The following is a 279080-nucleotide window of genomic DNA, read 5'->3' as shown; positions in this document are numbered from 1 at the left end:
CTTTTATATTAATGCTATTTTCGGTGTAACTATATAAGTGTGAAATTATAATGTACGTATTATTAATATAATATGTTATTCGCGGCGATAATAATGGACACCAAACGTATGTACTCTGCTATATTAGATTTTATATTATGTGGTGTGAATTCATTTGTAATATTTAATCATAAACACTATACACTATACTTTATATAATATTTTGATCATTGAGCTATGAATTTCGAAAAAAAGGTTGATATTAATCTCATCAAAATATTAATTTGTAGAGTATATTTCAGAGTAATAAAAACAGACAATTAAATTCTACAATTTACTCTAATTTAAATCCAATCGCCTCTTATATTCAATTATGTATGATTGATGGGGTAGGATATAGACGGTCTGACGGTCTGACGTCACAACAGTTCCGAACGCTGGACCAAAGTTAGCAATTAATTGGCTCAGAAGATATCAATTCGAAATTGAATTTTGAATTTTCTTTAACTATTGGAAAATTATAGAATAAAAATCTGATAAGGCACACAAGAAAAATTAGCTTTAGTAAGAATCAAAACAAATATTCCGCAAATAGAAATGAGAATTTCGTAAAATCCATGTCTTTATACAAGTCTAGCTAAAACAATTGAAAATCTATTTTAAATTCTATTTTACAACCATCCATATTTCAAACTGAACAGAATATTGTGAATTGCAAATTTTCCGTTATATGTATATCCTTTTTTATGAATTTTTAATGCTTAAAAAAGCCACAAAAGTTACACGAGCGCGATCCATGTGTTGTAAGAAATTAACATATTTTCGCGTTGAGAAGAATCTGTACGTAAAATAAATTCAGAGAATATTTTTCAGGCAGACGGAGCGCCGATTTATTCAGAATTTAATTCCGAAATGTAATGTAATATGTGCGAAGATCTGTCCAACAACAAAAAATATATATTGTCAACGCATTTAAAAAAAAACACATTTACATTTACAATATGTTTTTTTCTGCCGAAGATGAAGTATTGTTTTTACTTATGACCAAATAATTAAATAATAATTTGTACAGCGCCCTTGAATTATTTTCCAGAAGCTGCCGAAGCAATAAGATCGTCGTGCATCACGGGGCTCGTTTCCAGAAAAATAACTTTTCGTATCAAACACAAATTTTTCACAAACTCTAGACTGTATCGTGATAAGCGATTTTAAAAAACAATTTGCGTTATAACAAGTCGGGATCGAGAGACGCTCTGGAAACGATGGACGTTTTGAAAGTCCTCTGTACTAACTAGAAAAAAAAAACAGAGCCTATTTTATATCAAATATACGTCACATAAAAAAAAGTTTTTACGGGTATTCTATTAGAATTTTGACCTTTATTGCACATGTTAATTTAATTAGGTTCTCAATGAGATTATTTCAATAAAAAAATAATGAAGAAACAGAATCTTTCACCTGTTTATTATGAGGATTAAAAATGTTCTTGATTTTTGTTCTGTTAAAAAAATTGCAATCAATCAAAACTATTATCACAAAAAAACTCTCCACTAGTTTGTGGAACCATATTCAATAATTTTAACCATACGATTAGGTAAACCTTGTAGCAGTAAACAAAATACTTATTTCCCCATATTTGAAACAACTTAACTGTTTTAATGAATCTCTCTCGTTACACGTTTGACAACTTATTTATTACTTGAGTGGTATCCGACCGCGATGTGGGAGACGCCATTCGAGAAGATCTCGTCGTTATGGCAACGAATGTAGGTCACGTGTTAAACAAATTAATTTCTGATGGAAATCTAGTTATGAAGTAAAAACAGATACAGCGTTCATTTATGAAACATAACATACAATATTCTGTTACATATTATTTGAAAAGTTTTGCAGTTAGAGCAACAAAACTATTACTAAAATATTGTAGTACGATTGTAATGATACTGTGAGCGTAATAAGTATTTAATTTAGTCGTATTTAGTTAATAGCATCCTATTTGCGAGTGTCGGGTCACCTATCATTAATTTCGAGATGCATTAATCTTGTGGCGGAACCGAAGCTTCAACCGCGAAGTTAATCCGACGCCACTTCGTAATTCGATTAAACTTGTAAACTCCGACCTAATTATGTTTTTGCATTTAATTTCGGTTCACATGCGACCCAGTTTCAACTGCTAAATTATAAATTCGACGCGATCTTTCATTGAGTATAAAGCTTGAATATCAATACGGACTTTATCAATGGTTGAAAACTATTTGTACTCTTATATAATTTGATCGTTTGTAAGCCTCATATCTATATTATGATATGTAGCCAGCAAGAGGATTAGTGGTGTCCAGAACACTAAGTCTATGATCAATCACTGGTAAGGGTCATTTGTCCCAACTTCAACTTGATTAATGAAAATGGATCGTATTTTCGTTATCTTAGAAGAGCAAGTCGTTTGATGTTATTATAAAACTGCTGCAATTTCATTGTCATTTATTAATCCTGAAAAATAATTCTGATATTCATATTGAATAAATCGATTTAATAAAAATGAAATAAATCGAATTAATATGATAAAATATCGACTCACAGTTGCCACCAATTTGTCGATTTAGGAGAATTAATCGATAATTTTGGTATGACTAATATAAATGTAGTTTTTAAATAAAATTATAATTAAAATATATGATGATAGTATTATATAATAGTATATAATCCTGTGTAATATATCATAGTAGGCATATGTCGGTTTAACGCATTGGGGGACCAACAATTTTATGTCGTATGTTTCGAGCTAGCAAGGTTTGAGTAAAATACATTATACATTGATATCAAATCTATGGACAAACAAGATTTATGTCGAGTTACCAAATAAATATTAATTACAATTAATATTACAACAACGGCTAAAAGTTGTTTATTGATTTTTGATATTAGAATATCGTACATATATATATTATGTTCGGTCCCTTTTCTGGAAGTAAAATGACTTAGTCCTTATTATAAGGTAGCTTGAGAATAACTACATATATAATCTTCAGCGAAACTAAAACCGTTGGCCGCTGTACTAGTAAATTTGTTTGTTAGAAATAAAACTTGTGAGGGATTAATTATGTTGTTCGAGAATAAGAGAGTCGAAAAAGTAAATGAGGTTAACTTAAGGGATATGGTTAAGCTAATTCTGTGAGTTACTCAACTTAGGAGTATAATCTTGATAAACTATTTATTTTAGATTGTGGTAGGATTAGAGAATCCACCTGTTTAGTAAAGAAACATCCCACTCAACGTTACAATAGTCGGAAATGGGGTGTTAACATACCTTCAGGGGATTCTGAAAAGGGTAACAGTAGTTTATTAGACACTCCATCACTCAAATGACAAAAAACAACTTCATCGACTACCTTACACTGATCTTCTTTGATCTCCAAACAAAATAGAACATCTTTTGTGTTATCGCGGTCAAAAGAATTAATCAAAATTCAAAAAGTTTTGTGATAAGGACATAAACCCTCTACATTTTAATGCAATGCCTAAAATATATTAAAATCTTAATAATATTCTCGAACTTTATCGTGGGGCTTGATGAAATATTTAAATGATAATTTCGTTCATGCTGAGGGCATTTTGTCTGCAGATTATATTTTTAGAGTAGAAACTTTTCATAACAGTCTGTAATTTCTTGAATAATAATAAACATTACATGGTTGGTTCCTATCAATAATATTTTAATGTAAGCCTACATTATTATTCGTTGTATAAAGACACTATCTCCCTTCATGTATATAATTTGAAAGTTTTTATAAATTAACGTTTTGTAATAAATTACACAGATTTTTCTCCTGTCTCTTTTACCTTTTCATTCAAGGATTATAAATATATATAGTTCAAAATATATTACTAATTAATAGTTTGTAAATAATCACACATCTGTTAATTACTTCACTATAAACAAAAGTACATATCATTAACATTAAAACTTCATAAGTATAAGTTAATAAATTCTATATAAGAAATTTATAAATGATTTAATATTAAGGAAAACACAATAATTACATAATACATACATCTAGATATAGTCTTCTGATGTTCATAGCATAATTAGTAACAATGAATCGACATTCTCCACTTTCAATAAACAAGATTACATAAACAAGCGCTTCTTGGTAATTTATTTATGTTTAGAGCGAGGTTGTCTGTGAACAATTTTGTCAGTTGTCCTTTTGCTTTATTTCGGAATCATATAAGGATCTTGTCAATTATCAGTTAATATTGAATTTAGCCTTAATTATTATAATATATAGAAATATCAAAAATGTAAAGCGAAACGTCAGTAGAAAGGAAACTCAACCATCTGTAATGATGTCGTAATAACTGTAAGAATTAATTAAACTGTCGAGGTCATGACGAACTGTGGCTTTTATCATCGAACTTTGATGAATCAGCTGGAAGCATCCCGCATCCCTCAAGCCGGTGAAGTCGATTCGGGACGTTAATGAAGGGAATTTCATTCCAGGTAACGAGCTTTCTCACTTTCCACCAACGCCTGTAAACCGGACCTCCCTTTGAGTAAAGAATAAACGCGTTTTGGACATTTTAACGGTGCCTTAATAAATTGATTTCTGCCTTTGTAAACTAAGTATTACATTTTGGCGTTCGATAGATTAAAGTTTGGAGATATTTAATGTTGATAATATGAGGACTTGGTTCTTAAAAATGTTAATTTAATTCCTTACACGGTCATGTAATAAACAGCACTCGTATTGCTTCTTTTAAAACAAAGATTGATGCTCTTTTGTTTGTTTCAAATATAATTATGTATATTATCAATTTGTATTTATATACCTTTTTCCGCCGTTTAAACCATTTTTTCTCATATTGATGTGTTTGATTTATCCAATGTGAACTCCATTTTTTTTTTGTTTTTATTCTATTTCGGTGAACGTAAATATAATATCATAAAACATTAATTCTTAGAAGAAGGCCGGTGTTGACTTTACGAGAAAATCAAATTAAATTATTAAAAAACGAAATCAAATATATTAAAGTGTAAATTAACTGAACATTTTATTAAAATCAGGTAAATTTCATGAAAATTTAATCATACACGCGAAATAATATTTGTGAGCTAATCTAATATTCGTCCAATAATATCTCATAGCATTCGCCGATTTCAATGATTTCAATGGCGTTATAAATTATACATTTATAATAACTATATACGAGCTGGTAATGTATACAGACAGTGATATGGACGGATGGTCAGGTTATACGATAAGCCGTCAAAACATCACTGTGACAGCGACAAGGGTCAACCAACAGCATCTAGCCAAAGATGGAACATCTCAATTTACTTGATGGAACCTGGAAATGTTCGATACTACAGTAAATTTATAATTTTAATGTACAATCTAGCTTTGGTTGAATAAACAAATGAATCGAGCCTCGCCAATTAAGATTTATAAGACAGAATTAATGTCGAGACTTGACAAATGTGCAGATTTGAATCAATTAATATTTTCGAACAGAACAATATGCTAAAACAGCATTTGTGTTCAACTTGTTGAGGTACTATGGCTTCTGAGGCGCTTTATTAGCGTTAAATATTGAAAATCAGCTACCGTGGTATAATTAATACAAACGTCTTGACTTCTATCTCAGTTATCAAATAACGATAAATGTCAACAATTATATTATCATTATTGTCGTTGACTTAGAACGTACTATATAAATATTTTGATGAAGCGGAACGTATTTTTAATAGTCATAATTATTAATTGCTTGAATATATTAAAAAGATTTTAGTAATAAAAACATGGCCTATTTTCTTTCATTTATTAATTTGGTTTATGGGCTTAAAAATATCTTAAAGTTAAAAGCTTGGAAAAAAAGCAAACCCATATATGAAAACTTTAATCAATATGTGCAGGTATAAAATTCATTAAACTAAAATCTCAAATTGTATTATGTTTATATGTATATATATCACTAACAAAATATAACATTTCTAATATACAAAACAAACAGAATAACACAATAAACATGATTTATCTATAAATGAGCAGTCGGTTGTGGAAGGCAGTGAAGTGAGAGAGCGGCATTCCTAGTTTGAGATTCAAACAAACTCATAACACTTCTTCAAAATAGCGGCCAGAAAACCCAATAATAAATGAGATTCTTCTATGGAATTATTATAAAAAATCTGTCACAAAACATCTTATATTCCCACTTACCTTTAAAACCATAAGCAGAAGGTAATTCACAATGAGCATTAGTACGTCTATGTAATTTCAAACAAAATTATGTTGAAAACAATTACCAAGTTGCAAGTTTGTTATACGATTAATAAAAAAAGTCTCAGCAAATGATGCTCTTGGTAGTAAGAACATTCTTATTATAAATTTTAGTAAATGTCAAACTGATATTATAACGCGATAGTTTGTCTGCCTACATTTATTATTGAATCATGTTGAAAATATTTCGCTGAAATTTTATAATTAGGTAACTAGGGCGCTGGAATAACAGAAAATAATTTCCAAGTAGATATTTTAAATTGACGACCTGAACATTACACTTGGAAGAAGTAAAAAGAGAGTTGGATAAAAGATATAATTTTTATTTTTTATTATTTTATCCCGCGGATGCTGTAATTTATGTTAAAGAAGAGTTTCTGTTTGGAAAATAACTTAAATTGATTAGGTACATCTATATGTATTAAACATTACTATTAATGAGATCTAATACTTTCGCGAGTATTTCTCCCGACGACGGTTGCTGTTAAGTAACAGAAACGTCGGAAGTATAGGGTTTTCCAATAGGGACGCTTGAACTTTGACAGCTGATTGCGGCCATGTTGTTTGAGTGACAGCTGTCAAATGCAGTGTGTTATATTCATTCCGTCCTCCCAAACCACCATGGCAGGTTACAGTGTCGAGCAGCACGTGCAAATCATAAAATTGTTTTATGAAAATGGGTCTTCAGTTCGAGCAACGTTCCGCGCACTTCGCCCGTTTTACGGTCGCGATGATCGTCCTGCCGAGTCGACTATCCGTCGATTGGTGGACAAATTCGAGTCAACCGGGTCAGTTAACAATCAGCCGGTTCCCGTGCGTCAACGTAACGCGAGATCTGCCGAGAATATCGCCGCTGTGCGCGACAGTGTCCTCGAAAACCCGCGGCAGTCAATTCCGCGTCGCGCACAGGAACTCGGCCTTTCGCAGACGACAACTTGGCGAATTTTGCGTTGTGACTTGAGCCTGCACCCGTACAAGATCCAGCTGACCCAAGAGCTCAAGGTTAATGACCATAGACAGCGCCGTGTGTTCGCTGACTGGGCATTAGAGCAGTTGGAAGTTGACGCCGATTTTGGCAAAAAAATCATTTTCAGCGACGAGGCGCATTTTTGGATGAATGGCTATGTCAACAAGCAAAATTGCCGTATTTGGGACGAGACCAATCCACACGAGGTTCACCATGTGGCAATGCACCCGCAGAAAGTGACTGTTTGGTGCGGATTTTGGGCCGGAGGCGTGATTGGTCCGTATTTTTTCGAAAACGATAATGGTGTGGCCGTCACCGTCAATGGTGAGCGATACCGGTCGATGATAACCAACTTCTTTTGGCCTGAAATCGAGAATATGGATCTGGACAACATGTGGTTTCAACAGGACGGCGCTACGTGCCACACAGCACACGCTACGATGGAAGTTCTGCACGATCAAGCGCCCTTAATGGAAAACCCTATATGTAGTGCTTTTAAAATAATAAAATACGCGTAATAATCTGAAAATATTAGTTTAATTTAGGTACACATAGTTTTTAAAACGGAATATAATATATAATGCACTGACACTTTAAAAATAAGATGATACATATGTATGTATGTAGAAGAACAAAAAACGCGAAAAATATCAAAGAATCAACATCTGTGTAAGTCACTCATAACTTGTGCCACATCATTTGTCCAAGTTTTTGATAAATCAAGTTTGACTTTGAATGTTTGTTGGCTTTAAACACCACAGCCACATCGTTAGGTTTCTTTAAATAGCCATCCGAACACCTGACCCGCTTCTACGTGACCTGACTTGGAACATACATACATTGACAGGTCAAACTTGTAGGCTAGTATTTAAATGAGTACTAACGCAAAGGAAATAGGGAGACAGCAGACGATCTAATACTTTATTAATTACATAATTTAATTTTCTGAATAATTTTGAACGTCAAACTAAGTTTATTGGTATAGGTTATTAAGATTGTCTTTGCAAAATTTCACTCACTTTAGAGATAAATTAAACATTGGTGAGTTTATTTTATACTAAGATAGTTGTGTTAACTTTTTGGACAAAAAAATGGTCAATAAACAGAAATTTATAAATGAAAGAAATAGTATTATATTTTTCCATATTTAAGAAGCTTTATATTAATTTCACATTAACAATTTAAATCACATACTTATGCTTCAAATTTATTTTAAGACATAAGTCGCCTTGTATTATAATAACACATAACACAACTAATAGTTATTATCATGTGGATGGAGATTCCCAGCACATTGTTATGGTAAATGTCATTTCTTCTAACATACCTTATATTTTGTAAACGTAGGTAAGGTAACAATTTATTAACTCTGTCAGCCTTATGTAAAATTAGGGTTGTTTTTTCTTGTAATAAAATGAGAATGAATTTATTTTTGTGAGCAATACCTGCACAGCCTCCGTGCTTATAGATTTTATTACTCGCAGACGTTTCCTTGTTATGGCTCGGCTTGCTGAAATATATCACTTCCAACTTATGTACCTACATGAAATGGAAATGGGAATATTTCATAAGAAAAAATATTTTAAAGAGATCCTTAAGTAAAGTAAAAACATTTTAATTTGGTTTTGTACAGATAGAAAAAAAGCGATAATAGTTTGAATATTAACATATCAACAGCCAGGATTCTAACAGATTAATTTTTAAACGCAATTTTTTTGAATAATGACGAAATAGACGAAAACTTCTCAGCATTCTATGGTCTATCGCATTGCAAAGATTGGCGTTTTACCACGGCCTGGAGCTTTCGACCCAGGTTTAAGGGGCTCCTACCTAACTCGCTTTAAACGCTCACCTCCGCCGTACAAACTGCTCTCTCTACCTAACCAAATTTGAAATGAACCTAATAGGACTGTTTTCGAAGTACGTTCTAAGAATAAATTAATGTTAGTTCTGGACAGGCCCAAGTATTTTAGTAAGTTGTCGAGAGATTTAATCGTTATACGTCTCACTCGCATTTCTACCGCTTACAAATTTTTCTTGAGCTCGTAATACTTGTCGACCTTGATGCCATGGTCTTTGGGGATGTTGGTTTCCCAAAGCACCGTAAGCTTTATTAACACAAAGCGCTTTAAAATTCGCGAATACAGAAATATGTTTGGCCTGAACGCTGACCACCAGATATCCTCTGGAATTTTATATTGGTTCCAAACGTATCCATCATGACAGTCCAATCCAGAGCCGCTTTAAGGATAAGTTATTTCTTTTTGCACTCTGGCTACCAAAAGACTAACCACTTCGTATTTATGTACGTACGTAAAATATTAAATAAATATATAGAAATATACTTAGATTAGTTTTTTTTCTAAATCGTGTTTTTTATCTTATTTTTATATTTAGCAAATGCTTATTGAATAGGAAATCAGTAGTGCAAAAGACATTCAACTTAATTTTTTTTTTCAATTTGCAATTTACAATTGCAATCTTGCCTGAATTACTTTTCTTTTATTCGTAAGAATATTAACGCTATACGATCTGCGGATGTGTATTTGGTGCCGGAATATTGGCTTCCAAGCACTTTTCGCTTTACCTCTACTATACCACTGTTTGTAATGCGTAATGTGCTAGGTGGACAATTTAGACGAAACATTGAAGTAATGTTAATGAGGTAATTTTTTTCAATCTCTCTACTTGTTTTCAGTAAGTTTTGATAATAATTATTTAATTATAAGTAAGACTTATAACAATAACTTAATAGATCATAGGAAGAGATGCAAAAACATAATATATGGATTATAAATAAAATATATCTTAGTTAATTATAGATACAACAAATGTTTGGAGTATCGCTGTACTTAGTGAGTTAAGTGTTTTCAGTTAGAGGGAACGTTGAACATTTAAATGTCTGTCACACAAGTATCTTGGGAATCAAAACAGTCCTTCTAGTAACATGTCTTATTGTGACACAAAATGTATCTCATTCAAAGTCTCAATATAGTTTTAAGACACTGTGATACATACAGAGCCAAAATCTATTCTTACATCTAGACCAAAAATGTAATATTCCTCGTATACAATACAAACTTACTCACTATTATAAACATTTAATTAAATCATTTCGAGTTGGTTTCTCGTTTGAGTCATATCTTTGTCGATGAATTTTTCTTTTTTTTTATTAATCTTTTCAATATTATTTTGAATATTAATCCAAGATTTATCCTTTCACCCAAGTAATCTTGTCCTAACAATACAGAAGATTTCCCCTTATTGGCTGTAATATCAATCGTGGTCAAGAGCGTGTGAGGATGGTTTTATATCAAATCGTTGAACAAGTCTGTGATATGGTAGGGATATCTCAAGTTTCCACCCACACGGCGATAGGCACAAAGTTAAATGGGAGACAATTTCCAACATTCAATCTCTAGAATTTCCGGGCCACTTCAGGCATGGGTCATACTTACAGAAGTACTTTATTACGAAAAGGAGAAGGAAAGCCCATCATATCAACATACTACTATCAATCAAAATTTCCTCGATACAAAAAATCATAACCCAAAAAAAAACATTCTTGTGAGTATCTCTAAGAATTATTAAAATTAAAATTTAAAGTCAAAATATCTCTATTTGTTAATTAAAATAAAATATGAAACGAGATTATTTGAATTTTTATTTTGTGAAATATGTTGAAAATTTTACTGGAAATCGTTTATCCACGGACGGCTCTTTAAAGTTAATCCATTCTTCTTTTAATTAACGATACTGATATCCGAAATCAGTTGAGATGCTGAGGAAAGTGTTACAACGTTTTTAAACACATGCAAAAACTAACATAAAATGGACAGTTTGTTTTATTTAATTGTTCATTAATTGTCCATATTGCAATTTACTATTTTTTATGTAAATAAATACATCTTGCAAGTAATGGACGTCAAGGATAAGAAGTATTTTCTAAATCCTTATATTTTATAGAATCATTTCAGTGACCCCGTTAAGATCCGCCAACCTGCAATTACCTATATAGCGATACAAATAGTTACAATAAAGCTTTATCAGAATGAACCGTGAAACTTTCCACCACAGTTAACAGAATTTCTATTCTATTCCACAGTCGGGTATTAACATATATTATTGCACCTTGTAACCGCAAAATACGGGGTACGGACAAAAATGAATACATCGAATGCCTGTGCTGTCGAATAAAGAACCCCTGGCATAAATAACTTTAGTAGATGTACGAAAGGACTTTAAAGTTGCAAAATATAAACTTTAGAGAGTAAAGCACTCATTTATTTTCGTCTTAGGTTCTTATTTTACAATGAATTTTAAATCTACATATCCCGATATACCGTATTTTGTATTAGCGTTTGTCAGTTCAGCATACCTACAGCTAATTCATAGAGGAGTCGATTAAACAGAATTCGAACAGTTTTATGACAATAATATAACACGCAATTAATGAGAGTGGGATCGCATTGTGGCTTTACTGTTATCAGAGTTCGTTGAAATTTAAATAGATTTTATACTATAATTAAATAAAATATGTATATATCTTTCAGAAATTTAACGATCAGAATTTTATATTTCACCAGTCTAGTGAAGCTTATTACTTTGAAATAAAATTATATAATTAATAAATGCATCTCGTTCCCTTGGTATCCAATCCTTAAAATATGACACTAAGTGTAAAAAAAATATATTATACTGTGCGTGTTATCAGATTGAATACTTTTAGCTTTCAAATAGTTTCTGTTACCTAAAATATCTTTATTTTGCAGCACAAACTCCCGGCATTGTAAATTATTTTACTAATGACACTGTAATTTAATCAAAAAGCGCTAACCGTCAACAATGTACACTTTATTTATTTCGCTTACACAAAATAACAAATTACAGACAATTCTAAGAATTCTCGATGAATGAATAATAAATCATGATCTTGAATGAACATTAAATTTAGGTTAATTGTGTCGTAAGCATTTGGCTATATAGAGCTGTACTTTCACTAGTGGACGCGGACAGGCTGACCTGATTGATTATATAAAGAAATACTCAGTCGACTTATTCCCCATCTCACAAACCAATTACAATCTATTCCCGGAATGTTATAAAATATTTAAAAGACAATTTGTTTCATAGGCTTGAGTTTACACACGCTTTAGAAAAGGAAGTAACGTTTAATTATTTATAATAGAAATATAAATATAGCTTTATCCCGCAACTTCCAATATACATCTCGAGATATTTTTTAAGGAAAAAATCTTCTTTTCCCCAGAGGTTGTCACAATTTGTTTCCTGAAAAACCATGTTCTCGTAAAAAACCTCTGCTGTTTTATTAAAATCATTTCGTCTTTATAATACTGTATATAATCATCATTTTAGCGTTTCTAAGTCTTAATCTATTGTTTATAAAATATTAACAAATTAAAATTAATGTAATTCATGTACTCGCCAAATTTTTATTACATTTGGAATTAATCGATAGATTACCAATAAGCTGAAATCTTTCATCGTTCAAATTGAATGAATTCCTTTATTAAGCGATCGTGCGTAATGAGTTGTAGTCAACGTTCTGCAATTGTAAATTGCTGTACGTATACACAGCATCCAATTTGTGGACATCGGTCAGCAGTGTCGGAAACACCCTCCGCTCCGCCGCTTAAATGGGAATATTTCAGACAATGTTCGGCTTACTTACATTTATTAAAATTTTGTATTAAAATTACTTGTGCATTTTACTGTGAAATATATTTTTCATTATTTAAAAAACCTAATAATACGTTTGGTGCTATATTAATATTTTTCTCATTATAGTCATTCTACCCCAAGACGATCTCGTCGAGATATAAACAAAATTTCGTATTTCCTCCAAATGAAACTCCTAGATTGTACCCAAATGTTTATTGTCAATTTCCGGACCATGGGTCTCTTGTTATCCATGACTGCACTTACGGACACATGCTGAATTTCCTGGTATCGTAATTTGAACCTTATTGTCAAATTTTATGGACCGAAAAGGGTTGTGTAGTGGATTTGTTTTGTATTACGGTTTCATAGTCCATTGCTTTTGGCAAGTGTGACTGCTCGGTGACAACTGTATGGTATGCTTTGCGTTATTACTGTGTATACTCATTTAACTTTTGGTAAAAGCACTTCAGTTAAATATGTGCTACGTACTTGTCATTAAAATAAATTTCTATAATTAGGTTTACTACTAAGTCATAGTTATTTTATAAGTTTTAAAAGTATTAAGCATTTCATTCATAGCATATATTTAATTGATATTAAAATAAAGTAGAAAGTAAATGTAACATAATGGAAAATATACATTAATCCTAGAGCCTAGAACGCAAGAAAATTTATTAAGAAAAAAGCTCCTCACAAATAAGGCTTAGAAAATTAAAGCCTCGGACCTCCATTGTTCGATGACAATATTGAAGACGTAATCCCTATTATAAGATGCGAGGCGAATTTAAAAGACTCTTAATTCAAATTGTTAAAAAGGACTGCTTAAATTATCAGAGCGTACACACCATTGTACAAGTTAGGAAATGAAATCGTTAAAGATGTTACTTCTCTACAACTTATTTCCCCAGAGAAAAGAACACAATGCACTTCCTGATTCCATTTCTAAGGAATTTGTTAAGATAAGTATTGTAAGCGTACAGCAGAAACGTTATGTTTTTAGATTTCACGGCCCTCCATTACCGTTTGTTTCGACCGAGTCAACCGAGAATAAGAATCAAAATGGAACAAACATGTAGAAGGCAGATTACAATAACTACAGTTAACACTTTACGTTACAAATCCATGAGTTGTTTGTTTGTGGGTTTATAATTATTTTTTTCTAATTTCTAACATCATATCAATGAAAAGTGTTTAAATATTTGAGACGTATCTTCTGTCAGTGAAATTTTATCATAATGTGAAAATTGCCACGTGTTTGACTCTTCCTATATCTTCATGTGATATTTTTTTATCTTAATACAACATTGCAACGTAAAAGCCCGGAATAAATGAGGTATTAGAAAGACGTGTTATTCAGAACATTTTGAAGATAAAGCGGCCTTCCAAGATGTAATGACGAGCCGTGACGTAAATAAATTTTCAACCTTCGAACGTGAAATATAATTTACGTAATAACTTAATAAAACGTTAAAGAATATGTTTTCTTAGATTCCTACAAAAATATTAAATATTTAGAAAGGGTTATTATTTAAGTTATCATTTCATTCGTACGAATACACTATTTCTCGCTGTTAATCGCAATCAGTTTTAGTGAATCAACATGAATAGACTTAATTAGTTTTCCCTGACCGTTAAATGATTCCTCGCTTGTGTTCTTTTAAATTATAAAGTGCTTCTAACTGTAAGAAGTCTGCGTATTGATTGGAAACTTCTTCATCACAATTTACTAACAATTCATCAGAACGGCGAAAGGTCGGTGCCTTGCTCCGTAGTTAATGGTGCGTGAAGCGATCGCTCAATAACCGATGACGTGTGAAGTCCGCTTTATTCTATGTTATATTAAGAAGTTGATTTTCGCAAAACACTTTGTTAACCTCCGACCTCCCCCTAACTTGGTTTCTTTGAAAATTTATTTCATATATAAAATAAACTTCATTCCAAAGAACTTTAACATGTTCTTCAAATGTTCATACAATCTTTACTTTCTCTCACATATTCGCTGCTAAAAGATGTTATAAATAACCGAATAACTTTCGCATAAAATAAATATTATAACTTGAGATTCATTATTTTAATTTTCTTGTTGAATCATCTTTTATTTCTGAACATTATTTCTATTGAATACATAATGTAGTAAACACTGAAAAACTCGTCCCGGTTCTATTGTAAGGTAAATAAATTTTCGAAAATTCCTTTTAATGGAAGAGTAGAAGTGGAAATGATATAAATTGAATAAATACATTCTGATATTCTCTGGTTTTAAGTAGCAACGTGATCTGAATTTAAGTCCCTATAATGTTTATGTAATACGCGTGTTTAAATTAATTCCCTGTTCCGAAAAATTATATTACAATTAATTGCTTCTATCTGTATTGAATAAGAAAACTTTAAATTACCTTTTTATGCATGTTATGATTTATACATTTAGATTATATTAAACTTTGAGCTTAACAAGAAAACGTGATTCGAAGAAAATTTAATAGATTATCACAACACACACACTTACTTATCTGGATATCACACAGAAAACAATGCATATTACTTATGACTACAATTATTAAACCATTATAAAGTTTGAATGAATTCTTTTAATTTGTTACGTTTGTAGGTTGGTTACCTATGTATGTCCACACAGCATTTATCTATTTCATTTGAAGAATAGAATGAAATTAACTTAGTCAAGTCTTAGTCCTCCCACTGCTCCATTTATTTCCATCCTATCCTTATACTAACCACATAATGTTAAATAGAAATTATTTGTTATGTATTTTTAAGCCTCCATCACTGGAAAACTTCTGTCGAATTCATGCTTATTTATATAGTAATTAAACATTATATAATAGCTCGTATATCACTTACTTTAAAATAGTGTGAGTTTAACATTATTTCAGCATATTTCAGTTAAAAATTAAGAGATGTTACTCAATGTCACAATTCTTTGTAATAAATACACATGAAAACAATTGGAGTTGAATTTAAACAAAATAAATAATGAATAATATTGAATTACGTACAACCATTCATACATACATCCGTTCTGCTAATGGGTCTTCGTAATAAAATCAATGTACGGCGCTAATGGATACGGGATAGAGATCTAGCTTGATTAATTTAACACGTTAAAATCCTTGTCATGATACACAGTGGTTATGTTAGGTTGTTGATAGTTATGAAGGTATTGTTACCAGCATTAATAGTGTTATAGATTATTATAAAACACGACTTACTTATGGATTTTATTGGCTGTAACTTCTGTGTATTCTTACTCTGTTGAATTCAGCTAAATGCATGCTGCTTTACGTAAAGTAGATAACTAATCGTGCAGGCTTACGAGTACATAACATTATATTTCTATGTACACAAGTCTGAAGTGTGAATTTTACCGTCCAAACCCGTACCTACATTTAAATACCATCTCTACAACAAATACTATAATCTATAATATTAATAAATTTCCACTCCAGTCCTTGAAGAAAGCATTATATACATATATAAGAGTGTTTTATTTTTTGTGTGAATACTAAAGATAGAGATTAGTGCTTTTTTTAAGTCTTTATTGGTGACGACAATGCCTTTGTTTGATTAATGATGAATAAATAAGTAACTACAAGATGTATTGTAATCATTTGTATTGTATATTGTTGGTTTTCGTATTTTTATCACGTTACTTATTATACGATTCGATACGATAAAAATACGAAAACCAGCAAAATACAATACAAATGATTACAATACATCTTGTATCATGTTTTAGGTAACCATAAAATAAATTCTTAATACGGTCGAATCACATTTATTACACTCAGATAGCTTCTTAAATTTCGTAGAAGTTTAAATTACTTTTATGTCAATAGTTTGTGAGTTATGCAGTTTGGAGTCTCAGAACACTCTGAGACTTCTTCGCCTTTTAAGAATTCATGAAGATTTCACTTAAAATGTAGTAGTTAAGAAAATTATCCAGAATTTTACTGACAGTAAATGAATTTAAACCATAAATGTTAATGAGTTAGCCAGGGGAATGGAGGAAGGTATATACAAGAGCAGCTAACCTACACATGCCGTGAAGATTATGGTAGAGTTTTAATTTCAATTGTTCATTTTATCTTAACACACCCAAGTAAATAATCGCATTCATTTAAACATTATTACTCCCTTGTATTTAATTTGCAATTTTGTATATATTTATGTATTTAATTGGTTCGTTGAAACTTTTGCAACTCGATTTTGAAACGATCCTGTCAAAATTTTGGGTAAAAGTTCCGTTTGGATGACTGCATGGTTAACTTTTAAGGTCATTTTTAATCCATCGTGACGGCATTTTTAAATTTGCGGACTTATATTTTTTTCTACGATATGGGTTGCAAATGAAGGGACTTGCTAAGGATTAGTCGACTAACATGTATATCTCTGACTATTCTAAAATAAATTTTCATTAATAATTTTCTTAAAAAAAAATTACTTGAATGTTATAAAAAGCAAAAAAACTTTAAAACTTTTAGTATCTACTTGTAAACTCGGAACATAATTTAAATGGTATAAAATCTTGTTACGAGATTTACTTGTGGAGAATAACAAGTAAACTAAATAACTTGCTTCATTTTAGGAATTAAAATTTTCAAACTAAGTTATAACGGTTACTTAAATCTTTTTAAAATAAAATATTAAGAGAGTTTGAGAAGAATATAGAATTTAAAAACATTTTCAATTTGTCTACAAATCATGTCTATCAACTATCTTACAGTTAAGGTACCCTCAAAAAACATTGTATCAGAGGTCCGTAACCTCAAGGCACAGCGAGTGGAATCTGTATTAGATTAAAGGACGAGTTTTTTACTTGCGTAACTAAAAATCAGTGGATGACAAATAATAAGGCTCTTTTCGTTACGTGTAGTCAGGTACATGGTTAATGGCAAGTAATAAATATCCAATAAAAATTAAACCTAAATTAATACGTTAGTCAAATATGATAGCGTCTTTTAAAAGAGACCACATTGATCGATTAAATTAAAAAGGTTTTTTATGTATATATATATATATATTTATTAATTACGACTTTCTGTATTTGCATACCATGTACACAATAATTAAATATTTTTGCTATTGATATCTCAGCACGAACTAATCACAAAATCTTTTGAAGATAAAACTAATTAGACTTCGATGAGGTAACAGAAAACAACAGACAGAAAGTTATATATTTATTATTATGAATAACTAATAATTGAGGGTAGTTAAAATTTTCAGGTGTTACCCGCATAACTACCTGCTTAGCCACGTGTGCAAGTGTAGTTACAACAATGAGTGTCAGTCTCGCTCGAGCCGTTGCAGGGATTGGACCTCTTCGAAGTAAGGTGTTCGTCCAACCGTTTACGAGGTTACCTTCAAGAGTCTGAGATCGTGACGACTTTCAGGAATATAAGCATCGGTGACGTCTCTTATGCTGAGTTCACTCTTTTAAAGAACGACAAAGTGCTTCCTACTCCAACATATATATATTTATATTGTTGTAATTTAAATAAAACGGGTTTTAACACAGAAATGAGAATACATATTTTTAAATTACCTTCTGAATATTTTTCTTCAAATAAGCAACAAACAATTTTATTAGAATAAAAATAAAACCATTCATTCCTAGTTATTCACAACGCGCACTAGTTCACACGGACTCGAACCAATTCCATTTTAATAAACGAAAGCATCTTAATCATAATAAAAATCCTCATTTTGTATTCCATTTCGAAAATGAAAACTAATACGAGGAACCGCTGCTTCAATTTTTCATACAATCGAGTGATGAGTCAATCTCGAGATTATTTGTTAAGACTTCATTAAATGTGACCACAACTCCAAGAATTTTCTTTGCCGTAATGAAATTTACTGATGGATGAGGCTAATTTTATAGTTTAAGTAAACTTTAAAGTACTTCCAAATTTACTCTTTATCCTTTTACGTTTGACACTTCACTGATGAATATTTTTAATTAAATCTTTTTAGTTTAGTTTCAAAGACATTCTAGTTTACTTTATATCAATAAATTGTGTATTTATTAAATTATTAGTTAATCAACAGTTAGTAGCTAGTCGGTAAGGAGAAAATAAATATAGAACATATTTAAGTCGTAGGGAAATATTAATGTAAACGGAGATTAATTTCCAGTATAATATTGTCTGCCAATATTCAGCAGATAAGTTAGATACGGAGTAAGGTAAATTTATTCATAAATGTTTACTCAACCACTAAACCAATATATTGATAAAATCTATGAAATCAAAATAGTACCACCGCAATATGTATTTATTTTCATGATCGACTCAGCAACACATAAATAGATATTAATGTGACAAAACAAACACGAACGTAACCGCTTACATTTAATACTGGATTAGTCCCGGAATTGCTTAACAAGCTGTGTTTACTCTCTATTAAATTTACACTATCAGCACTTATTCATATGTAAACTGAGCTTTTCCCAAGGCTTTGTTTACGTAGTTTCTTTTTTAAAATCAATACTATGACAATACCTAGTAATCTCATTATTCTCTGACTAAGAAAGGATTTATAAATAGTAAAAGATTTTCCTCCACTGAAATAAAATCAATAAAGGCAGCGGACATATTGAATTATTAAATTATATAAACACAAATAGCTACAATTTAATAACAAGACTGGCTTTGTAAAAATTGTTAATTTGAAATCACGAATAAACAAACAAGATACAGTTACCCATAGCTACAATAAGTTAATAAGGTAGAAGTAGGAGCGAGAGGTATAACAGCCAAATCTCTCTACAGTCTACTAAAAGAATTAGGCCTGTCAAGAACTAACATCAGTACATTCTTGGAACGTGCTTTGAAGGCATCCCTAGTAGGTTCGTTTCAAATTTGGTAAGGTAAAGAGAGGAGATTGGAGTGTGGAGGTGCGCGTTTAACGCGTGTTAGATATGGGCCCCTTAAACCTATACCTGGGTCGTAAGTCCCAGGTACTATTAAAGCTCCTCTCCCTGCAAAGCGATGGACCCGGCACCCGCACGGGGAATCCATGGAATGCTGAGAGATTTCGTCTCATGTTTATAAAATTTGTAAAAAAAATTATATACCAAGTTTTATATTAACTTCTTTTTAGTGACGTTTTTCGTTTTGATTTACAAAGATAAATATGTGACAAAGTTATGTTATATTTATTATATATTTATCTTTAACAAATATATTTAGAAACATTGGCACCTTATTTTTTTTAATAATACAGCTAGAATAATTATTATTAATTATTTAATGTCGATGACAGTTTTTCTCTTTCTATATTAGTCTACATTTATATATTATTGTAAATTTTTGCAGTATTTTTTTTGAGTGAACTGATTTCTTTGATCCTTTAATGTTTAATATTTTTTTGTCCTATTTAAGTTTGTCTTCCTTGGCATTGCATTTTATATTTTGATAATTTCCTTATCTTTTGATATTAAAGGTTTTTTTTTACTTTGAGATTCACAATTTATTTTATAGTTGGTTCAAAATACTAATTAAATATTTTCGTTATTTGCGTATTCAGTAAAGAACTGATTCCAAATGTGTTATAATGGTATATAATCATGTATTTCACGATTCGTTGAGTAACATGTGTGAAGCTCATCGCGACATATATCTTAAATATCTCGATGGGTAGTTCCATAATCTGAACGAGCCATCTATCGTGTACTAGTGATGTTGGTAATTTGCTTTGTCCGGGACTTATCCTTGGATTACTGTGTATTCGTATTTTTCATATGAAACTAAAAGCATTTTCGTTCATCCGTATATTTATGTGTGAAAAGTGAATAAAATCTAAAATGTTTGTTTAGATAAACTCCTTAGAAGCAGAGAGAGCGATTTTTTTTCTAGATATAAAACCCTGTGTAATGAAGAAATGTACCAATTTATTTAAACTTAAACAACATTACAGCACCAATTTCCCGTTTACGTGACTCGCATATTTTCATTTCTTAAAGCTCGGTCTACACCAGAGATGTTGCTGTAATCGAAATTATAATTACTTTACTTAGGACGAAGTTATTTTTTATCACGATATAAAAATTTACAAAATAAAAGGCAAGAAAAAGTATCTAGTTCCGATTTCATTTTGTAATAGAATCCTATTGTAACAGTAAAGTGGAAAAAATGTAGACAGTAAGTAATTTGTTTTTCAATCTATTAAGCGTCTTAGGTGCTTTAAAATATTATAATAGCCTTCTGAAATTTTCGAAAATTAATAAAAAATCGTAAGGTGTAAACCAAGCCTTAGTCAACACATGTTCGAGAAATAAATTCATATGCGGGAAGCCGTTGAATTTTATAGTCCGCGGAACAAAGTTGTCGGTTACAGCTTAGCGTTTCTTATGACTCAGACGACTGCCATTACGAGTTCATACGAGGATAAACTCATATAAGAATATTACTTATTTGCCCAAAATTCCGACGAGAGTAATATAAAATGACACTTACTCGTTACTTATTTTATTCAGTTCACAGTTGTAAAAGTTCATCGTTTGGTCGCAAGAATTTACCTATTTGGTTATATTGCCACGAATCCGAAAATGTAAATTTAATTACATCCTGCAACAAAAACATACCGTGTTTGTAACTGACACTTAGGTTTATAAAAAAATGCTACATATTAATGGACATAGATCTCGGAAAACGTGCTTTCCAATTGTGTTAAAAATAAAAAAATATTTTAACTTAAATATAAAGGTGCCTCTTTTGTATTTTGCAATGGCTTGAAAATTTCCGGCCTATATTTTTTGTGTATAATTTTTTTTAAATTTTACTTAAGTAAAATGAAATTAAATAATAATAGCTGTTTATATAAATTTTATTAGTTTAAACAGTTAATATGCAAATTAGACTTGGATTATGCGGGCTTTACGATATTTGGCGAGCCCGCATCCCGACCAAGGCGATGCACCATCACGTATAACCGATTCTTTACGCTGAATCAGATATTTGATTGTTTAATCGAAGACGGCAGTAGACACAAAATTTCGTAGTATAGTAAATTTTCGAAAAACCTTAAGCCTTTACTTATATATTCAATAGAATAATTCCGAAGGACATCTAAGAGCATATTAAGAATTATATTTATTTTTTTATTATTTTACAGAAATACAAGAAAGACTCCTTTAACTTTGCAATTAAAACTATTTAAAAGTGTAATTTGCTTTATATTTTATGACGTTTCGCTAAAATAAATAATTTCTCGCTTTCAAAATGTAAATTTCTTGCAAATTCATGTATTTTTATTCGTTGTAACATATATCACACCGTCTTATACTCGTTATAAATTATGGTGAGTAGCGCGATAGGCTTTTATTTTTAGCTTTATTATGATTTGTGACAACGTAAGGCGCTGGTAAGGGAAAACGAAGAAGCGTATAATATTTTACATGGTATGTACATGCACGACAACTCTGTTTTCCTTAGTCTCGATACTCGACATTTCTATACTTGCTATTATTTATTAAGGTCGCCATTCCCTTTTCGACCAAAACGAGACAAAAGAAAAGAGATTGAATCTTCCAAAAGCATAGCATCAATTATCTGATTTTCAGAAAGTCTTGTTACTTAATTTAGTCAGCATTACAATACATCCAAGTAATTTGAATGTTGTCGAAAAGACAGTACTTTATCTAAATTAAGGGGAAGCGAGGGCGTCGGCTGATACTGCTTTCTCTAACGAGTTTCCGTTGTCGAGTGACGGACGGAATTTTAAACGACAAAATAATGTTAACTTAAAATTTCAAGTGAATTCACTGATGCCAATGGAAGTTACTTGAATAAAAACAGAATGTACACTTTAAGGAGGAATTCAAAGTTTTGGGAGAGATTCTCACTTGCAAACAATATTGGCAGCGGTCAGACAGCAAATTATCACACTTTTTTTTAAAGTAGCAATTAAAATTGACCTAAGATTTTACCATTCAAAAGTATATAAAAAGCTTTAATTTTGTACAAATTCACACCAACGTGCAAACTTGCTTGGTATTAAGAATAAAAGCAAGTTTTCTCAGGCAATGCGAGCAAATATTGTGGCACTAATGAGCACTTCCTTTGCCAGTCTAATTCGAGCAAATGCTTCTAGTCTTGCAAGCCGTTGGGTAAACTATAATTCAAAACCACAGAGCTGCACTACTGCTTATTGCCTCATATATTAATTCCTCCAGCGACAAAATGAAATTCTCAGTTAATTGACGCTTCTGATTCCATCGGAAAAGGTCTCGCTTATTTTGGTATTACAATATGTAAGATGTTTGAACAATAATCTTTAAATTCGATTTTAAATCTTTTTTAAACCATTCAAAAGTCAAAACGTTGGAAAGGGGCTACTTAAGCTGGGCCTTAGCTTTGAGGTTCTGCTCCAGAAACTTATATTTTATTCACGTAACCATCTCAAGATTTCTAACTGTATTATATAACCAGAGATTTATACAACTTTTCAACCTTCGCCTGGGTCTAAAACTTCGCAGTTTTTTTTTCATGTTAAGCAGGATTTTTTAAATTGATTGAGTTCGATTAAAGCTATGTACACATCGTAATAATAACACGTCATGTTTTAGTAAACACGGCCATAATTATAATTGCAAAAAACTAAATAAAAATTATGTAAGAAGCTACACTACGAGAAAATCGTAAACATACAACTACAAAGTGAATATAAATATTATGAGGATTTCAGTAATGAATTTAAAAAAATTAAAGTAATTCCTACGCTTCCGACGTTTTTAGCAAACTTACACTAATCTAAAAGGCGAAACTTTAAGGAGGCTTGAACGTGTAAAGCCGCCGCGGAGGCCGGAGTTTTAACGCGACTATTCCCAAAAGCTGATATTTTATTCATGGGAAGGGCCCAGCGGCTCAGTAATAGCATTCTATGATCAAAGATTTAAACAACTTGCGGGTTTTTCGTCTGACCTCGGAACACGTGCTTTCGAATTGTGTTAAAAATTCTGCTTCTAATTTAGAATTTCGCACAGTTCAAGAATCGGTAACTTAATTCTAAATTAAATTTATACGATTACGGGATTATAGGTTAACGTTACGCCTTATTCAACTTGTAATTAAATCAATATCGTCTCTGTATAACATCCATTTAACAAATTAATATGCTATACTAATTCTGAACTGACGTCTTTACGAATTTAACGATAATACACGTCGTAATGGCGTAATATACTCTATCATCTAATATCCAAATCTTTTTTAATAAACCTCATGAGTTAATGTGCTTTGAATGTATATGGCTTCGCGTGCGAGAAGTGTGATTTTTATATCCTTTCAAATAATATTTTTTGCTGGATGAAAAATGTATTAAATTAATTCATTTCTCCATATATTTTATAAGATTTCAGTTACTTTTTACATTCAAACCACAGTTAAGACGTTCAACTGGATAATATAAAATATTTTAATTTAATAGACGTAATTAAATTCATTATTAAATTTAAAATCATTTGACCCTATTTAAGTTTAACGATAAAGTTATGACTAGATGTTTTTATTTCTACATACGACTGTAACTCTTCCTGAAACATCATCGCGGCCTGTGTATGCTTGATGAAACATTGGCACATAAATTAAAATATTTATCTTCTGTTATTTGTACTTATAGCATTTGAGGAATAATAATATGGGCTTTTATTAACTTATTCTCAAGAGACTGTTGGTGTTCGGATACATTTCTGTATATTTTGTTAATGAAACTGTGATAACGTAATAAAATATGCTATATTCACAAATGAGAAGTCACTTGATTTTATTTTTAAGAAATTGAGTCGCGCAATTGAAAACACCAAGAAAATCGCGTGTAACAATTTATATTTCCGTTCCCGAGGAAATTGTTCAACTCAAATTATAAATAATATTTCTATAAATAAAACAAGCTCTAAGTAATACAAGTTGGGCAAAGTATTTAATTAAATGACTCAATTAAGAGATCACCGTAGTAAATAATAATTTATTAAAAAAAAATACAAGCGAAATTCAAAGGGAACATCGTAATAATTAATTTAGCGATGAATTGTTTGACCAAACAGCCGCAACTTCACTGCGGGGTAATTAGTAATTTTAGAGAGGTTATCAAAAATAACCATTGACCTTATTCCATGAATATTTTCATCAGAGTTGAGATTATTAGTTTTTTTTTATATAACAATGTAGACGATAGAGTGCTTAAAACTTCCAAATAAACCGTGATAATATTTTTTATCATAATATTTGTCTATTCTATTACTTTTTTTTAATTACAATTCATATATATATATATGAATGTGTGTGTGTCACAGTCATTAAACACGACAGCTTAGTTGGCAAAGCAAATGAAACATGATACTCCGGAAGTTCAGCGTTCTAATCCTGTTCGTGTCAATGAATTTTTATGTCTTTGTCTTCAATTTGCATTTTATTTCTAAAACAAAATATTTTTTCATAGTAAAAAAAAATATGTTTATTTTATTTAAAACAGTTACGACAGATTTTTATATGAAGTTAATTAGATAAGAAGTATGAGACTTTACATTTTAAAATGTATATTCATACTAAATATATAATACGGTATAAATTATACGTAATGATGGTATCAGAATGCGTACCCAAAACCAAATCAAACATTTATCCAGTCTATCTGACCCTTATCAAGCACTTTTACTAACGTTAGTCCTATCTTTTGTAACAACTTCATCTTAAAGAAACTAAAAGTCAGAATATCGGAAACGCTTAAATGATTATATGAATATACGACCTCTTTTTTGTAAACTAAATAAAATCTTACAAAAGTAATAAAATTTCCTTTACGTGACTACCATTATATTATAAGTAGAATTCTTTTTGGATTGCTTAGATTTATACTTGAAGGAGATTAACCCATAATATATTATTCTAATAGAGAAACACACAGCGTTATTATTGTATTTATTTCGGTTGTCGCCGATCGGATTTTATTGACTACTATTTATAAAACTGAGTTACAATTGATTTGCCCATAAATTGATGGAAAAATCGACCAAATACTTTGAATATTATTTGAATTGATGAATATTTATTATGCTGTTCGGGGTTATTGAGTCGTTTTTGCTCAAAAATTAGTAAAGACTAGCTCGTAAACCTTCAGTGTGGTTTAACGGTTCTAGATTGGTTGAAAGTCCCAGGCACTTGAAGCTCTTCCCCTTGCAACGCGCTGGACCCGCACCCGCATGGTGAATCCATGGAATGCTGAGAGGTTTCGTCATAGATATGTCCTATTAATACATTGTACTGTACTGTATATAATGTATCAGATGTAATTCTAAATGTATGTACGATGTTATTGCCACGACATGACGTTTACTACTAATTAATGTTGTTGTTCGTGATATTTGATTATGAATTTTGTTTCTTGTCAGTTTATGCAAGATTAATACGGCTTGCTTCCGTATGTTGGATCATCTCTCTTAATATGAGACATTTTGTTTTTCAGTCATCTATTTTTGTAGGATTTTGAAATGTATTTATTCGATAGTTCTTTCCATTATTTATTTGGTTTTGTACAAAGAGCTCGTCGGTGAACCGTTGTTGCTATTATCAACGATGTAATTAAATTTCTGTCTTTATTCTTTTTATTATCAAGTGGCCCAAAACCGACTATGAATTCCTTACTCGCATAACATAGACCTATTAAATATATATATATATATATACTTAGTAACATTCAGTAACATTTAACAGATAATGTTAAAGCTTTGTCGTTACTTAAATGGAAACCAAACAAAGTAATCGTCTGATTTGTAAACATTATAATGTAATATTAAAACGGTATTAAAGGTACTGTTTCGGAGACCGCAAACTTTTGATACTTTTAGAGCATTTCTTAAACGTAATAATCCGATCGTCATCTTTCTTGTCCCGCTCATCTGTGTGTCAAACGTTAAAACCTTAGTACATTGTTTAAAAGTTCACTTCTCAAACAACTTTACCGTAAAGTTAAATAATTCTTCTAATTGTCACATTACATGTACATGTAAGAAACATTACATCGTTTGTATATAATGTAACGTAATATCATTTATTTTCCTCATAACTTAACTAATGTATTAATTATAATACATTAGTACAAAGAAGCTTTGATGTTCATCATGTTTGTTATGAGATATCTATGATTACATGTTTATCCGTCTGAATATTTATCATAACGAATTAACGAGTATCTGTTCAGAGACAAACGATATCATCCATCCCATTATATTTGTATAAGAAATTGTATATTTTTGTCGATATTAAAAAAACTATGCGTATTTACTTAAATAGTTTTCTCCCTAACACCTGATCTACGTCCTAATAAAAGGTATTCTCAGCGGAGTAAAGTAAAAGGGTCAGGTTAGAGTCGGGATTGGGTTCATTGAAAAAAATTGATAATAGTTTCTTTATACCTTTATATTAAATTTATGAGAGTCTTCTTTGTTGCCTTACAGAGACCTTTTTGAACATATAAACATTGAAAAGGTGAGGACGCATTATTTACCGAAAATATAACTTTATTATTTGAATCTAAATAAAATATAAATATTATATAATGAGAAAACGCTTTGAATTTAATAATTTTATATCAGAAATAATTCAAAAGAGTCAAATAGTTTACTTAATATTCGATATTTCCTATTGATTAAAAATTGTATCTTATTAAACTCAACGAAAAACTTAAATTTAAAATGTCAAAAGTTTGAAAGCTTAAATTTAAATCTTAAGTTATAAGTTAAGTAACTGCTGTCGTTTTAGATATAAATGAAAAAAAAATAAAAATCAAGTAAAAAAATTATGTTCGTAATCTTTATAAGAAAATTAACTAAATTCGCTTCTAAAATTTAAATAAAATTTTACCGCAACTTAATCAGAGAAAACTAGAGAGATCCTTAAAAATTCGATATCGTTATACAACAGAATAGTGAATACCAACCAGTTAATAAATATTTAAATCGTTAATTGCAGATGAATATTCAAGCCTGGCGCTTGTCAGTTGGTGTTGGAAGCCCCGCTAACAAACGTCTTAATTGAAATAAATTTAGTCAGTCATAACTAATACAAATTGAGACAATAACAGTTTTTAATGAACAAGAAAAAAGTTTCAAAAATATTAATTTTTAAAAATTATAAGGAAATTATATTCGTATTAAAATAATTTGTAATTTTAAGGCATACCGTTATTATCAGATAAATAAAAACATCAAACGCTTCCCATGTTTCTTTTATCCTATTAACGACGAGGAAAATTTAATTTTAAAACCAAAAATACGGCATGGTAATAATTAAATTTCATCTAAAATTTAGTTCGGTTTGTCGTAACCTCAATGCGAGTTGAGATACCTGTTGAAACTTACCGTTAAATCACAAAAGCGATCGTCCAAACACTTAACACTCGCGATCTAGACAGGGGAAGTTTAAAAACGCCCACCCCCAAAGACTTCTGGAAGGGTACTGCAAAGTAAAGGTCCTATTTCACATCCCGCATCAGATGTACATTACCACGCATGCGCGAGAAATTGAGACCCAAATGAAATACAGTCAGCTGACAGCACTTAAGGTCACTGTGTCAGTATAAGAGCTTTCTAAATTTCTAGTAGATTACACGCTTCACACCTATGTGGTGGTATTCATAGTAATATTACACTGTAGATTTCATATTTTTGCTGAATTTTCTAGTTATCGAATTGAAGAGTAAAATTAAAGTAACAGTATATTATCTAAACTAGTTTTATCGTAAACCATTTTCTAGTAAATTTCATTTAAAATTGCCGATGGTTTTATACTTGTAAATACGTTTAATCTAAATAACGGAAGCCTTACATCACTTATGCCCTCGTTCGTCCTATTGACAATGCGTGTTCATTTTAAGTTACTGAAGGAATAATAAAACAAAACTTGCTCTCCCATTAATGTAAGGAGTAAAAATTAATAAATTTTCTGCTTCAATAATCAATGAATGAAAACGGTAAAATTATTTTGTTCGCTTCAAATACTATTTAATAATTTTTAATAATAATAAAAAAAACACTTTCCGTAATTAATGTAGTAGCCGAGTCGATCATGACTAGTCATTTAAAGAAGAAGACTATGATGAATATAACAATTTAAATAATCTATAGTAATTTTAATAGATGTTTAAAAAAAATATCCGACATAAATAAGTCTTCTGCACGGTTCACCAAACAAACAGTAATTATTTAACATACATACATACATAAATACACAGAAAAGTTGCTGTTTTAGAAATATATTTTGAAATTACAGATACAAAAACCGGAGATGACAAAGCAAGAAGACTGCTATAAGTGACATGAGTTAGATGAAGTCAGGCTTATGGTTAGTGATTTTTAAGGGAAAAGGTTTTTTGCAATAGAAACAAAGCCATATTAAATCATTGCATATAACAAAAACATTATGATTTACTTAAAATAAAATCAAATACATTTCAATAAATATATTTTAATTTATAACCAATGGTTAAAAACATGGGTATTAGTTTTCTTCTTTATTTTCTAAATAAAAAGTAAGCATCAAAAACAGAACGAGTAAAGCTATAATTAATATTTTGGCAGAGAACAAAGGAATTGTTATTCATAATGGCCTTTTCCTACAGTCCATATGTAGAAGTAAATCTTCGCATATGATGAATGAAAATAGCATTCATTTCATGGAAATGCTTTTACGTATATTATTCGACTGAAATGTAAAAAATGACCAAGAATAATAAAACCACGCTCAAATAACGTGCGTGATCAAAAAGTATTGGCGCAAGAAATGTGTATTGTGTTGGGAAGTCGAACGTTTTGTTCAAACTACGTTTGAGAAGCTTGTGGGAATAATGACGAGAAGAATCAACAGTTCAACACGGAACTGAGGTGATGTTTATCATACATTATGAGATTATTGTAATTCTGTAGTACAAATTGAAGGTAAAAATTATATTGATATGTCTTATTGATTCATTTTGTTGAAAAACAATAGTTTAAATTATATAAAAAAAATAATCTTCCGACATATGTAATATTTAAAACAATAGTACATTATTTAACGTTGAGTATGTATATAACTTGTTGCATATAAAAAATCTACTGAATCTCTGTATTATAACTTATGTTAAACGAATAAGCATCATTAAAGTTAAAAAAAAAAACGTTCACAGTATATTCAAAATGAAACTAAACGCCATTTCTTTTAAGGAATAAATATGATTTACAAGAAACTACCGTCCATTAGGAAGTTTGAATAGTTTTTAATTAAGAAGTTTATAATTGTTTTTTTAGGAAAATATACAAAAAGTTGAACAAAATGGTGAAAGGTTTCTAGAATCCCCAAAATCATCTATATAGAATCTGAATTATTAAGAAAATATAATTAAATTTAAAACACTGCAAATCCCTGGACTATTTAATAAAAAATCTTCATATACTATTATCATGTTTGAAATTAGCAATAACATTTAGTCACGTGAAATAATATTTTGTTGGGTACGACCAAAAAAAGAAAATAAAAAATACCTGAAATTATCAAAATAAAAAAGCCAGCGTCGCGTTTAAAATTCTATGACAGAATATGTCTACAATAAGATAAAATCTGCCGAGTGAGACTGAAATTTTAGAGTAAAATAAAAAATAAATTTTTTGGGTTGAAGGCGGGCGGCGTGCTAATGAAAACTGGTAACGTCATTAAAGCTAGCAACAACGCCTGACCTGTGACACTAGGCTTAATGAAAAATTTCATAACGCGGTATGCGGCGAGGAATTGCGGCAGTCAAACCGCAAAGTTCCACAACCTGCTTCGAAAATTTGGATTATGTTACCGGCTGTATTGGAGTCGGGGTTTGGCTCAGTGCATAGTTAAAAGTAATAGAATATTTGATCTCGGAATTCGTTTAATGGACCATTAGCTATTCAGTTTACTGTCTACCTGAATGAAATATTAATATTTAAACCAGCGACTGTGTCCTGGATATGAAATATTTATGAGATGTTATAATAAGTAGATGTGTTTTTTGTGCTTCATTAAAATTATTAGAATAGAAACACAATGAGGTAGATAAACTGATGTGAGATTTAACTGACTCATTGTTAACAATGTAAATGAATGAAATATAATTTAACACGTTTGATGATATATTACTTTTATAACAGAATTTTAAATATAAAAGAAATAATTTTAAAAAGTTTACTATATTTTTAATATAACGTTATTCGTCTAGAATGTTTGGTATTGTAGAAGACACGTACATAAAAACTCTGGTAGCGTAAATCACTCTCAAATCACCCCAACAGCTAGACTTTACATTTTGTCTCGCGCCTCCCATTACTGTTTAACGTCATAGTGACGACTTCTCTCTAAAGATGTATTCACAATGACAAACATCCAATTCAACCCAAAAAATATATGTAAAATTGTTAATAGTTATAGAAATTTCTCAATAAGAATGGAAATAAAAACAGAAAAAAACGATTATATAAAGTAAAATCTGTCGCTAACATGCAACTAGACCGCGTATTACAGGAAAATTGTGTTTGTTGAGCTCACGTAAGAAGAGTAAAATTTAGGCAATCCAATTAATAGACGTCGTTTCTCCTTTCCACTAACTTCAGTCGACACACAGCCTAAAGGCCCTTCCGCAAAAGTGTTTCACAAGTGGCTTGTTAGACGAGACGCATGAATAAGAGGCAAGCAGTGGTTTTTGAATGGCGAAGACGTCGTTTATAGTTCTACTTTGACGACTCATTAGTGCACATTGTGAATGCGTGCGAGAACAGGATCACTCTGGGAGTTAATTGCACGTTTAAACCTTCGTTAATTATTGAGTTCATCTAAGAAGAAAAACATCTAGTTTAATGTTTATACTAAAATGAATTGAATATAATTAAACGGATTTTAATGAGTTAAATAATTAGAGAATAGATTTGTTTATCAAAAATTTACAAAAATATTTGTCTCTCCGTTAAATGTGCTTTATATTAATTACTTCGTGTTCATTATTTTAGGTAATAATTTTTATCCATGTAGAATTTTAATAACAAATACAACTCTTATTTTTATTCAAAATATTATTGAACTACCGTAAAAATAATATTATCTTATCAAGAGCATCAAACAGTAGACCTTGTTACAAAATTCCCACAATTAATAGAAAACTTGTAATAAGAGCAGTTGTATAAACCACAGCATAGCCAGAGGGCGCGGGGGGTGTGGGCCGGGGGGGGGGGAGGAGCACTGGAGGCGAGTAAAAATGTCGTTAATAAATAAATTGCGGGGACGTGACGCTACGTTCATTCTTCTCCTTCGTTTTAACCCGAAGCTATTATATTTTTTTAGGAATTTTTTCTGTGATTACATTCTATGGACGATATAAATCTCATAATATATACTCTTATAATAACTTTGTTGACCTTTTTAAGTATCAGTTCAAACTGAATTTAATGACCTCAATATTATATTTGGATGGAAAAAAAGTTTAACACTTAGAAATAATATTGTAAAATATGCAGGTATTTTCTTTGTTTTGTGATTAGGTTGGAGTGTCACAAACATTGTATTTCGGTCAGCGTTTCGAACAGGCACAAACAGTTCAATTCAAAGGCATGTGTGAACTCTGCTGGGCGATACAAATAAACCACATCGTCTTCTTAAAAACACTATCACTGTAGCAAATATTAAACTCTTATATTGGAATCTAATTTCATGAATCTTAATTTAAAAAAAGAAATTAAAATTATTGAAGTTAATAAAATATTTAATTCAGTTGATGCCACTTAAACACGAAATTAATATCGTTACGGTTAATTGTTGTAACTTTTGATAGAAAAAGTTCTGAGTCGTAAACACAATTAGGCCGGCATTTCCTCGATTTATCTGCAACTTTATAAATTCCCAGTCACCCCTTCAACAGACAACGATACCTTTATTAATCACCAACTCGATTAAACGCACCGTTCTCTCACGATTTCATTTATTTTCTGTGTAAGGAATTGGTACGATAAAAGAAGTTACAGTTGAGAGAAAAGAGGCTTAAGAAATTTTCAATATATTTTTATGCTACGTATAACTTATAGCTTGCTGACGCTGTATTGATATTGTCAGACAAGTAAAGCCTCAAAGAGCCGGCCTCAATAGAATCGCTGGCTTTTGTGGCGCGTATTATATGTAAATAGCTTTATTTATCATTTTAAATCCTGAACCAAATATAAAATGTGGACAAGTTCCCAGTTCCGTGTAAGGAATTTTTAAAAATTAACTCGTCGTCTTAACCTGACGATAATATTGAGCAAATGTTTAAAATAAGTATCGAGAGGTATACAGGCGTGATAAATACACTCGTAACAATATGGTAGCATCAGTATTATCGCTTCACGAAATAATGCTGTTAGACATATTATTCTTGACGTATTATTTTGGATACATTCACTCCAAAGTTGAGATCTAAAAATGTGGGACCTCATTTTCAAAAATTTTCCTTTCATTGTTAAAATGTAAGTCAAGGTTGATCGCAACCGCTAAGGACTATTTATATGCAAATTTTCCATACACGCTGCTCGATAGTTTCATGACTCATTTTCTAAGCCGCTGGTTTTGAATACATTATCTGTCAACCAGTGTTATAAAACTCCTCGTAATTTTACAATTACAGTATTCAAAAAATGGCTTTATTAAATAATTTTATTTCAAGATTTAAAAGAATATTAAGTAATTTTATATAAATAATTATGTTGGACAAAATTGAAATTTACTCTGTAGCTCTTTAAGGACTCGAGGTTTACGTTACTCAAAATACAGATGACCGCGATTTTTACAAATAGAATTGACATTACTAAAATCAGAATGAAATGACATCACAACATACAGGTAAATAAAAATTATAACACGAAACATATTCTTCTCAAATAATCTATTGGAATAACATAATATAAATAAAACGATCAAAACATGCCCGTTTTTGTCACGAAAATCTAAGAAAGAAGTTATTAAAGAAATTAAAAAACTTTTAAATAAAATGAATTTTTATCTGAGGACAAAAAACTAGGCTACCCGACAGACGCTTCAGATAGGGTTGCTGGGATTTAACCGAAACATCGGCTGTAAAATGAAATCTTGGATCATATTCGATAAATATAGATGCTTTAAACGTGTACTCGAAAAAGTCCTACAGATTTTGAATTAAAAACTATTTAATTTTCTTCGTTATGTTGATTTTGTTTTGACATATCTCAAAGTATAAGAAAGAAATAGCATATCAAATGGAGATAGCTCACCACAAGTGGTTACACTTGCCGCTGAAAAAATTGTGGTTTAGCTTCAGTTGCGATAGTACATCTAGAAATCATATGTTGTGAAAAAAACGAATGAGAACTTTCTGTTATTACCTTACAAAGCACAGCTTCAAAACTAAATATTTAAATAAAATATATAAGACATTATTATTATACAGATCCTACTAAATCTATTGAAGCTGGTTTACAGGAAAAACTAGGTTATACTTATATACCTTATGATTACTCTAGATAAGTTCCATGTAAAAACATCACATCAAATGTAGATAGATTACATATACATATATATTTTAAAAATAAAGACGATGATAATTTGCTTATTTACTTAAATCCTGTAGTGGTCATTGATTCACGAAAGTGTATACAAGACGTAATGTAAGTTCGTTCAACAAGTTCATTTCTTCAACAAAACTTTAATCTCAAGCAAAACGTCTTTGTCACGTCGACGAAGCGCTCTTTATAATTCTTACATTATATTAAATCTGAAAATTGAATTCTGCTAAATAATATCTCATGATACATACATACTCGTACACAACCAATTCGTCCTCAATCTAGTTGAGTTCAAAAACATGACAGTTTTGTAGATTTCGGTTTAGTTTAGGTGTGTAAAATAAGGGAGAACTTAAATTAACAACAGAAGAAATTGAACTTGTTATTGAGGAAAACAATTTTATATAAACGAATTTGGTGTATTTCTTCAGTTTCCACCTCACCACCGTGAATCAATCGAAATCTGTACCTATCTGTCTTTGGATGTTACGTACTTCACACTTTAGTAAACGATCTTATTTATAATACAACATTTATGAATAAATATTAAAGTATTACCTCACTATGAAACTTAATTATCAAAAGAAAGTATTAAAATTTAACATTAATCTTGTTTTTATATTTTTAATATGTCAGTATCCTTTACTTTTTTTTGTATTTTTTAGCTAAATAAATATTATTATTATATGAACCCTTTGATATAGCTACAGATTAAAATAATAGAAATAAGTTAAAACGTTGCAAAAACTCTTAATTTAAGTCTGACGTGAGTTACATATCTCGTGAAGATGTAATAATTACAAAAACACATAACATGAGGCGTTCGAAGCGCTATGTTTTGGTCGTAATTTTAAAAAATAAATAAATTATATCGCAGACTAATAAATTATTTCATCGCTTGTTTATTAAGCACCAAATCTTCACGAAAGTTGTTCTTTTTTATAACGGTTCTGTAAGTCGGAGGGTTATAATGACGTAACATCCGCTAACATCCAGCATAAAGTTTACCAATTTTCTTTCACTGTGATATAAGTGTTGTCTAAGATGTACACATTATTAAATTATCTGTTGTGGATCCTGGTTTAAATTTGTTATAAACTGCTGTTGGACAGTTTATTCTAATTTTACTGAAGCAACAATTATATTATGTTTTTCTGGGAAGTGATATGTAAAAACGTAATTCACATCATATATACGCCTTTCAGATTTCCGTGTTATATAAATTCAAGGAACAAGAATGTGTTAAGAAGTAACTATCGCATTACCTTTGCGAATAAAAATAAATAAAAAGTAAATATTTTGATACGAGAAATCCTATTTAACGTCACATTCTATTTCATCGCTGAAATAACCGAGAAAGAACCTTAAAAGATTTGTATATTACTCAAGAAAACTACAAAAGATATTTCTAAGTGGATTTTCTTATATTTTTAAAAATTTGCGTTTCTTTATGCAATCTCATTTCACAGTATTTTCAACATTTCGCATTTCCATCTATTGTTTTAAAATTTTATTTTTTCTTTTAAGTTTCGCTCTTATTTTCTTTATGTTAATAAATGTAAAGCTCTTTTTGAATTATAATATTAATTTCAGTGGAAAAGGTTAATTTTCATTATGATAATAATGTTTTACATTTATTCTTGACATTATAAATAAGAGGGTATTGAAGCTATTAAAACTAATTATTCTAGGGTATTATCTTTTTAAGTCGATTTTTCAAAGACAAATATGTGTGTGTGGGTATGTGTAGGTTAATTGACATTATGAAGCAACGATTTACAGTACTTAAAAACATGTAAAAAACTAAGATGGCAGGTTCCTTGTATAATGATGAAAAGGCTCGACTTTTGTTATTCCTTTCAAACTAACCGACTTAGTAATCAAAAACATCAAATATATTTCATTCAACAAGACAAAAAAAAATTTGTACGGAAAAAAAAATTCTTTACTAATGTCTTATCATGGAACATCTTATAACATTCTAACCAGAACTAAATAGTATTAGGGTAAAGAATTGTTTAAAATTTTTATCACTTTGACTGCTCGGCACCTTTTGGAGTCGCTAAGCAATACAGACGATATATCGTTAAAATTTGTCAACAAACTTCACGTAGATAATTTTTCTCCTTAGCTTTATTCCTGTTTCAATCAAGTAAATAAAATCTTTCAATCTAAATAGGTTATTTTTAAATCCAAAGACATAATTTATAAATTCATTCACATATAGCAGAATCTATTATAGCGTATAGACTTCAATTTCAAGTCTTAATTTTAGACACTATGTGGTAGTAACAGTGTCTTAATGAATCGATGTTACAAGGTTTGACACAAAATTACAATGTATAATTTTATTACCTTTATATACATGTGATCGTATACTTCGGCCTGTGGGTTATTGTAGACGTTACGTAGAGGTGATTTCTATGTGACCTGATTCCACACCCAAGATATTCAAATCGGGCGACAATCTTGAAGATCATACTGCAGATTTGTTTTACTAATTTTATATCACGATAGCAACTGACAAGTTCACTGTTATAAAATGATATCAAAGTTCACTCTGTAAATATAACACTCAGTTAATATCAGTCAGTGGAGGCTGGGACGGCAATGGAATGCTGGGAATGGAGAAATTTAGAAAAAATATCTTTTTTAAGGATGTTGTTTATCTCCAATAGTATTTAAAATTGTCATCAATATCTTAATTGATAAACTAATAAGCAACGAGAAAATGGGAGTATCGGTGCAAATTTAATAATAAATACACAGAATCCATTTTAGCCTTCGCAATACTAACACGTAACCCCAAACACTGTCAAGTACTACTGGAGGAAGTGGATACATTCTGTGATTGCACGGACGGATTGAGGACAAAACCAAATAAATGTCTGTGTCTTGGTAGGTGGAATACAAGATATACCTCATACGATCCGATATTATCGTTAGGCGGTCAATGCGTTTCTATGGTTACGGAAAATGCACCATTTTAATTTCTCGGTCGTAAGATTCATAATATATGTAGGTCGTACTCCATCTTTAGAAGGAATAGTAGATAGCTTTTTAAACGAATCTCAACAAAGTAAATAGCGTCAGTCAGTAAAGTCAAAAAAGCTTGGATCTACAATAATTACCTAACTTCACGTTAAAGTTGCCCTTTCCTTGTCTATGATTTTAATAAAAGCCTTTTGTCAAAATTAGAGGCAGGCGTCATAAAGATGTTGAAGTTGTGGCTCGACCTTGCCGTATCGGCTGATTCATCAACTTTATTCAGGGATCGCAATAGTTTTAGAACCGTCACTTTAATAAATCATAGTGTTTGAGGTTTTAAAATTTTATTGTAAAATTTATGAAATATTACTAAAACTTATAAAAGTAATCATTCACAGTTCTTCATTCTTTTGAAGAAGTCTAATATATAACAAGTTTACATAATTTATCTGTAGTTAGATCCACAAGTAAGATTTCATCAAGTTATGAACAATTTAATTTCAATTTAGGGCAAAACAAATAGTTGATTTTTTTAGCAAAAGACATCTTAGCAAAGATATTATTACCCCATAAGTACTTGAGTATAATTTCAAACAACTTAAACAAAATTAAATTACTAACAAAAATAAGAGCAATGATCTTCTTAGATCATATTTTTTCACAATTCTAGTGTCATTATTACTTTTTTTCGAGTATTATCAAATATTGTTACTCTTCATCAATGCCCACCTTTCTCAAACCTTTTTCCTTATCCACTTTTATTAAGTGCAATGTACAGAAAGTGGACTTAATATTCACCATCTTTCCACTTACGACCTCAATTTTAGTTTGTAAATACGAAATCGCATTTAATACATTTATTTTTACATATCTGACAAATTCATACCAGGCCATACTTCTAGCTCATCCTACGTAACACCAAAACAAAGAGAGTCTGCCTAAATCAGCAGAACATCAATGCTGAGAAGGTCTCCACACTCCACCAATGCTAGACTTGACTTAAGCAGAATCTGCACGGCTTCACTTGTTCAGCACAAGAACCAAATTAGCAAACTTTCGAGATTTTAATATCATGCCAGTCATTAAAAAGAAGCGGTACAAACGTATCAAATTAGGAGAGAACTCAGATACCGCTTTTTTAACTATGGCTATGGCGCTATGGCTGGGATACCATCTGGGTCACTAGCTTTTTTTTACGTCAAGCTTCATATCACAAATTATCTCAACATGTTTCTTAGTAATCATCAATAATCATAAAAGAACAAAAAAAAAAACAACAGTCAGATGAGCGAGGTGGTATGTGATTTCTGTTGCAAACGACCAGTGTTGCTTTCTCCTTTTCTGTATGTGCTAATGTACCATCAGGTTTAGCCGGCGGAAAAGTAGTGCTTAAAGAAATCGGTCTCGACCGCTTTGACAAGAGACCAAAGAGCTCTACTGCCGGAAAGTTGTGAAGAGAGTTTCGAACCATAAAGGTTAGTACGATCTAGACAAGCCTTTTTTTTGCAGGACTTGATAGCTTGGACTTAAAAGCTCTATTTTTAGAAATAACATCGAAAGTTTTGCGGTTTCGAGCATCAATCCATGACAGATACCCCGAATCCAGGCAACGGAGTATTTGGTTATCAACATCTGGCGTCTCTTGTAGTTTCATTTACGAGCTGGAAGTATTAAGTCATAAGGCAAAATCCCGAATTTTTCTCCCTGCATGGTCAGTAAAATTTCGACGCCAACCAGCATGATGGAGTCACTCTGATATTATACGCAGCTGGCGGGGCAACGTTTCATAGGTGTCTAGCCCACTAATTAGGCCTCCTCTTGGTTGCTGATTGGAGCGGAGTGGCTGCGGAGCTCTTGACCAGTGAAGTGCATGTCTTCGGATGTCGCTACGCTCCACGAACAAGGACCCAACATAACACACATTATGTTAAACTCGGCCCAAATTGGAAGGCGGCTATTCATACGGCTTTATCAGAAAATATGCCGGAACCCGACATGGTGATTGGCGGAATGAATTTGTCTAATGGGTGGTAGATATGCCGGTGGCTGATTTTCTGACCTCCCATCGAAAAATTTTATATACAAACACACCTATATTATTTTATCGTAAGTAATAATTATTTTCTAGCATACGATAATTTACGTCTGTGGCCACTGATATTAATTACATTACCTTTTTAACCTCACTCTTTAAAAGTTGCTTGATTAATACTTGCAAAAAATATAAGATATATAAAATTATATGACATTTATGATTAGAAACTTAAATTTGTTTTATTTTCATATCATTATTTAAGAAAAATTATTAACCTTGACTCCTGATATGAAATAAACAGAAAACATACAAAGTTTCAATGATTTTAATTGGTACAGTTTTCCTAGAATCATAAATTGTTTTCTTATAACCTTTATTAATGTTTTGATTAAACCTTAAACATCCATGCATACTGACAACTATAATATAAACTAAGTCACATTCTGTCAGCTCTATAAACATGAGACCTAGACTTTATAGGTACATGCAGTATATTCAATCTTTTTGTCATCAATTGCAGTGTCAATATTACTTTTTATAGGGTATCTTTATCCCATGCATTTTATCATAAACTGTTCAACTCTCCCCTATAGTCCTCCGCCCATCGAATGAAATTTAATGTCAATATAATTTTAACTCAATTTTAAAGGCAGTTTTTTTTTCGTCGGTAACCGAAGGAGCTTCAGTGAGGTGACACTATGTACGTTGTCTATATGACTTCAATCTTATATTATAATAAGCTGTGTGTATTATATAACCGCAAATATTATATCTATGTGGTGATTTGGCTTGTTTCAATTTTGTTTAAATTTTCTTCATAGGAAAGATATTTCTCAAGCGAAATATTATTTACAGTTCAAGTCATTATTTAGTAACTATATTTTTCATAACTCTTTAAATATAAACTTTATAATATTGAAACATGATTCTTATATTTTACGTATTATTTTTATTAAATAATCTTTTTTTAATATTTTAACGTTCTTCATAATTGTCGTATAATTTCGTATACTCTAATTATGAAATAAAAATAAGTTTCGAAAATTAAAAATTTTGATTATTTTCTTCATTTCAATTCACTGAAAACTAAGCGAAACGAGGTCGCCATTTTGTCCTTGTTTTGGTGAATATTTTAAAATAATATTAATGAACTATTCATTTATGGATATTATAACTAAATTGGATTTAATTAACAATAAATTTATAAAAGAATGTATAAAACATTGTTTTACATGAAACTATTTGCAGAATTTCAATAACTCGATTATAAAAAATGTGACTATAACGTAAATGTTAGTTAATTATGTCGATAAACAAGTGCATATTACATATTTTATAAATTTACTGAAATACTCATAACAGAAAATAATATGTATTTGAAAATGAAGTACTCTTCATTCAGGAAAACTACATATTTCATTTAATATATATATCGGCGCAAGCAGCTTCAACGACGGATGCAACATGAAAATAACTGGCACCAATTATTATAACACCTTATTGGTCGTCGTTACTATTGTTAAAAGTAAAACGAAATCAAAGAGAATAGAACTATGTTTGAATTCTGGTTTAAATATGACGTCTGGACGCACGACAGTGGACTGCAGAGTTCAGCGAGTGCGGAGCATAAAGAATGTGATTATGAAGAACCTTCGAGAAATACAAGAACATTTAGAAGAATTGAAGTTTCATTTTAAAATATGTGGAACGTACTAAAACAAGTGACATTAGAGACGCCAGCGAGGCTGGCGTCCTGTCTTTAAAATAATGAATTTATAATAAAATCCGATATCAGAAGTGGGATCGCTCCTGTGATCAGTTACTGCCGGTCTTAGTGTATTTGTAAATCCTGATCCAGCTCAAGAAAATAATCATCCGGAGAACTTGCGTAATGAAGAACGCTCCTCAGTCTTTCATGCAAATGATGTCAACAATGCAGAGCGTGACCGAATGTTTGCTACTAAAAAAAACAAGGGATACGATTAAAATTACTAACAAGATCATATTAATTTTATCATCTTTTGATCCCGGTGATAGTGTGTGTGTTCGGGATTGGTTCAAACGCATCTTTACGGCTGTAAATACGTACCAAATCAGTAACTACGACATTCGAATTAAAGTCTTTTAAAGGAGTGAGCTAGAAAGTGTGCAGACGATTGGTTAGTTGCAACATCTACACAAGAGGCATTACGTGAGATCATAGCTAACATTTGTTATTATCCTTTGAGCTAACCTCGTGTCCATGATGTATTCTCAAGAGAACCATGAGATTCTGTAGGGAAGGCTTGTGGTACCGTGACAAGACAATTATACACCACCGATCTGGAGAGCGTGACCTCTGAGCTAATCACGTGTTACCCTTGAGCTAACCACGGGTCCTTGATGTATCCATAAGAGAACCATGAGATTCCGTAGGGATGCCTTGTGGAGCCGTGAGAAGACAAGTCTACACCACAGATGTGGAAAGCGTACCTCTGAACTAATCGCGTGTTACTCTTGAGCTAACCACAGGTCCTTGCTGTATCCTTAAGAATACCATGAGATGACGTAGGGAGGCCTTGGAAAGACTTGAGTATAAAGGTACACACTCGATCTATAAGAACTTGCATGATTTTAATATCAAACTACTGAGACCATTGCTTTATTTAAATAAGACAATAGACATACTCTTCACAGTAATATTTGCAATATGTCTGGTTAACACACGGCAGTGCCTCTACAAAAACGATGCTGTAATTCAAACGAAAGCATACTCGACTCCAAAATCCTGATCAAATACATCTATTGCGAATATAACTAATTTCTGTTCCTTTTCTGCTAACCGTGGTCATGCGTTTGAATCGTGTTTCCGACGGGAATAAGGAGATCACGCCGAATTTTAATTTAATACCAACTGGTAAATGTACTCTTAAATAAAATGCAAGATCGCAGTGGTGCGTTATACAAGAATCAATTGCAAATGAAATCTCTGGGTGTAGAAAACAAATCGTAAACTATTTGCGTGGATTGAGATCGGACCTTACTATTTCAATGAATAGTTAAATAGTTATTAATGTAGAAATAATTTTCTATAGTTCCAGGTTTTGAAACGACTACTGATATATTAACCGGAGCAGATTTATTACGTGATAAGAAAACATGTGGAAAATTTAGTATCCTTGCCGATGTTTTGCACATACGAACAAGTCAATTATGCTTTGACAGTTTAGATTACAATTCAACAATCAGTCCGTTTAAATCGAAGTAATGCACCAACACATTCAAAACAGGATGGTCGAGGCGGAGAGAAGATACAAAGCTAGGTTTTTGAGAGGTCGAGCTACGATTAAAAGATTCCAGAAGGGAGATATTGTAATAATAAAAATATAACCCCAGAAATCGGATATCCCTATATTTAAAATTTTGTGAACTATACAAAATCCAGAAAATAATTGAGAATGATTAATATCTTGTAAAGTGATTTTAGACAATGGATGACTTCGAAATGTGGCACATGACCAGCTACGAATGTGGCGCATGACCAGCTACGATGAGACTTCACAGCATCTGAGGGACGACACAGAATTACTAAGCAAGCAGTTAGGTGGACGGTTCGCCTACCTAATAGTTATCCGGTGAGCGTATTTCATTTTGTTCAAATTGCTTCATTCAAACGCATTACCATTAATCATTGCTAGCAATGTGATTGTCTAACACTTAGTTTGAGATATATTACTATAAAAGATGCATTTGGCGTGCGGATCCGAACCATAACAAAAAAATAAAAAAAAAATAAAAAAAAAATAAAAAAAAAATAAAAAAATAAAAATAATAAATAAATTAAAAAAAATATTGTACACGGGTGGAGACGTCTTACGAAAAAAAAAAAAAAAAAAAAAAAAAAAAAAAAAAAAAAAAAAAAAAAAAACAATATTGTACACGGGTGGAGACGTCTTACGCCAAACAATTAAAGAAAAAAAAAAAAAAAAAAAAAAATGTAGGCGGATGGAGACGTCCTATGACATATGTTATGAATGTTCGTGTGACGCCCCAAAGCCATAAGTAGATTAAATAATTGGACCTGATATTATGATTTCGTCTCACGATGAGTCGTAATAAACAACGTAACCCATACGACAACAACAAATTTGTTAACCATAACTATAACAATATAAAGTTATCTAGGTTTACTGTGCAAGTACCTAGACTACATAAGTATCTCTCTGTTATCACAGAAAACAATGCAGAGCACGCATCAGTATAACCGTATCGGCATGAATTCGGACGATGAAGCATCAATTCTTGAACCTGGCCCATCTACTCTACGAGACCTGCAACGGGTACGAGAAAATAACGAAAGCTAAGCAAGAGAGAACACATCACCAGGCAGGTGCAGAGCACGCACCGCCTGCCAGAATGGCCGTATCGGCGCAAGCAGCTTCAACGACGGATGCAACATGAAAATAACTGGCACCAATTATTATAACACCTTATTGGTCGTCGTTACTATTGTTAAAAGTAAAACGAAATCAAAGAGAATAGAACTATGTTTGAATTCTGGTTTAAATATGACGTCTGGACGCACGACAGTGGACTGCAGAGTTCAGCGAGTGCGGAGCATAAAGAATGTGATTATGAAGAACCTTCGAGAAATACAAGAACATTTAGAAGAATTGAAGTTTCATTTTAAAATATGTGGAACGTACTAAAACAAGTGACATTAGAGACGCCAGCGAGGCTGGCGTCCTGTCTTTAAAATAATGAATTTATAATAAAATCCGATATATATATTGCAGACTTTCGCGTATTTCAAAGTTTAGTCTACGAAACATTTGTTTCAAAATATCCAAGAATTTAGTAGATTGATTTATAACAATCATCTTTATTTTCAATATGAAACATTAAATACATATATGTCGGCGCAACGACATTTAAAAAACCATTATAAAGGGTAGTTGTTTCATATGTATAGTTGTTTCATATGTATTTCACTTTAGAGGGTAGATGTGACATAAACAATGTCAAGGCGTTAGTAATAACTTTAACAAAATTATTTGTTTTATAGATCGTCGTATGATTTGTATTGAAGGAAAGTAAATGGCAATTCGTATCGTGATTTGTAATATGTAAAGATAAGTCATTTTGTGAGTTTTAGTAAAACACAAACTTAAACAGTAACCATTTTGTAATCAATGTTATTCAATTATGATTTCTTTAAATTTTAAATGGCAATATAAAGTTTAGTTGGTTTAATAATTGATTACGAAAACATTTTGTAATAATTACTGTTTATTTGAATTACTACGAATAATCTTTGTAAGTTATTATTTAAAATTAAGAGTAAAGGTAATGACTCCACGAAAACCATTTATATTCGGAGACATCTGTGGCGAGGACACAGTGGTGTGAGAGCTATCCAGGAGAAATTACTAAGTGTTAGTTAAAGTTGAAAATAAAGTGGTGTGAGTAAGTGAGAGTGCTTTATTGGTGAAAATGGATAACCTGATAGGTGGAAATAGTGTTATGTGACGATAACATCGCTGACGTCACAGCTCCTAATAATCAACTTGGACATGGCTCTTCGACATATATTATGTGCCATGAAGATAATTAATAAATGAATAAGAGATAACATAAAACATTTTCAGCTCGGCACAAAAGCGGCAACAATACAAAGTTCAGTGTCACAGAATAACATCGAATATTCAACCAGTCCCTTTAACGTTATCTCATCGGTCTGAGAGACGTCTCACGAGACACGGTCACCGAATGAGCAATAAATACAAAGTTGTGATGTCACTTAAGTACAAATTTAATTACACTCCGAGCTACTAACTTTTGATAGAAAAAGTTGTGAGTTGAGTTGTAAACTCAACAAAGCCGACGTAACCTGTTTTAGCATTTGTACGTTTTGCGTTTGCCTCTTTAACATCGCAATGATACTTTATATTGTTTAGAATTTACCTCGCTTAAAGAATTTTTATTGGGTTTTGTTATGAGGGTATATATATATATAGTTTATGTTATTTTTCAATCGGTTCCGTTCGAATGTAACAAATTCTTACGTTGCTGTTTAAAGGCAGCAATATTCATAGTTGAGTGCCCGGTGGAAGCTCAGCCCGGGTCAGCGAATTGATAACGAAATTAAACATTCCTTTGACAGGTAGTTTATCCTTTGAGATGTCTAGGATGAGGAAATTAAACTGTTACAACATAATATGCAATGTTTTTAATATTATTTTTAACGTAGAGGTCAATTTACTGAAACTTTATTAGAACCTCATTATGAAAACATCTTAATAGACTTTTTTTGCTAAAGATTTAGTTAAAAAATACCATTAGTGTAAAATATTTGAAACTTCATGAAAAATTTCACACATCGTATTATAACAAGTGATGTATTTGAACAACTGGTAATGACTCTAATAGCTATGAATTATTATTCTTCCCAATTAGTGCATTTTTTTTTAAAAGACATTTCACACATGATAAACAAAGTTTCTTTTATTTTCTTAAAACGTACATTAACTTAAGGAAAGATTTCAATTCAAATTTACTTATAGTTATGGTAGTTGAATAATGAAATATTAAGTGCAAATGTCACAAGCAACTGGTTAAATTAACCGTTAAAGTGTCGCCTAATTAAAGATGTCGCTCGTAAACTGAATTATACAATATTTAGCTCTTCAGTTAAAGAGCTAGTCTAATACTTGGCAAAGCATTAATTAAAATTTTTATTAGTTAAGCAAATTTTAAATACGAGGTTGATTTATTTGTGTCTTTAGCAACGACTTGAGTTTGTTAGGCGCATTCCTCCTGTGATATTTCCATGAATCAGTACGAACATTCAACTTTATCTAAATGTGTTTGTTTTATTTATGAAATCTATAAATGTTTGATTCGTTTTGCTTGTATTATATTTGCGTTAAAATTTTCCAGAGCTTATTAAAACACTGGGAATGAATATTTATTTATTCCAACTCAAAGTGGACACGCTTTGATCATGAGTGTTGCGGATTTTGCTAAATTTATGTAAACGTTCAGAAATAGAAAATGTTCAAAAACATGACATACTCTGTACTACATTAGTCGCAAGGACTTCCAATATTGTTCTTTTCAATACCAATAATGTACAAAATTGGAGTATTAAAATTTTATGACTTGGATATAAATTTTGATAGGTCTTTACGTACATTGATGACCTCCATGAAAAATCGCTCCGCATTCGTTTTATCTGTATGAGATGTAAAATTTTATTTATTTGTCCTGTTTTATAATCATTAAAATTACATTTGTATCACTCAGAAACGGTTTAGTGGGCGTGAATAATTGGTAGGACACAAATCCCTTGTGATTGAAGGAGATCTGTCAGCTGCTACGTACTACAGATTATGTTATTAATAAACAACATGTACTGCTGTATGTGTGTATGTATGTGTGTACACACACTAGTGTATAGCAGTTTAATCATTTATCAAAATAACATAGTTATTTAATAAAGCAATTCTCTCAAACTCGTTCACGCCAAGTTGTCGGTTGTTTTTCCTTTAGAATTTAGTTATTTTTAATATCAATAGGCATTATATATTATTATAAACAATTTACACTGTTTAATAGATTTAATTTTAAATTATAACTTTTTATATAGTTTCTTTGAGTGTTGCTATATTATACATTTTGATGTTATGTAACACATTACCTTCATGAAATTTGTTATGTCTTAAACCTATATAGTATCTTTTGTTTTTAAAAACCTATTTTAGCAGTAATAAACAGTTACTTTTATATTACTTATATTATCAATTTTTTAAATTAAATTTTCAGAGAGCATGTTAACATATTTTAATGTTGAATGCAACGAAAGCTAAAAAAATATCTTATTAATTAAAACCAGCAATAATTCTCCAGCTGATATTATATTAATTCAGTAACCAGAAATCGTTATTTTAAATAAGCTTCAAACTAAAAATAAAATTGGAAAAACCACAGCGACTTATAATACCATTTATATATGAATTTAGTTTTAAATTTTGTGAAAACGTGACGTCATCAAACCCAGACGACGGAATACGAATATTATGCTTTATTACTTTTTATATTATATTGAATGTATTTCCATTATAACAAAAGGAATAACATGTTTTTATTAACTTCCGTACAATGTGTTTCTATTGTATCGATAAATTTTAATAAAGTTTCTGAAGAAAAATAGAATTAAATCCTTAGATATTCCAATTAGTTTCTCTCCTTGTCTCTATCGCACAAACTGTTGCGCCGGGTTCAAAGTCACAATCACGTTAACTTCCTTATTATAAGGAACAAGTAAGATTGAAATTAGTTTTATTTTGTTACAATCAAACACCGTTTTAACGGATATAAAAATATAAAAGTGTATGTGAGAAACGTGAAGGTATTATCTCGGATTATTCTGTATTTGTTTGATCAGCTCAGCCTTTAATCTTTTTTATTGTCTGTTCTGTTTGTATATTATGAGTAATTAATTCATGCATGTATTTGCAAATAAAATTATTTTATAAAACCACATTAATAATATTATTTACTATACTTAATAGTGGAGCTTATGAAACAATATCTATATCTCAATAAAACAAATTACGTAGCAGTAAGAGATTTTATTTTCATATAAACTGTGTTTTCCTACATTAACAACCTTTTTTAGCATTTTTTTTTAATTCCAAAAGTTTTTAATAACTGCTTTAATTCATAACGATTTATTAGAACTAAAGAAAAAACAATGTTTTTATAAATTATTACGAATAAAATGCAGGGGGCTTCAATAACGTTACGTTATAGGTGATATGTAACACAAATAGTAAACAACGCAAATAATTCCATGTGATTGAACGAGATAAGTCTCTCACGACCCAATATTTGTAATAAGTTACAAATCATTATTGTTTGTAATTTGCGCTTCAACGATGATCCTAAATATATGTGATTAAAAAGAATTTTCATTCTGATTCACTGAAAGAAATAACCGTGTTTTTGGTTGTTATAAAGGTTAACTAAAAACATTATTAAAACAGACTATTTTTCAAGACCTTTACTATGTGTGTAATAAGTAAGTTTCATGTTTTATAAATAACAAAAAATGATGTTACTGTTAATGCATAAAGACATTAAATAAACAATATATTTTAATTTCAAGTTTGTTTTACACCTTATACCATATAAATCTAGATTAGACCATAAAACAAATATTGATCTACAGACGTAATAAAGAAGAATACTCATGTCTCTACGTTGAATGTTTTTATTAAAATACACCGGCGACAAAATGTGGTAAAAGAATATTGGTTAATATCACCAACCTATCTATGTATAATATTCAAATACCGAGCTCAGGAATTCCAGTAAGAGCAATTTACAAAATATATTTACATTTTGTGCTGAAATGTATTATGTGATTTATAAATAATATATTGAAAATTTTACAAAAATCTCAAAGGCAAGACCTTTGTATGAATAGAAGGGATGGAAAGAGTATAACTCCTCGCCGTCTGACCCAGAAGATTAATATTACCATCCTAACATCGAGGCAATCGTGCTAGGTATAGATTATAACATATAACTTACACCTTATAAGTTACTTATGCCATCTTTTATTATAATATGCTATACGGTAAAGTAAGTCTCGTAGTTTTCCCTACACCTCGAGCTGGCCATAAACCGCACACTATATAACTACTGCAATTTTGTATTCAATTTTCATTTAATTTATAGTAAATAAATATTCAATGTATTTTATTTATTGAAGACCTTGCATAAAGGTACATTATTTGTCTTCACTTAAATATATCAAACAAGGATTATGATCTTAATAAATGATTTGGTTCATACTGTGAATCGTTTATTTCCAGAAAATATTTTTAGTGGTGATAATTTGGCGACAATAGGAGTCGGTGAGGAGGTTTTCTGTGATAGTCGACACAAAAGAATTGGTGAGAAGCAATCGTTTAGATATCGGTCGTACGAAAAACATAAGTACAAGTTACGTTGAAAATGATAAATCTTTTATTATAAGGAAATTTTAAAAAAAGAAAAGTTAAATAAAAGTGCTGCAACAAATATTATTTAAATATGATTTATGTTTACTTCACGGTCGTGGTGGCCTGGTAAAGGCCCGCCTCTCACACGTGAGGGCGCGGGTTCGAACCTGGCAAGTACCAATGTGATCTTTTCCGAGTCATATGTACTTTCTAAGAGTATTTTGACACTACTGACGGACGGTGCAGGAAAACATCGTGTGGAATCCTGGTCTTATAATTTCAAATTATAAGATTGAAATCGCCAACCCGTCTTGAGCAAGCGTGGTGATTAATGCTCTAACCTTCTCCATGTGAGAAGAGACCCTTGCTCAGCAGTGGGCTCCGATAAGCTGATGATGATGATGATACGTTTACTAGCTATTCCTTTTCTGGTTATACATTTCATTTAATTTTAGTTGTTATAAAAATATAAATATCGGTCACAATTTTATTTTTATCTGTTTATGTTTATCTTTTTGTGAATTTCATAGTTGTAAATATTTCAGATAATCTCACATCCTGTTAAGCGAACGTGTTTAAGCCTAATATTGCTTTAGAGAAATATGTAAATCTTATGTTTGGAATAAGTTTCATGAAGTTGTTAGTTTCAGGTGGTTCTTTATTTAGATGATGTATATATATATATATATATATATATATATATATATATTTTATGAAAAACAAAGTTATGTTTTAAGACCATTGCTTGAAATGTCTTTACGCAGTTTTCTTAATAATTACATAATACGCTCTATAGTGTCCGTGCAAAACGTTTAAAACGTAATATTAAGCCATTTTATAATGTGTAATTTTAAAACGTTGCAAATATAAAAAATATTCTCAAAGCTTATATCGCGTTTCTCGTTAGTTCGAACGACCCCCTCCGGAGAAGTGACGCCATCACTGAATTCAAAATAAAGTCAAGTGAAATGTCACCTAAGTGTAAGTTTAATATTTTTCACTGGAATAAGCAGGTAATACTTTTATATAAATATAATACTTTACAATAAATACAACTGTCGTGAAGTCGTTGAAGAATTTTTGTTACGTGACTACTTTATCAGCAATATAAATGTTCACTTTTGTGTATCAACGACTATTTGTATTCATAATATAGACTTGATTTCAATAATCATAAGGTCACATTCAAATAAATGCTCAAAAATATAACCTATGCGTCGCTTAGAATAATAGAGTAAGCGAAAAGATTTTTTCTCCACAGACCAACTATTTTATAACTATTAAGTTTTAACGAAATGGCCAAAACAAATTATGATAGTTGCGGACATAATTTGGAAAAAAATGTATTGGAAATATTTTACAACTTGAATTTAAATGTAAAGAGTTTATATTTGGCAACACAACAATAAATGCTCTACCATTCACCGCGTGATCAAAATATTATTAATGTCAATTGACTTTTTATTCCTTTTAGGTGTAAGTGTTTTGAAATATATTCAAATACATTATTTTCCTAGTCTTCATATAATATTTGAACTTTTAACAAGTAGCACAATATTACAAAACATCATTTGACAGTCTGAATATAAGATTGTTTATTTAAATATCTCAATGCCTAGCTCTCAAAGATATGACTGTTTTTGATCTATAATTTTAAGAGTTACGAATAAAAAAAATTGGCAAGATTTTACGGAATTTAAAAAAAGGTATCCTAAAGTTCTTCAAATTAGTTATATATTTATTTGCTGGCAATATATATATATTTGTGTATAGATAACCCTAACAAACACTGCTTAACACAAGTGGCTTTTTTATTGGAATATCGAGAAATACGATTTTATAAATAAATATTATTCTACCTTTTTTATTTTAGTAAATTTAGTTATTATTCAGTTAATAAGCAGATATATTTACAATAAAACACTCCATCAAATATTGTATCAATTTCCTTTCAGCTGAAGCTAGTCAGATCCACGAAACAATAGGAAAGTGACAATGACAACTACATAATACATTTGTATTGTCAACTTTTTATTCAAAGAAACGATATTTACATGCTCGTGGGAAATAAGATAAAGATATAAAAGATAGATAAAAAAGAAACAAAGATACGAAGACAACTAGTGTGTTTCATAAATATTCTACATTACAATAGGCACCCAGATATTTGAGGTGAGAAACGACTAGCTTTTAAGAGAACGACTTCCACGTGGTTGTAACAATATATTTTATTCAATAATACTATTACAAATGTAAAATAGTACGCGTGTCCATGTGTATGGACAGTTTTAGATAAATTTTCAATATATTTTAAGGTACTTATGTGAAGTATATATAATATACTAAAATTTTTCACATTTCAAGAGAAAGCCTATTTTTATGAGTCGTAAAAAATGCATTCAAAGTATATTGTCAAGGATGAAAGACCCGGTCCAATTAGTTATGAAACATAAAGCGATTAGTAAACAATAAAGGCAACTGTGACTTACGTTTACGCCTTTAATTCTACTGTCCTACAGGCCCTAAAGAAATTTAGCGGCTATCAAGTAATACCAACGACATGCGTAAATTGGCGTAATGTGGGTGAGGATAAGCCACAAACAGCGCGTGTTTATCGGCTAATCAGGACCCGAGGAGCGATCGTAAATGTATATGAGTGTCGTATCTTCTGGCCACTGGGTGTCATGCCTTTTTTATTTGATGATTATTAGCGTCCCCACAGACGATAGCGCGGTAAAAGTTGTCAGGAGCGATAGTTTCTCATCAATAACGTTGTAATTGATTTAAACTTTTGTTTTTCTTTCACGATCGGTTGCGGTTAATTTATTGATTGTATTAAATGTTTAATATACTTTTTTGATTTCAATAAATAATAACCTACTAACATGACAGCCTCAAATGACGTTAAGGCCGCGTTACAAGAATTACTGAGGATAAACGTCATCGGTGATCCCGCATTAGCAGACAATTAGGAACAAGATCCGTTAAGCTTGCCGTGATTTACTGTTTGACCGTTGTATAATAGAGCGTCAGGAATAAGCTGCGAGCGAATGAAATAAAGGAGGATTGATAAATGGAAAACTAAATAAACCTATTTTATATATGTAACACTATTTCATATTATTACTTTTAAAAACGAGTTATTTTGTGTACATAACAAATATTATGTAACTATAATAACTATACCGAAGAATAAATACATCATACGGAATACAATTCTGTAAAGATCCGCTTCCTTCTGTCTTTATCCCCGACACCAAAGAGGCCACGAGCACTTATTGGATTCGCGTTTAGTTATTACAAATATTAGAAACGTTTCCCTATTATTACGAGTAATAACTTTGCCGTAACGATAACATCGGACTATTGTGAATGGAATCTGAACGTTGAAATGAGCAGAGCCCTTTTAAGTAATATCATTAAGGGAAAATATAAGAGTGAACGATGAAATACGACTTCTAATGATGGAGTACAGATGTAGAACTATACTCTTGGAAGATTTTGTTGAACCTAAAAAAATATTTTATGTTCAAAAATCCCCTATCATAAGTCATAATTACGAGAGCGCCTGTCGTGTGTTAAATGTATGATATCATCGGATATAAGCGGATATTCGAAGAGATGAGTGAGGTCGACGTTTGACTGATGTTGCGGTGTTCACTCAACTTCACTCATCGCGGAATAATTTATAGAGCCGCACGTGATGTTTTGAACTTCGGCAACACTGGAGCCGTAACTGGCAACGTTATGTCGACTGATTGATTCGTGACTTAAATGTGTTTAGTTAAATTGGACAACTTATGAAATAGTTTCAGGTAAGTTTATTATATCCGGTGTATGAAATACCTAAGTATTTCTGAACGTCGCGTGATTCGTATTAATTTATATACTTAGGTAAGGTATACTTAGGTAATACAAATTTTCAGAATTTTTTAATTATATACGCCCGTGGTCAATATAAAAATTCTTCATATTTATCATACTTTGTAATTTTTTCTATGATAAGGTAAATGTATTGCATGTTAAACAAGTCGACCCTGAATGATAAACAGCAAAAAATGTCATCTGTCATATTATTACACTCCCGTCACACACATGACACGTTTGAAATAATGAAGAATTACAATACTACTTCAATCCGCAGCTTTACTTGCCACAATATAGATATTATTAATAGAATACATCCCTTCTTCCTTTACAAATGTGTTATTTTATGTATTAGAATTAAATAATATACTTAACCAGTAATGGCTATTTTTACAAATAATTAAAGTCTGAATATAACATGATTTCAAACTGTCCGTTTATCCTCCTGCTTTCCTCCTCCTCCTGCTTTTTTATTCCTCCTATAAACATGATAAAACTATATTTATTATTAAAAACATCTCATTTTATATGAATTTTATAAAACTTCCACACTACATACGATATTAAAAATAGTCAAAATATTACTTTTTTTTTTTAAATATACAAAAAGTGCGTCTTAAATAATAAATCAATTAAATTATATTGGTAATTTGTTTGTCGCTGTTAGGGTTGGTCTGTTAATCGGATTTTGACCACATTGCATATGCTCTTTGCTACGTCATATGAATGTACGAGTAGCAATGAAAGCCGCAAGTAAAACATAGTTATCTAAGTCTTAAATATCAGCAAGATATCAAAACAAGAGAAAGGTTGACATGCGATTGGTTAAAGGTTCATTGATGCCGTGAATAATTGATGACTGAGCAAAACATCTTCAATTTAATGTCTTTCTAAGTATCTCAGGGAGCTCTTTCACTCTATGTGATGTTTATTTATCAATATATTGTTCATGTATTACAAAACTTGCTTTATTTTGAGACGATCATTCAACATGTCACGTTAGGGAATTAATGAGAACGGGTCACACGGGAAGGTTTAACCTCTCAACTCACCGTGAGTCGTAACATTAATTTGGGACTCATATTGTTCCACTAACCGAACCGTTTAATTGACTTCAGATATTCTCTGCCACAATCTGTCTGTTCAATGATTAGTCATAATAAAATTCAGCAAATCGCTTCCAAAATATTTAAATCAATTCTAACTTGTTATAATTTTCATAAAGATATTTGTTTCAGTTAATGAATTAAGCGTTCAAATAGTGTGAGGTAAATAAGTCTTATTATAAATAAATAATAAGAATATTCAAAAAAATGTCTATTCAAACAAGAATCAATAAATTACTTTTGTAAATTTTAGTGAAAATGATAAAGGTAGGTAATGTCTTGTTTATACAAGTATACACAACGGAGCAAGCTCCGCTTGTATGTTTAACTATGATTTATTTGTTACCTAAAAATAATTCTGCAACTTAAAGTCTAAGCCACTTCATACGGTTCATTGTGTAACTACATATGAATATGAACTTGAAAATGGTGAAAAGATTCTAGGTAACTGTTAAAATAATTTCTCTCCTCTTTTAGTATTAACATTTTAAATTAAAAACAGAAATCGTAAATAAAAGCTTACATGCATCGCTCTCGTAATAGTTGTTCATTAAGGGACTATTGACACCAATACGATTATTTTAAACAGCTTTGTATCTGAACAGATCTATGGTGAAAAAAAATTGATGCATTATTCCAACACAGCAGTCTAAATTCAATTTAATGTTGAGTTCATTTCCAAAACTAAATTAAACTCATTGACACTATTTCATTCATTTCAATTTGAATAAGCAAAATGTCACCGTTGTAGGACTACCTTATTACAATCAAGCATTAAATAAATAAATAAATAGATGTATTGTACATAATCACAATTATAATATTAAGATAGAAAGAATTTAATGTGGTTGTTTTAAAAATAAAAACTGTCAGTTTAGTGACGCTTACCGCACACAATCTGGAAAAAGGAAAACACAATGTAGAGATGAACACGTTTTGTGGTGAGCCGATCGCTTTTTTGAGCTCATTGGATACGCCGTTAAAAAGATTATCCTAAAGCATTGTCGGATAACACATCCATTTAAAGGGACGTTTTGCAAAATAACATAACAGATTAAAAACAAAATGAGCTTCCGTGCTGAAATATCGTATTTATATTTGTGATTTATTCTTGTGTTATTTGCGGTCTTTATGTCGTTATTAAGGTCTTTTGTCACAGCTTTTATCCTACTTACAGTTTCTAATTACAACCTTATTTATAATATTGTTAATAATATAAAAAGTAATTATTTTGATTGACTTATATATTTACATTGCTATGTTGTTGTAAAGGTATTCGTTTTCTCTTACCTTCGTCGTTATCAGTCTAAGCTTTGAGTATATAAAACAGATACGTACACATGTGTTATAACGTAACTTGTCACATGTTAGTGTCAACACTTCGATGAAAATATTATTAACCTTGAGTCACGAGACTTTATTTAATTAATGTCATATTATAATTTCCTAACAGTTCTGTCTTCAATTTCGCAAAAACGTAATGTCATATTAACCTTTATGATGAGTGTGTTTAAAAATTGTGCTTGGCTATAGAACAATACACAAAAAACATATCCAGAGTATAGTTTGTAAATAAATACAGCAACACTTGTCTGTGTAATACCGGATATGTTATTACCTTAAGAATTAAGGAGTCACAGTGGAAGGTACTCATCAATCTCACACCTGCAATAACTACTCATCTTATTATTTGCTTAATCTTACATTTATATTGTATTAAATATACATTTTATACGCCTTTTTGATGCATGATATAATAACAATTAGTTTTTATATTCGGTTGAGTAATTATTAGCGAATTTTAAAACAACTAATAACCGATTCACATAAAATTTTGTCAATACATTAAGATATTTTAACGAAGCAAAATGAGATAGGAGATTATGTTCTTAATTGTGTCCATTTCAACTATTCTACTATTATTATAACTTATTTAGTAAAATAATCAACACGTATCAGGGGTTATACAAAACCCCTATTTTTCTTCTATTCCATAGTTGCCGGGTCCGGATATTAAAGTATAATGCCCTGGCCATAAACCGTACATCTGATCAGTGACCGCTGTGTGCGTCGTTAATCTCATGAATATTCAACTGACCGCAGCACAGCGTGGGGACCGTATAATATACGAAAATCGACAACGCACGCCTCCATACGTCACTGGTTTCATGTGTTAAAAGTATTAATATTTAAGAAACTATACACATACAAGCAACACTATTATTGTTGTTGAATTATAAAGCTATTTACAAAATGTATACGAGGACTTATTTGTCACTTAAAAAATAATTTTGCAATTTAAAGTCTCGATTGTGTAAGTACGAAGAAGATGCAGTATTCTAGGTTCCTGTTAAAATAATTTCCTTCCTTCTTTACCATCACTTAGTCGAAGTTTAACAAGCTTTTAATTTATACAATGCGAAGACATTTTAGTTATGCGGAAATGAATAATACAGAACAACTCTGTAAACGTTTCTCTGGCAGCTCCAATAATGGAAAAGGATTTTCCAGATTTAAAATTCACTGTGTTCCCTCCAAAATCTATAAGTAGTTTTCTGCACGATTGCAATTCGTTCTGAAACAAATATATTTAAATTTAATAAAACAAAAGTCACAGAAATACTAAATAATAAGGAATATAAGACAAGTGCGAGTCGGACTCGCCCATGAAGAGTTCCGTAGCAGCAAGAAGATGACATAATATAAAAGTTATTGTAGTGCGTTGTAACTTTGATCAATGTTTTATAAAAAAATAACTTGGTTTTACATAATTTTTGTATGAACGACAAAGTTGTATATGCGTTTTTTGAAAATGTATTATTTCTTAAAAACTAATAGTAATTTTGGTTGGAACCATTGAAATCTACAGCATATATATTTTTTAGTTTTCTCACTCTCTTATTTTAAAAGTTAGAGGGGGGGGGGACACTCGTTTTTCCACTTTGGAAGCATCTATCTTTCAAATAATTAATTTTGACGAAAAATTATTTAAGGAACTTTAATGTCTTTTTTAAAGGACTATCCATAGACACTCATCACGTATAAGTTAGCTGAAAAAAAATTTTTTTGAATTAGTTCCATGTATGGGGTGCCCCCCTTTAATTTTTAAATTTATTAATTTTTATTCAAAATTCGTATAGCGGTTACCAGAACACATCAACCAAAAAAGTTTCAACTATGTAGGCCTAACAGTTTTGGAAATAAATGGCTGTGACATGCGAACGGACGGACAGACGGACGGACAAACAGACTTGACAAAGGTATAAGGGTTCTGTTTTTGGCTATTAGGCTACGGAACCCTAAACAGTTTAATCAAGCCTCGACACGGTTGAAACTGTTTTAAGATATTAAAATCACATCAAAATAAGTAATAAAACTTTACTTAATGATCCAAAATGGGGATGATAGGCCAATATCAAAAGCAAATATCTAGCTGCAATTTCAACTTACCTCAAGAGTACTAAACAAATACCAAAACAGCAATGCACTAGCATAAATGAATAAATATGTATTAGACAGATAGCAGATACGATTCGTACGGATTGCAGTATTAGCCTTCCCTACTCTGAAAAGTTTACAAGTGCTTTTCACTTGCCCAATTCCCCGATGTCTGTTAAAATGCAACATTTTATAGATGGACGTATAATTTGGTGGAAACGTATGAAAATTTTCTCTTTTAAATATTATTTAAACTCAGTATAAATTAATAACATAAATTTATAAGTATAGTAATAGTCTCCACTACAGCATCTCACACAGTCAATTTCCGCAACAGCCACAGCGAGCGTATAATAATGAGGATGTGTAATAATAGACAAACTAATCACGGTAATAATAATAATTTACAGATGAGTCTCAGATAACTATAATATAGCCCACGTCTAAAGAAATTATTCTCTGAAAAAATATGATTTTAACAATTGAAATCATTTCATTTTTATAACAACAATTATAAGTCAGTTTATCCAATGTCTTCTGTCAGATAATCCAAAATGATTGGAGATGAGAGTAGCAAAACGAAAAGGCGTCGTTACGTGATATTTCGTTGCTGACGCGGATTAAACAACTTGTTTGATCACATTTCGTTACTGCAACAAGCGCCTTAAAGCTTCTATAAGTTCAAAATTTTAAATTATTATAGTTGAGCTCTAGTGGAAGCAGACCTGTCACCTATGTAATTCTGGTTTCTTGTTACAACATTTATGTGATTCAAGTCAATTGCATTGACTATGATTGAAACAATGTTTTTTGGACAGAAATATTTTGTACTAAATAGAAATAGGTATTAAATTCTATCTCGATACTACCAATGCAATTCCAGTAAATATCAGTTATTTTCAATCAAATAAGCTATAGTTTTGTGTAATAATGTTTGAGATTTAAACACATTTAAATGAAACTGTGATTTTCGGATATACTAAGCGATTTACTTTATTAATATAAATGTATCCGGAATTTCGGTTAGCAGTCGTGATGAAACTTTATTAGAGATTCGAAAGTGTGATCACGCAAATGAGATTTTATATTTTTGGTCAGCCATCTTCTTTACCGAAGGTATGATGTAATGTTTTTCCGGTACTGTCTTCATGGGCGAGCGTATTTGATACGTTAAACCAGATGTAATGTTTTACTGTATGTACATACACTGATGACTGTAATGTACGCCTATTTTTAATATCTAATAAACCTAAGATCTTAGAACCTTGTACTGGGTTTGTTTTTCCAATGTATGACAAGCCACAGTCAGAAACAAGTTTGCAAATATCCGCTTGTTGTGAAGGGATGGCACTTTTAATCGGTCTTAATAATTGCTCACTTTTTATTTGAAACCTTCTTGAACATGTTGCCTATTCTGTTAGAATTAACTTCACATATGGATATTTATGAGTAATATGGGAGATTGTCGCTTAACTTGGTGGCTTCTAATGGTTCTTGTGATGATGGCGAGGCACGGCCAGGTTATTGATGATAAGAGCATACTTTACATGCAAATCAAATTCCTTAACTGCGTCCCAATGTTCAGCATTACTTAGATATTAGAAACTCTTCAACAAAAAATCAGCGGTTGATAATAAGTAAGGGTGATGATGTGATTTCAATAACAATAAAAAACAACAATATATAAACATCAGTAGTAGGAGTATATCCGAAAACCACTGTTGTCTTTAAATACAGTTTTTGCAATTACATCGTATTTTTTGATATACATAAACATACGGTGATGATTTGTTTTACTGTTTTCTATGGAAATCTAAAAAATTTTTAAAATATATGGTTAAAAATTATTGTTGTGTCAATAATATTTCTTAATTTTTTATTTAAAGCAAACAGACTACATCGTGATAAATTTCACTGAAACAACAAATAAACCATATTAACTATATATTTTTTTAAACAAATTATATAAAATAATCTCAAAATTTAGTTAATGAACCGATCATATCTATAGCTGGTCATTAAATGTTTGATTTGAGGGCCATTAAGGGCTCTCGATGGATTATATCCGTTGAAAATTACTTAGATAATTTAATTTTCACTAACAGAATCTGACAGATTAGAATATTGAACAATATAAATACTTTAATGTACTAAAATAATAAACATATATATATTAATAATAATCAAAGCCTAAAACAGTTACAATTAATTCATTAATAACAATCTCCAATTGAGATTTTACTCAACTAATTTCAGTTACTCGTCTAATTTCCTCTAAACGCATTGCTTATTAAAGAAAAAGAAATAAAAGCATGTAATAAAGTAAATTATGGTAAATGAATAACTTACTTTTTAGCAAAAACATAGGTCGGTTGACAATTCAAACAATGTTTTTTTCTTTACAAGCATCGGTTTAGTTAATGAACTTCAACCTGTAGCCGATAGATTTTCAAGAATGATACAAGTTAACAAAGTCTTATCGGATGACTCAGACAGCCACCGACAAAAACAACTTTTTATTGATTTAAAACTTAAACCAGGCTTACTATCTCACTGGATCACCTTCATGTTTTGTCTGTATAAATCGTTAAATCTTTTTGGCTCACTTTTATTCATTTCTAACGCCGCTTAGCAAAACTTATTATTTATGGTACTCTAGTCTCCTCTAGTCTCCTCTACTCTGTCTCTCCTCCGTACCACTGTTAAAGCGTCTAAAAATGCATTTTATATACATATTATATGGGCGCTGTCGCATTTTTTTGAGTAAAAAGAAATGTAAAATTAAATGAAATAGAATAAAATATAAATTTAGAAATAGAATGTTTCATTAAAACAAAAATATATTTAAATGAAGCTGTCGTTAATGATTTATAATGCGCAGAATAGCGAGGGGAGGCAGATGAAGCGGAAGCGTCCCATCGGAACTTTGTTACCATCTTGTAATACGGACAACATTATTTTAGGGTCAAGACAAGCAATTTGGACAAATTATTCGTCGTTTATCAATTGTACAGTTCAAGTAACACGAATAGCTGGGAATATAAAACAATCAAAATTACGAGAAAAATTTTTTCCTTTCAAGACCAATGGAAATCAAAATAACCGGCTATAATTTTATAAGACTCGGAATTTAAGAAATTTAATAGTTAATAAGAGTCGGCGCAGGTTAAGAATGACACTATGTGTAATTAAAAGAGTTTGTGAAGGCTTTTTTATATTTTCAAGTCAAAGCTTCATAATCCCCGACAACATCTGCAACTGCAGCTTAAGAGTCCCTTGAGGCAGATTTTTAGATATCTGATATTCTGCATTATTGCAGATGACTGTGAACAAACAAAAAGCATAAATATATTAATTACAAAACAACATGAATATTAGATTGAGCGCGCCCTTTAACCTTTAACCCATTCATATTTATGACCGCTCATCTCAATGTTCGTAATAATCACTAAGGACTCCCGACGGATTAAACTCCTGTTAAAATTAATTATTTAATTAAAACAACAGTATTCGATATCGGCTAACGATCGAGAAGTTATCTGAAGAACACTGCATTTATATGTGAGATTTCAAATCTATTGCCAACAATAACGTTACAAATAAATTGTTTCTGTGAACATTATTTTGTTACAATTTGTTAAATGTTTTAGTTTGGTTTTATATTATTATATTTATGACTTTTTGTCTACTAAGAATAAGATTCGGTTCTCGAAAACATATTGTACTCCTGAGAAGCTGGCAGGATGATAAAAGTGATTACTGGAGATCATTTGGGGAGAATACAATGAGATAAAAGTCTATAATAGGGCACTGTCATTTCTAATTCTATTCTGTTATCATAAAAACTGCTAAATAAAGCGACGAGTTTTTTTTGCTTTGTACAAAGCTCTCGAGATAGCTTCAATTCTGCTCTTGCTACATCTTATACGTAACAATGATATTAATATGGTTTTATTTTATACATATTTAACTACTAAATGAATATTTAAATTAATATTTTACAATACTATTTCTTTCAGTTTAAAAATAAGTTGCCCTAAAGTTAAAATCACCATGACATTGATATTAAAAGGTGAAAGCTCTCGTAAAATTGTGAAACAATTTAAACAAACAAATTCTTTCCAATAAAAACACGTTTGATTTACAAATTTTCTTCAAGTATAATTGAAACATTTATTCAGTTATAATTCACTCATTTCACTCGATACTTAAAGAGATAATACATAATAACTTGCATATTTTATTTGAGTTATATTTTTTAATTTGTTTGGTGATTAAGACACTAATATATATAAGGTATTAACAGAATTATTAAACAATAGATAACCTTCTGTCAGAATCTCTAAGGAATTGCAATCAATAGTAATGTCCGATTTGGTTATTAACTCTAACTAGCTTCGAATTAATATTCTCAGTAATGAAACTGACATATTCCAAACAACGAATATAAACTAACATTTATACCGCATAAGACAAATAATTAATGATATATTGAATATAATATTAATTTAAACCTTTCACTCAAGCTAGCTAACAATTTATTAAATCATTGCACATAGAGACATGTCATTATTTTCTTAATTCAGGTTCTCGCATGTTTTCGAGCCAAAGGAAGAAAAACCAGGAACACGTCAAACATTAAGACTAAAAAGAATTATTTACTATCATCATTTTATAATTCTGTTGATCGGAATCGTCACAAAGGTCTTTCATCAAAGTTTATTCACATAAATTGAGTTCAAATTTTTTTTATCGCCCTTAATTGACTAATCAGTTTCAATAACGTATGAACTAAAAGGGTTTCCATCCATATTTGAAAATGATTAAAAAGCTTAAATTACATACCATTAAGTAAAATTATTATATAATCGACATTTTAGTGGTTAATTTTTATTTAAATAATATTTCATTCTCAATAGATTACTAAATTATAAGTCAATAGAAACTTTACTGAGGACGATACAATTATCTCAAACTAGCTAAGCATTGATAACCAAATCATTTTAACTGTACAAAGTTGTTATTGTAAACGTTGTCAATGTAGCAAGATGAATACTAACTTAAAAATATTTAAACACAAATCGAATCCTTAGTCTCCTTCACCAACGGGAATAAAAAATAAGGAGACTTGATCTATAACGCGTGTATTAGGCAAGTCAATAAGGTGATGTGTTCAAGCCAGTGGTTTAGAAAATGAATTATGGAAAACCAACCCGTCCCGTAGAGATTTTACTAAAGTTTTATTAAAGCCGACGTTGTGGTTATAGATTTTTTAAATATACAAAATGTGTTATAAACATAACGGAAAATAAATATTAAACATTTAACTTTTTCCTTTGTTTAAACTAAAAAAAATTATAAGAAGTAAAAGATTTTATCTTCAAAAGAAATTAAAATCTATTTTTGGTTATCAAATACAAAAAGACTTATCAAATTAATTTTGGCTGCACGGAGATGTAAAGGGCTTTGTATCATGACAATACTATGGAGAGAGTTGTTTAAGAGATTTTCTCCTGTCAAGTCTTACTCGGTCACCGGCTTTTAATATATTTTTTATGACGCCAACTATACACAACAGAGAAAATACAGCAAGTAGTCATTGAATTGCGGTGATAAAGATTTTGGAAAATACTATTGAATAAAGATTGGCATACCAGGAGTTTCAGTTTCAGTAACGCGATCAGAACGACATTTGGTGGGTAATCTACAGAAATATCTTTTCGTTGAAAATACAAAGATATATAAAAAATATGTTTTATACTTAATTTTAGACAACAAGTATGCAATCAACCCAATATTAGCTTAGCGTATTAAAACTAAATTTGTATCTTTTAATGCAATTTTCGAGAATACGATTTACGCAAGCTATTTATCAGCATTTTTTTTATATTCTCATACTAAATTAGGGAAACTGATTACCCTAAACTAAATAAGTTAAGAGTGGATAAGCGTAGGAACACCTAATGTATAATATTTTCGCGATATTATTATCTTTATTTCGTAATAAAAATTGAATGAAATAAATTATTAAAATTAATTGAAATCTCTGAATAAGAAAACTTATAAGTTGTATGGCGAATATTAGAAAAACCATTGTTTTAGTTGAAATGTATTTTTTAATTTAAGTTTTTCATTGCTATAAACAAAGGCATATCACACAGTTCCAAAATACCGCAAATATCGAGGCAGAGCCTTTGAGGCTTGTCTTACCCCTGCCTCTCATAATATCAGTGTAATATGTACTGATTTTCTTTGTATTGTGCCGTTATTGTCTTTTAAAAGCCTTTTTTTAAGATATATTTAACGTTAAGAGATGTATATTAAAAATAAATTTTCAACAAGTTATTTATTGTGTATTGTACCTAATACGTAGTATAAAGGTTGGTTATAGTTTCAATCTTAAGATGCAACTACATTTCATAAATTAAAATTCCTTATCTAAAAAGTATATCTCACTGTATTAAATTACTGTTATGTAGACAGCATTGGTTTTTAAAGTTTTTAAATTAAAATATGTTCACGAAGTTGGTGCAAAGATCTTACATATATATATTCCTGTTTTACAAAACACTAAAGTATATCTTGTAATAGGTATATATATGTATAAGACACAAAAATCATCTCGATAATATTTTCTTTTAAAATTTGAAGTATAATATAAGACCGTCATTCGTAATAAGTACCACACAGAGAAAACTTACAATACTTGGAAATGCGAGCTCTTAGAGGTGCTTTATAAATGTGAGTCTAATTTGCTGAATAAGATTGTGTAAGGCTTTATTTATGATAAACAACTCTCCTGGATCAAATGTCATACAGCTTTATAACATTATGTTTGTATTTTAAAACTTTTTTTTTTAAACGACAGCCATAGTCGTATATTTAAAAGTTGTCTTATAATCTGCATGCTTATTCCTCTAAATAATGTTAGACAAACTTCACTTTAACGAATTGAAGTTGTTGGAATGTCCGGGGAAACTTCCAAGCCAAGAAATCCATTATAAGATTAGTTTTCAACGAAACATCCTAACCTCTAGAGAAATTCATCTCGATCTTAATTTCAACACCATTAGAAGTATTTTTCCTAGAACTGACCGAATATCTTAATACTTTTGTTAACTATATATTATATTTAATACCTGTACAATATATTTCGTACATCAATAATTAATAATCATAAGAAATGGAATAGAACTGTCAGATATAACTGGAATATTTGGGACATAAGTCGCATTATGTCGCTTTATAGGTGGTAGAGCCTAGCTGTGGTCAAGTTACTATAGCTCGAATATGGTCTGGCTCGGCCGGGGAAGTATCACCCTCTTACAGAAGGTCTAGTCAGAAGGTCTAGTTTTTTTTTTAGTTTATATGACGTTTTATATTGTAAAATTTTCGGTCTACATTTTTGGTGTCAAGTAAACAACGCCTCCTTTTCATCATCATCATCATCATTAGCCTATCGGAGCCCACTGCTGAGCAAATGCCTCTTCTCACATGGAGAAGGTTAGAGCATTAATCACCACACTTGCTCAAGACAGGTTGGCTATTTCAGTCTTATAATTTGGAATTATAAAACCTGGTTTCCTCACGATGTTTTCCTTCACCTTCCGTCCTCCTTTTAAGTTTTAATAAATAAAATAAAATCGCAAAGTAAAATTATTCTAAACAATAACAAGAGCAACTTTAAGCAAGAAACTATAATGTAGCAAATGAATTTACTTACCCATTAAACAATTACTATATAATTTTTATTTATTTATTATATAATGGATCCGAAACTTTAAATAAGTATCAAATCTTTTCTTACACATGATATTACTAATTATGTCTGGTTACAAACTGAGACTATATCTAAATCTCGGGAATTATTATTATAAAATAAAGTTTTATAATAAGGTTTGTCAAGGTCAAGGTTTGTCAAGGTGAAAATTATAAAGATATATACATAAGTGTAAAAGCTTTAATGTTTTTCATCCCACCTAAGATCACTTCGTCCTTATATTTTTTCTTTGATACTAATCGCGTACTATTCCAATCTATCCTACTGATTCCTTCAATACGTCTTAGTTTCCCTGATTGATCTCCTCTTAAGAAGTCATTTCACTGCTGAGACAAATTATTTCTCAACGTAATATGAAAATGTTTGTATATTCTTTTTTTATTTGGTTCAAGCTTCGTAAAATAATTTTAAATCTATACTAAAGGTTTTTAGGAAATATCTGAAACAATAGGTACAACAAAATTTGAAGTAAAATATAGCACGAACATAACATTATTAGGTTCTTTCTTCTATCACAATCATTTACCATGAAACCAGAAATTTTAAATGAGCCCAAATCCGATATACTTTGTCAATAATATAACAAATGTTTGATCAAATTCGTAACTCAAGTTAGTAACATATTTCATGCTATAATAACAATTTAAAACGTAAAAGCAAACTGAAAAATAGCATTCAATGGAAATAAAATGTCTTCAAAGAGTTTTCGACTAGTTTACTAAGACGAAATAAATATAAAAGTCAGACAAAACTAAGCTAGTCCCAATAGTTTAACAGGTAGGAGGGATTGTGTTGATGGAATAAGTTTAATTTAAATACGAACTTTATATTAATGACAATCAACCAAAATTATAACCGAGTTTACAAACAAGCAGTTTCTCTCATTACTATTCAATAAATCTTTATCATGTTGCGAGTGATTTAATGTTTAATCGAAGTGAAATGTAATTATTTAATTTTCAAATATATTTAATTTAATGAATTTGACACTATTATTTTATTTATGAATTATGAAGTAATCTTTCACAACTTAATTTTTTATTGTTTAATTGCTTAAATTCATTTTGTATTTACGGGTTTTTGTTCGTATGATGTAATTTAATTTTTGATGTAATTAATTATTAACGTCAAAAGGGATTTTATATTCCTAATGCAATATTATAAATTAGGGAAATTATGTCTGGTATCAGAATGTTAGAGGCGCTTCTGACTAAACTCTTAACATATAGAATGTATTTTTAAAGGACTCTGACTGGCAGATGGCTTATGTTATAACAACAAGCGCGAGATAATTAAATTAATTAAGTTTCATTAATTAAAACAGAGATGCCATATAAAAATTTTAAGGTAGACTTACGAAACGACGCAAATTTATTATAATTAAAAACATAATATGAAAGGATAAAAATGTTACGCTTCATTCACATATTTTTAAAAAATAGAACAAAAATATCTAAAAATACGTGTGTAGCATCAAAATTATTATGAGAACTTCTCTTCTCTTAGTTATCATATCCAAAGACAATTTACTTATTAAAATCTCTAAATTTAAATGAAACTAGTATTATTCGGATATACTACGCGGATTTTATTATTTAAAAACTACATAATCCCGACGTTTCGGTTACTTTGCAGCAACCGTGATCACGGGCACATCTCGTCTGCCCGTCGCGTCGTTTCATCTAAATGAATAAAACTCGCGAAAATCTTGGATCCCATTAAAATCTCTAAATTATTAAACCACGAACTAATGTGTTTGTGAATGGTTTTGATGGCTAACATTTACTGAGTATTAAGGAAATAATGTAAAAGGGAGTCGACCTTTGTTCATAAGTAACAAGAATGATTATTATCTCAAAACTTTTAATCCTTATTTTTCCTACTTTCTATGTTAACACATTATTCAATAAAAAAAAAAACAATCCAATTTAGACTTTTATCCATTAAGATTTGGAAAAAAGATATAATTTTACCCAAATAGCTAGTCCTAATTTCTTTTGCCAGACTTAGCAAGATGTATGTGGGTCTAATTTGCGAACAAACTTTTGAATGATCGCACATTTTTTTAGGTTTCCATGTACATTTTATGCATGTATACATATATCCTTTTCCTTTTGAAATCAATTTATCCTAATAATATTATAAATTCAAAAGTTTAATGAACTTATGGTTAAACAGATGTCTGTCGCACTTTGACAGGAAGCTTTTATATATAACAACTAGATGTCACAGTAAGATTAAGGCTATAAATTATCTAAAAATGCCGTTCAGGTTTGAACAAAATAAGCTCTAAGTAAGCTAGCCCACTAATTGGGCATTCTACTGACTAAGGGAGGCGAGCCGGGTACCCTTCTTTGGTTTCCACTACACTCGATGACCAAGCACTCGACATAATTGAAATATTGTCGTAACGCACTAAGCTCGAACCACAAGGAAACTGTTTAGATCTATCCTCCATAGTGCGTCATCAGACTACTTACCGGAATTCTTCGGATCGGTTGGTGGCATGACTTTGTCTGATACCATTCAGGAAACTATGACGGCGGCCGTTCTTATGGGCCCCCATCAAAAAGCTATTGATAACAATTCTAACTATACATTGTTGCAAAATATTACCTTTGGACTAAGGTTATAAAATTTTAATGAAAACCAAAAACAAACAGGAAACCTGTAGTTGCAAATTAAACCAGTCTCTATGAAAATCGTATTGGCATAATGTTGTCATTATTATGTTATGTGAGCACAATGTGTTAATAATTATATATTCCAGTATTTATGCTAGCCTTGATTTAACTATCTGGCCGCTAAAACAATTTTGTTTTGTTTGACTAAATGCGGACAGTTTTATATTTCTAATTTATTAATGAACACAATATTTCCTATGGCTGGATACGAATAAAAAACAGTAGTGCAAACCGCCGTGATGACTTAAAAAATCACGCCTTAAAACTAGAATACTATACAAGCCTTGATGTCTTGGTGATAACTTAACCCTAATCGTTCATAATACTAAGAATCTTCTTAATCGCCATATTCCATAAGAAGCCACGTTTGAGTTTGATGTTGTCTTTATCTTTTTAAGATATCAAAGTCTTTTTTGGAATCTTATTTTCGATAACATTGACGATGTAAGAAATTCATATATTAAAAAAAAAACGATCTAACCAATTATAGTCAAAACGAAAATTTTAAAATGTGTGTCGTGTTGAAACAACGAAAATAAAAAGGGGAGACGCAACCTCTCAGCATTCCATGGATTCAGCGTGCAGCTGCCGGGTCCATCGCGTTGCAGGGAGAGGAGCTTCAACAGTGCCTGGCATTTGCGGCAAAGGTGTATGTTTAAGGGGCCCCTATCCAACGCACGTTAAACGCTCAACTCCACCGTTCAAGCTCTCCTCTCTACCTAACTAAATTTGAAACGACTAAATTATTATATTAATTTATATTATTTAATTAAATAGGAAAATTTACACTCATGTGGGAAAGTTTAATTATAATTAAGATTTCTGTGTCTTGAAGAGGCAATCTGTTTCATTAAATGGCTTAATGCCAGTCACTTGTTAAACCACCCCAGATGGTAAACAAGTTAAGCGTTTATTGAACTCACTAAAGGTTTAATGTTCATTATATCATTTTATTTGATCGAATGTTCAGAATATTTAACAATTGGTACAAATCACAGAATTTTGTCGCAATTAATATAACCTTTATCAAATGAATACAATAAAGGAAATACTGATATTTTTTTTTCTTTAAACGTCAAAATAGTAGTTTCAATATAAGAATGTTGGTGGAATTTTATTCAAGAAATATTAGAAGTTCTTCAGTACATATGAAATACTCCATATACGAACCTTAATAATTCACAACTTCAGTTAAAACAATCGGACTACAGTATATATTAAAAATAAAAAACCATTATCGCAAGCGACTCTGCAAGCCAAAGCTAACTATTTAACTCACTACAGATATGTGTAATCCATTAGTTCATTAATCCCACGAGTGTTGTGACACTCTAGCTGCGGATGTATTCCAATCAAAGGAAATGTGACATTTAATTAAATATTAATACAATAAGATGACGGAGTCCTTTCAAAATGAAGTTATATAAAGTATATATATATATATATATCTGTATATATATATATATATATATATATATACACACACAGTTTTCCTTAACAATTATGACACAATAACAGTAACAACATCTCACATATCTTTAGTTGTATAAATAAAATTTTCGAATAACGTCCATGTTACTGAGAAATATGTATGTTTTGGACAGTTGACAGACACGCCACATAATAACATGAAGTGTCTCGTGTTATTATATTTAATTGTCTCTTTTTAAAAACGTTATATGTTGCTGTATCAACTATTTATATCTGTTATAATCTCCCTAATCTGTCTGACACCCAACAATGAGAGCGATAGCTGTTATACAACAAAATAATATTAAATTGAAAGGAATCTGTTTAGGAGATTTTGGTAAATCCTTTAATATTAACTAGTTTAGTTTAATAGTATAAACTATCGTTAAGATTATAATAACATAATTTTATCAATAAGTTAAAACCTTAATAAAATTAAATGTACATTTCGTTGTCCGCTAAAAAGGCAAAAGCAAAACGTACAGAGGCTTAAACGGAGTTCACGTCGTCTTTAAATTGGTTTACAAATCAACTCGCAACTTTTTCTATCAAAAGTTAGTAGCTCGGAGAGTAATTAAATTTGTACTTAAGTGACGTCACAACTTTGTATTTATTGCTCATTCGGTGACCGTGTCTCGTGAGACGTCTCTCAGACCGATGAGATAACGTTAAAGGGACTGGTTGAATATTCGATGTTATTCTGTAACACTGAACTTTGTATTGTTGCCGCTTTTGTGCCGAACTTAAAATGTTTATGTTATCTCTTATTCATTTATTAATTATCTTCATGGCACATAGCATTCCTCATATTCCTCATAATCCGTGAAAATAGGAACACATTATTTAAAGCTTCACGAGTGCATGAAAAACTATTAAAAAAAATACTACTTATCTTGAATAATATTCAAAATGATAAAATATGAATTTTTCAAACCAAATATTTCAAAAAAAGACCTAGTTTTGATGTCTAAGTCTCTTTATAAATTTTATGACGACATTAATAAGTTAAAATTTGTCTTCCTAGCTATTTTCTCTTGATGTTTCTTGTTAATTACTTCAGTATATGATGTGGTACAAGTTACTGCACAACAACCCTCTAACTTTTAAATGAGTAGAATTGGTTCAGAGGAAAGTTCGCTTTGAGCTTTGTGGCCTAAATAGTATAAATATATTTTATTTTATTAAGTAAACACGTTTTTCTTAAAAGAAAAAGGAACGAAAGGCAAACTTATAACCGACCTTCATCCACGTTTCATTTGCTTATTTTTTGTATAAGTTTTACTGAATAGCTCTAGAGTTTTATACAAACTGTCGGTGGACGGAAATGAATCTCTACTTCGACCACGATTGGCTCAAACGAGTAGCCGTTAACAACTACTCAATGGGCATGGTGGTACTGATTCTTCATGCGTCGAAGTCAATTCCGAGTTTCATAAGGTGTTATCGGCGCAATAAGTCCAAGATTAGGAGGTGGTTCGGTTGGAAGACTGCACGGGTGCTGAGTATTTAGCAACTCCTTGAAGTAGCATTTCCATCTCTCCTTCACAGAGGCATGATTACACAGCAGCGTGCCCTGGGAATCTTTATGGGAATTCATTATGGAACAGTAATAAAAACAGAAGATGTAGTATTTTAAAGAACATCTGTCAACCCTTGACATCCTATACTAAATATCGTTCAGTATTTTTGCAAGAGTACAGTAAAATATAAATATTTGTACAGTTTATAGGTTTGATCTTGTAACAAACACAGATAGGGCAGACCTAACAACATACAAAGACAGCGCATCACACCAACGCTACACATACACTTGTTTCAACACAAAAAATACTTTTATGTATATTTAAAATATTTCTCATAATATCCTTCTAAAAGTATAAAATTGTAAAAGTTGCCTTTATATAAAAGTTAGTTGAAAGAATATTTTATTGTTGTCTGAACGTGTGGAGAGTGTTCTAAGCTAAAATGCAATGTTTTATATAAACTTTATATGGAAAGTTAAACGAAGGACAACAATAACTTTTAATTATGCGCATGAAAACCAATGAATAGCAAAGTAAGGCATAGATTATTAACATGTTATGCATTTAATAAACCAGTTTCAAAAACCCTGTACGAAAATTGTGGTTTTAAAGTCGGTGGCTTAGAAATTGATCTATGCAAAACTAGTGTGGGGCGGTGACAGAAGGTTATTACCTCCCTTATTATATATTTCAGAGAACTTGACAGTGGAAAACATATGTGCAACAAATTAAATGTATTTTTAACGCGTTTCTAATAAGATGGTTTGCTTCTACAGTACCTGATACAACAATCTCGTAAACACAAAGTTCTTAAGCTACTTCCACAACAAACTCCTTGTTTAGTAACTACGGGATAATAATTGACGTGTACTTTAAACTTTTATATTATTTAAAAGAGAGTAAAGTGAAACAACTAAGACCAAGCAGGGAGTTTTTTAATTACGAAGTATAGGAATTACGTAATAACGTTAAAAAGATCGCCATAAACAAAATAAAAATTGTGTACAAAGTACTCTCATTTCTCGTTATGATTATTAGATTAGATTTATTCAAAACTAAAAATACTTTTTTAAATAACGAAGGAATCTTTTGTAAAATTTTACCTAATTTTTTCTTCTAATTTCAGAGTTTATTGCCAGCAACAGTTTTCCATACAAGCAAACATTTACTTATAAAAAATAATTTTGTTACAGATTTATGGCAACTTAATTATAAATTGATAATAGAATGATAAAAAGCCAAAATAATATCAATAATTACTTCTGAAATATATGAAATTTATGAATATTTAGATGAAGATTTATTTAAAAGCATTTTTTTTTAACTTTAAATAAGAAGGGAAGCTAAAGTTCTAAAAACGTTTCAGTTTCACTCTTTGTCTTTATCGATGAAATGAGTATTTTTTGACCTTATTTTTAAGTCAAAATAAACGCAAACATAGCATCGTTGAGTCGTTGGAGTTTTTATCTGCAATAGTAAAGCATTTGTAAGTAGGATTTTTTTAATTTAAGAAATGTAAAAAGAAAATGATATGTCTACAAAAATTTAAACAAAAAAAGGATTACAATGTTAACTCTTTACATTATGAACATTGGAAAAAAATATCTATTATTATATTAACATGAAAACTGTCTAAAAACACATATTATTATTAATTAATAAAAAACACTTAACAGCACTGGCTGTAAGAAATTATAAGAAATAAAAAATGCCGGAGAAAGAAGGGCTTAATTCAATTTACCATTAACAAAGGTATCGTTTCCATTTAAAAGGGCAAGCGGGGAATTCACAAAGAGGCAGATGAATGTTGTTAATTTCACTCTCATTCTGTTTTAACTTAATTCAAAACATTTCTTTAAATTAAGTTTTATACAGCTGTTCAAGTTTATTATTTTATCGGGTTTTATACTGTATTAAACATGGTAAGTAATACATTCTATCTTAAAGTATATAAAAATGATATATGCTCCTTATGGTGTGCAATCAAACTTTTAAATATCTCTAACTATTAGGTGGCGATATCTGAAGTTTATTTGAGAAGATATAATGAGAGACAAATTAATTAAGATCATTTATATAAAATTACGATTCTTATTTTTTTTATAATTCATGAAACTCCTATATAAAGCAGTTAAGACAAAGGAATGACTGTTGAGTTGGTCTTTATTTGCCAACATCTCAATTGCCAACTGTTTCTATGTTTAAAAACGTTTCTTAGTTTTTTTTATCTTTTGTTAAAAACTACAAATTTATAACTAAATTACTTTAATTTAACTCAGTATTTATCAGTTCTCTGAAGGGGCTGCATGAAGGCATCAGGAACACATCTTACATACTAAGCGTTTCACTTTGTATTTTTTATTTGTTTCACTCATTGACAAAGGTAGCTTTCGACAAAACGCGATGTCTCGCTCCATCGGCTTAGGATCATTGGCCGGCCACAAACATCTAAGATCTAATTCTCAGTTACCCAAATAGCCGTAAAGTTATGCCTGACCACGCCTATTGCAGTTTTTGTAATACTGTATCCAAGGACTCCACACAAACTTCTATCTGTGACCCCCCATATTGGAATATCATCCTCTATAAGTCTCTGAGCATAGAGCTGTCTCCGATTTACTACCTCTAGGCCTATGCGGATGACGATTTGCTAATTGATTTAGCGAAATCGGCATCAATATTGATGCATATCATCAATACTGCACATAGGACAATCACCAGCCTGGGTAAAGACTTTCTACTTAACTTCAGCCCAACCAAGTCCCAGGCGTTAGCGCCCAGCGCTACAGTGTAATAGTTTAGTCTCACTGATTCTGTGATTCGCACAATATACTTAAAGGTTACCTACCTTTAAAGGCACCGGCGGGTTCTCTAGACAATATTTTACAAACTAAAAACAATCATAATTAATGCTCACTCAAGGTTGCCATCGATCAGACCATGGCAAAATAACCAATAGGAGCATTGGCAATCATAGCAACAATTAACTTATTTAGATTTAAATAAAAAAGTATTTTTCTGAGATAGTGATCTTACCATCTAAGACTACTTTTTAACGCGTAGGTATTATTAGATGTTTATAAAAAATATTTAAGGATTCATGAATAAATCATTAATTTTAAGTTATATAATAACTTAAATAAATATCCTTATTTAAACTGGACATAACGTAAAAGTTTCCCTCCTATTCAATAGTTTACTTAGAGTTTTGTGGAAGTAAGTTCCCAACTAATCTGCATGCGTAATGTCTGTAAATAGCATCAGACAAAGTTGGCACGAAAGAGATTGATTTATATTTGCCTTAGCGCACTTTAGTTCAACGGTTTCTTTTTAGAAAACGATTCTTTGACATTAACAAATCTAGTTTCCTCCATTATTTAGCTGACATAAGTATTTTTTGTTTACAGTTAATTTTCTTTACAGTTCGTTTCTTTTCTTTTAAATTTTGTAAGGAAAAATGGAGACTAAACACTACATACTACTACTACTCCGCGACTTTTGTCGAGGAAAGTCTAAAAAACTAGATTAAATGTAAATTTTAGTTTCATTTAATGTTAAAACCAACATCTTGTTCCAGTTTGATGTCACATTTGTTAATAAGTTTGCAATTGTATGATGTTTTATAGAAAAATGTTTTTTTTTTTGTTTTTATTACTTGAATTATCGAATTATCCTTTCGATCTTTGTTGGCTGAACATTGAATTTGATAGTATTAAATGTATGTATGCTATCAATTACACTAAGCTGTTTGTCAGAAGTGATATTTTATGAAAGAAATTCATAGTTATTTAGATTATAGAGGTAAAGTATTTATATAACTCGCTAGCTATTCTTAAAGCTCAAAGAATTGAGGTGTAGCTGCAATTTCATTGTCATAGGTTCTGCCTATGACAATGAAACTGGTATGAATTGACCTTCCGCTAACCACCCTGGATTTTTGGAATAAATTAAGCTATGATGCCTAAGCTATTACTTACTAGTTAGATTTATCATCATTCCTTAAACAGTTTTTCGTGAAACATTAGCAACCACCCTTACACACATATATTAAGAGACTTTCTAATTTATGATATAAGTAGGAATAATTAGCAATGTTACATTGTCATGACTTTACGTAAATAATACATGCTATGAGACGACACCTCTTAGCATTCAATGGATTCACCGTGCGGGTGCCGGGTCCAACGCGTTGCAGGGAGAGGAGCTTCAACAGTGCCTGGAATTTGCGACCCAGGTCTAGGTTTAACGCGCGTTAAACGCTCACCTCCACTGTCCAAGCTCCTCTCCCTACCTAACCAAATTTAAAAAGAACTTACTAGGGCTCCCTTCGAAGTACGTTGCAAGAATGAATTGATGTGAGTTCTGGACAGGCCCAAGTCTTTTAGTAGGTGGTAGAGAGATTTAGCCGTTATACCTCTCGCTCCCACTTCTACCGCGTATAAATCCACGACGAACCTATTTCGAGTGAGTTCGTTTGTGAGCTCGTACCACTTGTTGACCTTGATGGTATGGTCTTTAGGAATGTTGGTTTCCCAAAGAACCGTAAGCTCTATCATCACAACGCGCCTTAAAATTCGCGAATACATAAATATGTCTGGTCTGGAGACCGCCGCATAAATATCCTCGGGGATTTTGTATTGTTTTTCATACGTATCCAGCATTATAGTCCAATCCGTAGCCGCTTTAAGGATGGAGTAAGGCTTGACATTTGTTTTTATAGCCCTAGTGCCCTCTCTCACAAAACCTACTGATCGCTCGTTTGTGGTTATTAACAGAAATGTGAACAGAATGTAAATTTCAAAATCCAAATTTATAAAACATTTCAACATTGTTTCTGTTTTCAACAGAACTGTGTAGGTGTTTATGTTGGAGCGTCAGTTATTTGTTTTGTCTGTCCGCTGATGTATTTCATTATTATCAACGAATCTAAACGGGATGACGATTAAAATAACATTGAGATAACAAACTGTTCGAGTCAAAAGTATCAAAATCGGTTTATTCAGTCTATATCCCAAGGCTTAGTGAAATATCATCGAATTTGTTAAAGCCCGTCTCTCAATTGTTACTTAATAAATTTTTGTATAATAACATAAGAAAATGTAATTTATTATTCATTTAAAGTAATATTTTTTCATATTCAAATAATGTTCAACGCAAATACAAATTTATTTTTAACTCAATAATGGCGATCCCCTCGAGCAACCGGTTTAATGAGAATATTTTAAAGGGCCTTGTTAATATATTTGAACAGGATACGTATTATATATTTTTGTATTTATCTCAACCTGTATATTACACAGATTGTACTGGTTTTATACTTTTAATGTCATAATCAAACAATATGTCAACAGAAGAAAACTAATACTGTACGTCGACTTAGTCAATAGCAAACATGTGTCTGAAAATTTTTCTTTAAACTGTAAGATATGACCAAAAAATTAAAAAAAGAATGAAGTGATTTTTATTTTGAATAAAATTTATTTTGAAAAAAACATTCAAATGTAAAATAACTAAAATTTAAACCAAGCTATGACAGATACGATTTTTGTTTATAATACTTATATTTTGAAATTAATTATAAAACAGCATAAGGCATCTAAATTAATTCCTTCTCAATCCTAATGTTCTTCATATAAGCCTTGGTGATCGCCCTGAAGATCTATAGGTCCCATCGCCCGTCAGTCCTGTGAAACAAGTGGACGGACAGTTGTCAATTCATTTCAGCATCAGCTCCTCTCATTTTTAATTTGGCCACACAGCAAAAACTCCCAACAGAGCCCTTCTACTGATTTTAAATGACCTGGACTTGAATAATGTACTTAGATTTTACAAACATTTCTTACCCATACAGCAACGAAATCTCGAGAAAAACCTAATGGATGTGTGTGGAAACATGCGTGTGTCACTACTACCCGCAGAGTGTAACGAAAAATATCGTCGAAGCTACATTTTTTCATCCCGTCAGTGAATATTTTTTAAATCAGTATTCTGCATCAACTAAATTATTTAAGGCATAGTATGTGTGACACTGATACAATATTCCATTACGATAGGGACTCCGAACGCATTTCATAAAAAATGAGCATTGATGTAAACTGCGTGGCAACTTTTATTTCTATTTATAATGGTTTTTAGAGAAAAGACAATGTCTTCAAAAATATATCGTTTTGTTTTAATCTCTAATATTCATATGATGATTAAAATAATTTCAAAAATTGCATTGGAAGAATGTGAGGAGACCGTTTTCATGAACAAAAATAATACAAAGGAATAAATCTCTACAGATTTTAACTTTCCAATTGCTACGACATTTGTTTCTAAACATTATGATTATCTTTAAAATTATATATTTGTATTAAACGACTTTTAATAACACGCTTTAATTTTTATATTAACAATGATTAAGGTAATATGTAAATACTACAAAGAAGGAGCCTTTATATCATATTTTTCCCTTCATTTTTTCTTTCATCTCTTCTTTTCAATTCTAATAAAGGCTGCAATTTAGGAATTACAACTTCAAAGGATATGAGGTACTTAATTTTTTCCAACCTATTTAATTTTATTCAACATTGTGTCACGCTGTTTCAGAATCACTGAACTACTTTCTTAGCTACTAAGAAAACCGTTAACGAATTTGTAATTTTTTTTCATAAATAGTTTAATATAATACTTTTTTTTGAGAAGTGATCTTTTTTATTCATTCAAGAAAAAGGACACAAAACAAAACTCTTTACATCAAAAAACTTCTTAAGAAAATTTGATCTACAAGAATTATATTCTCCTTTGCTGTAGACATGGATGCTTATAAGCAGTCCTCTGTTGTAGAACCCTTAACAGTTAAGCTTCTTGTGACTGCAGCATGCATGTTCTTGTTTGTAGAGTTTTGATCTTTGTTAACAATTCTACTGGTTTTTGATATAACTGATAATACTTTCATAGTTTATAGAAACTGTTTTCTGTTTTTTTAATTGATAAAAAACCTAACAACTGAAGTCTGACACTTTGAATCCCTGATATTAGTTTTAAATATAATATTTTGTTTTATGAAAATATTGTATTATAAATTAAAAATAAATAAACCAAATAACGAAGAGTAATTAATTATCCCAAAAAATAAAACTAATTGAGTTCAAAAGGACTCATTTTATGGGCTTTCTCTTGCCAGAGAATTTACAAACAAGAACAATTAGATCACAACGTGAAAAATTTTTTCATTATTAATGGTTATAATGAAAAATGTTATAAATAGTTTATATTAATTTTATCAAAATTTTCTACAGTTCAAGCCAATTATGATGCTTTGAATATTATGTGTGGGGCACTGACGTGAATGTACATGTGTCATACTTTTTTTTTAAGTATAACAAACACAACACAAAAAAATCACCATTGAAAAGATTTTTAACCCTGGCAATGAGGAAGTCGTATTTTTGGTTTCTGTAATTTAAAAAAGTATTCTTATAGACCAAATGTTAATTGGCAGAAAATAATAAAATCGATTGTCTATAATAAAGAATAATATTTCGAAAAATTCTGAGTTATGAGCGATACTAACGTTTTCGGATATTAGTAGGCCTCCTTTATTATTTTATAACTATGTAATCGCGACGTTTCGGATCCTTTACAACATACGTGATCACAGTATTTCAATAAAAGACGCGTAGTAATATCCGAAAACCGTAGTTTCATTCAAATAAGTACTCGCCAAAGTCTAGCCTTAGATGTCGTTAAATGAGTTATACAGTCAAATATATAAGTAGGTAATATAAGATAATAACAAGCATTTTTATTATTATACAACATGGTCTAAACTCTTATGTACATGGCATTATAATTAATTAATTAATTATTATTATTACATTACACATCAATCAATCAATCAATTATTAGTATTCAGATGTAGTGTGCATCGGTGAACACTCCGCCTAAACGTTCTAGGTGCCTAGTCCTGCTACGCCGACCCTTCAACGTGGAGTAGATGGTTTTAGTTAACGATTTATTCACAACCAATAGCCTCGAAAACATATAACTATTTAATCAAATGTAGACCAACCGTCAGAATCGCTCAGACTGTAAATTCTGTAGTTTCCGCCAAGATGACGATGTCACCAGCAAATCATAATTCTATAAGAAACAAGCCTTTGGTGTCATTACCTTGAAGATGTCCTCGAATACTGTCTTAAAAAGTTTTGGAGAAAATCCCCTCTCCCTGTATTACCCCTTAATGCAATTGAATTCATATTGTTAACCGTCTTTATACTTGACGTAAATAAAAAATCTCTGTCTAAATTTCAAAACAGCTGAAAAAGATTCTTAGTAACTCTCCAGAATAACTGGAAGATATAGTTTTCAAATACACTTTTTCAAACAATAGTGCCACCACACCTCTAACACTTGTTGCTAGTTAGGGCGGAATCGAAGACCTTCCGTAGTTACATTGTTATGTAGTCTACTTATAGAATTTTGTTGTTGCAAGTTCATTAAAAACTATCCCAAGCTAGTCGTTTCTCAAAACTGCTTGCTTAAGTGACATATCAAACTGACACGGGTCCACAGTGATAGCTCTCACACAGAAACCTACGTGAGGTATTTGGGAGGAATATAAATCCTAATAAGACTTTACAACTGCATTGAGTTATTCGGGTTTAGAGGTGACGGTGATGCCTTGTGCTGTTTTGAGTTATATCAGGTGAAAACAGAGGATATAGAGTAAACTCTTCCAGCCCCCATTATAAATTATCGTGTTTATGTTTGAGTAATCACTCTTCTTAACTTTTGCTTTATTAGTCTTTAAAGTTAAAACCTTTCTGTTAGGTGCCTGACAGTGAGATAGTACGACGTTAAAAAACTCACATTTCTTCGTCATGTCTGTCTTTCTAGTGTGGTTGGACTTTTGTCCAATGTTCTTTGGACACAAATAATTTTTGTCTGACCACATAGACAATCGGCACAAGAGAGTCATTTAGGTTCTTACAATTCCTCATGAGGCTGTGCTTTCTTATAGTGAAGATAAACATTATAATCATATGATTCCGTATAACCACCAAAAAGCAACTCTAGCACTGAAAACTGTATAACTGTGGGAGCAATTGATTTTTAAGTCAATACACATATGTATCATACGTTCACGATAAAAACAAAGTCGAATATGAACGAATGAATACTAAATTATGTGAGTATAAATAGAATTTTCAATTGCTCCAGACTTGCACCAACCAAATGCATGTTCAATGTACTACCATGTCCTTGTAAGGACACTTGTTAAGGGTCACCTGATTATTTTTTTTAAACGCCTGATATAATTTCGACAGTGTGCCTAGATTTTTTAAAGTCGAACACATAACGATGACTGACTTCTTTATTAAATGACTTAAGATGTTTAGCGTGGTTTGCAAATTATACGTTTCCCATAAAAGTATTCTAAAAAACAGAACAGTCAAATGGAATTTCTTTAAAGAATTTGAACAAATTTTCGAGTTACTTTTATGTCCAAATCACAGCATAAACCTCATAGTTTGGGAACGAACTCCTTTATTTTCTATCTTTTCAATTAGTTAATTACTTTCGTCAACAGAAATTACGTCCTCACCACCCACTTACTTATAAATTTTAAAATTCTGAGAACAGTTTGTTTTTCGTTTCCGAAAGTTTTTAAAAGCGGCCAACCGTGAAAGGAGAGTCAAAACTCTTAGTAACTACGACTGTCTGTAGTAAAGGCTAGAGCATTTAAAATGAATAAATATATGATCTTCATAATATGATTATTTTTGAATTAAAGATAAGTTTAATAAACCAACGGCATTAATCAAGTAATCGTTATTTGAATATAAATTTTATGGTAGTTTCATTGTAATAAAACAATTATATTTTATTATGAAACAAGATACTCGTGAAAAGTAAGTTCAGTTTTTATTTTATATTTAATATTCGGCTCCATCACTGAGCGTTTCAATCAATATAATATTTAAAATATGGCCTATTTCCTAATCTAGCGACATCATGGCTTATTTTGCTGGCTGACAAAATGTGCACTCTTTGTTCCCAAACTAAACTTGAATTGGTATCAACTCAAAAGTGATAAAGCTTTAAGCTTGCAGGTTATAACTATCTAATTAATATAACGTATTATTTTCAATATTAAATTTACTACATGAATATCTTGTGATTTTATTAACAAACAACATCGATTTGATGAGACGATAAACGTGTTCCTTCTTGTCCTCAGCTGTACATATAACGATTTCTATCACCACCAACTTCACCTTTACATATCAAATAGACAACGTTGATTGGCTCCACTTATATGAAAGCTACAAACATTATGTTCCACTACTGTAAATTTAAAAAAGCAACAAACTCAGAAAAGGCACTTTAAAAATTGTAACTCAAAACTACATATGTGTAGTTTGTTTCAGTTAAATCTCCTAAATAAAGTTTGTGTAACTTTATACGAGTCGAGATTTATTAGAGTGATCATTTTTTGTGCCTTAAAAAGTTTTAAATAATAGACATTCTAAAATTGCTTTAAGTCAAAATGGACTAGCTTTGCTGGAGGTGTTTAAAATCTATAATATTAGTAATATTAACTTCAGCAGATGTATTTAACCTAAAATATATTTTATTTAAAAAAAAATGCTAATTATTTTGATAGCCGAAATATTATTTTAGGCGCCATTTATAGTTTCACGAGCGAGTGCTGGACATTTTAGATTATATCGTTATGAGTGATTGTTTCTATGATTTCTATCGTCTACGGTCTCGGAAAGTAATAAAAAACAAATCAGTGCCGGCTCTTTGTTAGATTAGACAGTTGAATAAGTTTGAATGCAGAATGAAGGTAAAGAAATTATATAAGGAAGCTCAATTCCACGGAGCGAGACAACTCGCGGACAGGAAATTTAGGTAAAATTAATAAACTTTATCTCAAAGTTGTACAAACTTAGATGCAGCGTTTTATTTTAATTATTTACAGGTTTTTTTGGACGTGCACAATCCTCTTCCTTTTCTGTTCGTCAGTTGCTGTTGTTTGTGTGACAGTTAACAGATATTTAAAAGGACCTACATATAACGTAAATCTTGAGGCTATCAATATAAATATAGTTTTTCCAAGCGTTCAGATATGTCCCGAAGTCAACTACTCTAAAGATAAAATGGATAGCTTTGTTAAGAGCCTGTTAGTGGAAATTCGTATTTTTGGAATAATTTGCAGATTAACATAATTTTTAATTTAAACATTTGATAGTTACTAAATGGCATCTTGTTCAGGAAGTACCCGAGCGAGCTGAACGCAACTTACATTAGAAGAGTGATCAATCAGCTAGCAGCATTTTCTTCTGCAGATGTCCCATTCAATATTAATGACCTGGAAAATATAGAATATTTGTTAGATTACAATAATCTTGAAATAGATAACGTAACAGAAATTCTTACGGCAACGTGTCAGGAAATTCTTCTTAAGTAAGTAATTATTTCATAAATATTAGGCGACAACATTTTTTTAACATAATACTTTAATACCTAACACTTTGAACCCACATTATTTTAAAAATACATATACATAGGTGTCGTTGGATTGGTAGAATTATTGATTGTTCCACAATATTTCACATGGAAATAACTCGTTCGGGTTACTGCTGCATTTTCAACGGGCGTTCGTTAGCCAGGTTAGACCTCTTTTTGTTTAACAAAACAAAACATAATGTTTTGTTAGAGCTAAACAGTTTTGCCTTTTTTTTTCACTATTTTTAGAGAAATTTCTGGGTCCATTCAACGTGTTGAACCATATACAGACAATTTGTCCTATGATTTCGAAAACTCACTTATGTTTGCTGTGGAACAAAGAAACAACTCTGGCAACTTGGACCTCGATTACAAATGGGTATTGTATTTATAAAGGGAATACTTGTCAAAAATAGATCTTATTTTTTATCACTTGTTTTCAGCTGAATTTACAAACCGGTCATCACTACGTAGATATCAACGAGAATGGAACAGCTATAACTCCTGGCGTCGAGTGGACCATCAAGTATACGACGAAGACCGTGAATGTGGCTTCCGACGCTACAAATCTCAATTACTATCTTCGAGGATGCCGATTATCTTCCGAACCACTGAAATATTTCCCCATATACCATAAGTTTATTTTCTTATTTACATTTATTATAAATCAAGCACACTGTTTTACCATATAAAATGTCAATAAAATGAGATGTTTAGGAATATTCGAGTCACTGATTTATAGTAATGATAAATAATTGATTAATGCACGTAGGACCCATTGCCTATTGGAATGTGAAATCGAGAGAACAATGTCTCGCTGTCAGTGTTTGAAACTGTCACATCCCAAATTACATGGAATGCCCCTGTGCCGCGCTCGTCGACTAACTTGTTCCAGGGAGGCAACGGGTTAATACTTATTTTATTAATATAATTTCTATATATACGTTTTAAATACTTTTCTTAGTCATGTAAAATTTGTAAAATTAATAACATACACCATAAATAGTTTCCATATAACTGCTTAAAACAAAAATCATTAAAAACTAGTTGTTACCCGCAACTCCGTTTACGTAAAACAAAAAAGCAATGAAAACACTTTTAAGCACTCATGCGCCTCACCTTCGACCCGTGCGTGATAACGCTTTATTTCGAGATCGGGATAAAAAGTATCTTAAATTACTCCTCTTTACATCAGCTACCTGCCAATAAAAACCTGGCAAAATTGGTCCAGCCGTTTATTTCAATTTTGAAAACAGACACACCAATTTTATTTATATGTATAGATTTCTAGTTACAGCACTACTCCAACATCGCCTTGTTATATTTTGACAGTTTCGTATGCAATTGAAGAATGCAACTGCCTGCCAACGTGTAACGTCGACCTCCACTATGGAGTTCCCGAGGCGTTTGATTTGATTACAAATTCTCATAACATTGACAGTTTTTAGTAAGTACGAGTTTATATTTAACCATATCAGTTTAAAGTATGTTAGGACCCTCTTCCTCTCCTTTATAATTTTGACACAATGACCTCATTCGAGTTTTCTGTCAAACAAAAGTATCACAGCGTAACAAGCCATTAATTGTTTACATCAAAGTAAAATGTTATCAAACCCGATATATATTTTTAAATTACGTCAATTGATGTTATATTTAACATACCAACAGTGACAACCTGGACCTTAAACGTGCCACCGTCATCAGAGTGATTGTTCAGAAACACGAAAAGAAAATATGCGAACGACGCTCTTACTTTCTTTGGCTGAATCTCTTCTGTGAGTACACCATCGTGAACTTCAACAAACAGAGCTTCTTATTTTGTATTGTATAACACTGCACTCCTTTTTTAATCTGCATATATAAATTACTTTTTGTTTATTTTTTTCTCATATGTAAAAAGGTCCTTTTAATTGCCAATTCCAGCGCAACTAGGCGGTATATTCAACGTTTTTCTAGGCTGCAGCGTCCTCACTTTACTTGAGATATTGCAACTCGGCTGGAGAACTTTAATGAGTTATTATAACAGAAAAAGTCAATAAATACTTCTGAAGGTCATAAACTGAAGTAGTTTTCAATAAATGTTTAATTTATTCAGATATGTTCTAAGTAATATGTCTTAAAGAATGTCTTTCATATAAAACATGTAGAGTTTATATTAAAACTCAAATGTCCCACATTGAATTAACAATATTGATATATCACTTACTGTGTTATTTCATAGTTTCTAGCATTTTAGAATAAATAATAAAGACAAACTAGAACAACCGTTTTATTTCAATAACACAAAACAGCAATAACTATAATTATTAAACCGGTGATTCATACCTCCAGAGATTCCATTCAACTTGCACAAATCGAATAACGGCCTTTTCGCAAATCACGTTCCGCCAATAACCCACGTGTATCTCTTGTGAAATACATAAATTTACCGAAAATTTTCAAAAGCCCATTAATGCCTTAACTGCATTCCCCTAAATGGAAGCAAGAATGATATATGTAGGTGGGGAAAATTGTATTACAAATATATAACTAAGTAAAACGGAGCTCTTTCAGACATACCCTCGCTAAAACCTTTTACGTAAGATATTTAAAAAGAAAGCTCGGAAGGGATGAATTCGGTCATTGACTGCGATGGAATAAAATTTAAGGGCTGTTTTCTTAATTCAGGAATGGTGTCGATTTCAAAACATGTTCGATCTAAATTCCGTCGGTCTTCAGCCCCACTGCTAGTGTAATTAGTCCGGATCGAGGCGGACGTGGTACAAGTAAAGAAAGATCTCGTTGTTTAAAACAATTTCTACAAGAGAAATCTAATTATAATTTTATAACTCTCATGTATTGCATTTTTATTATAGTTTTCTCTAAGTTCGTCGTTGTAAATATTGATTTGTATTAATCTGGCGATTTTGGAAGTTTTAAATTTATAAACGAAACGATGAGTTCCTAAACTTGTATTTGTGATAATTTATTATCAAATAAATCATAAAAAATATAAACCACAATGTTTCCTATCGCAAATTATTATCCATAATGACTCGAATAGTCCACAATCTCCGTCTCATGTCTTGGGACAAGGCACATTTTCAACTATTCGAGAGCCGTTCGCGGCAGATCGCTAGGAACGCGTGCTGTTCTCCGACAGTGAGATTGAATTTGTAATGTGTTTTAAGTCGCCCGATAAAACTATTCAGGATATTTGCAATGATTTAAACCGGAGCGGTTTCGTTAGAACTGCCAAACTGATCTCGCGCTTCCGGCTTACAAACACTGACCTGATATTTAGAAACTTAGATAAATCTGTTCGCTACGTTGTTAGAATTATGTTAAGTTGCAAGCTCAGTAAATTGAGCTTGAAATAAATTATGTGTTGAATAACTTTTTATATAATTCATTTCCAGCTGGATTATAAAACTCACACTGTTATTTATTATCGAATATATGTTTGGTTATTTAAATAAAAGTGTTTGTTTTTTATTATAAATTATTATTATTATTTTTTTTGTAAATTTAATATTTAAAAATTTAAAGATTGGTAATGAGATCTAAGACTCGGGAGTTTTATTCATTTAAATGAAACAAATTTTTTCGGATATACTCACATTCCACATCTCGTCTGCCCGTGAACACGGTTGCTGAAAAGTAACCGAAACGTCGGGACTATGTAGTTTTAACAAAAAAAATACAACACGCTTAATATATCCGAAAAATATTAGTTTCATTTAAATGAAAGATTGGTTTTCAAATATGACTGTTTCATGTCTTCAAAATACATCAAATATATTATAATATAATTGATAACATACATACTTAGTGATGATAATAAGGAAAAGTGTTAAATAAATTAAGAAAGTAACAACAAAACCTGTTTGGCAATAACCAGAATGAACACAAGTAACAATATAGATTATATAGACATCACAAAGAAAGTACATATGATTCGGAACAGACCACATTGGTACTTGCCAGGTTTCGAACCCTAGCCCTCACGTATGAGAGGCGGGCCTTTTATCTTCCGGGCCACCACGACTTACAATAAGAATTGTAAGTTATTAAATGTTTTAACTGAAAATTTCCATAGTAATCTAAGAAAATTCTTCCGCTTTCACATAAGAGACGGTAAAGTATGGAAAATTTTTATTCTTTTTAACGAGGCGGGTGCTCAGCCGACTATACACTGTCCAAACTTTATATAAATGCTATAGACAGAGAAATCCTTTGGATATACGATTAGTGCGGAACAAGTTGAGTCGTTCGGCAGTTGGAAGTTTGTAAGTTCCCATAAAAATGCTGGCTGTACAGTTTAGCAATAAATAAAGAGACTCCTGCACTAGTCATTTATAACAAACGATATTTAAATCGTAACTTCACGTTTGATTCACGTTTGAAAGAATCCAGAATATAATTGTATGAAATTGTGTATGCGTATTATATATTGAAAGGTCGTGTGCCTTCAAAGCTTCTGGTCGAACGAACAAAGAGGTCAGCGAACGAAATGAGATATGCTTCCAATGATTCTGTCATAATATATGAGGAGTCGGGAACTTTTGACATTAACTATGTATGACTTGTGAGATGTAAAGTTTGCTTAAGAAAGTCCACGGAGTATTGATATAGGAGTTTCCACTTTGTTTAAAACCATGAAAAACCTTACGGAATAACATTGAATAAATTATAGAAATGGAGCATTATCGCATTGTAGCAGAAATCATTCATATTATCTTGTCTGTATATCACTTATAATATTACATTATCCACAGTTAATTTACCTACATTAATATATATTAATAAGTGGGGAAGTGAAAAGGAATAGTTTTAAATTGTTTATTTCCTGTCGCATCGTAGCACACACGTATAAATCTACTTCGTAAACATTTAAAGCGCACTGCATTACCGACCAAATGCACTGAAATTTCTTTAAGTAACACTTATTTCTGTTACGCTTCGCGCTGTTTCTTCTCGGATCGCGTAATTTATCAAGATCTCCTGTTTGATTTAGATGCTCCAGAATTTCATTTTATAATTCCTAAGCTACTGGATACGTCGCTGCTGTTAACCAAAGTAATTTATTTAGATAGTATTTATTAGTATGTTTTTATAACTTTCTTGTTTCATGTATATAAACTATTGATTTAAATTTATTTGACAATATATAAAGTAAACTTTAATGTTGATTGATTTATTTGATTGCGTATCGATAGAATTAATGTTTGTTTAGATGAACTTCGATTTTATTTTTTTATAAACATTAAAAAAAAACAACATTATGCGAAGACATCTTACATAGTAAATTTAATTAAAAACAGTAATTTAATTGGTATACTGTTTTAGCTCCACCACACACATTATTCGCTAGACGTCTTATTTGTAAGCAACACAATACTCCATAGATTCATTATTCTTAATAAAAATGTATTTATATTTTATGAACATATTATTTAATTGAGCTTACAAAATAAAATACCAAAATAATGAGAGATGCTAAAGATATCTTCATTATAGATAACGATCTACTTAAGTTATGGTCTGAATTTTCCATAAGGAAACAACATTTCCAAAAGAATTAAAAAATATTACATGTTAATGAAATTAAAACATCCATAATAAGATTTGGGTATGACGTTACCTGTTACGGTAACGAATGCCTTAAGCATAAAATCTAATTGACCCACCCACAAAGCCTTACCGTGTTCCAGGAATGAGTTCAATCAATTATCCTGCTTCCGGCCAAGAAAGCATTTGCTCAGTAATGTGTGCCATTATGTTTATAAATATACAATGTTTGATAAATAATAGTTATAAAAATAAAATACGCGGTAGAAATATGTAAATATAGTTAAATGTTTTATATAATATGAGTATGAAACCTATTGTAAAACTTATTGCATATGTGAACGACCAAAAATATGAATAAATTAAGAGAGTGAGACAAGGTTAGCATCAAAGAACTCGTGAGTGTATCACTGACAGACAGACAGATTTCAATTATATTTTCTGATGTATATTTTTTATATCCTTCCCTGTTCACTAAAAGAAATATTTCTATATTTTCATTTAATTTAAAGTTATTAAAATTATATTTTTTTTCGTTTCTTACAAGCACTCCGTGTTCGCTGTCTTATCTTTCCATGAATATACGAATAGTTTGTTTAAATAGCAAACAACGCAGACAAAGTCTCGAGTATTAGTAAGCAATACTAACAATTATAATCGGGCAGACATCTAAAACATGACCGTCGCTCACACGTGTATATTAAGTTAAACTGAAGCCTTGAAAAAATACGAGGTAAAGATATGATTAATTTTTTTTTAATTGACATGAAACCTTTAAACTCATCGTGCAGCGTTAACATAAATTAACAACTTTCTAAGAGGTTTATTTCTTTTTAAAAGCCATATATCTGTGATCTGATGTGTTACACATACTATTTGCGTTTGGTTTCGTTTTGTAAAAACAACTGCTTCATGATCATTGTTATCTTTATGATTATTATTAGGTTTTAATTTCAATTTAACACTATAACTCTTATATTCAACATGCAGATGAACCCAGGTATTTATAAGAATACTTCCAAAAATAATACATTGTTCTGTATGAATATTGGTTTATATTATGCTTCTTGGAAATATTTAATTAGATGGTCCTTATTCTGGTGTAATTTAAAAAATACCAAAATAAATCCGTCACACGTGATGTCACAACTGAAAAAACGAAAGAGTTATGCTCTTCATATAAAAAATATTTTTGTATGGAACATGAAACTACTATATTATTAAACGCTCGCTGCTACATTGAAAAATGTAAAATAATTTAGTCTGATGGTTTATTTAAAAGTCATTTTTTTTCAGCTAAACACGTCAAAAGGTCATCTTATGTCTTAAGAAAACAACGGTTTATTATTCATAGCTGTAATAAATGATTCTAATGAACTGAAAAGAGGTAATGATGTCAACAAAATTATGTTAAATTTGTTCGAAAACGTTCTAAACTAATAATGCACCTTTTATTTATAAACATTTAATTATAAACATACTAAGACTTAGTAACTTTTATAGATAAATATTCTCTGTTAAATTATATTTAAGGAATAACCGTTTTACTAATTTTCTTGTTTCTATAACCAAACATATGCAAACTCACACATATTTTTGCAATTGCTTACTTAATATACTTTCTGTTATAAATTAAAGTAAACGAATAAATAAATATTAATGAAAATTGGTTTTTAATAAGATATTCAGTAGACGGAATACGAAAATTGTTTTCAAAAATATAGTTTTATTTGAATAGTACTTTGGAACTTAATCTATACGCTTCAATAAAACTAACCCTTGTAGGGATGATTTGATATCGGCTATCTTTATTCAATCATGGGCACCTTTCAATTCCATCCAGTGGAACGTGACCTGCTTACTAGACGTGTCGCAAACATCCAAAACTGTAAAATATCTACACGTCATTGACTGAATACGTTTCATAAATAGTTATAGGTACTTCAAAATAAATATTGCTCTTGGAAAAGTTTAGAGCTGCCAAAGTTTGGAGACTAATAGCCAATACTATTGCTGCAGACTATAGTACAGGTAAATATAAGACAGACTTTCCATATATTTGTCTTCAACAAAAGGCATAACAAATTTTCAATAAGACGCTATATCAAAAACAATATTTGTGTTATAAAGAAAAGTATGCAAAAATAATTACAGTATTTTTTAACATTGTTTTATTGTGTAAGCATTACATTATTTTATATTGTCTTTCATCAATGTTACTGAAGGTGTTTTAATGTGTCTGTCAGCTGAGCAAACTGCTGTTATAGTCACGACAGCAATAACACTAAAAAAGAACAAAAATCCGTGACAAACAAAGTGAACAGTTGACATTATTAAGATTCAGATATGTCTGTTGTTTATAACACTTAATATATTTTTTGTACTTCAACATTCATGAATTTCATCAACAAAAACATATAACGAAATTACATAAGGTGATTAATATATTCACAAACTTTAAAAACAGGAGTAGAAATAGAATTTTAAATAAGGGATATCATATAAATATTACGTTGAAATGCCTTTTCTCAATTCATATTTACTCCAGCCATAACGAATACAAAAAGATCATCGAGACTGTCAAAATCCAACTTAGTTTGGCGACTTACATATTTTTGTCTTACGCGTTCCGGATATAAAAAGGATCTTGACATTGGCGTGGAAGCTTGAAAGAGAATCAGAAAAGGTTCAGCAAAGATAGAAAGTATGATATAAGGAAACCTCATCCACGTCGTATAAAACCAGTTAAGTTAGATATTATCATTTAACTTAACTGGTGCAAATCAGGTGTGCTGAGTGAGAGAACCGGTTGCCCTTTCGCTATTACTACCTTTTCCTGTCATCGCATCCGCAACAGAGATGTGGCGGATGTCGAAGGGCCACGGTAACTACCTCCATCAGGTAGGCCGTCTGCACGGTTCCTTTATCGTAAAAGAAAATAATGGTTAGGATTTGGTTCTCCCTGGACGCCACTAAGAACCTAAATATATGCATTTTTCCCTAAGTATAGTACTACATATTATATTCAGCTTCGATAACTTAAAGGTCCAGTGAATAGCATACGGTTAAATTTTTTCTGGTATCTCTTAATCCCTTACCAATGAAATACGCTCAACTGAGCGGAAAGGACTCATAAATGAAAGGTGGGCTGATACTAGATAAAGGCAACTTGCTCACTCAATGAATGAAAATAACTTAAATACTAGTACCAGACCTGCTTCTGGGAAAACTAGTGTTGCTCCACTCGGGATAGTGCATTTATTTGCTGTTACTGGACTTCAGATAGGTTTTACAACTTCCAACACTATTACTTAACATTGATGCATGCATAAAAGTCTTCAATTAGGTATGAGAAGGGTTACAATCCAACAGTTTACAGAACTTCTATATCATCTCATAAACTATGTTTAACATTAAAACCTCCGTCGCTGGAGAAACAAATTTCATATTGTACTAATGAATGAAACATGTCATTGCGTCTTTGAACTTTGTTTTTCATTTAGAATCAACCCAAGAATAACTAATCATCTTTTAGGATATTAAGATAATTTTATGTAAGCCACATTTTTTCTCATCAACATAATATATACAACAACCATATCAACCGAAAACTTTTTCTATTTTTACAAATTTAACCAGGTTTAGTTACGAGCGTTATACACGTGCTTGGAATATTATCCGTACTAGAATATTATCCGAATATAAGGGGCTTGTCTTGGTAAAATCTTCAAAGTACGCTCACGGAAAATGGGAATAGGATAACGTAATTGTGCAGTTAACAAATTTTTTTCATTTATGTGTACAGAGGCTAAAAGATTGGTGACAGGCTCACGTTTTATAATATTTTTTTTCAATTCGTAGAGGATATAACGTGCATGTAGAGTTTAAATACGTAACACCTTTTTCCATTCTATTTTCATATTATCAAAAATTTTATATAACAATTTTAAATACGTGTTTCCGGTTTTGAATATCATTAGTAGTGGCATTATTCGGAAACGTGACAGTGAAACAGAAAAAAATATGAAATTTTATATTCTAAACTAACTAAACCTCTTTGGTTGAATAAAATTATTGTATTTTTTTTAATTAATCTGATGTGGAAATGAATAAATACATAGAACTAATGATTAAAGTAAATCAGAGAAGGTCAATGAATATGTAGACCTAGAACAAACTCCTGAATATTATTAATGTTATCACACCATTACAAGGTTGAAATAGTCTTTTTAACTTTATAAATTAAGGGGGGGTAGTCATAGAAGCTGAATATTGAATACACTCATGACGAGATATAGATAATACCGAAGAGTAAAACAGGAGAATTTATGTATGTATGTAGAACTACACACCGTGTCTTAAGTAATTGTTGAGGTTCAATGACATTCACAATGTAAAAGATGAACGCCAACTAATGTTGGTAAAAAACACTACTGGATTGTACCAGTGTAAACTTGGAAAGGTATCTCAAAACTATAAAAGAAAAATGATAAGAAAGAGTGATATGTAAATACAAAGGTGATATATTGAAATCTCTATTTTCTAATTCCAAAAACCTGTCATCTAATAAAATAGCGAAATAAAATGTCTTATTATATATTAATGCTAGAAAGAAATATTACATATTTTCCTATTACATATTTATATTAAAAATATAAGAAAAGACAGAGTATGACTAAGGTTATATAATAAAACATGTTTTTAATATAAACGCTATCGCCTCTATTGTTAAAGGCATCGTCATTTCTTTACTATTTATTCAATTTTTCACTTTCGCAAACATTGGTAGCTATATATTAAATTTATTACCATAACAAATTACAGAATACATTAGGACTGATAATGAAGACTGTAATAGGTGAGAATAATTTCATTGACAAAATAAAATATGTACAGCTTTTAAAATACAATATTTTTCATTTTGCTCTTTTTGATGTGTAATATGAAAAATCGTTTTTTATATGAAGGAACATTTTTTGATTTTTAATATAAAACTTGAAGAATTAAATCACTTAAATTTCAATTTAACTTTAACAACAACTGTTGAAATTTAAAATATGGCTCGGGTAAATAACTATTACATGATTATTTCCAGGTCTACTGTTTATCTTCGCATCGATATGTTATTTGGATGCGAAAAGAATAAAAAAAAGGTCATGCATCTGTACAGAACTATACAGTCCTATATGTGGTACTGATGGAACCACTTACACGAATAAATGTTTTTTCAACTGCGCCAAAAATAGCCACAAAAAACATGGTTCCACAAAAGACATATATATAGCCTATGAAGGAAAATGTAGTGACTCATGTATTTGCAAGGATAACTATTCTCCGGTATGTGGCAGTGACGGCAAAACGTACCCTAATAGCTGTTATCTTAATTTTAAAAGTAAAGAAATAGAAAATGACTGTAAAAATAACGGAGACGATCCTGATGAAAACAAATTAATAGAAGCATATAAAGGTGAATGTTCCGACGAATGTTTTTGCACAGATGAATATGCACCAATTTGCGCTAACAACAATAAAACTTACTCGAATTCCTGCCAACTAGAGTGTGAGAATAAAAAAAGAAAAAATAATAATTTACCGCCTCTTTTGGTTAAAAGTGACGGTCAATGTCCCAAACCATGTATCTGCGAAGGAATGTATCAACCGATATGCGGTGACGATGGGAAAACTTATGCCAATGTTTGTAGTTTAGGATGTATTAATGAAGAAAGACAAAATAATAACCTTCCACCAATAAGTAAAAGGAGTGACGGAAAATGTCCGAACATATGTAAATGTCCAAAAATATATAAACCAGTATGTGGAAATGATGGCAAAACATATCCAAGTAATTGCAATTTAAAATGTATAAACAAAGAGAGAGAAGGAAACAAGCTGTCACCCATTAGAGAAATCAGTAAGGGCGAGTGTCCAAAAACATGTGTATGCCCTTTTAATTATTTACCTGTATGCGGTTCTGATGGAGTTACTTATTCTAATGAATGTTTACTTAAATGTGCAAGTAAGGACAATGAAAAGAAAAACTTACCACCTATAACTGTTGTAAATGAAACGTCATGCCCAGAATCATGTCTGTGTCCATTAATCTATGAGCCAATATGCGGTGACGACGGCAAAACATATTCCAGTAGTTGTGAACTGAGATGTAAAAATAAAGAAAGAGAAATAAATAAAGAACTACCAATTAAAAAAGTCAGTGATGGGGAATGCTCAAAACCATGTCGTTGTCCAAAAATTTATAGTCCCGTGTGTGGTGATAATGGTGAAACATTTTCTAATAACTGTGAATTAGAATGTGAAAACAAAAAACGCCAAGCTAAAAATGAATCACCAATAGCTGTGGTAAGTAAGGGAAAGTGTCCGGAACCTTGTATTTGCCCAAAAATATTCGAACCTGTATGTGGTGATGACGGAAAAACTTATTCCAGCAGTTGTGATTTAGATTGTGTTAATAAAGAAAAAGAAAAAAATAATGAAGCACCCATCCTTGAGGTTTCCAAAGGTGCATGCCCAGATTCCTGTATATGTCCATTAATAATTTCAGAGCCTGTTTGTGGAAGCGACGGTCAAACTTATCGTAGTGAATGTGAATTAGACTGTGAAAATAAAATAAGAATAGCAAAAGATGAATCACCTCTCTCTGTTATTAGCAAGGGTGAATGTCCAAAAGCTTGCGCGTGTCCTTTAATAGATCTTCCTGTTTGCGGTTCGGATGACGTCACATACCCTAACGAATGTTCACTTAACTGTACAAGTGCAGATAATGTAAGAAAAAGTTTACCTGCTATTACTGTGAAAAGCCAAGGAGAATGTGAAGAGTCATGCATATGTTCAACAAATTATGATCCTATATGTGGTTCAGATGGTGTAACTTACTCCAACGAGTGTCAACTAGAATGCAAAAATAAAAAGCGAATCAAAAACTCCCTAGATAGAATAGATATTGTAAAAAAAGGAAAATGTAATGGATCCTGCAGCTGTCCTGCAGATGTCAATCCAGTATGTGGCAGTGACGGACAAAGTTATCCCAATGAATGTCAATTAGTATGCGAGAGCGATGATTTGGTACGACAGGGGCTTTCAGCTTTAGAAGTCATCGAAAGTGATCTTTGTGAAGAATCATGCGAATGTTATAACGCAATTATACCAGTTTGCGGGTCAAATAATAAATCTTACAGAAATGCTTGCTATTTAGATTGTGCCAACAGAAACAGAAGAGGCAATGAAACATCAATTACGATAAAATATAGTGGTGCATGCAGAAGTTGCACTTGCACCCGAGAACTTAACCAAGTGTGTGGTAGCGACGGTAATACGTATAATAATCCTTGTCTTTTAGATTGTGAAAGTGAAAGACTAAAAGGAATAGGAAAATCACCTCTGTATATTATTCACTATGGCGACTGTCAAGGATGTGATTGTTCAAATGAATACGAACCTGTCTGTGGAACTGATAACAATACATACACAAACTTATGTCAATTACAGTGTGAAAGTAACATTAGACAACGTGAAAATCAGAAAGAGATAGCTCTCCTCAGCAAAGGAACATGCCCAGAGAGTGATTATGATTGTGAAAATTGCCCTCTTACGTACCAACCAGTTTGTGGTAAAGATCTTGTAAGCTACTGGAACGACTGCTGGTTTAAATGTAGTAATAAATGTAAACTGAGTCGTGGGGAAAAACCTATCCCGATGGCTAAAACTGGATGCTGTTAATGTACTATTTACACGAATTTTTTATTTCTGTTTAGACCTTGACAAAAATATTTATTTGAAATTATAAAAGTTTTGTTTGAATTTGTTCGTCGAATGTTAATAAAGATTATAATTTTGCTTATAATAAACATTGTGATGTGTCAATGTTTTCTTGTCCTCTTACAATAGAAGAGTTCTACAGTTTTACTTATTTATCTTATTTTGGAATTCTCATAAACTTAAAAAACTATTTGAAATATCTGTAACAGAGAAGTAACTCCTGCAACTGTAATGAGACTTCGTCACAAGGTTAACACCTCGTTAGTTAAAATCCATTATAATATTTAGTCAAGTATAATCGTCAGTTGTAAAGTATAGTTACTTTACAGCTTAGTTGCAACATTCTTTGTATCAATTAGTCATAAATTTGTTAGTAACCGCTTGCCAACTCATAGAAATGTCCATTTCAATCTGTTAAATGCAATAAAAAATATATGTTAAATTTCAAAATATGTTAATAACAAACTTTTTTTGGATCTTCGCTTTTTAAACGATTGGTTGTTCGAGGTATATGTACCATAACTATTTCCAATGTACATTACGGTATACGACCTTATATATATATATATATATATATATATATATATATATATGTTTTTAAGTGCTTTTCGTCCTTTATAAGCGGCTGGTACAATATGTACATCGGCGCTATAAGCATTAATGACGAATGCAACATGAAAATAGCTTGAGGCTGTTATCAATTAATATAAAAACATTGGTATTAATAATTATTATTAAAAGTAAAACGAAATCAAAGACTGTTTAAAAGGAGAATAGAACTATGTTTGAATTTTGGTATAAATACGATGTTTAGACGCAGGACAACAGAGTGCAGTGAGTGCGGACCATTGAAGAAAGTGATCATGAAGAACCTTCAAGAAATACAAAACCATTTAGAAGAATTAAAGTTTAATTTTAAAATATCGTGGAACGTACTGAGAGAAGTGACATTAGTGCAGTCAGCAATGCTGGCGTCTCTCTCTCTTTAAACAACGAATTTGTATTAAGTCCGATATATATTAAATATTAGTAAATATATAATAGATGCTTGTCTCCCATTCTTACCTGTCAGCCGTTATCTCCATAGTCACGGCTCTTTTGCTCGCATCATATGTCAAAAAATCCGTCCATCTTTTGCTTATTCTAGCATTATTTTTGCTACTAATCATTCATAGGTCTCTGAACAGGTGAATTTCGTACTAAGCTTTTACTCCTCTTTTTCCCCCACTAGCCAATCCAATATTCTCCGATATAATCATTAGGGATTTCATACATTCTTACCACTTCACACGTCATTCTGACAGTCTCAACCTTACCTTATAAAACTTCTCCTCATCCTCGTCCCTTTGATTGCTTAGCTTTGGAAACCATCAGTACAGTTTTTTGTAATAGTTTTGTATATTTCTACTTTTTATTCTAGATTTCCAAGGGCTCATTTAAATAAAACATTTAATTTACTTGGCGATTAAAAAAAAAATAATTGTACTAGCCGTTTGCATTACTTTCACCAAACACATTTATTTCATCTTACCGTAATCGCAGTTACTGCGAAGTAATCGAAGCATTGAGTCAAATTTAAAATGTTGAAATCGTGTGGGAACTTTGAAAACACATACTTAGTTTATTGTTCCTAATTTTTTTTTTTTAACCATCTTGTATGAATTTTCAATTTTTAACTATTTTGAGCTTACTGCGTTTAATTAAGTTATAGTGTATTAATTGTAAAAAAATATTAAATAAAAAAAAATAAGTTTAAAAATTAGTAACACCCTTTTAAGATAAGTTTCATATCATGTAACATGTATATAAATTTAAATCGACCTAAAAAAGAATTGCGTTGCAGACAATAATAACAAAAATCGTACACATTTTTTAAGGACATATAACTAACTATAAAATTTTGTTAATTAAATGCAGTTTTGAACCCGGATCTTGTTTATAAAATGTCCATTTTATATATTAGGTATTTTAATTTAAATTTAAGTATTTTCTCTACATACATTGCTTCAATTTATAAAACATAATTATACGGAATAAATAAATACCATATAAGGCAATATACATTTTATATTTCCATAACACGAAAGACATTTTTTCTAACCTTTATACTTTGGGTCCACTTTTATTTCAATACAAAAGTATTTATGAGTTGTAATAATTTCGTTCTTAAGTGTACGATAATTTTTCAAATATTCGATACCAAGACACGATTCAGCAAAACCTGTTTCCTTATCAAAAATTTATTTTCATTAATTTGTATCGTTGTTTCTATAAATAATGGGTATTCTTTAAACACGAAGAGAATACAGCCTTAACTGTTAATATGAAGAACAAAATATGTAAGTATGACGCAAATTCACATTTAAAAATAAAATCATGTAAATACTATTTAATTTATTTTAAATATTTTTTTCAGGTATTTTTACTATAACATTATTGATCCAAAGTTTTAAATCGAGAGCTGAAAACGGTATCATAACCGTTAAAAAAGTTACTGTAAGCCTTCCACAAGTATGTCCCTGTGAATACAATTATAATCCAGTCTGCGGGACGGATGGAGTTACATTTATAAATAAATGTCTTCTTGATTGTACGAATGACAGAAATGCTCGTCTGACCGATGGATTGCCACATATCTCAATCGCCCCTGACGATCAATGCAGTGGATGTGTATGTCTGAATCTCAACGTTCCAGTCTGCTCATTAAATGGAGTGACTTACGACGATGAATGTGCATTATCCTGTGAAAATAGAAATCGTATTCGTGACAATCAAACAATTGTTTATCTCGCATATAGAGCGGCTTGTAATGGACCGCCATGTCCATGCACCAACGTTGCGGCTCCGGTGTGCGGCACTGACAATATTTTATATAGAAATCAATGTGTTCTTGAATGCGCTAGCGGCAACGCTCAAGCGAAGAATCTTCCTGCAATTGAATTACAAAATAATGGTGCCTGTCTAGAAGGTTGCCTCTGCCCAAAAACAGTGGAACCTGTTTGCGGAACAGATGGAAGGATTTACGATAATCTTTGCACTTTCGAATGCCAAAATAAAAAGCTATCTAACTCTCAAAACGAACCCCTTAAAATTGCTAACCCATTTACTTGTAGAGAATGCGCTTGTAGAAAAGTATTTGAACCGGTTTGTGGTACCGATGGCAGAACGTATCCCAATAAGTGTGAAATTCAGTGTGCTTCATTTCGAAGAAGGGATCCCTTCCTCCAGATAGTCTCTCAAGGACCATGTCCCGAATGTTTCTGTAAAGACGAGTTTTATCCAGTTTGCGGCACAGATCACAAGACATACAAAAATGATTGCGAACTGCGATGTGCCAACAATAAGCTTTCAGCTGGTGAACAACTGATTAGCATTTTTTATCAAGGGCAATGCATGGAATACAATTGTGACTGCAATTGTGACTCAGAGTACCAGCCCGTTTGTGGGATCGACAACAGGTCCTATTGGAATTTATGCTTCCTGAACTGTAACAGTGTATGCAGACAAAGACAAAAACTATCACCAATATTGTTTGTGTCGAACGGCGTCTGTGCGTTTTAACCCTATTACTATTTTAATATATTATAGTCCAAAGGAACCCTAAAATCTAAGCATGTTTTAAATGATCAAAAGAAATTGCTTTATTATGTTCAAATTTATAAAAGTGACTTTTTTTCGAATCAATGTTATCTGTTAAAAATAATAACTTTGTTTCCTTGGCATACTGGAACAAATTTAACAAATAAATAAAAATCTAATAAAATACAATAACAAAGACTCTGAATAATTTAAATTTGTATCGAAACTCGAGGACACTTTCCCATTTGGCCGAAACTTGGTTGAATGAAACAAATTTAATTACAAATTGCGGAACAAACTGCTTAAGTACCTTAAAACTCGTTAATTCCGTTCGGAAGATCCGCTAAGTTTTAATTTTAAGACCCCAAGCAAAACTTGGCGGCGGCAAAAAAGTATTATTTTGACCTTAACATTAAATAAGAGGATTAAACTAGATATTAAGTATTATATTATACTTTAGTTCTGTGTATTGATACAAGTATCAAACGAGCACGCTAATAGTAACACAGAAATAAAAAGGTTTTTCCTTTTTTTGTTGTGGCGCCTTTAAAATATAATAGCAGTAGTTCATCAGTATAGACTTGATATTAAAAATTGTTATATGAAGAATATATATAGAACTAGGTTTTGCCCGCGACTTCGTAGGTATAAATTTCAGAATTAGTTATATGTATATAGCTTTTACCCGTGACTTCGTCCGCATTGGATAGTTTTTTTGTATAGTAGTATGAAAAAACCTGAGCTGTACTTTTTTGTACGTATGTTTGAATTGTGCCGAGATGGGATGAGGTCATACTAAGTGTGATTGTCATAGGTTAGGTTAGGTTAATACATTTTAAGAAAATAGGTTACTGCAATTCATTTTTATATACGATTTTTTTGTTTTTCCGTCCTTGGCCAGAAAAGTAATTTTTCCCATCGGAATGCGTTGTTTTTCTGCGATCAAAAGTAACTCATATCCTTTCTTAAGTCTCAAACTATCTCTTTAACAAATTTCATTTAAATCTGTTCAGTAGTTTAGGCGTAAAAGCGATCGGCTCACCTGAATATTCCCATGGGAATGCGTCATTTTCCCAGGGTAAAAAGTAGCCTACGTCCTTTCTCGGGTATCAAAATATCTCCATACCAAATTTCGTGCAAATTGTTTCAGTAGTTTAGGCGTGATTGATTAGTATGGATTACAGGATAACAATTAATTTTTATTATAGTTTGGATCTAAACAAATGCTACTTTCACTTCCTCAGATTCATCAACAATTTCTTATATGAATAAAAAGCGGGCATTATAAACGGTATAACATCATTTCACGCTATTTTATTTTTACAATTTAAAACTTCACGATTGCCTTCATACCTTTCATAGCCATTAATAAAGAAAGAGTTAATATTAAAACAATTACCTACCACGTGTGCTTAGCTAAAAAAAAGTTATTTGTGATCAGTATAAATGTATACCAATTGTATAATATTAAAATTTAATTTAATCAAACTCAGAGTGAACAAATAAGGCTACTATCATAGATGAATTGTATCATCAAGATGTGGATTACAATATATTATGAACTAATATTCATATTTTTTACTGTTATTTGTGACAATATAGACATTAAAGCAAGTCGGACTGTTGTGCTCGACTACTCAGATCTCGCTCAGGAAGCTGAAAGTAATAAACATAATATACTTAAATTTTTGAACCAAACAAGAGTTCAATTGAAATATAAATCTCAATTTAATAGATTGCTTCATAAATTACAAGGTAACTTTACCCATATTAAATATTTCCTTAATAATAATCTACTTAACATAATGTTACTTATGTTTATTAAATAAAAATTATATTATGACTTTATTGCAGCTACCTCAAATACATCACGAAGAGGTAAGAGTCAAGAAAGTAACGTAAGTTAGTACTATTTCAAAAATAACGTTGTTATATGAATCATATATGTAGGTCCAACACGTAGAATAGTGGCGGGTGTTAATACATCAATAGCGGCGGTTCCCTGGCAAGTCTCGTTGAGGGAAAAGACGTATCCCATATGTGGAGGGTCCGTAGTTACTACATTGTGGCTACTCACAGCAGCGCACTGCCTCTTACGGTATAATATATATATAACATATTGTATAAAATCAGTGTTGCGATTATAAATTATTTGAGATACTTGAAGTAATGCACAATAAGACACACACCGAGGTGAACGAGAAGGTGTTTTGTTCTGAAATATGTAGGAAAGCAAGATAAATATTGCATATGTCCAATAAATTTGTTTAAAACCTCATTCGGAAGCGAAACAAGTAATGCTTTATACTTTTATATTGTGAATATATTCTCGCTGGTGATTTCAACGCAACCATAAAAAGTATGTTCGAGAATACTCGAAACTTTTCTCTTTCTTGAAGTAGTTTTCAATTTACTGTGTAGCAAACTTTCTATTTGGTGGAAAAACTCTATCACACAAAAGACCTTACGGGACCTCAGTGATGCAACTTTCTGTATTGCTTATATAGAAATAGAAATAAGAATACGACTTAAACTAAGACCCTTTGTAATATAATAGAAGGTTCCATGTCATATACATAACCTTATTTAAATATACGGCATCCTTGGAACACACGTTCCGTGTAATCTTATTGTAGATCAACGTCATGTGGACACGCTTCATAAATGCCAAGTGCCTCGAGCTTTGTCCCTCTCGTGAATTTAAGCAAACATACTTTTTACGGCTCGCCCCAAGTGAATTGCAGCCTTCCACAATTTCAATTTATCCTCGAGGGGTGAATTGTATTTTTTCCGATGCAAAACAGCGATCGCCTCTAGCGTAGGAACATGTAATATATTTTTTCGAGTCCAATGTAGGTTGGTTCGACTCTTTACGATGGCTCTAAAGAAATTTATTATCGCATACTTGGAAAACGATACATTTTCTGCGAATGGTGAGCTTGTTTCCAGCCAATAGGATATCTTTAGGATATTAAGAACATCTGTTTTCTTTAAATGGTATTGTGTGTCAAGTTGAAAGAAGTATTTATCAGTTGGGTGTTTTTTTACTCGCGGCAGAATGAGACTCAGTTTATGTTGAGAAGCTGTTTGTGTTTCCATGAATATTGGATTATATTTCCCGATTCTGATATATCATTTTATTGTCTGGTTTGTCACTCATTATAGATCTTAAAAAAATATGCTATTAGACACAATATTTGGGGGCTTATAAGCTATTACTTTGAATAGTGTTCGCTTGACTTAAACACTTTTACACATAAATTATATGACTTAAGAAGTCCTGCATTTTTCTATCATTATAATCAAGCATCTATTTAAAAAAAACATAGCATATTCTTTAACTTTTGATTCAATTAACAATCGTTTCCTGTTAATCAGTCGATTGTATGAGGCCGTCTCTGGTGCGCTGGAATTAAGACGAACACATCAGAATTATTTCTTTATTTATGTGACAAAATAAAAAAGTATAATCAACACGAATCTTATACAATTGTCATTTCAAATTTATTTATTATTTTGTATTTTTAATAGGGAAACAATGACGGAATGCGCGTGCGTAAGTCTATATTAAGCAATAGTAAATAACAAATTTACTTTCCATTTGACCCTATGTATTTTGTTACCATAGTTATTTCTTCCATTGCACATAAAGTTAAGACTGATCTGAGTTTCTTAATATTTCTTAATATTATCTTAATAGTAATGTATTTTTAGTAATACATGTACATAAAGAATGTGCTTTATAAATCTAACTTGTGTTTGTAATAAGAGAAACCTAATTATACCGACTCATTTAAATTTTTTATTTAAATTTCTTCAAATAATTTATTCCTTCGAACTTTAAGGAATATTCATATTTACTTGCTTAACTTCAGACATAATTGTAATATAAATATTCAACAAGCATTTATCAACAAAAGATTCAGTCGGAAACAATTTAGGAACTTATTTCTTCAATGGAATTTTATTTCGATCAAACATCAAGTTTTTCCATAGCAAATTGTCTCCATATATTTATTTATGTTTACGCCCCGCTATAAAAAGCATCGGTACATTCTGTGCCGTATTATAGTGTGTTACAAGTTTAGAATTTATCAAATATCAGTTGGTTGAAATTATAAAATTATTAATATAATATTGTAGGCCACGAGCCAGTGAGTTAAGTGTTCGCCTCGGCTCCTCGTGGAAGACTCATGGGGGTGAGATGTATGACGTCAAACAGTCCTATGTCCACCCGCAGTATGTGAGGAACACAAAAGTCAACGACGTCGGTCTCATCAAACTTTACTCCCCACTGAGATTCTCTTCAAGAGTTCTTCCTATTAAGATGGTGGGGAAGGGAACTCGCTTGCCGGCCGACAAAGCAGCTGTGGTCTCTGGATGGGGAAAGTTAAAGGTTTAATAAGAAGGTTTTTTTCCAGCTTTCTATAATTTCTGTATACTAAATCTTTAATCAAATGTAATCAGGAAGGTGGCCCCAGTGCTACATTTCTTCAATCATCCACCATAAATACAATTGCGATGAAACTCTGTCGGAATTCCGGCTTAGACAGAAACCCTATAGATCCAGGGTCCATGTTCTGTGCAGGAGCCTTCAGCCAGCCCTCGCCCGATGCTTGCCAGGTACATAACGAAATAAACTAGTTGCTGTTGTCTGAAATACTTTATCAGTTTCTTATTATTAATAACTAGGACTTTCAGCAAAGAAATTTCATCCATATAATGGTTTAATAAAAGATTAAATTGAAATTAAATTAATATTATCCTTTATTGGTGTTTTCACTTCCAAACACTGCTTCTACTAACTAACTACATTTTATAATATTATCTTATATTAATTAATCTATTATTCACATCAAAAACAGTTTTTCTTTCGACATAGGCCTCCTCTAAAGACTTCCATTTCTCTCAGTGTTAAAGTTTAATATAAAAACCTCTCTGTACATCCAGGGTGACAGTGGTGGTCCGATAGTGAGTGAAGGTGTGTTGATCGGAGTGGTATCCTGGGGACTCGGCTGCGCCCGCGGCAACTTCCCCGGCGTCTACACTCGACTGGCCGCCCCTGTGATATGGGACTGGGTCCATGAACACATTTCACAGGACTCTTAACACAACTCATCGGTCAAAACCTCAACATGAGTCAAAGCAGTCACTCCAGCGATGGAAGAGGAAGAATCAATATTTTTTATTTGAAAAAAATTTTAACATAAGGAATACAAAATATATTGCGTCAGAAGCCAAAGTTACCTTAATCTGTACTTAACTCTTATACATACGTGTTGATATTGTTAATGAAAATAAATGATTCTATAAAATTTCATTATCAAAATTTTCATTTTCAAATCAAAATTTAATTTCAAAACGAGTTCTATCATTTTGTAGATGTTGAGGATTTATAATATTTAAACAAATATAGACCTAATCAATGATTACTCGCACACCTCCAACCAGTGGTCCAAGAGAATGATCAAAGTTTATATGATATATGAATAATATTGAATAGTAAGTGGAAAACCAATTTCTCTTGATCTTTCAGATACACGTTTTCAGTATGTTTGAATTGTATAAAATGAATTTCGATTGCTTTGATAATTTCACAAAATTAACTGTTTTTACAAGATTTCGTTTTGAAACATCTCATAAGTGCAACACAATAAATTACATTAAAACTGTTATATGTGTGGTTAAGTTTAACTAGATGGCAGCACTATGCCTTTTTTCGTTGGATCTTAAGACTAAGACTGTCTATGCTTCTGTATATATATATACGATTACCCTTCTTCAAAATAAGTATTTATCCAATTAATGTATTTGAGTGTATTAATAAATTACAAACATAATATAAATTATTATATGTAGCAGAAAAAGGTTTATATTGGTTTATAATCTATGGAGATTATAATAAAATTTGACTATGGCAACATATTGTCAAACATTTTAATGTATATATCGACGCAATGCCTTTTATTTGAATAATCAATAATTGAGGGTAGTTGAGATTATCAGGTGTCACCCGCACAACCACCTGCGTTGGCATAAATAGAGGCGATAGTACAGATTACAAGGGGTCTCGCTCATGCCGTTCCTGAGATCGGATCTCTTCGAAGTAAGGTGTTTGTCAAATCGTCTACGAGGTTACCTTCAAGAGTCTGAGATCCTGACTACATTAAAGAGTAAAGTCATCGGTGACGTCAGTTATGCTGACGTCACTCTTTTGAAATGGACAAAGTGTTCCTACTCCGACATATACATCTCCTTTCATTAATGTTATCATTTCAATAGAAATATTTTAAAATGTTATCTTAATCTAAATCTAAAAATTGTATTTTTGAATACAGGGTCATGGCCGAGCTATTACATTCAATAGATCGAATAAAAAACATTTTTATCGTAACATTATATTTTTTTAAACAAATTATTACAATGTTCTGCCGTCAGCGAATATTTTGTCTATAAATACAACTTATAATATATTATTTGTAATTTAAATATTTTTTCCTTCGTATCTACTACTAGTGTAACTTTAAGCAATGTGTATCCTTAACACATGTTTTCATGGTCAAACTACAAACGGAAGGGTTAAAGTTATTTCATCATAAATCTCCGCAAGTGATGAAGTCAAAATGTTTCTAAGAATGACATAACGGAAACTATCTCGATGTAGTTTAACGTTCCGAACTTGTGGTAAGAATACTGACTGTTGCGTATTAATATTTAACAAATTATAAGTAGTAAGTAATAGCTCCTTGACTTCAGACTCTATTATATAATAAACACAAAGGTTTTCAACTGATCAACTTATTTGACTTCAAACAGAACGTGTTGCGTTTTACATATATATAATGTATTTAAATCTATAATTATTTAATTCTCCTACGAGGAAAAGCATCATGTTATAAATATTGCTTTTAGTAAAATTCTTTCTGGCATAATTCTTTCGTAAAAAACATTCTTTATTCGTGACTTAAAACCTCATATAGGCCATTTGGAATCTTTCCAATGTTCCAGTATAGATGCATTACTATAACAAATCAACTTTCATTATACGTTAAATACAATTATAACATAATTTACCACTGACTGACTGACTGACTGACTGACGTCACTAACTTATATACCTATTTTAGTCGGTCTCTTACAATATAACAAAGAAATTTATTTTAATGTTTTATGAACATTGTTTGTGACTCTCGATGTTCTCATAAAAATATAATTTTGCATACATTTGTAATAATTAACAGATATTAAGATGCTTCGATCGACTCATTACCGAGAAACAAACAGGCTATTTAATAACTAACTATATATTTTAGTTATGTATCTGATATATGTAGATATATAAATATAATTATGTTAGTTATTTATTTATCTTTATACATAGATACGTAGATCTAACATGTTACCCTTATAACGCGTACTACTGTTTACGAAAACTATCAAACTAGTAGAAAAGACTATCAAAACGTAAACATTTTAAGATACGATAAAGGCATAGCAAAACAACACAACCAAATGATCATTAACAGCACGTGTTTGGACAAAAGGCCGAAACACATTTTGTCGATGAAAATTTTTATCAGGTACAGTGCACCACACGTCCATTATTCATAAAATGTGCAGACGAATATATCTTCATCGAAATTATACTATCACAAATAAGCCCATTTCCTTACTGTAGTTGAAAGTTTTCAAAGTTCTCTGACAGATCACTGAACACTCAAGTATTGACACAGACGTCAAAGCAGTCCAATTATAGTAAGAGTCATTAGAAGGCCGGCAAACTTAGCACGGCCTTGACTGGCCTACGTTTTCTTCGCCTGCTGAGGTCTCCTCAGTAGATGGAGAGGGTCCCTCCTGTACCTCGCGTACAGTTCCCGTTTAAAGGTCTCGAAGTGTTTTCTGTTCTTCTGGTTTTGTTTCTCCCTCCACAGAGGTCTGGTCCGACGCGCCTGCAGACCCCAGTGGATTGTGAAGATTGGAGACAGGACCTTGAACTCGTATCCGATAAGAAACATCTCGTATACCTGACAAATGAAAATATAATATCATAATATGCTACCAGACACTTGTTCAAGAAATCTTCAACGATTAAAAGGTTCAAACAAAATATAACTCTTAAGAACTAAATAATACAAACTTTTCTATTTGGCTTCTATATTTATTTATTTTTAAAGCTCTCAGTTGAATTTTTCTGATATTATACAAATAAAACTAACAGCTTTACCGCAGTTCAATAAAAATAAAGTTCCCCCCAACCACGACATATTAAACACTATTCCGATGCAAGGCTTTACAAGCTAAATAAATGCAATATCTAGCCAAGCCACAATTGTATTACGTACTCGCCACAAATAAGGCCTGAATAAACTCAACTCCATATATCATTTAAATTCATTCGATTCATCCTCAAATTAAAATGAATTACAGATCTGCGGCTCGAAGCCACATAATACTCAAATAATCAATTACGAATAATCAAAACGTATTTATTATGGAAACATTAAATAATATTAAAGCAAATTATCTGTATTGTTCTGTGATATAAAAAATAAAAATACAATCTTTATATAGAATACTTTATTTTGAAACGTAACAATATACAAAAGTATGACGTAAAATATTTATGATCTTGTATGGGGTTTTCCAATAGGGACGCTTGAACTTTGACAGCTGATTGCGGCCATGTTGTTTGAGTGACAGCTGTCAAATGCAGTGTGTTATATTCATTCCGTCCTCCCAAACCACCATGGCAGGTTACAGTGTCGAGCAGCACGTGCAAATCATAAAATTGTTTTATGAAAATGGGTCTTCAGTTCGAGCAACGTTCCGCGCACTTCGCCCGTTTTAGGGTCGCGATGATCGTCCTGCCGAGTCGACTATCCGTCGATTGGTGGACAAATTCGAGTCAACCGGGTCAGTTAACAATCAGCCGGTTCCCGTGCGTCAACGTAACGCGAGATCTGCCGAGAATATCGCCGCTGTGCGCGACAGTGTCCTCGAAAACCCGCGGCAGTCAATTCCGCGTCGCGCACAGGAACTCGGCCTTTCGCAGACGACAACTTGGCGAATTTTGCGTTGTGACTTGAGCCTGCACCCGTACAAGATCCAGCTGACCCAAGAGCTCAAGGTTAATGACCATAGACAGCGCCGTGTGTTCGCTGACTGGGCATTAGAGCAGTTGGAAGTTGACGCCGATTTTGGCAAAAAAATCATCTTCAGCGACGAGGCGCATTTTTGGATGAATGGCTATGTCAACAAGCAAAATTGCCGTATTTGGGACGAGACCAATCCACACGAGGTTCACCAAGTGGCAATGCACCCGCAGAAAGTGACTGTTTGTTGCGGATTTTGGGCTGGAGGCGTGATTGGTCCGTATTTTTTCGAAAACGATAATGGTGTGGCCGTCACCGTCAATGGTGAGCGATACCGGTCGATGATAACCAACTTCTTTTGGCCTGAAATCGAGAATATGGATCTGGACAACATGTGGTTTCAACAGGACGGCGCTACGTGCCACACAGCACACGCTACGATGGAAGTTCTGCACGAGCAATTTCTGGACATGGTCATCTCGCGCGGAGGCGACGTGAACTGGCCACCGAGATCGTGCGATTTGACCCCGCTGGACTTTTTCTTGTGGGGTTTTCTTAAGTCGCAGGTCTATGCCAACAAGCCGCAAACCACCGATGCCCTCAAAGTCAACATACGCCACGCCATCGATCAAATACAGCCCGATTTGTGCGCCAGAGTCATCGAAAATTGGACCTTTCGTGTGCGCGCCACCAACCGAAGCCGTGGCGGTCATTTGATTGATGTCATATTCCATACATAATGGGGTCGATAGACGTTCCAAATAAAAAAAAAATTTCGCAAATATCTTTCCTACATGTATTTTTTTTTGCATTTCAAAGATCAAGCGCCCTTAATGGAAAACCCTATAGTTAAACGAAGACTTATTTATATCGCATTAGATTTAGAGGAATATATGTCTTGTTATACAGTAATAGAGATGTTTTTGCTTAAACTCCGGTGTTCTGTGTGACCCAATCCCGCAGGGCAGCGACGTTACTGAACACAGTCGGTGATAGCGGCAGGGCGCAGCCCCGAGCGAATGACACGATGCCGAAAGCTGTCCCGCGGAACACCGCCGGCCCTCCGGAGTCACCCTACAGTTAACAACACTTACTACTTATACTTATAATTACATCATTATTAACAAAGAATTAAAAGACGAAGTGGACAATTTCATAACTATTATATGTTCACATGATGTATACCTTATTAGCTCAATAAATTGGTATACAGAGTGTTTCTTCCTTAAATTATACGATGACATGGGATTCAATTTCGATATCGTAGCATGTTAGAGAATTCTGTTTTACCTGACACGATGAAACTCCTCCTATAAGAAAATGTCCACCACAAAACATGTTATTTGTGAGAGCGTCTCCGTAAGACAGTCGGCAGAGCCAGTGAGGGACTACTGGAACGTTAGCCTCCATCATGATCCTGGGAATTCTACGTCCCCCCAACTAAAAAACATAGGTTGTTTTTTTGGAATAACAAGATCGTTTAAAACATATTAGATATCTTTTGTTATCTGGTTATTTATATTGCCTCAATTTCCTTACAATATTCCTACAAAATAAATATTTGCAGAATAAATATTGGCAAAATTAATATTATAAAGTAATATCAGATGAGAAATCTAAATATAATTGACGAGAAACTAACAGCAGTGAGACCCCATCCAGTAACCGTCAGCCTGACCAAGGGAACAGGTTGTCTGGGTCTCGGAAGTCTAATGGGTTGTATGGAGTCTCCGAAGACCAGAGGCTGGGCGAGTCTTAAGGCTGCTATATCGTTGTCGAACTGCGGCTGGCCGTACGACGCATGCCATGTTACATTGGAGACGGCCACAATACGACCTCCAGAGTCACGACGAGTGCTGCCCACACGCAGACGAACAGCTTGCGGTGCTACACTTTATGTATATATTTTTATATTTATCAATCACGTTTCAAATATCTCAACCAACGGCAGTTATCTGAGCTGTACCTACTTCTGGACACAATGTGCCGCTGTTAGCACATAATCTCTGCTTATTATAAAGCCACCACAGAAGGAGTTTCCGTTCAGCACCATGGACACTTGGTAAGGATGTCGCGACACTGAACTCGGTCGGCCTCCGATGATCTGTCCGCTGAGTTCGGGACAAGCTGCCTCCAATTCGATATCTTGAACTTCATTTTCCGTCTCTTCTGCTTTTTGACTATCAACCGCCTCTTGTAAGTCTAAAATCATTAGCAAAAATTCAATGAAAATATTTTAGCAAACTTCAAAGGTATTGAATTCTATTATAACTTTAAAAAATATATTTACTTACTCACAAACGGTATGAGATAAAGAACAAGCCAAAGTAGATGGCGAGTCATTGCAGGTAACTAATTAACTAAGGAGCTGGTGCAACTGTCGTCGAAGCACTAAATCGTTGCAAAATAGGAATTTCTCGCTGCCAGGGTCGCGACCTCCTCGAGTTCACGACTTTCGTACTATTTTTTAAGGTATTAAAAATCAATAAACTCGTTGCAAGGTTCTCACGTAAAAGATTTTTATTTACTAAATCGAATAAGATAGATATAAAATGGTAGAAAATATTGCGATGTAACAATATAAACATTGCAAAGAGAAACTAAGTGTTTTATTGTAATGCAATAAAATGTAAAAATGTTTTAGGTTGGGTAATCTCGCTGTTAAGAGTCGTATAATCTACTTGACATTCACTGACTCTGTCTCTTTATTACTTATATCAATAATTTAATATCAATAATAAAATTTGATAAAATCACAAATAAATATGTTAATACACATAACAAGTCGAGTTAAATAGGTATTCAGTTACATGTAAACAACACATTAACGTAATATGTTCCATAAATAGTCCACAGCTGATAGTGCTCGTGTGGACCACTGTTCAAATACACGGTGACGTCACTTTTCACACGTTTCTAATATAAATAGATCAGCTTACAGTAGACGACCGGCGCTCCAAGACACGTTGTCCGACACATTACTAACTATTGAGCGAACCACAAAATATCGCTTGGTATATTGATTTGTGTATCATAAGACACAATCACATCGTTATTTATTTTTAAAGCTATTTGTAGGTTTTTAGTCTTAAAGCAGATTTTAGGATACAATAGAATTCACATTGTTTTTAAGAGAAATATTTTTATCGTTGTTCAATGTATTTATAACATTGAGGAAATTCACCAAAAACAGTAGCGGAGTGGAGCATGAACAGTAGGGAGTGAAGTGCCAAAAAACCGTAATTATTTTACTATCTTCATCTGTCGCTATATTATCGATAACCCCCGAAATAATTATTTTTTTTGGATTTGAAACAATTTTAAATAGACGCAATTTTGTCTTTCAGTCAAGCATTGAAAAATCAGTCTCTACATGAACCGTTTCCAAAATAAGAAAAAGAAAAAAAATAATAAAAACACTCAATTATACTTTTATACTGGATGAAATCAATACTCGTATTAAGTTATTCGGAAACTTTCTTAAGTTATTTATTCGTCCTATGTTGAATCTGAAAGACTTTCACAATAAGGGAGTCTAGACTGAGCTCTGACCCCTTACTATAATTTTAAGTCGTTTCAAATATAACATTCAAAAATCTTTGCTTACGACGACCCTAAGTAAGTATAGAAATGAATACTGCAAACGCTCTGTATGTAGTGTGAAGATAACAACTTATGATAAGGAAACTGATCGGGATGATACTGCGGCATTGGGAGGTGTCCCAGTTAGCGGATTAATATGTCATCATATATTCAGATTTATTGCTAAAGAGACTTTGACTAGACTATAAGCAACGTGGCTAATGATTAATATACTAGAAATATAGTTTAGCTGTAATTGAGATGAAGAGAGCCGAGGACAAGCGCTTGTTAAAAATTACAATAACAGCATAATATATATCACATATGTTATGCTGTTGTCAACCTGACTGGAGACTGTTGCTGACTGTACCACCTGGTTAATCATCACTATTACCATAAGTATGCTTAGAGCTAATTAACACAACATACGAAGCGTTTTCCGTCTCTCTATACTGTAATGTACAAGATTTATGAATGAAAACTGCTAATACTATGTAGCGTTACGATGCTTACTCTTGGTAAGCATACGAATGCTTTAAATCACATTAGATTTGAAAGAATAAAAATAATTCATAGTGATATATATGATTGTTTGCGCCACCGGGTACGATACATCCGCTGGAGAAACATAAATTATAATCTACTAGAGATTTATTTCACTGTAAGAGATTTGATACATTTAACTTAATATTGTAAATGGGAATAAATATGTTAGTTTTTTTCCTCGTCTCCATATAACTGTATAGCGGAACATGCTGGCTTTGATCTCGAGTAAACATCCGAAGGTTGAATGAGATGATATTGTATTTATTTACTTTGACTTATATCATCGTGATGTACAAAGATATGCTTTGCAAAATCTTTATTTATATACCATGTGTCATAAAAATATACAAACGGTCAAGAAATAATACCGATTTGAAATCTTCTTTGATTGGTTCAAGCTGATCTTGTAGGGTCAGGAGCGTGTCTATTATATATATTATTAGATGGATTCAGAGCGTCTGTTTGTAATATCAAAATATCTTTCCAGTAACACAAGAAAAACTAGGCTTATATCGGAAATGCAATTTGTTACATTTTTGTCTCTCTGTGTGTTTGTTTCATCTCTTTTCTCCCGGCTAGCCGTAGGTAATGTCATAAAGAGTAACTCAAGCTACTGTATAATCGACTTCAATAAAGGAAGTATTTAAATCGACTAAACGTTTCTGCTTCTGCAATAAGTTTGATTATTACTGATTTTTAAAATTACTATACTTATATTCCTAGAAAAGACATTGTTCTTAAATAGTTAAACTATCACCAAGTCCGGATCTGATTAAGGTTGCTTTGGAAAATCGTATGACAGCTCATAACGATGACAAATATTTTCTCAAATGTAGTTTAATATTCGGGAAAAACGCAGTCAATAGCTAATCTACGCAATACGGTTTTACAGATAAAACAATCTGGTTTCATAGCAACCAAATGCGGGAACAACAAATTCATAGAAATGCCCTCTGAAACTTATCCGACAAACCATTTTTTTTATAATTTTATCTTCTAAATAAATATTAAATTTATTTTTAATTAGATGACAATTAATAAAAACAATACGCGGATAGAACTCGGAACATTCATAATAGAACACAAATATTGACAGGAAGTTATAAAATGAATTAATTTAAAACCAAAATCCGAGAAATTATTATGTAAAGGAAAACTGTCCGGGAAACTCATCAGAGTTTAATTATTACAAATCTTTTGAGGAATCCTCCGCTGTCTATAAGACGTGAAATAAAGAAGATCCAAGATTAGCTTAGTTAGTTATCCTCTTAATGGTCCAGTCGGAGCTAACGAAGGTAAATTTACAAAGATTTCCGAAGTAAATTCGCGACAGATGGATTGGCACAAACTCACGTTTCATTATTTTTAGTATAGAACCACCCATCCGCTGTCGGGACGCCGAGAAATATAATTATAACGCCTCCAACATACCACGTTTTATGATATTTCTAATCTTTTACGACTTTTAAAAACGAATTCACCGACACGAATGTTGTTACGTTATATTCAACAAATACATTTTATAATTGACTGTTGTAATGCTATTAATTCGTCATTAGTTCGAGCTAAGGATGCTGAAATGTTAACGATAAATAAATTTCTATAAATTAAACTTATCGATGTAATTAATAGTGATTCATCGACCTTCAACCGTCGCCAGCCGAGCGTGTCATAACACGATCTAGAGATTGACCTTACAATAACCTAATTAAAATCAACAAACCAAATAGATTGAGTTAGTTGTTTGTAACGAGAATAAACCTCTACCAATCTCGGACATATCACCAGTTGTATGTTGTAGGTATAACAATTGTGTTGCTAATAATTAAAGCGCTTTTTGAATAAGTTCATTAGTAAGAATTTAGGTAATACACCAAAGAGCAATGATCTAATTTAAACTTCTCAATTCTTCAGTAATTCAAAAGTGGAACACCAACGAACCAACTCTACCCTTGTTACTGTTATATTTGTAGCAACATTGTCTCAACGTAAACAATTAGAACATCGGGGCACAAATATTTCTTGAGAAAATTGATCAAAAGTTTCTCTTCAGAGTTATCTTAATTTTTACAAGCAATAAAAACCCCTGAACTGCCCTCTCTAAAAATTTTATTTATCTGTATAACGCATTCCATTGTAAATGCTTTTTATTATAGAACAGTTGCAAGCACTTCATTCATGTGAATAAGCACTGCATACAAAACAATTAGACCTACATTATAATATTATTACTAATATATACTTCACAGGGATTTATAATTTCATTCGGTTCATGATTTGTTAAAAGTGTCATCTATATGAAATAAATAGAAACATTATAGACAGGTAGTTCAGAGCTTTATGAAAATTATATTTGTGAGCACAGAGCTGTTACGTCATGTGGGCTGGTGATGTGTTTTAATAAATTAAATACCGCCCATCCTACCTCACATCTCTGTGCACGCTTCTGCTGTTAAAAACAAAATGTTAACATTACTTTTATATTCAAAACCGCTCGTGTCCCCAAAAACCCATACAATTTGATCCGCTCCACTTATCCCAAGTATTTAATTATGAAATCATTTTTAAAAGTGTAACGGACCGAGAGTGTTTTATTAAAAAAAATGTTATTCAAACAACGCAAACAATTTCCAAAGTCAATATTGTGGAGCGATGTGGACGAATTCCGGCGGCGGAAAGCGGGCTTTGGCCGACGATGGCCGACGTTTGCCCACGATAATGCCTACACGTGTAAGATAGAATTTCAGCTTTACGCGCACGACTATTTGTGGACAAACAGGATTATACAATCATATGTAAGATAATATGAAGATAAGTTCTCTCAATTATGTCCGATATAAGTAAATAATACGATTAAATATAAGGAAATTACCATGTGCAAACAGTGAAGAATCTATTATTTTAAACTATTTCAGCTATTAAGTTTCTTACCATGAATACGTAGAATTATCGACACTTTCTGGAGGAATTTTACTACTTTGAACTACTTTTACTAATTTAATGGTTATTTATATACTTACTATACTTCCAACGTAACTTCCAAAATTCTTGAAGGTAGTCGGAAATTTCCTTACGTTATTCGCTCGTTTGTTTATGGGTTAGACGTTTATTCCTCTAAGACGTCTTTCGACAATTGTAGACACTAAAACGTACTCTACGTATTTGTAGTTCTGTGTCTTAACTGTTCTGTTTAAGTGAATTTATTATGAAAAAAAAAATGTATTTATTTTTAATGATGAGCCACAAAATATTGTTAATATGTAATGATGCTTGTATTGTTTAGTTTACTAACAATATTTATTACATGAAGACATCCTATTCGCGTGTTATATGATGTGCTCCACCCAGCCAGCTAACCGCATGCCAAATGTTCTAAGCGGTCGCAGTTACACACGCTGCAGTGCCAGAATGTAGGATTAAAACGAATAATGGCATTCCATTGAACAAAACATTGCGGCAATTTAATAATTGTTTTTATTTTTGGGCAAAAATAAACAAAGCCAAAGTAATCATCATCTCTCAACTCAGCCATGATTATCAGTGATTATTCCTATTTATATACACGCTCTGAATGGCGTGTTAGTGTATTTCAATAACATTAAATAGAGTCTTCAAACCGAGTCTACAATAATGTCAATCTAACTGACACACGCATATAGTTCATAGTAACACCTCGCTAGTTTGGCTCCTCGCCACATAAGTCCAACCTCCCTACCATATATATGCGGCTTTATTTGCTGGCATTACGAAATGTCACTTAAAAGTATTAAGGATACTGTACAATTACCTAGATTTCGCATCGTCTTACCACACACGATAAGTCTCAAGTTTTCCTAAAACTATTTACGAATATTATAGTTTACTAGATTAATAAATGAGCTAACGTTTCGTTTGTAGTGTGACTATACAATCTTGAGGAAAGCCTACTCAATATATTCATCGCCTAATAATATATTTTTTCAATCTATTGTCTAACGTCAATTCTTAAGAATAGTACTTTTCTCTTTTAATTCCAAACAATATATAAATAGTGGTGTGAAATAATTGATTTATGATTGTTGTGTTTTTCCTATTCGATTTTTTATAGCTCAAAAACTTTATCGACATTATTTAAAATTATTACATTTATGAGTTAGGAATTACATTATTTTAATCATAACTATTATTTTAATCTTCTTTAATATAACTCGAGCAGATTTTGTAAAATAGTATGAAGTGAATATCACAGCTGTATTTTTTGTGAAATTTATGCGCGTAATGAAATGGCTCGTTACCGAACGTAACTCATGAATCAGAACGTGTTTCAATATAGTGGCGCCATCTATAAATTTTGTCGTGACCAATTACGCGCTGTCGTTGTTCAAAACTTTATTTATGGACGAGATAGCCTTCCAATATCTTTTTGCCACATACATCCGACTGCGGCCTGTAAATTCAACTTTAATGTCGCTTTGAAACTTAACTCACAATGTTTTATATTCGAAAAATATACCGAATGTTCAATAAAAAACGCAGCGAGCACATTTAACATAATAGGATTAAAATACCTGATCCGATTATTTTAAGATACAATATTAAAATTTATCTTTCAACCAACGAATTAATATGAAACACTAATGTTCAAACGCAACTAATTACATTATACGTATATAAGCAACTATGATCATTTATTCTTTTTAATTTATAGACGATTTTATAAAAATCAGTTTAAACCTGCAAATTAAATGATGAATTGTATTATAAAAAACTTTACAGCAACGTAATCTCGTGAACAGAATACTTAAAGGAAGCTGTAACCGATGCCAGTGAGATGAATTCGGTAATATTTCTTGCATGCTCTTGTTATTGGAAACATAAATCAAACATCATAGCCCATTGCGATGCAAGAATTGATGTAAATTTTATTTTTGTACGTTTTATTCGCACAAGTTATTTTAAATAAAAAATATTTAATATCTGCAAAATAAACGTCGCTGATAATATCATTTTATTACTTAGATCGATTCATTTAATTCATTGGAATGTTATTAATCATTTTTATATATATGTTATTTTATTCGAGATTTATATGTATCTATCGACTACTAATGTCACTGAAATATTTCTCACAGTAAAGATGCTGTGTAGATTTATTTTAGAACACGTTATTCCGAACATAAGACAGTTAACGTTATTCGTGTCGCTTATTTTTATCTTCCGGCCGGATGACCCAGTGTTTAATAGAAACTTTATTAAAAAAATATTAAAGAACTGGAATTTGATAAAATAAACGGTGACTTGTTATAGCATTTAGTGAAAAATCTTGTTATTATGATGCAAACAATCTTATCGTTTCTAACGTATAATAACTTGTAATTTAATTCAAGGATTATGCACTTTTTATTTTAATTATAAACAACATCGAAATGGGGCTGCATGCATAGTAGTCTACACAAGTAGTATCATCGAATTAACATAACCTACAGCGTTTTAATAAGAGCCATGTTGTTATATATCACAACATATGCGGTCTAGTGTACCTGGCAGACCGCCAGCACGATACATACTTCGCTGCATAATCTATATTAAATTTATTTAGTTTAAATATAGTATTTATTTTCGTAAAAAATATTCGTATGGAATTTATTAACAGAACTCTCGTTTTAAGAACATTTGTTTTAAATTTAATCAGCAGACACGATGTTATTAAGGTAACAAAAATTTACACTTCTTAAGTTATTTCAGTTGTATATATTTATATGTGTACCTACTCTTGTTACTAATCAATATAAGAAACAGTAATAATGCGATATTACCAGAATGTTATATGAAAGTCTGTGATGATGGAAAGACAGGCAGTCAGTCAGGCAACAATAACTCCAGTGCCTGGTTAACCATTTAGTGAAATTACCCTTTGTTGCGAGCCGCAAAAAAGGCCCCTTCGTCTTTAAGGTCGCTTGTTTTGACTAAGAGTAATACCTATACGCATAGTTTGAAGACGCGCATATAAATATATATACAGCAGATTGAAGGTCCTTAAAATAATATGCTGCAGGTCCCGCATCTGCTGAATCCAGGACTGAGTAGCGCCGCAAGTTGTTACATTCTTAATATAAGCTTGAATAAGTACAAGTAGTCAAATAAGTCACTTTTCGCACATAAGAAATTTAAATATTTACCATGAAAGATTTAACACCACAACCAAAACGTTATATACCTACAGTATATACATATATAATATTCACGTACGTAAATATATATACATGTATATAAATGTACATTAGAGAATTAAATTAAAGAATTAAATAAAATTCGTCTGAAAAAATCGTACTGGTTTTATAAATAACAATTAATTTTCTTTTTTGTCTTATAAATATTTATTTTCGATTGGATGCTGCTCGAGCCTTAGACTCAACGAACCGTCCCAAAGACAAGGTTCATTAACTTATAACTAAAGGCAATCGTATATTCCAAGAATATATTCTGAAAAGTTGGAGTCAAGGTGAACGTTATGACGATAAAAAGACCCGCTTACGTCTTGGTTGCTTTAAATTACACAAGATTGATATCGACCCTTTTTGGTCGTTGAAAAGATCATTGTTTCAATCATTGATCAAGGTATACCATAATTCGTTCGGTTAATATATAGTCTATATTATTACAGATCATGGAGGTAATGGAAATCGGGCGATAATTAGCAGGATCTGCTCAACTTCCTTTCTTTGGCATAGGAACCACGTTGGCAAAGTTCCAAGATTTAGGGACTATGGCAGTCAGTGAAGGGAGGTGGTACCATCGTATCGAAATAGGAGATAACTCGGGTGCGCATGACTGAAATACTATTCGGACCACTAATTTTGTTTACGTCAAGACTAGGCAAAGTTCTTAATGCGTGTTGGTTAGTAATGCGGACCTTATCATAAAAGGAAAGGCAGTCAGGTAAGCGAGCGGGTATGTGATTGCTATTATCAAGACATGATTATTGGGCGAAAAGAAAAGCTAGCAATTTTTTTTTTCTCCTTGACTGTATAAACTAATGTAGCATCAAACTAATGTATAAACTAATGTATATTTAGCCGGAGGAAGTAGTAAGAATTTAAAAATCACAAGACCGAGACAAGCTTACTTTAACCTATTTTCAGGACATTGTAGCTTGGTTAAAGGCTCTTTTTTTGGAAATAACGACAGGAGTTTTGTGGTTGCAGGCGTCATAATATTCATCTGTGAATCATGGGCGAGCTTTGCCACCAATGGGTACGTCGGTGAAGCAAATAAATTCTTACATGGCCTGACGTATCATATCACTTATAGCGTCCGCGCAGCTCGACGGATCTCCAGTAGGGAAGCAAACCTGCCACCAAGAATAAGATGCAAAGAAATATCTTTTTTTTTCCAAACTGCTGATTTATACCACAACATTCATTTTTCATCGTGAGAAATGTTATCAGACGACGATGATCAGGACTTTTCAATGAGAATTAAACTTTGATAGTGTACCTACCTGGATTTCTTGTTAGGAGGTAAACCAGACAGTTGGCTATATAATTATCCACATACGCCACCATTATATCTTCCTTTACTAGCTAGGAAAGACTTTGCTACAAGGCGAAAGTGTAACATGGGTATATAAGGCACGCCGCGTCTATAAGGCATAGAATTTGCGTCTCCGTCACAAAAAATTAGTGCGGCTAGTCCTTAGTAACCCTCCGCAGTCGTCACCTTGTAGTGATTGGACGGGTTAAGTGTTCTAATGACTTCCAGAATTATACCGGCAGGTTGTACTATGCTGGCCAGGTCTGGGGCGAGGAGATAGATGAAAAAAGGAACAGCAAAGAAGCAGTGAGAAGTGAGCTTCTTCTCGGTCTCTAGCAGAGAGTCTGAGAGAGATGGGGATGAGCTGAGTCGAGCGATCTTTGGCATGGTACGATCGTTGAGCAGCTTGTTATAGGTGCCAGGCTGGGATAAGGTCTTTACATTTCTTGAATCAAATCTCAATTTGGTCCAATTCTTAAGGTATCTATTTACTCTCATCCTCACTCTCATCCTCCATATTACTTCATCAATGACACAACGGAACTCAACGAATCTGTTGATGGAAGGACTTTCTTTGATCGATGAAAAGTTATCCGATAGAAGCCTTAGTTTTGGCCTTCCACCGAGTTTCAATATAAAAATAATATGGAGTTGTGTTCCGACAAAATATTTCTTCCATATTTTAGTAGTTTCATTTAGTTTGAACAACATATATTATAAAGAAAACAATTTTCTTAAATGCAAGAATAAAGCGGACATATGTAGACAAATAAAATATAAAATCAAGAGCATTGCATACGTTTTCAAGTGGGATTAAAATATAAAAAAATATTTTGGACACTTAGCCGCTAGTTTTGGTGGTTGTTTGTTATGAAGTTATGTTATCTACCTACCTGAGTGTTCCTGGTGAAGCCGTACCCTAGGAACCTCTCATCATGAGCGGGCACGGTATCCGGGGCCACGTAGAACGGCTCGTAAAGCAACTCGAAGTTAGTCACCGTGTGACTGATATGAGTTGAGAGGCTTTCATTCCCGCCTGAAGACTCCCACCTAGGGGTTCAAAATTACTTACGTCAGGCGACTATTATAGTACCTCATAATTGATAAAATATTAAAGTTTCTTATATGTTTTCCTATCAAAACTTGTTTAAAGATGTTAAATCACATCACATACTATAGCCGCTTCTTAATAGCAACCAATATGACCTAGCAAGAATTAATAATTTGTCAAATATTCACAAGTCCAGTTACGACCAGTCCAACCTTAAGACCAGCTCACGTCGACAAACTAATTACATACAGTTTTCAGGTTTACTTTTACAAATTAGTGGTGATAATAGTTTTAACGTACGTCAGGAAGTAATAAACAATATCTTTCATTGCTCACGTCACAATACAGAAAAATAACAGAAAACGAAAATTTGATAATAGAAAAAATCTAAAGAAAGTCATTCATATGACCTTGTAATCCATAAGCTAGAACTGTTCTTAGTAATGTTTACTACATCTACCATATTGACATTCGCTTATTCTGGCCAACTAGTAAAAACTTACACATCTGCTTAAGAAAAAATTAAATCCTTCAATTACTTAACTGACCAACTCGTATAAGCGAAAAATTAAGAAAAAATTAGATACTGTCCGTTCAGTTCAGTATTCTATGTGAAATTGTGTCAATAATGGAAATATCATTTTCTCATACCATATTTGCTCTTAAGTTTAATGTTTGCTCTTAAGTTGTTTATTTTTATTCTCTTCTTCTTTTGAATTCATTAAAATAAAAAGGTAAAGGTATGTTAAATGATTAAAGACCAAATTCCCGAAATATGAATCGAATAAATTTAAATAACTTTTTTCCGAGTCTATTCCCACCTCATGAGATTTCAGTGATCACTTTTCTAAGATTATATAATAACAAGTAGTTGTGTATTTTACATCACCTGGAAAAGTTTGAAGCGTACTGATTATATATGAACACCTTCCTATGAAACGGTATCGCTAATTTATTTCTTGAAAGTCTTAACAGTTCTGATTTATTCGTTGGAAAGTTGGCAACTCTCTTATCTAGTTCATAGGTTGGCACCACGTATGCGCACATTTGACACTTTGGAACACTTGACAGAAAACTGTCCAGCGCCTCCGCCATTCCTCTAGAAGGCACTATGTCTACGTCGACCAGGAAAACGTAGGGAGTATGGCAGTTTTTTCTGGCTAGGTTACGTAAATGATTCTGAGGATAAGGGTGTCGCGCTCTCCACGCCACTGTTTCCGACTTCCTTTCTTCGGTTGCTAAAGGAGCGACGTTGCAGTTCCTCGCCCAATTCGGCACATTCGACTGCACGCCCGGTCTCTCTGCCGGCATCGCGACGTGAAGGGCCAACCGCGCGTACACATCCGGCTGACATCTGAACAGCCACATTTCGAAGGCCCGCAACAACCTTAACTCGTCGCCGGCCACGAACACTGCGACTGAGATGGGTCCGGTCCAGTGAGCTGCTATACCCAGCAACTCGTGCAAACGTTCGATCGAGCTCTGAGTCGCGAGACACACTCTGCGGTTGGAGGAAGCGTCCGCGTACATATCCCCGACAGCCGCGTAATCGAACATCCGGTAAGACCTGGAGCCGTCCCATCTCCCGAGACGCAGGTCCAGGTTAGAGATGGGGTCCTCTTCTATCGAGAGAGGAGCTGTGTCGATGCAGGGCTCGCAGGTCGGCAGCTCAGGTTGCGGCGTGCTGCGCGGCGAACATGGCACAGGGCTCAGCAACCACAGGTTAGCGACAGCGTTGTAAACAACTAGCGTCACAGCCACTAGTGTTACGATACTCCATTGACAACGCCAACGCCACTGAAAATAGATAAAGGACCGTTAACAACTCTTATAATATAGACAAAACAAGAGAGTAGGTGGCACAGAAAATATAGTTAGGTTGTAACTGAAAAAACAAAGGTTCGAAATTAAGTCATCTTATTCTTGTAGATTTACAATAAGATTAATTCCATTAATTGATTTCTTGCATCATAATGATAAACAGCTACTATATTGGGAAGCTGAATGCCTTCCAATCTTCAATTTGATGGATTAATTTCTTTTAAGCATTTTCTTATCGTTTCATTTAAAATATTTGAATTTTATTTTATCAACAACAAATGAGAGTTCTTAGATTTGAAAAAGCTTTTTTTTTCTTTATTAATTTAATTGTGTTTATGTATTTTTCAAACATTCAATCGATTGCAGTAAAACTTGAAATCTGTATTTATTTTTTTTAAAAGCCTGATATTTTATGTACATATGAATGTACTTTTATAAGAGGATACTCACAATTCTGTCTCTCCTGGTTTTGGTCAATGGTCTTTGTAGTTCAGACAGCCGCATCTTACGATATTTCTTTAAGCTTTCTATAAGCCTCTAGTTAGTGCTGTAAATAAAATATAATGTTAATTATATGTAATGCTGAGTTTGTTCTTCCACAAAATATTTATTGTTGGTAAATATAGGTACAGTACAATATTTAAATAAACACAAATTAATATTTGAAACTATTTAAACAATATAAGTACCTTATATCATTTTCCAGCAAATATTTGTTATTTCTAGAATACACCCGCACGGCTATGTGCTATAGTTTATTTCACACATTCAACGTATAACCTAATCTCGTTCACAAACAGGAGCAAATAACAAAATAGACTTTAACCAATATAATATGTGCATACCGAGTAAGTAGCAAGCAGATTTAATGTATATTCTTTTTTCAAATGCTCGTTTACTATATTAATCGAGGTATTATTATTGTGAAGTAATGAAAACACCTTCTTAGTACAGAGCAATCATCCAAGGCGCATGTTCAATTCACAGACATGCGCTAAAGTAATGCATTGATAAGTAATCATCGTAATAACTTGATGTAACGTAAATATCGTAAATATTTAATAAATTGTTATGTGAAGTGTACCGGTCCTGACTTCGCAACAATATCACCTCGCCAACGAAACCCATAACATTCCCAAAACCACAAAGGAAATGCAATGCCATTGATATCCTAATATTGGAGTCATCATGTAGGTTTGGTATAAAATTAATGTTTTAGATAATGCGATTTTATGTTTACTCTTTAAATAACGCGTTAATGATTTTAATTTTTTTTATATAGTTTTACTAAGTTTTTGTAGTTCTAACCTCTGGCTGGGCGTGGCTCGGGCTAAACATTACACAAAAGAATCGTGTTTGTTTCCATGAAATTAAAAACAAATATAATTTCGGAAGCTTTGTTAGTTATTGTTACTACCTCGTTTTTCCTTTTAAATACATAAATATATTTAATTAATTAAACCCTAATAAAATAATATAATTTATTATAATATAATATTATATAACTCAATATCATTCAAACAAATGGCGATTTATTTGAAAAGTTAATTTAAAAATAGTCATATTTAAAAATATATACTTTCTTCGACTATTGTAACATTAAACGTCAAAATTACAACGACACTGACATTAAATTCCATCAGATTTTGAATGTCAAAACCGCACTTGTATATTGTAAATTTATGTGTTATAGTACATATTTAGAGATTCGTTTAAAGTTTGATTAACTATTTCTTTTAAGTTATGGGTAAAATGTTCAATATACCAGAATGGGAGGACACTCCCGACAATATCGTCAGTTTTCCGATGGTGAGTTTATTAATTCTGATTTGTTTACGATCGCAATTTTGAGGTTAAAAGGTAAAAGACTATTGTTGCAGAAGTTTGAAAAAGAAGAGCAAACAAATGAAAATGAGAACATGGAAGTAACAGAGTCCCCTAAACTAACAGGCGGCGTAAAACCCAAGTTCAAAACAAAGAACCTTAGTAAGAAGGTAAATAATGCCAACAATTTAATTAAAAATAAGGACAAAGTCGATATCTCGAATAAAAAAAGTACAAAAAAAAAGATTGAGAGTTCAAAGAAAAAAGAAAACTTGTATGATACAGACAAATTAGATGAATTGACAATAAACGAGAAAAAACGAAAACTAGATTTATATAAAGGAGATGACATGGAAAAAATATTATTCAATGAAAACACAGAGATCGAAACAAATGAATGTATCAAACCAGATAACAGTGTAAGTAACCACAAAAATAAATCAAGTAAAAAAGAATCAATATTACCAAAGGTCGAATTACTTAAAGAGAAAAAGAAAAAAAAAAAGAAAAAGTCTAAACAAGCAAAAGGAGATCAGGTTAATTCCGATAACAATATGGAAACAGATAATAAAATCAATGAAAAGGTAAACCAACCACAGAGTATGGATAAAAAGTTAAAGAAAAAAGTTGAAAAGAGAAAATCATCCGTATTGAAGGATGGCTCGGTGAGTGACAGTGAAGATACAGTAAAGAGAGCAAAGAAAGTAAAAGAAACAATTGTTCAGACGAAAGATGACAAGAAGAAAGTTATTATAAAGACATTGTTGCAAAAAAATAATGTAAGGAATAGCATAAGTGTGAACAGCAACAAGCTCCGAGAGAGGATGATGGAAAGACTCAAAGGTGACTTAGTCTGAGAAATCATTAATAACTAATTTATATGGAAGTTATTAAGTATTATGCTGTTACAGTAACAGTGTAATGGAACTAATATTTTTCAGATTACTATGCATATTTTATTATTTTAAATACTACCTATTCCCTATGTTTTTGTTATTATGCAGCAACCGAGATCACGGACAGATGAAATGTAGTTTTTAAAATAATAAAATACGCGTAGTAATCTGAAAAATATTAGTTTCATTTAAATGAATACATGCGATAGTCTTAGATCTCACAATAACAGATGCCAACCTCACAGATGTGCCATCAGCACATGGTTTTGCTGTTCTTAAACTATTTACTTGAAAGTTTTGTGATAAATCACAATATTATCTTGGTTTGTGGATATTTTTTAATTTAATATAGTTGGTAATAATTATATTAATTTTTTTAGCTGCTCAGTTCAGGTATCTGAATGAGAAGTTGTACACTTCATCTGGATCAGATGCTCGGCAGCTGTTCCAGGAGGATCCTGGCGCTTTCCAAGTGTACCATGAGGGTTACCAACAACAGGTGAAGAGGTGGCCCATCAAGCCGCTTGATGTCATTGTTAAGAGGATACAGAAGATGTATGTATGTTTATGTCAAGGATTGACAGTACATTTATCTAGCTATACTAACTACCTCCTATTACCAAAGACTTTATATTTCTGTAGTATTTTGAATAGGTTTTAGTTACATCTTATTGAAAACTTCTTAATATTAATGCAAGGAATTTTTATATCAAGTATAATAAGAAGATAATAAATAGCAAACAAAATGTTACATAAGTATTTGAGGGTGTTCTTAAACGATGATATTTTCATATTACTTCCAGGCCCAAAAGTTATGCCATAGCTGACCTGGGTTGCGGGGAAGCAGAGCTGTCGACCCGTGTTGTGCAAAAGGTGAGATCGTTTGATCTCGTGTCAACTAAGCCCTGTGTGGAGACATGTGACATGGCACACACTCCCTTACTGAGCGCCTCCATGGATGTAGCTGTGTATTGTCTAGCGTTGATGGGAACTGACCTCACACAATATCTCATCGAAGCTAACAGAATACTCAAAGTTGGGTGAGAAAAAGATTATATATATTCGTTTTTATTTGACTCCAATCATATAACTCTAAACTGTGCGCCTGCGCATTTATAGAATTATATTTATTAACAATTACGCATCTACGAATATTCGCAAACTTACTTACGACTACCGCTGATAATTTAAAATCTATATGATTTAAATACAGCATAAAGTTAAAATAACGAATTCAACGAGCGCAGATAAAAAAATAATATTGATAAACAAACTAATTAGTTCACTCACTATAGTAAGCTGTATACAGCGAGACGAGACGACTCGAGAGCTGACCCTGGCACTAAAATAAACTAGTATTTTAAACAACAGATACAACGAAACAATGTTCTCATAGTATAGTCTCTGTAAAGTACATAGCACATAGCAGTTTTAAATAATTACACGTAAAATATGACTAGCTAATTGTTAATTTACACATAATATTCTTGTTTAGATGTCATAGTTACTCATTACTAAAAAGAAAAGAAATTAGAGAAAAGCTATTTGTGTGAATTGTTTTAATAATACTAATACTGATCATATGTTTGTATTGACAGCGGCCATCTTCTGATAGCGGAAGTCGAGAGCCGTTTCCACGACGTCGATACGTTCACGAGCGACGTTCAGAAACTTGGCTTCAGTCTTAAAAAGATCGATAAATCCCAGAAGGTGTTTGTGTTCATGGAGTTCACCAAGGCCCGCGACCCTCCGGCTAAGAAGGGCAAGTTGCCGAATATGTCCTTGAAGCCATGCGTTTATAAGAAACGATAAATAAATCATACAATTTACGAAGCTTTTCCATTGATATCAAAACAAATAAAACTAGTTATATTACATAAATATATTTACTTCATTACATTATTACATTTATTTTAGCTTTTTTTATTAAAATTATTTCTAAATCACCCGTTTTAAGCGCCCCGACTATTTATTTCACACACGGTATATATTATTTTCATAAATTCAATCCTTCCATAACGTCTTCAGCCTCCGCGCGGAGGTTTTCCACCTTTTCAATGAGTAACACCTGGAATTATAATATGAATAAGGTAAACTTCGAACACACAGCCAGTGTCCCTCTCCATATAAGATCTGTTTCCATCGTAACCTCCCCTCCCCCGTAATAGATGGCTTCGGGTCTCACCCTGGCAGCACTGATGAGGTGGTTGGCGGCGGTCCGTGACAGGTGAGTGACGGCGGCCACGAGGTCGTCGGGCGCGGCGCGGGCGACGTCCTCCAGGCGACGGAAACCAGCTCGGTGTAGTTGGAGCGCGCGACCCTGAACCACACTCCGAGTACATAAGGCCTATACAGTCTACAGTCCGACGGTCGTTCGTTAGTCGTTTAATGAATGAATACTCTCGAAACATGTTCACAGAGTTAAACTGGACTTCTATATAAATGAGGCCGCGTAAATATACCAACTATCTATGTTAAAAAAACGATATATATATATATCGTTGGTAGATAGAAATGAAGTAGTGGGTGATGAACGCACTATTTCAGTAGCAGCTAATAGTTTACATTATTTATTTTAAAAAAAATCGCTTATTTTTTTAGAAAGTATGAGGTCACTTCAGCTTAAAGACTATTCATGGCCAATAGGGCTAAAGAAACAAAGTGGTGGTGTTCTTAGGAGAGTTGATTTTAGTCAAAGGACGTATTGCGTTACATATAAGAAATATTGTAATATTTTTAAATGTGTGCACATATTTACCAGGACAATATTACTTAAGTGGTTAACGGTTTGTTTACATAATTTATCTTGTTTGGTTGGCCACGTGCCTCTACCTTCTTAACTGCGGGTAGTTCCATGAGCGCCTCGAGTTCCGGTGCGCCGCAATGCTTGAGTCGTGAACCGAGTTCATCGAACAGTGTTCCGTACGTCCAAGAACCCAACTCGACACACGCCCGCTGGGCTCCCAAACAGAGAGCCACCGCCGACGATAACAGACTACTGATAGTACCTTTGGGGATGTTGTACCTACAAAAAGATATGACTATTTGAACACTAAAAGACGAGAGAGCTTTTGTTGTAGGTTGTCAATATTTTATATCACTCCACCACAACATTTGTAAGTCATTGTTACAAAATATCCATTTTCAAGTTCCATTATTAGAGCGGTAAAAATCCGACCAGTGACAAGGATGACACGGAAAGGCCTTTATCGGCCTCACGATTAAAAAATTAGGAAATAATTTAAACCTATTTTACTCTCATATTTGTAGAGAGTTATATAGAACCAAGATTTTTATCTTTTGATATTATTTTACAATTGAATCTAACCTCCAAATCAGATTTTCTACGAAGCAAGAATTATGAAAAAAAAGCAATAGTCTGATATTTTTCTGGCTTCTTTTAAGAAAAATAGGATATATTTCTAAATACATTGTCTTACTTATCCGAGACAGCGGCGAACGGCATTCGTCTGTAGAGATCTCGTAACGTTAACGCCACGTAGAACCTGTTTAAGACGCTCTCTGAAACGTTCTGAAACATGACATGTAACAGTAGATAGGAATGCCTCTAACAGACACATGTTTATTATTCAATTAAAAAGCGAGTGTTTTAAATGTAAGGATGGCCAGCAAATAATTTTAATTGATGACCAATAGCTTAAATAGTTCATTTGGACCCTGCGAGCCACGGTGCGTCAGTCAGACTTTGCCAACGGAGCTATAATATATATAGCATTTTATTGGTTGTTAACTCACCGTAATAGGTTTCCCTGTCATCATTCTGACAGCGTTGACCTCCGTGATGCCGAGGACCCTGGCCGTTTGCAGCCCCTCCTCGTCCAGGTTACTGTACTGAACAAATAACCCCATTGAGTAGTCGCATAGAGCGCCCTGTATCACCCCAGCTCTCCACTCACCAGTGTGTAGTAGTGTCTATAGTCGGGTCTTATAGACACCTCCTGCGGAGTCACCAGGAATAGTAAGTGGAGACAGCCCATCAACACCAGACCCCGAGACGCTTGCTCCAACTCCTTCATGAGCTGCTTCGTTGTCGTGAGATCTAAACAACCTGTATACGTAACTTTATATTAAAGAAAATATATTAAATAGAATCGCTATCAACATTATGAGAAAGTTTGGTTTGTGCTCTCACGACATAAATGAAGGTCGCCCAAAAGATACAAATTCGTTTTAAGATGGAAGAAACTCGTGGTCGCTGTTGATTTTGTCCATGTATATACCTTTAACGGCCGCCCGACCGACCGTGCTGACCGCCAGCTGTAGCTCGTCTTCCTTCACGTGTCCGTCCCGACCCACCACCTGGAGCGCCTCACTCCTCAACAACGAGCCGATGGACTCGTTGCACACTTCATCAATGTCCACGGAACTAGAACGACCAACTACCCTCAAATTTATGGAATAAGTTCCGAAACGATACATATTACCGAAACGTAACAAACAGTGAGTAAAGTAACTCTTTAAAGGTCAGTTTATCTTGTTGTTCCTACAGTTGTATACGCGATACTATCATCTTGAATCTAAGCTTCAAAGTACAAGTCGCTGCTAATCTAATTATAACTTCCATATACGCACCCCTCCTCCGGCGCTATAGCCAGTAGCGTAGACTCTAGAAGAGCTTTAAGCGCTTTTCGGTCTGTGCATAAATTGAGCGCAACAGCGCTGAGCAGCAGCTCGTCTATTGACGTCTTGAGAGAACTCAGAGCTGGAGGAATACCCTCGGACAGCCGTGTTCGCACCGCGGGCCATTCGCGAGGAGAGACGATGAGGATACTCTCACCTAGGAGACGAACACTTTATTGCATTCAGGAAGATTTTCATTGAATATTATTTAGTTGGCGAGGTCCGTCTCACCGTCCTCGCAGACGCCGGCCCGCCCCGCCCTGCCCACCATCTGTTTGTACGACCCCATCGAGAGCAACTGGCGACCGACTAGAGGAGCCCGGACTATGACCCGCCTCGCCGGCAGGTTGACCCCCGCCGCTAGTGTTGACGTGCAACATATGACTGATATCACGCCGGATCTGATGACGTCAACATACAGTTACCACTTGGTAAGAAAACACTCCTTAATAGAAGGTCAGTAGTCTGCGACGGCAGGGTGATATAAATATTAAATTAAGGCGAATAAGGTCCACAACAATCAGATCGATTCGAGTCGTGCTAAGACATTTGAGTGAACAGAAGCTGTTCTAGCATGAGTGTCATCAAAGAGAACAAGTGAAATCCAAAAGATCTTGCAGTCTTTCAAACCAACTTAGCTATTTATTACCTGACCTTACCTGAAGGCATTATCAATGAGCGACCTCTCGTCAGCCGAGAGCCCCGCGTGGTGGAAGGCGACTCCCGCTGCCGCAGCACCCACCAGCCCCGGGGCCGCGCCCTCGTTACACAGAGAGCGTTGCAAAGCGGTACGTTCCTCAGTACGATGTTGGGACATGTCTCTAAAGAGCAACAATCACACAGAAATTGAGTTTAAAGCAGTCGGATCTGAAGCTTTATGGAGCTGTTATATCATGTAAGATAGATTTTATTACATGTCAGATTACTAACGGAGATACAGAGTATATGATGTTGGTACTGAATAAAAAAACATAGAAAAATAAGTTCATTAACGTGTTGGAGGGCGGACTGAAACCAGTTCAGTACATTTATTAATAAAAAGACAGAGTATAGAGACGTTAGCAGTGCCGTCGGCATAAAACCATTGAGTACACAATTGATATCTGTGTCCCGGAGCAGTGAGGACACACTCAAATGAAGACATTAGAAGTTGAATATATGACAATATATTATGAGAAATGTTCTAGGACAACAACTTTCGCAATACTTCCTAAAGTACTTCACAATATACCAGCAGCACACCGCTCACTTTCTCTGTAACCGACACAGTAAGGCGGCCACGTTCTCGCAGTTCCTCTTAGTGGGGCAGAACACTAGACACGATCCCCCGGGCACCACCTCCGACACCAGCCCGCCCAGGAAGTCCGGGTCCAGGGCCAGTGCTGCCGGAGAGTACTACAGCACACGAAGACATGATGGGTGACCGAATAAACATTGACATTATTAAGAGACCCATAGAAAATAACATTATTACATGCCTCCCGTCAAGATCTAAAAAACGAAAAGTAGTCTTCCCGTTCATTTCTAATACTTAATATAAAGTCACCCAACACCAATAAGTGAGGTCTTAAGTTACAGTATAATTCTAAATCCACGTTTGGTCATGTCCTAAGGTCTCTATGGTACGACTCACATCATAAGCCAGTTTCCTCTCCACCACCAATTCCATATCCTCGCGGAGCCTGTACAGCACGTCTCCCAGCTTCACGTACTCCTTGAGCTCCACTGGCCGAAACTGCTTCTCAAATATCTCAGCCTTCAAAAATCGTCCTAGATCTGGCAGATTACCTATCGTTGCACTCATTCCGACTATCTGGATTCCTTCTGTTAGATAAAGCGACACTTATTACTTAAAAGAATTAAAATAACATTGAAAAGCCATTGTTTATTATTATTTGAAGGAAAAGCTTACTATTAGCGAAAATGACGGTAGTCAGTAATGTTTCCAGCGTACTGCCTCGACCCGCCTCTCCTATGAGATGCAATTCGTCAACCTGACAAGCGACAACAAATTAAATAATAATGACCATACCTGAGTCAAAACTCATACAAATGAGGTATAGTTTTATTTTAAAGCAATCTACAGAGCAATAACACATTTTGTCATAATTTTGTCTCCTGTGTATGAGAGAGTCCATTAGCGTATCTTAATCATCCAACTCACAACAATGAGTCCAACTTCATCGAGTCTGTTGAGTTCTATCAAACTCCTGACTAGCGCCAACCCCTTTTCTATGGTGGCTATATATATGGTGTTCTTTTTTCGTCTTTTCTTTGGTGGCAGGTGACCCTTTCCTCCTGCATATTCTTCTACTAAGAACTCCAGTTGCAGGGCAAATGGTGCCAGAGCCCATATCTGCAAGGTTTGAAACCTTGGGATATAATTCTTTATAGATAATCAATATAAACAATATTTGCACTAGTTACAGTACTTTAGTCAATTGTGCGGGTACTGGATCCATCGCGTTGTAGAGAGAGGAGCTTCAACAATGTCTGGGACTTGCGATCTCGGAGTAGGTTTAAAGGGCTTCTATCTAACGCGCGGTAAACACTCGCCTCCACCATCCAAGCTCCCCTCTCTACCAAACCAAATTTGAAACAAACCTGCTAGGGCTGCCCTAAATTAACTATAAGGATTATAATTTACCTTTTCCTGCACTATAGCAACAAAGGGCAGTATAAATATGGCATTATGTTTTCTATTGATCACTTCTCTCAACATAAGTACTTCAGCAACTAGAGTTTTTCCGCCACTTGTCGGTAGAGCATAGATCAAATTAAGTCTATCTCTGATAGCCTGCAGATTAAGGCATTCCTCTTGCCAATCTAAGGGAATACAATGTGATCATAACATTTGTGCTTAATAGTTAGATAATAAAATTGATTTAGTTTGAGGCATTTAAAAAATTCCAAAGACTTAATTTGGAATTAAAGACTAATACTCCAGATGGGAGATTTGAAAGTACTGATTGACTATAAATTAAATTATAGATTAAATTTAAATATTACATGGGAATAGTAACAAATGTTAACAAAAACAGCAACTATCTTGTTAATGATCAAGGTGAGAAAAATCAAAATATCTCCATAGTTTAGTTAGAATAGTTTTATTTACCAAAGCAACAACTTACCATACAACTGTTCAATATTTCTATAAGTTTTAAACAATCCTTTGACAATCATTGGCAAGCCATAAAAACCCTCATGCTTTGTAACTGGATTTGCTTTTGGTACAAAAATGGATTTTTCTTCTGTCTCGGCCGCTAAGATACCACTTTCTCTTATGTCTAGTAAAAATGAGTCCTTAGTTTCAAATAATATACTTGCATTAACATTGTTACTATTATGTTGGCATATCGATTGGTTTATATTATCAAAACTCTCTTCTATTTCGTCTTTAAATAGTTTTTCACTGTTTGAAGTTAAATAACACATATCATTTTGAGTATTTTTTTCTTTAATTGTTGTGTTTATAACATTTGAACAATTAGCTGAGTCCACATTTTTATCTTTGTCTTTTTTATTATATACGAAAGAATCCCAATTGATATTTTCTATGAAACAAGAATCTGTTATCCCTGGAGAACAAGGAATTTCACTACTTAAAGATGAATCCGCGGATTCGCCCAAGATATATTCTACCTGATTGCACGGCAAAGGAGGCGATTCACACCTAATATTATTCGTTAAATTAAGTCGTTGGTTTACTGGGTTACTCTTTATAAGAGAAGTATTTATTTTAGAAACTTCACTTATTTTATAACTCTTCCTTATACCAAGCCGTCGTCGCCTAGGAGTGTTTTGATCATAGGGTTCATTAGAAGAATTCATTTTTCATATAGTTTATCACAGAATATTTTAACTACCTCATTTTGTCTGCAAAAAAATATTCAAATCTTAATTTTAAAAAACATGATACTGGAAACTACTCGGTGACATTGATGTAGGATCTATTGGAGATTGACGGCTGACAAAAATATTTCGATGTTTGACATTAGATTACGTTTATTAAAATATTAAAAAATATATTGTATAGTATATTTATGATTTTAGATAGACATTACGTACCTAAAATATTTAGCATAGCCTTGAGTATGATACAAAAGTTGAAATCATAAAATTTATTGAGTAAACATTACTTTTTTTTTCTGGTACAACCTACGTCAATTTCGTTACTTAATATCGCTTCTCGAGCTATAAAAAGATCCGTTGTTTTGTTGGAGGTTTCTTTTATACACTCAACAATAATTTTAAGCGCTTGTTACCTAAAATAAAACTAAATTTTCTTTATTTATATTCAAGAATTAGAAAAACTAAACCGAATTCTTTTAAAATTAACTCCACTTTGAAAGAAGTGAAACATGTGCCTTGAAAGTATCACATTGCAGACTACAAAAGAAATAAAAAGTAGATATTGTTTGTTTGCATCTCTACTACAAATAATTTTTATACATACTACTAAACAAAACAATGTTTTTTTTTATATTAGCCTGAGAACCATATAAATAAGACCAAAAAGTTTATCTACAATATGAGAATTACAACTAAGTGATATTTTCCCGCTATTTAAATTGGTGATTTTAACAATAAATAATATAATTTAATAATCTACTTTAAAATATACATATTTTTGGAACGATGAGAGCCTTAAATAATATTAAAGAGTGATGGAAGATTGTCAAGAAAATTAGTTTTCCCCAAAGAATTCATGATACACAAAGGAGAACACAGGAGCCACGCCCTTCGCGTCTCCCTGTCACGTTGAATGTGTGCTGAGTTTCGTGCTCCGAAATCGTTAGAAACCGGAGCTGACCGTTCTGTTCAAAAATGACCGCTTCTAAATATACCCCCGAGGGGTCGGTGTGGGAGGGGCGAGGGCCGTCGCGGCGCCGCGGACGCAGCCAGCGCCGGCCAGAGCCGCCTCGGTCGCCGCGGACTCCACATTCCAACGTCGCTTTGCTGCCGGTCCTGTACCCGTGCCGAGTGACTGAGTGACCGTCTTCAACCCGTGCGACGTAAGTGCCGTGCTGTGCAGTGCAGTGTCCTTGTACAGTGTGTAGGAGCCGAGAGTGCTTCGGAAACCGTTCATAAGTTCGGATAAGTTTAGAAGGACCGGAGTTGCCTAAAAATAATCCCAGCGCGATCTGTGCCAAATCGGGCGGCGTCGACGCTCGGAAATAGAACTGCCATCTTTAGCTCGCGGATTACGTTACCGCCCTCGTAACAGCACTTGTTATATAAAATTGTAGGATATTAAAATAATGAAACATTTTACATTAAATTACATTTACACTACACACTGTACACTGACTCGCCATTACATAGATGGAAAACGACGTATCCAAAAATTGTATTTTGCACAGCGACATTGTTAAAACAGATTTTTTATTAATATCTTAAGTTATGACAACAACCTTCTTTATGTTTTAAACTTTTAGAAGCCTATTTTAAAGAGGTCCCCAGAGCTCCTAAGTCGCACACTTCAGAGCATTAAATTTCCCCTGAAATTCATTTGTTATAATCGGATTCCTCCCTAACGCTGGACACCGGATCTTTGAATTGTTGCCAAGTTGCTGCGAGTAGGTGTGCTTAATGGATTGAAAGATAAAACCGCCCAAAATAGAACGAACTTCAAAAACGATTACATCCAAGACTTACTTAAGACCGTTACTATATTAGCCGTTGGAGATACATAGTATTTTATGACATGTTTTATATAATGAACTGTAAACAAATAGAACAGCTATTTTTAGCTAAAAATATATTTTTAATTAGATCTATATAATCAAAAAATAACTTGGGTTTATAAGACGAACATTTTCACTAGAGTTTAAACACATTAACGGGATTGTATTGCCACTACACCTCGCGTCACTAGTTTTCCTAGAGAACAATTTACTCCACGTAATTCAGAAGTTTTAGTATATGGGATAAAAATCATAACTTTCACAATTATTTTCTTTACATTTTATAGACAACGGTATTTTTTGTTTTGCAGAATAAATAAATCACCAATATGTCTGACGAAGAAGAATACTCGTAAGTATTATAAAATGAGATAAGCATTATGATTTTAGTATTATTTTAAGTAAAACCGAAGTAGTTTGCCTTTACCTTTAAATAAAATGAAGCCGCACGTTCAGAATATTGTTTCTAAATCTTCTAATATATGTAATTTTGCAGTGGCTCCGAGGAGGAGGAAGTAGAAGAAGAAGTCCCGGAGACGTAAGTCCTTTTGCGCCTACTCTTCCTAATTTGGTTTTAGAGATCTTTTCCGTTTGAGTTGAAACATTCTAGCCTCATAAAGCCTGGAATCTGCCTAGCCTAGACTATTATTTTCGATATCTTGAAACCTTTTGACTGATCATCTGAGTGTCCGACTGATGTGAAATGAAAGACACGGTAACTTTGGCCCCTTCTCATTTCCTTCACCGATATTAGCTGCACGCACCCACCCCGATTCTCTCTTTTGTTGCAGGAAGTAAGTGGACTGCCCTTTCGTTGATCCGACACTTGCACCTTCTTCACTCTTTTAGTCTAAGATCTATATAACGCTTCTCGCTCGTAACTCACGCTTTTTAGCTTGAGCTAACAAAACTGTGTGTACCCTAGACTAACGTTATGCCTTCTACGACACTAGTACCTAGAGAATTGTGAAAAATTGTAAAGTAAGCAGTAAGTCTTGTTCAACTTATATCTGTATGTCGTTGTAATTGTGCTTATGTATATGTATATTTCTTCATAGTACTCAATATGATTCTAATTACATATTTTTCTTTCCTCATCGCTGCGGTTGCCGTTCTTCCATAAAGGCCTGCCCCCAAACAAGAGTAAGTATCATAATTTCTTTATTTTAATGAATAATTGCTTTGCTTCTAGTGACTTAGTGACTGAATGTCATAAAATCGGTGTGAGATCGTTGTCATTGGATACAAAATTAATATTCTGCACTTATTGAGAGAAAAAGCACACCGATACTTTAAAACAAATTCAATAAAAATGACTGAGCACATTTTTTTATTTTGGATGCGCGAAATAATCCTCTCACCGCTTGTTTATTTATATATCTATAAGGATAAGGAGTAGAACATGTAAGATGTAGTAGAGGCTGATTGTTATTTTCTGTTTCTAGGAGTAGACCATCGATCGCGTAAGTTGCACCGCTCTCTGTGGTGTCACTAACTGAGCAATTCTAACATTAACTCAAAAGTCCCGGGCGCATGTTTTGTTGTGACCGATTCCCCCCATTCCAGATTTATCGCGATCAAACGATCACTACACGAAACTATTTTTATCCTTCGGTAGCCGTTCTATTTTTATAATGACTGCGCCCGAGCCGTTCTGCAAACATTAGATGTCGGTCAACGGAAACTCCACGTTCTCGTTATAATTCCTAAATAATTGCATGATAGGAACAATATTACTAAAGCATGGCACACGTATAGTATGTCTCCATTTGATAAACCATTTTTGTTAAAAAAATTAAATAGATACGTCATGTACAAAATAAAAAAAAAAACAGGCTTAATTTAAAATGTTGTAACAAATTTATTATAATCCCAGAGCATATATGTAGCGAAGATTATTTAACCGTATTAAGTGTTAACTATGTTCGTAAAGCATAACAAAAATTTTGGAAACATTAACGTGTGGAGACCTATTCAGGCGTATTTCCAATAAGATCAGGATTGAAGACATAGTTTACCTATAATAATATCACCGTAACAAACCGCTATATGTATTGTGAACTGCTGAAGAAAAGTTCTTAACAGTAACCACACAGCCGAAGAATGGTTCAAGTTACTAATATCTTCTTCGTTTTACAGGGGCGAGGGAGACCCAGAATTCATTAAGGTATGTGGTATGGAATTGAACTACGTAAAACAATATTAGAAAATTAGAATCTCAATGTTTTCTAATAAAAATAAGTACCTACCAGGAAATATGATTTCTTCATAAACATATATCTCACAGCGTCAAGACCAGAAGCGGTCTGACTTGGATGAGCAGTTGAAGGAGTACATTAACGAATGGCGCAAACAACGCGCCAAGGAGGAAGATGAACTCAAACGTCTTAAGGAGAAGCAGGCCAAGCGCAAGGTAACGTTTAAATATTAGGTTAGCTTAAATATTACTCGTCATAATCTGCCCCGTTACTAAAGACTAACTCGTTACTGTAGGTATCTCGTGCTGAAGAAGAGAAGCGCCTCGCACAGAAGAAGAAGGAGGAAGAAGAAAGGAGAGTCCGTGAGATTGAAGAGAAGAAACAACGTGACATCGAAGAGAAGAGGCAGCGACTCGAAGAAGCCGAAAAGAAACGCCAGGCTATGCTCCAGGCCATGAAAGATGCCAGCAAGACCGGACCCAACTTCACCATACAAAAGAAGAGCGACAACGTGAGTGATCCTAATTATTACTAGTTTCTATGAACATACATTTTGATAAACTTTAGTCTATCCCGTACTTTATATGTTATCCAACAGTTCGGCCTCAGCAACGCTCAACTCGAGCGCAACAAGACCAAGGAACAGCTGGAGGAAGAGAAGAAGATTTCCCTCTCAATCCGTATCAAACCCCTCGCCATCGAAGGTCTTTCCGTGGACAAACTACGACAGAAGGCCGTCGAGTTGTGGGAGTGCATCATCAAACTTGAGACCGAGAAATACGATCTCGAGGAGAGACAGAAGAGACAGGACTACGACGTTAGTACATTTAAGAATTTAGTTATACATATCGTTATTAATTATTGACTTATTTAGTAACTATCATTTACACAGTTAAAAGAGCTCAAAGAAAGACAAAAGCAGCAGCTGAGGCACAAAGCTCTTAAGAAGGGTCTCGACCCTGAGGCGTTAACAGGCAAGCACCCTGTAAGTATTCCTCATAAATAAATATTTTATTCATATATGTGGTTAACTGAAATTAATGAATAATATTTATTTCTAGCCTAAAATCCAAGTCGCGTCTAAATATGAGCGACGCGTGGACACACGTTCCTACGACGACAAAAAGAAACTGTTCGAGGGTGTAAGTATCATGACAACGTTTAAAAAAAGCAACTTTCTTCGTTTATACATAGAGGTTACTAGCATTGTTAAAAAATGATAGTAAGAGTAAAGACCTAGTCTCGTCATTGAGATGTAAACATTAGTTTATTCATAGCGACCGCTTTAACACAGGGTTACGATACTCAAGCAGCAGAGTATATGGAAAAACTATGGAAAATGAAGGTGGAAGAGTTCATGAACCGCACTAAAAGTAAGATGCGGAGATGAAGTCATGTTTTTTGCCCCACATTTGTTCCCACCAGGCATGTCCCGGCATGGTTTTCATCATGAGTTATCAGACTCATGACCTCGTCACATTAAATCTCTTTGTCATGCGTTGTCTCGGTTTATACAATGATGCACACGCAGGCTGCCCTGTGCACATCGTTATACCCGTGTTGATTGTTGAATTTACCCTCGTGTTAACCATTCCTAGGATCTAGAGAAACTGAACAAGGACTTCCTTGAGAAGGTGTGGCAAGAGAGGGCCGACCAGTTCGGTGGCAGGCAGAAGGGTAAGTTACTTCCAAAGAGAATAGGATAGGATTTATCAGCAGTTGAAGTAGAGGCAAGCAGATCACATTATAGTTTACGATATTGTCTATTGAGCTATAAACCATTTCAAACGGGATGTAAGTAATGTTACCCCTCTCTGTTGTAAATAATAAATTTTATTTCATAGCACTATTTGTGATATGTTCAGATATTGTTACTGACATGAATTTTTTGTTGATTCCCGTTCGTTTCCCCGAATTCATTTTTGTTTTTTGAAGAATTTTTCTCTGCTTTTTTTATCTGCACGTCCTATGACAGAGACAAACTCTAATAAATAGAACAATACTGTTTTTTTTTAAACTCATAGTGGAAAATCGAAAATCTAAATGGTAAAAGAATTATGAATTTAAATATATTCACTTAAAACTAATAATTAGAAACGTTTTAACACTTCTCTTTCGATCACAAAAGATAAGGGCATCTCGAAATATATAAAATGTAATGATCAAATCATACTCACAGCGAGACTGCCCAAGTGGTTCGGTGAGAGACCCGGCAAGAAGAAGGGAGAGCTCGAGTCCCCCGAGGGTGAGGAAGACGTGAAGGCTGAGGTGGAAGAGGAGGACGAGCCAGTCTACGAACCTGAACCCGAGGAGGAGGAGGAGGAGGAAGTCGAGGAAGTCGAGGAGGAGGAAGAGGAGGAAGAAGAAGAAGAGGAGGAGGAGGAGGAGGAGGAAGAGGAATAAGTTAGTTTGATTTCTATTAACACATTTAAATTTGAATTCTATAACAATAGTTTAGAGTCCAATTCGACAAAGTGAAGCGCATAGCCAAGCTATTCAAAGATTAAACGAGCTCACCGTGTAACTTCAATAGACCACAAATGTGTTATCAACTAATATATACTAATTATATCAACTAACGGATGCCACATACTTGTAATGTATTGTAACGTAACGTAACGATTACGCTACGTGTTATGGCCGTGCGCCAGGTCAGACATTTGAAAGGCATTGGTTCTGAATGTGTTGGACATTCCGTGTAGATTTTCAAGGAGAAGTTGTTAGTGAAACAGTCATTCGCTATAAGTTATGTTCGTGTCTCTGTTCCAGATCAATCCGTTGTAAGTCAAGTGAAGCCGTCGAGCGAGGTCGCGTCGGATCGTACTGTTTTGTAACTTATCCATTAACTTATTGCTATTATAAATTATTTTTATTATTTAAACTGTTGGTTCATTTGTTACGGAACGCGGACGTGTCGGTACATCTATGACGTCACAATAAACTAATTTATTTCATAAGGCTCGTTGGTTTTTCTCCTGACCCTGCCCTGTCACGATCGCAACGAACGGGATCAAAGTTTAAATAAAACAAAGGCGTCTCAGATTACACGACATTTATTTATGGACCGCACTCACGATGCACGGTTATCCGTATCTTTACAGACGGAACATCGAGTAAACGCAGCACTGTAAAGTCCAGACTTATATAATTATTATATAATTATTATTCTGTATATTAACTTCCATAAAACATAACATCCGCTTCGTTTTTGTTGATAGTTCAATCGTTACTCTACACATAGTTAGTCTATAAGCTACAGTGTTACACGCGATGGACTCCAGACCTCCGGCAGCGACTCAGTTCAGCATGTAGTGCATAGTTGTGGCCGCTACTAGGAATACGATGGCCACTATGACGTACGGGGATGTGTTCTCGATGAGCGACCTGCTGAGAGCTGAGCCTGGGACGGTTGTCTGTTAGGCAGCCGGCGTGGGATCTTTGGGCTTCTTCGGGCGAGTCTTCTGCATCATGTTGATCTTGTCGCCCAGACTGAGAGCCATGCCCTGGGAATTTAAATGCTACATGAAAGAACCTGATAAAGAGAACCTAGGAAGTCGCGCTCACGTTAGCCTTATTGTGGTACCCTTCAACAGTTTAGATATGATCATAATGTTATCTAACGAGCAACTACTCAAAATAGTTGTGATCTGTGACTTAAATTATAATAAGCACTACCTAGGCCTTCTAGACTCAAGGCATTTTTGTAAACTTATTTGATGAAGTCGGCTATGATATTTTAACTATTTCAAATGGCTCGAAGATCACTCTATAATAGGGGAGCCCAAGCGGGGATTTCGGGATTTACTAAAGCGCTGCAGACTAATATACAGGGGGATACCTTGAACCCGGTTAAGTACCTTTACCAAACACGAACCCCATATTTAAGGCCGCCAGTGAAGAATACAGATCAGAAATTCTCGAGCACGTCAGAGTAAGGTAGGGTGAGTTAATTACATCCTAAAATGTGTATATTTCACTAATCTGACAATTTAAGAGTGACGTAAAGGAAGAGGAAGGCAGCAAAGTTGTAAAAAAAAGTCATTTCGACATCCTCGAGCGTAGCTAAATTTTTATTTTTCTTTTGAAGGAAATAATTTAAAAATAACGAAAAACATAAAATCTGACGATTTCGCAAGCCGAAATAACAAAAAATTCGTCGATAAAGTTAAATGCGTAGAGCTGCGTGATGCCTATATTTCCTTCTCCGCGTTTCTATTACTCTCTCACTCCGACCCACGCTGGTCTCTGCTGCCACGACAGCTGCTAATAAAGGCTCGTTCGTCTCATATTGTTCACAACGTGTTTCCAACGTTTATGTGAATTGAGGTTTATAAATATTCAATATGAGTGATATTAATTTAAAATGTGTATTTTGTGGTGAAAGAGTAGAAACATTAATGAAATATTAAATATTTTGGAATATATTCGTTGGCCAAAAATCTCGAGGAACGTATGAGAACCTCAACCTGTCGATGGAATCATCATTAAATGATTTATATCACGCACAGTGCTATAAGTTATTAACTGCAATTAAAATACCGCGAGACTTTCGGTATCTACAAGAGCAAAGCGTAGTGGAACATGACAACGCCCCGGAGGTTTCGGGAAATAGCTCCGAAATACGCGCTCCTGATTCCTTTGCAATTAAAAGATTAAAAAAATTAAATCAAAGTGCAAAGATTTTTTTTTTTGTCGGTTTAGTCGTATCCCTCTAGACAATCGTCAGATTATAAGACAGTACGTTCAGAATATAAATATATATCTTAATCTGTCGTGCTTGAGTATTTCAAAAGGACAATTTTTTTTTGCACATTATGAGAGTGGCCGCGAGCTCACGCCACATCGGAATCTTGAGATTAGTGAATGAGAGCTTTTTTTTTGGTGCCCTTAACACTCCCTTAGAAAATCTGACGCGCTCGATTAAATGTTTCTTTGTCATGTTCAGCCCTTACATGCAACCGCCCGCATCAAGCAAACGATCAGATTAACAAACGTACACTAATAAAAATGCGTAGGGCGACAATGCTTTTAATATCTGACACGCTCGAGGATGTCCATGTAAGTTTTTTTACATATTTAAAAATCTATAGCCGCTTTCCCTGGCCATGAAAAGATATATATTATATAATATTTCTTTCTTCTTATCATCTAAGCTTTGCAACCCATTAGGTCTCTATGACGCTCTAGTAAATCTCCATTGAGCATCGTGGGCTCCCCTACCACTAGAAACGTGTCTCATCAATGCGGTTTCCTAAGTGTAGCAAGCATTACGACTCCTATCAAAGTCATTTCATTTCCGCCATCCTCCTCGGTATTAAGTAATAACACAATTTTTTTTATCTTTGGTCTCTAAAATGACTACAGCTATGTGTCTGGTGACTGAATCGAGACATACATTTATACAATCATTGGTTAGTGTCCAAAAGTAGAGAAAGGAAACACAGATCAAATGTTATCAAGGGTCATTCCTGACACGCGTGTGTCAGTAGTGACAGGGTAGCAGACGATCCCCCACCGGGCCGCTGTGTGCTATAGTGACGTCACGAGTATATAAGGGTGTGTCACTTAATGTCAGCCACCGAGCCGCGGGACTGAGACGGAACGCCGGACGAGCAGACAGGGATAGATGATTCATTAATACGCAACTACTGACAGAGAACTAATCTGCAGCAGCGTGCGCGCATCCCTCGCGCACTGCAACGGTTCCAGTGCACTTCAAATAGCAGGACAACTAGAGTGGCTCTAGTTGTCCTGGTGCCGTCTCGGTGTGCTTACCTGTGTCTTAGCCCGTATCCGCACGTGTCCCACGACGGGAGCGTTCTGTTTGTTCATGGGGATCTCGATGCTGAGGTTGGCGAGCGCGTCCTCGCCGAATATGGACCGCGCGTACAGGTTGGCCGCCATGAACCCGCACTGACCGGACAGGGCCTGCACACGCGCACCAGCAATCCCGATCAGACACGGAGACAGTTAAATAGGAAGTCAAGATTGTGGACAAAACTGCTTTACCTCAGCGAGGCTGTGCAAATAAAAAACATTTGAATATGTGCGGTATGTAATATATAGTAACCTTATCGGGAGTGAGGCACTTCATGTTGGTGGACGCCAGCAGGTGCTCCAGGTACTCGTTCAGCTCCGTGATGTTCGTGTTCACGGACACCTGGCACAACCGATACATACACGTCATACACTTATAAAACAACACCTACAGGTATATGCGTGTGTCTGTGCGTCTGCCTATGTGTGTGTATGCCTGTGTGTGTGTGTGTGTGTCCGCACACCTTGTTCTCCCACTCGAACTCTGCCCACATGGTGCGGAAGTCGGCGTCGCTGCAGGCGGCGGGCTGTATGTAGTCCACGATGTCTATGTGGATGTCGTTGAGCACGACCACGCCGCGGTCCATGGACGCGCCGGACACCTCGTACACTGGACACCGACAAATACCACTGACTTAATAAACATTGAAAACTGGAAAGAGCCTCAGAAACTCGGGCTCAACCTAGTCTTAATTTCAAAAAAGCAGGTCCAGAATAGATGCACAACACAATGTCCAGTCGGTGCGGTCGGACACTCGTGTTCGTACCGATGTTTCCGAAGATGATGCCGTTCTCTGTGGAGGCGACCTTGACGTGCGCCCTGATGGAGGCGTAATCCCGCGGCCCCAGTACGATGCCCGCCGGCCGCTCCACCAGCCGCAGCTCGCCCAGCGTCGCCAACTCCACCGTACAGTTCTGGAGGGTATCGTCTGCAAGTAACGGGTGACACATTACTACAATTGCCACCACTATCGGTAGAGCCAGTTCTTGTCCGTGACTTCGTCGATGTCCTCGGGATGAAACCCGGAGAGAAATGCTCATACGGTAGCCGACCATTGGCAATATTTATTGTACGTCATGTAATTTCATACAAAATACAACAAATGCCACGGTTCCGCGATACGGAATTCTGGGATTACTCTAGCCTGTATCTTATCCTGATGTCTGAGCTACATCACTGTAAAGTATCATCGAAACGAGTTCAGTATATTTTACGTTAGAGAGCAACAATCATCGCTTGTTTTTGTATGATTAGATTCCAGCGCGGGCTGTGTTGGTGTCACATAGTGTGTGTGATGTCTGGTTAAGGTCTGTACCTGTCTGGTTGACGACGAACACGTCCAGCACTATGTCGTACTGATTGACTGACACGACCGCCTCCGCGTACACCGGGTCCGAGAAGCCCGTCAGCTGGGTCACCTTGGACAAACGACCGCCGTCGTCGCTGGCCGGCTTGGTGCGACCTGACACAGTAAATGACACGGTTCAAGGTCACCAGCTCACGGATGCAGGCTTGCATTCTCCTCCAATCCATGGACTGCTCGTCCCATATTGTCCATTTAAATTTTTGTCCCAGTTTTAGCTGTTAGCTTTAACGTTACAAAAAATAAAAGAACATTATAAACATTTTTGAAAAACGAAGTCCACGACGTGTAGCCTCGACTTTGATATTGTGTTAATGTATAGACAATGTGAATAAAGCCTTCGCCCGCGACTTCACCTATTATTTACATTGAAAAAACAAAAGTCCTTAATCAAAGTAGCCTTAGTTCTCGTATCAGGAGGAACAGAGGTTGCCAAAAAATTAACAAGAAGATAGTCCAATGTTCTATATAGTGACCTTGTAAAGCTCTATCCAAGGCCAGCTCGAACACGTCTCTGTTGCCGGCGGCGGCGAGCGGCGCCAGGGCGGTGAACGATATCCCGCGCTCGATGGGAACAGACGTCGGACGAGAAGACGCCTCGGGACGCTCGGGGGAGCCCTGACGACACAGGAGGGGAGTTGAGTGACGTCACGCCTTACACTACAACACTCACGGGGCGAACGGTCTATGACGAAGCTCAACAATCAAATTTATTGACAACTGCTAGTTTGTGTCATTTTATTGTACGTATATATTGTATCGTGTCGCTTGGACGGAAAGTTTTTTTTTGGAATGTTTTACTGTTGACCATAATTTTAACTATGAGACAGCAAGCCACCATCAAAAGTTACAGGATATTGTGTTAAACTAAAAACAATGAAATTGTAGCCCTCATTACGCCGGAAAAATCAAAATGCACTGCGAGAAATAATTGCTAGGTGAATGTATCGTGTTATCTCCCGAGCGGTGAGCTCCGCCGACCGTCGGCGGCGTTCCTGGGATTATAACAATATGGTGTGTCGGTAGCCAGATAGTGTTAATATAACCTCAGGGAGCAGGGTCGGTGCCGAGCGATGTGGTAGCGTCAGTAGCGAGGCGAGCGCTTTCCGGGATCCGGCCGTGAGCGCCTCGCTGAGCACGTCGGGTCGCTCTGCGCCGGCGCGCACGCAGCGCACGCCGTGCTCCAGGTCGTCCGCCGTGAGCACGGCCCGCCCGTGCGCCGCGAGAAGCGTGCCGGCCAGAGCCAGCGCCCGCGCCCCCTGCTCCCCGGGAGCGCGCAACGCCAGCTTGCCGAGGGCGGAGCACGCGCACGCCGCCGTGAAGCTCTCCCCGGACACCAGCGCCGCGCTCAGACCCGGACCGCTGTCAGTCACAGGAGTCCTGGTGAAGAACAAAATTTAGTCAAATTTGTAGGTGTCCAATGAGGCTTGTGTGTGATCAATGCCGTCAGTATCTCACTTGGGCTGGTTGAAAGCGGACTGCGTGACGTACGCTCCATCGCTGGTGACCAGCTGTCGAGTGGGCGCCTCCTTCTCCTTTTCCTTAGGCGGAGCCTCAGCGCCGTCCTTGTCGCCGTCCTCCTCCTGGACATATTAATTATTTTTGTCAGTGTGTGAGCACGCGTGTGCCGCCTTCTCCACAAGCCGTGTGACCGTACATTGTCTTTGTGTGTCGGCATGGCAGCCGCGATGACGTCGATGGCCGCCTTCACGTTGTCCTCGTTGTCGGCGAACTCGGCCACCAGCCACAGGGCGGCCCTCGCGATCTTCCCCACCCGGATGCTGCCCAGACTCTCCAGTAGTTTCTATACGAAACACAAATATTATATGAAGTGCTGGAACGTTCCTCGCCTGAGATACAGACGGGGCTACTTCGATTACAAACATAAGATTGTCAGTCGGCCCTAACGTAAAAAACACGTGTATATATTACATGTACACAACTAATTGTTGTTGTGTGTGTGCCTCACCGCGTATATGCCAGGTTTTAGGTCATGGAAGGCGTGCAGCGCGTGCCTGGTGAACATGAGCACGTCCTGCGCCGCCACCTCCCCGCCGTCCCCTAGCAGCTCCAACAATCCGGGCGCCACCGAGCACGCCACCTCCGGGAACTACACATACCACACATACATCGTGACAAGGACCACTCCGGACATACGGACCCGGGGGACTGATACTAGTCATAGCCCGTAAAGGAACATACAATGTCGTTTTGATGACTTCCTTCGTTTTAACTGTTAAATAAACAGCTGGCTCTGATATTGGAGCAGTCTATACATATGTAGTTGCATAAATATGACGTCACCACAACAAATATATTTCAAATACCAAGACACGGCGCTGCTGCCTTCACGTCATGATAGTATTAATCATTTAATGTCATCTCACAGCTGAAACATATTCAACGCTAAATAAATATTTGACTTTTTTTATAACTTCCGGAACAGCTATCGTCTCCAAAATACAACTTGTGTCACTTTCATGAATTCGAAACTTAAATTTCTATTAATCAGGTTAATTTCTAAGTAATTTTCATTAATTATTGAATGTCACGTGTGATACGCACGTTAAAGAACATCTCTGTGGAAGACCACCGACTTAATAAAACGGTTTCATAGACTAAGAGAAGAAAAAGAAGAATGTTTCTTGTTTGTGATTATAGACAAATCAAATATATATAACAAAAAGAGTAGTCTTGATATTTACGTGACAAAATACCAGGTTTATATATTATCTACAATAAGACAAGACATTTACTGATGTTTATTTTATATTTTGAACATTCCACGGGCGCCATCTTTAAAAGCGTGTTTAATCAAACGCTTCACTACTGTAATCATCAATATAATGATAAAGAGATATTTCATTACTTATCAGAATTGTAACCTCTGCCATGGCTTTCAGTACGAAGGCTTTAAAACCCGTCACTCACTCAACGACTACACTGGACCGGCAAAAAACTGAGTATCTATTGATGTAGTTCTCTACATTCACAGAGAATATAGCACTTATAAAGTGCTGGCCAGAGACCATAGCGTCACAGGTAACATTTCTGTATTGAGCCAGTTGTTTGACGCGCCGCCGGACGTCGTACCTTGATGGCCGCTCGATGCATCGCCCTCACCAGCAGCTGCCGGTACTTGGCCGCGTCGTCGTGATCCGCGAGCTGAGCCCGCGACGCCTCCTTCCTCAGAGCGCCCACCAGCTCGTCCGCGTGGCGAGGAGTGGCCAGCTCCAGAGCTGGATGTATACCACATGTGTTAGACACAATATTTTCAGTTATGGGTTGTCTTTGTGAAATATGGTGGAAGATGGCCGGAACAGCCCGGTAACGACCAAAACATAGGGCAGTCAATCATAGACTGACTCTTTTCTACCCAGACACGAGTAATACCTTCGGGAGCGGTTAATTACCTCAACACGTGTCTACGTGCATTGCACGGCTTGTTCTGTTTAGAGCTCTTACTCAGTTCCGCTCTAGAGGAACATTTGCAACAAATCAAGAAGATTGTACTCGTAGAGTAGTACCAAAATCATCTGTTGCTTATATTGAAAATTATAGGATTATAGGAAAATTATAGGATTATAGGAAAATTCTAGGATTATAGGAAAATAATGACTCTCTTCACAAGATCTTCCAGTGGAAAATATGACTATTTTTTTAACTATCTGTGATCAAGTGTTAGGTACGTTCTCGTACCAAGAGCCAGTACCGGATCATCTCACCGTCGGCCGGCGACGCGTCGTGTGTACTAGGAGGACAATCTCCTTACCGAGATGCAGCGTGTGCCTGCGGACGTCCAGGTCGGAGGAGGCCAGCACCCTGAGCACGTCCATGGCCAGCTCGGGCAGGGCGCGCGAGGTGGCGTCGCAGCTCACGTCCCTGAGCGCGGACAGCTTCTCCACCACTATCAGCTTGACGTTGTTGTCGCTCTCCTTCACTATCAGGTCTATGTAGCACGCCGCCGCCGCCTGCCACACGCGCACAATGGTTTACGGTCACTACAAACTAGGGCTGGCCCTAGCCGAGTTCCAAGTTTGGTAAGTTGTAATTACGTGATAGTTGGTAAAGTCAGTAGTATGATAGATATGATGGAGAGCTTGACCTGGTGTGATGAGCCAATGTTTGTGTGTAATAAATGTATATCACCAAAACCAGTGTCATGTTCATGTCAGATGATTGTGATGTACTTGATGAGTGTGACGTGTGTGATGTGTGTGACGTGTGTGATGAGTGTGATGTGTGTGACGTGTGTGATGAGTGTAATGATGACCTTGATGGCGGCGGGTGCCGTGGACAGCGTGACCAGCGTGCCGGCCGCCTCGTAGCGCACAGCGGCGCTCGGCGCGTTCAGTAGCCCGTACACCGTGCGGATGAAACGAGACCGCTCTGCCGGGTTGGCGTGACACACCTGCGGCACATGGTTTGGATGTTATAATATCACATGACTGAGGAGCGGACCTCGAGACGGAACACTAAGTAATAAATTAATAATGGCAGTGACGTCAAAAACTTATTTTATATAATATAAGGCTGGATCCACACTATACATCTATATCTTTTTCGTCAAAGATAAAAGATTTACCGAACCGGTGAATATCTGTTCGAAATGTCCAATCAAGATTTTCACCCCAAAAATTAAATAAATTGATACTTTAAGGTTTATCCTATTATTAACTATAGGCGAAACACATCCGACTGAGATTATTGAAAGTTCAAGACTGAACGTGAACATGGAAGCTCCACCAGTACGAGATCGGCCTTACAGTGTGGGTGCAGCCTTATCGTCCCACACGAGCCTGTAACCTCACTTTGTATATGAGTTCCACTATGACGAGCTGCAGGATGTCTCCGAAGCCGTGCACCTGGTCGAGGCGCTGCGAGAGGTAGGCCAGCGCCGTCTCCTGGTCCGCGTGCAGCAGCATGAGGAAGGCGTTCCTCTTACACGACATGTCCTGCTCCGACTCCAGGAACGAGCCGATCACCTCCGGCGCGTCCGGGATCAGGAACTCGAAGTTTCTGCACAATAATGGACCATGAATATGAATGAATGAAATATACACCAAACAAATAAATTCTTAGACGACTTCTCAAAATGTCTCTGATAAAATAGTTGCATCAAGGCAAGTCGATTCTTGACCTCTCTAATTCCTTCATTAAATATCCTTTGCATTGAGCCGGCCGCTGTGTCACATAGTTTAAGTGTTTAGCCTAGTTTGTTGGGTTCAATACAACCTCCCAACTGAGCTATCGGACTTTCAGTGAAAGCCGATCGTTCTCTTTGTCCATCAATATCTCAGAGACAATGGTCCCATATTAACTGGCAACTCTGTGTATATATTGCTCTTATTTATTCTTCAATTCAATTGAACATTATATGTATCACAATGCACTCCACCTTAATAGATACTAAATATTCAACATTCAAACAGATTAAAAATTTTGACAGAAATTTATAACACGTTTCCAGGAATAGAGACGAAACCTCTTAGCATTCAATGGATTCACCGTGCGGGTGCCGGGTCCATTGCGTTGCAGGGAGTGGAGCTTCAACAGTTCCTGGGACTTGCGACCCAGGTGTAGGTTTAAGGGGCCCCTAACTAACGCGCGTTAAACGCTCACCTCCACTGTCCAAGCTCCTCTCTCTACCTAAGCATATTTGAAAAGAACCTACTAGGGCTGCCTTCGAACTACGTTCCAAGAACGAATTGATGTGAATTCTGGACAGGCCCAAGTCTTTTAGTAGGTTGTAGAGAGATTTAGCCGTTATACCTCTCGCTCCCACTTCGCGTATAAATCCACGACGAACCTATTTCGAGTGAGTTCGTTTGTGAGCTCGTACCACTTGTTGACCTTGATGGTATGGTCTTTGGGAATGTTGGTTTCCCAAAGAACCGTAAGCTCTATCATTACAACGCGCCTTAAAATTCGCGAATACATAAATATCTCTGGTCTGGAGGCCGCCGCATAAATATCCTCGGGGACTTTGTATTGTTTTTCATACGTATCCAGCATTATAGTCCAATCCGTAGCCGCTTTAAGGATGGAGTAAGGCTTGACATTTGTTTTTATAGCCCTAGTGCCCTCTCTCACAGAACCTACTGATCGCTCGTTTGTGGTTATTTCCCTTTGCGCTCTGGCTACCGAAAGACTAACCGCTTCACGTATGATTTCCAGAACCCTATCGTGACGACGCGAGTATTGACCGCAATCGAGGAGTACCTTACATCCCACCAACAAATGCCTAGCAGTTCCAACTGCCTTCCCACAGATATAGCAAGTCTTTTCAGTACCTTTACCCCATCTTACTAAATTACTTTAATCTGGGAGAGTCATCTGGAACGCATTGAGATAGAATTTTACCAATGCTGGCGACCAATCATGGATTAAGGTGCGCCATTTTAGTGCTAATGGGATGCAAAAATCTCCTATGTCTAACCACTCGTTCTGTATAAATACATCTCGTCCGTCCGTGATCACGGTTGATTCAGAGTAACTGAAACGTCGGGTTAAAGTAGTTCTATTTATTACATCAGTTTCATTTAAATGAACACTCGCGAAAGGCTTAGATCTCATTATTTATGATAATAGTAATTGCCAGAAATAATGTCTGAGACACTGACCGGTAGATGGTGAAGATTGCGAGCACAGCATTTCTCCGAACATATGAATGTCTGTGTTCCAGGCAGGCTCGGATGGCCGGCATCAGGGGCTCTAGAAGCTCTGGCTCCTTCAACTTGCAGAGGAACCTCAACGTAGAACCTCGGAGGAACTCATTGGGGTGTTGGAGATCCTGGAAGAGATAACAGCTTTGAAGAAAAGGGACGCGACATGGTTAAACCATGACAAAAATAAACTTAAGTCTCCAAATAACTGTGTTTATATGAAATAATGAAAGTTATTACTTTGATGAGATTTAAATACTCCTTCATCAAATAAATTTAAGACGTCTTGTTGTAATGTCAATGTATCCTGTACTTTCATACAGTAATCATATGCCTGTTGTTAAACAGCTGCTAAGATTACTATGAATGTTACTAATCTATTAAAATTCATACAAACCTTTCTGTATGCATCACAGACTAGTATCATTTCCTGCAACAACTTCCCATCCGGTGTGGTCTTGGGAACAATCTCCCAGAAGATGAGGAGGAGCTTCTTGATGGTGTGATCCTGTAACGGCAGCACAAACCTGATGATTATCATCAGCAACCCTGGAATCTTTTCTCCGGACAGGATGATACCAATGGTTTTCTTAAGTGCCTCAATTTTCTTCTTTATATCACCCTTTTCTGTAACAACGCCACAGTTTAAGCATCTAAAGTAAATACTACCTTCCTCACTGCATTTCTTATATTTAGTAGTGATAACTAAGTTCAACTGAATTGGTTAAAGGAGTGAAATTTATGAGCAGCACTTTTATCATGAAAACCTCCAATATGTTGTCCTCTCTTGTTTGATTGTACAGGAAATTATATAGCTAAGAAAAATAAAAAAAAAAATAAAGAACATTACTGATCATACTTTTAACTGATTGTGATACTTAGTCATCACAAATTAAAGAAATTTAGTTTTATATATTTTTCAGTAACCTAAATCATTGGTAAAACAAGAGTAATGAAATTTAGACTTACCAAGGTCTGTCTTCAGCTGCTGTTCACTATAAGGCTCGGTATCAGTGGGAAAGTTAATGAGAGTGTAGCATGGTTGCTCAACACCCCCCATGTTGCTACAATACAGACATGCACATGTTAATATGAGAAAAATAAAAAATAGAGGCTAGTAATACTAGTAGTGGATAGTGGCCAAAAAGTATTACTTTTTTCTTATTAGAAATAATTGGAATGTGTTGCAACTATGTATTATAATTATATATGAAAGATGATTTTCACAGCCAGCCAAATTTTACAGTCATTTTGATAGAAAGGTAGGAACTTAAGCAGTAGAACTCATAGTTCTTATTATTTCTTTTTCTGTATACATGCCACGCAATAAAGACTCACGATTATAAACATCCTAAATATAACAATTCCATACAAACAGAGCTCCGGTAGGAGATAAATTTACCTTATAAGTACAAGTCACAGAACAAAACTAAACTGTGTCACAATTATTTTTTTTCTTTTGGAACAACCACACTAACAATATAGAGTTATGGTGAAATATTTTTAGTAAAATTAAAGTTAAATCTTTAAATGTCTAATACGTGTCCATACTTCCACATCAAACATGGCCTGTCAGAATCTATATTGACAGGTCGATAAGGACGTTTAAGAATTAATTTTCATGTTATTTAAATTGCTCTCGAAGTAAACACATCTGAAGGGACAGTATTTTATGTTTACACTTTACTATATGTTTATTTTTATTAATAGTCGTAAATTTATACTAAATATTTTGATGACTTAATAAATAATAATATAAACTTTATTATTTTTATTTTCGTATAAAATTAATTGTATTATAATCATATTTTTTAACATAATTAAATAATGTAGATTATTTCTAATAATTCTCATAAGCATTAAATACTCTCAATAAGTCAAAACACGATGACTTTGTTGTCAAATAATCAGCTGTGTGCAAAATGCTTGCATCCGTGCATCATCGTCTAACAAAATAACTACAGTGCTTCGATCAATACATTGCAGTGCCGATACCACCTACACAATTTCTATTAGATTTTTTTTATTACATTGGCCAACGCCTAAGTATTTGATTGAATTACAAATAGTCAAGAAAAACTTAATTTGTCTTTATATTTATTCATTTTACAATGGATGTGTTGATTACTCTTTTCTATATCCTCTTTGCTATCTGCGTCGTCTATCCGCCTACGGAGTTCGTGGCTGCCGGCTTTACTATACCTCAACTACTAGACAACTTCCTCGGATCTGAAAATGTGAATTTCATTGGTTATCACATGAAGAGGATCACGATAACCGCTCTGATACACTCGGCTTTACCCCTTGGTTATGTATTCACGTTATGGTGCGGAGGTGAAGATAGCGTCTGGATGCCGGCGGCCGCACTCGCGACTGGTATAATACCCGTCCTTATGTGCTACAAGATAGTTTGCTGGTGGGAACATGATAAGAAGAAGCATCCAGTTGTTAAGGCACTACTGCCATATGTGAATGAAGGTAGCGACTGGAGAGTAGTAGCTTCTCATTTCAATTTGGATTTCCGAAGGTACATACTAAGTCAGAAGCATCATCTTAATATTTCTACAGGTGCTTGAGGCTGGCCTTACATTGGAAAATACATAGAGTAAGCTAACAATATTAAAATTACATTTCAGTATTGAAAAAGTATCCATTAACCTGACGGCGACTAGCAAGTTCATTGCTACAAATTCATTTCTTATAAAGGTGACACAGTATGGGACCAATATTGTGAAACAATCTGACTGCACTTTGGTTGCTACGGCCGTAAGTTAGCAAATGTGACAAACATGATTATAATTATTGAGGCAGTTTTACATTAATGCGTTTCAATATTCCACAGACGGATAGTCACAATTTGACCCCGACTGGAGAAGACGAGATCCAATATGTCAACATTGAAGTAATACCATCAAGAGTTGATATCAAACGATTCACCTTCAGGATCTCAACTACGGCCTTACGAGACTTGCAGCCGAGGCTGGAACGTCCTGTCAGAGTGCCCGACCACATCTCCCTACTGCCCACTCTAATCGAGAGATTCGTCAAGGTGTTCAAGCAACATGTTGAACAAAACCCCGTGTATTATGTGGATCAGGTGAGTAGTACGGGGAGCATGATTTAAGAACTCAAAAAATTGTTTATAACAGACATGAAAATTCAAAATGTTGAGATTGTTTTTTCACCAGCACACAGGCTTATGTGTAGTCAATTTTAAATTATTCAAAGTTGCAGCCAGACAAAGCTGGTAGCTTATATACAAATGAAGTTCGATAAATTTTTCTTAATCTGACTAAATCCTATCATACTGTCTGGGAAGGTCTCAAGATATTATTGTTCAGATTATACTTAAAGGATAGAGACTTGTAAGTTATGTACGGATGAGACCTGCTGTCACTGTCATGTGTTCAATAATATGTTAACAAACACTTTGGGACAACATAACATCTTAACATGAATATGCTTATCTTAACCTATTAGTATATAGCTTAAATAGCTCATATACTAATAGGTTAAGAGATGTATCAATTAAATATGCAAATACTATCATATATCCGACTGCACTCCAGTAAACCCGAAACATCTGTAATTTAGTATAATTGACAAAAGTAACATCAACATCCGCTTCCTTGAAATTCAAAAACTTGACGACAGCTATCACACAGCACCTAGTGCTTCTGAATGCGGTGCCTCCACGAAAGAAGATGCCATCTATTCTCCATGACCGCATTACAAATAGATAGCTGCTGAGAAGTCACGGTGGTCGTGATTGTTTAAACAATTAATTAGGAACTGGAGCCGTGCATCGGCTGTATGCAGGCCACGGCGGACGTGAAGCTGGACCGCCTCTGTCCCCCGCACGAGCCGCAGCCTGCGCCCGCGCTTCCTGCCTGCCAACAGTGTAACTGCAGGTATTGTATTGAAAAGATGGCCGACGATTATCTCTTTGTCCTTTGGTGTGATCTACAATGTTATTTTTCTACAAATTTAAAAGACTTTATTCATTAAAGGCTTAACCTAAGTCTGTGGTGAGTATAGGTCTCGGGTAACCGTCCTTGTCAAATTCGCTGTTTTTGGAAAGTAGTCTATCTTAAAAGATTGTGAGGCGAGATTTGTTGTCGGCCAGCCGGCCAATCACCGTAGCAGATCGAGACGTTTAAGCGTTTCATATAAACTCGGAATAATTTTATCGACGAATTTGCCTCATTGCCGTGGCCTTAGCCAATAGCCTTATGCCCGTAGTTTAGCCTGGATCCCACGACCAGTCAAGTTTTACTGATTACTAACTACGATCAAAAAAATGGGGACCAACCTGCTGCAGACGGTTGGTTTGGGTGTCTCAGCTTGGTTCAACTTTTGGCCCCAAAATTTGGATTTGATCTTATACATGACAGAAAGTCAACTCAACATTCCACTTCCTATAGTCACACTCAACGTCTGGCCCGCTTCTTTGGGCGTGATTGAAGAGCAACATTAGGCTTTATTAGCCATACTTTCATTAAATTATTTGAAGCTTATTAAATTTAAGAATGTATTTTTGAATCTTTTACTTAAGTGGCATTGTTAAACATTGTTTATATTAAAAAGTTTACTGTCAAAGCTGGTAGTGCGAGACTTCGTAGAAGTAGCTGGTTACAAAACTCGCGTCGATGAGTTTTTTATTTTATTTCAATCTTTTTTAATATTGAAAGGCGGTATAGGCATGAGGTATATTTTAATATACAGAGTATTATGGTGTGCGTCATGCATGGCCCGGTGGTGGGCGGCTCGTGCGAGCGGCCCTCCGGCAGAATGGCTGAGCGCGCGGGGCTCCTGTCCCGTCTGCCGAGCCCCCTTCTGTCTCCTGGACGTGCGCCCCGCCCGCGCTCCCCCAACATCCGCCTGACTGAGGGTCACCATCTACCGATACGCTCTCCCTCGCACCAGGCCCAGAGCTGACCCAGATATAGTACTGAGACTCGTCTCGGACTAAGAGCGTCATCGGGGATCACGTTACCTCAAAAAGGACTGTAGTGTCATTATAAGTGCATTAACTGTGGATATATCAAAGATCTTTCGCTGTTATAGAGTAGTAGTTTTGGAACCATATTTATCTTATTGATTGTATGTGAATCATTCTGCTTTACATAAGCTATATTATTGTAGTGCGTTTTATTTGAATGTTGATATTAATTTCTGTGATGAAAAGTTATAGTCTTAGTAAAGGTACAATAAATGATTGGATGTGTATAACACGTAGCCTATTAGGTATATAAAAATATATATTTCGGTTTAGTAAATATGAAAAAAAAAAGCTTTTTGAGATTTTTAATTTTTAGACATTCTATCCTCTTTGCACAAAATGACTAAATTGACGTTGACATGTGTCAATAAAGTCATTGACAGGTAATGAGATCTAAGATTTTCTCGAGTATTCATTTAAATGAAACTAGTAAATCCGAATAATACTAGTTTCATTGACAGGTCTTCATTATCTGTGAAAATATGATAGTTATAAAGCTTGATCATTTTTTTGGACGATATAAATGTTAGCATTGTGTCCTTCATTCTACATGACACTGGCAGAATATACTGTGCACGTCTTTGCACGGATGAATGCCATATTATAAAAAAAAAATTTAATATTAGTAATGATAATATCTAAAAATGTTTGTAATGTATCCATCCGAATATATAACCGGCTATAAGTAGTTCGATATAATGTAGATGATGTCTATAGTAAGTGTTAGAAGATCGATGTTTCTTTTTATGAACATTATATAATCTCTTAATATAAAGGTTTCTTACACGAGTCGGAAATGACGGAATGGTTCCTATAATATGGAGTTAGCGCCATCTTGTCGGGTCTTAATGCGACCTTTTGTATTGTATTTTATATACTATATATATTATGTATATATATAAATATAATTTGATAAAAATATTTTTGTTACTTCCGTCTTTGTAGATCGATGTTTAAATAAATCTCAATGTTTTATAGGCGTCTTGTTTCATTTCTCACGTACAAAGTTCTACAATAACGGTATGTTCTCTCTCATATACCGTTCGACCTTCGAAGTATGTACCATACTTTTAAATCTTCAATATAAAATGTTCGAAGGAAAAGTCCGACACGTCGCGTTTAATTAACATGATCCTCGATTATATTTTGAAAATACATTCTCTGTAATTAAAATCCAACGAGGTCGCTGAAAGTAATTTATATTGTAACAGCTGCGGTTAAATGAAGTCAAGTGTCGTGTTCACGATAAGGATCTCTAATAATAGGGTGGCTTCATGTGAAGCTATGTACAGCTTAAAATTTAAATGATAACTACGTGTTTGAATCGAACATTAGTTTGTCGAGCAGATATAGCATCTAAATAGACAGGAGCATAGACATAAACGCAGGTCTGCTGTGTTTGATGGGCGCATTGAATGAATATATAGAATGAAGTCCTCGGCTGTGGGTCGCGCCATGCGACACTTTTATAAAACGACAACCCTGCACGGCTTCAAATATTTGTGCTCCAGATATTACTGTGATCGGTTAGTATAGGAACATTAGTTTTTATATCTGAATAGATAGCGCTTGACTTATATCACATCTGTTGATGATTGGGAATTAACCAGAATATGGTAGACGCGACCTTTACCACTGTTATTTAACCTCTGTACATTTCAACCTGACATCCACATATTTTTAGCTAATCTGTCCTCGAACACGGTTTCTGTAAAGAAATATAAAAATCTCTATAGAAACAAAATTTCAACCAAGAAGTTAGTATGCCTAGAAATCTTTCCTCGGACATAGTTTTTTGTTCCTTCTTCATGAAGTACATTCCACCCTCTCTATAGTTTAGTGTATTCATGTCCTAACTGCTCCGTCATCAGTGTCGGTTGGTTGTTATGTTGTGTGGCGAGTGCGTGTTGTGCGGGCGTGCTCTGTGCAGTGTTGTGGGCTCGCTTCCTTCAGGTGCCAGCAGTGTTGACCCTGCACGACATGCGAGGAGCTACCATGCAGATGAAACTACCGACCGTAGCTGTCTGCCCTCCGCCTCAAACTGTTGCACGTCTGTTCGAACAAAAATTGTAAGTAAAGGCATGTTTTCGGTAAAATTACTTACATTGTTACACCCACTTTTTGTGAATTCCAGTTCTTCCTCAAACAACACGAAACGTCTCTCTACCATTTTGATGAACGTGCTTCTAAGAAGATTTCCATCGCTAGAACAGCTCGGTTTGTTAGAAAACTTTCTTAACGAGGAGCAAATAACTATAAAACAAGTTTTAATGGCTGTTGTGCCTTCCTGTGAAAGTATTGTTCTTAATTGTCGTTGGCAGTATGACATTGTGAGCTGTGAGAAACTTTTTAATAAGGAATTCACTGAATGGGGGGTGTGTTGTGTCATGAGACCGCAGAAGTGAGTGATATTTTATACCTAAATGCAAGTTCAATTTTAAGTAGCTTTAGACTGACCGATAGTGCCTGCAAAAACTAAAATCTACGTTAATGCTTTCCGTTTTCCAGTAGGGTATTGTTCTTAACATAAAATACTATTAAGATCTTATATAAAATGATTATAAGCACATGATGTGATTTCCCTTTCAAAAATGTAATAAACCGATGATTTTCTGGCTACAGATTGCTTTAAAAATAGACCACCAGCTAGTAATGTTCAAAGGAACATTTGAAATAACAGATCCAACTGCTCTACCATAGTGTTCCGGTAGGAAGTGACCAGTTGTGGTAGAATCTCAACAAAGACTGGATCTAAGTCAGCAAGAACTTCTCTTTATTCAGTATAACCTCAAAAACGCTATAAGCGAGGAAGTGACCGAGAGAAAGTCCAATTCCGCAGCCGGTAGACCTTACTTCAAAAGGGCCTCCTTAGATAATGTAAAGAAGATGGTTGAATACAATTACTTGCGACCAATCCAGAGATTAATTTAATATTATGATTATGTATCATCTGCTCAATTAAATTTGCTACACAATCTCGGACTCTTTATCAGGCGAAACATTATTAATTTGTATTAAATGACAAGCTTTTCTTTCCTTGGTCAATTAGACTTTTGTAGTCATTAGAGACTTATCAGAGATATGCCCATCAAAAGCAATCAGTGTATCGATAAATCATCAGCTCCACCGGCGGTAACACAGATTCGTTTCCTTAGCGAAGCGATAATCGTGATAAGTCTGAATAGACTTTAGAAAATCCTCTTTCTTTTATTTATTTCCTCTTTGTCACGTCCTACACCTGCACTCATATCATATTCGGTTGAAAATTAATTAAATCTTATAGGATCATTACTAATTAAATTTATACAGATACCATCACATTGAGAATAATGTTAGAGACAGCCTGTATTAAATAAAAGAAAATATATTCGTTATTTATCTCCTTACCCATTATTTATTTAGTATATATTTTTTCGGACGTCCACAAACTACTGAACCATAGCTTCTATTTCAGTGTAAGCCTTCCTAAAGTGTCTCTATACGAAACCACAAGCAAACTACATGTCGCAGTTAAATGTTCTGATGAAAGCGAAACAGTGACCGGCTGCCAGGTGGGTTATCATCTATACTCTATAGTAAAAAAGACAGAATATAAAGTATGAGCAAATATAATTTCGTAATCAAACTATTTGGCGCTTGGAAATAAACAGTTGCTACTTGCTAGAGTCGCACTATGATCTATTTTAGTAAAGAAATTTTGTTATAAGCTGTTAGCTACATTCGTGATGAGAGTCGTGAGGTGAAGCTAATGATGTGATGTGATCTTATTATTCTAACACCACATGTATTAGAAGCTTCAATATCGTTACTCTTGCAAAATACATCTCCTAGGCGAAAACATATAACACTATATGTATATTATAAGATTAGTCTTTACTACGTTAATTGCGTATTGCTTATAGTTCTTCACGGGGTATAAAGGAGAAGAATGGGTCGAACCGAAATCGTTAACACCAGGATTTAATTATCTCGCCCAAATGTCGTTTACTTCGGTTATCGATAAGGATTCTGATAAATTGGTTGACGGCACGTGTATGACTACGGAAGGATACACTAAGAGGGAATGTTTAGTGAGAAGGCGTTTGTGAAACTTTAATGTACCTATTCAATATTATTATTTTTATATATTCGTGTTATTTCCAGTTGAAATGCATTGAAAGAATCTGTGGATGCGCAGACTCGATTCGATCACAGATAACTAAAACTCTGCCTTACTGTCGAGTGACACAACTAAAATGTTTGCATTCATTTAAAACAGTCAATGGTAATGTGCATTGCAAGCCGCAGAATCATATTATCAAGAGTAAATTAAATGAAAATAAAACACATTTTCTTTTGTTCAGGAAACCATAGCTGCAAATGCTTGCCGTCCTGCACCAAAATGATAACCGACTTGTCGCTGGAATCCAGTCTAATGAATGCGATCAATGAGACGATTGATAAGATATAGTAAAACATGTGAACTAATAATTGTATGATTTTTAATGAACCGTTTGGTGACACGGCATGACTTTCAGCGCGGGTTTGAATGTGTCTACGAGCTCGGTGCTAAGACTGGCTGTCAGGATGAGCGGCTCTAGATCTTTTGTGGTCACACCGACCGAAACCTGGATTACATTACTGTGTACGCTATTTAATATTAAGAATATTTTCTTTATAGTATTTATTAATTTTATTGTTAATTTTTTTTTATTCACAGCTTCCTTAGGTGGCGTCTTTAATATGTTTTTGGGTGTCGGCCTGTTTAGTGCTTTGGAAATGCTGTTTCTTTTGTGCGTTAGATTGCCTATAGAGATTAAAAAATCTACCGAGATTGAGAATGTATCAGCTGTTGTTCAATAGTATTGGCTCAGTAAACTATGTTCATGACATTTCACATCTTTTTTTTTTAATGATTATTATTGTGTGCTAGTAACACTGTCTGTACAATATGGGTACCTACGTAAAGAGAAGCGTTGAATCAGAGATAATGTATAATGTCTACTTTAGTTAGTACAATATACACCAGGTATAAAGTACAGTAAAGGATAACAGAGATCTGATCTCGAGCATTAAAATATTAAGGCTCTTTAATGTGTTTGTTAAATAAAATTTAGTTTTCACCAAGACTCATCTTGTGAAATGAAAATATTACTAATAAAATACACAAAAACTGTTTTTTTTTTGTCATAATTTCTTCTTAAACATATACTCTACAGGTGACTCTATAAAAGATAAATACATATATATATATTTAATTTATATAAATTAATAATATGAGTACCTATAACCCATTAAGATTATAAAATAATATTTTTATACTATAAGCGTGACACTACATAAGTACAGTTAATAGATTTTCATTCATAAATCTTCATATATTGTAGAATTAACCTGGGTTAGGTTAGCGTGTAATGTGTTACTGCAAGTACTTGCTTTAGGCATACTGATGTCTTTCTCTATCTCTATCTATAATATTAACTTAAATATTTCGTTTAAAATGCTCAAATAATTAATCATTGGAATTCCTTGAGTTTACACTTCGAATGCACTAGTAAGTTAAATAATTAAATGGAAACATTTAACAAATTATAAAAATTTAAAAATCATTAATTGACTAAGAACTCGCCACTATTGTATAAAATGCATTGGAGCACAAAAACAACACAACAACTTACAAAGCGCATCAACTGACTTAAGAAATTACTTTAGTCCCAAATGAAAATTTGCCAAAAACTATTAGGTGCGTTTTAACAAGCAATATTTAAATTGCCGAAAAAAAAAATTTGGACACTATGATTTAGTATTTTCAATCAAAAATTTTTTTTAGTGGTGACCATGATTTGTCAACTCAACGGATGTTGATTTGCTTTGGACTAACACACTCCGATGCTTGGAAGAACGATTTATTTGCAATCCGACTGTTCCCTTATTAATATTAGTCTGTATTTCAACGCCGACATTTTGAGCCGACGTAACATCTGAAGGAAGAGAGTCTCAATGGTTGATACTTTAGGATTTTTTATATTTTTACTAAGTTCACTTTAAATCTCATGAACAGTATATTACTATTTTTTTCTTCAGCGGGTCTAAGAACGAAATGTTATCTAGTTGAAGTTAGATCTTTGTATCAGATGGCTACGATGAGAGATAATTATATTGTGAAGGCACACTTCATCGGGGTTTCTACAGAAACGGTCGACGGTTTTGCGGTGCTGGATTTATTTTTGTTTTCAGTAAATTTTTTAAAGCACTAAAATAAATTAGACATAATAATATTAAAAATTATATTTATCTTTCAATTTAAGACAAATAAAAAATAATATTCAAAAACCCAATTCGATAACATACAATAATTAATAAGTTGACGTTTTCTATTGACAAATGACAATTATAACACGTGAATGTGACGTTTCGGTGAAGAAACTATTGACAGTTAAGTATTTCCTTTTTAACTGATGTTGCTGTAAAAATACTTTACAAGAGCAGTGAGAGAAGTTTTTTAAATTATATTTAAGGATACATTAAGCGATAAACACAATGTCGTCTTGGAAGAAAGCGGCAAAAGCCAATCAGAAAACACATAAGGAAAGGCATCAGCCAGAAGCTCGGAAACACTTAGGACTACTAGAGAAGAAGAAAGATTATAAGAAACGAGCCGAGGATTACCATGAGAAGGGAGCAACGCTCAAACTTTTACGTAAACGAACCTTGGATAAAAACCCCGATGAGTTTTACTTTCACATGATTAATTCAAGAGTAAAGGATGGGGTAAGAATAATGATTACTAGTCATAAGATGTGTAGCGAATTTATGGGGAATATTGGACTTATAATCCGAAAGCATATTTTTTTTACACCATACCACTTAATATTTATTATTGACTTAAATAAATTGGTATTCAGGAACATCATGAATTAGAAAATGAGGACGAAGTGACTTCCGAGCAGGTGAAATTGATGCAAACGCAAGATCTTAAATATATCAATATGAAGAGAACAATTGAGAGCAGAAGAATACAGAGGATGCAGGTAAGGAAGAATTAATAAAAATTCTTAATGATATATTACTATTTCATTGTGAATTTTTCTTAAATTTCTTTATTGGGTTACTATCCGTTCTGCTTTCCCAGCACATGTCCTAGTTTTTGTAGTACCCTGTGACATAAAAACGAAGTTTTAAAGCGTTACCCTCAGTTTGTCAACTTGAAAATTATGCTGTCATAAAATTGTAAGGTCACAAGCGGTATCATGACTTTCAAATAATTAAAAAGGGTTTCCAGTCATAAATTCAGTGGATAAAAGAATGTTATGTATGTTTGTCTGTTACAGTAATAATCAAAACTATATAACATATGAAGTGTGGACTATTACCTGATTATTTGTCAACTCGACCACAGATACTGAAAGCAATTAATGTAATTTGAAAAGGATATTAAAAAAATAATCAGTGTATAATATTCGATTTTATTAAATACCAGTGGTGTGCACACCATAGATGCAAATAATCACTGCTTACCCTACTCATATAACAACTAAAACTATATTGTTTAATTCTTATTTACATACTTTTAACCATACATTGCGAAATTCGAATTTTTACACACATTTAAAATGTCATTTGATTCACGATTTGGTAAAATTGATAATGGTGCCATCTATCAACTGAAAAACTAACACTTTCCATCGACCGCTGCTAGCGTCTAGTGCCGCCTCCCAGCCAGAGCGCTTGTATGCACAACTACTCAAGGCACAAATAATCTCAAGGACGATCTACAAATCTCATGTTGTATTCAGGAAACATTTGTATGTGTGTGTGCAAAAACTATGCATGTGTTAGGGTTCGAGAGGCACTGCTTCCTTAACCCTACTCGTTTAAAAACTCATAGAAACTGACAAATGAAAAACGTGTTTTTAATTTGTAGGTATACTGTTTTAATATTTCTTTGTTATTAATATTGTCTTCCTAAGTTTACATTTTGTTATTATTGTCTTTCTAAGTGCCAGTGAATAAATTTTAAGAAGCTTATGAGTGAATTTATTAACGAATAATAAAAAATTATTGTTGTGAGCCCTGTACTGTACTGGTGATGTGTGTTTAACGAAATTAATCACGAGTAGATTTTAATTGTCGTTTGAATTTGTCGTTGTCGTTGTCGTTTGTTGTTGTTTGATGATAAAATTAGAATAATTACAATGGGACGTTGTGTGACCAGTTTAGATTTAACTGAAAAAAAAGGTTATGTTATTCGTTTTAATAAAAAGTATTATGATAGTTATAATCAGCTAGCAGGTTGTGTACACACAAATAAGTTATTTTGTTTTCCTTGTTTGTTGTTTTCAAAAAATAATAATTAGAGGTTTGGATCTCATCTGGATATCGTATCGTTATATATCAGATCGTAATCGATTTAAGGTAGTTTCGTGGCTCGGAGGTAGTTGATAGGTTTTTAAACTATACAGATGTTCTTTTCGGACTGCTGTAACTTTATGCGCGAATATTATCAGTGTTTAAATGAAATTAAGATTTTCGGATTACTACGAGTATTTTTAAAAACTACACTACTCCCGATGTTTAGTTTACTTTGCAGCAATCGTGATTACGGCAAACATCTCGTCTGCCCGTTAAAAATAATAAAATGCGCGTAGTAATCCGAAAATATTAGTTTCATTTAAATGAATGCTTGCGAAAGTCTTAGATCTCATTTTTATCAATGTTTGGGAGAAGGAAATTATGATAGAAATTCGTATTTTATTTTTCAAACATACTTTGCTTAATCTGCCCCAATCTCTCTGCACGCCCCTGTTCAATACTGATCTAACCTTTTCTTTTTACAAACTAAAGGTTTCTGTATAATTTAATAACTACTAACCAATTCATATAATTTTATTTAAAAAATGTGATTATTTTACTTGCTAGACTTACTTCACCTGATGCATCGGATATTAATTTAATCATTCTGGCATCTTGTACGGCATAAAGCTTGGTTTTTAAAATTGGAGGTTGTCAACCCTACATTAGTGTATCAAGAGAAAACTGATTTTTACACCTGAAGTCAGATTTAGTTGGAAGTTTTCATGTAATACAAATACGTGAATTATATCAGATGTTATCATTTTCTTCCAGTCTCAACTCCACATGACGAATGTAGCGGACTCTACGCCCAACACTCACGTGTTCTTTGTAGAAGAAGACGAGGCAAAGAACTTTGATTTAGCCAAAAGACTAGACACACATCCCTCACTCATCAACAGGAAGTCCAACAGACCAAGGCTGTCGGATCTGGATAAGATTACTCTTCCTGAAGTTAACGATGAGGTCGGTTATCTCCTGTACATGCACCATTTAAGCAACTCTTGAATTAACATCTATACATATAATAAATAGCTCATTAATGTTCATTTCTAATTCAACTAATTTCCTAACTATACAAGATTATTGATAAAACAAAAACACGTTCTATAAAGCTCTATGTATTCCAGTTTGTCAATTCAACTAAGAAAATGAAAGAGCGTACATACAAAGAACTGTCAAAGAGAATAGACAGGGAAAAACATCTGACGGTAGTCCAACAAAAACTGGAGATCAAGAGACATTTACAAGACGCTAAAGTTATGAAGCCAAAGAGAGTCAAACGAGGCACGGCCGTCTCAGCGCCCGTCTACAAGTTCCAGTACATGAGAAAAAAATAAAAAAACCTCTTTACATGTAATGTTTTTATTTTGAAATAAATAATTTTTAATATTTTTTTTATCCTTAACAGTAAACGTGTCCTATCCGTATGTTACGGTTCGTGTATTAAAGTTACAATCACATAATTCGTTATCAATAAGTTCTCTATATATTTGTTAGTCCTCTAATAAAAATGCATTTCTTACTTAATACAAACAATATCGGTAACAATGTCATATTTTGTACATTGAGATGTATATTTTTTTGTTTTTCTGATATAACTTAGGCCTAATAAATCACATATGTTCACTGGTCCTTAAATGTTAATATCTATGTCTATGGTAACTTAGGGGTAACTTGAGTCTTGTCTTTGGTTGTCTTACATCTAAATAATGTTTACCACAAAACGCACTTGTGTTCTGGGTTCATGGGAGACCCCAGAGGACATTTCCAAGCTTCTGAGAACTCCTTGGAATTGCTCAAGGTCCCTATGACTCTTATTTTGTTAGGACTGTGGACGCCTTCCACCATTTTCGATTTCAGCGCCCCCGTAGTGGAGTTCCCGCACCATATCTATAAACACGTTGGATCAGACATTTCACAAAGTTTGGATCTGTCAGAGATTCATTATTATTAGGTCTTATATTGTCTAGTTACGAATCTGTATGTCACACCTGGGCGAATCCGAGGAAGAAGAGTTGTGTGGGAGTGTGTCCCGGGAGGCCTGGCAGGAGGGCGGCCCGCCCGGCGCGCGCCTCGTGCCTGCGGTAAGCCCGGAGCGCGGCCCGAAGGCCCCCGTTGTCGGCGATGTTTTCCCCCTGCGTGTTGAACCCGTGCACGTTATACCCGGCCAGCTGCGGCAGGCCGTACTGGTCGTATTGCTCCACGATGCACCTCACCCGCGCCTGGTACTGCTCCAGGGTTTCCCGTGACCACCACGACGCTAGATTGCCGTCTGAATCGTACCGACGACCTGCGGGGGTTTGGGAGGTACAGAACACAAACCAGCGCCTGTTCAATATACAATATGCGTATGTTGATAACACCTGGCATGTTATTAGACCAAGCAGAATATCTACATTTGAATTTTTGTTTCTTCGGGTCTGTAATACCAAGCGCTTTAAAACTTTTTCTAATATATTTTTCCTTATATTCTCAATCAAAATATTCTTTCCTCAATAAGTCCATCTCACTTGTCCATATATAACACCCCTCGTGTCTCACCTTGATCGTCGAAGCCGTGTGTCACTTCATGTCCCATGATGGCTCCGATGGATCCGTAGTTTATTGCCCTGAATCAAACACATTGATTATCATTGATAGTTCTACGCCATCAACAAGTTATGCTTCTTTGGGTGCGTCTTCGCTGATAAAACTTTCTTTGACTTGTTAAAATTATAGTAATAACAAATTAACTCAAGTAGTGATTTTCTTTTCTCACAGTGCAACCCTTAACTCTGAATATTGAAATGAATTGTCACTTGAGTGAAGTATGCTTCTTATAAATTACTCTGACATCTAATGAAAGCCTCCTTAAATAAGGTTTAAATTTGCAGACAAAAAGAATCGTTAAGGGTTTTTCTTTAACTAAAATACAATAATCCCAAGAAAACATTTAACCATTTTGATATCAGACAAAGGAAATACATTTTATGTTATACTTATACTCACTCGATTCCATTTCCGTAAAAAGGTGGTTGTAAGATGCCAGCCGGGAATGCTGAGAATCACAAAAAATAATTTAGAATTTCTTAAAAGTACAAAGATTCCTACATCATAAGTGACGGCTAAGTAGTAAGTCATACTCACTGACTGAATTAAGTGTTGCTGAATAGAAGGCATTGACTGTGGTGGCGGTCGCGACCCACCTGGACCGTGACAGAGATATGTTAAGATACGAAACACACATACATACAAACAAGTGTTAACGCGAGACCCGACCTGTTCCTGTCCGGCGTCTCTCTCAGAGACTCCAGCGACTTCTTGACGGTGGCCCAGGTCAGCTTCAAGTATGACTCGAACAGGTTCCCCTCTACCACCTCCACCTTTTCAATTATGAAAACACTATTTAACAAATCATTCTACAATAAGTATTACATGTGTGTGTGTGTGTGTGTATGTCTCACGTGTTCGTAATGTCGGTCCAGCTTGTGTGTGTCCATGAGCCAGGCGGGGAAGCCCACGAAGGTCCGTATGGCTCTCAGCTTGTGCAGCGCCGTGTCCCGCGTGCCGTCGTCCATCCAGGGCAGGGAGCGAGCCGCCTCCGCGAACGACTCGCGGACGTCCTCGATCATTTCTATGGCCTGACAATTAGCACTGTGTCAACACAAGTCCCATGGCTTGGAGTAATCCTAATCTAGCCCATGCCCATTCTCAGTTGGAGTTCCGCCTCCATGATGTTCATGTACTACCGTCTACAGCAGCGCGTGTAGTATGAACCGTACCTTTTCGCGTTCGTGTTCATCGAAGTGTTTATTGACGTAGAGGTAGCTGAGCGCGAGGCCGTAGTTGGCGTTGACGTTGGCGGCGCAGGCCTTGTGACGGTCGACGCGGGCCCGCAGGCCCCAGGCCGCGCGGCTGAACTCGAACCCGAGGGTCCGGAATATGGCGCGGGTCATCGGAGCCACGGTCGAGAACACGCTCCACCACAGGAAGCGCTCTAAGACACAGTACAGGTTCGTCAAATTGATGAAGAGGCCCTCGGGGCCGATAGACAAATTCATATAAATTTTGACTAATTTTTTATAGAGACAATAGTGAAAAATTTCATACTTAATTAACGTTTAGCAACACCACACAAGGACTTTAGAATATAAAGACTGAATTAATATTAGTGGAGGAAAGCTCTGGGGAGTTAAATGTGAGAAAGGAATTCTTGAGTAAAATTAAACTAATATTTTCGGGTTACTAAACGATATTAAATTATTTTAAACTACACTTTCCCGACTTTTCCATTACTTCGCAGCAACCGAGTTCTCGAAAACGAGACGAAAGTTTTATTTAAATGAATACTGGAGAGTCTCTGGCCTCATTAGGAGTTCTTAATATCAGATCGTTGCAGAGTGTAATGTAATCATGTGTAACCTGTGATGAGTGGGTCGGTGCGAGCCAGCGTGCCGGCCAGGCGGTGCAGGTAGGGCAGGTCCATCACGATGACCCGGTCGCCGTCCGTCAGAGACACGCTCGTGTTGGAGAACACCAGGTCTATATACTTCTGCCAGTCGTGCTGTCACCGCGCAAACAATACAATATAGATAATTGCCGAAGTAAATAATCATTCAATACTCAATAAAATAAAACATTAAGTTTTTGGAGTATTATAAATATTAAAGATGAATGACTTTAGCCTTTGTGACATAGAGCAAGTATAAATAGGACTTACTTCTTTTCATCTTGTTTGGCAACCATAAAATATACCTAATTATTGATTGGTTTTTTATTGTGAATATAGAATTTATGCAAGGAGCAGTCGACTTAGTTACCGAATAAAAACATTTTTGTTTCCAACATTCTTATCATCATATTAAAAGGTAAAATAGAGCGTCACTTCCGTAAAACAAAACCACAAAGCCAGTCCACCATCGATGTCTGTATATATCATACCTGGTGCCATTCAGGAGGAGCTCCGTTCCCTCCCAGCAGCTGACTCACACTCAGCTCGTGGAACAGGTGAGTGCCGCTGCGACGAACCTCCACCGGCGTCATGATCTAAGGCACAGAAACGGTCAGCACACACTAATATTATAATAATGAATACGCTGTTTTATAATCACGACTTTGAATATTTTAGTGCCCGAAGCGCACGCTTAAAATAATCTACATGGATCAAACGACTAGTATTCTGTATAATGTGATCTTACGCCAGCCAGAGTCTTGCTGAATTCTATAATGTCGTCGGCGAAGCGTTCCGCGTCCGTGTCGGGATGGAAGGCTTTGATCATTGACGTGATGTAGATCCGGTACTGCTCCAACTCGAACGAGAACTTGTCCGCCTGGCGCAGGTAACGATCGCTGAACCCTGGAGATACCTGCTCCAACTGGCGGCACGACAACATGGAGTTAGGTGGAATTTACCGGACGACTTCGTTAAACTTTGACGTCATAACTGAATTTATCCTCAATAAGAGTAAGTGAAGTACGTTCTGAATTTTTTTTTACCAAAATTTCGTGACGTTTTTTATTCATATAAATTTAAAAACAGCAATAAATAAAATCACTGTTTCTACCTATATAATATAACTTTTGCGATATTATTGTAATAACAATATACTCAAGCACTTATTATTTCGTCAAAAACGTAATTCATGAACTTTAGGCGGTCCTTGCCATACAGATGATATCTGACGATGAGAATACTTATTCAGTTCGTGATTTCCTACGCGCATTACTAATGGTAAGGCTTCAAGGGTACTGAGAATCACGAGCGCATGACTTAGATTCAAATATGATGTTTTGAAAAGGATCCAGTAAATTGATTTAAAGCGTCGTTCCTATGAGCCTTATATTTTACCTATACCTAATATATTATTAATATACTTAGAAACTATAATCAGGGAAATATTTTCTGAGAGAAAACTTTAGTTCGGTCTCATTATTCATATTGTTTTGACATAGAATTCTTCTTCTTAACGTTTTACTAATCCCTTTAACCAGAAGGCAAATTTAATACTGACGTCATATCTAAGCCATTCTAAACGCATTATCTCAAACAGGCCCTTATGTAAGCTATGAACATGTATGTCTCAATGAGGCTATAAGTTACAGGATCCTTAATAATAAAAAAACCGAATAAATTTATTTTTATCAACGGAAAGTAATTCGATAAACGCCACAATACTGGGATACCTTTTTGTAAATGTTTAAATATTACATAGAAACCGAACCCGTTTCATTACATTGAAATAGTACTATTAATGTATATACAAATACAAGTTTTATTTCCTCACCACGACCCTGTTCCTGCTAGTGTTCCTCACATCCTCAGCGACCTGAACGCTCAGCAGAACACTGAGACCGAGAGTCCTGCGGGCGCGCCCAGACACCTGCTCCCACGAGAAGTTATCACTGGACACGGAAGGGGGCGTTGGAGGAAGACCTAGTTGTAGCAACAGATCCGTGATGGGCGCGGTTCCGTACACCTCTAGCTTGTCTGCACAAATTCAATATAGACTTTGTAACGAGTTAAGTAAGTAAGTGTTGCAGACAAAAGTACAAAGACATTGTTAATATTTACAATATAAGAGTGTTTCAGAAGAAATAACCAACGAATAGTCCAATCAGGAATAGCATTAATACACATGAGATAAGATTTGACGTACAAATTGTGTATTGTAATTGTGTCAGCAAAAAAAAAACAAAAGACTATTATAGCCTGGCAAGAAGTGCTCGAATGCTACTCATTGTTACGGTGATTTTTCGTAAAAATGTGATAAATGAGGAATTAGTCTATGAATAATTTTGAACAGTTTACAAAACTTACACCGTAGTAAAATCAAGTTTAGAAAAGTTAACGTAACGTCCGTAACTAAATTATTAAAATAAAATTACGACGGCGAAAATAAAATTAATAAAAACCAAATCATGGTATGTTTGTAAACAACATACCTACTATTATTCGACCCTTCGATCTCCCTAGAAGTGCAATGCTCACAAATGTTTTTAAAAAACCAACTCCCATTTCCTGTTCAATTAATTTAATTGTACACTACTAATAAATTTTCATCGTCACTAAATTTAATTTAAGGTTATGAAATGTTAAACGAAAATATATTTAAATTACAGACTAATAATATAAACATTAGCTACCCACCAACATCCATACAAGTGCGGTAGAGGGCTTTAGCTTTAAGCACGCTCTTAGGCAGGCCGTGGTCGTTTTTGTCTTCCAGCAGTTCCCTGAGGTCAGTGACCAGTTTCTCCCGCAGGATGGCGAGCTGATCCCAGGAGGTCGCCCACTCCGGGACAGGGTTCTTCTCGATCCACCCGCCACAAGCGAACTCGTAGAAGTCGTCGCAGGGATCCACGCTCTTGTTTAACGCTGCTAGTACTCTCGACGCTGAAATGACGCTCATTCTAAAACTTGAGACTTAAAAGAAACTATAAAGAGCTCGTTTATCAATGACTCCTCTACGTAGATTAAGGAGTTAAGTTCGGAAAAACTATAAATGTAAATTTTCAGTAAACACCCAATTATCAGCTTCATATAGGTATAGTCTGTGACACATGGCGTCACACAAAACATCCATCAAAACTCCCTTAGGAAATATAACATATGAGTTATTCTAATATACAACTTATAAACAACTCGTAATTCATTCATCCTCAACCGACTATCTACCTGTCGCATTTCTAATGTTAGCCGGATAAACGAAAAAATAAATCCTTGAGTTATTGATTGAAGTATAGAAAGTCACTCCGCGGTACAGGTGTGGTCTGTGATGAGAGGTGTTGCATTGTATTTCGTATCTTGGCATTTATTCGTCGGTAAAATCTCAATGACAGCATCTTCAGGTTGCACGAAATACATTTAAGGAATCTCCAACGTTACAATAAAGGTTAGTAAATCATTACAATATTTTGTTTCCTACAATGAGATCTAATAGTTCTGTAGTTTTTTTACAAAAATAATGCACGCGTAGTATATCCGAATAATATAAGTTTCATTTAAATTTTTGTTTCATACATTTCATTTGTAAAATCTTCTCATATAAATCCATCATATTAAAATATGTTAGTAAAACATGCTTTCATTTTACCTCATAAAAGTTACATATCAAATGATTCATAATAAAATTAATTATCCTCAACAAATCATTCATAAATTAAATTTCCACGCGTCGCTTATACATATACATACAACATACATAAATTAATATTATTTAAAAATTTAATGAATATATTATAAATGCCTGTTATTAAGTCGCGTCTGATTGTCAGTACGCCTACTCCGAGTTCGCATAGTCACAATGCATAAGGAGAGTAAACAGTTTTCATTCATAAATCTGCTCACATGATAGTATTACCGTAGTTACTGAACTACAAACGGGAAACGCTTCGTGTGTAGAAAGACAATTCACGCTCGTGCTAAGCATATGTGCATCACGAAGTTAATGATTCGCTTGCATCAGAACCACCACGTGCTGCGACACTACCAAACTGCGTACTTTGAACTACTTACTACGTATTTAGTACTACTAACTATATGCAAGCGAAATGGCGCAGTACTTCTCAAATAAATAGAGCACGTGGAATTAATTACGACAAATTATATTATATTTTTTTCCTTGTCAATATTTATTTACTATTAAACTAATTTCAGATACACGTGAATAAAATAATAAATGTTATTTAATTTAATTAATTTAAAGCAATTTTATTGTAATTATGACATTTTTTTATAATTTATGGTATGGCTTCATTCACATTGAATTTGTGGAATATTTTGTCAATATACACGTTTTCATTGCATGATTTTGTTAAAGGTTTAATTTAACGATTTTAAATATAATGTTGACTAATGTGACGCTAAAATTAAGGTTTTAATGTGCTTATAGATAACCTAGAATAAAAAACTGAATGTATTTGAATAAAAGACCATTATTCACTTTATTTTAATCTGTCAAATATGTTTTGAACTAGATTGATAATTACTTTTTTCTATTAAGTTTTACAAATTATTTGAATAAACATATTCTGACACACAGAAAAATATATTTATTAAAGTATAAACAATAAAAATCATTATATAATATGTTTTATAAAAACTTTAATCATTTTGAACAATATCACCGATTTTAATGGTCAAAATAATTTATCGTTCACTGATTTATGAGATTTTTTTAAGAACTTTTAAAAGGACTGTTATCTATTTTTTATAATATCAATATTAAATATCGTTACCAATAACGCCAGCATTTTATTTAGAATATACTTTTTTATTTTTGCGATTGTCAACAATTTTTACCGGTTTATGATTATGTAAATGCAAGCATCTTTTTTTTTTAAGGCCGGTGACATCTGTCAATTGAATTTATATGAATCATATAAAGAGGTTTGTTAGCACAAGCACAAGTAAATTATGTATGTTAATTTATGAAAGATATTCAAATATGGATGTTTTATAAAAAAAATTAGAAGTTATTGTAACTCGTCTCTAATGGCTTGTATAGAATAATAAAATATTAACCATAAATTTCTCATTTCTGTATAAATTACAAATATATCAATAAATATTCACTCAAATAAATAAAAGTGGATTCTGCTTGTATTAAATATGAACACGGTACGTATGGCAAAATATTTTTTTTGCAATTTATTGTCTGTCTGCCTGTTTGTTCGCAATAATCTGTTATACGGCTTAACAGATTTTGACAGCTCTTTTTCTGGCCGATAGCTTAAATAATAGGGAATATCTTAGAATACTTTTAATAAAGCAATTTTATTTCTTTTTATTAATTTAAATAATATAAATACTTTTTCACGAGAACGGAGTCGCGGGCACAGCTACCATGTGAATATATGATATGTTACCTTTCAACAGTCATATTCGTTATAAGAAGTGAACGCGAGCGCAGCTCACACGAAAAACGAATATTTATCCTCTGTTTATACAAATTAAAAATGATACTTTGCAGATAATAAAATATGGTACAAAAAACAATTATTAATACGATTTAAATTGGTATTATTTCAAAGCATTGTTATGTATATTAAAATTTACATGATATTTTTTTAAACGTCCATTGTTTTACTTGAAACGCGAAATTGATATAATTCAATACGTCTCAATTAGTTTGGTTATTATCATATTTAATATTGACATTTTCAAAATAACAATGGCTGACAGTTTGGTATCTTTGACGTCTATAAATACAAATCTGTAGAATTAAAATTAAATATACAAACAACTTCGGTTTCATATTATATGAATTTGACTTCTTGGAAAGCGAATTTTAATATAATTTTTGTACGATATGATATTATTATATGGAATCTTCATCATATTAACAAATGTATAGCCAGAGATAAACACAAACATCTGGATACTTTTGATTAAAAAAGAAATTACTCTTAGATTGTTAATGTATTGTCAAAATTATTAAATAATAATACATATCAAAAAGCATACAGAAGCGCGTAAAATTACTAGTGTGACTCTGTGACGAACAAAACCTTTTCCCTATTTTAATAATATATAGTTATAATAATGGTGGGTTTGTCTGTTTGTTCTATTAAAATTAAAGACATTGATGTTAAATAACGTCCATAGAGACGGAGAAATTATAATATGCAAAAAAAAAATAAAAATAATGTTAGTTCCCTCTTTTGATGTAGAAACACAAAAACAGAAATGACAGTCGTAATGTCACCTAAAGACATCTTTAGATGTTTTGACATATTGTCCTGGACATTGTATATTATTAATGAAATGTAGGTATTATTAAAATTTATAAGTCAGAAGAAATTTTGATTATTGATTTAATAATAATTTTTCATTTAATTGTGTTCACTGAAATGGTTTCGTTTGATTAAAATTAACAATAAATATTTCCATATTATTCGAGTGGCTTGTGGTTCAATAAAAATAACTTTAAAATTTATATACAATCCTGATTAATATCGCCCAATAGAATTTGATGAAATTTAAACGTTTAATATATATATATATATATTAAACGTTTTTCTTAATTACGATCAATTCTTAATATAAATGCATATTGTATGTTTTATAAAATTTTAAATGTATTGAGACCATGTTCTAAGGAAGGTTTCAACACAATCTTATATTCCCATTAAATACGAGATTATGTTAGATAACATATATCTTAACTTAAAGTACTTTGAAAGAATAGTTCATTTAAATATTTTTTTGTCAACAATAACGATAATAACAAATAAAATATCTCACCTGTGTCGAGGCATCTTTCAGTCACACAGTATTCGGTCGGAAGCGCGGATGAGAGAGTGCAATTAATTAAATAGAACCAAAAAATAAAACGTAATCGCTCCATGTGAAGGACGTGTGTGTGGTGTCTGAGCTGGTGTGACTGTGGCCGAGGTCCGAGGTCTCTTGGGGTCTTATTTCGTCGTTGATCGCATTTTTATCGCGTCATTCGTTATAACCCGATACAGTTAGGGTTGACGCCATTTAACATACACGAATATATGCACTTCGAGACGAATATGTCTGAGCATTTGAAATATACGTAGTTTTTTGTATTACCGAAATTTTTTATTGCGTGTTAGTGAAGTTTTAAAAGAAAAAAAAATACCAATTTTGAGTAATGTATTGTAATTCTTAAGGTGATATTAAAATATATGCAGTATAAACAAATTTATATCAATCTAAAATGAGATCTACTTAAATAGGAACAATGAATTGTGCAAACTTCTTTTTAAATATATATATTTTATTTTTTCTGACACGTCTCACACATCCTTAGACCGTATAAAACTTTATTATCTCATGCATTTCCTCACCTGTATTGACGCACACTTCAGTGAGGCAGGGTTTGGGTGCTTTGAGTTCTACCACCACCACGACCGTGGTGTACACCGCCAGCACCGCCAGGGACAAGCCCAGGGATACGATCACCACCCACGAACAGCGCACAGTACGAGCTCTGGAAACAGATCATGGAATTAGACATAGTATATGGAATTTTATAGAATGGGTCAATTGTTGGTAGGACATAATTAAGACAGCATAATGTCAGGAAAAATCTGTTCTCGTTGTGGTAATTTTCTCATGCAAGCTTTGATTTTCCTTCCGTCCCAACTTACGAACTCTCGCAAAACAAACAAAATGACTCAAATAGTTAGTATATTACTTATATAAAGACGAGTTTCGTATTCAACAATTTTCATCTCAATTAACATTTCGTTTTATAAATTTAATAAGTTTTATAAAACCTAAACTATTCTTGCTATGTGACTAACAACGTTAAGTGGAATTCTCAGAATATTTTCTCGTTTACAATTAAAATTTATATAAAAAAGGTTAGCTTGTAAAAAATCAATACATTCATGTATACATATTATTATGAGACTTGGTAAATTATAACGTTGGCATGTGATGTTCTTAAACTGGAAATATTTTAAATATTATCCCAAATCTAAAGCTTTTGGGTTGATCAGCATTAAATTGGTCTGTCACATTACAAACGGAGCGTTAATAGGCCCTTCATTCGTAAATCTTGGAGCATTATAGTATAAGGTGGTTTATCGAATGAGAAACGGGAAACGCATCGTATGTAGTGTGTAACTACAAACTTGTTGTAAGTATATTACTCTCATTTCTTACAACAACGGAAGCGTACTGAGCTAGCGAAGCAAGCGCTGCGGCGGCGGACCGACAACTAACAATAGCTTGTTTGATGTCACTGATCGCTTGCACAGGGTAATGATACAGCGCTAAAGCCTTCGCGGAAATTATATAATACATTTATATACAGTTATTGATATCATATAATATTATGTTCTGACTTTAGTTATGAAATCTATACGATTTAGAAATAAATATTTAGATTTTTTTTATTTTGTATTTTCTGAATACGATTTTATATTATGAGAATAGACTTGTAACTTCAAAATATGATGGAAGTAAATGACAGTATAACGTTTTATGAATGTTATTAGTGAATTTTTCTCAATAATTTATCTATCAAAGTAAAAAGATAAATTACATCTCTGTCAGCTTCTCCGTCCCTCCTGTGTTCATTAGTATTAACTTGAATTACTTCGTAAACTTATTAAGTGATTAATAATGTATCTAAGAAAATCGTTTTTAAAAATGCATTGAGGCGTTTCCGAGCATCATCACAAGAGAATGACGTGGAAATATGGTTTTATATAATTATGGAATATTTTATATCTATGAAATCGAAAGAGCAAAAAGCAGGTGTGGTCTACATGGAATTTACTTTGCCTATTGGTTTTACCCGTCATTGTTGCTTCCTAAGCATGATGTTTCAGAACATTAAGATTTGTGATAAACATAGTCTCAGAATTAACGAAAATTTTTACACATACTACTTCTTAGAAGACGATTGTAACAAGGAAAATCTTGTAACTGAATATTTATTCACGGCGCAAGAATATTAAGCAAGCAATTTTTCTCATATATTTTGTGTTAATGCAATTATAATATTTACGAAGTCAGTGAATGAATTATTTGATGTTTACTAAAATATTTCATATTATTTCAATAATATTTATTTATTATTATGCTGTAATTATTGTTTCCTAATAATATATATTTTTTCTTTAATAGTAAATATTGTTTATCTGTACTTAATATATCTATTGTAAACAGACCGTTTGTAAACATCACAGATGTTGTAAACAATGTGTTGTAAATAAAATAATTGTAGGTATTGTTAACAGATTTTATTTAAATTAGGAATCAAATCCCGCGCCTTGATTGAAAACTTGAGTCCGAATCTTTTAGCCATATATGTATACATGTATGAGTATAGCAAGTTTTAAATCTCTGCGTACTTCATATAAATAAGTAAATTATAGGTATTATTTTAGTTTGGAGACAACTTGCGTGAAGTTACTTCAGCTGTGGAGAATTTATACCAACTTCATAATAATAACTCACTGTCATAGATGACACTTCTCCCGTGATATAAATCAATTGTTATTTAAATATTCCAATCACGTACGACGAACGTACGGAATACGTGAACGTAAACGGAACAACCGTTACATGTACTCGTAAGTTAGAGATTCGATCAAACTGTTGGTTTGTCCGTTACTCTAAAAATAAGTGCGTAACTTTGTTTAATTTTTAATTTTGGATGGATATAAAAACGAACAATATGATTTGTAACGTGTTGTTGAGAGTGAGATAAAAACATTCTTCAAAATATCTACACATATAAATAAAATTGGAGTGTCTGTTTGTATTATTGAAATAATCGTTTATTACTACATGTATATGAACATATATATATATATATATATATATATATATATATTCATATACATGTAGTAAAAAACGATTATTATATATATATATATATATATATATATATATATATATATATACGGTAATATTTTTTTTTACAATTTTTGACTGTTTCATCGGATTGTCCCGTTTAATGTCTGAGAAGGCTAGATCGATTTTGACGGTACTTTTATTGGCAGGAAGCCGATGCAATAAGCCGCAAGTTAGGCTACTTTTATCCCGATCCCGACATTAAGCATGGCGTATGCGTTCTGTTAAAAGGTTTTTCATCGTTTATTTTTTTAAGCAGACGGAGCAGAGGATCACAGCTAGTATATAATATATGTAGCTTCCTATTAAGTTGAAAAAATTAATTACTATTTAAAGCAGTGTCGCTAATGTCCGTCCATGTGACACACTGGTCTTATTTTTTTGTGGATCATGTAACTGTGCTAAAACAAATGTTTTGTTTCAATGGTAACTGTTATCCATGGTCTTATATTACACACTGAAATATAATGGCTCGTATTGTGACCGCGTCTCAAGCTAACGGTAACGCATCATAGCTAATAATTACGATCTCCTATTGATTTCTATATAGTTATTGTGTTAATATTGTGGTCGGGTTATTGAACGTGGTGTGGGTGTTAACCGAAATTGGAGGGTCGTTGATCTTAAAAGGTTACAGATACATCTTAACGGAACGTCACTAAATGCGACTGTCATGCTTTATAAGGGGTTGATTGAACATACACTGAATCATGATTCGCATAACGTATTATTCCTAATATTGAAACAAAAATATAAACAAATATATTTTAATTTAGGCGCGGGTTCGAAACTTGGCAAGTACCAATGACATTTTTCCGAGTTATATGTACTTTCTAAAAATATTTAGACAAAACTGACAGACGGTAAAGGAAAACATCGTGAGGAAACCTGGACGTATAATTTTAAATTATACGTTGAAATCGCCAATCCGACTTTAGCAGGCGTGGTGATTAATACTCTAACCTTCTTCATGGGAGAAGAGGTGTTTGCTCAGCAGTGGGTTCCGATAGACTGATGATGATTGTAATTTGGTTTAAGGTTATTGCTTATTTTACTAATGAAAACTAGATTTCAATGATCATAACTAAGATCATTTACTATTCTAACAAATAATTTACGTATTTTTAGGTATATTATGCTTTAATAATAATAATAAAACATATATAATTTTATAATAAAACAAAAGCTCTAACATTTTTAAGTATATTTATTCTAGATGCTCTCGTCTGTCCGTGATCACGGTTACTGAAAAGTAACCGAAACGTCGGGAGTATGTAGTTTTTTACAAAAATAAATCACGCGTAGTTTATCCGAAAAATACTAGTTTCATTTAAATGAATAAAACTCGCGAAAATCTTAGATCTCATTATTTTTAAGTATATCTTTATTTTACAATATAGTTTTATTATATAAAATTATGAATACGTATTTTACTTATAGTGTTAAGTGTAACTCACTCGACTAGATTCCCTAGTACCTACTATATTCATCTCGTACTGCAACGCGGATAGTTCAGATGGTTTTAATTCGTAACTATAACTTGCGTTGACGATATCGGAAAAGGAAACGTTCAAACTTATCGTATTTCGTTGACACTGATAGCTCGTAGTTTTACTAAGGATGTATAAACGGGTTTTTACTTAAGTATAATATAACGACAAGTATACCTATTAGAGATTTTAAAATAATTAAATAATAACTTTTATTATCAGAGTAACCTCATTTTACTAAATGTATATGGATACATGGTACAATATTTTTTTTCATGTCCGTCTATTAGTTTCCGCTAACCTCTTAACAGTCCGAAAGACAGAGCGACAGATTTTGACGGCAATCTCTCAGGCAAGTAGATATACAGATTAGTAGTAACGTAGTCTAAATTATGGCATAAATTTTGGTAAAAATATATGAGTAACCATTGAATACTTTCGACAATACCAAATGTATTCTACATTTTGACAACGTTCTTGGTGATTTAAACATTGAACCGGCATATGTGGCCGTCTGACGTCTCCCTAATTATTCCCATCGTAAAAGTTGTAATACTCTTAATATATCGTTAAAGCTACATAAATCATTATGGAAGACTTTTAATTATGACTATCTACGGTTTCGTTTCTTTCATTCGAAAGTCTATTTTTATTATCTAATAAATATTAATTTTTATGTTTTTGTTTATACCGATAACGATAAAGATCTTTGCACAAATACATTTTTTTTTTGCTGTTGGACTATTTTAGTTAGCGGGGACTGAGTGGTGTGTACCGGGCCTAAGATAGAAATTGAAAATTGAAAAGTCAAAAGCGCAAGGACTTGTTCATAAAACGATAATCAAGTGTAATTTTTTTTTTCATAAAAATATTTACTATAGACCACTAAATACATTTTACGAAATAGCACTGTTTAGTAAATGTGATAATATAAAAATATTAAAACATATTGAAAACACGTTTGTTATATCATCCCTACTAATATTATAAATGCGAAAGTAACTCTGTCTGTCTATCTGTCTAAACCACTGAACCTATTTTGATGAATTTTGATTTAGAGTTAGATGGAACTCTGGAGAAGGGCATAGACTAACTTTTATCCCTATCCCGAATCCCCACTCCGAACCCAAAACTACACCAGTGGAACCTTGTAGTGCAGTTCGGGCTAAGTGACTAATGACAGAAAACTACTGTGATGTCCACATGGACAAAGTCGCGGGAAAATGCTAGTTTTAAATAAATCAAAACAATTTTAAATTTCACTGCCAACTGTCATGTCCAAGTGATGTAACCAAGACAGCGCGCAGCCCACGAGTCTCTGACTGTAAGGTACGAGACAGACGCGAACATAAACATTATTTTCCTTATTACTTTTTTAAGTAAAATTTATTTTAATAAGTTTTTTTTTTTAAATAAAATTAAAAACATTTTTTTTATTTCTATACAAAATTAACTATAATATGTTTTTAGGCGGAACCTTTAACTTAATTTTTTTTAATGAATTGCAGTCTAAACTGACATTTAATGTTTTATTCATATTTAATTATTACTGATTTTATAACTTTGAATAATGTTGCCACTGTTTATAAAAAAAATTATTTCCACTTAAAATATCGTAAGATAAGTTTGAGATTACAATATTAATAATAAATAAATTTGTTATAATCAATATAACTAATATTTTTCAAAACTCTTATGGATTGTTCCACGTCGTTATATTAATCGCGTGTACACCCGACTTTATGGCATTGCGCGTGAAGGTAATCGCCCTTTATAAGGATCTCACTTTCATTCTAAATAATTATACTTTCTATTTTATATCCTCCTAAATCATTGTTATTTAATTGTTTCATGTCCATACTGGATATTATATCTGATTTAAATATTTCGACGGTGACTTCTGTTTTATAATTATCTTTAAAATCAAATATATTTTGTAAAAAAAAAACCTAACTCATTAGTATTTTAAGTAACGTCCACCTTTTTTCACTGTAAAATTAAAAGTACTAACATTAAAAATACACCTTTTACGATATCAAAATTAACTTTTTTTATGAGAAAGGTGGCAAACGAGCAGACGGCTTACTTAATGGAAAGTAGTCACCGAGGTCCATGGACGTCTGCAACATATGGGATGTTGCGGGTGTGTTGTCGATCTTGATTGTTGAGGAAGGATTAAGAAAGGGGCAAGAACAGGAAGAGGGCAAACTGCTCTCACTCATCGGACGAAACGCAGCCATTAAAGACTACTTCACGCCGATCGTCTGTGAGAGGGTGGTGCTACCCCGGTCGAGTCAGCCTAGGTTTGAGCTGCAGTAACTGACTACAGCTAGGCTCTACCACCTTAGATATTTTATTGATAAATGTTAATAAAACTTGTAATAATAACTCATCCAATATAGTGTTAACGATTGTTAAGGAAGTGTTGTATTCATAAATCTGAAGAGAGGAAGTTGAAATGACAATCAATACTCAAACAGCCTGGGAAGGTCGTTCATTGGTGATAAATTATTTAAATGACACGTGATTCACTGTCTGCGGCTTTTTTCACCTTCGCCTTGAATCCTCTGGTGATTAGCGATGTTCTTTGTGAGGAGAAACAGTCTTCGAGTCTTTGTCTTTCTTTATATTTGATGTCACTTTTTTATTTCGTTATCCTGCCAGTCTTTTTTGTTTTTATATGAGACTTATATAATTATTTGATAGGGGCATAGCGTTTATTAATAAAAAATATTATGTTTTAGTAGAAAATATTTTTCTATTATTTATTACTTTCTTAACATTAAGCCTTAAACAGAAAGAAATTGTAAATCTTTTAAAAATTAAAATTATGAATCTTATTTCTAATTTTCAGTAAAACCAAATTTATTGAAAACATAATACGCTAATTATTGTTTGAAATATCTAACTATTATTATTTAAGGTAATCGTGAGCAATGAATGCGTTCCATTATATAAATGAGAGCTGAACATTCAAATGTAATAGATGTCATCAATTCACAATCAGTCAGCTGTCCCTTACCACGGGTTTCAATGTTAAACTAAACGAGTTTCGAGTTTTTCAGTTATATCTACGTTAATTCTATCTTGTTAGAAGATTGACGAATTAAATAGTGGAAACTGTATATCTTTATATTGATTATCATAAAACGTGGTAGGAGCACAGCTCGTTATGGCTTCCAACATATTCACAAATGTAATAAAAACTAAAATTTAAATAAACTTCATTACATACATGAACCTTTCATAATAATTCCAAAGAATAGTCATGTTGTAGTCATAAAGGTTTGTCTTTTTATATTTCGTTACATCTTTTCTATGATTACAATTTATTCCTACACCACGTTTTCCATCAAAAACATTGCTCGTTATGAAATAATACATTATGAACATATGTATCTATTGACTTTTATCCAAAACAAAAATAGATCTACAAAACAAAATATCATTAAATTAAAAAATATAAAATAACTTAAAAAATATTTCTATCAATCACCAGTCACCCCAATGGACTGGAGTCCACATCAATTAGAAATTAAGACCTTACAGAAATAACTAGGTTATTGTATGCACGCGTCACGCGATGTCAGTGGTGTGGTTACACAATAATGACAGTTTACTGTGACGTTTATATTTCTAAAATTAAAACATAGTTTTTTGACAGTTATTAAAATGAGGCTTTATTTTTAAATAAATTATGTAAAAGTATCATTTCACATTTATTATTAAAATTTTATTTACCAAAATATTCGTTTATTTACTAGATTGGTATCTTTTCTTAAACTCCATTTATTATAAAAGTAAATGAATATTTCCGACGTTTTTATTACGAGCCTAGGTATGTAATTTTTTCCATTGTTATAACTATGGAAGTATTGAAGCCGTCAGCTACTAAAATTAATTGAAAGTATGCGTGAAGTGTCCAAAGAAGAAAAAATACCAATTATTTTTAACAACCATAAGTTCATGATAAATTATGGCAATTTACATGTAAGTATGTACATGAAGATGTACTTCAATATTCATAATCGAAGGTTCACGGATAAAGAAAGATACTATCGTTATTTTTTTTTCGCATTTTGATTAACGCATACATAAATTAAAAGCATTTTGTATTCTCCTTTGTTGCCATGTTAAACCAATCATAAAGATATATTTAATATTTATTGTCAGCTATGCCATTTTTTAAATTATAGCTAAGTTCCTCCTTAAGAGTCAGGTATTTTTTTTTGTATATTATCGTAGATTCGTAATAATAAAAATAAATTGAAGGACAACAAAATAATAAAGATAGCATAGATATTCGTGTACTCGTTTAAATGGAAGTAAGCTTTTGGGATTCTACGCGTTTCTTTATCATGTTACATCTACTCAACCCGACGCGACGTTTCGATTCCTTTATAGCAACCGCGATCACAAAGACGAGATGAAAGTGATTACAGTTATAAAATATAAAATAATAAAAACTTAGTTTCATTTAAACAATAACAACCTTTGTAAACGTGTCAAGGGTTCTATGGAAATATGAAAAAAGAAATATTGTTTCACCAGTACATGTGCTATCACTTCCTGCGATACCAAACAACATAGTAACTCTGACTACACGACAATGTACCGTAATTGTCAAAGATAAGATCTAAATTTACTTGCAATGATGTGTGACTACAAAACTTATTTGAATGTCATTTTAAACCTCGCTTAAAATAATGTTGCAGCTTAGAACGAAACGTTTTTAGTCGAAGAAAAATTGCTTATTTAATTTATTCTAAATTTTAATAAAAATTTAATTGATAACACTTTAGAAATTCTTATAAAAAAAACTTTTTAAAAGTTATATATTTATATAAAAATGGTTATAGCTACATACACAAAGGTTAGACGTAAGGTATCCTGTTAAATAATCTTAACGGAAATGAAAAAAGTGACCTGTTTCCTCTAGAAATGACTAACAAGCAGAACTACAATTTTTACTATTTAAACTAAACAATAGACCATTTTTTATTTATAAATCGTTTTTATTCACAAATAAACAGGCCTTACGAATGTATCCTGCTATATGTGAATGGAAATAAATAAAATCTTAAAATCGTATGCCCTTTCCCGTTACCCGAAGATTAACTAATTAAAACTGTTAGAGCTCCGTTTGTAGTAACGATGCCGACTGGGTACGCAAATTGTTATTGTACAGACGTACAGAGAAGAGGGCTCCACCTACAAATGTTAAGCGGTCACCCATCCAAGAACATCATCTACATACCTAACGGGTATCATGACAATATTACCTATAAACAGATTTAATATAAATGTACACTCTGCTTTGATGAAATAACGTTCGTAATAAGAGCACTACAATGTAAACGTCTCAAGTTATTGATACAGTTTTTGCCACCGACATTGTCTCTTGCTTAGTATTCACACGGACTCACATACTGTTGGTTAATGTTGGTGTAAAAATTAAACTTTCTTATTAATAATTCTAGTTGAGAAATGTAATAAAATCATTTTTATATGTCACAGATTGCGTAAGTGATTTAAACGGTTCTATTTTTTTTATGTAGATTTTGTCATTGCATTTGTAATAAACATTTAGTTACCTGAGTATTTTAAATTTTCTTCGATTTCCTGTTCGTGTTCTAGTCATTAGTATTATATGTTAAATTATCATTCAAATGAAACAAGACTTGGTATAAAGTATAATTTCAATGAAGTGGCCACATTTTATTTAACTTTTTTTTATAAAACTTGGAATATTTTGCCAAAGTCAACGTTTTTATTTGTTTGACGAATTATAATCTTGAGTAACTACTCTGTGCGGAAAACACAAAGGAGTTACTTAACTTTACAAAACTATTTAACAAAATTATCTTTACTTCCTACATGCATAATGCCGTACATTCAAATCTAAAGGTTATTTCATCCCTCTTCTAAGCACAGCAATAATTGTTCAATAATTATTGCCAACGTTTTTAAGCTTTTATTACAATATAAACTATTTTCTAGTTGGGATCTCGTATACAGTCGTAGGAATTCTTATTTAATACAAGACGTTTAATATTAATGGCGTCGTCGTCTCTCGTTCAAATGAACTGCGCTTCCTGGGTGTTACGTGAAACATTCTTAATCCTATTTTTATAATAAATAAATTAAAAGAAAAAGCAAAAAAACATTATCTACATCTACATCAACATCAACATCAACATCGTCAGATTCCGTCGGGAGAATACATTTCATATTTTTTAAGGAACCATAAGTGTAATTTACTCACAGCTTGTCTTCCAGTGTGCTGTCTGTGTACGGTATCTTGGCGGAGTGTTGACTCTCATTGTCTATGTCCTTAACCTGGAACAATTTGAACGAATATTATGATATAATGTTTAAAGTCGTCTTGTTTAGACTACGGTGGCATGAGTCTGGTGATGAATGGACACTGAAGTCATTGCAATTTGGTATTAAATTTCATGTACGAGAATTCACCATATAACAAGTCCACCCTCATTAACAAGTGTCACGATACATTTGCTCTTTGTCCATGACATATATGAGAACATATAGACACCACAAAAATTTGAGGGAAGTTTATCTCAACGGTTATCTCTGAACTAAATAAGATGATGCTAATTTTATGGCTTGACTTCCAGAAGAACAATTGAAAATCGCAAAATGTACTAATTTTTATCCCATAATAATTAATCTCATCAAATCTGATAGAAGCACGATAGTTTCTTTTGCAAAGTGGTCGTAACGCTGTATCATAGTCCCGGGTTCGATTCTGCTCGTTGTGACCTTTTTTTTATTATTTAAGGGAATGTTATAGTTGGGGAATAACTTAATGGATCTCTTAAATGGATTTTGTTGCAGAAAATAAAATATGTCGTAAGTTTATACGACAAACGCCTCTTCAGACCTTTCTCTCTGCCTTATGCCGTAATATGTAGACCATTAGATCATTAGTTGAACTGTAATCTACATAAATAAAATGATAAATGTCTGCAGTTGTTAGTGTGTTACAATGATAATATAATAGGATAATGAAATCAACTTCATTTTATTTCTTTAATACCTGGCAAACGTCCTAAAAAATCCTGCGATATCTTCCTAAAACAAAAAATCGGTCTATAAATAGTTATATTTGTTCTGCCAATTGTTTTTTTTTTATAAATGAATCAATTAAATCGAATGAAGTCACGGGTGTCAGCTGGTTATGAATCAGTCCGTCTTATTTATATGTTTTGATGAAACGTGAAAACTGGATTATATCAAATTTAAACATAATAATCGGTAATGATGACACAACATAAATTAAAACCCGCTCTGACATCAATCGCCATTGTTAACGAACAATGGGGAGATTAGATTAATACGGTAAATAATGTGAATTCAAGTGACTCACAGCCGAAATTTTATGATTGGTTTTGTAATATAAACTACAGTTATTGAACTCCTTTAACTTATAACACACTAACTGGAAACTTAACTTATTTATTAATAAACGATAGATGTCTATTCATTACTATTATTGACGAAGAACAATCAAGTACATACTAGAAGTTTTAATGAAGAAAAAAAAGACAATTATTCTTAAATTCAAATTGTAAAATTGAAAATTAAATTGTTCTGATTATGAGCTCTTTTATATTAATTATTTTTGTATACTCTGTTAATGGTAACATTTTTTATCTTTATCTGTTTGTTTCTAATTTTAAATTATAACTGAACTTTACTAATTGTGTTTGTGTTAGAAATATTAATTGTTTAAACAATGAGAGATAAGTCCTTTAAAATCACAATAAAAATAACATTAATTTTATATTATTCTTAATATTATACCTTGCATGTATACAACTATACACACAGTCTTCGTTTATTATGTCAGAATGTTACGATCTTACTGTCCCACTTGCGTGAAATCATTTTTTTCTTTTTTTAAAGCTAGTCTACGGATTTGAAAGGCTCATAATGTAAGAACAATTTTAGAAATATTTTGCAATTTCAGGAAATAAGTGATTCTTTTCTGCTGTTTTTGGTATAATAATTGCCTTTATTATTGAATTTAGTTGTTGACACTTTAGTATAGAACACAAATCTTTATAAAAAAATCTATTTTGCTCTTTAATTGAATTGACATAGTATAAAAAATTCATCTCAGTATATATATTTTCTATTTACGTAAGTAGATAAGAAAATATAATTTAGTGTATTTCTTAAACAATTATTTAATATTAAACAGAAAAATTTTCTATTGAAAAAACTTTTCTCCAAAGTCAAATCAGAATTTGCCATTCTCATATTATGTCAAATAAATATAAATCTAAATGGTTTATTAAATGTGAACTAAAGAGAAAATTACGATCTAATACATTAATATTAATAATCTATCGTTGTTAACTGACGTTTATATTTTATCATCAACTAACTCTATTGACTAAGAGAAATCGATTACAATATTTATTACTTCATATTTAAGAGTTCTCTTAATATAAATAATACTTATATTACAACGGGTTATCAAAAATTCAGACTTTGCTGCAAAGTAACCGAAACGTCGGGAGTATGTCTTTTGAAATAATAAACAACACGTGGTACTTCCGATAATATAATTGAATACTATAAAGTTTCATTCAATCAATATATTGTTAGCAAAACTATCATTAAAGCGCAGAATACAAAACAACTCCTCTTGCGTATAATGATTAATATTATAATTTCTTTAAGTATATATGTGACATTATGATACGCTGAAAGTTTCTCTATTGTATATTTTCCCTTTTTGCTCTGTTACTTCTTATTGTAAACTCATACGTTTTGTGTGCACTATACTATTAAATTCTCTACATACAAGTTATTATATATTTTTGGTTTTATTGTATATTGAAATGTATTAGAAGTTAAAAGTTCTCTCTCGTCCTTATACTGTAAGACAGGACTTAAAATTTCTATTTGATCGTGAGAGTATTTGAACTCGTTACGAACAAAACTTTCCCTTTCACCGAAGTACTTAAATATGTTTAATATAAACCCTAAATAATGTATCAGGAAATAGTATTATTTAAATATGCCATGTAAACATATGTATCGGAAATTGAATTTTACATTTATGTAATAGATGGTATTAGTTAATTATACATTATAGGTAAATATTAACATGAGAAAATGAAGACTTTAAAGAGAAGACTAAATTATCGTATAAATAAATAAAGAAGAAATAATTAATTTATCAAGCTTAAATATAATAACAGACGTTCTTACTATTTCGATATTTTTGAGACAAAGTGTTGCCTGCATTCAAAAATATTTCATTCATCCAAAAAATTGAATATTTAAATATTTTTAAGGTGAACGAGGAAGAAGAAAGAAAGAACGAGGAAGAACCTACAATTGTTCGAATTTAATACATCGGTTATATGAATTTTAAATTCTAAATATACTAAAACTATAGCGGTTGCTGTCATTATAGTGGGGCTATATGCGAAGAATATTTCGTTTTAAAACTTCATTTGTCAGTTTAATAAATATTATGAGGTGCATTTTGTTTGAAGTATTTCAACAAGCTCCTATTGCAGTTCTTGTGGAACACTAACAATAAAAATATTGAAATAAATTAATGGCCATTACTATAGTTTCAACAAATAAAGTTTCGACATCATTGATGTTGCAAGTGTCAGGTCCGATTAAGGTTCGATTTCTTGGCAATATAATTACCTCCCTCCGATAGTATCTGTGTTACAAACGTTCAAACAGACCATCTCGTTGGTCATTGGACAGTGACCGTTGGCACAACTAGAAACCACAAGTTCAAGATAATGTTACGTAACTTACTTGCTAATATTATTATTTACAAATATTTAAAGATCGAAACGTTTACTTCGGTGTTTTTTTCACTTATAATTTAATGTCTTCCAGATAGAAGTTTACAGGTGCATTTTCTATCTCCGTCTTCACTTCCACTTGATGTACCAAGTAATAGTCAACCGCTATGAAGGCTTATAAAAATACTTCTTTTTGATATTAATATTAATTTTTAATTTTAACTAAACATGTCGAGATATTGAAAACACAATTATTATAAATAAAAAGCAATAAATATTACAATAATAACATTTTAATTATAACATAATATATGTAACGAGACTAAATTCTAAGACTAAAACTATAGAAAATATACACAAAGCTAACTTTCGACACGTTTTTGCATCGAGTTATATGTAATATAAATACAAATTACATGACATTAATTCAATATTATTATAATGGCAACCAGTTTAATTGTAGTGTTATATTAATCAATTAATAAATTCCTACAGCACTGAATTCCTGAATAATATGTGGCTGAATGCCGCGTTCTTGGACTCATCCCTACATACCTCAAAGGTAATGACAGTTATCGCATTCTTTTATAATTTGACGTCTTCAACACGATTAGAATAGCTGGTTGTATATATAAAACGCCGTTTACTTAATATCCTGTGTTTATATAATAATTGCAAATAGTAATTTAATCCTGCGAGGAGCTGCCTGTTTAAGGATCGGCTGTGATAAAGTAAATTGAAACTTCCACGATTGATATCTTCGTCTCGAACAATGCAACGGTGAAATAAGATATTATTAACAAAAAACAATTTGGTGAATCATATTATATCGAATGTATGTACGTTAGTACTGGTACGCTCTGTAGAAGGTTTTATTTTATTACCATCTAATTTATTTTTAAGGAAGATGAATAAATAAAAATAAATAAAACTGTGCTTAAGATAACATGAACTCGTATTAGAAACAAAAATTGTATTTAACAGTGATTAGTGTGCGATGAAGATGCACCAATAATTACGCTGATAAAATTTAAATTTATTTATTTATGTCCATAAGTATGCTTGCCATAACACTTGCCATTATACCGTCACCACTACATACGAAGCGTTTGCAGTTTTGATTCATAAATCTATGTTGACACTGATGAAAATTCATTAATCGAAAACTAGAAACGCTCCGCATATAGTTTGACGATGTAAATTTGTGATAAGACTAGAGAACATCTGTGTTTAAACTGTCCAAAAAAATATTTCTCACTCCAGAACTCTTATAAAAATCAGAGTTTCCGTCCGTAAACAGAAATTCTTAAAGATGCCTATACTATTTCTATCTCAATTAAAAGCACGTAAGTGACTACTAGATGGCGCTGTTCTATCATTAATTTTGTACAACAATAATTAATATAATTATTGTAGCTCACATAAACTTTTCCTCAACAATCAACATCACTCTTTTTTAACACTATTATTCTTAATTGGCCAATGATGAGACTAACTATTACGCTTTAATTAAATATTAACATAATTTATTGACATCGGAAACTTAGTAAAATGTCATGGAAGACAATTAAATAGAAGCAAAAAATAAGATAAATAATGAATTACACTTTAGTACACTTTAGGAATCACGTCGTGGATTGCTTCGAAACAATATTTAATTTACTTATCTATATACTACAAACTTGTGTCTCATAACGATAAAAATTTTCCACGGACTTACTTTTTATATCTTTACTAACATCCGTAGGTACATCAATATTAACAAATAAACAAAATCGATATATTATTACGAATAAATTTTCCGGTTTTTTTTTTTGCCCGTCTGTTATGCCATCCCTAACGCACCTGCGAACACCAGTGACAGGCTAGTTATCTTACAATTAGACAATTTGTAAAAAAACAATGTTGTGCAGTTATTAATAATGAACTATGAACAAAGTCGAGGATAAATCTGTTTAATGAGTTTAAACTATATAGAAGCAATATTTTTGCAAAATACATACCTATCTTTTAGATACTCTTCAGATATGAGTGTAAATCTCGAAAGAAGTCCTTAAAATGTAATGAATAAAAAAAACTTGTAAATACAGGTACCATTTATAAGATAATTTATTTACTTTTTCCAATAAACATGGGTCCATGTAAAAATAATGAGACGTAAGACGCGGTCAATAGTTCGTATGCATTATATATAGGATTCTTTTGTACCTCTCTAAGTGTTGGATTGAGGTCATGTTACTACAATAACATACTGATCCTGTCCGAGGTATGAATTACGATTCTACTACAAGGGCCAGGAATGTAAGAAATCCAATTGAAAACCAATAAGAGTACAGCAAAGAGGTTTTATAAGACTAATCTAGTAATGTTGAATTAATTGCATTGTTGTTAAAATAATGTGATAAATTTTAACATTTCAATCAGCACATGAACATCTAATTTAAAGGTTGTAATAAACAAAAACTGACCCAGATGCTTAAGCAGACAAATCAGTTACAGTGGAAACAATAAAAAATGCACAGGCTTTTATCACTGAATAAATAATATACTGTTAGTGCTGCATCCAAACAATAGGACGCCAATTCATTTTCAACAAAATTTTAGGCTGGGGCTTCATTCACGGGAATCGTGGAATATTTTGCCAATGTCACCCTTTTACTTGTCGGACGAATTATAATTACAAATAATTATACAGGTTTTGAAAATAAAACTTATATTAATAATGAATTATCGTTTTACTTTTTTCCGAATAAACGACAAAGCAACCACAAATTATTTATTTCTATTTAATCTTCACAATCGACGGCATTACAACACAATATCTGTGCAAAAAATATATACCTATCACGATCGAAAACGTAATAACATTTGACACGTAAATGATAGTACTTAAGGTGACAGTTAAAGAATTGATACAAATATTAAACAATGTGAATGAAGACAGCATGATTTAAAAAAAATTTAACAATGACTCGATTGATGTCGATTCAGCAAAATTAAATCTTAAATAAAAATCATTGCATGATCAAGTATCCTTCAAATCAAATTAAGTGAAAATTAAAACTTCCTGAGGATAGAAACCAAAATATAAAAATAAAAGTTTCAGGGCAAACAGAATGTAATAGGATTTTTAGTCAAGTTATTTTCGGTTACATCACGAGTATTTCATACGATTAATGGCCATTTTAAATTCTTTATGGTTTTGTTAAATATTTCTCCATTATATTCTTCCAACATTAGTTGCACTATGTTTTAATATTATAAGCATCCCGTTTTCCATTAAATTATTTGTGAATGCTTTTATTGATGTAATGATCTTGATATCTAAGATTCAATCACACATAGCCAAAGTTTACAACAAAGTTATCGGAATGTCCGCTAAATAATATGCAATGTGAATAATTTAGTGAAAAGCGTATGTAAAACTGTATATGTACAACATTTTCAAAATGTCGTGATCATTTCCTTCTCGAACATTTTATTTTTAATTTACCCTACATTAAATAAAGTTACCCTACTTTAGAACACAAGGCCCTACACATATAGATAATATGCGTGTCAAAACAATTACCTTTTTTCCCTTTCTTTTTAAATCCAATTGTCTGATCGTACGAGGTGGACAATGATATAAACTTAGCAGGAACTTAACAATTTTAAAAATACCTCCCACAGCACAGTCACCGAACAATGAGACAATCAAAGTTACAATAATATTACATTAAATTGTAAATATTTGCTCCTTGTGTTTTATATATAATGTATACGCAACGACGAAAATGTATTTCACATTAAATAAAACATATAATAAATAATAATGTCCGTTTAGTAATAAAAATTGAGTAATATAAATATTGAGTATATAAAGCAATTAATAAAAAAATAAAAGTGGGTAGGTTTTCAGAAGCCTATATTGATTCCCTAATATAATCTTATATTAATAAAAATCTGTTTTCGCTGTGTATATTGTTATGAATCTAATGTGCGTCTAATGTGCTTCAAGAAGCGCTTTCAAGGTTTTGCGGGAAGAGGCATATTATAATCTTCTCATTACACATATCCATAAATTTTATTACCTACATTTATGACTAAATAATATTGAAAAATTTTTGAAAAGTTATAGTAGTCGGATAAAAGACTTGTATAAGTGTGTCCTATGGGTTCTTGTAGGGAATGTCATGTAACTATTTAATTTTTAAATTATTATAAATTTACCTACCTTGTACTTCATATTTACTGTATTTTTTATTATTTATATCACAATCACTATTATATATTTTTTATTTAAAATATTATTTTTTAAACTATATTTTTGGACGCACGTCTCTATAATCTTTTTCGCGCCGTACGACCGTTGCCGCGCATGCGTGGTCTGCGGCCACGCTATAATGGCTGTGTTTCAGTGGCCGCGGTAGTTTTGCTTCCCCGCCATACCCGATACCAGTGCAACGACCCGTGCAGCGAGCTAGCTGACTTCCTCTAGACGCAGTGCAACATGTATACGAAGTTGAAGGTAAGCCAGAGATGACTCGCAATCGGGATGCTGAAATCTTGACACAGTTTGTATAGTAAAGCCTCTCGTTGTCGATTTCTTCATTGTCAGTTTCTAACCGGTAATTTCAAATATTGTTGTTTGTTTAACAATATCAATTTAACGCAGATGGCAATTACTAGAGTGCATCGAATAGCATTGACTAAGATCTAAATGGGCATTGCGATTGATCTATATTTAGAAAAAAATCTTCATTACATTAACATAAGAAAACTGACAACGATGTCAATACGTTGATAAATGTGAGACATTAAAATTATTAATAATAAAATGATTACAAAAAATATTTTTTTTAAATATCGTGATTACCAGACCTTATTGATAAAACGATTGGTACAATATTTAGATAGAGATCATTCTCGCTTGCGGCATCGCGATTTAAATTGAATTACATAGTTAACAGGGATTAAAAGTCGTTATAGAATTCCCAGAAAACAATAGTAACATTTCATAAAATACAAAAAAATGATGATACCTAACATTTTCGCTTGTAGACACTTAAATCATAATAAGTTTTCCGAATACAACGACGTGTTTTTTATTATTTTATTTGTGCGTTGATGGAACAAGCCAGACCAGACATTTCTATATTCGCGAATTTTAAAGCTTTTTAATAGAGCTTACGGTTCCTTGGGAAAACAACACTCCCAAAGACTATGTCGTCAAGGTTAATAGTTATTACAAGCTCACTAATGAACTCCTTAGGAATAGGTTCGTCGTAAATTTGTACGCGCTAGAAGTGGGGTTAAGAGGTATAACACCTAAATCTCTAAGCTACTAAAAGACTTGGGCCTGTCCAGATTTAACATCAATTCGTTCTTAGAACGTACTTGTAAGGCAGCCCTTATAGGTCCGTATTAAATTTAGTTAGGTAGAGAGAGGAGCTAGCACAGTGGAGGTGAACGTTTAACGCTCGTTAGATAGGTGCCTTTTAAACCTACACCTGGGTCGCAAGTCCCTGTTAATGCTCCTCTCCCCGCAAAGCGATTCACCCGCACGGTGAATCCATTGAATGCTGAGAAGTTTCGCCTCATGGTATCTACATAATCTCGACATTTTGTTTCCTTTTCAGCAACCGTGATGACGAAGACGAGATGAAAGTGATACTTTTGTCGACGGTTTTACCTTTATTAAATTAGTTTCATTTAAATACTAGTGAAGCTTTCTTAATTCACTAAAATATTATTTGTAAAATATTACATATTTTGTTAACTGACACATGTTGATTCCTCGTCATTTTCACATTTAAGAATTGTTTAGAAAAAATTAAGTTAATAGTTTAAATTTTAACCAAATACTACACTATTTAAGGTTTTTCCAAAATAAATTTTATTGAATAGTAAAAAAATAACTTCCAACTTTGAAATTTAAAGTTACGTGAAGTAATGGTATGAAATATGTTACAGATTGTTTTATTCATTGTCTACTAAGCAGATATTTGAAAAAATTCTCGCTTTTGCTTTTTTAATCTCCCCATTAACGGATTTTTTTTACACTTAGTGTTCTATAAACAATGAGAAAAAATGATATAATAATGAAAAAAATATAATGATTGTAATCAAAATATACGGTTAATGAAAAATTGTTTTAAAATATCAGCATCGTATCTTGTTACGAAACGAAAATTTCAATCAAATCTCGATTTTTAGTGTGGGTACTTTTAAAAATACTTAGGCTGACGAGCATTTACGTAAAAAAATTTACAATTATATTTACGATTTAGTCTTAATTTACGATGTTTTAATACATAAGTGTATGTACATGTACTGGGGAACATGTATTAGGGATAGCCAACAAATGTCTTGGTAAATGTTTTTTGTTATTTTTATAACTGTACATTTTAAAGGAATAAAATAACAAATTGTATCATAATTACATATATACATAAAGTAGGCACTTGAATTTAAAAACCCGTCAAAAAAAAATTAAAGAAATAAATTAAGTCCATATATAAAATAAACAGTTACACTTGTCGTATGATGCACACTTCAATATTTATTCCATGCGCCAGAGGAAACGAGTAGATTGCTGATTTTATGCTAAATAACCTGTGAGTAATAGAAAACTGATGTATTGAGAAGCTTTTAAAAGGTGGTGATGTATGTGGTGAAGGTTATATCTGATTTTAATATATAGATGTTCATCAATAATAATCTCCACCTGATCGCTAATAAGCAATGACCCATTGAATGCAGAATGACATGGCTTAATACAAATCAAGACAATATATCGAAAATTGTTTTAATCTTATCTGCTTGATAAACGAAAATATTAAGGGATACTTTAGAAGACTAAACATTGTCATTGTTGAAACGGTGCATATATGAATACAATTTTTCAGAAGCTTCACAAATATTTACATGTTTTATCGACTGAATTCATATCTTTGTCAGCGTTACATAACGAACAGAACATTTTCAGAATACTGGAAGGAACGATAGATAGTGAGGAAATAGAATAATATAATGAATGATGTATTTGTGGTTAAAAAGTGACAGTAAATGATATATTAAAATGAAAAAAAAAAGTACAAAATAATTGTATTAAACGGGATTTGATCGTCCTATTTTATTGTATATATTTAACGTTCCATATTACGATACAATTGACTCACTATCGACACAGATAACATAGAATTGTTATCAAAATGGAGGCTCGCTGTCATTGTCATAATAGCGTTTTACAGCGTGTTACGCGTTGTCTAGTTTGTTTATAAGTTAATTAATAGATCATATAATATAGAATCAGTGTCGACTATGTCCCGCGAAAATTATGGTAGAAAGGGCTATTATAACCGGGATAACCGTGACAGAGAGTGGAGTAGGAACGATTACCGCTATGAGAAACACCGGCAGTTATCAAGGAAACGCAGCAGGACGCCTCCGAGGGAAGAAGAGAAGCGGACAAGTCGCACTCCGAGGAAGAATGAGAAGGAGATGATGGATGACAACATTCTCAGTGAGATCTCCAAGTTACCGGAGCCCAGCGAGCTATGGGACAGTCACTTACAAGACGGCTTCTCTGCCCCTCAACAACAGACCTTCCCCCAAGAAGTAAATTATACCTATAGAATTTGTAATATGCTTTTGCTTGATTCTTGATTATTTCGTGTTTGTATTGCATGTAATCCACCAACACTATATAAAAGTGTAATGAGTGCTATTATTTACCAACCATGACAATATTATCTCTGCGTCCAGGGCAATGCGTATGTTGGTAACTACCAGCCGTCTTACTCTGGGTTGTATGATGACTTCCCGTCTGTTGGTGGAGTGCCGACAGCTCCTCAACCCCCCGAGATATCATCCTGGAACCAGATGTCCCTTCCGCCGCCACCAGCCCCAACATTCAATGTTGAAGATCAGATTAAGAAAGAAGGTATCTCATCAATTCTATTGTTTGTTAACTGATTTATTTAAGGGAAATATTTTTGCTTTACTCTTTATCTCAAAGGTAATCAGAGATTACAAAGGTTTTTGTGTTGTCTGGGTAAAGTGTAAGCTTCCGAGGGCTACTCATAGATCTATTGAAATTTTATATGAAGATTCTCCTCAATATCCTCAAACTTTGTCTTACAATGTTACAATGAATGATTGGACAGATTTTTAAAACTCAATGAGATGATAGACAGAGAGAGTAGACTTATGTATCAAAATAACATATAATGTATATAGGGATAACCCTGGTGTGGTTCAACATTTGAGACTTCAGGACTAACTGATCGGTAACTAGTTATTAAAACTAAACTGTTTTTATTAAAATAAAAAAAAAACATCAAATATTGCCACAGTATATATATAAAGGCCACTTTACAATTGAATCGTCATATTGGTCCACAACTTCCTCCTTGGGCGAGAGTGCTCTACTGCCTTATATGCACTAATATTTTTGTCTCAAACAAAATCTTGTTTGTTCCTTCACTTGTCTCGATCCTATCGTCCTGATGCCTTCTTAGTCCTTGTCTTATTTCTCTACTCCATCATTTCTTATTATTTATTTCTCAAATAAAATCAATTCACCTCATATAATGTATACGACAGAATACTTAACAGATAGATACACTTTACAACAATTATATAATGAGCTGATCTTAATATGTCCATTTAGAGACTAATCCATTCAATTTATATTGGTTCTTCAACATGTAAATTTTAAACGTTTGACAGGTTTTATGTGTGCTATGAAGTTTTTCCGTATTTCGTTGTTGATTTAACTATTAATATTATCTCCTTTATGTCTATATTGCTTCAGCAATTTTTCTTATTAAAGAAGTTCCTAGAAGTAATTCCTTTCCAAAAATGTCATCACTTCGTGTTTTATTCCTTTCACCTCTTTATTGTTATATCTATGAGATATCTCTTATTTTTTTGACGTGCTCGATTTATTGAAAATGTATTTAGTAAAAAAAAATATTCATTTTATAGTCTGTATGAGTAGAACATAAGTTTCAAGGTTAAGTGGACAACACCCTGGACTTACTTTTGATTATGATTGGTTTGTATATATTGAATTAATGTTTTGAACAATTATGTTACAAACATATTATATTATTTATACATATTTAAATGGTTATTATGTTTTTATAAGTATATCTTGTTTAAGATTATATTGTGCCTGGTTTTCTCTTGGTATTTTTATTTTTTATTTTAGTGCATTATTCTTTAATCAGTACAATTGTTTAAATGTTAAAAACATTGTTCTTTGTAAACCTTAATGTTTTTTTTCCTAGTTGTTGGCTGTGTGGCTCAGATTCTGTTTGTAATGATTGATAAAGAGACGTAATTGGCGAATTATTATAGGATAAGTAATGATGAAACATGTGCTTATTAATTCTTTGATATAAGCTAAAGGTATACTTAGGGTCTGTACTCTGTTGTCTACTATTCAAGTTTTATTTCAGGTGAGCTCCGTACAGTGAGCCATGTTCACAGCAGAATATACCAAAGTTCTATGGGATTATAAAATGATTTAGAATGTGAAGTAATGGAGAATGTTAATATTATTATATAAGTCAGTATGAGTCCATCTGTTATGTGGTCCTATAGCTGGGGCGGGTGTGACGTCACGCGTCGCCGGTGACGTCACGCCCGCAGCGCCCTCTAACGAATATTATAATACAATGTCGTTCCCAACAGCAGCTATTGAATCGGAAATGCGACACCAGAAAATAGCGTTGTCGAAACAAAGGGAGGATTATATAAAGAAAGCCGCCATACTGAAGAAGGAGTTAGACACGCTCAAGGACCAACGTAGCGAACTCCGCGGGGACAACAAGAGGTCGCCCAGCCCGGACACTAAACGGTTCCTTAAAGAGAACACGAAGCTTCAGGTTTTTATGATATGATAATGATATGATATGATATGTGGCTTTGTTGTATATCAATAGCTAGATGTATTCGCTTGTATGATGTATTTGCGTTTGTATAGTTGGAGATCCAGAACAAGCTGAAGACCATCAACAATGTTGTGGACATGCTAAATGGTATTATAGGGGAGGAGGCCGACCTCAACGACACGGACACGCCCACCCAGGAACGGGAACGGGAACGGGAAAGAGGAACCAAGAGGAAGTCCAGGTTGGTCCACGACGGTAACATTATACATCACACTGGCTGGTACTGTTACGAGGTCAGTTTGATCTACATATCTTTATACCCACGACACAGCTCCTCAACGAACCCAGCTCCCTGAAGCTGTGCATCATCAGATCGCCTCCGAGGATCTACAACACGAAGATTACATTTTTTGTTTGAAATGTTGCCAACTCTGTTAGTTAAGATGTCGCTTATAACATGAATTGCTTTTGTTGTTACTATTAACTCCATAAACTTTTCAGTCGCTCGCCTTCATCGAAACGTCTACGGAAGAAACACTCAGAGGAACTGACTCCAATGACTTTATTTCTGTGTACATTTGTGATGTACTGTTTTAACATTAAAGCAAATGGAGAAAATTATATTTGTATTATTTGTATCCTATAATATTTTTTTAGGTATATCATGAGTAGTGGATACTATCGTGTGATGTGAATGTTCGTAATGTGTGTGTGTGTGTCAGGTCGCCCTCCAACAAGAAGTTCAACTACGTGTACTATGACCCCGAGATGCACTGGTGTCGCGTGTGTAACGAGTTCCCATCCACGGCCAAGGATTACCTCAACCATCTCCACTCGCCGGCTCATCACAAGTATGTATACTAACGGAAGCTGTACATCATTTGCAATCTTCAGATCACATACATATGCCCCAGTACTTGCTGTGTTTCTCCATATTCCTTGTATCTGTCTCCACATGTTCCATGTATCTGCCTCCAGGATGGCGGCGGCTCACATGGAGGCGCCGTGGCACTCGGTGACGGGCGCCAACGAGGGGTTCCCTAGCTACCCGTCCGCACCCACCAAGAGAACTCCCATCAGAGGTAGGAAACACACTGGATCTACTTCTATATTTATAATACAAGTAGTAGTAAGTCAACTAGTTAATATCGCAAACTCATAAATACAAATACTTGAAATGTTTTCTGAAAATGGTACTTAACAAATTTGTTGTGTGTTGTGTATATGTTGTGCAGCAATTTGTTAGAAATTCCTGTTAGGATGTTGTAACATCGGCGCCGACATGTTACCATCTGTCACGGTCCTATATGTTGTCCGATGAAGTGGTTTGCAGGATGGGTCGAAACAGTTGTTTGAGCCGATTACGATACGTCAAGTTTTTCGTTGTATCTGACGCTTGCTGAAGACGGGTGCTGAATGAACCTCCCGCGGGTAGTATGGCAAAAAATAGATGGTCAACCACCCACCAAAGTTGCCCCACCAACTGTGTGACTCTATCCCTTTATCCCGATATAGCATCATCTGGTTGGAGACCAGATAGAGAAGAACTGATGGCCCTCTCAGAATGCGTCCGGGCATTCTTACAGTCTTCAGCTTAAGCCCCCTCTATCACTTAGGAGTCTGGCTGTTGTTGGCCTACAATTACTTACCTTCAATTTCCAAACGCCATATTTAATATTTAATCTTTCCAAAAAATGGAAGGTTTCAGGAAGAGTAACAAAGAATAAGAAGTAAGTTTTCGACAACCGCTGCACTTCCTCTTTCCGGTGTCTATCTCTCGTCCAGCGTATATAAGGAGACGACACGCTCATGGGAATATCTCAGTGAGGCTGCTGATGTGGCTCTAGTTCGGTACCGTTCAGCACACTTGGTCTTTTTAGGACACTTTAATACCCACCATCAAAACTGGCTGACTAGTAACTAGTCCACTCATACGGAAACAGCCAGTCCATGGTTTAGCGGAATGTGGTAGGGAAAAATGGGAAGTCAAGTATTTTGAATGGTCACATGCTCGACACCGCAAAGCTCTGTATGTTAGTTCCAAATGATTGAATCTTGAACTCGGCCACGAGTTCCCACGAAAGGCTATTAAAGAGGCGTCTCACGATCGGAGACTTATGAGGGCTTGCGCAGGATTGGCATGCTTTAACTCCTGGTCCTCCAGTCTTTCGTAATAGACCTTTCTCATTTCCGGATCAAGCGGTAAAATCTTCCTATGTAATTGGCACAGCAAACAGCGCTAGTGCCTGTATCCTTCCAATGACAATTTGAGTGTCTTCAAGGCTTCAACGATTAGGTTGTGTCTGAAATAATGCTTTTACCGCTTACAGACACATTTTTGACCTATCAACAGGCGAAATGACAGTTCGCTACAGGCACGCTTCAGTCAATATATTTAAAAAAAATTGTCCGGCACTGCATGGTTATGTGTTATAGACATTTATAACGTCTCGAACTTGAAGACAGCTAACAAGAAAGTTTATACGTAGTACATAAAGCAACTTTAATATTCATTTGATGTCTCAATATATTTCTTATGTTCCCGGTGAAGGTCTCCAGTTCTTCGTGCCGTCGAGCGCCTGGTACTGCAAGCTGTGCGACGTGTTCATTGGTGATCTGCACTGTGCCTCCGCTCACCTCAAATGTGTGCAACATTCCAAGAACTACACGGTCAGTTCACACACATACGCACACACACACACACCAGGAGTATCAACTGTCAGTTCCTGTTTCAGAATTTCGTGGAGCAGAATCCCCACTGGGAGACAGATTGGATGTCTGACAGACAGAAGGCGCTGGAAAAGGCTCGGGCCGGGAACAAGGTAAAGCTGGAAGACAAGCCGGCGTACACCGCGCACACCATCACCTTCAACAAGGACGGCTTCCACACCAAGAGAAAGACGGACAGCCCCAGCAGGGCCAGCGACACGGACAAGAAGAAGAAGAAAGAGAAGAAGAAGAAGAGCAAGAGAAAGAAGAGCAGCAGCAGCAGCTCCGACTCCAGCTCGAGCGGCTCAGACAGTGAGCCCAAGAAGAAGAAGAAAAGTAGGTTTAGATATAATGACACTATAAAACGATGTATGTAGCGAGCTAGTGTGCGGTCAGTAATATAGTGTTATTATTTCACGTTTACGTTCAGGTAAAAAATCGAAGAATAAGTTTGAGGAGGAGAAGTTGACCGAGTGGATGTCCTCCATACAGATGGAGAGACTCAACGACAACGACAGAAAACTGCTGGACAACATCAAGTCCAGGTCGGAGGATACGCACACACATACGCTTACACACCCGCACACACACACACACGACGATAGAGCCTAAATGGATGAGATCGCTCCACCTCCGCTCGAGACTTTTTTGTTTATTCAGAATAAAACAATTTGCGAAAAATTTGCGAAATGATTCACCTGTATAGGTACACACAACAGTTTAAGAATTACCCACTTTTTTGAAATAATAATTATATCAGTACACTTTATCCTGAAACGATAACTCAGGAGATCTAGTGAGCAAAATACATGACAGCCCGTTGTTTGACTGTTCTGATTAACTGTTGTTCCAGAATCAAGATGGACAAGGACGACAGGCGGGAGAAGAGGGAGCAACGAGACCCGGCCAGGCAGTACCGGTGACTTGAATAATGATACTGATCTTCATATATATATTACTTGCCATAAGTTTGACACCACTTTTTGTCACCAATAAAATGCCCATTAACCAACCTAACTAAATAAGCTTCAAGATGTGACAAACTGCTCATTGCTAAATATATTGGGTTTGTGTCGTGCTAACAGACTTCCGGTTGGTTTTGGCTTTCTAAAACCGATCTAATAATGAGTTTTCATTGAGTTATATTCCTCCTGAACATATCTTAACATGGGAGAGAGTCATTAGAAATGACACTTGTTCTGTCATAGTTGTTACACAACTAAGCCGGATGTAACTTACTAGTGCCAACACAACTGAAGCTGTCTAAGACTTGATTACATAGCACAAGGGGCGTTGCAAAAGACTTGGCCCTGTCCAGATTTAACATCAATTCATTCTTAGAACTTACTTCGAAGGCAGTCCTAGTATTTATTTATTATTTTTGATTTGATGTGGGTGGTATCTCAAACTTTTGGCCGGCAATATATGCGTTTGTCTAAAATATATATTTAAAATACAAATATAAAACGCAATGTATTAGGAAAAATTGTTTAAAAAATACTTATTTAACAGCGACGAGCGTCGCGAATCCCGATCGCGAGATGAAAGAGATCGGAGAGATGAGAGACGAAGAGATGAGCGCAGAGATGAGAGGCACGAGCGGAGAGATGACGGGAGAGAGGAGCGACATGAGCGGAGAGACGACGGGAGAGAGGATAGACATGAGCGGAGAGATGAGGGGAGAGACGAGAGGACGGACGCGAAGAAAACAGACATCAGGAAGATGATGCCCTTCATTGGTAGAGTATAATTGGTATAAGAGAGTGGACGAGGGCACTCGCCTAGGATAAGGTTGATCGGTGACTGAATAAGCCAATGTAATATGTACCATCGGACGGAATCCAGGGAACGTGTAGGTGACACTGACAAGATACGATCATCTTAATAAACGCTAAATAACGTTCCTACTCAATGTAACTACGAAATGATTAGAGGTCTTCAAGAGTTACTGTGGAGACATTAAAAGATATTAAGGTAAAGCTTGCTACAGGAAAGATGCCGGTGTACAAGAATCTAACGAAGACGTCGAAAACAGAAGAACCAAAGAAAGAGGAGAAGAAGAAGAAAGAAGACGAGGCCACCAAGAAGAGAAGAGTGGAGATGGACGCTGAGATACAGAAGAAGGTAGAGACTTATATAATACTTGGAAATACTTTTTCTAGTAAGATTTTATATTGATACGTAATAATCCTATTAGCAAAGTATTTTAAACTTTGGTACAATAAAAAAAATGGGGTAAAACTAAAAATATTGGTGTAAAATAAATTTTATCTGTTATCTAATAGTAAAAGTTGTGTACGTGAAGGTAAGAGTAAGAATGGTTTGACACAGGTGGCGGAGTTCAAGGAGAAAATCGCGAAGGCCCAACTAGAGCGCCAGCAGGCGGAGCAGATGCCGTCTCTACTCGGAGCCATGCCGGGAACTCTGCCCGGGACGATGCCGCCCGCCATGACACACGCCTTCCTGCCGCCTCCGCCGTGAGACAACTAAAACAACACCACCCGAACTTAAACGAAGACTTGTATTAAAACTATCCTCTCTGCAGGGCTCCAACGGCGCCGGCTCACCTGCCCAAGGACTTCCAGGACGCTCTGGACATCATCTTCCCGTCGGAGGTGAAGGGCGACGGGCAGGCCGAGATGTACCAGACCGTGCCGGGTCTGGCGCCGCCCGGGGCCTTCCCGGGACTCATGGGCGGCATGATGGCTCCCTTTCAACAGCTGGGTCTGCTGGCTCAGCCGCCGGTCGTCGTGGGCTTCGACGTGAACACCGGCATGTTCCAGCAACAGGTGTACGACGCTCACGTCACCCCCACCACCACCACCCCCGCCGACACCACCACCACCACCACCACCACCAACGACAACAAGACGCCGGCTCACACCGGCGAAGTAATGGAGAAGAAGGACCCAACTTCCAGGAACAAGGAGGAGCTGGAGGAATTGGCGCTGCTCGGGATAGACGCCAGTGATGTAGGGGCCGGCATGTAAAGGACAGGCTCATGTGGCGCCGAGTGACATCTGTACAATGTACATACATATATATAGTTTAACATTGTTAATTAAATGCAGTATAAAATGAAGTCGCCGTCCGCGCCGGCTGTAAGCGAGGAGCTGAAGGAATGAACATTGACCGGCGCACCACAGACCGAACGACCTCCTCACAAGGAACCACTGAAGCAATGTTTATAGTTGATGTATGAATTAATTCATTTGGTGAATAAAGTGTTTTAAACAGGTACACGGTCAGTCCACGAGCACTACATTACTATTGGTATGCCGTAGTAATTATACATTATTACTGAGTTGATGTTTAGAACAATATAAAGTTATGAAGAAATAGGAATTATACGCGTTTTCGTTAAGTATGTGAGTTGATGAGTAACCACGAGATGCGACCGGAGCTCACTGAGGACGGGGGATACTGAGCGATAGCTTGGTATAATTATTATTACAAAGACATTTTGATTCACACACACTAGGCCGGGTGAGGGGTGACCAAAAAACAAATGACAGAATTAATATGTCGTTCAGAACAAGACATTAGTTGTTACCACTTTAACTGAATACATTTTGAATTCGTCCAAATTTCCTTTATTCTCGTAAATATGGAACAATAAGTTTTTCTTTTTTATATAATGTGAAACAATCCATCACCGCCGTTGTTTTACGTTCTATCTATCGCATGTCGCATTACAGCCGTACAGAACATAGTTATTCGGTGATTTGAATGAATATTTTTTTAATAATATAAACCTATTACATGTTCCACGCCTCATCACTGCAATTATTAATTAAAAGTATAGTTGTGTTTTTGGCCACCGTTATATTTATTATACAACCATTAAACCTGTGAATAACCACCTATATTTCAATGAAAAGATTTTTTTTATAGTCTACAAAAGTGATAATCTGTCACTTGTATCGTGGTTAAGAAAGTTACACCATGTTGGATGTTCAAGATTTCAGCGAGCGTTTTTCGGGGATCTCAATCAATGACCTAAGTTTATACGATATCGTGTAAAAATTTATTACTGACAAAAAATACAGATATATGGCTGAGAGAGGTCTCGAACAATATTAATGTATAATTTAGATGAGTTTTAATAATATATTTAAATCGAAATCCAACTGCCAGTCTAGCTTGGTCGAAGTTTTTGGAGAACACTCGTCGTTTCCTAACCCTGACTTTTCCTGAGTCAATTACAAATCTATGTTTAGTAAAAAAACTTTTTTAATTTTTTTTTATCGACATCCTCCATCTCACCAGAGGTACGAGTCCATACAGCCACGTTGGTGTTTTATATTTTGCTATAGTTCATTGCCAAGTGATATATCCATAAATATAAACATGTTATACATAATAGCTTTTGGAGTGAAACTTCTCGTGCTACTTCCAACATGGTTGCGTTAAACGTTTGACATACCTGGGGGGAGGGAGATAAAGAGAGACAGAGCGATTGGGAATGCGTGGCGCTCGAACGCCTGCGGGCAATCAATTGTGACTTGTAGGTAATGTTAATAAAATTTGTCTTAAAAAAGCACAAAAAAATCATTTTAACCCCTTCCTGTTTGCATTCCAACATTACGAAGTTTCACTTCTTCCTCGCGGATGAACTCGACGCACAATTAATTTTTACATATCATCTTTGTAATTGTAAACTACCGTAGAAAAAAAATACCTATCTTCTCATAGCGTGTGGGTACTGAGAAAGATAGTTAAATAAGAGTCAATTAATTATACAAATGACGGAAGAGCTAGATTTATCAGGGTTCGTGACTTAACGACCTGGCAGTACAAAAACACAACGAGATTACGTACAAAGCAATAATATTTCAGATCAACACAAAACATGTTATTTTAAAATATAATAACAATAAATATTGTTATTAGTGTTACAAAAAAATAAGAGGAGCTGTATTGACTAAGGGGTGAGTTGGCGGCGGGTGAGGCGTGAAGTGGTGTGATGTATCGAGGAGGGGAGAGGTGTGGTGAAGAGATCAAAGGAGAGATTAATTAAAGAGCCTTTTTGGATGTAATTATTTAGTGAAAATTGGAAATAAACAAGTGATTTACCAAGAAGTCGTACTGTTTTAATTGTTTTCTTTAAAAAGTCAGTTGTGTTTTGTAATTAAAGTATTATTACTTTTGTTGAACAAAATGACTGATCGGATTAAAAAATATGATTAAAATTTAAATAACTGCAAGCAAAAGAATAAAAAAAGTATCATGGGATACGCTGGGACTGGGAAATGTAATTGTTTAAAATATACTTAATATATAATTATTCATTGTGGACAGTTTAGTTCTACTTTTATAAAATTATATTATACCGTTTTTTTGTATATCACAATCTTCTTTCTTCGAAACCAAAGCTCATTATTTTCATCTTGGAATATTCGCAAAAATGCAATATCGTATTAGTTTTTATGTTTTACATTTGACAAATGGTGGAACAATTTATTTCAATCTGAATTGAAGACACGCTTACATAATTATATAATTTTGAGTTTTTCTTTTTCCCTTTAATAGTGAACTACTATATATAAGAAAAACCGGTAAAATAAAATGATTACAAATGAATTATGTACTTAAAGATGTGACATAAGACCTTTAGAAATAAGACCGTATGTTTAATTAAATGGATATTTATGGTTATTAATTTTAATAATGGACAGTATTTTATTAAAACTTATTATATGTACTTATACTTATTCACAATAAGTTTTAGAATAACTTAATTAATTACCAACATAGTAGAAACTATTTTTTGTTACGGTAATCTTGTTATGATCCGATGTCGTTTACTTTTTATATTAAACCTGTCTCCGAGATATCACCAGGTCACGTTTAGGGCCATTTTGTTTATATTTCTGGCGATAAAGAGACGAAACCAGAACAAATCATAAACCGGTCCATGAATTGATATAATATAATTTATTACACATTAAGGTCTAATTCAGTTGCTTATATTATAATCAGTTACTTTGAATTCTGCAGAATAAACTATTACCAAATCACATAAACCGTATTCTAAGGGTGAAGAAAATTTTAGAAATAAATTTACATTTAAATGAAAGAAAATGAGTTAAAGATAATAAAAATAGGTATTAGCCGGCGACTGGAACCTGAATCTGATAGAGATTTTACTACGAGTGTGTTCAATAGGTCGCTGAGCCTCGAACTTGTCCTTGAAAAGACATAACAGTATTACATCACACGCGAATAACACGAGACTAAAGTTTAAACACTTGGCACATAAATATGATACGTTACTTGGTGTTTTTAACATTATAAACAGACTAAATATTATACATATTCCTTAGACGTGTATATTTTTAATCGTAAACAGAGTCTCGTAATGCGTGTCGTTATTTCGTCATTACTGTGATGTTATTACAATTATGTTATGTATGTGACACACGTCAGTCTGCGCTAGTCGGCCGTGTAGCCGGCAGTTTAAGCACCGACACTTTCCTTAACATGTAAGTTTCAGAACGAGTTTAAGATTTTATTTTATTATAATTACAAGTATTTAATGCTACGTGAAGACAACGTTTAAAAATAAGTCTAGCTCGGTAGCTTTTAATTCAGACTGACTGTAAGTAACGCATATTTTAAGAATGATAACCAAAGTAAGAAAAGTTATTAAGCAATAATTAATGAATTTAAGAAATATATTATTATTTATATTTTTTATCTTTAATTCATAATCTCGTAACTATCATCGTGACTACAAACTTTGCCTCTACAACTTATGATAATTTATGCAGATTAGATAATCATTTCTGAAAACAAATAATTTATAGCATTTTTTTACTTCTCTTACATCTCGTTATAAGATCATTTAAATAGTATCGGCGCAAGGAGCCACATGAGAACTAACCCTAAGAAATATTGTTAATAAAAAACTTATTATATACTTTACACTGGTAGTCTGTTTATTTTGAGGAGGAGTCGTAACGGTACCGTTTACTATAGCGTTACATATTTATGTGGCGTTCAAACTTGTAGTTAAGTTGATGGTGAGAACTCACGGTAAGAATGTCGTATAAAGTACTTAATACACATAATACAAACCTAATATGTTAAAGTGAATGAAGTGATGGTCGGTTCTAGTGTTATAAGAGATGTTGTGATCCTACTATCACAAGTGACTCCTTTATCTTTACTGTATAACTGACTCTCGCTAAACCAACGTTTGAGATAACGTTGTCTTGTTAATAATTAATATTGAATCTATGCTAACTCCTTGGTGTTGACTGTCTCTTTTAATATATATTAAACCAATAGTAATAACATTTTAATCTGTAAAATAGGAATTATAGACGTCTTAATTTTATAAATATTAGTTTTTAAAATACACTATAAAAGTTAAAAACGTATTAATGCGAGTGTATATCCTGTGCCGTATGTTTTGGTGTGTCGGTCGGGACTTTCCCGTTTAATACCGTTTTGTCGTTACACCCATTCATGTTTATGTGAATCATTTCATTAAAATAATATATTGTACTATACTACTATACATACAAACATATGCTCTACAAAGATCTTGTGTCCTGTAACCATTATTAAGAAGAAGTAAGTTTTTTTTTATGTACACAGATTCTAAGTGGTTTTTCTTCATTTATTTAAATATTTTTACAATGCGTCCACGTTAGAGCAATTTCGCATAACTATTAACAATGTAAGAGAATTGATTACAAGTGTTATATCACACATGAAATTAATAGCCGGATGTTTACTGACTGACAAGCCTGTTAAATGTATACCTTGTGTCTATAACTTTTTAATCGTAATCCTTAAGGCGAAGGTTAAAACTTTTCGATGTACAAAATATAATGAGTAGCGAAATTAAATTTATGCAATTAGGAAGAAGGGGATATTTATACTGGGAACACGTGTTTATAACCAAGTTACTATAATTATGATGCTTTTTGATCAGTATATTGGTTTTAAACGTAACGTTAGTTAAATTTATGTAAAATCACTGTGAGAAACATAAGTTAACGCAAAAAACAAGATTAAAGCGTTAATTCAAAATACAAATGCTCCTTTCGCAGTTAATCATGTCGTCAGATAAGGTGTTCCACTCGCGATCGCAGGGCATACCCTCAGAGGGGGTGAAGGATCAGTACGCCGACGGGAAAGCAGCCAGGGTGTGGAAGAAGTACATCGGAGACAGCAACCAGAGGACGAAGAACTACCGGGACTTCCTCACAGGCCTGCTCAGGAGACACGGATGTAAGACGGTGCTGGACGTAGCCTGTGGGACGGGGTATGATAACGATATACACAAATATGTTTTGCACATAAAAAAGCAAGAAAACCTATACAATATAAATAATATATACTATCATGATATCACAATTTGATGACGTACTTAACTTATAGGTTTTTTGTAATGTATTATGTTTTGATGGATTGTTTAAGTTCAACGTTTACCTTATCAGTTAATTCTGTAACTGATAAAATGTAGAGTTTATATTAAGATCCAGCTCTCGCTCTTGTTCATAAGTGAAATGAAATTTATAAAATAATATTCAATTGTTCAGATAACAAAAACGTATGTATTAAAAAGTATGGAGATTGGAAACCTTTTAGTTGTTCCAGTGTCCAAACGTTAAAACTATAGACTACTCTTTAATGATTAATATAAATGTATATATACATATAATTAATAATATACTTCGACCGTCTGCACTACCTACTGTAACTAACATAATATTCATGGTTACATAATATAGTAGGTATGTATTTTTTAAATACTTAGAAATTATTATACAATAAAAAATTGTATTCAACTTATATATTAACAAAAAGTATTACTTCATTATCACATTAAGTAAATAGCAATAATATGTTTGATAACTTTTTTTTTTATATTCAACTTATTTTCGTTTCCTGCCAGAGGATATTTGTGATAGTTATATTTATAATTATGGTAGAAAATGAGATCTAAGACTTTCGCGAGTATTCATTTAAATTAACCTAATCTTTTTCGGATAACACTACACGTATTTTAGTATTTTAAAAAACTACACTACCGTGATCACGGTTACTGAATAGTAAAGGAAACGTCGGGAGTATGTAGTTTTTTAAAATAATAAAATACGCGTAGTATATTCCGAAAAATATTAGTTTTATTATGGTAGAGTATTTTACTAAAATTATCAGTATACTTAGCACACGTTTGCATCGTTGCACTTCATACGATGCGTTTGCCGTTTCTCACTCAATATCCTACGTAAATTACGTTAATTCTATAATTTGCGAAGACTTATGAATGAAAACTGCTAACCCACCGTTGTTAGGACGAAGCAATCTTGATTTAAGCATACACGGCCTTACTGTGTTTTCAAATTATCATGATGCCAACGATTTATGACTAAGAAAAGTTGAAAGTATCGTCTTGACGATAACCTTTACTGAGGTTTTTATTTTTTTTTATGTGTTTTACCGCGTTGTAATTAGGAAACCGGATAATAATGAAACTAATGTTTGCATAAACATGATTTGTATTTAAAAAAAGTATTAAAAGTCCAGTAGATCTCTTTCTTTGTAAAAACTAATGTTATTCCGGGTTTAAAATCTCATGTAACTTTGCTGTAGAGCTGTAGTTTTTAGGGACACCACGTTATTACTCAAAACTGTCTTTTTATATTATATGTATTTGATGTATACAGTAGGTGCTAGGTACCACCCAGTCCCCACCAATCGACTTGCATTTTACAGATATTTTATCTACATAAGAAATATAACTTGTGAGCTGTTACTGATACAATTTTTTTTCTAGGATCGACTCCATGATGCTGTTGGATGAGGGCTTCAAGGTAGTCTCCGTGGACGCCTCAGATAAGATGCTGAAACACGCGCTGAAAGCTCGCTGGGAGAGACGGAGGGAGCAGAGATACGATGAGTGGGGTGCGAGCTTTAAACAAGCTTTAATATCAGATCTGTTTAATTTAGTTATGAGTACAAGACTAGGTATTTATGGCATAACCTCTTGATATTTCAGTGATCGAAGAAGCCAACTGGCAGACTTTGCCGCAGGATGTCGAACAATTCATGCCAGGAGTGCAGTTCGATGCTGTCATATGTTTAGGGAACTCGTTCGCACATTTACTGGACGAGTACGAGGACCAGAGGACACAGAAGATGTGCTTGAGGAACTTCGCACAAGTACTGAAGCCCGGCGGCCTGTTGTTCATAGATCACAGGAATTATGACTCCATGATCAACAGGGGAGCCACGCCTGGACACTCTATATATTATAATGTAAGTTTAAAAGCAAGTGATGTTACGCAGAAATAAAAACCGGTAAAAAACTAGAAAGAAATTCAAATCAGTTTTCTTAGTAATGCTGAATAGTTTTTTTTATTTGTGCGGTGATGTCGTCGTCAGCTATCAATTGAGCAATATAAAAATTAAAATATGTCGTTTCGTCTCACTTATCTTATTTTATCATGACAGAACAAGAGTCAGTTGTTCCTATCTAAATTTATTATTTAATAATATTTGTGTATCTAAGTGATAACCTTAGATCGTTCACGTCGCTAGGATGGACAGATCATTCACTTTAGTTACTGTCTAATTAATGATATAACAAAATTTTAGACTTTTTAACTTTAAAGTAACTACAACGTACACGACACGACAATTTCACTTATTTTACACTCATCATCCTCGCTGTGACTGTAAGATATTTTATTTATTCAATTAGTGAGTTAAAGTTTAATTCTTTGTGGATTAAATCCTAAGATTAAGTGGAATACGCATCGTTAACATCAAAATTTAAGCTCCCTAAAAATTTACCGACGTGTGTCATACATTGAAATTTTGCTAGCGTCGTTACAACTTAGAACCGGACACGTGTGACTAACGTTATGTCATCTTAACTTATATTTGTTCAGTGTAAGTACCCGGTTGACATCAAGACCTCTGTGTTGGTGGTCCGCGGGAAGCCCGAGCTGGTGGCGCTGGACTACTGCATCGACGCCAGGGATGAGGATCCGAATGCCGAGAGAAGGTGGACATATACACTGAATAAAACACTAAATATACAGAATAATGTTTTATATACAGCATGCTTAATTTTCCAAGTCGTGTCGAGAAATATCAGCTTATTTCAAGAATATTGGAATGTGAAATTCTTGACGCAGATTCGAACCCTCTCGTAGCAATGAATTTCGTTATACTACAACATCTATTAATTTAAATCACTGCAACAGGCGAGGGTTTCTAAAGTCTGAAATTATGATTTTTCACAGTTGTTTTTATATTTGTAGTGAATTCCGCTTGTGTTACTACCCTCACGGCCTGGACGCCTTCACCCGTATGTTAGACGCGGCCTTCGACGGTCGCGCACAGCACAACATATACGCCGACTTCCAGCCACTCGACAAGGTGCCCGAGCCCGCCTACTACATACACGTTATGCAGAAAAAATAACAAAAACACATATATGTAGCTACATATACATAACGTAGATTAAAACTAATGTGTCAAATCTTATGCCAGAGATACACTACACTTAAAACGCAACAAAAATAACCGATATGAAACAAATGTGACTGATGCATCTCTGGCCTTACATTACAATTCTACGAGTGACTTTAAGGCAAAAATATATATTGTTTTAGAGCCGTAAATACACGATTTGTTTATTACTGATAAAAATATTAAAAAAGATTTTATCAATCAAATTTAGGTTTTTACAGAGAGAGATTAGAGTATTTTGTGGCTACAATCATACTCCACGTTAGTTATAAACTCCATTTATAATTATAAATACAAATTATTAGTCATTGTGATTTAAACTCAATGTCTTCCTCGAAATGTTAAACATTTTATAGGATTTTTTTTACTAAAAAAATAACTTAATGAAGTTACGATTAAATCGGAATATTTTGATGCTCTTCATTTTATTTATGAATAACAATACATTTGTATGAATATTTACAATTTTATATATACCTATCTTTAAATTGATGTTAATGTTTGTGCTCAATGTTTAAACCAAATAAAATTTCAATCCATGACACAGTTTCCATTTATTTATTGAACAACATAATATAAAACTTCTATTTACTCTATGACAGTCACATTGCCCTCTGTCACCCTAATGAGTGATGGACGTTACTTTTCAACACCAGAGTACAAATTGGATAAATCATAAATTCTCGATATTATCTTCTTAATATGTAAATAAGGTTAGGAATTTAACAAAAAAAAAGTATATACCGTTTGAATAATAATTGGAATAAAATTATATGTTTTGTTATTAGCAAAATATTTAAGATCAACATTATTTAATTTCAACTTATATTTGTCTTGTTTGTTTGTATATGAAATATAATTGTTTTTATATCAAAATTTGCTAAAGAATAATCTTTTATGATGGCACAAAACCTTACAAATGACCAACAACAAATATGTAAGCAAAAGCATATTTGTTTTTGGTAACGCGGGTGCCATCTATATTCCTGTATGTTTAACCATCAGTATGTTTGTGTTCACCCTCCGACAGGTGACGTTAGTTTAGAATAAAAATAGTGTGACATTACACAGTCGACAACATGGTTTACACTTTACAGGATAATATTTCTTCGTAGGGTTTTTTTAAAGTAAAACTTTGAAAGTTAATGTTTATTCTGACATGTTTCTTCAGGGTATTATAAAATGTAATACAAAAAATGAATAGTGCATGGAGTCCCTCCGCAAGGAAGAAGGGAAATTGTAAACAATTCTAATCCACTAAATTTGAAAATAAAAAGCCCTATTAAATTATATGTGTATCAAATCAAGCTTAAAAAATAATAAATTTTATAAATTAAGTATTATCAATATAGAACAACAAGTACGGATTTCAGCTAATTTCACGACGCTTACACTGTTTACTTCGCTGCATAGCAACAATACCATGGGCATGTGCTTGGAATCTACCGACTCACTCTATTTCTTTCTTCTACTTTCTACATTTGTGTATCTCGCTTTCTCCCTCCCTCAGCGTAAAATGTTTAACGCAACCTTATTAGTTGTTTGAAGTCGCATAAGAGATTTCACTTCAATAAGTGAGAGAACCTCTGGTGTCAGCAATTATTTTTCTGGTCTTAATATTAAAATATTTCTATTTATAGACACATATTGTAGTATGTGTTTGTGTGTACTATAATAGAATTATTACATACATCGGCTAAAAAGACCTTTGCTGCAGTAAAAATGTGTAGAAGCATGATACAAATCCTAGGGTTATTAACAATATAATATCAGCATAATGAATACAAGTATGTAAAAAGCTTTATGCTATGAAAACAATAATAATTTTAAGAAAAATCACTAATCAATTCCTGTTAATATTGTGTGATATAAGACTCAAGTTATCCTTATCCACAAATCAACTTAATTAGCCAATATAATATCTATAAATATAATAAAGTGTCTCCCTAAAGAAAATAAAACATTATGATTTCTTGCTATCACTTGTTTAGTTCCAATTCCCACAAACTAATGAATATTCTGTAAATAATCTCTCCTCTCCACATGTCTGCCCTCCTGGATACATCCCTTAGTCGGAGCTTCTCTTTAATTTTGTTACAAAATTAAGAGACTGCTTTGTTTTAACATTAAAGAAATAATGTTTGTTTTTTCACTACTGATATTTCCTTCTTAAAATATTCAGAATTTTTGAATACTTCGATTGTTTTCAGTTATTACTAAGCTATGCTTGTGTTTTAAATTTAGGAGGTTCATGGAGTCTAAAGCAGGCAAGGAAACTTGATGTACTTACAAAAGTATTTTACATCTGGAGAGCTTCTTTGTCTATAAAAGCTCAAGTCTGTATGGATTACTGTTGCCACTTGGTCCATCGCTGCCAAATGTCATCTCACTCTTATCGACTCCATGACGACATGCAGAAAGGCTTGTTAGTGACTTCGAGTTGGTCTAATCTACTGCAGTCACTCTTGAGCACAGCTCATGCTATGTACTCTGTCAGATACATCTTGGGAAGTATGGACAGGAATTACATGCTTTATTCCTGTATCTCCTTCCGTTATCGGACAACCACACACATGGTGGGAATTCATTCTTTTGATATAGAACATCCCCACATCCAGATAGTGATATGCTTATTCCTTCCTCATAGCACATAATTGCAACCGTTTGCCCAAGTTTGTCCTTCCGATTATAATTGGGTGTCTTCAAGGCTAGAAGAAACAGGCTGTAACTAAAATAGTGCAGCAACCACCTACAACTCTATTCCCCCTATTGAGCAGTAAACAGTCAAGTGCGATCCAGTGGAAATAAAAAATAACATACCATGATTAGAAAATGAAATAATTTATTCTAATAAAATTGTATGACAGATATGAAAGTGAATTAACTTAGACATGTCGGACTTAGAGATAATTAACAACTAAAGCTTAGAGTGGTGTGCGAGTTCACGAGCCGACTATGATGTTGTTGATTGGGATGTGGATCAGTTTCACAAAGAATCCTATGAAGCCCATGATGCAGAAACCTATCGCTGTTGCAATCGCTATCTTCTGGAACTCTGAAACAAGAAACAAATTAACATTTAATATTTATTCTATATTGGTCCTTCTAAAATGTTAAAATGTCAGTTTTATAAATAAAAATGTTAAATTCAATGCCAGTTATTGAATAGTCGTTTATAATATTTAACCCCAGTTTGTGTATTTATAGAATACATTTATATATGTAAGGTTAACTTGAGAATAATCATGACAGAGCACTTTGTTTGAAACAAAACTTTGTGATTGTAAGCAGTAAAACAATTGAATAAATCCCTACAAAAAGTTAAGGGTAAATGACATCTGGAAAAAAAAATCTAACGATATAATAAGGGTTATATTAAGTAAAGGTATTCATATTAGAATGCAAGTTGCGGGATGCCAGCAGTACAAATTATAATCTGTCAGACAATGTTAAAAATATAAGTGAAAATTTAATCGGAATAGTCTGGAATTACACTCCACATACCTTTCCTGTCAGGCTTCGTGCATCTTCTCACTAATCTGATTGAGTCCTTGGCGAACTGCTTGCCAGGTTCGACAAATTTAGCGATTTGATCCATTTTTCTGAAAATGTAAAAAAAAAGTTATATTTACATAAACCAAATATAATATAGATTAGAAATAATAATCGCAAAAAATAAAACATACCGTTATATAGATTTATAATATTCAACTATAAATTATATAGTTACACTGATTTTTCGTCTTGTAATTAATGAGCGCAATTTACACAAGCGAGAGACTGTAAAAGTTCGACAATTCAAACTAGTAAACGTCAGCCACGTCTCGACGTCGTACTTCACGTCACCATATTATTGTTCGGATACTTACACTAAAACTATATTATGTATAAATTTTACAGTTTTAATCATTTTTAATTTTAATTTATGTATAGAGATAGTTTTTAAATTTGCACAGTTATCATTGCTTAAAATCAATTTACCAATATTTTTCTTTCATTGTTTAAACGTTGTGATTTAATTAAAGCAATGTCATACTAGTTGAATAATGTAAATTATCAATTGTCAGGCTCAGATGTGAAAACAAAAATGTCATAACATTGGAGATTAAATAATTTCTAGTGAGAGTTAATCACGAATCAACGATAAATGAATGAAACTGCGGCATTGGCATGTTATGAGAATAAAAAATATAATATTTTTAATTCATCTATAGTGTTGAATACTTGTTGTGGTGCAAGATATTATATTGATAGTAAATTTTAGTTCAAAAGTGAATAAGTTCTATAAAGTAGTAATAATGTATGCGGTTGAAAAGAAATTTGAAATAGAAATGAAATTAAAACGAGTGAGTATCATGAATTAATATTTTCCGTAAAAACTTTAGTGCTACATGTATTTAATGTATGGGCGTATCTAGGAAATGACGAATATCCAGGAGCTAAAGGCGGCAGCAAATAGAAGCTCTTCGCTTGCTAGCGATGTCTGTAATGTTCTGGGTGCGTGTGAGCAACGCCTGCAACAGTTAGAGACTGCTGTCTTGCCACTGTATGGAGACACAGCGAGACTGCAACAAATACACCATAGTAAGAATATCCTTCAATCAAAATTCCAGGGCATAAACTGAAGTGTAGTATATCTTGTACCCTTTCGTTAATTCCAAAACCCATTAAAACCGTCATGTTATTGTTCTTATAAATTTTTCAATATTTATTTATTCTAAGATATGGAGAGCACAGTGACAGCTCTGGACCATGTTATAAACTACTACATGGTGTCCCGAGAGCTGGCTGACCTCATACAGGCCGGGCCTCATACCGGGACTACAGAGTCGTTGAATATCTATTTAGAGGTAAGAATGATGATTGTATACCAATTTATGGCTTATCTATGTATCCTTAACATTTTATAATACATATTCCAGGCTCTGGATAAATTGGCAGAGGCTCAGAACTATTTCAATAAAAATAACCCACAAAGTGTTGAATTGGAAAATATTGTAAGTCAAATTTATTTGAAACTTCTTATTAAACTTTGATGCCAATATTTAATTCTTTAAAAATAATATTGTAGAACCAGCTATACAATACAGGAGTTATAAAGCTGGAAGGTGCTTTTGAGGAACTGCTCAGTCGTAACACTCGGCCGCTTTCTCCCACTACACTTATGGATATGATTGCTCTAGAAGAGGGTTAGTGCAGGATAGTGGTAGCAGTCAATAGTTTCATAATACAAAACGATACCAACGAAAATAACCGCATATAATCAAATTAACTGCCTTCACTACACTTGACGGCATATTATTACTTCACAACACCGACCTAGCAACACTAATACACAATAATAGTATTGAGATTTTGATCTAATTATTATTATTATCTTCCAAACTCTAGGTTAACATAGATTTAACGACATATCTCTGTGTCCACTTAGTAATCTTTTGTATCCAAGTGTTCTTCATTGAAACATTTGTCTCATAGATTCAAGTGTGGACAGTGTGAGTGTGAGCGGGAACTCCGCCACTAACACGGCCGTGGAGAGCATGCGCAGTGCGGCGGCCTGGCTGAGTGCCGCGGGGCGCGCGCCCTCCGCCCCCCTGCTAGCGGTTAGGGCTCCGGCCGCGCTCAACTCACTGATAGCATTCAAGGACTACTTGAGGAGCAGGTCCATGGGGGCGTCTCCGCTCATGGTGAGACATGTTGTGTCAGTGTGTGTCGTAGCGACCAGAAGATAACTTTAATAGCAGCTCCACCATGGACGCGACCTGAATGCTTATTATTCGTGAGATTGCCTGTAGACTGGCTGTCCAATATATTTGATGAATCTTCTTTCAGAAATCTAAGAACATGTTGCATCGAACGGACAGCACACAGCGCAGAACGAGCAAAATACAGAAGGTGTAAGTGCCGATGCTGGCGTTTTATTATTGATAATGTGGGGATATTTATGTTTATTTTGTTTCAGTTTGGAAAAACGAGCTATCAATATAATGATGAAGGCCTCGCAGACCTTGGAGCAGTCTACGGGCCTGGCTATCGGGCCCAGGCGATCCATCAATGATTCCTGTGAGTGCTGTCATTATCCTTTCAAGTCTGTGGGGCTCAGGCGGTTTTTAGGGTAATCGAAGGATATGAGAGGACGAATGTTTCTTGCAGCAACCAGGGCTCTTCATATGACTAAATCTTTATCTTTGGCTCGCATGTCGAGGAGCTAGTCGAGAGTTCCCTGGATCATACAGGTGATGTGGCAAAACATGGCGGGTCCATGGGTTGCCTCACATCTTATAAATATTAAACCTTGAAAATACCGAAAGTATTAAGCCAACGCGAAGCAATCCGATAATATAAGTTTGATTTATATGGAGCGATGTTCGAGGGCAGACTCGGACGAGTGCATCGACGCCATGGACGAGCGCGAGGCGGAGGCGGCGGGCTCGCTGTGCGCGGCGCTGGTGCGGGTGGCGCGGCGCGAACAGCGAGCGGCGCTGGGGCTCGTGCCGCTGCCACGGCTGCCCGCCCTCCTCACCAGCATCCTCAAGGACTGCTTCAACCTGCTGGGTACGAACACGCGGGAGACCTTGATACTGATCCGCCCGTGAGAACGGAATACGAGCGAGTGTTGGTTCGCGTTCTTTGCTAAGTAGTAGTAGTTCAATGTGTTTCTTAACATCAAAGCTAATGACTCGTAATATTCTCATTGTCTTGTTCTACATGGAACAAAGGTTCGCTTTAATCGTCTCGTCTCGGTAACGATCGACCGTCTTGTTCCTTATCACCCAACAGCGACGGAGGTGGAGCGCGTGTGTACTCGGAGTCGTAAGGCCGCTTCCCGCTGCAGCGCTGCAGCCGCTTCGTGTTGGTCGCTGGCGGCGCGCCTGCAGCGGCTCCAGCCCGACATGACCCGCGCCGTGCACCCAGCCCCGCCCGCGCCCTATACCGCCATACTCAACTCCTGTCTGCACCATGTGAGTACTAGTCATGATTGTACTTGCAGCCAATGAAACAAGATAAATTATGTAACCACTTCTCGTTGTGGCTGTTGTTCGCAACATCTTAACGAGCACCATCAGTGAGTCATGAATAACATATGGTCGTTGTGTGTGTCAGTGTGTGCGGTCGCTGGAGGAGTGGGTGGAGGGCGTGCGGTGTGACGGGGCGGCGGGCGCCGTGGACGGGACCGTGCACCAGTTGGCGGCCGCCGCCCTCACCTACTGTCACGCGCTGGCCGCTCATGTTCACGTCATAGGTCAGTAACGCGAAGCTCCATATGGCGACGCTATACTTCCACCTCGCAGAACATTCACAATGACAATAACTAAAAGGTGACCCGTTTGCAGCTGTCCCCGTGTAATCTCAAAATTAATGAAGTTCTTATTCAATGAAGCGCCCGTTGTGATAATATTGCAATGAGTATTAACAGAGTATTTAACGCCGGTCGCCCGTGAGCTGTGCGCTCACATCAAAATTAATTAATATCCGTGTAACCACATCAGCGCTCTGAGTTTTATCTTTTCAAAATATATCAAAAAACTTTTCCATCACAAATGTTCAGTAACGAACTGCTAGTGAACTATACGGCGGTGGGATGGTCGGTGGGATGACTGGAACGCGTCGTTCTGGTGTCAGGCTGGAGTCCTGCTGTCGAGGAGGTCCTCAGTAGCTGATTGGAGTGTATTGTGCAGGTCCGGCGCTGGCTGCCGAGGCGAGCTACGTCCGCGCTTCTCACGGGCTGGTCGTCAACGATAGGAACGCTCTCATGCTGTCGCTGTACATGCGTGAGTGATCACCTCCGCTCTAACTGGAGTGCACGCCGTCCATGTAACACGGTCTCCTCAACAGGTAAAGTCCTGGCCCAGCTGAACCTGTCCCTGCGCACTAAGAGCGAGCAGTACGGCTCGGAGGCGTTGAAGGCGATCTTCCTCCTGAACAACACGTTGTACGTGCTGCAGGGCCTGGGCCGCGGGGGCCTCCTCGACGCGCTGGCCGTGGCCGAGCCCCGCGCCGAGGCCGGCTACAGGGACATCGTGCAAGACTACAAACAGGCCTACCTCAACAGGTCACGGGGCACTAATACTGCAGTTTACATTTTATGTACCTAAATATCATATAACGGGAAAAACGTTGATGGAGTACGCAAGATAACCAATCCACGATTGACTTCAATAGAGGCACGATCTTTTCGTCGCCGCATCCGTCTCAGCGGCTTTAACGTCACGTGATGGTTAATGGACTAAGTTGAAGTTTACTATTACCAGAAATCTGTCGAGATTTTAATATCTATAAGTCAAATGACTCCTTCCAGCTGGAACAAGCTGCTGTCTCACCTGGTGCTGGATGAGCCATTGCCGGCCAAGCTGCGCGACAAGGACCGCCAGATGCTCAAGGACAAGTTGTCCTCCTTCAACCGGGAGTGGGAGGAGGCGACGCGCGCCCAGCGCGGGTATAGCGTGCCCGACCCCGAGCTGCGAGAGGCGCTCAAGAGAGACAACAAACAGATCCTGCTGCCGCCCTACACGGCGCTGTGGGAGAAGCTGGCCGGCATCAGCTTCACCAGGCACCCCGACAAGTACCTCAAGTACACGCCGCTGCAGGTGGGCGGCACACTCGCTGTGTTTCATCAAAACCCATCACGATATGTGTAAATAATTCCTACGGATGTTTGTCCACAGATCGCCGCCCAGCTGGATGGATACTTCGATGAGGCCGCTTAGAACACGGCGTACGCTATATACAGATATATATACTTTAGAATAAAAGGTGCTTTATAAAGTCAAATAAAAAACATTTTGAACATCAACACTGTATTTTTTAAACTCTTCTAGTTCTTTGGTTTCTTCTTCTTCTTTTTCTTGGGCCACTGAAACAAAGATAGTGAGGTGACATAGTGATGTGACTGACGGCCGATATCGACACGTGAAACCTGGAAATCTATCGAGAGCAATAAAATTGCCATCGTGTCTGATAACACTACACTGGACGGTTGTGACGGACAATTACCTCGCGTGCACATATCATGAATGTACACACGAGGAATCAATATGTATTTATATAATCATATATTTTTCATCATCCACTTCCATATTCACTAAATGCTCATCGTGTGTCGTTCAGTAGTCTTGGAGACATCAGTCCAGCGGGTCACGTGTGACGCCCGTCATTTAAGAGCATAGCTTCTGTGAATTCAAAGATAAACAAACAGACGAACAAGCTCGTCTCAGGCGTGAAGCCCGTCGCTAGTTCCCGAGGCGATCGGTTCAATAGTCAATGCTAAGTAAATGAAATGAATCCTGTCGGATGTCTGCAAGGGCTCCACCTGGCGTCGTTTCGCCGAACTATTTCGATCGTCAAATGTCTTTCGTTAACTAGCTCGGCCCGCGGCCGTGCTCGTGGCGGGACGCAGTCGGAGCCCTGTACATGTCATACTTTACGTTCATGGCTATACTTGTCCCGACCTTGCGTTGTCCCTCGACCGCGGCCGCCTCACACTAACAAACAAACAAACATTTTGGGACGGACACACAAGGCGCTCGCCTCCCGTGCGGGGACGCCGGTATGTACATGTAACATTAGTGACGTCATCGCCCGCTCCTCGTGCGGACACAGGCTAATACATCTTATTGCATTATAAACATGCGGTCAAGATATTTTACATGAAGGACTCGTAGCAAATCGACGAGTTACTCAGATTACTGTTGAGTGATGGGACGTCATAAACACGTCGCAACCCGAACCCACACATGCAAAGACATGTGTCTTTAAAGTTGTTTAAAAGTTCATAGAGATAATTAAGGTTTAATACTTGCAGACGCAGCGAGACCTGCCATACTTTATATATCAGGACAGAAGATAGTGAAATAAATCGTTTTTTCTTCTAACATTTTAGCTTTCTTTGAGTCCATGTTTTTTTTTATATAAAGTAAATAAGTTTATATATAACGTTGGAGACGCGTGCTCGCGATATTAATGTAGTTTATACTCACCGTGAGAAATACATAAAGTCCCAACGGAAACCTCCATCCAGTAGTTTTTGAAACACAAACAAACAAACAAACAAACAAACAAACATACATACATGCATGCATGGCATGTGGACTATAATAACTTCAGGGCAGTGCTTGTTAATCGTAAACCAATGAAGCAACTCCTAGCCGTTTCAATGATAATCTGACTGCAACCTGAATTTAAATTCAAATTGAATATATAAGGAAAAAACTCATCGACTCGCTAGGATCGCACCTCCGGCCTCCGGACTCCTCGCCCCGGCGCTGCGGGACCGAGCCGCCGGGTCGGGCTCGCGGCGATGGATTAAGCTTATTATATATTCTCTTGCTAACCTCCGCGGAACGATCGGACAACAAACAGATGACGGACAATGTCAACGGTTGCACACCCTGTATATTGTGTTAGCTGGTGGGAGGTGGTGTCATATATTATTCTTGGGAGTACGCAACCTGCAGGGCGCGGGGCGGAGTCCTGTGGCGGGCGAGGGCCCGCGCCGGCACGCGCTGCACCTGGCGCTCGTGAGGCGTGAACGCACACGGCAGGATGCGCCGGAACCTGTACACGGAACAATCAAAGTAGCATATACAACAAAATGGCCGACTACCCACAGGTGAATATGTTTATTATAAAGCAAAAGCTATTTAACTCTGCATTGTTCTCGAGGTTTCTTCTCATTCTAATAATCTTGACTTATTTTTGAATTTCTCTTTAAATTCCTCGTTATAGTGAGCGAGCGATCAGATACTAGTGTCATGTGTTTGGGTACCTTACAGGTTCCTGGCTGACAACAAATAAAAAAATCGAGTGTATTAAATCCATGTGAAAGCTGAGATTATTTTACTTAATAACCATTAATGTAAACTAAAATAACAGGAAAACAGCTCCCGGGTGCCTCAACTGACTTAGAGATACCTCTGGGTATAATATACATTCTATAGCCTCAGTAACGTATGAATGCAACCCGTGACGCGGATTCCCCCCAACAGGTTAGGTTGTGTCACTGAGCGTGGGGACGGCGGCCGTTCTATGGACAGCCAGACGAAGGCCCACGCCCATCCTGTTGGCTTGTATACAGTTGTGGACATTTCGAGGAGCGTGGTGTTGGTCGGTCCACGTGCGCTTTTACTATTGGGTTCCCATCATCACGCCCCCGTGACGGATGCGACCAGCCGAGACCGCTGTGAGGCAGCTGCCTGACGTTCCTATATATCTGTATAGTTGTGTCTGTAGACTTGCTTGTGATAGGGCAGCAGGTCGGTGCTGATGGTGGGCGGTGTCCTCAGCAGCAGCGCGTCGTCCGCGTCCCGCCCGGGCCGCGCCTGGAGCCCCGCCCCGTCCCCCGCCGCCAGCAGCAGGGCGTTGCAGCCGTGACTCGGCTGGACATCATTCGATGCAACTTTACTCACACATACATCATATATTTAAGAACTATACATTTATTTGTCTCTGGACTTGTACTTGTTATTAAACGGTTGTCGCGTGTGCAACGACACACACACCAAGCGGCTAGTACTGAATAATATGGTTGTACCTTCAAAATATAATAGAGCAGTATTTTTTCTATTTTATTTGTAATCTGTTTAGTTGTCGTTTTATTTATATAGACTATTAGCGAGAGGAAATACCTCGTTTGTTTATTACAGACACTGATGGGAAATAATGAGGAATCAATAAAATATATACAAGTCTTAGGCGATCTTAGATAAAATTTTGTATCAGACTGAGAAAAAAATGAAATTTTTGTCTCTTATGGAAAATATCTAGTCTTCGCTTATCACACAATTAGTCAGGTACCAAATTGTCGGTATACCTCATGTCGGAGCACGTATCTCCCCGGGCGGAGTCCCTGGAGCTGTGTGAGCGCGGAGTGCACGTGTCCTGTGACGTCACAGGAGCCGTGCCGGGACACGAACTGCTCCATGGACAAGTACTCCGCGGTCGCCACCTCGCCCGTACCCGCGTTCACTCTCACTGGAGACAGGAACACATTCAGTAGGAAGTCCAGTCGAGAGGCGTTCTAAACACAACGCTGCTCGCGGGACATGGATTTGATTCACACAATAATTTGATTCATCAAATCAATTGACGTTACACACACACGCACACACAAACACTTAGAAGTGTGTGTATAATTAATTATAATCATCTTAAAATAACTTACAATGAAAACATATATTGACACTCCAAAATAAAAATTATTTGAATGAATTTGAAATTCCTCAAAGTTCCCGTGGAGACAGACCAGATGAAGATGAGCACACCAAACATCAAGTCATTTAGCAACTCCAGTATAGCCAGTATACTGACCGTGCAGCACGCCGGCGTTCTTCCTGATCCTCCCGGCCAGCGCGAGTTTCCTCAGCCGGCCCTGGCTCAGGGCGGCCGCGCCCAGCTCCAGCTGATACTCTGGTGTCGGCTCCACGATCAGCTCCGAGTGTTTGTCCTTCACAATGACAGACAAACACTTGAAAATTTTCTGTAACTTCAGTTTGTAAGATGGGAAAACGAGAAGCTTAAAGCTGTTGGTGTTAGTGGAGGAATTATTTGTTATTTTTGTTTTGGATTTGACTGCAGCTGCTAGCCCTGATGACTTTGACAGCGTCACCGGGAGTCCCAAGCGTGCATCTAAGAGACCGGATATCGGCTTAGGACGTGGTTGAAGGGGAAGTTGGCATCGGGAGATAGAAAGAGGAATTTTAAGTTATCATTTTCCCCTTAATAGATCTTAATATTTAACAAGGTATTAATTTTGCATTAGGTTAGATAAGATTCGATCAAAAACAATCGAATTCGAGGAAAAATTTGGTTTTACAAAAACACTTTCAAGACTGCATTCCTTGAGGGACATTAAAATTGAATTATAACAGACGGCCAGTTGATTTAAGGTCCGATTATGTTCAAAACAGAAAAATCAATGTTAAGAAACTGTAATAAAGCGTCACTATCGTTTTCGAAGTCGGTTAACTACAAACACATAACAAGTCTCACCCTCAGGCGATGCTCGCAGTGCACTATCACACTGAAACTGTCATCATTCGTCCTGTCAGTGATCCGCCACTTCCTAAACGACCTCGGCGGAGGCGTCTCGAACATAGTCCCTGCGACATTTGTTACACTTGGTGTAAGTAAATTTTTTACATTGAAGCAATGTCCAGACAATATTTCAATTAACATCGCGTTCAATAAGTTAAAGGTTTGAATCTTGCTTGTATCGAAAAATTTTACGTTGTATATTGTCTATCAGAATTTCATTCAATTAAAAACTAGACTTAATTGGACGGAGATTCGACAGATTGTGTTAAGAGAATACAGAAATATGTTCGCAAGGAAAAGAGGCTTCGTTAAAGTCGTACCAACAAATAAACGACAAGCTGTTGTCCGCGACTTAGTGCTAGCGGCTCTCGGAATTGGGTTTAAATAGATACTAATTTAAGTGATTTTTAAGCTTATAAGGCAACTACAGTACAGCGCCATCTATCGTCAGCATCACGTGACTTCATATACAACTCCACCAATGAGCGGACTCAACCGGAGCTCCGGCTAACGACCGTACGAGATCGGATTTTTTTTTTAAGTTTCATTAAATACATTTAGCCCTTTTGAAGACATTCCTAAAGTATTTTTTGTACATAAAAACTTGTGAATTTTCAAGTTTACAACAAGACTGAATCTCAATATATTCTGAGCAGACGCTCGGTATTATAAATTCAGTTTCTATTCTCAAACTAATATCAATAGAAAAATTCTAAGTGTTTCTGAGACATTAGTGTCAGTGTGTCTCAGCCAGCCGTGCTACTAAACTCCTTACTGACCTTTACACGTGCATCGGTTCAATTCAAACTCATTGTCATCACAGGTATCTAGTCTGCCGCTCGGCATGTCGTCTCCAGCCTTCGAATCCCCTTCCTCCATATCCTGTGTAACATCCATCTGTGCATCTACAGAACAATATAACATAATTTATATATACATATATGTCACTAAATCCTTGTAATAGCATTATTTACCATCAATACACAGTCTGTTGTTTTCATCATCCGAGCTTCCATCTAAATCTATATCATCTGTATTTTCGTCTGAATCATCTCCATTTCCCGCACTTTGTTTTAATTTTTCTGATGCTCTGAAAATTTTAATACAACTTTTATTGTTCTAGAGATGTTTGTTTTCGTGCCCGCAATTTTAACTGTTACACGAAAGTATAACGATCTTACGGTATTAACTCCTGCTCCAATAAATACTTGAACGCCTTGTAGCTCCGCGTGAGAGGCGACTCCTTGTTCGCAACAAACTCCTCACCCAGTATCAGTATGTTAACTGGCTCACCGTCTACAATTATATTTTCATTAAATATTCATTATGAAGTAGTGTTTGCAACATCTTGGTTTGAGTCGTTCAATCCAAGCGCTGTAGTCACGTCACATGTCAAATGTAATGTCATCGCTCATCTCTCGTTACGTCATGAGATGACATGTCACGTGTCATGAGAAGTCGTCTCATGTCATGTGTAAATACTAAATATAGTTAAGAAAATTAGATAGAAGGCGTACGAGTGCCGAGCTAAGTTACTGTTATTTTTATAACAGTCGATTGCTCAATCTAGATTACAGTGTTGGATACCTGGGTCAGTGACCCGGTGCACCGAGAGGGCGAGGTCCCAGGGTCTATCCAGTTCAACGAGACAGCCGAGCGCGTCTTCTGAGGCCACACAGATGGCGCCTCGATCTAGACAATACTGCGCCAACTCTGACTCCACCGACCATAGCGGCAACATTGACATTGTCTTCTCATCTGGATATTTAATTTCATTGTTAAATATGGGAAAAAATCATTAATAATCATCAACATTAACACGCTTTTATTAGCTTGGGTTGTATGTTTGTCAAACAATAATTCACAGTTAATGATCTCCAAATAAAATTATAAATAAAAATTAAGTTATTAACAGAATAATTTAATTCAGAATTAAGTGTGCAGTGCTTGATACTGAATGTTACAATCATTCTAGAGGCAACTAGCTACGAGAGGAAAGATACGAAATGTAGTCAAATGCACCCCACGCTTTTTAATCTGAATTTTATTTTTACCTTCTACTACTGTAATATGATTTCTTTATAAAAGAAAATTATTTTCTATGTTTTAGATCAGTTAGCTATAAAAGCGCGTTTTTTTTTAACAATTTTTTTTTTCATTATTAATATCATTTCATGATAATATTGATGAATAACACATCAAGATGACTAAACGGTTGATAGCACACACACTAATGTTTGAGAATTAATTGCATAAACATATCTATTTGAAAAAAATAATATTCACAAGAGTTTTTCTTCTATGAGAATTAAGAAAATTTGTATTTAGTTTGGAAAATATATGTGCAATGATATATATATATATATATATATATATATATATATATATATATATATATGTATGTATACATGTATATATATATATATATATATATATATATATGTATGTATGTATACATGTATATATACACATATAAATAAATATATATATGTATTTTGTACTTAGATCATATCAATGATTGAAAAAACAAAAGTTTGTAAAATACATCTTCCAATACTAAAACAAAGTCAAATTTCTATATAATTTTTTATACTTATAATAGTAGCTCAACATACTTGGCAGTATGAACCTGCAGATGTGTTTCTTGCAGGGCTCTGGCACGGGATGCGACTTCATGACCACAAACTTTTTCGACAAATCAATTTTATCTATTATTGGCAATGATGATAAGTCCACCTGAAGTTATAATAAATAACAAGTAATGAAAAATATTACAGACAGGCAGCAACACACACACACCCACACACACACACTCACACACACACACACCTATATATATTCAGACATACATTAATAAGATCCTCTTCTAAAACCATTTCAAATGAGTCATTCTTATAGTCAAGCGGTATCTGTGCCGCCAAGCTAAAAGTTTTTGGATAGCACTGCATTTTATGAGCTTTTAACTTATTTAATGCTTCATAAACCGCTTCCAAAATCGGTTTTGGCTTCAATGCTCTCACACAATGAGTTGTCGCCCAAAGACTTTTGGCCCATTCCCTGTACTCCTTTTGTTCCTGTTCATAAATAGATTTTAGCTCCTGGAAATGAAAATTATAAAAATAATATTGTTTATGGCACAATTTGATCTAAAGTATTAATGTATTTTATGTAATTATTTTCACCTCGAATACTTTATAATCACTCTTAGTTGGTCTCGGTACAAATTCTTGTTCCAGAACATGCAAGTTCTGTGAACACAGCACTTTGATGCATTGGTAGTGTTGATGTTCCGTCAAAGCAGACTTCTTGAGGTATTGCGGCAATGGAGTGAGACATGGGACAAAGATGCGATGCACTTTATCAGCCTGTTAAATAAATGTAATGATAAATATTTGTAATGTGTTCAAATATGTTAAGAAAACATTGACTTACACTCTGTGTTTTACTGAAAACTTGATCCCAATCTACTTTGACGTTTTCATCCTCGGAGTCACTGGATATTAGGGGGTCATGAAATTTGTTTCGTAGTATTTTCTCTGTTACACTGTGAGCTAAATCTTCTTCTTTTACGAAGTATATGTCTGGCTGAGAATAGCACCTATAAATGGTTTGAAATTTTGTAAACATTATTTCCTATAATAACATGTTACTATTTAATTTTTTCAATATAATTATGTCTGGAATGCTTATTAAAATAACTTGCCAATCGAATTGTCGAATATGTTCCATTATAAAGAATACTTCGAGGCACTGAATGCATAGATTAAAACTTATAATTCAATATAAAAAAATTTCAACACTGTAAATATAATTCAGCTATTTATTTACAACATAACAATAGTATAATGCCTGCATTTCAATCTAAGCATGCCAATTGTCATTGACCATATGATTGGATAGCTTTTCTACTCTGACAGCATGGCTTTGACACTTACGTTACAATTCAAATGTGACATTTGCAAAAATAAAATAAAATTTCTAGTAATAATAATCAAAAACAAACAAAAGAGAAGCAAAATGCATGTGTCTAAAAATATTGCTATATTAAAAATAACATATTTCAACTGAAAAGATAATAAAATAATATTTAATTGCTTTACAGCAATAGGCTTATAGTACGACTAACCAATTTATTGACTTATTTTATATTTTTGAAGTCGATATCTTTTTAACGAAATTTCATGTCTGTATCTTCGAAAGGTAAAGTTTTAAAGTCATTTACTTTTTATATTTTATAAGGTAGGAAACTGAAAAAAACTTTTGTTTATTTAAGTATATTCAATAGTGCTTAGTAAAGTTCAGGATTATTGCAGAAATATCACGCAACAAACAAAAATAGTTTTTTCAGGTTCGATTCCTAAGTCTATTAAACACAACTGAACAGAGAACCTCTTTTTTGCATGAAGTCGGATAAAAAGTAATGAGAGATTAAAATATTTATTTCATATTAGTAGTGCATCGACTCAGTAGCCAAAAGCGTCGCTTATTGAATCATCTCAATTAAATTATCTCCCGCTGACGCTGTAACAGCCGCAGGGCAAAGCAGTAGTCATTCAAAAAAATATCATTATTAAATATTGACACAGATAATATGATGTATATAATTGACAATGTCTTATTTCAATGAAGCTTTAGTATAAAAAAAAAAAAAATAGCTTAATACGTCTGTCACTGAAATTTTTAAGATGTTGTAATTATTTATTAACTTAAGCTAATGTTCACATAGACATTGCAATAATGTATAAATAAAATATATATTTTTTTGTAGTATTGATCTCTCATCTATATTCCGTACTGATAAAAAATGTGATTATTGGTTACTGTATTGATGGAATCCACTTTAAAGAGTCTATTTTCGTAGGATGACATTTTTTATAGTATAATTCCTTTCCGTCCTACTCGTTTGCAAAGCCTACTTTCTTCCCTAAACGGAATAAGATGAGACAAAATCTTTTTACAGTGTTTAAAAATAACAGACTATTCCAGGGCTAAATCTTACTTACAATAATTTTGAAGATATGGTTATGCTATATGCTACCTTTTTAAATTTTATTAATACTTTATATAATTTAAATGTTATTTATATTCATTTAGAGATTAATATATATTTATATTCATAAAAACATGTGTCCATCGTGAAAGCTATTATTGCAAAAAAAAATGTCCTCCTTCAGTGTGTTCTATTTAAAGTGGGTAGTTTTAAATTATATGATCTGATAACTGCGCTTTAAATAAATGAAATGATTACACATGTTTTAAAGAAGATGGGAATTTATTATAAAACTATGCACCTTCATACGTAGGGTTGTCGAGCTGAGTTTTAGATTTAGGTAAAACTAAGAAACTTGTAAGTTGAATGCGTAAAGTACATTACAGTTATATAATGGTGTTATAATGTTGTTTTAAAAAGTAATAGTCCCTATATTAGGCCCTGATGAACCCTACACAATAGTAGTAGCTTCGTGTGGCGATGAAGGTGGTATGGATTTTGGACACTTAAATATCCTAGTCAGCTAAGATTGAAACATTTAGAGTGCCGTGTAGTCGATATTAATATAATTTAAGATTTTGATGAGCAGATTATGTCAGCTATGTCGAAAGCTTTATTTAGCTGTAAAGTTAATGATAATTATTATGATTAATGCTATCGTAAACCATGTTATAATTTCGTTTCCTAATCGTAGATTTGTTGTTCCTTTAGTTGCAAAATATTGATTAAATTCCTTACAAATTTGTTTTCTATAGTTTTACTCTTATTTTCATACTTGTTGTTATTTATTTTAATTTCGTTGGCCGTTGTATATAGCTTGTCGCAGTGCAAAGTTTCCTGTTGGTTTTTAATTATAGAGGAATGTCTGATTTTTTAAATTCATTACAAACTTGCTTGGAACCTGATATTGAAAATTCAATAATTATAATGTAATCGCCATTTATTGCTATTGATTATTTTATAATATACAACACTTTTTTTTGGTTAAACTCTAGCTTTAGTCTAAAATATCCCATCAAAATGTCGTGAACTTCTTTTGTGTTTTTTTTTCTACATAATATGTGCATCTTTGGTATATATGAAAAAAAAAAAACATACAAAAATTAATCATTTTTAATTTTAAAAAGATAACAATATAATTTGACAGTCAGGTTTTTTTATGGAAAAATAAAATATTCGTTTTATTTGATTAGTTCGATAACTGTCGGGACATGTTATAGAAAACATAATACAGACGTGTTTATTTTATATTTGGTATTCGTATTTAATTGAACATATTTTCAAAGTGCTTAAAATAAAGTTTTCGTACTACAACTACAAGGTATCAATTGAAATTTATAAAATCGTAAATGATATTTTCTAGGCACACTTTAATTAAATCTTACGCCCAACTGGTCATTAATTAATCACTGCCATGTAATCTTCCAAACATCTCGACAAGGCACTTGTATTAAGTGAAGAAGGGCGGCCATTGTCCAGTTCCCTGCAGCTGACGTCATACGATAATTAATTAAGGGTTAAGGGAAACTCTATTAAAATAAAATGTATATATTTCTTCTAAAATTTATTTTGCTTTTTTTGCACACTTTTAATACTAAAATATTTAATTTTTACGAACTCAAAAGTACATTGGTGACGTTTTGTGCTTAAGAAAATGGCAGAGAATTTGCCAAAACCCCTTAATTGTCAGGAGTACAAACACCATTGAGTGAGTATGGAAGTGCTACAGAATCAGTTCAAGTTACCTATTGGTGCTGCAATATCGGTTTTCATTGCCGCGTTTAGCACCTTTCACTTCATCCCTACTCTGCAGCGACTGTAATGCGACATGCTATATATGGACGAAAAAGTTTTAGGTTATATAAGTTTCACCTTAAAAGAATATTATATGCTGTCTGGAACGTGGTTCCCAAAAAGAAAACAAAGTTTTGCCTTTGTTTTCTTAGCTTTTGTTATTAATGTTTACTCAATTCAAGAACCTATTGAAGTATTACCTATTATAAAGCTTACCGTAAAACCAAAATCTATTTATCTAGTAAAGTGATCGTAATTTATTATATCGAACAATATTGCCTATCGATAGTCGGCGTAATATCGATTGTCACCTACGGGCTGATTAATTATTTATCGATCATATTGATAGATGACAGAATATTAATGATTCTAATCAACACAATTATATCGCTATTGATGGAATCCTTCACGTATCACAGAGGACGGATGGTTTCGGTACGGATGATCACAGGCTTGAATTGATACGGTACACGATACTCCGGATACATTTAAATATCGATTGATTCACTGGTTTGTCTATCTATCTCGACTTCTATTTATGCAAATATGAAGTCAGATTGTGAAATATCGTTGCAATATTCTGAACAAAGCTCATCTCTATAGCTTGCTAATTTACAAAATCTTGGAATATTGCAAAATTTATTTATTTGAATGAGAGGGAATCTACAGCTGGCGCCTCTTAAGATACTGGGCTCCAGCCTACTATAACTCTCATCGCCATCCCACTCTCTCAGCAAACGAAGTTTTTGGTTAACAAATATCCACCTAGATGGGAGATTCACCACAAAGTGCTATTGATTGTCCGACTGACATACAATACTTCCTGCCGAGAAACCCTTTTTCGTATTCAAAAGGATTGCCTTTGTAATATTTCACAATGCTTCGAAGGCGTTTGTTGGATATTAGAAAAACAAAAATTGATACTGCAATGTATGATTAAGAAATAATTTTGTAAACAGTTTAAGAAAGTTGTAATAAATTATTTAGCAGTATGGATATATTCATTTTAGAGTTCATTTTTCCTATACACATTTATCTTGTGGTAAATTTCTGTTTTTTGAAACTGCTGATGATCTGAAAGTAATTAATAAAACTTGGATAAAAGTGTTGTTCAAGACTCGGTGCTGAAAAACAAAAGGAACATATTGGCGGAGGATATATTTTTGAACACTATTCATTTGAATATCTACGATAAAAGTAAGATAAAATTTTACTGGTACTGTTTTAGACTATTTGAATTTTGCATATTAATTAAGAAAATGTGTCTAATGTAGAGTTGGTGTTAACTTCACCGATATATAGATTGTATAATAATTATTACCATTGTCTGAGATTAAGACCTCGTCTGTCTGTAAGCACGGTACCTGTAAAATGTAAAGTAACCGAAACTTCAGGTAAAATGTAAAATCATATAACAAATACGCGTAGTAAGCGCGCGTTAAATTCTAAGTAAGTTATTCAAGGGCTCGCGGTCGCCGCGGAAGGTCAAAGTAAATTTTTATCCAGTTGAAAATCCAATTTTAGTTTATGCATAATACAGTAGTCGAGAGAGGTTCCGATAGGATACATTTACATCAGGGTATATTTCAAGCAAAAATGTTAATAAATCCATCACCGTGAATAAAATTCGTCCCAAGATAATTTGACATCTGATCTATGGGACTGCTTACCCTTTCGATACCCAACTCGTAGTTCGTGTGTACAATTCTCTGTGAATCGACGTTGACTTGATTTAATTTCAACGTGAAATCCTTTGATATTTTCTGAATTTGTTGCTTAAGATTCTTTAGAAAATAGATTAGAAACATTATTATGCATATTATGTATTCGTGTTTAAAAAATGAAAACAAGACAATGTAGCTATTACGGCTATGTTTTGTTTAACGAATCAGTGTGCCAAAAAACCTATCTTTCTATTGTAATATATTTTTTCCTTATTTCTAGTAGATTCTGAAATGTAAAAGATCTGGAACCCGTATGTGATAGCTACATATAATAATATAAAGGTATTTGTGTACCAACAAGTCAACTTGCTACTAGCTTACAAAGCTTTGTGCATTTTTTATGTTCCAATAGCAAGGAATTCGTAGCTATCACTTTGCGATAGTGTATTTACTTAGTCCTCACCAATACCAATAGTACTTAACATCAATTCACTACATCTTTGTCTGTAGTCGTTTAATGCATTACGAAAGCTATGTTGGAAATATCTATACTCGTGTTTCATATTTAGTTGAAAGCTATCAGATTATTGACATGTATATATATATATATATATATATATGAAATAACAGCAGAAAAAAATACATAAAATTGAAATAAGTGGACTAAGTAAGTGTGTAAAACGTAAGCATGTCATGTAATGTATTTATTATATTACACTTGTAATTCAGTTCAATTAATTAATTGAACTTATAATTCAAACGTAAATTGTCAAAATATATAAATATTTTTTTTGGTGTTTCACGTTCGTACAGAAAAAAATATGTGCAGAATGTTCGTCTTCAAGGATATCTCAGTTGCAATTAAAATACCATTTACCATTGTCGTACAATGTGTTTGAAATATTAAACAATTTAGCTATATAAAAAATGCATATATTTTGCGAAAGAGCAATTTTATCTATTTTCTTTTTAGAAGTTATAAATAAAAACACTCATGATATTCTTTTAGGAAATTAAGACAGATTAATTATTTGAGATCCATTATCAAGAATATATAATTACATATATGTACATGACAGAAGTTTAAGAAATTATCTTTATTTAGTTTCTGTAATTGATCTTTGTCTTGTTCCAAATGTCTTAACAAAGCTCAGTCGACCTTCTAGACCTACCTATATAAAGACCGGCCAACGTCCACCATTCTTATGATGATGACAGGATTTAATTAATTATATAAAATTCTTGATATTGTCGTTTACACTTTACAAATTCACTATTTATATAAATATTTACAAATCGAACTTAACTCGAATAGACAGAAATGTTTTAAAATTCAGTGAAATCAGTCTCAAATTGCATTTAAAGTTGGCAATGTCTCAAACAACGCTCGGTTTTCGAAAAAGTCCAAAACATCAAGATCTGAGAGCTGGTTACCTTTTGGCTCTCGCATAATCCGTGTTATCTAAAGATAGGAAGATAGAATTTTCATTTCACAGATCACTACCTTTAGCCTCGAATAGTTATGAATTAGTTATAGGTAATACAAATTCATAATCCTCAAGTTGTTTCCGAACAGTGTTTTTGGAATACCTGCTAAGTATGAATCTTAATAATATAATTGATGTCTTTGTATGTTTCTTTTAAAATGTCTGGTTATAATTGATTAAAATAACATATATTATATATACAAATACCTTGTTCAAAGTCAATTTCGTTTTACTTATGGGAGTGTAATACGACATAACTGTTCCTATAGTTATAGGAACACTCTTTTCTAACGTTTTTCGAGGTGGATGGTCACAGCAACCACGTAAAAATTTTGTATTAAATATAGTATTAAATGTATTCATTTAATTCAATACATTTATTACAAGATTGAATTGTCAATCTACATATTGAGACGTTCCAATTCGTAATTTAGAAACCTTTTTTCTTACTATCATATGAGAGAACACTGGAAACTCTTCGTATTTGGTATAAAGGTGCAAACTTGTCGTAAGGATTATATACTTTGCATTATATTTTGCACTTGTGAAAATAGTATTAAAATACCGATCTGAGTTTATTCTTTGCGTCTGACAGAATCTTTATTGGCGGGTGACATCTATTCAATAACTCAGGGTTCATATTATCTTGTTAACTGAAGTGGAAATTGTTGTGGCTCTTGTATAATACGATAGTTGAATAAGATCAATAGCATATTTGGATTACAAGATAGGTAATTTAACCATCGGATCCTGTGTGTACTCAGACACTTCAATAATAATAATATATTACTATGTATTGATTTAAATGAAACTTGAAATTTTATCACAATCATATTATTTACTTAAGTAACGTTTTGTACGGATTTGTATATTTAAGAGTGAATTATATAGGGTGGCAACCGGAGGTTCCGGGAAAACTACGAAACTTATATGTGTATTATAATTAAAATTACATATTAAAACTTGTAACCTATACCTATGACTACATAATTGCACCGATGCTAGGATAGCAATCCCATTCCATAGCTTGTGTGGTATCAGGAATCTTCTGGTTCACCCGGCTTGGTGGTTGGTAGGATCGTTCCGCGGAGTCAGCGGCGTCACTCGTTATATGATATTTTATCCATACGAAGATGTTACCCCGGCGATGTTCATTTATTTTATAATATGTAGCGCGTACGAAACCAGTGTTACATTAAGAGTAAAACAATAATTGTTTCCGATAACAATAACTTTTGAAGGCGCTAAGTCATTAACGAAACTTTTAACACATCTATGATAGAGACGAAATAGTAGAAATTTAAATCGTATAAAAAGACAGTATAGTTTATTAAGGAACGTTTGTGAGTGAAGAACTTTGTTTTTTTAAGGAAATGAATTACTGTATAAAAGACAGTTACGATTTGAATAAAGTTGTGTGACTAATATTCAACTAATTAATGTATTTTATGGTTCATATACAGGTATATAAGTAAGATGTTATAGGAACCTATATCGCAGCGTAGGCATTGATTTTATCTTAAAATACTTATAATTTACATAAACATTACTTCTTGGGGCTTCATTGTTCATTTCTATAAAAAATAATGGATCGTCACAGACTTTTCCAGTCCTGATAACCGTTTTGAAATTCAAAATTATACTTTCAACTGATTGCAAGAAGCTACTGAAAAAAGGCTCGGTCAAACTTCGAGCGCTGTTCTTCTGGGAACAGGCGAGTTGCATTAAGATTCACTTTGAGTTACCAATGGTCGGTTTCTTGATAAACTGTTGTTTTTGCGACGGAATAACGCTACTGAACTGTAACAAAACTTGGCTTCGCGCCCGTTCCCTTACTAAATCTGTATGTATTAACTGAATGAATTATTTAAATCATACATATTTATAACTAAATAAATCTATCATCCTTGTATAATAGCAACCTTAGGTTACAAGTAAATTTACGATAATATTTCCAAAAGGAGCGACTCCGTTATAAGGAATAATAGAAATTCTCGTACCAAATCTTATTCTAAATTTAGCTGTATAATATTCGAGGTACAGTTTCAAATTTGTTATTCAATGTTCAGCGATACTTCCAGTAATGTCCTACAAAATGGCTAAAGTCAGTATGTGTAGTTTCCAAATACAGGTTGATACTTAAATGTTGCCATTACAAAATTACAATGGTTCAGTATTATAATTAATTATAATCGATTATAAAAAGAAGTCTAAAGGTTATAGTGTATAATAATTAGTACGGCAAAGATGGCGCCACTTGTAACACGATATAATTCTTTTAATTTAAAAGGCTATTAGTTTATATCTTCAAATGTTCATTATTAATTCTACATGTTCATTTAATTTCCCAGCCGCGGTGCCAGAATGCTGTTCCATTTATGTTTATTTAACTTCTAAATATAGACAGATATTTTGAATATTGAACAGAATATCGGTGTGTGCCATACTAAGCTTTGACATGAGATAAGTTCTGGGTATGAGCTATATTTATTCAGAGATACATATAAATTGCATTTCAATTATTTAGAACAAAGTGTTTTTGTGACCGACGTAAAGGAGCAGATGAAAATATTAAATGGATTGTTAATTTGTCTCTGTTTTTTTATGTTAAACAAGTTTTTGTATGAAAACGGTCAGCTGTTCATGGAAATAATTTTATCGGGTTCAGGCGTAGTTAATTCACGCTCGGAATCAGAAAAAAATTTACAGTTAATTAATTAAGATAAGTAAGTTTAAAAGATGGAAAAGTTGAAACATTGTTCTGAAGTTAAATCATCGTAATATCTTTCTATAATAATTTTAATTTGAAATATTTTATAGGTACTTACTATGATGTCAATAATCTATACTTAATAGGAGGAGTTGGCTTTTTGACGAAAAACGAAATTTTGACTTCTGTATGATATAATAACACTTAACAGTAATTTAAATGTTAGGCACTAAACCTACATAAATTAAAATTTAAATTAGAAAATATAGAATGAAAGATTCGACACGAGCAGGGTTCGAATCTGCAACCTTCAGGATGTCGCCTTATCGTCACTTTTCCTATAAAACTATTGTTCCACGGCTCGAGTCGGTGAATTAAGCACTTTGTATACTTTTTTTTAACCGTTGTATCGGGACAGAGTTCAGAGGTTTTCTTACGGAAATCCTAATAATTGTTATCTAACTCTTATAAACGAAACATTGCTAAGATGCCACCGATATTGAATTCATTAAAGCATTATTGAACTAATACATAAAATTTGAATTAGAAACTATGGAATAAAAAGTTCAATGACACCTCAGAAAAGAATGGAGCTTTCATAATTTTGACTTTATTCATATATTTAATTTTTAATTAAAATTTAATAAATATGGATGTTCAGTCGATTGGAAAATATAGGAAAATCTCAAGCACATCTCACCCACATAAAGTGCAGTCATCAAAAATCCATTTTCAAAACACGGAGAAGAAGGAAGAGATTAAATTTGACATTTGATATCGACATATTTGAAGTTGCAGGAAGACGTGTCAATTATCAACATAGTTCCGGTAACATTTTTATGTAGCAACATAGTGTGTTGAGTAATTAACATAAGAATTTAATAAATTTTAAACAATTACCACACATTATGATTTTATTTTATTTTATTTTTATTTTTCTATAGGCTCTGATAATAGTCTTATTAGCTGGCGTATCCTCTGCCTGGGCAGGTTATCTGACTTTCTGCAGGGAATCACGGTATCCTTGGATATCCGCCGATATCTTTGGATATTATATATATTATTCGGTGATCAAAACTAATATGTTATTATATATCTATATATATTTTTGTATATTCACGTAAAATGAAAACCTGTACCCTTTAATCACTTCATTTCTAATCATAATTATTTCACTATATTTCATTGAATTTAATTTAATAAAATACTGTACCAGAATCTACCTCTTATTCAGAACAACCAATTTGATCAACTATTGAAGCTAAGTAACTTTGACTGATCTTTTAGCGTCTTAAATACGAGCTGACAACTAACTCACGCGAGGGTAGGTCGAGTTATCAGGCGCTAGGTGAAAAAACATTACCTTCTAAATATTAGAATATGTATTAGAATGATTAACTATGGTTACTTAATTTATGTAACATTTGTATTTATTATTGGCGTCATGATTCAGACTAAATGCTATCTAACTACCTACCTGTTGAAATAAACGAATGAGTTGTCATCATATATATTGAGTTCATTTGAAATATTACTGGCAACCCTGTTATTTTTTAATAGCTGATGGTAGGTCTTTTCGACCAAACCTTGATAATTATCCTATAGAACTCTTAGACTATTCGGAACGCATTTTAGGAATCCCAGATCTGAAGAAGTGCCTAGTTAAAGGAACGCTAAAAGAAATACTTGCTGCAGTGATTTTAAATGACGTAAATTGCAGGTTTTTTATTTAAAAAAATAATTAAATAAATAAAACAAAAGTTTGTAAGAAGTAATTCTTAATTTAAGTTTAAAGTTTTTTTAAGTAAAGAAAACGAGTTAACTGATGAGTTACACAGGAACAATCCACTTTAAAAAAGGAAGTCACTTCCCTGGCAGGATTCCATCTGTCCTAGAGACATATCGACAGATCCTTGATTAGGTTTCTGTTCTAATGTACTATTCTATTTTAACTAAAGAAGAAAGAGAGTTGAATTCGATTTTAGAAAAGATTTTAAAATTGTTGTATTTTACGAATAAAAGATACCAGTGAATTTAATAGAAACGTTTACTGTTCCTGCGTTAATCACGTTAAGTAATTATGGTTCTAAAAACTATTATGTATAAAGGTTATATTGCTTTGTGTGCGTGTAATATGTTTTTAATAATTCGGGCAGATTGTGATTCATTGCCAGTGAATGGCACGAGAGAAGTAATAAAACTATTTAAACATACATTACAATAAAATTTAAATTTTTAAAACTGCTTGTACATGATTGCCTCGATATTAGGATGGCAACACCATTATATTTATTATTTAGTTTTATACACGCGATGGTGTTGCTCCGGCGATGTTCGTACAATTTTATTACATGTTACGCGTACATAACAAGTTCAGAAATATAATTTTAGTAACTTATAGTACACAAATGTTTATGTTAGAAATACAAGGTTCATCACACACCGAAATGGTATGTAACCAACTCATATAAAAGTGATAATTCATTTCAATTTCGCTTACATTATTTTCCTCCTTTGGGCGTTGTCGTAATATGACAGTGATAGATTTATTGCGAGCCAAATTAACCGTCTTCTGGGAGTAACTGTGAAACGTAAGTTTCAGTCGGGATGTAATGTTCAAATGATCTAATGCGTATGGAACTTCTTGGAAATTTTATATCATATATATGAAATACGATCACATCCGTTTAGAAGAATTCTTTGTGAATACAAATTACACGTCCAAAGAAAAAGGTCCTTTATTTAGTTTTGATAATATTATTGGAACATTAGAAAATAGAAGAGTCGTTTGAAAAAGCTACGAAGTCAAGCTCAAGCGACTTTTATTCATTCCTACTAGCCTAGAAGATAATAAAATTGAAATACAAGTATTTAAATATAAAATAAAATAAGTTTAGGATGCTTTTGCTTTCTGGATATAAAAAAAAAATCATTGTTAAATTATCTTTAGAGAAAATTATGTAACAATTCTCAATAAATTGCTAATCGTTTAAGAAGTTTCAATCGTTTTGATGGGTTTATCTGATCATTATCGAAGATCCTTGATTAGTTAATTAATTATTAAGTTTCGGGCCCACGTTGTCCGGACTACAGCCTACAAAATGAAGAGGGTTTTTGTTTCAAATTTTGTTTGTAACTTTCAGAAGGAAGGATTTATAATTTTTATTGAATAATAATTTATTCTATATATTTTTAGCTTCAAAATGTATTGTTTTTTCGTCATAAATGTGTTTCTGTAAAATGTCATATGTCAATTCATTTGAAAAATTAACAACTGTAACGTGAGATTGTTTCTTCGCGTTTCACCTTTTATTGCAACCGCAATAAAAGCGTATCAATATTTATATATGTATATTTACACAATAGTTCTTTTATGTCGGAGGCACAATGCTTTTGAATAGTGTTTTTCAGTTGTTAAATATTTCTATTAAAAAAAAAAATACTTATTTTTGCCATGTGGCCGCCACGCAGTGGATTATTTTTGGGTTCTCCTTTTCCTTTGTGCGATAAATTTAGGTGAGCATGTTTTTTTAAATAAAAAGGCTCTTAAGATTTGATTGTGATCACGATTGTTAATACTCGTCTAAAGGTTATAAGAACGTAAGTCTTATTGTAGTAAATGAAGTCTGTGATATTTAAATTTCGAGAATTTTCTGAACTTGTAAAGTAAATTAAAAATTTTGCCATCGAATCGTATGTTCAGGTTCATAGAGTAACAAAGGCAGAAATACTCCGTTTGTATGCATACATGCACGCAAATACACAGAAATACTGTAATTAGTACTGTTGTTGTAGGAATAATATAAAGTGCTAATTAAATTCTATTGATTGATTTCAATGTCCATCAATATGAACTTTAAATTAATTTAATTCATCGAAATACACCTAACCTACAATTTACATCAATACTATATGTTCTCTGTTCAGAGTGGGTATGAAAACTTAGGATAAATAGACATCAGCTTCTGTAAATGCGGCTATGGTTCATTGCATATCAACATTTTAGGCATCTCTTCCACGTGGCTTCAGTTTACGTACGGCCTTTTAAAATTTTGTACTTAAAATGTATCTCTGACTGAAAGATGTAGAATATTATAACAAAGTTGGTGTTTAGGTCTATGTTCTATGTATAACTTTTATAATTGAGAATTATCTTTATTGTCTTTTAAAAAGTGGGAGTTAGCGGTTTAAGGTTAAACGACGCATTGTAACAAAGAAGTTTTCTAAAATATATACGAACCAGTGGTTAATTTGCATACAGAGGACGAGACACGGAAAAACTGTTGGAAGTTTGCATTGAGAAGGAAGTGTGAGTAAATACTTAAGAGGTCTCGGTGAACGACTTTACTGAAATGGTTTCCAAAAAGAAAATGAAATGGTTACAGATGTTATAAAAATATGGACATTCAATGTGAACTAAAAATTTTATTGGTATGTCATATTACAAACATTGCCACAACTGTATAGGAATTTCTTTTATAATACTGATAGGAACTATATAATATAAGGTGTTTGTATTTTATAGAGGCGAAATTAAATAAGGTATATTTTTATTTGTTGGTACATTATATGAAGGCTAAAATATTCTTCTTATATTATTGTCCAAGGGTAAGTTTGCTTGAATGATACGTAAATAATTTCCTATAATATACAAAACTTGTTTTCGTTGTCTGAAAAATAATAAAGGACGTTATTCGCACGGAATTATATATTGAACAAAATAAAATAATATGATAGACAAGTGTTACGTGACGATATAAAAAAATGTTTTTTTATATTTTAATCTGATACATTAAATTTACAGACTAACTGTTAACTAACTGTTTTACAGACTAGCAGAAGAAGTATAACGACACTTTATTAATGATTATAATTTAATAAACAACAAACAAAGGTTTTATAGTTGTCGCTCATTGACATATTTATTACATGAAGTTTTGTTCCAACTAATAAAAATGTTCTTACCTTAAAACCATAGCTTCCCATGAAACTGTAAGTTGGTAACCTGAAGTGAATTATAATGCAAGTCTTCTGTTCCCAGGAGAACAGTGTTCCAAGTTTAACCGAGCCTTTTTCACTGGATTCGTGCAATCAGACTCAAGTTAAAAGTTTATTGCTGAATTCATGAGTTTTGCACCATTTCATAGGTAATTTGCTTCAATTAAAAGTATAAATGTGGAACAATTAAAAATTTTTTTTGGTCCTTAATCATTCGTATATACAGAAAACATTTATGTTTTTTCTTTTTTTTTAATTTCAAATTACAAGTAAATTAAACAAAAGACAATTTTTAAGTTACAAAAGCACAATTGCTAGTCACGTCGTGAGTGTTTGAAAAATTTTCTGCGCTACATACTCGTGTGTTAAACTAATAAATTATGCTTCATACTTAATATATTTGTGTTGTTTAAAACACCAACATGAAAACTATAAATGTCTTTGTTCTTATCGAATAACAGTAACTCATCTGCCCGTGATCACGTTTGCTGAAAAGTAGCCGAAAAGTCGAGGGTATACAGCTTTGACAATAATATAATACGCGTAGTATAAGCCAAAAAATATTAGTTTCATTTAAATGAATAATCGCGAAAGTCTTAGATCTCATTAACAGTAACTAGTTGGCGCCAAGTAAATGTTTGTTATAGCTGGAGAATATTTGTTAAACGAAGTTAAGTAAACAAAATAATATATAAACAGACATGTTCTGTTGCGATTCATTTGCTTTTTTTTATCAATATTTAAGCGTTTGAAAACAATATGCAATGCAAAAAAACAACGGTAATTTTAAACCATCAGTCTGTTTGTAGACAGTGCAGTAAATCTTAAAACATTCAGCTAATAGGCTAGTAACACACGAAGTGTATGTTAATGCAACTCGTCTGTTCTGAAGAACAACACGGTTCTAAGTTCGACCAAGTTTTTTCACTCGCTTCTCGCAATTAAACCGAACTTCAATCTTTATTGTGGAACTTCAAAACGCTTGAACTTTGTTGCGGGATTGCGGCAAATGTTTTTGTTCTCTTTCCCAAATATAATACAGGGTGTATTTTTGTTTGAAATATTAGATGCACGATTCCATACCTTATTTAGAATGCTTTGAACATTACAGCTCTGTACAATATATTTTGTTTTAGTTTAAATATGTTATGACATTTGAAGCTGAAAGTGAAATCAATTCAGTTTTTCATATTTAATACATTAACGATTATTATTTAACTTTTTTTTTTCGGATGTAATTGCGGTTTTTTCTTCACATCAACGATGTTTAACAGTAACTGTAATCTCCAGTAACCTTATCATTAGTTTGTATAGTCTCACTACACACCGAGCGTTTTCCGTTTTCAATTCATTATCTTAAGTAGATCTTACAGTGTGCTAAGATTCATGATTGAAATTTGGCAACGAGCGGTATTCATTATGACGGTGCTATTTTGTGGTAAGAATACAAAGCAGGCATGAGGCGATTAAGAAATCGTTGGTGGCAGAAGATAAGTAACAAAATTCACTGACAGTTACATCTAGTCTTCCTCTGTTCACTGTACAGTGTTGTAAAGTAACTGAAACGTTGCATCCCGTAAAATGTAAAATAAAAATCGCGATTCATATCCAAAATTAAATATTATTTAATGTTGTTTGCTATTAAACATATTGAACACTTTGAAAAGATAATTTAAGTTAGTCGTAATATTTATAGCCACACATATAAATAGCTTCATTTTCTTTTCAAGAAACGAAGAAATATATATACTTTTTTATAATATGATGTATGTATATGTTCTCTAAGTTAATGCTAAAATATCATTTCAATCATTCTATTTTATGTATCGTATTGTTTTTCTGTATTTACTTAAGTGACAAAATAAAATGATATCATATTATTAAATTATAGGTAATAACTAGTGAAAAGCATCATCGGATTTTAATTTATTTAAATTAAAATATAAAATTTATTACAAAATTCTGAATGAACAACGTAAGAGTAAATAAATTTTCAAATATAAAAATGACAGACGATGTATGAGCTTACTGATTTTGTAGATGATACTGATCACACAGTTATAAGACTTGAAACTATAATATAAGAAGTATATACATACGTATTTTACTCACAAAGGTTCCAACATATATGAATACATTGACAATACAGTTATGTAGCAGATATTTATTGAAAAAAGTGCAATTTAAACTACTATTGTTAGACAAGACAGATAATTGAAGTGAGAACTTTAAATGACCTAAGGACTCGTATTATCTGTTTATGTTAAAAACAGTCAGGATAACGTTAATTTACTTTAACTACCGACCCTTGACGATCGTTATAGTGGCGATAAATCTGGAATCGAAAATAAATTAGTTCTCAGATATTTGATATCCGATATAAAGTATGTCATTAGTAATTTTCGGTACTTCGTCTAGTTTTCTTTTGTGTTAGATATTAAAGTCACTTTTGAGCTTAATAATTGATTGTAACCAATAATTTGCATATACCAAGCATTGGTAAGTTACTATTAATATAACAAGTATAAATATTTGCATAAAGTTTGTGTAATGGATCTATGAGAATGCATTCGGTGTTCTTTTTCAATTGCTTATAAATCTGCTGTGACTATTAGTCTGTATCCGGTTACTTGTTAGCGATGCGTAGCGCGGGTGTCGTGTTGTTGAAATAAATGATTCTAAGTCTAGACTTCATTGAAATTGATGCCTATTGCTACAAATTGGGTAAATCTATTTTATACGATAGAAAAATTTATCCAAAAATCGTAGGTTTGACATAACAGAAAAAATCCACCCAATAAATATCAACAAAAATAAAAGAATTGAAAAGAAAATAGTAAGTAGCTATTTTGCTAACCGACAAATTATTTTAAGAAAATCTCCTAGCATTACTTTGCTATGCATCTACTGATGTGTAGTTATAATTATGATGTAATATGCTATCCTCGTTACTGTATAACCGCCATCTAGAATAATTAAAGACAGAGTTAGGCTTCTTTTTGAAGCATTTTCACGCAGTTGCAGTTGAATTTAATTTATATTTAATGAGATCTAAGATTTTTGCGAGTTTTATTCATTTAAATGTGAATTCATTCACAATTCGTCTGCCCGTGATCACGGTTGCTGAAAAGTAACCGAAACGTCGGGACTATGTAGTTTTTTACAGAAATAAAACCCGCGTAGTTTATCCGAAAAATATTAGTTTCATTTAAATTAATTTATATTTCCCAACCAAGGACTTGAAAGTAATATTTTTTAATAATATGGGTCACATCGAAAAAGAATTTTTATTTCATGTTCTAACAATTTACACAGAGGTTTTTATTGTTTATTCGCTCATCCTGTTCTGTGAAGCTGAATAGATAAAAGTCACGGGCCTTAACATGTTATATTATTTTAGTCTTTTGCGAAATTTTGTTTACGCCCCTGGTTATAATTTAAGTACAAAATGAGACGCCATTTTTATATTAACAATTATTCATCAAGAAAATTATATAACATTAAGTAACCAATTTGAATTTTTAAAAATTTATTTATAACGGTTTGTACCGAGGTAATTGACGTGAATTGGATACAGAAACAACCCTTACGCAGCTCCCATCTATTCTGCAGACATTTCGACAGATCCCTTATTGGTTTCTGTATGCTGTTCTAACAAAAGAGGCAAGACCGTACCGCTCGTTTAGTACCGTTTGAAAATTCAGTTCGAAAAGGAATTGGGTTTGCATTCATCGTCGTTTATTTAAAAAGTGTCAAGAGTGATTTGATTACTGTAAGTCTTTAGGGCTTTGTAACAAAGATATACGTAATACATTTTGTTTCAATCAATAATTCATTTTCCTCAAGATCGTCATGTAATTCTATTCGAAAATTAAAAATCTATATATATATCTACATATAAACCATAAAAAAACATTGTTTATCCAATTTTCGTATTATGCTGTACATAAAAACAGTCATAGTTTGTTACGTTTATTTTCGATTATACAAAATATGCTTTTCGTATTTCCCTTTATTTAGTCCCCATTTGTTATGATGCGTTTGAAATAAACAATGGTATGTTATCGGTGACTGTCATTCAAAATATTCGACGTATGAGATAAGCGCGTGTTTCCATTTATTCCCCGCAAAAACAACCTTACGTTATTTTTTCGATATTTTTATGTTCAAACAAACAAAAACCGAAGAGTTTTCCCCAAAATTGTTTAATTTTTAAATTCTTTCTCTTGTTCCAAAACTATGATGTTACGAAAGTAATATTTTTACAATGAGATCCAAGACTTTCGCGAGCATTCATCAACCGTGATCACGGTTGATGAAAAGTAACCGAAACGTCGGGATTATGTAGGTAAAATAATAAAATTCGCGTAGTAAATACGAAAAAATATTAGTTTTTTTTAAAGCTTGTTTAGAATTTAACTGGCTTAAATTCGCGTACCCGCTAGATGTTTTAAAAAACTGAACAAATCTTATTTATTACGGATGTATTGAAAAAAATAAATTGAATTTTTTTAAAACAAGGCGTTAACAAAAACAGCAGAGACTGAGATTTTAGGAGACCATAATTAAAAAGAATAAGTTTTTCCAAGATAAACCTAACGAGCTGAAGAAACATACAATTCCTCCGTCTAACACGAAACTCTCACGACAGACCTCTCTCCTCTCAATGTAACCAACGTAACAAAAATATTACATGCGATGAAAATTTTTAATTCAATTTGAAATAATTAAAGGCAGCGTAGCGCGGTTTAATAGAAATTTGGTAGCGGACAAACAAAAAAAATATAGTGTTTAAAGGCGGGAAGTGCTTTTCATTGGCCGATAAAAATAACCTAAAAATTTCAAAGAATTATAAAGACATTTAGAAAACGAAAAAGTTTTTTTTACAAGTATTAATGATATGTTTTTCATACTGAGTTATATTTTAATCTGTTAACGAGTTTTATAATATTATATTATATTTTAATCTAAAGCAATTCATATAGTTGGTGTAGTAAATACGTTCAAAGGGTTCAACATTTATGTGTGACGAAATTAATTTCTTTATGATGCGTTGGGAAGCACTCTCTTTGTCCCACTCACAGTTAATTAAAGGTCGTTGAAGTGGGCCCCTATCAATAATTATTGGTGTATACCCGCTGCAGGTTCCTCGCTAATAATTTCCCTCTTCTATACATACAAGTGCCCTGGTGAGTTGGTCAAAAAATTTCTTGGCAGTGATTAATTACGGTTGTATTATTAGATTTTTTCGATATTAGAAAAAGTTAAAAACTTGTCCCTATTTATTAAATGTATTTTCCTAACTCCTTTTTCTTCTTTCGCTTCGGTGTTATTATGGCAAGACAGAAAAATATTGATATTTCCCCGTTTTGCCAGCAAAGAATTTTTACATTCGTCCAAACAATTTATTATTATTTTTTAAAGTAATCTGTATATATTTTTTTATTTATAACGTAAACTTTTTAATCATCAAACAAATATAAAATTATTGCAACAAATAAAACTGTAAATATAAACACCGTTTATTGTATCAAAATATGTTTAACCTGTGACTTGTAATCTTTAAATAAACTTAGTTTTGCAAACATGCGCATGGTTTTGAAGTCAGTTTTCAAGAAGTCACATCTGTCTTTAGAGGAATTCATTATACTGTGGCTTAATATTTCAAAAGTTTCCGGAGAAATGAACAGTCGAAGAGACGAATCCAATACAGGAATCAACGATGTGTTTGGATCAAGAGTTATTGATATTAGCTTTCATGAATCATCTTGTAAATTATGTATCTATGAAAATGTCGTTATAAGTTATAATGAATCAATGTAACCTATATACATATATAAGCATATACATGCAGTACTAGAGTATAGTCCATACTGTATATATTAACAGAGCTACATTTAGTATTGGAATGTTGTTTTCAGTATCAGAACACATTGGAAGAGCAATGCAAGACGAGTGCAACTGCTAAATAATTCTTGGCAATTCTGTAAAACGACAAACTGAAAACTCGAGTTTTGTAGCTAAGCAGTAAAGTTTCAACTTCGTTCGGATTGCAAGAAGCGACTGAAAAAACTTGCAGAAACTTCAAACGTTGTTCCGCTGGGAAGGGAATAGTTGTATTAAAATTTACTCGGTGAATTACTAATACAAGGTTTCTTGCCAGATAAAACACAATGGCTGCTCTGTGGAGGAGTGGAGAAGAATAGTAAAGAGAAATTTAATTCAGACCCAAATTGGCTTGTTATTTTCAATCATAGTTGATTACATTAAATTTATATACTTTCTATGTCTTTATTATTTGAATGAGATGCTAGAATTATTAATAATCCCTATATAGGCTAATTTAGAACTTATGATACTTATAGTTAGGTTTATAGTTATTTTGTATAATATTGTTATCTAACATTTTTTTAATTTCTGAAATATAATGAAAAATATTATAATATTTTATCACGTTTGTTATCTAGAGGTGTAAATAGAATACTTCCTGTCGGAAGTGTATATCGGTCTTAAAGCATGTAAGTGAGAAAAACTAGATCGTTCATCCTCTGGGGACCCATTGATGAATTGACGGTCGGTGGGATAAACATACGGAACACGTGGATAATGGCCGCTATCATCCGTTAAAGTTTTCAATCTAAAGATTTTTCAATCAATAAACTAATCACTATTATAAAAGTGTTTGAATAAGAAAGTTCATGAAGCCTTATTTGATAGGGTTTTTCAAGGAATAGTTTTATGAAAATAAAAATTTTGCAAATTTGTCGCTGACCCTGCATATATTAGTATAACTCTAAATTACACACCACATTGAAATCAAAGCTAGCTGATGTATTAGCCATACTTAAAATAACAAAACTTTAAATTTATCTTGTAATACACTTAACATTACTAATAAAAAGTACGTAATTAAATAAAATAGACCACCAACTTTATAAGCTAATTTAACTTTAATGTCAACGACCTCAAACCTAAACTTCTTTATAAAAATAGCATTTTTTATCAGAGGTAGGTATATTTATATATTTTACGTTTTATTTCCCAAAAGTTTTTGTTGAAATATTCTATGATAACAAATGTAATGATGGAGAAATTCGGTTCGATAATTAATTGAATTTGTTTTATGATAAAGTTTGATTACCACGTATTTTTGTGTTCTTATTTTAGTGTGCTAATTGCTAAGGAACACATAACTAAATATCTTACTAATATTGAAATGTCAGCTTGTGATTTAAATAATACTATTTTACAAAATGTTTCTGGCTATTAAAGGAATAAATTTTATTTATCTATATGTCCATCTAGGTGATATTTGGAGTGACTGAACTGATTAGGATTTTTTCTTTTTAACGTTAATTATAAATAAAAAAAAAATTTTTTTACATTTATTTACAAATTTCATAAATTGCCGTCGTGTAAATATAAAAAAATATCTGAAAAAAGAAATCATTGTGACAGGGTCATAGCTGACAAACGGTACAGAGGCTAAACTGTTTTGGAGTTACCAAAAGAAAAACATGAGAGAAATAGATACAAATCAATGTATTAAAAATTTGTAGCGGAAAATATCTTTCAAAAAAACACTTGGTACTTTTTAATGCAGTTTAATCAAAACACGAAAATTTAATAAAAAAAAATTTGATACACTCATATTATCATGAAAATAAAAAAATTTGTTATAAAATATCAAAAAAGTAAAAACTAGTAAAAGACAAAAAGATATAAATGAACTGTGCAAGATAATATTGTAGTGTGCAACAGGCGGCCTTATTGATAATACTCGTATGTTGAGATAAGCGTGGAGTCAGGATACAGAAATGATATTCAAGTGTACAAAAAAGTTATATATAATTGCATAACTATTTAAATGTTATGCAGACAGGCAGACAGAAAAAAAATTATGGGGAAAAGAAAGGTAGTAGGAAAACAAATTTTTGTTTCAGATATTTTGAAATCATCCGAAGGACAGAGTTAAATATTGTGAAGGAGCAGCTTGAACTTTTCTCGAAATAAGAGGATATGATTATATTCTAAAACCAAACATAACATATATCTAAAGGTTAAGGTTATTCGTGATGTTATTGAGTGTGGTTAATTGCAGGATTTAAGATATTCTTTGTGCTAACCTTCGTTATTATATATTTATTATATATCAAGGGTTTTTGTTAAAATTGTTACTCTTATTTTCCTCCTTTTTCAAGTTGGTTAAAAAGTAGCCTTGGATGCTCTTTATGACATCACTACCCCCTGGCGAGTGAAATTCCGGACAAATTGGAGCCAACCTTTTCGAAATTTAACCGAAACAAAGATTCAGAATTTTAAAATATGAACAGTTCTCTAATTTTCATTTATTAGAATGATTGCAAAACACAGTCCACTGAAATAATAAACACAGTCTTCAAATGAAACTATTACTTAATTGGATGTGCACAAATTGTCCAATAAATGTGTATCCCTGGAGACTGTGGAGTCAGATAATGAATGAACTCGTAACTAGGATTATTAGCTTCTTTATTTTTGCTGCAACATCTAAACTTAGTTGTACGCCCGATTACCCTCTCAAAGGAAACGTGATCTTTCTCTTTTTTTTCTATAAATATAGAAAAGTTAAACTGCAATTTTAATATATATTTATTTTAAACATAAAATATTGTCAGATATATATTTTGTATGCGATATCAACGTTTTATTTTGTTCAATAACATAAAAAGATCACAAAGCAAACATACCAAGGGAATATTGTGAGGCGTCAGGATATTGTGTTCTGTTTTTTTTAGTAAAAATAACATGACTATATTGAACAAAAGTATAGCTGTTGTTGGCGTTTCGTAGAAAAATAAGATGCTTAATTTATAGAAGTAAAAAGTTTAATCCAAGTTTTAATTAGCGGGCCGGAGACTCGAGGCCGTGGCGCAGGTGATCTTCATTAACACATACGTTTAATTATGCAAGCCTGCAGTCCCTGCGTTTTATTACACAGTAGGCTTTCTTTAAAATTTATAGAACAACTGTTGTTTTTACAATGCAAGTGTTATTTTTATCGTGCTCCTGTTTGAATATGAAAAAGCGGTATTTAATTTCTTTTTATTCAATCAAAGTTATTTCCATTGAAATATTGCCGCTGTAATAAAATTAAATGTATCCTTGTTAAATTCTGAATTATTGTATTTTAATGGAATTTTTAAAATAAGGCTTCACAAACAATTCAAATAATAAAAAGCAAATCAGCCGAGTGTTAACAACTGTTGTTTGTTTTGAGTCTGTGTAAAACACACGGGGTATATCAAAACAATCGGAGTGGACATTTCGTTCAGACAACATTCTATATTGATCTATGAGAGGGAAGCGTTTTCATAACATAGATCGTCCACTCAGAACATATCCACGCAATAAGCTCACGAATAATAAGTTTACTTAAATATTTAGGACTATTTTACCTATTCTCTGTTCTGATTTCAAATGCAAGGATGTCATTTTATTCTTTTTTCAAATAAAGTCAAAATTAACACGTGACTGGTCAAAACAACATTATAATAACGGATTTCTGAATGTTAAGAGGTCGCAATTAGTTTTGGCAACTCTGGTTTGGAATTTAAGTGTATATTTCACGTCAGTGAGTGGTGTTTGCGTTCATATTTCATAATTACTCATTTTAATGAACTATTTTGTATATCACAGATGGAATTTGTATTAGTAACCATCACTTGCCAGCTGTGTTTTGTAATCCGACATTGAAACGAAGTTTATTGGAAACAATATATTTCAATAAGAGAGACGAAACCTCTCAGCATTCAATGGATACACCGTGCGGGTGCCGGGTCCAACGCCTTACAGGGAGAGGGACTTCAACAGTCCCTGGGACTTGCGACCTAGGTGTAGGTTTAAGGGGACCCTATCTAACTTGCGTTAAATGCTCACCTCCACTGTCCAAGCTCATCTCTCTACCAAAGCAAATTTGAAATAAACCTGCTAGGGCTGCCTTCGACGCACGTTCCTAGAATGAACTGATGTTAGTTCTTGGCAGGCCCAAGTCTTTTAGCAGGTTGTAGAGAGATTTTTATGTTATACCTCTCGCTCTCACTTCTACCGTGTACAAATCCAAGACGAACCTATTTCGAGTGAACTCGTTTGTGAGCTCGTACTACTTGTTGACCTTAATGGCATGGTCTTTGAGGATGTTGGTCTCCCAAAGAACCGTGAGCTCTATTATGACAACGCGCTTTAAAATTTGCGAATATAAAAATATGTCCGGTCTGGACGCCGTCGGGCAAATATCATCTGGGATTTTATATTGCTTCTCATTCGTATCCATCATTATGGTCCAATCCGAAGCCGTTTTAATGATAGAGTAAGGCTTGACGTTTGATTTTGTAGCCCTAGTGCCATCTCTCACAAAACCTTTTGAAAAAATATTCCCATTTTAAATGTGATTCATAAAAAAAAATTATATGATACATGAATTTGTATGAATGCTTAAGCATAAATAGTTTGGAATTGTTTTGAAGGGATTTTTTTTGTATATTTCTTATATGTGACTTACTTCTCCATGGATCCTATAACAAAGAACGAGTTTTCATACTAAATTAATGTTTTGTGTGAATTCACACCTCGTCTGCCCGTGATCACGGTTGCTGCAAAGTAACCGAAACGTCGGGATTATGTAGTTTTTAAATAATAAAAATCCGCGTAGTAAATCCGAATAATACTAGTTTTATTTAGACAAATAACATGTTAGGAAACGTTGGTTAATAATTGAATTCAAATCAAACAATCCTCTGTTACTTATTTTTTTTTATTGTAATGGCTTTATATTTTCAATACTTGTGAATCGAAATGTTCATGGTGGTGATAAAAAAATATTCATCTTCAATTAAACAAAGGTCTAATATGACGTATACACGATTGATAAAAAAAACATAAAAGAAACTGTATAATTCTACAGCAAAGAAAAATATATATATTAAGAGAATTTCTATATCTCGTCTGATTATTTATGACCAATCTCAATATACTATACTATACTATACTAATTCAATAAATTATATACAAATATGTACAGGTGTTCTCAAAAACAAATGAATATATATACATACATGTATGTATATTTAGAGGTGTGTCTGGTTTTTTTTTAATGAACATATTTAAATAATTTATAGGTTACATTATTTGTATGTAAAAGTAGTTTTTATGTGAATACATTCATCGCATTTTTGTCTCTTAGTTTAGAACATAAACTGTAAGCAATCTGGTTCACAGTAAATTTGGTAGATGGCGTTGTTCTTAAAATTGAAGGGTTTTTATTTAATCATTAATTAATAAATTTATTCAAAACGTCTTTAACTTACCTTTAATATTTACTACGTAAGAAAGATATAAAAAAATCTTCTGATTATAATAATAACAATAATATTAAAATATTAAAAATATATTTCAAATCTCGACTAGCTAACGAAAAAATTTGGTAAAATTACGTGTCTCGTTTTGGACGAAGGAGTTATTGTAGATGTTTTTCTATGTGAAGAATCAATAAAAGTGTTTTAAACAGTTGTTGGTTTAAAATTAAAGTGTAGGTTCATTTAGCCGTTTTGTCTTTGTATTAAAGGAGAATAGAAGTCGTCACTGATTTTATGAATAAATTAGACATGCTATGCATGAATTAGGTTTTTTATGGGTAGAGTTTTACGGTCTATTTAAAGATTGAACGATACAATACAAAGAAATTATAAAATCAACACGAAAATGAAAAACAAAATGATAATTTCAGAGCAGCTGTAGTGTTTAAGATTTTCTTTGGAAATATTTTTTTTTTTGGTTTATCAACACAAAAAAAATAATAGAACTATCAAATCAATACTGTTCAATATTTTAATAAACCTTTTATAAAAAAAAAGTATTTAAACATATAGAAAAAGTTATTTTTATTCGACTTCACTGAGTACAGTAAACAGAATTTTATCTAGGCCTGTCGTAAATAAACTTCAAATAAGGGAGGTGCGAAAAAATTGGGCCAGTAAACACTTCCAGGGCCTATTAATGAATTGCCCCTCGTTGCAATAAATACTGGGAAGATCTTTCCTTACGTCTGGATTCATTGGGACCGATAAACTATTTATCGCTTTGTTATCTCGCAGGTTATGACACATGAAGCGTAGATCAGAATGCTGTTAAAGCCGAAGTGAAATAAATAAAAACATAAAAATTTCTACGGATTTTCAATTATTAGAAAATTAATGATGGAACAGTGTGAAAAATATTTTTAAAAATATTTTTACTAGTAGTTGTTATTTTAAACGTATTACGAATGAGTTTGCAATAAAAGCTATAGAAGAAAAATATAACTTTTCACAATAATATTTTATTGAATCTGTAGAAAGGTTGCTGTCCAACATAGATTACTATTTATTCATCATTCTGACTGTTATTTTTTAAATTGTTTGTTATTTCTTTATTTTATATATTTGATTTAATAGATCCCTAGAAATCGAGAAGAAATATAAACAAGAAAAACTATAACCTTATACATGAAAAACAGTTTAGCTAGGGAACATTATTACTTTTTATAAAGTTGATATGTAATCTGTTATAGGGGCAGACGGAAAAATTACGTACTTATTTGTTCGAATAACCGTCGCCGCGTCGGAAACACCCTCTCAATTCCCCAACTTAACTTTTAGGTTCACCGTCCTCCCTGGATCTCGGTTCCTTTCAAACATTGCTCTGTTATCGGATCCATTTTTACATATTTTTTGCTTCACTCGCTCGTCCCAGAAGTTTTGCCGCAAATTCGATTATTGCAAACATCAACATTTAATGTTAGGATATATTTTGAGTGTTTTTAGTTGAATATTAAATCAGAATCTTTACTATTATTAGACTTTTAAGGCTCTCAACAGAGTTTTAAAAATCTTTAGTGTTTTACTGATCGTTAAATTTAATGTTTCATTCACTATCACATTATTTGAATTGATATTTTGCAAAATTTGATAGATATTATCACGTACGCTGATCACTGTTAACATTTTGACGGATGATTACGTAATATTTATTGTGATTCGGCGTTAAAGCGGAATTCCATTTCGAAGTGAATCTATTACGTAATTATATGGTTTAAATTGTTCAATGAATTGTTCAATACTCAGATAACCAGTATATCTACTAGTTACTAGGACTATTGACCGCTTTATTTTTGCTGCAACATCTAAAGTTGGCTCCTAGCCCGATTAGCTTGTGTAATGGACATTATACACCTGTTTTAGTAATATTGGTGCGATAACGTTAAACATTATAAACAAGATCCGTTTATTGCATACAATACCTTTAGGTAGATTTATTAATACATTAAAGATAAAACATTTATCATGTCATCTGATATCAGTTAGGATGCGCGTGAATTGAAATGTAATTGATTATATTGTAAAATATGTTATAACTTTCAAGTACTTGTAGATACATAAAAATTATTTAAAGATAGCAGTTGAGAAATTTTGTTTTGTTCAACGAAATTATATATTTTTTATACAAGTAAAAGGTTAAATTAAAGTTTTAATTAGCTTGCTGGAGGCGGTGGCGCAGGTGATCTTTATTAATTAATACACACGTTTCATTATGCAAGCCTGAGGGGTCTGTGTTTTATTGTACAATAGGCTTTCATGCTTTATTTATAGTTGTAGCTGTAACCCCTTTAATAGGATAAGAAAAATATATTAAACTTGAACAATGCGATATGCCGTCTTATGACTTCAAGCAATTATTTTTATCAATATTTATGCCACTCATTATAATTATTTTTTCGATTTGTCTTCAACTGTTAGCGGCATTAGTTATGATAGTGTCATTGGGTGGCTGAGTGGTCCATTTTGGAATTGACGCTGAAGTTCGTGTCTGAAGGGCCCGGGGGGAGGGGAGAAACCCCTTCGAATGGTGCCTCTAAGAGAACGAACTTCAGCTTCCGAGGTTGCAGCGAAACCCCATAAAGATAGCGATCAATTCTGATATGTAGGTAATGTATTCAGTGAGCTTGCATTTTCATGAAACTAGGACTGAATTATTAACAGTCTTGCATCTGCCTTATTTACTTTGGAAAATGTCGGCGATTGGCAAATATTTTTTTATTACTTTTAACAAACAAACAATGCAAAATAGTCAGGAGTGAACCAATACAGTGTAAACACCTCTTGTTTTATTTATATCCTCATGTTTATTTACCTTTCGGGTAAAACAGAACGCCCGATGTGGATGTATTACTCAGATAACATTCTATATTCACCCGTGATTAGTATTCGACGATATTTTGACGTAATATATATGAACAATAAAATAAATGACCAAATTATATTTATTTATTAATAGTTTTATTAGAAAAACTTATTATTCTTTCTAGTATTTCAATGCGAGTTATCTAGGAAGGTTATTGAAAAGTTAGACAAATGTTCCTGAAATAGCTGAACTCGATAGATTACCGGGCGAGGGTTAATAAACTTTCATGCCTGAGAGAAAAGAACGCGGTAAGGTGGTAGCGCTTTATGTTATCGTATAATGAGGATGCTCGTTTTTGGGCTCAAGTTTGTTTGACAAAGTAGCAAATTGTGACAAAAAATGTGAATCGAAATTTAAAGCTATAGGATTTAAATGGTGTAGGTACATAATGATTGACGGCCGGCCGCCTGAATCGTCTTAGTTAGTTTTAAGAATAATTAAATAAATAAGCTCTTCATTATAGTCTCCGTGTGACATCTTTATTACGAGCCTGGATAATCAAAACAGGCAATAATGTATAGAAGTGCAACATAAGAGTAATGAAAGCTCCATATTCTTTTTGTAATAACAAAGCGTTTTATTAGTATCAGTCCGGGACCAAATTTAAATATGTTCATTCATATTGACACATACATATCAATGTTTTGGTCCTTTATATGCGTTTGTATGTTATCAATGTTTTTCATTAAATAATAAACATTATAAGTTAAATGGTTTTCCATTTTGATTGTAGTTGAAAAATTCATCATATAAAAATGGATAATATGCAATCGGTATTATATAATATTTCACTGGAAAAAGCTACTTGACAAGTTATATTTTGAGCTGAAATCATTTTCAAGCCAATTGATTAAAAAGAGCTATTCCGGATATAATCACATTATTATCAACATAAAAAGGTATTATTAACACCGTGGCCGTTGTGAAGTGGTCAGCATCATAATTATTCCATTACTCAAAATGTAAATGGATATTTGCTGAAATTTATTTTGGGCGGCGCTGATTCTGAATTGAAGTGTCAAGTTTATGTCAGTGAGAGGTATTTACTCGCGCTATAACCAACGACTCATTATAATGAACTAATTTGTTTTTCAAGTGTATATTGTCATATGTTTACAAACAGTACACTATTTTTAAAGAGTATCGTTTTAATATAACTTGTATAAGTGATATAGAAACTAATCCGAACGATGTTGTCGTGGTGGTATCTAGACCAGGATAATTTCAGGGACCAAAAAACGTTAATTCATAAGTGTTATCTACATCATCCTATAAATAATAGAGATTTGGTAGCAAGTTATCCTGCCGCTATCTGGGGGTCTATACTAATTCAATATGGCTTAGTTTCAATCGGCCACGCGACGTGACAGGAATTGGACAGTACGGCGACGTAACGTAGACGTAATGGAGTGCGGCTTACATAGGAGACGAGCTGTACGTGAGACTGAATTCACAGATGATCTCGCGCTGACTGAAATGAGGATGGATCAGACTGTTTCGTCCACGTTTTAAATATTTATGAAATGTTGATGATGAACAGTTTAAGATTGACGGTAAATTAATATGATAACTGATTTATCAAGGCTCCACAGACGCAAAGGATGCGGGATGCATTAATTAAAACGATCGATGTTATTGCTAGAATTAATATTATCATAATGAATAGCATATATATTTTTTATTCGTGCTTATTTTGATTAAAAAAATTCCAGTAGTATTTACAGCACAGCGCTATATAGCTGTATAACAATACACAATAACTAATGCATTTTCATGTATTGTCCTGAATCCTCGATATCACACGTAATAAATGCGGATCCGTTGACGAAAAGATTCAATATTGCGAGATACCCGAGCGCGAATCAAACGTGAGTTGAATGCTTTCTGTTTATTTTATTCCACACCATATATATGCTATCATTAGATTGATCTTAATTCTATAGAAAATTTCTATTTCACTCATATAGTTAATATTATGATAGTATTTTTTTAATGTACGTATATTTTCCTCAGATTAGTACCAAAAAAAAGTCATGAAATATAAATTTCGACATGACTTTCAACTATTACTTTTTCCTACTTTCTATATTTTTGGGTAATGTAATTAAAGCAACATTTCATTTTTACAAAAAGAAAGATTACATTGTCAGACTTTTTTTTTAGATTTATCGGTTATCTATTTCTATTTAAGACAGAGATGAAACCTCTTAGCATTCAATGGATTTACCGTGCGGGTGTCAGGACCATCGCGTTGCAGGGAGAGGGGCTTCAACAGTGCCTGGGACTTGCGACCCAGGTGTAGGTTTAAGGGGCTCCTAACTAACGCGCGTTAAACGCTCACCTCCACTGTCCAAGCCAAATTTGAAAAGAACCTACTAGGGCTGCTTTCGAAGTACGTTCCAAGAATGAATTGATGTGAGTTCTGGACAGGCCCAAGTCTTTTAGTAGGTTGTACAGAGATTTAGCCGTTATACCTCTCGCTCCCACTTCTACCGCGTATAAATCCACTACGAACCTATTTCGAGTGAGTTCGTTTGTGAGCTCGTACCACTTGTTGACCATGATGGTATGGTCTTTGGGAATGTTGGTTTCTCAAGGAACCGTAAGCTCTATCATAACAACGCGCTTTAAAATTCGCGAATACATAAATATGTCTGGTCTGGAGGCTGACGCACAAATATAAAAACCAATAAACCAAAAAAAATATATCATAAAACCCTGTATTTTATTTAAAGTCCAGGAACAGCGTTTACAGTTCATAGCTATCAATATCCTGTCATTGTAATTGACTGTGTTGTGCATCGTAAATGCAGTTGTACTTTACAAATTATAGATATCATAACAAAAGTATTGCATCTATGCGAAAATATATACCTTTTTTCTTTGAAATTATCTTTTATTCATATATTGTTTACAATAATTCGATAGTTTTTAATAAAATTTTCATTTATTCTTTGTGAATAAATAAAATAAAAATATGATTATCAGATTTCCTTTTGAAATTTTATTAATATACAGTTTAGTTCCACTAAGTTTTGACTAGTTTGTACATTGGTCACGGGAAAACGAGATGGAAGCGTCCAAATGACATTGCGATGTCTTAGTTTCATACAAGTTTTTAAATTTTAAACAACAACGTTTTTTATAAGCACTAAGTTTAGTAATGTCTAATTTTTGCACGTAAGGAAACATAATTATATCAAACAAAGCTGAAAACAAAGTTAAAATCGCTAGTAATGTTGACGACTTGTAACGTTGTTTTGACTGTTATCAGTGGAATACTTTTTTATATTCACACATAAATTTCCAACATAAGATTCATTTACTTGCGTAAAGTAAGGTAGAAGAGTACTTGGTGTTTTATAAACAGGCCTATTTAAACTATCTATCTGTGAATCATTGCTTTAGAGCTATAAAAGCTTTTATATTTATTCTATTATTAATCTACGTCTCGTAATTATAACATCAACATCAACGCAAACAAGGGAAAACAAATCATTTGATAATCTAAATGAAATAAATTAATAAGAGCAATCATGAATGTATCAACATAAACGGAGATTAGTTACAACCATCAAATGCAAATCACATACAATTTAAGATATTAATGCAAAACGTTTATGAAAATTAAAACGATATTGCGTATTCCATAGCGGCACTTGCATGTGAAATGAAGTGGATATAATTGCCTTAGCAATTAGACGTGCAATGAGCCTTCCAATTAAGGCATCATTAGGCCCGCGACGCCAAATCGACAAGCCAGATTTGCGCCTCTTATTAATAGGGACCGCAAATTGGATTCGGTGATTTCAATTGATTGATGATTGCCGTTTCTCGTGCATTTTAATGAAACAATGTTCCGTCGCTGAAGAGTGTAACGATTTAAACACTGTTTGTTCTTAAATTAAAGTTTGCGTGACAAGTTCTTGTAATTAAAATTAATTTTCAATCAACTTCATGGATATTAGATAGAGATTTTTGATAGTTATGTATAATGTATTTTTTATTACGGAAGATAGGATTTTACAACTATTTAAAATTATACAATCCTGTTGATTTAAATGAGGTATTCTCAAAATATCTTAAAAGGTTGAATTTCAAATAGAACAGTTCACGTTACGTATTGAATCGTTGAAAGCCTCATTCAATCGGACTGTTTGCGAGGTGAGAAGAGCTACACTCGGAAACTTTTCTCATAAACTTCACTGCACTCGAATTACACGTTCAATCATACTGTGTGATAAAACCGATAGATATATATTCTTTTAATTACGTTTTTTTCTATTTATCTAAATTTTTTAGTAACAATGGTTTTATTTAAGTGAACACTAGCGAAAGTCTTGACATCATTATTTTACAATGGATTCCTGCATAATATATCTAGTAAACGTTTTGTATAACAGTACGGTTACACTATTTTTTAACTAAACCTTATAAATAATATTGAGAATATCTCCCAACGAGATACAATATTTTTGTATTGTAAGGTTGACATAAAAGTAAACAGCTGACGTTGGTCGTTACAGTAACGCTCGCGACCTATACAATACACGTGACACTATCAAGCTGTGAGAAGACGCTTTGGATGATCCATTTTCATATAAAACGTTACTATTTTCTTTAAGTTTTATAGAGCTTCAATTTCATGACACAGTATGAAACAAACATAATAATCTTTTTGTTATTTCTAAGGACTAAACTTTATTTATGCTAAGTTAAATATCAAATTGCATGATAATTTTGAAATATAATTTATAAATAAATATTTATTTGGCACATCCATTTTAATATATTCATAAAGTTTTTTCGTTGGTGCCTTCTCCGGTATCGTTTTTCGATGGACCTACGAGTTTAAGCCAGCCAATCAGGTTGAATGTTTTTTGCGGCCGTATCGAGCCCCGAGCGAGCCCTTATTTCCTGTAAACTTACCTAAACTTCTACTATGGAATCACATCAAACATTTAACGTCTGGAACAAAGTAATATAATAGTTTGCAAAGTTCCCTATATTATAGTAAGACCTCCATTATGACCTATATCACGTTACAGCAAAATAACTTTCTTTGCTATATTTTTTTTTAAGGATGAATTTACGAGTTACCGAAGAATTTTAACTGCATCATTATCTTTAAATTTTTATTTCACAAAGCCTACTATTTCATAGTGTAATTATAAGAAGGGACATAAAAGAAATATCCATACATTTTCTCACTATTTTCTCACTTAACTCGTAGTACGATCTGGGTTGCCAATCGTTTCCTTCGATTCCACATACAAGAAATTGTGTCGGCTAACAATGGTTCCTTATTTTTTGGCCCAAGAAATAAAACGTTTTGTATCGGGAATTGAATCGCTGCTTTTCTGACCACTGCCCATTCCAGCCACATCCTTACCAATTTCACCCGTGGGTAAGATCACATCTGAAATTGGTATCTCTTTACTTTTTTTGCGGCTACATTAGATTGTAACCCAATGAACGGGACCTTGGATAAGATTGAGGAATCAACATATTTTCTGGGTTCCGGATCTAAACCGAGAATATTGAAAACTTTCATTTTGCTGCCGCATATTATTGTACGTCCACATTGTTCAGTAAATCAGTGATATTTTAAAGCGAATAAAAATTATATACTCAATTGTGCTGCCATTAGAGCAATAAAAATGAAACTTCATTGGTTCCTCTGTTTCGCATATTTTGATTCTCACAAGGGAGTCAAAACATATGGGAGGATTCCTATTGACTAGGACTCATAAAATTCGGTATTTTAAAGAAAAATAAGGTTGGTGCTTTTAATAGATTATGTTTTTACAAATAAATCAAATGTAAAACTAATAATGGTTGATGCTTAATGTTTAACAAAACTTAAATAGAAAAACAATTTTAATTTGTCAAATAAAATACCCTTTACAATAACAATACTGCTATGAGTTATCATATAATAAACGACAATTTTATAATAAAAATAAGACAGTGTCTTTCTTATAGTGAATTTAATTTACCGGTCAGAAGGTCTCAATCAGTTCTACCAAGATTTAATTTGAAATAAACTTCGTAATTAATAGTAGCTGAACAAATCTACCATCAATTTAAAACGTTTATTCACTTGTGTAGGTCTTATCGTACTAAATTTAATTGCAGAATGTATAATACAGTAAATAATGTTCCTATCGAACTATGCCATTTAATTATCACTAGATAAAACAATAGTATTGAAGTTAATAGCGTTACATAAAAAATAATGAATCAGTTATCTAGGTAACTGTTCGCGTGACATATATGTCAGATATGACATTGGTTTGTTGTTTTAAATGTGCCCTTCATCCGTACAAAATCATGCACAGTATATTCTGCCAGTGTCGTGTTGAATGGAGGAGACACGATCCGGGATTAAATTGGGAATGTTATAAAATTTAACAGCTTCGACTGAAGTCACAATTCGGAACTTTTTTAGTAGATCTAAAATACGTAGATCTAAAGTAGGTAGATGAAAAATAGCAGGAACAACTGACAGACATTCACTTCTCGTCTGCCCGTGATCACGGTTGCTGAAAAGTAACCGAAACGTCGGTATAAAGTAGTTTTTAAAATAATAATATTCGCGTAGTAAATCCGAAAAATATTAGTTTTATTGCCATGAACACTCGCGAAAGTCTTAGATCTCATTAGATCTAAAACAACATAAATTCAATTAAATGCAAACATATTAGATATATACCGTATAGATGTTACCTTACCCGCCTATGAAGGAACAAACTGACAGGCGACCCCACAAACACATACTTGGTGAGGTTTATCACCATACCCTAAGGATACAAAATGAAACTAGAAAAGATAAATTAATTATAGATATGAGCAAAAATTACGAAGGAAATGGCATACATAATTATTCAGTCAAGATATGATTAAACGAATTAGTGACTTTTCGTACTAAATAAAACCTAATGGCTTATAAGCATATTTCTTTCTCTTTGCCTAAAGTAGTCGTTCTCCTAAAATGTCGTCGGGGTTGTACTGTTGAATCGATGGCACATGCGGCACACTTGTGAACAACTTGCGCCAACTTAGTAACATTTAACTTCATAGAACTGTTTAAATATTCTGATAAAGTTATTACGGAGTACAGTTTACAGTAAAATAATAATTTTGTCAACATTTAAAGTGGTTATCTTTCGATATGAGTTCGTGTCATGAAGCTGGTATGTACACATTAATAAGGTATTGAGTATTTCGCTTAACATTTTTGTTACATTTAAGATCTATAAATATTAACCTCAAATGTGTAAGTCTCGGTTAAATATTTTTATTTTTCTTCGTACGAATTCTCCACTCGATATACGACAAGGATCGTATAACGAGTATTTTTCATCGCTAACAATATAGTAATAACGGCAATGGAATCAACATGCCCGCAATTATCCTAAAGGGCCATTAGGTTTAACATTAACCCTGCGACCTTTTTAAGTGGTTCGGTTTGACAGAATATTTTGGAGGGACGTGTGTCTGTTCTATATATAATATATACGACACAGTGCAAATACTCTAACGTCATTCTAGTTATTGACGTATATTAAATTTGAATATACTGTAATTCCTCGTCTATAATATAAGTATAAGTGTCGATTTTATTGTTCCATTATAACTGTTTAATGTTTTTCACGACTTCAGTAGCATTACGGTAAGTCGAGTGTTATGCTATTATTACTATCTGTTCACGATAGATGACCCAATGGACAGGTTACAGCCATATAAAATATTAGAAATGAAAATTAGCTATTAATATTTTTATGACGAATACATTTTTTTATTTCCAATATGTATATCACGTGAATATATCATTTTATGTTCATTATATCCGTTCCGTATAGCCATGAAAAATCTATTAGAACGGAATAGAGACATTAAAATATACAAAAGAAAACGATATAACAGCATTCGAGTGTTTATGTTGTCGTAAAACGTTACGGCAGGTACGGCAACGGCTGGTTAAGGGCCAGAACATCAATAAAACCCAGTTTACCTTTATTAAATTATATTGTATATATTGCGAAATAAAAATGTAATAAAAATTAAATTACATCCCATCGTTAACCGGCCATATCGTTTGACTGTATGTTATATTAGTGGTTCAATATTTTGTGATAACTATCGTAAAGTCATTTTTGAGATTGAAATAGAATTGTATTGGTTTTTCTTACTTGGTAATGGTCTAAGTTATTCGACTTATTTTCGTTAACAGATGATTGATTTATTTTCAAAGAGACATAATAATGTGCAAAATTATTTAAGGACCGTGGGCATACAAGGTTATACCGATTTTTGCGTTTATGAAAAGTTTACTACGTTAATTATATGACTGAAATGTTCATACTCTTATTATAGTTTTGACAAGGACATATGAGACAGCTGTAATGCTAGTTACATTATGCATTATATCTATTCCATTAGTAGTTAAGAGTCAACAACTCTGGAAGTGGTTCACACGATCTAGAAAGACTTGAAGAGAGAGATAATAAATGCAATCATAATTAATGCTATGTAATTGTCTTAGAAGATTCATACCTCAGTGTACCACAGACGGACATTTGTACATATATGTCATTGTTTGTATTCGCGTGTAAATTTTCTTTTTGTGTATTTAAAATAAATTTTATTACAAGATTTTTTTTTGTAAATATGCTCTTACTATGTCTACTCTCTGTTTCATTGCTCAGAGACTGATAAGAGTTTTTAATTAGCCATGTGGCTGAGCACTAGTTTCCGTCTTGTCACAGGAGGTGGCAAAGTCTGTTCTCAGTGTGCAAGAACTTCATTAGTTATCATCTATTCATTACAAACTTTAGTTAACATTAAACTTTACATATATCAACTAATTATGTGAATTCTCAATCCTTTACTAAACATTTCTATTCACATCCCTTTCATGTTTGTTGCACTTTTTGTAACTTAATATTAAATTAAAACCATATGAAGGCATTACTTTTTGTCACATGTTATATATAATACCAGAAGTAAATAAGCATTAATGGAACATTATTCTAAGTCTCCTAACTGTGCAACTATAGTTTGTGAGTGCGTCTTTCGTAATATATAAATATAAATAGCTTTAGCTTATTAAGCCGTTTTGAGTCTAAAATTAATGTAATGATTTCATTACATTGATTTTAGACTCAACAACTTCAGACATAAACCGAACAGCCTGCAATATAATAACACAAAGCACCGTCCCTATGTAAGGGACTGTTGCAATGATGCTTATATATTAATCTTGTCCCAACTATATGGCACGTAGAATGAAGAATTATTCCCGTCTCACGTACGAGACCTTCTGTAGTCCCTTCGGAGTTAGTCCTTAATAAGTGCGTGAGTTTGTATTGAGACAACACATACCGAATAAACTTCTTAACTCTCTATAGACACGACATATGTTGTGTATGTACATATAAAGTGTTGTGTATGGGATCAGTTTATGGTCAGATAATAGTGAAGTTGATATTGTTTTAGATTTCTATTACTTTTTCAGGTGTTAAATTTATTTTCTTTATATATATATATATGTTACCTTCCTCGAGAATTAGCTCTGTAAAACTTAATATTATCAGTTTATAGATTTTTGATATATAAATCTTCATATTGACATAGAGTGGATGAAAAAAAATTTAAAGACATGTTCATAAATATATATAATTTTCCATAGAAGTTGAAGATCTACGAAAAATGTTTATTATTTTTGTAAACATACCTGAGATTACTGTATTTTATGTGGTAATTTTCTGCAGAAAACGTGTTATAGACAAGAATAAAACTACTTCTGCTAACGTAAACATCTTTTATATGTGATATGTAAAAGATATAATCATATATTTTGAGTTTAATAAAAAATGCTTAACCAATTTTTTTAATTTTACACAAAAACTTTAGTGGACTTGATGGTAATTTATGTTTTGTTAAGATTGATAATGTTTAAACAATACAATTTGTAAATCTAATTGGATAAGGAACTGTCCTTGGTGTTCCGATGTATTATTATATTCTCTATAAACTTTGAAGCTTTTTAAAATAAATAATTTTTAATATAGAGCTTAATAATTTATTTATCACCTACTTGTGTTAGGAACTCTGATAATTCTAGAAGTATCTGAGTGTTTACGGAATTAAACTAGAAGTTGCGTACCTTCTAGTACATGTAAGAGTTAATTTAAGCGACAAGTTAATCATTAGTAATATATTTCTGCAATATAATTTTATATAAGACATGTTACGCATATGAGTAAATAACAGATGAATGATTTTTTTAAAACTACTGGAATGGAAGCGGCGGAGTAAATTGGATTATAAAAAAGTGTGAGTTACAAACAGCTGACAACGAGACACCTCCAGAGCAATTTCGTGTTTAGTACGACTGGTTCTCTTTCTACAATTGGTATATTGTAAATAACGGTGACTTCTTCTCACTTAAGTTGAATAAAGACGACGAAGAGATGTTTTTATTTCATTTTATTGATAAAATGAGGCCAATAAATTTAGAAACGTAATAAATTTAGAAATTTTATAGTCAATACGTCGCATACATTATTCTGGTTAAGACTTTGTAATTGCCCTTTTCCTAATGAATAATTAATTTTGGAACAATGACTAAAAAGTTTAGAAATCGCTTGGTTATTCCATTGTCTGCTTGAATCCATTAAGGTCTCCGATTTTTTCCTGTTACTAATAAATTTATATTGCTTTATATTTTTGACCAAAACTTTATCCACATGAAAGATATTCACCACTTCTCCGTAATTATTGTACAATTTGGTCATTATTTTTGTTTAATTACTTTAAAGGTATGAAAGCGTTCTCGATTATAATTTAAGTAATTTTTTATTTAAAGATCAACAAATTACTTGATAAATGAAGTTACATAATAAGTATAACGATTCTATTCATACATATAACCATATTACTATGCAATGATATTGAACAAAGAATCGGCTGTTGTTTGAATATTATGTTTGCCCTATCTAATATCGTGCTACCTACTCCGGTACCAAATCATAAAAACAAATAATTGTGAGACCTTTGAGTTATATATAAAAGAAAGTTAAATAAGATTAAAATTTTTCGGATTATACTACGCGTATTTTATTATTTTAAAAAACTACATTACTCTTGACGTTTCGGTTACTTTGCAGCAACCGTGATCACGGGTAGATAATATGTGAATGTCTATCAGTTGGTCTTTTTATTCATCATCTACCGCCTGTGTTTTTTTAATTTTCTGGCGTACCGCTCTGGATGCCGGCAAAATGCGCTTACGGTGTCACGAGGTCCTTCGTTCTATTCACGGACATGGGATTTTATATTTTAAAGGAGGGTCCCAGGTGTTGGATAGATTCCAGCCATCTTCTCTATTGAAATTGGGATGTTTTTTAATTTCAATTGCCTCGCGGATTAACCTCGGTATGTATCTCTCTTCACTTCACTTGATTTCTGGTTTATCAAACCGAATGTAGTGGCCTGGTTTGTCCATTGTGTGTTCCCACACTTTGACTTTGATGTCTGAGATGTGGTTTTCTTGGAGGAGAGCAAAGGGCTCGCGCCTCGAAGTCCTCCATGAATATATCAGCGACAACGGGGGAAACCGGCGAACCCATTGCAACTCCATCTACTTGTATGTAGAATTCATCCTTCCACATGAGGTAGCCAGATGTTAGGCAATGCTTTAATAGCTCTGCATATTTTATAGGCATATTGTTATCCTTTATCTTACCTCTTACAATCTCGATGCAGTCAAGAACAGGTAGACTAGTGAATAATTACTGTACATCGAAACTGACCATACTGTCATTGTTCGACATTTTAGATATTTTATATCATTGTCAAACTGGTATGAATCTTTAACAAATGACTTTGTGTAGCCCCGGAGAGGCGATAATATCTTTGAAATAAATTTAGCCAGTTTATAATTTGGTGAGGCAATCTGGCTTACAATTGGGCGTAAGAGAACATCTTGTTTATGTATTTTAGGTAACCCATACAATTTTGGTGGTTGGTACGAGTGATTTGATATCTAAATTAAGTTTAAAACTGTTTTTATTTATTAAGATTTTTGTTTCTGTTAAAACTTAAGTGTCGGGTCTTTGTTAACTTTTTTTTTAAATAGAACTACCTAAAAGAATTTCAATTATTTTGTTATAATAATCACTCCTTTTATCAGCAACGAGATCAGTCATGTCTTTATTCTTGCGAAGGTGTGTGAGTGCGACTGATTCTTCACGAGATGTTTTGTCGAGGCAATTCGCTCCGGCGCAGAACATGTGATGCATCCTGCTGGATTGCTTCAGACTCTTCTTTCGTGACCTGATTCTTATGATAATGTCTTGGAACGGTAATTTTGATGGCATTGGTGCAAAATTCAATTATTTTTTAAAGAACTCAATGGTTTATTCATCTAAAGTTCGTTTTGAGTTAGTTGTTTGTTGTCGTTAATCTGTCAATCTATACAGTCTGCCCGTGATCACGGTTGCTGCAAAGTAACCGAAACGTCGAGAGTGTGTAGTTTTTTAATATAATAAAAAACGCGTAGTATAATCCGAATAATATTAGTATTATTTATACTCGAATACTCGCGAAAGTCTTAGATCTCATTATATAGAAAGTTTTTTCTATTACAAAAATGTTCTGTTTCAATCATTTTAATTAATATTTTGTACTTATATAGTATGTCCTATAAATTCTGTTTTAAAGAAGTTTTTTATAAATATAAAAAAATATCTAAGATTTTCTTGAGTATTACACATTTGAATAAAAGTATCATATTCAGATATATTATTGCATTGTTTTTTTAAATAATTAAAAAATATACATTTATTATTTTTGAGCGAAGTTTACAGACCAGGAGTTGAAAAATAAAATAATTTGACATCATATGCAAAAAGAATTAAAATGTTATACATTAAATATTTTACGATTGTTTGTGATTTTTTTTTAGCGCGATTCAAGCGCCATGTTTTTACAACAGCATGCAAAAACTAGATTTGAAAGTCAATATCCGAATATTCGGACACCATCTGCTTATTTGCTCGAGAACTCGGGAATAAACTGGGCCGTTCCGTCCATCTGAATACCACCTGTACAACAAAAACAACTTCACTCGGTAGGAATATTTCATTGCAAATATTCTTTGTACTTCTTTATGGTTGTCAACACGTGACGTATCCGTCTTTACTGTAGATTATTTGATCCTCGCAAAGGATTTAAAAGCCGTATAAGTTTTTAATTGGCCTGGAATTATTTTTTTTGGCATGAGTATGGTTTAACGAGCAATCAAAAACCCTGCTCGTAAATTACAAAAAGCTGTTTTGCGAACATGCATTTAATTGCATTAGGCTAACTTTTTGCTACTTATATCAATGACATGCTTATAATGAAGAAAAATTTCTCTAAGTTTTACCATTAAGTAAAAAGACGAGTAAAGTCGAGGTTATGTCTAGTTATTCTACGTAAGCTCTAGATTTTAATAGACCGAATTCGTAAAATATTTTCTATTATTACCAAAAATATTCCAATAAGCGCCAAACAAGTTTGCCTCTATATTAAATTCCTGAGATGGGGTTAAAAATTATTCCCTCACTTCAATTACCTCAAAATTTTAATCAAACGAAATTAATCCCTAGAAAAGTTCTAAGGAAAGAATTCGAACAATTCAAGGAGTTGGAAAAAGTTATTCATAGAGTATTCTCAACTTTAGAAATGTATTGCTAAGGATAAGATGAATTGAAATGAAATTAAAATTAATGATTTTAATAACATGATTTTCCTACAATTTTAAAGGAATAGTAGAAAAGTTAAACATAAATCTCTTTCTAATGTAATTATTTATTGAAAACAAAACTAATTTATTACAGTTACGAGGTAAATTTTTTAACAAAACTAGAATTTAATTATACCGCCAGATCTGTATTTCAATGAAATTATTTTCTCTATAGTAAGACATAAACTTCCATTAAATGAAAATTCTAGTGCTATAAAATTTTTCCTAAGCATAAAGTACTACACGTCCGGGTGTAATTCCACACCGCAACAGCCATTTTACTGAGTTTTTTAGGTTTTTATCTTTGTAGTGGGAAAAGCGAAACAAAAACGAGAATTATACCTATATGATCAGAAATTTCGGTAGTATTTTTTAATATTCGCAAGTAACAGATTACTTTCGTAAGTTTTATGACTGGACGAGAATCAATGTAAAATAATTGGAAGAAAAAATCAGGACAGGAAATAGGGTATGTTATAATTTCCACAATAATATTATAGGTTATTAATTATTAAACTCGTATATTGTTTGTTTGCAACTGAGAAACAAGAATAAAATATATAACCAAGTTAACTAGTTAGAATCCCTGGAATAATTTATCACATTTTTTTCTACGTTAACCTAATAAATTCATAATTACATAACTTTTAGTGGCGATGATCCAATCTGAAAATGATTATGCTTTTTCCTGTGACCTCTTAGAACGTTTGGCTGATTCACCGTTTCATGGGTGTGTAGTTATGTCTTTCATTTGATTTTTACACTCGTATCCAAATGTATACGTAGAACTTTTTATTTCATACGCAACATTATTCTTCTGTGAATATAATTTATTAAGTATAAATTGACTTCGTTCTATCATTATTATATTATAAAATTACGAGGTCCGACGTCAAATGTTATCCTTATTAACTTTGACTGCGTCTTCGAAACCAGGTGCCTACCATGAAATTGAGGCTTGAAGGGCCCGGGGGAGTACGCTCTTGTCCCAAGGACATCAGAGAAGCCGAATTTCGACTTATAATGACATTGAAAAGATAGTGTCATCGGAGAATGCTTCAAAAACTTAGAAGTCATGTGCAAAAATTAATTTCAGTAGTTAATATAATAAACACAGCACAATAAAATAAAAAATATATATAAATTCCAAATGGTCAATGTTGGTATTTTTTAATTTAATTATTTTGTGGTAGTATTTAACACAAATTGGTTCAATTAATTTAAAATGATACAAAAAATAAACATCGAGCACTTATGTAAAATTGTGATTTGATTCATATGATAGTGTCTTCAATAAGATTACAGTTTTTAGAAATGAAAATTACTATTCACATAAAAACATCACCGTATTTGAATAAAATAAGTGAGCATTGTAAAGTGTTTTGTTAAAGTTAGAAGTTTAGTCAAATGTAATTAAAGACCATAGTTTAATAAAAGTAAATATATAAATCATCACAGATACTGAATTCTTCTGTATCTTTTATTGAAGATAGGCTAAAACGCTTTCAATCAATCTCTCAAAGATATTCCTCTTCAAATCTTATTGCCCATTAATATTTCTTGGTTTTAAAAATAAATATTTCCTCTTCCTTTTTCCTTTTCCTAGTATTCATGAAAGATCACATAATTTGGTCGAAAAGCTAACTGGACCTTTTTGAATGCTTTCATGAGTTGACTTCCTATTTATATTTTCATTTATATATTCATTCAGATATAAATATTCCCTTACTCTGAAACATCAGCCGTCTTTTGTTTTTTTAAATTTCATTGCTGAATTACCCTATATATGTATATCTTAAAAAAAATTTTTCCTTGTTTCAAGTATGATAAATGATTTTAAAAATATATACAAATATAATTAATTTTATATAACCTGTAGTATAATAATTGTTATTATAATTATGAATCTTTTAAACTAGAGTTTTCATTCAGTATAGAAAACTTGCCAAAAGCTTTTAAATAAAAATTATTAACGTAGTCGTCATTAGAATTTATGCACGAATAAAAACATTTGAAGTTAAGTTGTTCCTGCATTTATAACGTTCTAAAGAGATGAAAGGTTGCTTACAGAAACCGCGCTTTTTATTACGTGTCGATTACTGCCGGTTCATTCTACTGTAAGCCGCAGACAAAGACTTCATTCAAAAAGAAAGTATTCGCAATGATAAAAAAATTAAAGGAGATAATTTATTTGTAAAAAAATTATTATAACTTCTTTTATTTCCTATCTGAACCAGTGTGAAGTTGGGTTCTAAGTAATAAATCTAATATATGTACATGAAACTGTCATTTGTAAAAGGAAAAAAATTGTAGACATTCGTGACATAAAGAGTTAAATCAAATTAGTAAGTTTTTAAAAATCACCTTCCTTATACTGGGGCCCAAACGCTTTATTTAACCACGAGGCGTGATTAGGCTCATTGATCCTGGCCAGGCTTCCTCTATATTAAGACGTTATAATTTTTGCTTAAAATTGAAAACAAATCATAGTATTTTATGATTAAGCATGATATGAGGACGAAAAAACTCTCTAGGTGATTTCTTAAACTAGAATGCACTATTCTGAAATTCGAAGTTTTAACTTATGTTAAATTAATAATAGTACTTTGCTGTAATGATGAAAACATAATTATAGAATTTGTATGGTATATAAAAAAATATCATTTAATATTTTAAGTAGAAAAGAAATAGAAGATTTTCAGGTGTTTATTTAGTTTATTTAGATGGTTGAACCTAGCAGTGGTCATACGACTACAGCTCGGATATGGGCTGTACTGGGCTCGCGACCGGGCAAGTACCATAATCTCGCCGAAAATCGAATTATAGTAGTCTTCAATGGCTGGGTTCTGTATGATGATTGAGAGAGCCGGTAGCTACTTCCTTTTCTCACCGTTTTGCTTCACCTCAAGAGCGGCAAAGCATCCGCAACACCACGTTGCAGATGTTCGTGCTCGATGGTATATATTTCTCATCAGGTAGGCCGTCTGCCAGTTTGCCCCCTTTGCTATGAAAAAAGTTTGCATACATAATAAATTAAAGGTTCTAAAAAGCTTTGAGTAGGTCTGCCAGATTTGTTGCTTACAACCAAATAGGTCACTTAAAGATACCATACAATTTCGAAAAGTCACAAATTCAATTAAAGTTATGAAGAGAACTACTAATAAAGAGGTTTTTAGGATTTTTACCGATAAGGTGTGGCTTACGAAGACGTTAAACCTTCAGTTCATAGAATTGGGTTTTTAACAAGAGCTAATTATTATACATATCGGAAGAATTACAGCCAAGTATACTGTGAAATTCGTGGTCTGCAATTAGTATGATATCTCAATGATTTCGGTGTCTAATATCGAAACTGTTTTGTTACTTGGTTTGCTTTTAATAATATTCCAGTCGAATTGCTGGATAAGGATAAAAAATAATAATTAAAAGATATTATATAAAAATACTATTCTCTTACAACTTCTACATTCGCGTTTCAGTACTGGCATCGAATAATTGCATTTACACTTTTAATTAGTGTTGGCGTAAGTGATCACTGACACGATAAATAAAGGAGGAAAAAGGAGAAAATTAACTGTTTTAAATTTATTACAGCAGACATGTTAACGATTTAAAAAAGTATTACCTAAAAGCAATCCATTAGAACATGAAGTATTATTCTTGGTTTGTTTGTATGGAAAGCTTACATGGAACAGTTGGGTACACTGTGAGACGGACCAAGTTTGAAACAACAATAAGTAAAACTTACAGAGAGATAAACACGTATAACGCAATTAGCGTTACAGTTTCGGCCAAGAATAAAGTGCGGGAAAGTTTGAGAACACATTTCATGAGCGCGATAGTAATTCAATTACAAACTTCCTGAAACTTTTCCGAAGGACGCTAGAAACAAATTTCATTGGTCTGTTATCTTTGCATAATTTTATTCGACTAACATTTGTATCACCATTTTTTTTATTTGGGTTGGATTGGGTGAAAAACTACATTGGTTCATGATTATTATGCCATATATTTTTCTTTATATGTTTACTAACAGTTGCCTATATATTTGTTTCTTCTTCTATATTCACCCCTTGTCCAAGTTTCTTGGGGTCGGGGCAATATGTCACCAACTGCTATACATATCTGTAACTTGTCATCTTCTAACTCATACCTCTATTTTTTAAATTGTATTAAATAAGTACTTTTTTCTACTTTCTTCTATGTTTACATTCAAAAACGTACCTACTCCTCATTTTCTTACAAAAATCCGTATTTTATCTTCTTATAATTTTCCTGTACCATGATCATCGCTGCTCTCATTGTCGATGTTATGTCATTGTGGTTGGTATTACTTTTAGACTGCCTCATATATCTTATATCATCATATATCTTATTCTGTCCATTGTGGATTTTGCTGGACATCCTGAGTTGATTCTCATGGTAATAGGCTATTAGATCTATGTCTCTTATCGAAAAAAGCTGTTCAATACTTGACTAACTTAACTATATTCAATTTAAATCGGAACAGAATGGAAGAATAACGGTTGTTATTCTTCTATTTTAGGCGCCGGACCTGGGATACCACCATAATTATATTACAGATATTTGGTTTTTATGTAAGTTAATTTAAGATCTACTTTCCCCAATCTCTACATCAATTTCTCCATTCTTTTCTATAACATATAGAGAGAAGACACTAACACGTATACATTTTATCACTTATTGGTTAAAAAACTTTATTTTTATTTGAGCCATATATCAATATTATATGAACGAATAGTAATCTACTTTCCGAGTCTTAACAGAGCATCGGAATTATGTAGGTAACCTTTAACTCTATAACTATAAAAATAGCTTGTATATAT

General features: G+C 33.4%; 19 protein-coding genes across 40 annotated transcripts; 12 read left to right on the top strand and 7 right to left on the bottom strand.

Annotated features, from left to right (window-relative positions):
• The first annotated feature begins 83118 nt into the window (after nucleotides 1-83118).
• LOC133319248 (uncharacterized) lies at nucleotides 83119-85031 on the top strand. Its single transcript, XM_061522965.1, has 4 exons — nucleotides 83119-83771; nucleotides 84198-84312; nucleotides 84534-84640; nucleotides 84789-85031. The coding sequence occupies exons 1-4, from the start codon at nucleotides 83675-83677 to the stop codon at nucleotides 84902-84904; spliced, it is 435 nt and encodes a 144-aa protein (XP_061378949.1). The 5' UTR covers nucleotides 83119-83674; the 3' UTR covers nucleotides 84905-85031.
• Nucleotides 85032-93185: 8154 nt separating this feature from the next.
• On the top strand, nucleotides 93186-96277 carry LOC116766553 (agrin-like). Its single transcript, XM_032656442.2, has 2 exons — nucleotides 93186-93273; nucleotides 93511-96277. The coding sequence occupies exons 1-2, from the start codon at nucleotides 93258-93260 to the stop codon at nucleotides 96147-96149; spliced, it is 2655 nt and encodes an 884-aa protein (XP_032512333.2). The 5' UTR covers nucleotides 93186-93257; the 3' UTR covers nucleotides 96150-96277.
• A 2203-nt stretch (nucleotides 96278-98480) lies between these two features.
• On the top strand, nucleotides 98481-99946 carry LOC116766542 (serine protease inhibitor dipetalogastin-like). Its single transcript, XM_032656431.2, has 2 exons — nucleotides 98481-98527; nucleotides 98605-99946. The coding sequence occupies exons 1-2, from the start codon at nucleotides 98512-98514 to the stop codon at nucleotides 99747-99749; spliced, it is 1161 nt and encodes a 386-aa protein (XP_032512322.2). The 5' UTR covers nucleotides 98481-98511; the 3' UTR covers nucleotides 99750-99946.
• Nucleotides 99947-101105: 1159 nt separating this feature from the next.
• LOC116766543 (trypsin delta-like) lies at nucleotides 101106-105087 on the top strand. The gene is made up of 6 exons (XM_032656432.2): nucleotides 101106-101522; nucleotides 101622-101645; nucleotides 101718-101865; nucleotides 103911-104163; nucleotides 104235-104390; nucleotides 104718-105087. The coding sequence occupies exons 1-6, from the start codon at nucleotides 101288-101290 to the stop codon at nucleotides 104874-104876; spliced, it is 975 nt and encodes a 324-aa protein (XP_032512323.1). The 5' UTR covers nucleotides 101106-101287; the 3' UTR covers nucleotides 104877-105087.
• Nucleotides 105088-106149: 1062 nt separating this feature from the next.
• On the bottom strand, nucleotides 106150-127536 carry LOC116766124 (beta-1,4-glucuronyltransferase 1). 2 transcript variants are annotated; one of them, XM_032655801.2, is made up of 5 exons: nucleotides 127382-127536; nucleotides 123822-123918; nucleotides 122440-123347; nucleotides 121393-121549; nucleotides 106150-107791 (listed from the first exon to the last, which is right to left on the bottom strand). In XM_032655801.2, exons 2-5 carry the CDS (start codon nucleotides 123873-123875, stop codon nucleotides 107570-107572), a joined length of 1341 nt encoding a protein of 446 aa, XP_032511692.1. In that variant the 5' UTR covers nucleotides 123876-123918; nucleotides 127382-127536; the 3' UTR covers nucleotides 106150-107569. The 2 variants fall into 2 exon arrangements, with proteins under 2 accessions (XP_032511692.1, XP_032511691.1); XM_032655800.2 differs by lacking the exon at nucleotides 127382-127536 and adding an exon at nucleotides 124061-124151.
• LOC116766127 (trypsin beta-like) lies at nucleotides 109712-116598 on the bottom strand. 2 transcript variants are annotated; one of them, XM_061522993.1, is made up of 6 exons: nucleotides 116008-116598; nucleotides 111154-111319; nucleotides 110830-111061; nucleotides 110502-110751; nucleotides 110150-110299; nucleotides 109712-109933 (listed from the first exon to the last, which is right to left on the bottom strand). In XM_061522993.1, exons 2-6 carry the CDS (start codon nucleotides 111200-111202, stop codon nucleotides 109787-109789), a joined length of 828 nt encoding a protein of 275 aa, XP_061378977.1. In that variant the 5' UTR covers nucleotides 111203-111319; nucleotides 116008-116598; the 3' UTR covers nucleotides 109712-109786. The 2 variants fall into 2 exon arrangements, with proteins under 2 accessions (XP_061378977.1, XP_032511700.2); XM_032655809.2 differs by lacking the exon at nucleotides 116008-116598 and adding an exon at nucleotides 111799-114013.
• On the top strand, nucleotides 124134-127920 carry LOC116766123 (ribosomal RNA-processing protein 8). Of its 4 annotated transcripts, none has more exons than XM_032655797.2 (6): nucleotides 124134-124219; nucleotides 125113-125180; nucleotides 125252-126038; nucleotides 126472-126646; nucleotides 126895-127131; nucleotides 127690-127920. In XM_032655797.2, the coding sequence occupies exons 1-6, from the start codon at nucleotides 124207-124209 to the stop codon at nucleotides 127901-127903; spliced, it is 1494 nt and encodes a 497-aa protein (XP_032511688.2). In that variant the 5' UTR covers nucleotides 124134-124206; the 3' UTR covers nucleotides 127904-127920. The 4 variants fall into 4 exon arrangements, with proteins under 4 accessions (XP_032511688.2, XP_061378973.1, XP_032511689.2 ...); XM_061522989.1 differs by having other exon boundaries at nucleotides 124192-124219; nucleotides 125255-126038; XM_032655798.2 differs by lacking the exon at nucleotides 124134-124219 and adding an exon at nucleotides 124390-124561.
• Nucleotides 127921-127958: 38 nt separating this feature from the next.
• LOC116766121 (helicase POLQ-like) lies at nucleotides 127959-137864 on the bottom strand. Its single transcript, XM_032655794.2, has 17 exons — nucleotides 136847-137864; nucleotides 133864-134608; nucleotides 133380-133558; nucleotides 132897-133088; nucleotides 132645-132726; nucleotides 132366-132556; nucleotides 131982-132127; nucleotides 131392-131553; nucleotides 130964-131133; nucleotides 130685-130889; nucleotides 130333-130478; nucleotides 130009-130160; nucleotides 129848-129943; nucleotides 129532-129623; nucleotides 128924-129116; nucleotides 128277-128411; nucleotides 127959-128159 (listed from the first exon to the last, which is right to left on the bottom strand). Exons 2-17 carry the CDS (start codon nucleotides 134561-134563, stop codon nucleotides 128088-128090), a joined length of 2913 nt encoding a protein of 970 aa, XP_032511685.2. The 5' UTR covers nucleotides 134564-134608; nucleotides 136847-137864; the 3' UTR covers nucleotides 127959-128087.
• On the top strand, nucleotides 135610-141574 carry LOC116766125 (troponin T, skeletal muscle). Of its 8 annotated transcripts, none has more exons than XM_032655802.2 (14): nucleotides 135610-135747; nucleotides 136731-136771; nucleotides 136916-136957; nucleotides 137545-137562; nucleotides 137865-137882; nucleotides 138559-138586; nucleotides 138707-138832; nucleotides 138913-139128; nucleotides 139216-139434; nucleotides 139510-139602; nucleotides 139679-139759; nucleotides 140216-140294; nucleotides 140797-141020; nucleotides 141387-141574. In XM_032655802.2, exons 2-13 carry the CDS (start codon nucleotides 136749-136751, stop codon nucleotides 141018-141020), a joined length of 1167 nt encoding a protein of 388 aa, XP_032511693.2. In that variant the 5' UTR covers nucleotides 135610-135747; nucleotides 136731-136748; the 3' UTR covers nucleotides 141387-141574. The 8 variants fall into 8 exon arrangements, with proteins under 8 accessions (XP_032511693.2, XP_032511695.2, XP_032511696.2 ...); XM_032655804.2 differs by lacking the exon at nucleotides 140216-140294 and adding an exon at nucleotides 139912-139990; XM_032655803.2 differs by lacking the exon at nucleotides 135610-135747 and adding an exon at nucleotides 135963-135977.
• Nucleotides 141575-141654: 80 nt separating this feature from the next.
• LOC116766122 (coatomer subunit beta) lies at nucleotides 141655-154052 on the bottom strand. 2 transcript variants are annotated; one of them, XM_032655796.2, is made up of 19 exons: nucleotides 153866-154051; nucleotides 153433-153527; nucleotides 152861-153090; nucleotides 152422-152591; nucleotides 150610-150817; nucleotides 150072-150209; nucleotides 149571-149769; nucleotides 148892-149037; nucleotides 147768-147908; nucleotides 147456-147602; nucleotides 147257-147381; nucleotides 146845-147178; nucleotides 146275-146416; nucleotides 145751-145897; nucleotides 145202-145363; nucleotides 144899-145044; nucleotides 144688-144777; nucleotides 144393-144545; nucleotides 141655-142120 (listed from the first exon to the last, which is right to left on the bottom strand). In XM_032655796.2, exons 2-19 carry the CDS (start codon nucleotides 153521-153523, stop codon nucleotides 142034-142036), a joined length of 2856 nt encoding a protein of 951 aa, XP_032511687.2. In that variant the 5' UTR covers nucleotides 153524-153527; nucleotides 153866-154051; the 3' UTR covers nucleotides 141655-142033. The 2 variants fall into 2 exon arrangements, with proteins under 2 accessions (XP_032511687.2, XP_061378972.1); XM_061522988.1 differs by lacking the exon at nucleotides 153433-153527 and having other exon boundaries at nucleotides 153866-154052.
• Nucleotides 154053-154360: 308 nt separating this feature from the next.
• On the top strand, nucleotides 154361-158442 carry LOC116766266 (E3 ubiquitin-protein ligase TM129). Its single transcript, XM_032656070.2, has 5 exons — nucleotides 154361-154990; nucleotides 155100-155229; nucleotides 155306-155560; nucleotides 156253-156374; nucleotides 157189-158442. Exons 1-5 carry the CDS (start codon nucleotides 154575-154577, stop codon nucleotides 157346-157348), a joined length of 1083 nt encoding a protein of 360 aa, XP_032511961.1. The 5' UTR covers nucleotides 154361-154574; the 3' UTR covers nucleotides 157349-158442.
• Nucleotides 158443-158788: 346 nt separating this feature from the next.
• Nucleotides 158789-162336, top strand: LOC116766267 (pickpocket protein 11-like). The gene is made up of 9 exons (XM_061522833.1): nucleotides 158789-158991; nucleotides 159337-159534; nucleotides 159600-159866; nucleotides 160920-161016; nucleotides 161368-161535; nucleotides 161609-161729; nucleotides 161809-161914; nucleotides 161983-162089; nucleotides 162165-162336. Exons 1-9 carry the CDS (start codon nucleotides 158894-158896, stop codon nucleotides 162305-162307), a joined length of 1305 nt encoding a protein of 434 aa, XP_061378817.1. The 5' UTR covers nucleotides 158789-158893; the 3' UTR covers nucleotides 162308-162336.
• Nucleotides 162337-163872: 1536 nt separating this feature from the next.
• Nucleotides 163873-167188, top strand: LOC116766564 (probable U3 small nucleolar RNA-associated protein 11). The gene is made up of 4 exons (XM_032656462.2): nucleotides 163873-164215; nucleotides 164350-164475; nucleotides 166571-166762; nucleotides 166927-167188. The coding sequence occupies exons 1-4, from the start codon at nucleotides 163985-163987 to the stop codon at nucleotides 167134-167136; spliced, it is 759 nt and encodes a 252-aa protein (XP_032512353.2). The 5' UTR covers nucleotides 163873-163984; the 3' UTR covers nucleotides 167137-167188.
• LOC116766561 (neprilysin-4-like) lies at nucleotides 167146-195784 on the bottom strand. Of its 2 annotated transcripts, XM_061522771.1 has the most exons (16): nucleotides 195632-195784; nucleotides 187875-187948; nucleotides 177596-177738; nucleotides 172926-173171; nucleotides 172063-172265; nucleotides 170977-171153; nucleotides 170720-170824; nucleotides 170201-170342; nucleotides 169561-169775; nucleotides 169243-169419; nucleotides 169058-169161; nucleotides 168926-168984; nucleotides 168788-168836; nucleotides 168341-168408; nucleotides 167791-168089; nucleotides 167146-167689 (listed from the first exon to the last, which is right to left on the bottom strand). In XM_061522771.1, exons 1-16 carry the CDS (start codon nucleotides 195641-195643, stop codon nucleotides 167513-167515), a joined length of 2250 nt encoding a protein of 749 aa, XP_061378755.1. In that variant the 5' UTR covers nucleotides 195644-195784; the 3' UTR covers nucleotides 167146-167512. The 2 variants fall into 2 exon arrangements, with proteins under 2 accessions (XP_061378755.1, XP_032512348.2); XM_032656457.2 differs by lacking the exons at nucleotides 177596-177738; nucleotides 187875-187948; nucleotides 195632-195784 and adding an exon at nucleotides 177024-177183.
• A 38-nt stretch (nucleotides 195785-195822) lies between these two features.
• LOC116766560 (zinc finger matrin-type protein CG9776) lies at nucleotides 195823-207595 on the top strand. Of its 4 annotated transcripts, none has more exons than XM_061522769.1 (14): nucleotides 195823-195925; nucleotides 199165-199342; nucleotides 201100-201293; nucleotides 201392-201540; nucleotides 202022-202150; nucleotides 202278-202381; nucleotides 203851-203969; nucleotides 204035-204344; nucleotides 204439-204553; nucleotides 204862-204927; nucleotides 205521-205747; nucleotides 205999-206132; nucleotides 206340-206485; nucleotides 206554-207595. In XM_061522769.1, the coding sequence occupies exons 1-14, from the start codon at nucleotides 195908-195910 to the stop codon at nucleotides 206996-206998; spliced, it is 2334 nt and encodes a 777-aa protein (XP_061378753.1). In that variant the 5' UTR covers nucleotides 195823-195907; the 3' UTR covers nucleotides 206999-207595. The 4 variants fall into 4 exon arrangements, with proteins under 4 accessions (XP_061378753.1, XP_061378752.1, XP_061378751.1 ...); XM_061522768.1 differs by lacking the exon at nucleotides 195823-195925 and adding an exon at nucleotides 198615-199017 and having other exon boundaries at nucleotides 201103-201293; XM_061522767.1 differs by lacking the exon at nucleotides 195823-195925 and adding an exon at nucleotides 198615-199017.
• A 2743-nt stretch (nucleotides 207596-210338) lies between these two features.
• On the top strand, nucleotides 210339-216049 carry LOC116766563 (glycine N-methyltransferase). 2 transcript variants are annotated; one of them, XM_032656458.2, is made up of 6 exons: nucleotides 210339-210493; nucleotides 212072-212286; nucleotides 213805-213932; nucleotides 214027-214286; nucleotides 214922-215037; nucleotides 215297-216049. In XM_032656458.2, the coding sequence occupies exons 2-6, from the start codon at nucleotides 212078-212080 to the stop codon at nucleotides 215457-215459; spliced, it is 876 nt and encodes a 291-aa protein (XP_032512349.1). In that variant the 5' UTR covers nucleotides 210339-210493; nucleotides 212072-212077; the 3' UTR covers nucleotides 215460-216049. The 2 variants fall into 2 exon arrangements, with proteins under 2 accessions (XP_032512349.1, XP_032512350.1); XM_032656459.2 differs by lacking the exon at nucleotides 210339-210493 and adding an exon at nucleotides 210930-211046.
• Nucleotides 216050-218332: 2283 nt separating this feature from the next.
• On the bottom strand, nucleotides 218333-219354 carry LOC116766554 (protein transport protein Sec61 subunit gamma). Its single transcript, XM_032656444.2, has 3 exons — nucleotides 219194-219354; nucleotides 219012-219109; nucleotides 218333-218562 (listed from the first exon to the last, which is right to left on the bottom strand). Exons 2-3 carry the CDS (start codon nucleotides 219103-219105, stop codon nucleotides 218450-218452), a joined length of 207 nt encoding a protein of 68 aa, XP_032512335.1. The 5' UTR covers nucleotides 219106-219109; nucleotides 219194-219354; the 3' UTR covers nucleotides 218333-218449.
• A 193-nt stretch (nucleotides 219355-219547) lies between these two features.
• LOC116766147 (exocyst complex component 7) lies at nucleotides 219548-224301 on the top strand. The gene is made up of 15 exons (XM_032655851.2): nucleotides 219548-219853; nucleotides 219926-220091; nucleotides 220230-220357; nucleotides 220430-220504; nucleotides 220579-220696; nucleotides 220986-221194; nucleotides 221340-221404; nucleotides 221470-221570; nucleotides 221886-222062; nucleotides 222288-222469; nucleotides 222612-222750; nucleotides 223187-223279; nucleotides 223344-223560; nucleotides 223807-224095; nucleotides 224174-224301. The coding sequence occupies exons 1-15, from the start codon at nucleotides 219806-219808 to the stop codon at nucleotides 224213-224215; spliced, it is 2049 nt and encodes a 682-aa protein (XP_032511742.1). The 5' UTR covers nucleotides 219548-219805; the 3' UTR covers nucleotides 224216-224301.
• Nucleotides 224289-232431, bottom strand: LOC116766148 (uncharacterized). Of its 4 annotated transcripts, XM_061522773.1 has the most exons (16): nucleotides 232243-232431; nucleotides 231972-232137; nucleotides 231722-231904; nucleotides 231389-231637; nucleotides 231155-231275; nucleotides 230127-230297; nucleotides 229721-229835; nucleotides 229514-229629; nucleotides 229319-229444; nucleotides 228495-228604; nucleotides 227814-227949; nucleotides 227317-227477; nucleotides 226743-226882; nucleotides 225956-226061; nucleotides 224957-224989; nucleotides 224289-224361 (listed from the first exon to the last, which is right to left on the bottom strand). In XM_061522773.1, exons 1-16 carry the CDS (start codon nucleotides 232266-232268, stop codon nucleotides 224323-224325), a joined length of 1998 nt encoding a protein of 665 aa, XP_061378757.1. In that variant the 5' UTR covers nucleotides 232269-232431; the 3' UTR covers nucleotides 224289-224322. The 4 variants fall into 4 exon arrangements, 3 of the variants coding, with proteins under 3 accessions (XP_061378757.1, XP_061378756.1, XP_061378758.1); XR_009752897.1 differs by lacking the exon at nucleotides 224957-224989 and having other exon boundaries at nucleotides 225155-226061; XM_061522772.1 differs by having other exon boundaries at nucleotides 224289-224989.
• Between the last annotated feature and the right edge of the window lie 46649 nt (nucleotides 232432-279080).

The sequence above is a fragment of the Danaus plexippus genome, chromosome 15 (genome assembly GCF_018135715.1).
Source record: "Danaus plexippus chromosome 15, MEX_DaPlex, whole genome shotgun sequence".
Lineage (NCBI taxonomy): Eukaryota > Metazoa > Arthropoda > Insecta > Lepidoptera > Nymphalidae > Danaus > Danaus plexippus.
This window is presented reverse-complemented; position numbering and strand designations above follow the sequence as displayed.

Coding starts and splice junctions, on each gene's coding strand:
- LOC133319248 (XM_061522965.1), top strand. CDS start 83,675: ATGTCTCGCTGTCAGTGTTTGAAACTGTCACATCCCAAATTACATGGA. Junction 83,772..84,197: donor TTGTTCCAGGGAGGCAACGG/GTTAATACTTAT, acceptor ATATTTTGACAG/TTTCGTATGCAATTGAAGAA. Junction 84,641..84,788: donor TCTTTGGCTGAATCTCTTCT/GTGAGTACACCA, acceptor TGCCAATTCCAG/CGCAACTAGGCGGTATATTC.
- LOC116766121 (XM_032655794.2), bottom strand. CDS start 134,563: ATGAATTCTTCTAATGAACCCTATGATCAAAACACTCCTAGGCGACGA. Junction 132,557..132,644: donor TACCGTCATTTTCGCTAATA/GTAAGCTTTTCC, acceptor TTTATCTAACAG/AAGGAATCCAGATAGTCGGA. Junction 130,479..130,684: donor GCTATAGCGCCGGAGGAGGG/GTGCGTATATGG, acceptor TGGTCGTTCTAG/TTCCGTGGACATTGATGAAG.
- LOC116766560 (XM_061522767.1), top strand. CDS start 198,721: ATGTCCCGCGAAAATTATGGTAGAAAGGGCTATTATAACCGGGATAAC. Junction 204,928..205,520: donor GACCCGGCCAGGCAGTACCG/GTGACTTGAATA, acceptor CTTATTTAACAG/CGACGAGCGTCGCGAATCCC. Junction 205,748..205,998: donor GAAGATGATGCCCTTCATTG/GTAGAGTATAAT, acceptor AGCTTGCTACAG/GAAAGATGCCGGTGTACAAG.
- LOC116766543 (XM_032656432.2), top strand. CDS start 101,288: ATGAATTGTATCATCAAGATGTGGATTACAATATATTATGAACTAATA. Junction 101,523..101,621: donor ATTGCTTCATAAATTACAAG/GTAACTTTACCC, acceptor ACTTTATTGCAG/CTACCTCAAATACATCACGA. Junction 104,164..104,234: donor CTGGATGGGGAAAGTTAAAG/GTTTAATAAGAA, acceptor AAATGTAATCAG/GAAGGTGGCCCCAGTGCTAC.
- LOC116766148 (XM_061522772.1), bottom strand. CDS start 232,268: ATGGAACATATTCGACAATTCGATTG. Junction 231,638..231,721: donor GTGATTATAAAGTATTCGAG/GTGAAAATAATT, acceptor TTTCATTTCCAG/GAGCTAAAATCTATTTATGA. Junction 226,883..227,316: donor GATACGTGCTCCGACATGAG/GTATACCGACAA, acceptor AATGATGTCCAG/CCGAGTCACGGCTGCAACGC.
- LOC116766124 (XM_032655801.2), bottom strand. CDS start 123,875: ATGCGGCTGTCTGAACTACAAAGACCATTGACCAAAACCAGGAGAGAC. Junction 123,348..123,821: donor AAACCAGGAGAGACAGAATT/GTGAGTATCCTC, acceptor ATCTATTTTCAG/TGGCGTTGGCGTTGTCAATG. Junction 121,550..122,439: donor TACGCTTCAAACTTTTCCAG/GTGATGTAAAAT, acceptor TTGAACCCCTAG/GTGGGAGTCTTCAGGCGGGA.
- LOC116766554 (XM_032656444.2), bottom strand. CDS start 219,105: ATGGATCAAATCGCTAAATTTGTCGAACCTGGCAAGCAGTTCGCCAAG. Junction 218,563..219,011: donor CACGAAGCCTGACAGGAAAG/GTATGTGGAGTG, acceptor TTCTTGTTTCAG/AGTTCCAGAAGATAGCGATT.
- LOC116766564 (XM_032656462.2), top strand. CDS start 163,985: ATGTCGTCTTGGAAGAAAGCGGCAAAAGCCAATCAGAAAACACATAAG. Junction 164,476..166,570: donor GAAGAATACAGAGGATGCAG/GTAAGGAAGAAT, acceptor ATTTTCTTCCAG/TCTCAACTCCACATGACGAA. Junction 166,763..166,926: donor TTCCTGAAGTTAACGATGAG/GTCGGTTATCTC, acceptor TATGTATTCCAG/TTTGTCAATTCAACTAAGAA.
- LOC116766125 (XM_032655802.2), top strand. CDS start 136,749: ATGTCTGACGAAGAAGAATACTC. Junction 139,603..139,678: donor CGTTAACAGGCAAGCACCCT/GTAAGTATTCCT, acceptor ATTTATTTCTAG/CCTAAAATCCAAGTCGCGTC. Junction 140,295..140,796: donor GTTCGGTGGCAGGCAGAAGG/GTAAGTTACTTC, acceptor TCATACTCACAG/CGAGACTGCCCAAGTGGTTC.
- LOC116766122 (XM_032655796.2), bottom strand. CDS start 153,523: ATGGGGGGTGTTGAGCAACCATGCTACACTCTCATTAACTTTCCCACT. Junction 150,210..150,609: donor TAGTGGAACTCATATACAAA/GTGAGGTTACAG, acceptor CATGTGCCGCAG/GTGTGTCACGCCAACCCGGC. Junction 145,898..146,274: donor CTTGGATAGAGCTTTACAAG/GTCACTATATAG, acceptor TTACTGTGTCAG/GTCGCACCAAGCCGGCCAGC.
- LOC116766563 (XM_032656458.2), top strand. CDS start 212,078: ATGTCGTCAGATAAGGTGTTCCACTCGCGATCGCAGGGCATACCCTCA. Junction 214,287..214,921: donor GACACTCTATATATTATAAT/GTAAGTTTAAAA, acceptor ATATTTGTTCAG/TGTAAGTACCCGGTTGACAT. Junction 215,038..215,296: donor GATCCGAATGCCGAGAGAAG/GTGGACATATAC, acceptor TTATATTTGTAG/TGAATTCCGCTTGTGTTACT.
- LOC116766123 (XM_032655797.2), top strand. Junction 126,039..126,471: donor GATGATGGAAAGACTCAAAG/GTGACTTAGTCT, acceptor TAATTTTTTTAG/CTGCTCAGTTCAGGTATCTG. Junction 127,132..127,689: donor AACAGAATACTCAAAGTTGG/GTGAGAAAAAGA, acceptor TTGTATTGACAG/CGGCCATCTTCTGATAGCGG.
- LOC116766266 (XM_032656070.2), top strand. CDS start 154,575: ATGGATGTGTTGATTACTCTTTTCTATATCCTCTTTGCTATCTGCGTC. Junction 155,230..155,305: donor GCACTTTGGTTGCTACGGCC/GTAAGTTAGCAA, acceptor AATATTCCACAG/ACGGATAGTCACAATTTGAC. Junction 155,561..156,252: donor CCGTGTATTATGTGGATCAG/GTGAGTAGTACG, acceptor ACAATTAATTAG/GAACTGGAGCCGTGCATCGG.
- LOC116766147 (XM_032655851.2), top strand. CDS start 219,806: ATGTATGCGGTTGAAAAGAAATTTGAAATAGAAATGAAATTAAAACGA. Junction 221,405..221,469: donor ACGAGCAAAATACAGAAGGT/GTAAGTGCCGAT, acceptor ATTTTGTTTCAG/TTTGGAAAAACGAGCTATCA. Junction 222,751..223,186: donor CGCTCATGTTCACGTCATAG/GTCAGTAACGCG, acceptor TGTATTGTGCAG/GTCCGGCGCTGGCTGCCGAG.
- LOC116766561 (XM_061522771.1), bottom strand. Junction 170,825..170,976: donor TCAGCAAGACTCTGGCTGGC/GTAAGATCACAT, acceptor TCTGTGCCTTAG/ATCATGACGCCGGTGGAGGT. Junction 169,776..170,200: donor CACCGACCCACTCATCACAG/GTTACACATGAT, acceptor ACTGTGTCTTAG/AGCGCTTCCTGTGGTGGAGC.
- LOC116766267 (XM_061522833.1), top strand. CDS start 158,894: ATGAAGTCCTCGGCTGTGGGTCGCGCCATGCGACACTTTTATAAAACG. Junction 159,867..160,919: donor TGTGTCATGAGACCGCAGAA/GTGAGTGATATT, acceptor CTTCTATTTCAG/TGTAAGCCTTCCTAAAGTGT. Junction 162,090..162,164: donor AACCTGGATTACATTACTGT/GTACGCTATTTA, acceptor TTTTATTCACAG/CTTCCTTAGGTGGCGTCTTT.
- LOC116766127 (XM_061522993.1), bottom strand. CDS start 111,202: ATGACTCGCCATCTACTTTGGCTTGTTCTTTATCTCATACCGTTTGTG. Junction 111,062..111,153: donor TTATCTCATACCGTTTGTGA/GTAAGTAAATAT, acceptor TAATGATTTTAG/ACTTACAAGAGGCGGTTGAT. Junction 110,300..110,501: donor CTGGATGGGGTCTCACTGCT/GTTAGTTTCTCG, acceptor TATGTTTTTTAG/TTGGGGGGACGTAGAATTCC.